At 45.5% G+C, this 233,544-nt stretch overlaps 4 protein-coding genes, 2 long non-coding RNA genes and 1 pseudogene across 20 annotated transcripts; 3 read left to right on the top strand and 4 right to left on the bottom strand.

Annotated features, from left to right (window-relative positions):
- Positions 1–6,899: 6,899 nt before the first annotated feature.
- On the bottom strand, positions 6,900–178,333 carry DENND2B (DENN domain containing 2B). Of its 10 annotated transcripts, none has more exons than XM_086340166.1 (22): positions 177,979–178,333; positions 177,393–177,731; positions 133,769–133,857; positions 70,932–71,036; positions 44,989–46,248; positions 40,912–41,048; positions 29,805–29,956; positions 28,275–28,490; positions 27,242–27,338; positions 26,554–26,598; positions 25,390–25,574; positions 24,207–24,316; positions 23,946–24,015; positions 20,874–20,951; positions 20,211–20,351; positions 16,543–16,691; positions 12,681–12,858; positions 12,374–12,415; positions 10,714–10,825; positions 9,133–9,372; positions 8,223–8,309; positions 6,900–7,676 (listed from the first exon to the last, which is right to left on the bottom strand). In XM_086340166.1, exons 4-22 carry the CDS (start codon positions 71,009–71,011, stop codon positions 7,642–7,644), a joined length of 3,414 nt encoding a protein of 1,137 aa, XP_086196292.1. In that variant the 5' UTR covers positions 71,012–71,036; positions 133,769–133,857; positions 177,393–177,731; positions 177,979–178,333; the 3' UTR covers positions 6,900–7,641. The 10 variants fall into 10 exon arrangements, with proteins under 10 accessions (XP_086196292.1, XP_086196291.1, XP_086196293.1 ...); XM_086340165.1 differs by having other exon boundaries at positions 177,598–177,731; positions 177,979–178,108; XM_086340167.1 differs by lacking the exon at positions 133,769–133,857 and having other exon boundaries at positions 177,598–177,731; positions 177,979–178,108.
- On the top strand, positions 94,003–98,305 carry LOC147357781 (uncharacterized). Its single transcript, XR_015142097.1, has 3 exons — positions 94,003–94,382; positions 94,734–95,647; positions 96,908–98,305. It is a non-coding gene; the product is annotated as an uncharacterized LOC147357781 (long non-coding RNA).
- A 22,153-nt stretch (positions 178,334–200,486) lies between the features above and the next one.
- Positions 200,487–208,155, top strand: AKIP1 (A-kinase interacting protein 1). The gene is made up of 6 exons (XM_086340146.1): positions 200,487–200,671; positions 200,883–201,110; positions 201,584–201,664; positions 203,941–204,045; positions 205,913–205,984; positions 207,719–208,155. The coding sequence occupies exons 2-6, from the start codon at positions 200,889–200,891 to the stop codon at positions 207,860–207,862; spliced, it is 624 nt and encodes a 207-aa protein (XP_086196272.1). The 5' UTR covers positions 200,487–200,671; positions 200,883–200,888; the 3' UTR covers positions 207,863–208,155.
- Positions 208,139–218,043, bottom strand: C15H11orf16 (chromosome 15 C11orf16 homolog). 5 transcript variants are annotated; one of them, XM_086340140.1, is made up of 8 exons: positions 217,811–218,043; positions 217,482–217,629; positions 217,173–217,356; positions 215,659–215,815; positions 213,441–213,675; positions 212,155–212,814; positions 208,974–209,192; positions 208,139–208,488 (listed from the first exon to the last, which is right to left on the bottom strand). In XM_086340140.1, the coding sequence occupies exons 3-8, from the start codon at positions 217,337–217,339 to the stop codon at positions 208,481–208,483; spliced, it is 1,446 nt and encodes a 481-aa protein (XP_086196266.1). In that variant the 5' UTR covers positions 217,340–217,356; positions 217,482–217,629; positions 217,811–218,043; the 3' UTR covers positions 208,139–208,480. The 5 variants fall into 5 exon arrangements, with proteins under 5 accessions (XP_086196266.1, XP_086196267.1, XP_086196265.1 ...); XM_086340141.1 differs by having other exon boundaries at positions 217,482–217,642; positions 217,993–218,043; XM_086340139.1 differs by having other exon boundaries at positions 217,993–218,043.
- A 45-nt stretch (positions 218,044–218,088) lies between these two features.
- On the top strand, positions 218,089–220,557 carry LOC147357777 (uncharacterized). The gene is made up of 2 exons (XR_015142090.1): positions 218,089–218,659; positions 219,820–220,557. It is a non-coding gene; the product is annotated as an uncharacterized LOC147357777 (long non-coding RNA).
- A 214-nt stretch (positions 220,558–220,771) lies between these two features.
- ASCL3 (achaete-scute family bHLH transcription factor 3) lies at positions 220,772–221,684 on the bottom strand. Its single transcript, XM_086340153.1, has one exon. It carries the CDS (start codon positions 221,555–221,557, stop codon positions 221,012–221,014), a length of 546 nt encoding a protein of 181 aa, XP_086196279.1. The 5' UTR covers positions 221,558–221,684; the 3' UTR covers positions 220,772–221,011.
- A 7,705-nt stretch (positions 221,685–229,389) lies between these two features.
- Positions 229,390–230,928, bottom strand: LOC147357775 (small ubiquitin-related modifier 3 pseudogene; annotated as a pseudogene). Its single transcript, XR_015142089.1, has one exon. The product of XR_015142089.1 is annotated as a small ubiquitin-related modifier 3 pseudogene (transcript).
- Positions 230,929–233,544: the final 2,616 nt, after the last annotated feature.

Here is a 233,544-nt window from a genome sequence, read left to right as displayed (position 1 = left end):
GGGATCATGCTCATCCCAGTCCTGTATGGAGGTGCTGCTCCTGTTGGGTATGCTAAATATAAGAGTCAGTAGAACAGCCATTCTAAATAGGATTCCTCAAATGCCATGCCATCCCATCTCCAGGCCTGGAGAATACAGCTACTGATGAGTGTGAGTTGCTGTGTGTATCTTGCTCACCACTGTCTATAGTTACAGTAACCAAGCAGGCCCTTTGATTACTAATAATACTGCCAAAGGAAGTAGTGTGGCTGGTGAAAAAACAAACATGCCCCAGGATAATGAAGAGTGACCTAGTGCTCTCTGCAAGGAGATCCAACCGGTCGATCCTAAAGTAAATCAGTCCTGAATATTCATTGGAAGGACTGATGCTGAAGCTGAAACTCCAGTACTTTGGCCACCTGATGCGAAGAACCAATTGGAAAAGACCTTGATGCTGGGAAAGACTGAAAGCAGAAGGGGATGACAGAGGATGAGATGGTTGGATGGCATCACCATCTCGATGGATATGAGTTTGAGTAGGCTCCGCGAGTTGGTGATGTGTCCAACTCCAGGGAAGCTTGGCATGCTGCATTTCATGGGGTCACAGACTCCGACATGACTGAGCACTCTCACACCTAGAACGAGCACTTAGCTTGTTGCATAGCACCAAAGGCAAACCGTATGTTTTGATTTTAAAGGGAAAGTTGCCAAAACAGATTCAAAATATAGCCAATGCATAGGAAAAGTTCCTGGACAAGCCTGCCAAACTTGCATTAGCCTGTCCCATAGGCACAGGCCCATACTACCACTACCTCCAGTGGCCACAAGGTGCACGTTGATGAAGTGCACAGGGAGCAGAGCTTTCTAATCAGATATCCCCCGAACTCGGTGGTCCTCAACCTTTTGCCCTTTAAAATAATTGTGGGAAATGTTACATTAAGAGCCAAATACACCATAATTTACAAAAGTCCTCGTCAAAACCTTAGGATTTAAATTGTCAATTCAGGTAAACATTGCTACTAGCCCAGTAGCAGCCAGCCCGTGGGATGAAAACCAACCAAAGGCGTGCACCACGGCGGGGTGGGGAATACCGCGGTTCTGGCAACTGCAGCCAGGCAGAGTTTGGCGCTCTAGCCGCGGAGATCCGAGCCGCTTCCGCAGTGTGGGAGGTTCTGGTTCCGGCGTCACTTTGACCTCCCACGCCGTGGCCGGAAGTACGTCCAGAGTCGGTTCCACCATTTCCGGTAGTGGGCGGGGCCGGCCTGTGGCGCCGGGCTAGGCGGGAGGTTTAATTCGACCCAGCACGACGTGAGGCGTGGGCTTAAACCTGAGTTCTCCAACACCCTCGCTGCACTCCGGTTCCGCTTTGGCCGTGCAAAATGGGAACTGGGCTTTCTGTGCGCCTTCAAGATGAGAATTCCAGATTTTTTAGAATTTGCCATTAAAAGATGAGTATTCGAGGTTTATTCGGCTAAAAAAAAAATGGTTGTATGCACACAGGAAAGTTCTGGAGGAAGAATATAGAGATTGCCCCATGAGTTCTGGGAGCTTCAAGTGTATGTTTCATTCTGGTTCTGTTTTGCAGCCCAGTTTTTGTTTGATTTCCACTTAAAGTTGGCTTTAAAAAAATACACTATTTCCCTAATCTATAAATCAGTCATTTGGGGAACAAGGTGAATTACAAGGCTATTTGCAAAATAAAGGATGTTATTTTTAACAAAATTTAAACTTGAGTTGTGATGTAATTAGTTTTCTTGGCGTCCTAATTCCACAAACCAGTGTGAACTACAGTTACTTTCCAAGGGCATTCGAAATACTGCCTTTAAAAAGAAGCCCAGCCTTCTCATTTCAACACTGTTCACCAAAGCATGTATGGTAATTTTTACTGAAAAAAGCATTTAGAAAGATGTAATAGTGTAACCTGCTCTGCTCTCAAAGTTACCTGATTACAGGAGAAAACCCAGGGGGCCTTTCTTAACTCCAGAATGGAGGTGGGCTTCAACTTCTGGTAGAAGGTGAACTTCTACCAGATGGTAGAGGAGGCAGCATTGCCCTGTCCCTGAGCAATCTCCCAGAAAGGCACTAAGGACACTTGTTTTCAGTAGTGGTGATACCATCCTCTACAGGGGCATTTTGTAAATGTATGGGAGCATTTGTGGTCACAATCATGGAAAGGAAGCAATCAGAGATGCTTGATGTCATACAATTATAGGTCCAGTTCAGCTCAGTGATCAGTTGTGTCCGACTCTTTGTGACCCTATGAATTGCAGCACGCCAGGCCTCCCTGTCCATCGCCAACTCCCGGAGTTCACCCAAACTTACGTCCATCGAGTCAGTGATGCCATCCAGCCATCTCATCCTCTGTCGTCCCCTTCTCCTCCTGCCCCCAATCCCTCCCAGCATCAGAGTCTTTTCCAATGAGTCAGCTCTTTGCATGAGGTGGCCAAAGTATTGGAGTTTCAGCTTCAGCATCAGTCCTTCCAAAGAACACCCAGGACTGATCTCCTTTAGAATGGACTCATTGGGTCTCCTTGCAGTCCAAGGGACTCTCAAGAGTCTTCTCCAACACCACAGTTCAAAAGCATCAATTCTTCGGTGCTCAGCCTTCTTCACAGTCCAACTCTCACATCCATACATGACCAGTGGAAAAACAACAGCCTTGACTAGATGGACCTTTGTTGGCAAAGTAATGTCTCTGCTTTTGAATATGCCATCTAGATTGGTCATAACTTTCCTTCCAAGGAGTAAGCGTCTTTTCATTTCATGGCTGCAATCACCATCTGCAGTGATTTTGGAGCCCCCCCAAAATAAAGTCTAACACTGTTTCCACTGTTTCCCCATCTATTTGCCATGAAGTGATGGGACCAGATGCCATGATCTTCATTTTCTGAATGTTGAGCTTTAAGCCAGCTCTTTCACTTTCATCAAGAGGCTTTTTATTTCCTCTTCACTTTCTGCCATAAGGGTGGTGTCATCTGCATATCTGAGGTTATTGATACTGCTCCTGGCAATCTTGATTCCAGCTTGTGCTTCTTCCAGCCCAGCGTTTCTCATGATGTACTCTGCATATAAGTTAAATAAGCAGGGTGACAATATACAGCCTTGACGTCCTCCTTTTCCTATTTGGAATCAGTCTGTTGTTCCATGTCCAGTTCTAACTGTTGCTTCCTGACCTGCATATAGGTTTCTCAAGAGGCAGGTCAGGTAGTCTGGTATTCCCATCTCTTTCAGAATTTCCCACAGTTTATTGTGATCCACACAGTCAAGGGTTTGGCGTAGTCAATAAAGCAGAAATAGATGTTTTTCTGGAACTCTCTTGCTTTTTCAATGATCCAGCAGATGTTGGCAATTTGATCTCTGATTCCTCTGCCTTTTCCAAAACCAGCTTGAACATCTGGAAGTTCACAGTTCACATATTGCTGAAGCCTGGCTTGGAGAATTTTGAGCATTACTTTACTAGCATGTGAGATGAGTGCAATTGTGCGGTAGTTTGAGCATTCTTTGGCATTGCCTTTCTTTGGGATTGGAATGAAAACTGACCTTTTCCAGTCCTGTGGCCACTGCTGAGTTTTCCAAATTTGCTGGCATGTTGAGTGCAGCACTTTCACAGCATCATCTTCCAGGATTTGAAATAGCTCAACTGGAATTCCATCACCCCCACTAGCTTTGTTTGTAGTGATGCTTCCTAAGGCCCACTTGACTTCACATTCCAGGATGTCTGGCTCTAGGTGAGTGATCACACCATCATGATTATCTTGGTCATGAAGATCTTTTTTGTACTGTTCTTCTATGTATTCTTGCCACCTCTTCTTAGTATCTTCTGCTTCTGTTAGGTCCATGCCATTTCTGTCCTTTATCAAGCCCATCTTTGCATGAAATGTTCCCTTGGTATTCAATGTATAGGTTGATTCAAAACACAAAATCTAGTTTAGAACCCACCTAATTTCATTTCACACAATCAAAAAGATGTTTGTTTTTGTTTTTTGTAGTTTTCATATGCTTAGCAGTTTTTTGGGATTCCAACTATTGTTTAAATCCAGGACACTCATAGTGTGTTCGGTTTAGAATAATGCCCAAAACTGTTCATTTCAGCAAACTCTTACCAGTAGTTAACACCTACTTACTAGTATCTGAGTTGCTAATTCAACACTTTTTGCATGGGTAGCTGTTGCTTTCACAGCAATTCTATGTACAGGTGTAAGTATCTGACTTCATTATACCTTCTAATATGGTTGTCCCCAAGCATTTGCATATGTAAATACATGTTATTTTATGACAAAATAATTTTCCTTTTATTTCTCCCCTTTTATGTTACAGTTAAGACTATATCACAGTTAATATGTTTAGGTAGGTTATATTATCTATGGATTCATTTCAGGATAGTAATGGGGGGAGTTACAGTATTTGCTATAGAAAAGGAGTATTGATCTGTTAGGATTGAGAACCATCAGTTTAGAGGTCCAGAGATCATGTGAAAACAGAATTTGGGAAGAAACCCAAAACACTTTTTGTCACCCCCAGACCAGGACCCCCAGACACACCTTCCTCTACCTTTCAGATGAGACCTCTGTGCCTTGCCGGTTGCAGTCACTGTATAGGCCCTTGCAACCCATTCCAAGCCATTGTGTGCCAGTATCAGTTTTCCAGATTGGGATGAGAGCTGTGGCCACAGGAGGAGGTGGCAGGGGGGGACCCCTAAGGTTAAAATAACACTGTATTTTAAAGCTACATAAAAGATACAGGTTTTAAGAAATAGTCATTTATACCTATGTATCTTTGGGCAAACAGTGGAAACAGTGTCAGACTTTATTTTTCTGGGCTCCAAAATCACTGCAGATGGTGACTGCAGCCATGAAATGAAAAGACGCTTACTCCTTGGAAGGAAAGTTATGACCAACCTAGATGGCATATTCAAAAGCAGAGACATTACTTTGCCAACAAAGGTCCGTCTAGTCAAGGCTATGGCTTTTCCAGTGGTCATGTATGGATGTGAGAGTTGGACTGTGAAGAAAGCTGAGCACCGAAGAATTGATGCTTTTGAACTGTGGTGTTGGAGAAGACTCTTGAGAGTCCCTTGGACTGCAAGGAGATCCAACCAGTCCATTCTAAAGGGGGTCAGTCCTGGGTGTTCTTTGGAAGGACTGATGCCAAAGCTGAAACTCCAGTACTTTGGCCACCTCGTGCGAAGAGTTGAGTCATTGGAAAAGACTCTGATGCTGGGAGGGATTGGGGGCAGGAGGAGAAGGGGATGACAGAGGATGAGGTGGCTGGATGACATCACCAACTTGATGGACGTGAGTTTGAGTGAACTTCGGGAGTTGGTGATGGACAGGGAGGCCTGGCGTGCTGCAATTCATGGGGTCGCAAAGAGTCGGACGCGACTGAGCGACTGAACTGAACTGAATCTTGTGATCTAATCGCATATCTGGGGATTCTTTGGAGACATATTAAAAAAGAGAGGGAGAGGAAAGGGGGAAGAAATAGGACCTTTGGAAACTATTATTTTATTAAGGACTCCACTTCTGTGATTCATGAAACCAAGTTAAAGTGACAAGTTCTGGAGGTAACAACACCCTACTCTGGACTTTCTGGTTATAGCTGCTATCTTTTCTTTTTACCTCACCTGTAAAACCGGCCTCATGAGGCCTAGTTAGTGTGCCCTCCTATTCTTGGAAGATGCCAAAGCCAACTATGTAAGAGGCTTTTTCAGAGACTTCCTAAAAGATAAAACCTCCGCTTTATAAGGCAGACAGCAACGCCCAACCACACACAGACTGGGACCTGTGCAGGAGTCACTGGAGATGGGGAGGAGGAGGAAAGGGGACTGCAGAAGATATGGTCTCCTGTTTTAACAAGTAGGATAGAGTAGAAGGACAGGAAAACTATGATTCAAATCCTGCCAGACCCGAAGCCAATACCAAGGAAGAAAGTTCCAGCTTATTGCCCCATCCTGGAAATTTTCAAGGTCTTGTCTCTGTGAAGGCCTTGGATGGATAGAAACCCTAAGCCACCCATATTCCCCACCTTACTTCCCTCCTTGCTTTTCCAAAGAATGTAGCAAAGTTTTCTGCGTGCACACCTCTAAGGGTTCCAATGGAAAAAAACTTCACAGCGTGACATTGAAGAGCCATAAACAATGGGCCCAAGCTATAAGCAAGCCCTGGGTTGTCTTTAGCTGGGCTTGACTCTACCGATGTTAGGGTACCCAGTGATGTCATAAGGGCTTCATACTGAATAGGAAAATTGTAAGATTAACCTAATAGGGAAGCCAAGAGGCAATAGGCATTCTTTCCATCAGTGGAAACACACAGAATCTGAACACTTGGCTATTGGAGAGGGAAGCTAAGCTAGAACAGTAATTAGGCATCTTCTAAGACCAGTCATCACCACTCAATGGACATGAGTTTGAGGAAGCTCCGGGAGTTGGTGAAGGATGGGGAAGCCTGGCGTGCTGCAGTCCACGGGGCTTCAAAGAGTCGAACACGACTGAGTGACTGAACTGAACTGAAGACCAGTCATACGGGGCTTCCCAGGTGGCGCTAGTGGTGAAGTCACCAGTGGTCTACCAGTGCAGGAGACGCAAGAGAGGAGCTTGATCCCTGGGTCAGGAAGATCCCCTGGAGGAGGAAATGGCAACCCGCTCTAGTATTCTTGCCTGGAAAATGCCATGAACAGAGGAGCCTGGAGGACCACAGTCCATGAGGCCGCAAAGAGTCGGACACAAGTGAGTGACCATGCACACACAAGACCAGCCGCACAGCTCAGGCCAGAGAACTCAATTTCAGGGGAGGTCAGTGACCCACACGAAAGCTAAACTCTTAATCGAGTACTCAGTTCCCTGCATGGAGGTGTTTCATCCTGCCTCAGCCCATTCCCCTGGAGAGAGAACTCTAGATAATGAAGCCAAGAAACAATGGGGCTCTGGGCCCAAACAACTATACACTGTTTATTGAGAACACCCGTAGATGGTAGGAAGGAGGGATGCCCTGTACCGCATCATGGCCACCACTGACTGGGAGCTGGGCCTGGAGGACACTAGCAGAGCTGGAGGGTGGGCTTCCCATGCCTCACTGACCATCACAAAGGTGGGAGAAAGAAGAGAAGGCCAGGCCCGAGAGCCTGGTACCATGCTGCAAATGGGGACTGATTGGCCTTTGCCTTTCAAAACAGACGCTTAGGGGAGGGGGACTACTAGAAAAAAATAGAAACTCTAAGATTTTTTTTAAAAAGTCTCATACATGACAAGACAGCATGTGCTCTCCAGGGCCCGAGACTGGCAGCAGGGGCCGCAGGCAGGCAGGCAGGCAGGCCAGGAGCCTCCAGGGGAAGATCAGTGGTTCGGCTGAGACAGTCAGCTGCACATAATTGGCCAGTCACCAGCACCCAGCAAAACTTCATCCATGCTCAGGCAGGGCAGGAAAGCACCCAGCCCCTTGGGAATATACAAATATTTACCAGATTCTCTTTGCTTGTTACAAAAACATAAGAAAGCTTACAGCAGATTATTTACAAACAGTATCCTGGGATGTCGTGAAGGCAGAGGTGGGCTGGCTTGGAGGGTGGGGTCTGTGGAGGCAGAGCGGCCACAGCAGCCCAAAGGGTCCAAGGCTGGGTCCCCTCCCCAGGCTCTGCAAGGCACTGGACTCTGTCTGGGGAAAGGGCTTAATTCTTCTTGTGGAGGAACTTCATTTTGTTGCCTGTGGGCCAGAGAGGGTGAGAGTGAGAATGTTTCAGTATCACCGCTTCCAATAGGCCTAACTCTCAGTGAGAGAGAAGGATTCGAGAGACTGGATTGCAGCTAGACCCTGATAGTGAAAACACTCTAGAGCTCTAATTAGGCTCTGGTATTAATCATGAACAGCCTTGGGCAAGCCATTTAACTTCTTTGGTCTCAATTTTCCTTTAAAGTGAGACAAGCTTTGATTCTATGGTTCAGCTGGCTGAGCTCTTTGAAGGGAGGGGAGCTTTTTCAGAGAAGGACACTCTGCTACTTCTTAGTAGACCTCCCCTTATAGCCATGAGGAACACTCACTGGTTCTAACGACTCTCATGTTCACTCAGGAAGAAGTGCACCCCAAAAGACCCGATTGAAGTGAATATCTGTCAGATTTCCTGTTCTGCCTACAGCCCTAATATAAATTCCCATTGTCGCTGGTTTATTTAGAGTAGTTTGGGGTACAGATCCGCCAACCACCCCACCCCCTCCTTGCTGAACTTGTCTCATCAGTGACAAGGCTGCTTACCCAAACCACGGAGAAACTTGTTCATTCCACTCTGCTCAGTGTCTGGGAGTTCCTCTAAATATTGTTCCACTCGCTGCTCAAAGAGGCCTGCAGAAGAGGAAGAACAGGGAAGAGAACAGTCCTTGGAGGAAGGGAAGGGAAGGGAAGGCTCCTGTTGAGAGGACCAAAGGGAACAGATCCCAAAAAGGGGGGAACCACAGACCTGGGATTGTAACTTATAGGAGCATCCTGTCAGAATCCAGACCGGCTCATCAAAACTATTAGTAATGACACCTCACTGGTGTTCACTGCTGATGGCCTGAGCTGCATTGTGGTGAGGATGCAACGTGGTATCAGAGCTGCCCCTAAGTGGGCATCTTCTCCAGCTCCTTTCAGACACTCTATCATGTTGTTTGAAAAGGTTACACTAAAGGGACAGTACCGGTGGACAGAAGACGCAACAGTCCTGAGGTTAGAAAGGTCTTGATGAGAAGAAAAAGCTCTACAGTGAGCAGAGCTGATGAAATAACAGAGATAACCTTTGTGCTTTGAGTGCAGACTGCCACCAACTTAAGACAGAGAACTGGCTCAGTTCTCTTCAACCCTGGATTCTCAGGACTCCCTAAATGGCACAATCTGGCCTTTTTCTCTAAATAAGGACCTATGAAGAGGGGCAAAGTGGAAATAAGCCCCACTCTTTTGCCACAGGGCTCCAGCCTGTGCCCAGCCTAGTGAAGGCACTTTCTGGGGCAGAGGATAAAGTGCCCTTGGCAGTCCCTCTTAGAAGAAAAGGGATATTAGGAGGCCTGCCCTGGCTGATACTGATGGAGGCTCACTGTGCCTGGCTACTCAGCCTGCTGGTAGCAGAAAAGCCGGAGGAGGAGACCTGATACCCCTCAGAACCCCCCAACCCAGGCTCTTCTGGCCTTACCCTTTGCCCGACACTTTCTCAGCTCCCTGTCTTGGATGAAGCCAGCAAACATCTGAGACTCCATAAAAACTTCAAGAAAACGGCGGATGCTTTTGGAGGCCACAGACTTGCGGAAGGCCTCCCGCTGAAAGGCCCTCTCCCCCTTCTCACTCTGTGTCAGGAAGAGGGAGTAATGCCCAACAGTCTCCACAAAGAACCGGATAAACACCTCCGACACCAGCCCATTGAGGGTATTACATTCTGGAAAAGAAAAGAAAACCTTTGAGGTTCAGGTCTAGAGCCTGCAACCGTAGCCTCCAGGGGATCTTGTCTCCATCTCCTCAACTAAACTGTAGCCAAAATCACTTATCTGTTCTTGGAACTTTAGCTCTTGTGCTCCCAGGCTTGTAACTAGCTCATGAGCCAGGAGGTTGGAAACTGTGCTCTGAACATGGAAGCTGGCAGATACTTGCTGAATGAGTGAGAACAGAAATCAGAGACCAGAGCCCCACTCACCCCTACACCCCTTGCCCTCTGGTGGTTTCCCTGGCTTCACAGGAAGAGGAAGTTCCCTCCACCTCCTGCAGTGTCTCAAGGCAAGGCCTGAGACAGAGGAATAACTAGCATCCTAACAGCAAGAAGAGTCTTTGTGGTTGCCAGCTGTCTTTGGGTTTTTCTTCCCAAACTTCCTGAGGAAGAGAAAAATTAGAGGCAAGAGGGGAGCTTTGTAGCCTGGGCCACCCCTAGAAGCAGCTCTGATGTTATCTAAGTTTCTGAACTCCTTCTGATAAAATACTATACTATTCCTCTCCCCTCAGACCCAATCAAGCCATAACTCCCTGAACCACACTGGGAGCTGTTGTTCAGTTGCTAAGTTGTATCTGACTCTTTGCAACCCCATGAACTGTAGCACACCAGGCTTCCCTGTTTTTCACTATCTCCCAGAGTTTGCTCAAACTTATGTCCATCAATTTGGTGATACCATCCAACCATCTCATTCTCTGTCACCCCCTTCTCCTCCTGCCCTCAATCTTTCCCAGCATCAGGGTCTTTTCCAATGACTCAGCTCTTCTCATTGGGTGGCCAAAGTACTGAAGCTTCAGCGTCAGCATCAGCCTTTCCAATGAGTATTCAGGGTTGATTTCCCTTAGGATTGACTGGTTGGATCTCCTTGCTGTCCAAGGGACTCTCAAGAGTCTTCTCCAACACAACAGTTTGAAAGCATCAATTGTTTGGTGCTCAGCCTTCTTTACGGTCTAACTCTCATACATCCCCACACGACTGCTGGAAGAACCATAGCTTGGACTAGATGGACTTTTGTCAGCAAAGGAGTAGGGCCAGAAAATTCGAGGCTAAAGTGAGACCCAGGTCCTATATCTGAGTTTCATCAGCCAGGTGGGTCTGGTGCACAGAAGCAGGGTCCAGGCCCGATGAGGCCCAGGCCCAGAGTAGAGCAAGTCTAGGACCAGCTCATGAACCAGGAGGTTGGAAATTGTGCTCTCAACATGGAAGCTAGCAGATACTTGCTGGATAAATGAAAATGGAAATCCAAGACCAGAGCACCACTCCCCCCAACCACTGCGTGGGGCAGGCCTCACTCACCATCATCGGAGTCGCTGTCTGAGTCCTGGGAGATCAGTTCGTTCTTCCTCTCCAGAGCCTGCTCCAGAGCCGCCTGTAACTTCCTAGGTAACAACGTGTCCTCATCATCCATCTGCGGGAGAAGGGGACCACACGGTGAGCACTTCCTTTGTGCCCGTGCTGTCTGAAGAGCTTGAATATATAAGCTCGATTATATAATATAATCTCATTTCATCCTCCCAATAACCCTGATAATTTTACCAACCTCATTTTTTTTAAGATTTTTTTTTTTTATGTGGACCATTTGTAAAGTCTTCATTGAATCTGCTACAATACTGTGTGCGAGCTCAGTTGCTTTAGTCTTTTATTTTTAAATTTTATTTATTATTGGCTGTGCTGGGTCTTTGGGGCTGTGGAGGGCTCTGTCTCGTTGAGGGTAGGGGCCACTCTCTACTTGCGGCGCGTGGGCTTGTGTGGTGGCGCTTCTCTGGCTGCAGAGCACCGGCTCTAGGGCACTTGAGCTTCCACAGTTGTGGCACATAGGCCCAAGAGCTGCATCTCTCACACGCTAGAGCAAGGGCTCAGTAGTTGTGGCAGACAGGCATAGCTGCCTCAAAGCATGTGGGATCTTCCCGACCCAGAGATCAAACCCATGTCCCCTGCATTAGCAGGCAGATTCTTAACCACTGGACGATGAGGGAAGCCCTCACTTCAGTCTTGTCCGACTCTATGTGACCTTATGGACTACAGCCCACCAGGCTGCTCTGTCCATGGGATTCCCCAGGCAAGAATACTGATCGCCGTGCCCTCCTCCAGGGGATCTTTCTGACCCAGGACTGAACCTGCATCTCTTACGTCTCCCGCACTGGCAGGTGGGTTCTTTACCACAAGCACCACCTGGAAAGTCATGTTACAATATCGCTTCTATTTTATGTTTGGCTTCTTGGCCACAAGGCAGGTGAGATCTTAGCTTCACCACCAGGCATCCACCCACACCCCCTGCCTTGGAAGGTGAGGTCTTAACACTGGAGCAAGAGGAAAAGTCCCTATCAACTTCATTTTAAGAAGAGAAACTAAGGCATAGAGAGAGGTTAAGAAACTTGCCCAGGGTCACAAAGATAAAAAGTGTGGAGCAGGTGGCATTCACTGCTCAGGACCAGTAGGGGTTCCCACCCCAGCACCACAATGAAGTCTCCCCAGTTCCTCCATCTCTGGCACCAGGTGGGAAGCACGGTTGGCGGGGGGCGGGGGGGGGGGGACGGGGAAATCCCACGTCTCAGGCGCAAGGTTAGGCTGCCGTGCCTGTCTCTATATTCTGATTCAGTGTCCATATCTTGATGCTTGGTACCCAGGAGATAGAGCTCTGTCAGTGGTGCGTGTAACAGACTACATTCCCAAAGTCTACGGCATTAAGATTATGTTCCTTTATGTGCCCAGCAGAATTTCTACCACTCACAGAGACTCTTTGAAGTTGACAACAATCACAAACCTTTACATTCCTCCACATTCTTTGCATCATGGATAGTCCTCCAGCCACTTTTCAACTGTCTGCTCTGTGAACGTGGAACCCAGAGCTCAGCAGTCAGCTACGAGGGTGGAGTATGTGTGTGCAACAGTGCTAGGTGCTCTGTATCAAACAAGCGCCCACCCTGGGGCAGGCCATGCAATGTCCCACTCTTACCTGTCGGATGAATCGGTCAGACCCCAGATTCACCATCAGTGCCTGGGAAAAAGAGTCATGAAGGGCAGTGATTCAGGATATGAATCCCTGCAATGCCCTGCGCAGATATCCTGGATTCCCAGGGTCAGATAACAGGAAGAACTCCAGCCAGGGAGAGGCCTCCCAGGGAGCAAGGAGAAGAGCTGGAGACAAAAACAAGAAGATCCCAGCAGCCTCCCCCAATCCCTTCCCCTTCTGCCCTTCTCTCCTGGGGGCTTCTGTTCCTTCTGTCCCATCCTCCCCCCAGCTGGTTCCCCAAATGGCCCACCTCTTCCACAGGCAGCTCCTTCAGTTTGGGGAGGGAGCTGGAGAGCAGGCCAACCAGGAAAGGGGTGGGACAGCAGACGATGTCGATCATGGAGGCCGGGAGGACAGGAATGAAGGTGTGCTGCCAGGAGAAGGGGTAGAGCAAAGCCACCACCGCATGGGAGCAGCTGGACAGGGTACTGGTAGACAGACAGACAGACAAACACTGAGCCCAGGCCCAGCACCTTCAGGGAAGGGGAGTTAGTGCCTGCTGGGCTAGGCTCATGACCTCCTTTCATGTTAATCCCAGGGCAACAAAGACGCTAAGGAGGTTCAGCCTGGGTCTGACCTTGCAGACTGATGAAGCCCCCACATCCCCCCTGCTCAGGGCCACAGGGCCAGCAGTGGTGCCCTCCTTGGTGGCTATACCTAGAACAGCCGTGAAGGTACACAGCAACACCTGAACACACACATACACACCTCCCACAAGGGCCACCCAAATGCACAGGTTGGCCTGACCTAGTTGGGGAGGATCAGCTCAGGCCAGGGAATACAAAGGTAAGCTGAGCAAGAGTGATCACAAATTCATAGTGTGTGAGAGCTGGAAGGTCCTACAGAGGTCATCTTACCAAGTCCACATTTTACAGCTGGGCTCACTGATAACCCAGGGTCAGTCCGGTCAGAAGTGGCAGACGTGGGACATGGCCAGTTTTCCTGTCTCCCAGTTCAGTCACGTCTACCGTTCCCTACTCCCCTAACTGGAGAAAGCGGGCTGACTGAGTGAGGCTGGCGCCATTCTCATCCACTTCTGTCTTTCCTCTCAGGCTCCAAGAAAAGGCCAGACTTCTCAGTGGGTCAGCCTTCTCTTGGCCTAGAGGGGACTCCAGCACCATATCACAGGGCTGGCTGTCCAAGCAGAACGACCAATGGGAGGCCAGAAGGAGAATCTCCCCAGGGCTAGCCAGAAGGCATAGAAGTGAGTGCTGAGGGCTAGTATGGGTCACCAGTCACCACAGGAGACATACCTGGCCTGAACCATCTACCTGTCAGGAGAGGAGTCAAGGACACGCCCCTCAGGGCCATATCACAAATGAGACAGTGGCCCAGAGTCATCCTCAAGCCTGCCTTTCCCACCCTGTCTCTCTGCATCTATTGGTCCCACCTACCAGCTATGAAGGCCCTGGGCTCTACCTGATTGGCTCCAACAGGGACTGTCATCCTTTCATGACTAATGACCACCAGTCAGAGAACATGGTTCCAGTCCATGACAGAAACAAACCCTCTTTTCTAGAAGGACCTCTGGATGTTTACAAGTTTTTTGGCAACCCCAGGGACAACTAAAATACTGCTGGGTCCTGAGGCAGAGACACAGGTATTCTGGCCCTGAGAGCCCTTTCCCTGGGGACAGCACTCCCCAAACCCCAAGGAGAGCCACCTGAAAAAGATCTAAAAAAAGGGCCATCTCAGAGTCAAAGGAAACACTGATCTCCACAACGCCTTCCAATGGGGCCCGGGGCTTGGCAGTCAGGCTTGTACAACCCTTAGGGTTGATCACTGCAAGCTTGTGTGTGTGCGTGTGTGCACGCACACACGCACACACACATACCCTCCCACTGGCACAGACATCAGAACTAGGCCAGAGGGACCAAGGACTTGTGGACAACCTAAAATGTGAGCAACGGAACAAGAGCTGGCTGGACTCCAGCCCTGTGCGGCCTCACCGGGCTGCCTACTCTGCCCTCTCCAGTCAGAGGCAGCCCCTGAGCAGGGAGGGCATCTTTTCTAGGCCCAGGATTGGCAGGACTTGAACACCAAGCCAGGCCAGAATAGGACCCTGGGGTATTTTCCTCCAGGAACGGTCCAGGAATGTGTTCAGAGGCAGCTGCAGCCACAGGAAACAATCACTGTATTCACAGCCCTGCTGGAGCCAGGCTGGGGGTGGGGTGGGGGGGTCGCAAAGAGGAGGCTCTGTCCTTGGTGAAGGAGTGAAACCTTCAGGGAAAGAATCCTCGGGCCCGCTCTGCTAGGGGCATCAAGGTCTGACCAGGCCAGAGCCTCACAGATGGGCAGCCAGGGCTTTGCTGGCAGACAGTGAGCACGGATGGCAGAGAGGCAGAGATGGGGCCCCAGGGAGCTTCCATAGCTGGCTAGTTCCAGCAGCTGGCTCAGTCCCCTCACAAGGCCTAACGGACATACATATAACTGTGGTATACTGAAACACAGAGCTGTGGCGGGAAGCGGGGTTCAGGGTGGGGGGAAGCAGTCTTCATTTCTAAACCTGGCTCTCTCTGAAAAAGCCAGAAGCTCTGGTTTTTCTTCTTCCTCACTTCTGGGCTGAGGGTGGGCCCAAGTTCCTGCCCCAACACCCTGTGAGAGCATTCGGGAGTCCATTTCTCCTACTTCCTAAATGACCTCCTCACACACACAAAACAGTTTTTTGGGGGAAAAACCAGGAGGAAGAGTTTTCTGCCCCTCATATCAGCACCTAGCGTATGTTATGGCACATAGCAGATAGCTTAATAAATGCTCTAAAAAACTAAATTAATCCACCACTCTAAAGAAACTACTGCCCCTCTGTAATGACTAAAAAACACACAATATGTTGCTGAGATCTCATCCTCTCCCTGCCTGTCCCACCCACTATATATACTCTTTGCTATGGTCTGAATGTTTGTGTCCCCTCAAACACCCAGTGATATCTGAGGTTCTTAGGTCATGAGAGTGGAGCCCTCATGAATGGGATCAGTGCTCTTACAAAAAAGACCCCTCAGAGATCCCTCGCCCCCTGCCTTCTGCCATGTGAGGACATAATATGAAGCCAGCGGCTATGACTGAGGGAGAGAGCCCTGACCACAGTGTGGCCACGCCGGCACCTGGCTCCTGGACTTTCAGCCTCAAGAAACGTGAGAAGTAAATTTCCATAGTTTATAAGCGACCTAGCCTGTGGTATTTTGTTTACAGCAGCCCAAATGGACTGAGATGATCTTTAAAGAAAAAAAAAAAAACCCACCTTGGCTGCCCAGAAGGACTCAGCTTCTACCAGAACACCTCATGTCCAGTGACATTTCCTCCATCCCCTCCCTGACCACAACCAGATCTTGGCATCTGGAATTCCTCTCCCTCCAAAACCATAAATGCCAACACATGTGATTTATTCAGCTCTTTTCTGATTCTTCTTCAACCAGCTCCCCTGCCTCAGTGGCAGCTCCGGTCCCTCGACTTCTTTTGCCCTTTCCTAGTCTGGCCAGCCTCCCTACAAGCACCGTCCTCCCCAGCACCCTCAAGGCCCTCACTTCATCCTTCTCAGCAAATCGCCATGTGCCCGCCTGGGTCACTCCATTCAACTGCCTTTTCCAGGTGACACTCGCTGGACAGCTCAGTACCCCTCATACTATCCCTAGTCAGTGCCCTCACCCCTTCTCATGATGGCTCTCCCCAGAGCTCATCACTCTCTTAAAAAGCAGCACCCCACAGAGATGGCCTTGCGTCCCCCTCCAGGGGAAATGTGGCTGTCTGCTAGGAGTCTCCTTCCTTTCTTACCTCTCTATATATAAATAGGTTTGCACCTATACAATCTTGGCTGCTACAAAAGAAGCAGCGTCTGTCTTTTTCCCTCCAGCCAAGTCCTCCATCAGGCCCTCATCTCTGCCACCCTGTGTGCGCACAAGCCCTGCTCCCTCAGTCATCCTCTCTGACCATGTTTGCTAACCTGTGCTCTCCATTTGATCCTTCTCTCACCACACACGCAGTCGCACTCCCCCACCACACACACACACTCTCCACATACTAACGCAGTGGCTGGCATATACTAGGACCCATACACACGCTGCATTAATTAGCGGATATGTCTTCCCCACTTCTTCACCTCACCTGCTGGGCCCTACCTGAGCTTATCTGCCACAAAAATGACCCGACGCTCCAACAGCAGCGAGGCGAAGATTCGGATGAGCTGACGCACGCTGAGGCAGGTAAAAAGGCACTCGAAGTCCACGTGCTCCAGCCGGGAGTCCGTGGGCCGGCGCAGCTCTAACACCTGCAGGAGAGCAGCGGGGGAAGGGGGTCCAGGCAGATCAGGTGGGTGCCACTCCCAGGTCCCGCACAAAGCGACCTGAAGTTCGCTTCCCTCCCCAGTCTCTCTCCCGAGGCTTCCACTCTACAGCCGGCTATGCAATAAGACCCAGTCTCCTCCTCCACAGTCCTCAGACCCCAGCCTGTGGGCAGGAGGGCTCACTGCAAACAAGGCAGAGGCTCCAGAAGGGGGTGGCCAGGCTCTGGGGGAGGGAGGGGGACAGCTGACCGCTCTTTCAAACCAGGAGAGTGAGGGAGTCTCCCTGCACGGTCCTCCCTGACCTTTTGCCCATCTCAGCCCCCACACGGACGGACCCCCACAACGGATCACGGCCCCCCAGGCGGCTCTGCTCACCCCTCACCCATCTCCAGAAGGACAATGTTAGTGTCCCTGTTGCCATGCCCCCTCCCTTTCCTGCAAGGAACTGTTTCCTTCCAGAGGCTCTGTCCTGGCCTCTTTCAGCGTGTCTCATCCCTGTGACAGGAACAAGGAAAACACTGGGAAATGGCTGGCTATTCCACAGCTTGGCCAGAAGAGGCCTTTCTTGATCAGGACCAGACCTAGCCATCTTCCCTCCAGTGGGGTGGTAAGACCACTCCCAAGGTCGGCGATGTGGCACAGACAGCACATCCCTGGAGGCAGGCATGAGGCTGGAGGGTGGCAATGACCCTGGCAATGCGAGCAGGGGGAGCTGATGGCGCTCGGGCCAGGCCAAAACGGCTCTCACCAGGGCTGCCTGGTCCTCCCCTGGTTCCTCAGCGAGGTGGGCAGCATGGACACGTAGGCCTCCAGAGAACCAGGAGGGAAAACGAACTCCCTCTCTCAGCCCTGTGGAGTCAGAGCTCTCCCCCAAGGGCTTTAACATCATCCCATTTGTTCCTCCTAACTCTGAGCTCAGTGGTCATCCCTCTGGCCCTGGGGAAACAGTACAAGGGGCACAGATTGCCCCAAGGATGTGTCTCTTTTCAGAGGTCTGTTTCCACGCTGTCTCTCCCACCCGATGCTCACGTCCCAGAGGTTCGGCATTAGCAGGATACAGGGGACACCAGAAATGTCAGTGACATAGGCTGAAGGAATCCCACACTGCCATCACTCTGGGGTCAGAGGCCTCGGCACACCTCCTACTCCTACCCCTGCCCCGGAAGTCACAGCGAGGCTCCCCTAAGCCTCCCTCCTGAGAGCCTGCATGCAGTTGGCGCTCCATGCCTGGTACTTGAGAGTCTGGACTCTCCAGGGAGTGAGCGTTCACACAGGCAGCTTGGAGGACCTGGGCTTCCTTTCATTCACTCGCCCCTCAAGGAGATCATAATCTGCTGGGGCTAAAGGAGCCTGAACGATCAGCCCATGAGCTTGGTGTTAGGCCAGGGGAAAGGTGTAACTTACATCTATACAGGAGCCGAGAGGGCTGGGAAGAAGGGTACCCATCCCATCTGGGGTGGGGCGGGGGCAGTGGCTCAGAGCACAGGATGCTTAACTTGGTTGCCCAAGGAGATAAGAAGGCAAAAGGAAGCAGAGTTTATGGATGTGAGAGGAGGCTGGTGAGTGGGCCGGGCCCTGTCCTGAAGGACTGACTCCCAGGTACTGCTGTTGGATCCTCAGGGCAGGGTCAGAGGTCCTGCCCCTAGGCCACATGCATGAAGCAGAAAGTCCATCCAAGACAGGGTGGGAGAAAAGATGCCACAAGAAAGGCCTTGACTAGTACTCGCCACTCCCAGCAAACCCAGTGCTTCTCTAGTCAGACCCTCTCCGCTGCCTGCAACAATGAGTACATTTATTTCTCCCTCTCCTCAAACCCAGCACCCACCTCTCACTCTCAGAGGACAACCTTCTTTCCCATTTGGAGAAAACTGAAGCCATCAGATGAGAATCCAGGATCTATAAGCCATGGCCCTTCCCTGCCATCACACCAGAGAGGACCCCCTCTCCTGTCTCCCCACGGAGCCCACTGCCCACCCCCAGTCTCACTGTCCCCTCCCTCTGCTGCTGTCTTAACCTCTCTCTCCCTTTCTGGGCCATTCCCACCAGTACCCAGACGACCACCTTCAACAAACTGGTTCCACGTTACCGTTCAACCACTGCCCATTCCTTCCCACAGCCAAGCCTCTGGAAAGCTATCTCTGCAGGCCATGTCCCCTTCTCAACCCCATCCACTTCTCAACTCTGTCCACTCAGGCTTCTCGGCCCCCTGACCACCCGAGTTTCTGGAATTCTGTCTTGTCAAGGCAGCCCACCACACCTGGTCCTGACCTCACCTCATCTCTCCTTCCTTCCTGAGAGGCCCCTTCCTTGGCTCCTGTTGCTGCTCCTCTACTGCCGGAGGCCCTCAGGACTTTCTCCTCCTCCCCATCCACACTCTTTGCTAATGTGCACAAAATCAACTCTTCCTCCTCACAGACCTGCTCCTCCCTCAGGTGCTCCACTGACTACCCTGCTGCTCAAGCCAGAAAGCTGGGAATCAGCCTTAAGGTTTCCCTAACATTATTCCCCATTTCCAGCTACTGCAAAGTGCTATTGATCCTGGTTCTAAAGTACATCTCAAATCCATCTTCCTCCATCTTTCCGTCCACACCTTAATCCAAGCTCCACTCATCTCTTGCCTATACGACTGCAACAATACCCAAGCCGGTCTCCCTGTTTTCACACCAGTCCACTATCAACATAGCAGCCAGACTGGGCTTTTAAAATCATTATCTCAGATGCTAGAATCCAGCTTGAGATACACTCCAAAACCCTGAATTTGGCCTACAGCACACTGTGACCGGGCCCTGCGGTCTCTCCACCCTGCTCACTCCCTTTCTCAACCATCTTGGCCTTCTCCAGTTCCTTGACAAGCATACACACTTTCCCACCCTTTGCCTTCGGATGCTGTCCCTCTACCTGGCATAATCCTTTCCCACACACATCCTTCTCTTTCAGTCTCCCTCGCCTCACTTCATCCACTTGACTCCACTCACCCTGGGTCCCTAAGAAAAGGTCATCTTCCTCAGAGGAGGCCTCCCCTGGCCCTTAGTCTGAAGGAGACGCCCTGTCACACACTCTCCCTCCTGTGCCGTCACTTGGCACCTGACACTCTGGGGAGTTATCTGTTTCTATGGGCAAGTATTTATTTAACACTGGTCTCTTCCACTTGACCGTGAACTCCACAAATGCTCAGCTGTGTCCCTCTTTAACTGTACAACTCTGCCCCGAGGTCCGCAGGAATCTGACCGTGAAACAGCACATATTCCATAAACATCTGATCAATGAAGAAGAGACGGCCTGCAGTTTAGTCCGAACAGGTCAGGGAAGGCCCTGGGAGCTTCAGAGAGGTGAGCGACAATCACAGTTCTGTCACTCATTTCTCAGTACCTGTCGGTTAGGTGTACAAACGCACTGAGCTAGGAAGGGGCCGTGTTCCGCACTCTGGAGACTGAGCCGTGGGCTCGCAGGTCCCACCCCAGCCTCAGTCCGTGACCCGAGAGAGGAGGCAGCAGAAATCCCTACCTCATTGCCAGCCCCTGGCAGGAAGGTCTTCACTTTGATGGTCTTCCCTGGGGCGGGGAAGGGTGATTCCATGAGACTTCTCATGAAGGGATAGACCAGAGCAGCAGAGATCCCACGCCGGCGCTCCACCTCATCGAGGACCTGTGCCCACCGGCAGCAGCCCAAAGAGGAAGGCGGTCAGGGCCCTGCCCTTCCCCTACCTCCTGGGTAGAGAAGAGGGCACTCTGGCATCTGACTGGTCTGGGCCAAAAGCTGGGAGCCAAGAGCTTCACACCCCACCCTTCCCAAGTCCCTGGCCACTGTGAGGGCTGTGTTCCCTAACTATTTCTTGCTTTAGACCCCAAGAGTGAATAGCTGGGCAAAGGAAACACCTCTTGAGAGTGGAGTTCCTGGGCACTTGGCTTCCCCAGGGTCTCTGTCCCCAAGGACTCAGCTTGCCCACGGCCCAGGGTGGGATGTGACATGAGCAGACGCTGCCGTGTAGGAGCTGGTGGACAGGGAGGGAGTCAGACAGCCTGGCTGCACTTGCCCTTGCATTCTCGCCTTCTCTCACCCTCTCTCTCACACACACATGTGGTTTTCTCATCTAAACCGCCTGTAGATACTCCTGTGGGAGCTTTCAGATGGGGGAAGGGGGCAGGAAGTAAGCCAGAGCCCTCTTACCTTGGAAAACAAGCCGAAGCAGCCAAGGCGGCTGATGACACAGTACACCTCTGGCAACCGAGGCCCTTTCCCGCTTGGCTGAGCGGGGACAAGGAAAGAGACAGACACAGAGAACACGTGGTTACTACACCTGGCTCCTTTTCCTTAGGATCTGAGGACTAAGCACCTCTCTTCTAGTGAAAACCTCTCTTCTAGTGAAAGAAGACTCCAGGCCTCTTCTGAACACCTACTCAACCAGGCCCTCAAAGGAAAAGCGGCCACTCTTTGGGGGTCAGCTTCAGCCTCTTCTGGCCTTCCAGCCCAAGGTGCCAGGCTCCTGCCAAGTGCTACACAGGCTCTGCCCTTCCTCCCAGAGGACCCTGGTGGGGGCTGGCAAAGACGAAGTGGTGTGGCAGAGGCTGTAGGGTGATCTGTGGATTTACATCCCCAAGTCCCCGGGAGCCTGCTGGCAAGGACAGGGGCTTGTGTACATTCTTAGGAATGAGCCCGGCGGTCTTCTGCCCCCACCGGAGACATTCTGCAACACATTCCTTTTCTCAGTTGCACTTCTCTCCCTTTCTGGATCGTCCCCATTCTAGAAAAGCAAACTGACACTATATAAGGTAAGTAAACTACTATTTATTGAATGTTTACCGTTTCTGAGTCCTGGGCTTGGAACTTTCCAAAAACTTGTTAGCTAGGCATTATTATTCCCATTTTATGGATGAGGAAACTGGGTTCAAAATTAGTAAGCCATCACCCAAGGTCAGATATTTAGAAGTCATGGAACCAGGAGTCTGTTTCTGCCTGTGTGTGTGTAACCTCTTTGCTGTGGTACCTCTGAAGTAAGTTGCCTTCTGACAGAAAGGAGAGAAAAGAAACATGAAGATACGGGAGAGAGGCCTGTACAGAGTAGAGGAGAACAGAGTCGTAGGGGGATCTGAAAGGTAGGTAGCTCGAGGAGAGGTGGGCCAAGAGCTCCCCAGGCCTGGAGCCCCCAGTGCAGGCTGGAGGGAGTCCACAGGAGCCGGCTTCTCCAGCCAGTGGCTGGCAGGGCTCTGTGGCTGTTTCTGGCTTGGAGGCCTGGAGGGCCTGGCCAGGCCGGGTGGGGAGGGAGCAGAGCAGCAGGTGCTGGCCCCTCATGCAGGCCGCTAAGCAAATGCAGATGGGGCTATTTCAGTCTCCAAACCTGCTGGCCACACGTCACAGGTCTAAAGAGAAGGCAGAATCTGTTTTTGTCCATATTAGGCCTGAAACTCACTCCTCTCTTTTTCCCTCTCCCCCGCCTCCCCTAAAACCCCAAGTGATTAAATCAAGTATGTGGGATTTGGGTTAGAATCGTTGTGTCCAATCTGTAGGAATGCCGAGCGAGTGCCAGCCCCCTTGGCAGGGGCCCAGCCCAGGCCCTCTCTGAGCACGCCAGGACAAACACGCTCTTCCCTGGGGGCGGCAGGCCCACTGCAAAGGAGCAGCTCTACTCCATCTCTGCCCCTGCTAAAGCAGCCTTCGCAACGGGCCCCTCCAGTTCCAGGTGAACCTGCCTGGCTCCCCGCCTGGCCTCTACTGCTCCACATTCCCTTGGCCCCACTCACAGGCATTCTATAGCCAAGTATTCCTCTCCCTGGACTACCCTGTGGGGTCATCTGGGAGTTCCAGACTTGGGGTTTTAGAGCTTGGAGTCAACCTGGCTCTAGCGCGCACTGGCTGTATGACCCTGGGCAAGCATTCCACATCTGAGTCTCAGTTTCCTAATCTACAGAACAGATATAACAATGCCTCATGGACTACTATGAGGAATAAAGAAAATGACATGCCTGGAACATAAAATGGATCCCAAGTAATAGTTCATTCCCCTTGTCCAGCCTTCTACATTGAAAATCCCACCTCCTCTACTAAAGCACCTAGCCCACCCTAGCACTCTCAGTGGCTCAGTCATGTCCGACTATTTGCAACCCCATGGACTATAGCCTACCAGGCTTCTCTGTCCATGGAATTCTCCAGGCAGGATACTGAAGTGGGTTGCCATTTCCTTCTCCAGGGGATCTTCCCGACTCAGGGATCAAACCCGGTCTTCCTGCATTGCAGGCAGATTCTTTACTGTCTGAGCCACCAGGGAAGTCCTAAAGCACCTGAAGTTCCTTGAATATAGGATCCAGGTCTAACTCATTTTTATGCACCTTCAGCATGTTGCCTAACCCTCAGTAGGTGTGTGGTACATGTTTTTGAATGAACGAATGAATGTGCCTGAATCCTTCATTTGGGGTCCCTGCTATACACCACCTTTGCCTAAGATCCCCATCGTCTGCCCCTTCTCCCACTAAGGCCCAGGAACCTTGAAACACTGTCAACAGCCCAAGCCAACAACATCCCTAGTGAGCTCCAGGGGAGCGTGTGACAGGACTTTCTTTACCCCAATCTATTTCCCAGGACTAATGGGAAGAGGGATGGGGTAGTGCTTCTCTACAACATGTCTTATGTTTTTAAAACCCTTCCTTTCCCCTTGAGCTCAAGGCATCTCTCCCAGAATCCCACAGAAAGTTACCGCTCTGTCCCTGTTCAGCCTCCAGTCCTACCAGATCAAGTGCAGGACACACATCAGGCTGGCCAGGGGTCGGGGTGAGGAATATTGTCCTCCATCCCAGTCTGATGCACACACACACACTGATGTGATCCTGCAACCCAGGATCAACGATCTGAGCTCAAAAGCCCAAAGAAAATGAACGAAAAGAAAAAGTATAGAAGAGCTAAAAACATGACATCCCAGTAGAAAGTGATCTAATCTCTTCCCTTATTATAGATTATCTCAGATCCTGGGGCCCAATCAGAGTGGCCACTTTAAGTCCTGCCATCCCAGGAGCGCTGTGTATGTGTGTGTGTGTGTGTGTGTGACAGTGGCCTCAGGGAACATACAAGGCAGCCGAACACAAGAGTTTCTACAAGCTCATGTTAAAGAAGAGCACACACATACAAACTCTGTGGCCCAGCCTTCTACATTGAAAATCCTACCTCCTCTACTAAAGCACCTAGCCCACCCTAGCACTCTGGACTAGGACCATTCGGTCCTAGTCCCTGAGGACCGAATGGCCTACTTACCAGTAAGCGCCTGCAGTAGCCAAAGCGTCTGCTGCCATCTTCCCCAGTCAACATGAAGGAGAACGTCTCGCTGGAACAGGGAGAAGTCTGGCATCAGGGAAGTACACAGGACCAGGAAACAGCCCCCAAGAAGAAGGGCTGCCATCCCAGGGAGGGGGTGAAGGACCAGGCTGCTACAGGAGAAGAGGCTGGGACTAGAGTGGGCCCAGCCAGCCGCCCACTATGACAGGGTGGAGGAGATTCTGCCAGACTGGGCCTCACCTGCTGTACTCTGACACAGGGAGCCAGTCCTTGGCATCAGGGAAGCAAAACTGGGGAATGGCCTTGAGCCTCTCCTCTGCCTCCCGCATCTGCTTGGTGGGTCGGTCCAGCTGCAAGGAAGAGGGATATGGGGAGAAACAGATCAGAGAAGACATGAAAGCTGGGGGTCGTGGGGGTAGCTGAGAAATATACCCCCCATCCCCAGCCTCGTGAGTCCTAGGTGGCGTTCTACCAACTGGCATGCTTCTCAGCAGCCTTGACCCCACTCACAATTCTCACAGAGAGGTCTGGGTGTGGGATGAGTCATCATTCATTCATTCATTCAATATATGCCAAAGCAGCACTTTATATGTGGGGCCTGGCACTGTGCCATTGCTGGACTACCAAGAAAGAGACCACAAAGCAGATGGTGTCCCTGTCCTATGCGCGTGCTGGCCAACAGAGTGAAGTAATCAACAACACAGTCTCCGAGGGGCCACAGAGGAAATAAACAGGGTGATACAACAGAGAGAACTGGGCGGAGGGGGCTACTTTAGAGTATCTAGAAAGATCTGGAGGAGGTACTGTTTGAGCAGAGAATGAGAAAGAGCCAGTAGCCAAATGAAGAGCTGGAAAAAAGAAGATTCTGGGCAATGACAGAGACAAAGGGCTTGAGTGTTACAGGAAGTGAAAGGAGGCCAGGCAACTGGGCTGGCTGGGGATAAGCAGGGAAGGAGTGGTAAGAGCTCAGGGAGGTGGGGGAAAGGGGAGAGAATGCTGATGGGTACAGGGTTTCTTTGGGGAGTAATGAAAATGTTCTAAAATTGGTCAGATAACTGTGAATATATGAAAAGTTATTGAATGGTATGCTTTAAACAGGTGGATTAAATAGTATCTCTTTAATTTAATAGATTAAATTGTATCTCAATAAAGTGGTTCAAAAAGAGAAGAAAGATAGAAGTAGTAGCTGGGGGCCCTTCCTCAGGACCCTCGAAGTCCTGTACACAACGTGGATCTGATTTTAGCCACACTGGGGGCTGCTCTCTCCGCCTTCATCCTCTGAATACTCACTGGCCCAAACCCACCACTTCTCCTGGCTCCAGGGAGCCACACTCAGGGCTGGGGCAGTGAGGTGGGTCGCTATGGCAGGAACAGGATGGGCCAGGCGGAAAGGCAGAGGCCAGGAAGGAGGGAGGGGTCGCACCTTGGGGAACTGGTAGGAGACCTCGGGGAGGTAGGTGTTCCGGGAGGGCTTCTTCTTGAGGGACACGACCACGAAGTACTCAAACAGCTCCCGCTCCTGCCACTCCAGCAGCTCTAGCTCCAGGGTCCGGTAGCTGGGCGCGCGCTTCAGCATGGACTGGATGTGGACCAGGCGCTGTGTGTGGGCTGGGGGCGGGCCACACATCAGGACAAGACCCCGCGTCAGCTCCCGCCCCACCTCACACTCAGGGCTCCATCCCAGTGGGTCACCTCTAAGTGCAGGAGCCTAGCCTGATAGCCTGACCCCCCGAGCTCTGGGCGAGACTTGGCAGGAGCAAGGTGTCTGTCTGTCTGATCTGACACAGGGAGCTACTGGTCTGGGCCTCCCGGAGCCTCTGGAGGCTGGGCTGGGACCAATAAGACTGCCTGAGTCAGGCAAACCCAGGGAGGCGTCATGGCACCTACACACCCCTGGGCCAAAAGGGCGAGAAGATACAAACATCCACGAAGCCTTCATCCTGGGGGCCCTAGCAACCTTGGACTTGGACCCTTCCCCCTGTCCCCAGGCCCAAAGTCCACCTGCCCACATGCCTGGGGATGAGAGGAGGGAAGGAGGGAGCTCCCAATATCGATACTTTAATCATCTAGGAAGGTCTAAACAGGGGTTCTCGGTAGAGAAAGAAGAGAGATTTGTCCAAGGCCCCTGGAATGTGAAGGTCCCAGAAACCTTCCAGGGAGGTGGCAGCTCTCCTCTTTAGGGACGGGAAAGATGAGTGGCCTTACAGCCTCCCAAGCACCAGGTTCCTCAGACTTCAGCACATTTCTCACAACCAGAAGAGGAACCTTGAACACATCTCTGACCCTCCAGACCCACAACACTTACCAGGCAAACCTAGATGGACAATGAATGGCTTAAGAAAGTAGGGCAGGGTCACCAGCCTTAAATTTGGAAAAGGGGAGATGTCTGAATTTAAGCTCACAGGGCTGAGCTCCATGATAGAAGGAATGGACTCCCCTAGAGCTCCTTGCTCTGTTGGCCTCGTATCCTGCCTGCTGATACCCTTCCCAACTGGGCCACTTTGGGACACTGGGACAGCAAAGGCTGATAGATACCCTTCCACCAGGGCTGGGAAGGGGTCCCTGCTCTCTAGGAGCCACGTCTCACCTTTGAACCTGTCATCAGAGTCGCTCTCGCTCTCGCTATTTTCATCTGGAAAAGTCAGAGCAGAGTGCAGGCTGGCTGAGCTGCTGCCCCATGGTAAATGTCTTCTGTGCACCCCCCCACCGACCCCCTCCCCACTCCCCCTCTTCACCTCGGGCCCAGCTCATGAGGGATGGACCTCATCTGGGCTCCAAAGGGCCCCCGGCCAGGAACTGCGTGGCCCAGGGCCAGTGTCCCTCAGAGCTCAACCTGCAGGTGTTAATCTATACACAAACTCCTATCCATCCAGTCCTGATCTGGGGGAAGCTGAGGGCCGAAGCTGGAGGCTGAGCCAGCAGAGAGGCCTGTGGGCCTGGAACACAAGGGTCCTGCCTCCAGGAGGCCAAGATTCAAAATGGGAAACAGACCACAGTGCTCAGTAAGTCTGGCCTTTCCTTTGGCCGGACACAGATTCCCACTCCCACCTCCCCCCTATTCAGGCCTCACAGCCCAGAGTCTCAACTAACCGTTCCCAGGGCTTTCTTCTCTTTTTGGCCCTCCCCTCCTGTGTGGCCACTTTTTGGCAGGGCTCTACCCTCCTAGAAGGCAAGTTGGCCCATGGAAGGGTAAACTGAGGCTAGTCCTTGCATCTTGCCACTTCTAATGCCCAAGGGCCCCAGGAACATGAGCCAGCTCGGGTGTCCAGGCCTACCTCTCAGTGATGATGTCTCAATGCTGGACATAGACAGCTTTTTTAACCTCTTCTTTCCCCTCTTGGCATTGTAGATGGAGTTAATTCTTTGGACAAGCTGGGTGAGAAAAGCAGGGAGGGTGAGGTAACCCTAACGCCATCTGCCCCTGCTCCTAAGAAGGCTGCTGATTTACAGAGGCCATCTGTTCCCCTGCTGGTAGAAGCCTCCCACCCTTCCCCGCGTGGGGCCCAGTGCTGTCTCTCTGCTGCACTGGTCCCAAGGGCAAGCCGTAGCTCTCTACCTATTTGTCCACTTAGTGGTCTCCTGCCCCCAAGACAAGGGTCTTCACTTAGCTCCCCAGAGGAAGGAACTGTGATCAAACCAGACAGGATGGGAGCTCCTGGGTCTCAGGAGTCAGTGAACCAGCTGAGACAAAGAGCTGCTCAGAGGCAATAACAGGAACAAGGACTGAGCCTTTCCCCTCCGGGCTACCACCTGGGGGCCTGGCAGGAAGGAGCTAAATTCCCAATATACCCGAGCATTGTTTGCAGGCTAAAAATACCACTGGGCTAAATCCTGCTGCTCTGAGCTGGGGATCTGGGCCTGGCTGGTGTGGGTGTGCAAATTACTGCTGAAAACTCTCAACTCAGAGAGGTACAGAAAGAAGACCCACCTTTGAGTTCTAGCCTCTCACAGCCTGCAGATGTTTCTGTGTACACAGAGACTTTGCACACCCCACGCGCACACTAATGAGGAGCCTCCTAAGGACTGCCTCCATCCAGCCAGTGGCGTGGAGCACTCCTTGGGGGCCAGCTGGCCTGTTTTCCCCTAATATCTGTGCAATATTAATCACTCAGTGCATCTTTATTGATAAGAAAAGAGAATTAGCCAGATGAAAAAAGAAAAGGCCAGTGCCTGGACCCAAAATTAATTTAAGGAGAATTAAGGAAGCAGGCGCAGATTAGGGAAAGGAGGGAGGGAGGGAGAAAAGAGCCACGGCCGGCCTGCCCACCCACCCGCCCAGTCCTGGCCGGCTCCACCTGCAGAAGCTACCTTGGGGATGCGACGGGCCCGGCGGCTGGACAGCAGCTCACTGGTGGTGCTGAGGCTGTCCTCATTAAGGCTGGAGGGCGAAGACGGCAGGCTCAGCTGAGCCAGCAGTAGCATGTCGTCATGGCTGTGCCTCTTGGGTAACCGTGGCAGCCGGTGGCTCTTCCTTTCCGACCAGTTCCCGCTGCGCAGGGACTGGCTTCCGGGTTTCAGGGAGAGCTGGCGTGGGGCGGGGGACAGGGGAGAGGGCCTCAGCATGGATGCTGTGGCCAGCACCTGTCTGCTGGGAGCTGGACACAGGAGCCACAGGCTGTCCTCCCTGACTTCCCCCGAACCCCACCTGGAATTTCCATTGACCAGGGTTTCCTCTTCTAAGACCTCAGCTGCTAATCAGCAGGTCAGGGCAAGATTAGATACTTGCTTCCACAAAGGAAGCTTGACTTCTGCCAGAAAAAAAGAAAGCAGAGACAAAGAAAACTGGGCTGTCATCTGAGTGGGAAAAGAAGGCCAAGTGAGAATGCTGTGGGCGCTGTCTGAGCTCTGGGACAAGGCTGACTCTGCTCATTACTGGGTGTGGCTCGGATCTGTGTTCTGCCTCGCTCCATCTAGACTGACATCCTTCGCCACAGGGCACCTTACTCAGTGGAATCACTGCTTGCTAAAAAGGGAGCAGCTCTGCACACCTGGCATGCCTTCCACCTGCCACCTGCATCTGGCATCGCCGCTCATCACTCTTCAGCAAGTCCTCCTTCCTTTCCCTCCCCCAACTTCCTCTTCCTACCCAATCGGTCGGAAAACACACATTCAGTGGACGTTTATTTGAACAGAGCACATTAGAAAGGTAAACCTTTTATAAAAACAATCAAGTCACTCCAAGGCCAGAAGAAATAATTTTTATATTCTCTGGCCAGTGTTCTAAAATCTCTAGGAGAATCAGCATTGCTTTGGTAGGTTCAAGACAGGATCTCCATCCTCCAGCCTCCTGTCCATCGTGGACAAAGCCAGAACAAGCTACAGCCTCAGAGCTCCTTTGCCTCTTCACCTTTCTCCCCATTCTGCCTCCATCAGTCCATTGCTCAGAGATTCATCCACTCAGCCATTTATCCAATGGGAGCACTTCCAGGTCCTGGAGATACCTATGTGGCTCTCCAAATCCAGTTACTGGGCCTATCCCTGGCCCCTAAATGCCAGGGCTAAGATCAGTTCTGCAGAATTTTAAGACACCAACCCAGGCCCTGTCTTCCTGCTTCCAGGAAGGGGAGGAGAAATCTTGATTAGACAGGAGACTACAGGAGCTCCTACCTTAGTTTCACAGCTTAGAGCTCCAGCAGTAAAGGGAAGAAGGTGGGACTGGGTGGCCCCTAAGAGCACGTCTCGACTGTCCACAAAGGATGTCGACATGGCAGAGGTCCCTGAACACAGAGCTCCTCCCTGACGTCACCTCTGCCAAGCACTAGTGAGGGAAAAAGCCTGAGCAGAAGCTGGCCCTGGCCTCAAGCTGACCCTACAGGCGCGCTTCAGGGCTGCCATTACCTGAGTGGGTGGGTTGTTGTACTTCCTGTCCTGAGGACTCCACATCCTGTGCAAAGAGTCCAAGGAGTTCTCAGACAGCTGCTGGGGTTTTCGTCCTGCTCTTCGGCTCTTTAAGTCCACATCCTCATACGGATTCTCCTTGGGCAGATCTCCTGCAGAGGAGGAAAAGTTAGAGAAGGAAAGAAGGAGATACACACACACACACACACACACACAAATAAACAAGCAGAATTCCTGTGAGCCAAAGACAGTGGCTTCTGCCTGGCCCTTCAGCTTATGAGTCACACAGCTGCCCGTCTGCAGTGGGAAGGCTACAAACAGAGCCTGGTTCCTAGTCCAGAAGCCGAACCGTCCCCCCTCCCCAATTCAGCTCAGCCTTGTCTGGCCTCTGCTTTATAAATTCAAAGATTGCACAAGACTGGCTCAGCCACCCGTGCCTGTGCCCAGCCAGAGGACAAAGCCAACAGCAGGCGTCTTTTCTTGGCTCCAGTCCGTCCTCTGCGAAAGCCCCGGAGATATACAGTTTAAGGCAGGAAAGGCCTTCAGAGGTCACGCAGCTGTCTCTTCACCCCCTGCTCCCTGAGGACCACCTCTGGGCGTGGGTGTGGAGGACTCTGTGAACTCCAGGGAGCCGGGTGGCACCAGGCTGCACCAGACCTGCATCTCACCGGCACGCTGTGCAACAGCTCTCTCAGGACATGGCTTTCACCTGGTCCACTGAGGTAACTCTGCACCAGAGCAGTGATTAGCAAGTAGTGAGCGCTCAGTATTACTTGTTCAATGAACTGCTCTGACTAGCGTCACTCCACTTCCTCCACCACGGACCTCAGCAAAAGGACAATGGTCATCAATCCCCTTTTGTGATAAACTCTTCTGCTGGGACACACGAGAGATGTGAAAAGCCTGAAGGGAGTTTGGACTGGAGGGGTGGGGTTGGGGGGAATTCTTGCTTCTCTTCTCAGGATTCATTTCTGACGTCCAGAGCACTGCACTGGCACTACCAGGAAATCACAGAAAATCCAAAAAGCGCCGTCCATTCCCACCCTTGAAGAGCAACCCCTTCCTACAAGCCCTATCCTCCTGCCAACATACACCTGGACTCCTAAAAAGCAAGCAAGGTGAGTCCTGGCTCAGTTATGTGGCAGAACCACAGTGGTGACAAGGGTCACAGGGACTGTGAGTGAATACAGCCTTCCACTCCCCCTTGTCTTGTCTTTCCCCACCTCCACTCTATACCAATACCACTACTTGGGACGCAGGTGCTAGGGGCCAGAATACTGTTTTGCTGGAGGTGCACACCACAAGAGCAGGGCTCGCCCCACCTTCTCTGTCCAAGCAGCAGGATGAGCCTGGGGGACCACTGGGGCCCCACAGACACCTGCCTGTGCCTCCCACCATAGAGGAGTTCAGCTGCCACTTCTCAGGGAGCAGACAGAAAAAGCAACAGACTCAACACAAGGCCCCTGAGAGTGGACACAGGAGAGCTACCAAATCCTCTATGCCGTCAGAGTTTTCAATTGCCAAAACCAAGATCTCTACCAGATCTCATTTTTATCACTATCATGAGAAACCACCATGAATTTAGGAAATGTCTTTGCGAGGTGTGGGGGCAGAGGGGCTGTGAAGGGGATTTCAGTCACGGCTAATTAGACTGCCATGGGAGCCGTTCAGATCTCTGTAAACGAATGAGTCAAAGACGGGGCAAGGAAGGATTTGGGACTGGATTAAGTGATTCTCAACACCAGGCAGAGTCCCCAGCAACTGCACAGACTTTCCTGTAACACAGTCATGCCATGAAAATGACTTTTCTCCATTCCAGAGCCCTGACTAAGCAGAGCTGACCCAGAAGCCCTGCCTCAAGAAGCCAAATAGGAAACCTGACATCCCTTGCATGTTTTCTATAGCCCACCCCATCGCGGGCACTCAGGGAGGAATCAGGATAGACTCTGTATTTCCTGGTCCCTCGCCAACATAGGTCCTGTAGCGGTGAGGCTAGGGGACCAAAGATTGTTGAGTCAGGATACAATCTTCCTTATCCTGTGACACAGGACAGAGCAGATGGGGGCAGGGAGAACATGTATTCCAGGCTCATCAAATCTAAACTGCTTTGGGCTGGATGACCAGCCAGAGTCCTTATCGTCTTCCCCCAGCCTACAGGACGACCCTGTCTCAACTGCTTTAGATCAGAGTTGCTCCAGTTGGGGCTGGATAATTCTTGTTGTGGTGGACTGGACTGTGCATTTGTAGGATGTTCAGTAACAACCCTGGCCTCCATTCACTACACAGAGGACAGTAGTATCCCCTCAACCAAACAACTGAAAATGTCTCCAGACACTGTCAAATGTCCCCTGGGCAGATAGACGGATAAACGGATGATGAGTCGGACAGATGGATGATGGATAGAAGAAAAGAAGGAAGGAAGGAGAAAAGGAGGAACAAAGGAAAAGTGGATGGATGGATGGGTAGATACGGATGGATGGATGGAACTATACCCCAACCCATGCTTGCCCCATTAAGAACCACTGTTTTAGACAGATGTTCCTAAACTCCCTAATGGCTTCTGAGCACTAAGGCAAACTCTTTTCCTCCCTCCTTCACTCCTCTTCTCTCCCTTCCTTCTTTTCCCTTTGAACATCAATGCAAAAGCCAAAGCTCCAAGAAATAGAAGTAGGAGACGGAGGCCTGGGACAGTCACAGATGCATATCAGTGATCATCTGAGAACTGAAAACAGTTGGGAACACCAGGGTCTCAAGCCTGGTATGGCCTCTGGAAACTAAACTTCAGGAAAGCTTCAAATGCCTGCTCCTCCTGCCTGCCCAGCCTAACAGAAAGAAACAGCCTCTTTCTTCTCCAGCAACATTCAACAGCCTCTCAGATATAACCAGGCCACTAATCATTTCTCCAGGAAATGAAGGTTGGCCCTGGCCCAAGCCCCACCTCCCCAGCCATAGCTTGAGCCCTTCACAGCCTCATTCACTTCTGACACCCCACTTTCTGGATTGTTCTGACGACCCTCCTGGAGCTGCCACACAGAAACCCACGCAGCCACCTGTCCAGATAGTAAGGGTGACAAGGGCATGGGGATGTGCAGAGACCAAGCAGTGCCCAAGGCCTAGAGCCAGTCGGTCCCAAAGCGATGGCTCAGAGCTGGGAGACCAGGAGGGCTAGGGAATCCAGCTTAGAACCTCCTCCCTCCTCCGGGAGAGAGCCACAGTGAGGCTGAAGAAGCTGGAGCTGAGTGGAGAAACCTGGAGAAGACTCTGCAGGGCCTGGATGGGAGGTAGGAAACCTGGCAGATCTGAAGACCTTCACCCACTCTCTTGCCCACACAGCTCCCTCAAGGGTGCTCCAGGCTGCCCTGGGAGACAGAGAAGAGGTGGGGCCTCCATCCCCAAGGCCTGGCCCGGAGCAGCCCCATCTCATCAAGCCCAGCTGCAGAAGCCAGAGGTCTCACCCTTTCCCAGCTTTGCTGATGACACAAAGGACAGGGGCATCGCCAAGAATTTCTGCTTTGCACTTTTTTTTATATGGGGCTTGGTCAGAGCCCAAACCTATCACGGGGATCCTCTTGAAGGAAGAACCCAGTCCCACTGAGCCCTGCCCCCCCATGCCTCCCCACGTCTCCTGTGGCCATTAACCACGGATGCCAAACACCCCAGCCCCCAACACACACACAAGTGGAAGGACCAGTTAGAGAAGGGACGCGTGTCTGTGTCAACAACTGAGAATTTCTCCAAATCTTAAGCTCCCCAGACCACACCCATGGTGAGGGCCCTGGGTCTGCAGCTTCCCTCCCCAACCCTCTCTCATGTCCAGCCAGCTGTTTCTCTGGTTCTCGGCCTCTTCCCCTCCCTTGCACTGAGGAGACAGGGCCAGATGAAGGGCCCAGCGCCCCGGCAATGCACAGCACAGATGAGGAGCTCTCAGGGGCCAGCCATTCCCCACCCTCCAAAGCTGGACACCATTTCCCAACTGCCCGGGCACTGTTCCTTGGATGACACCTCTGGGCAGCAGCCTCCATGCTACTAGGTGCCTCTAATCCTCACTGTCCCCCAGCCTTGCGACGCAAGACAGAAGAAGACAGAAAGAGCAGACGCTCGAAAAGCTTTACAGTAAGGCTGACTGGCTCTGTCCCCAGCTCCCACCCCACTCAAGTTCCTGGAAACGCTCCCTCAGCCCCAGCGAGCTGATGGGAGTGGGAATCTCTGCAGGAATGCAGCCTGGGCTCCCTGGTCAGGCGCCGAGGCCACTCCACATAACTCTCTAACAAGCTGCTTCCTTGGCCGCATTTTTGAGTGTCAGGCTCAGAATGCCAACGATTATAAGGCTTTGTGGGACAGCAGCATCTTCCAGAGGCAGATGTCAAATTGGACAGGCGAGAAGGAACAGCCCCTAGAAGCGACACAGCAGTCTAACTTTATTTCGGGACCACTCTGTTGCAAATCAGCAGGGTAAAAGTCAGCCTGGTTTGGAGTATCCCACCCTGGTTCCCAAGGCATCAGGCTGGGTCTAGGCGGGAGGCTAGCGCACTCCCCAGGGCCCTGTATTCAAGTCCAGGGCTCATGGAGAAGACGCATTAGTCTCTGGGCCAACTCGCACTTAGCCTCTTATAGACCAGGAACTCCAGACCAGGCTGGCCCCCAAGATAAAGACTCAGCGTGGGTGCTCTCTGCCCACCTCCCGCCTCCTGCCACAGCCCCAATATCACACACCCGAAACAAAGCTCTGTCTGCCCCCAGGCAAGGGAGGCGGCAAAAACTGGATAATCCAAACCAGAGCACCCTCAGCCTCACCGAGCACAGGCTGGGCCAAGGAGAGAGAAGGCTCCCGGGAAGTCAGGCTCTGCTCAGTCCGAGGCAAAAGTGAAAGTGACACTCAAAGTTCAGCAACAAGGGCCCCCTTCGGAAGCCTCAGAGGGGTCCAAATTCTTGGACTGTCTCCAGGGAAGGAGAAAGGGTAAGTCAACCAGAATCTGAGAGAAAGAGACATCCTCCCTTGAATTTCCCTCTGGCCTCCCTGGGCAGGTCTAGAAGTTCAAGGGCTACTGTGATGACAGAAAGGAGGAAAACACACCCAGGGCACCGAACAGCCAGAGATTTGGAAACTCACCCGACCCCCACCACACCAGGGCAGCCAGAACCCCCAGGGGCCCTCCCTGCCATCCCCTCTCACCCCTTCCTCTCTACACAGTGCTCCAAAGATCCGGAAGCGAGCTCAGCAGCTAGGGAACATGTCCCCGCTCCAGCCTCACCTCAGCCCAGCCCTTACTCAGGCTTCTAGCTCGTCCATCTAAGAGGCATCCAAGCTGCTCTGCTATTTTCTGGCCTTCTCACGCAACACCTCAAAGTGGCAGCAAGTCCCCTCCACTGAGTGAGGAGGCCAAGGCCCAGACACACTTGCCTCCCTCTGCCTCTTCTAACTTCTAACCTAAGGAGGGCCTGAGAACAGTTCTGTTGCCCAGAACAGTGCCTCCAAAATTCTCACCTCCCGCCACAGCCCACCCCCCAACACTACATGCACAGCCCCCAAATAACCTCAAACAGAACCCTGTGATTGTGGAGCTCTGGACAGGGAGAAACGGTTGGAGCATCCCTTTCTTTTATTCCAGTTCAGCTGATGCAAAAGCATTCCCAGGTGAGGTCCCTGGGCAGCACAGAAGGGCTGCAGAGCATTCTCACAGAAGAGAGTGCTCAGGCCCCAGTGCCAGCAGCACCTGGGTCCTGAGGGGGACAGCTGAAAGCTGGAGCCTGCCCTGCCCACCGCAGCAGCCACCCCGGCTGCTTCCAGGGCCCCAGGCAGCAGTGACATGTGAGGATTTCTCTCAGAACAGAGCAAACAGGAGTGCACCCTACTCTGGGGTGGGGAGGAAGATGGGGCTGTGCCTCTGTCCCCCACAGCTCCTGACTGAGCTCAGCTCTGGGTGGCCATGCATACAAAGTTTCTCCCAGGTGGTAACTGAAGGGGCCTCTTTCCCCAGGCCCTTTTGCTGTACTGGGGAATCTCACTCCCACAGACTTTCAGATAGGACTGAGCTTCAGGTAGCCACATCCGATACACCCCAACCCTGGGAAAGCAATGCCTGTGTGGGTCCGAGCACTGCTGCTGGCTCCCCAGAAACGCTGGAGCAGTCAGGCTGTAAGGAGAAAAGTAGGAACCTGACGACTCAGATCAAACAGGGGATTAGATGACTCTCTCTTCCTAGGATCCCACAGTCTTACCTGGTGGGCTCTCCACTAGGGTCATTCCTCTCTGTAACACACTCATTGGGCTTCCGAGGTGGCACTAGTGGTAAAGAACTAGCCTGCCAATGCAGGAGACCTAAGAGACGTGGGTTCAATCCCCGGGGGGGGAAGATCCCCGGAGGAGGGCATGCAACCGACTCCAGTATTCTTGCCTAGAGAATCCCATGGACAGAGGAGCCTGGAGAGCTGTAGTATATAGGGCTGCAAAGAGCTGGACATGACTGAAGTGACTTAGCGCACACATATAGTGTGTAACACCAAGAGTGAAACCTAACATAAACTATGAACTTTGGATGATAATGATATTTTGGTTCATCAATTGTAAACAACTGTACCACTCTGGTAGAAGTGGTACAAATTATCAAAAGTAATTGGGGAAACTATATACGTGGCTCAGAAGGTAAAGAATACACCTGCAATGCAGAAGACCCGGGTTTGATCCCAGGAGAAGGGAATGTCTGCCCACTCCAGTATTCTTGCCTGGAGAATCCTGTGGACAGATGAGCCTGATGGGCTAGAGTCCATGGGGTCAAAAAGAGTCAGACATGACTGAAGCGACTTAGGACGAATGCATGAATACACTCCTTAGGACTATGGTCTTCAGCCCCAAGGCCCAAGGCAGAGACAAGACAGAGAGGAGGGCAGGAGAGGTCAAGTGCATGGATGCAGACTTCTCCTCAGGGACCTGTGCTGAGACACACACTTCACTTGAACAAAACGGAAACCCTCACTGAAGAGAATTTGGCCAGAATTAAGATAAAACCCAAAAATAAACTCAACCTAGCCTCGACTAGGGCAATATTGCATAGAAACCTGGAATGTGAGGTCCATGAATCAAGGCAAATTGGAAGTGATCACACAGGAGATGGCAGAGTGAACATCAACATTTTAGGAATCAGGGAACTAAAATGGATTGGAATGGGTGAACTTAACTCAGATGACCATTATATCTACTACTGTGGGCAAGAATCCTTTAGAAGAAATGGAATAGCCATCATAGTCAACAAAAGATTCTGAAATGCAGTACTTGGATACAATCTCAAAAACGACAGAATGATCTCTGTTCGTTCCAAGGCAAACCATTCAATATCACAGTAATCCAAGTCTATGCCTTGACCAGCAATGCTGAAGAAGCTGAAGTTGAATGGTTCTATGAAGACCTATAAGAACTTCTAGAACTAACACCAAAAAAAAAAAAAACAAAAACATGTCTTTTTCATTATAGGGGACTGGAATGCAAAAGGAGGAAGTTAAGAAACACCTGGAGTAATAGGCAAATTTGGCCTTGGAGTACAAAATGAAGCAGGTCAAAGCTAACAGAGTTTTGCCAAGAGAATGCACTGGTCATAGCAAACACCCTCTTCCAATAACACAAGAGAAGACTCTACACATGGACATCACCAGATGGTCAATACCAAAATCAAATTGATTATATTCTTTGCAGCCAACGATGGAGCAGTTCTATACAGTCAGCAAAAACAAGACTGGAAGCTGACTGTGGCCTCAGATCATGAACTCCTTATTGCCAAATTCAGACTTAAATTGAAGAAAGCAGAGAAAACCACTGGACTATTCATGTATGACCTAAATCAAATCCCTTACGATTATACAGTGGAAGTGACAAATAGATTCAAGGGATTTAATCTAATAGACAGAGTGCCTGAAGAACTATGGATGGAGGTTCGTGACATTGTAAAAGAAGCAGTGATCAAGACCATCCCCAAGAAAAAGAAATGTAAAAAGGCAAAATGGTTGTCTGAGGAGGCCTTACAACTAGCTGTGAAAAGAAGAGAAACTAAAAGCAAAGGAGGAAAGGAAAGATACACCCATTTGAATGCAGAGTTCCAAAGAATAGCAAGGAGAGATAAGAAAGCCTTCCTCACTGATTAATGCAAAGAAATAGAGAAAAACAACAGAATGAGAAAGACTAGAGATCTCTTCAAGAAAATTAGAGATACCAAGGGAACATTTCATGCAGAGATGAACACAATAAAGGACAGAAATGGTACGGACAGAAGCAGAAGATATTAAGAAGTGGTAAGAATACACAGAAGAACTATACAAAAAAGATGTTTATGACCCAGATAACCACAATGCTGTGATCACTTACCTAGAGCCAGACATCCTGGAGTGCAAACTCAAGTGGGACTTAGGAAGAAGCATCACTACAAACAAAGTTAGTGGTGGTGATGGAATTTCAGTTGAGTTATTTCAAATCCTAAAAGATGATGCTGTGAAAGTGCTGCACTCAATACGCCAGCAAATTTGGAAAACTCAGCAGTGGCCACAGGACTGGAAAAGGTCAGTTTTCATTCCAATCCCAGAGAAAGGCAATGCTAAAGAATGCTCAAACTACTGCACAATTACATTCATCTCACACACTAGCAAAATAATGCTAAAAATTCTCCAAGCCAGGCTTCAACAGTATGTGAACTTCCAGACGTTCAAGCTGGATTTAGAAAAGGCAGAGGAACCAGAGATCAAATTGCCAACATCCATTGGATCATTGAAAAAGTGAAAGAGTTTCAGAAAAACATCTACTTCTGCTTTATTGACTATGCCAAAGCCTCTGACTGCGTGGATCACAACAAACTGTGGAAGATTCTTAAGGAGACGGGAATACAAGACCACCTGACCTGCCTCCTGAGAAATCTACATGCAGCAGTTAGAAGCATCAAGAAGCAACAGTTAGAACTGTACATGGAAAAACAGACTGGTTCCAAATCTGGAAGGGAGTACATGAAGGCTGTAAATCATCACTGTGCTTATTTAACTTATATGCAGAGTACATTATAAGAAATGCTGGGCTGGATGAAGCACAAGCTGGAATCAATGCTGGGAGAAATATCAATAACCTCAGATACGCAGATGACACCACCCTTATGGAGAAAGTGAAGAAGAACTAAAGAGCCTCTTGATGAAAGTGAAAGAAGAGAGTGAAAAAGTTGCCTTAAAACCCAATACTCAGAAAACTAAGATCATGGTATCTAGTCCTATCACTTCATGGCAAATAGATGGGGAAACAATGCAAACAGTGAGAGACTTTATTTTCTTGGGCTCCAAAATCACTGCAGATGGCGATTGCAGCCATGAAATTAAAAGACGCTTGCTCCTTGGAAGAAAAGGTATGACAAACCTAAACAGCCTATTAAAAACCAGAGATGTTACTTTGCTGACAAAGGTCTGTCTAGTCAAAGCTATGGTTTTTCCGGTAGTCATGTACAGATGTGAGAGTTGGACCGTAAAGAAATCTGAGCACTGAAGAACTGATGCTTTTAAACTGTGGTGTTGGAGAAGACTCTTGAGTCCCTTGGACAGCAAGAAGATCCAATCAGTTAATCCTAAAGGAAATCAGTCCTGAATATTCATTGGAAAGACTGACACTGAAGCTGAAACTCCAATACTTTGACCACTTGATGCGAAGAACTGACGCATTGGAAAAGACCCTGATGCTGGGAAAGACTGAAGGTGGGAGGAGAAGGGGACGACAGAAGATGAGATGGTTGGATGGCATCAGCGACTCAACGGACCTAAGTTTGAGTAAGCTCTGGGAGCTGGTGATGGACAAGGAGACCTGGCGTGCTGCAGTCCATGGGGTTGCAGAGATCGGACACAACTGAGCAACTGAAGTGAACTGACTGAGCCTCGACTATTATAATTATTGCTTTTTGTTGACGCTCAGATGCAAGTTTGCCAACACAATATCCTCCCAGTACCTGGAGGACAATTCTCCATGGTATTCTACATTTCCAACCTGAGCAAGAGAAATTAATCATTCTTTTCAAAGATGTTTATAGAGCAAACAGCCTTGGGGGATAGAGTCTCCCTCTAGGACAGAGGCAGATCTGTTTCCTGACCAGAATAATAAGGATTATGTCTGCTTATGGGGCAAAGGTTGAACAGGTTTGCCAGCAGCCCCTTGAAAAGCTTGGGGTTTCCTAAGCTTGAGGTTCCTCGGCTGGACATAATAGACCCACGATGTGTACAGCCTCTACCTGGACCTCCTCCACACTGCCCCGTGGGGCTGCGGAGCAAGGGGAACCTGTGTGAACAGCAAGCTCATGTGGCCCGTTGTGCATGAGTAGTAAAGTCCTCTGTGATCCAAGCTCCTCTGTCTTCTGCCAGTATCTGTGGACCCGAGCAGGCTAGTGCTAACTTGCAAACAGAGTGAAATCTCAGACACTTCACACTTACTTTAAGGGAAGAGTAGGAGAGATACATATTAAGGACCAGGTATCACGCTAGATACTTTGATATATATTTTATCTCATTTAATCCTAACAGTAATCTTGCATATTACTACTATTATTGTTGTTACCATAAAACTATCATCACCATTTCTGTCAAACACCAACATGAATCAGCCATAGGCATACCTATGTCCCCTCCCTCGTGACCTCCCTCCCCCCTCCCCAAGTATTTCGGCCAGTGTCAATTGTATGTTTCCATCATTTGCTAGTTAGTGACTCTTCTTTTTTAAATATAAACTTACTAGGTATTAAGAATTTAAAAAATCATCATTTCATAAGAGAAAAGGTCGCAAAAAAGTTAAAAGTGATTTGCCTAAGGATACACAGCTAAGAAAGGGCACCTACTGGACTCCAGAGACTTTCAAAAATAAAGGGACAGTGTGGTTCCCCCTTTTTGTGGTCCCAGGAGCCCTTTGGGTTCCAATTCATTCAAAGCCAGGCTTTAATCTCTCAGCTGCCCAGTCTTTGGTAAGCCTCTTTCTCTGATGCCCTTTCCTTGAGAAGTTCCAGAAGTCGGGCCACATCTGCCCAGAGAGAATGAAGTGGAGCCGGTCCTGCAGCCATGCTCCTGCAGCACCACAGATGAGCCAGCCCACCGCTCGGCCCCTGCTCACCCACGATATCTTCATAGGCATTCTCTTCTAAAGTGCTTTTGGATCCAAACTTGGGTTGGCTCTCAGTACCGTTCTCAGTGGGAGAAGAGGGGTACAGGGACTGGAGACTGGATGCATCCTCAAACTCAAAGGATTTTCTGTGGATGACAAAGAGTATGAGTCATTCTGGCTGAACCACACCCTTGCTGCCCTGGAAGGGAATGGCCAAGGGCAACAGCCAAGACTGGAGGTCCTCCTCGCTAAACCAGCCACTGAGCAAAGCATCAAGATGGATCCAAACTTACCATCCAAGTGAAGAGATAAATGGTCCAAAAGGCCCCAGCCTGGGTGCCTGCAACTAATACCAGTAGGAAGTCATGTGTCAGACGCTGTGTCTGATGCTCTACACATGTTCGCCCATTCGTCTTCACCTTGCTGCTGCTAGGTATTGTGCCACTTTAAGATGGACTAGCCCATGGAGGAGCCTGGAAGGCTGCAGTCCATGGGGTCGCTGAGGGTCGGACATGACTGAGCGATTTCACTTTCACTTTTCACTTTCATGCATTGGAGAAGGAAATGGCAACTGACTCCAGTGTTCTTGCCTGGAGAATCCCAGGGATGGGGCATCCTGGTGGGCTGCCGTCTATGGGGTCGCACAGAGTCAGACACGACTGAAGTGACTCAGCAGCAGCCTGAGGCTCAAGGAGATAAAGTGACAGAGGTAAGACTCGCACAGGCTGTCAGACGGCAGGGTCTGAGGTTTTGACCTGGGCCTCCAAGCCCTGGAGAATGTAATTTTTGAGAAGCAACTGCCATGACCACAGGAACTGAGTGCCTCGTCTGGTCTAGAGTCTCACACCATGTCTGCATCTGAGCCAAGGCCTCAGGCACCGAGCAGGCAGGAAGGGCTCAACACTGGACGGGTGATGCTCAGGGCTGTTCAGGGGTCACAGAAGCAGCTGGTGGTAGGTGGTTCGTTGAAATGAGAAGGGCCTGAGCCCTCAAGACAAATCACACCACTTCTGAGAGGACCTGGTAAGGCAATTTGCCGCCAGAAGCTATTTCCAAGACCTACCTTACCTTCGGTTAGTGACCTGCACCTTTCCATCCCCCAAATAACCTTCCCCTCTCCTGCATGGTTCCCAAACCACAGCTAGTTAGCTTCTCGGACATGCTGAGCCCATGCTACCCTCTACTCCTCATCTTCACAGGGAGGCCTGGCCCAGCTGCATGCTCTTGCTCTCCAAGGCTGGTCCCTCTCCGGGAGGGAGAAAAGTACAGGCATTGACTGAATCCCTCCCTCTCACCCACTAACACCTTCCTCATCTTTGGGTACCCTTGATCTTTCAGCTGATGCAGTCCTTTCTCTCATGTTTAATAAACAACATCCCAAGGGCCCTGGGGTACAAGTCTAGGACTAAAAGTGTCCTCAGCTGCGTGGTTACTATGCAGCCTTCATCACAGCTGAACACTTCACACTGGCCCTGTCCTCCCTGCCCTCCATGACACAGGCCTCCTAGTTTTCAACTGCTTCTCAAGCTCCTGTGAGGGGTCCCCTTTTCCACTTGCCTTTCCAATGCCACAGTCTGAGAGTTCTGTCTTCAGGGCTCTCTTTCTCGCCCTGCACTTTCTGGGAGCCCCATACTGACAACCATCACCGTATCTACCATTGCTACCATGGTAACTCCCCGATCTCTGTCTCTGGCCCAGACTTCTCAACCAGCTAAATACCCAATGGCTGAGCATAGAGGTTTCTGAAAGCTGGCCTGCAAGCCACTGCTGGTGTGACAGCAAGCCTTCAGCAACGTATACAGTGGAGTCAACATCTCATGCAGGCAGTTCTCAGGTCAGCAAATGACACAAGCCATGTTCAGCCAAATAACCCTTGAAAATCCCTCTGGAAGGTACCATATCGAGGACCAGCACAGGGTCTTTCATGATGATGGATACAGTCAGTTTCTCCTCCAGACTTTTAAAAAGATTTTTCTTTGGTTGAATAATATAAATATATGGCTTGTATATTTTTTAAAATAAAAAGGTATATTAAATACAAGAATTGTACCAGGCACAACAGATTTAAACTTACTATCTCATCCTCAGCCTGTGCTTTTCAAACAGATTCTTTTTTTCCCTTAAGAACAGAGATTTAACTTTGCTGTTAATTCTCATTTGAAGTGACTCCACCATATATGGATGTATGTATATATTATGAATGTAATATGTGGGTGTGTATATGTAAAACCTTCAGGCTGAAGTACTCTCTCCTCTTATCCCCTTTTTCCACTTGGCTATGTACTTCCTGCTCTCCTAAATTTAGCTCAGCAGCTCCCTCTCTGAGGAGGGTTCCCTCACTCCCCAGTTAAGATGCCTCTTCCTCTGGGTTTCAGCAGCACTCTGCCTGCCCATGGATCCAAGTAGGGAGCAAAGCATCTATAATTTATTTGTGCATCTATCTCCTGTACCAGGTTACCAACTCCCTGAATGCAACAGCCACATCTTATGCACTCTTGTGTCCCCCTGACCAGCACGAAGGCTTGGTGCACAGCAGGCTCTAGACAGATTTTTCTAGAAATAGATGACTAAAGACAAAGTTGGGAAGTTCCTCTGGAGAAGGGAATGGCAATCCACTCCAGTATTCTTGCCTGGAGAATTCCAAGGACAGAGAAGCCTGGTGGGCTACAGTCCATGGGGTCACAAAGAGTTGGACACGACTGAGTGACTAACACACACACACACACACAAAGACAAAGCAAACATTTCAGCAGGGTGTTACAGACTTAAAGAGTCAGTGAGCATGCTGAGGTGGGCCAGAACATGGAATTACATTTAGCCAAGGTCTCTTCTAGCTCATGAGTTTGAGCCTTTGTGATGTTTTCCTCTCTGCATATGGCGGGAAAGTTTCTATATGAGTTGGGATATGCTGGGTGGAAGCCTGAAGTATGGTGTCAGGTTGAAGAACCCCCAGAAGTCAAAGAAACCTGAACGCCAACCTGACATTAGGTTAGAAGAGAAAGGCAGTGAGGGGGAGGACAACAGGCCGTGCACAGGAAGCTGGTTCCCAGCCTACTCCTATTCAGAAAACAAGATGCCTATCAACCTGCACCTACTCGAGCTGCTCCGGCTCCCAAGTCACTACAATTGTGGAGATGATCTGGGCAGTCCAGTGTCAGGAATGCTGAGATGGACCAGGAAGTCAATGTGAGAACAGGTCCTTCTGGACATGGCCATGAAGTAGGTGAAATGTTCTCTCTGTTTCCCATCAGTCTCCCCTTTTAGGATCCAGAGATCCCCTCTTCATATAAGCCCAGGGTTCCTATATACCCAGGCAGTCCTCAGGAAAGAGCAAATCATGTTAAACGTGTCAACCCTACTGCATTAATGGTAACATGCAGTATTTAGATAATGTTTCAGCCAAGGAAATAAATCTCTAGCTGGCATTTCAGGTAGTTAGGAGGCTAAGATTGTACTAGTCCTCAAGGGACTGCCCCATCGATCTAAAAGTAAGATGGCCCTACCATTCTCACTCGGCTCAGCTGGTAAAGAATCCGCCTGCAACACGGGAAACCTGGGTTTGATCCCTGGGTTGGGAAAATCCCCTGGAGGAGGCTACCCACTCCAGTATTCTGGCCTGGAGAATTCCATGGATTGTATAGTCCATACAGTCCATGGGGTCACAAAGATTTGGACACGACTGAGCAACTCTCACTTTCACCCTTGCCATAGAAGAAGTTCCAGTAGGGCTCCACTCCAAAGGCCAAACCAGCCAACATCTTCAGGACACAACATTTGGAATGTCATGTCACCCTTCCACTCGCTTTTAAGCAGGGCTTCCCAGGTGGCACTAGTGGTAAAGAACCTGCCTGCCAATACAGGAGACCTAAGAGACATGCATTCGATCCCTGGGTTAGGAAGATCCCCTGCAAGAGCAGAAGAACCATCAACCTTTTTCGCCTAGCTCATGTTTCACCTAACATCATCTGCTGCTCCAGAATTTACAGAGTACTAACTGTGACCCGCAACCATAGTCTGCTCCTGCATCCTCCATTGAAAACAAAGCCGCTGTGCCCAGCTCTGCGTCACTGGAGGGGCATTCGTTACCTGTTCTGGGACTTGCGGTGACCTCGTGTGTCCTTCTTGGGTCTCCGGGTGACGGGTGGGGCTGGGGTAGAGGGCAGGGGGGGTGGAGCAGCAGGTGTGGGTGGAGGAGGTAGACCATTGCTTGGCTTACTCTTGGGGTTCTTGTCAGCCTCATATTCAAAGGTGCGCTTGGGTTTGGGGACAGGGTTCACAGCGGGATCAGGGGAGCTCTTCGGCGGCAGCAGCTGGGAGGTCGGGCTATTTCCAGGGGTCCCTGGCTTAGCGGGGCCACTGCCTTCCCTCTCCGGGGGTGGGCCCGCCTCCCCCCCAACTCCAGCCGCTCCTCCTGCCCGGCTGTCAGTGCTCACACTCGCGTTCCCTGTGGGTTCCTCCAAGGGGCCCAAGGTCCCAGTCTTCCATCTCCCTCGGTCTACGCTGTAGCAGCTGCTGGGGAGCTGGGGGAGCCCCCGGCCTGGCTGCTCCTTCAGGGCCTGTTCAATTTTCTGGATCCGACTCAGCACCGCTGAGCTCTCCTTCCTGCTGCTGTGCCCCCTGAGTAAGGCACTGGGCTCACTCCGGCCTGGCCGTTTCTCCAGCCGGTAGAAAGAGTCCCGCACAGGGAGCGCCTCTCCCTCCTCCTCGGTCTCAGGGTAGGAACACTCAGAGAAGGTCCTGCTCATCCTCCGGAGGCCCCTGAAGTCGAAGGTCTTGTCCGAGCTGCAGGGGGACGGCACCACGCTGGGGCAGCCCACGCTGGGGCAGCCCTCACTGGCCGCCCACTCACCCCCAGAGCCCTCCCGCTTCTCTCCACACACGCTCATCCTGGGCGAAGCCTCTCGGCGACCCTCCCATGCTGAAATCTTCTCCCGGATGCCCAGGCTGTGGGCACGGGGGCCAGTGCGGTTCAGAAAGACACTCCGGGGGCCCACTGCTGACCCCAGGGACGGAGTGCTCTGGGCGAGCGGCGGGGAGGCAACGATGCCCTCTACATTTTGGGCTGCCCCCCGGATGTTCTCCTTCTGGTCCTCTCTCTTGCACACGACAGGGCTTCTGTCCAGATAACCGAAGCTGGTGGCCTTGAGGGGACAGACGGGTGGTGAGGTGTTGGGGGAGGGGGCTTGAGGATGCTGGGGTGAAGGCTCACGGTGATGCCAGTCCTTGAGGAGCAGCCGGGAACCGGAGCGGCTTGGGTACCTGCAGGCTGACGTCTCACTGTCACTGAGCGGGTAGATGGGACTCCTCGGTGGGGAGAGAACCGGAGGTGGAGAGACTGACTGAGACCTAGGAGAAAAAAAGAAAAAGAGAAATGGCAGTGTGTGGACTGAGAACACTGTTTTATTCTTAAAGAGCTCAGCTCACCCCTTTCCTACAGGACTCTCAAGCTCAAAGTACTATATGCAATAATGTACCTTCCAAAGCTGTCCTCAGGAAGAAACATCTTATCCAGAGTGGGCTACACTCAATGGGTCTCTCTGCCCAGTTCATACCCAGAGGCCCTGGGTACCGTCTGCCATAGAAGCCAGGTCTATGACAGGCCAGAGCATCCCCAAAGTCCACCTCGGCCAATCAGAGAACAGTAAGACCAGAAGTGTGCTGCTAAATGTTTAATAATCAGCTCCTTGCAGGGAGAAAGCATAGATTTGTCACACCTGCCAACTTCCACAATATAAATATTCCTACTATGGCTGAGTTCAGATGACCCATGTGACCTCACTAGATGTGGAGTTGGGAAGAAACACTCATGATCAACTCTCATGAGCTGCTACAAAGCATCTCCAGCACCCACTTCCTAAAGTGGTCCCAAATATGCACTTGACCCCTCTGATCTATTTCCTTGACAAGCCCCATCTCCCCTCAGGCTTCTGCTACCAGACACAAGACACTCCACCTCAGCTTGGGTCTTGATCAGAACTCAGATCCCTGAAGGTCTCAAAAGGATCAGAGGTGTGCATGTGTTAGTCGCTTAGTCATGTTGGACTCTTTGCAACCCCTGGACTATAGCCCACCAGGCTTCTCTGTCCTTGGGATTCTCCAGGCAAGAATACTTGAGTGGATTGCCATTTCCTTCTCCAGGGGATCTTCCCAACCCAGGGATTGAACCCTGGTCTCCGGCATTGCAGGCAGATTCTTTACCATTTGAGCTACAGGGAAGTCCCCCAAAAGGATCAGAAGGGCCCTTCAAGAAAGAATCCTTTCCACTGTCTCAAAGGAGGCTAATGGGGAAAGAAGACCAGCTCCTTCACAGCTCTAGCCCCCAGCAGTGGTATCACATCAAACAAGCCACCTCCTAGCTCCAGATCAACACACAGATCTTAGCAAATATTGGCAACAGTTCTAATAAGTGTTTTTACATTGTTGTTGTTCAGTCACCAAGATGTGTCCAACTCTTTGTGACCCCATGGAATGCAGCACACCAGACTTTGCTGTCTTTCACTATCTCCCAGAGCTTGCTCAAACTCATGTCCATTGAATAGGTGATGTCATCCAACCATCTCATTCTCTGTCGCCCCCTTCTCCTCCTGCCCTCAATCTTTCCCAGCATCAAGGTCTTTTCCAATGACTCGGCTCTTCACATCAGGTGGCCAAAGTATTGGAACTTCAGTTTCAGCATCAGTGCTTCCAAAGAATATTCAGTGTTGACTTTCTTTAGGATAGGTCTTAACATATATTTATTCATTCAATCTTCACAAAACTCTGTCATATTATTATACATTATTATTTTCTTCATTTTGCAAATGAAAAACACTGAGGCATACAAAGGTTAAACATCTCATTCAAGGTCTCAGCTGGTACGTGAAGCCATGACTACACTATGTTGCTGCTCTAAAGACGAGGCAGTGGCCTCCACCATCCTTATGAACTGCCCGGGTCCCTAGACATAGATCAGCAGAGACCCCTACAGCTCTGAGCACAGTCCTGTCTCCAGTGTAGTGTTTGTAAGTATCAGGGGACCTCTTGGTCTTCCTTATGAGACCATGATTTCTTCCAGGTGGAGGGACATCTACTCGGTATCTAGGTGCACCATGAACAATGAACAAATAAAGACAAGAAAAGGTACAGGTGAGCTGACTGAAGAGAACCATGGGCATACTTCCTCATTGGCATTCTTTTTTAGTTGTCTACTAGGGCAATCACTGTCAACTTTCAGAAATGTTCCCAGACTGCTTTAGTTCAAAGACAGGAGGGCTTCGCCAACACTGCATGCTCCCAAGGCCCACCTGACTCTAATCCCCAGGCCTTCAGAGTGGGGCGGTCCAGACTCACAGGCTCCAGAGCACCATGCCATCTGGGGAATGCAGCCAGCTGCCCCTGAGCCAGGCTGCTGTCGCTGCTCGATCACACACAGAAAACTGCAGCTCGGGTGAGTCAGGGATTGGCCAACAATTCCCTGTTGGGTCATAGCCTTTGGCTGCCCCCAGTCAACAGGAAACTTCAACATGCTTAAGTTGTTTTTAAAAGGGCAAGTCAAACAACAGCCATCCCACGTGTACATGGGCACAGATGAGAGAAATCCGGTGCCCAGCCAAGCTGATGACCAAAGAGACTGCTCAGCAAGGAGGTGTGAAACGAGTACTCCCCAGGGCGGGCAGGGCTAGGGCAACATGCCAAGCTGGAGCCTGGGGAGAGCCCGACCTACTCACAATCAAGAAAGGCCCAGGTCCCTCACTTCTTTCACAGAACCACAGATCCAAAAGGTCAAAGTCCAGCCCTGTAAGGCAACAAGCGTCTGGGCTACACAAAGGACTCAATGTCTCAGTTACTCTCCACTGGAGGCGAGAGAAGATGCCTTTAACAGAAGATGACTTTGTCATGTGTTTATTCATTCAGTAATAATTAGTGAGCACCTACTTCATGCCAGGCCCTGCTCTAGGCACTAGCTATCAGAATAAACAAGAGACAAAAATTCATGTCCTCATGAAGTTTGAATCCTAGTCAGTGGTGGCCAGTATTTAATGAGACCCAGAATCTTTCAGGAAGCCCTTTCAAACTATATATACCTCATCTCTCTGGATATTTTGATAAATGCTCCCCTACGAAGTAGCTCCTCAACCTTCAAGGTGAGAATTCATCAGTCCATGAAGCCACTGGGGAATAGGGGCCATGGCTCCCACAGGGGGGCAGAAAAACAGCGAGAACCTCTGGTCTGTTAAGATCCCAGCCTGCTCCTGATGCTTTCAGAAAGGATGACTCTGTAAGTTCCCTCAGCAGTTCGAACATGAAGGCAATCCCACAAGTTAAGAAATTCTCTCAGTGCCTAGTTTTAACTGAGGCTTAGTTTTTCTCTCCTAGTGAAGGATAAAACAGAGAAGAGACAGGCCCTTCCTTTAAAGGTCCTGGTCTTCGGATCTTGGCTCCTCTGGGGCCCAGAGCCACAAGTGCTCCTCGCCCAGACCTACACACAGGCCAAGCCAATGTGCTCTGGCAACTCGGGGTCAAAAGGAGGCCTGACTCCGTTGACCTGGAGTTCAGGCACCTCCAGGTTCATCACAGAGCAGCAGCGTTCACTCATATCACGTCATCGATAAGGCCCCGCCCCTCATGGGCTCCAATGTTCACCAGAGGGTAGAACTCACTGCATTTCTCTGCACGTTTCCGATTCTACCTGGTATCAGGAATGTGACCATGGACAAAGCCACACAGGCTCTATAAGCTGCCAGTATCAGTTCCTCAAAATGTCGTTCTAACTACATCAGACTTGTTGTAATGGGCACATGTGACTATGGATATGAAATGATGCTGAACATTGTAACTCATTATGACAGTTTATTATTAGTAAGCTTTTCAGCAGGTTATCTAGGCTGGTTGTTCTCAGTAGAGGGTAAGAACATCACAGTAGTAGCATTTAAGTTCCAGCACAGCCACTAACAACTTACATGACTGCCACAGATAACTTTCTCTAAGCCTCAGTTTCCATATCTCTGGCAGAAAACAACAAAATTCTGTAAAGCAATTATCCTTCAATTAAAAAATTAGTATTTCTTTTTAGAAAGGAAAATGACCAGAAGCGGATCACACAAAATAAATAAATAAATAAAATGGAGGTTAAAAGAACATACATCTCAGCGGACTGCTGTAAGGAATAGAGACAATACGTGTCAAGGGTCAAGCTCAGTCGCTAACACACAGCACTCAATCTTAGCTTAATAATAACTAACATCAACAAGGAGCTGCCTATTCAGAATAATCACTTGATAAACTTACTGTAGCCCACCAGGCTCCTCTGCTCATGGGATTCTCCAGGCAAGAATTCTGGAGTAGGTTGCCATGCCCTTCTCCAGGGGATCTTCCCAACCTAGGGATCGAACCCGGGTCTCCTGCACTGCAGGCACATTCTTTACTGTCTGAGCCAAGAGTCAGACATGACTTAGTGACACACACACACACACACACACACACACACACACACACATATATATATATCAGGGAAGCCTGGGAAGGGAAGGGAGTAAATTAAATACAGTCATAAATTCTTTGCAGCTCACGCTATCAAAAGGTAGAGTCTATTCTTCTGCCCCTTGATTCTAGGCTGACCCTGTGATTTGCTTTGATGAACAGAATATGGTAGAAAATAAACGGTCTCAGTTTCAAATTTGAGGCCTCAAGAAGCCTTGATGTTTCCAACTTCACACACTTGGGGTTCTGCCCTGAGACTGTCACATAAGAAAAACCAGTCTGGTGTTTCAGAGGAGGCCATGCACAGTGTCACTGTGGCCCCCCAACCACCACATGGGCCTGACACATGGTGAGGTCATCTTGGAGCCAATGAACCAGCTACATGAGCAAGCCTGGGGGAAGCCAGTAGAGGAACTACTCAGTGAATGCACAAGAAATGTGAGAAATCATTGATTGTTCTAGGCCCCTAAGTCTTAGGGTGATTTGCTACAACAAAATAGCAAAGTGATGTGGTGGGAAAGGCTGGGCTTGTGTGTAGGTGGCCCCCCATCCCCACCCCAGTGCAGGACCACCGTCCTGGGCCTCCCATCCCTATGCCTCTCTCCTGCACTTCCCTAGAGACCAGCTGCCAAGGGCTGCGTGTTCAGACTGCACCTCTCTCTCCCTTTCTCTCACTGCTCAAGGCTCTGGCACTCTTCTGGGGGTCTCCCCCAAGCATTCCCTGGAAACGAAGCTAGCTCTGCAGTCCCAAGAATCAGCTTCCATCAGTGTTTGCTCCCCAGTTGAGGAGGCTTGGGAGAATCTTCACCTAGAGCACAGGACGGATGTGTGTGTCCTTGTGACAATGAGTGCACACAACAGGTGGCAGCTCCGAGGCACAGATGGGAGAGTGTGCTCACTCTGGTCCTCAGTTTCATGCTCCAGTTGTTTCCCAATTCCTCACACTGAGGTTGGAAGTGAAAGCCACTCTCCCCTTGTTGCACAAGGAAAGACTACGGTCAAAAGAATGACAGTCCCAGGACCCAGGCTGCCTTAGGAAGCCAAGCACCTGAGAAAAGCCTCTTCTGGGGTCTGGTCTCTCGTTCTGCCATCGACAGGTTCCAGCTTCATGTCTCCAGGGCTCCCAGGGCAGCTCATGGCCAACCTTCCCTGAACCCTGAGCAAGCGGACAAAGGAAGCCACCTAGTTGCCAGATCACAGTGTGCAAACCGTATCAAGCTTGAGACATGCCTCAGCTCTTCATCCATTCAACCAGCATGTACGGAGCACCCACTACACACCGGGTACTGTTTTAGGCATCAAGGATCAGTAGAGACTAAAACTAGACAGTCTCTCTCTACAGGTTATAGTCTGGTAGAGGGAGACAGTATGGCTTTATTTGTCTTGAGTGAATAGACAATAAACAAACCCATGCTGTGAGAGGGTTGTGGGGCCAGTGAAGGAGAATAAGGCAGGGTGAAGGGGCAGAGCTTAACAGTGGAGGAGATCAGGGGAGGCCCCTCTGCCAGGGACCACGAGAACAGAACCTTAAGGAAGTAAGCAATGTGTTTATCCAGGGGAGGAATGTTCCAGGCAAGAGGAGCAGGAGGGCAGAGGCTTGGGGCAACTGCATACTTACTGTATTCTGGGGGCAACCAAGGGGCCAGCGTGGCCAGAGTTGAGTGTGAAGAAGAGGAGTGGGCTGGAGATCAGTCAGAGGCACCAGAGAAGCCCACAGACCAATAGGAAGGCTGGGGCTTTACTCTGAGAAAGGAAGCTCTCGAAGGAGTGTGAGCTGAAGAATGACATGCTCTGATCATATCAGAAAATGAAGTGTAGGGAGGCAAGGCGGCCACAGTGAAATCATGTAAAGGCCACTGGAACAATCCACGCAAGAAGCTACTGTGGCCTGAACTGGAACGACAGCATGACAGATGGATTTTTCTCCAGGGCTAGGACAATCAGATTTGCTGACAGAGTGGATAAGAGGTAAGAGAGACAAAGGAAAGTCAAGGATGAATCACAGTTCTGGGCCTGAGAACCTGTTAGAAAGCAGTTGGGGTTATAAATTTCCATTTGGGATTTGTCAGTGGTATACAGATATCATTTTAAAACCTCATGGATAGATAAGAAGAGGAACTAAAGAGCCTCTTGATGAAGGTGAAAGAGGAGAGTGAAAAAGCTGGCTTAAAACTCAACATTCAGAAAAAGAAGATCATGGCATCTGGTCCCATCACCTCATGGCAAATAGATGGGGAAACAATGGAAACAATGACAGACTATTTTCTTGGGCTCCAAAACCACTGCAGATGGTGACTGCAGCCATGAAATTAAAAGAAACTTTCTCTTTGGAAGAAAAGCTATGACAAACCTAGACAGCATATTAAAAAGCAGAGACATTACTTTGCTGACAAAAGTCTGCTAGTCAAAGCTATGGTTTTTCCAGTAGTCACGTATGGATGTGAGAGTTGGACTATAAAGAAAGCTGAGTGCTGAAGAATTGATGTTTTTGAACTGTGGTGTTGGAGAAAACTCTTGAGAGTCCCTTGGACAGAGAGGAGATCCAACCAGTCAATCCTAAAGGAAATCAGTACTGAATATACACTAGAAGGACTGATGCTGAAGCTGAAGCTCCAATACTTTGACCACCTGATGCGAAGAACCGACTCATTGGAAAAGACCCTGACGCTGGGAAAGATTGAAGGCGGGAGGAGAAGGGGAGGACAGAGAATGAGATGGTTGAATGGCATCACCAACTCAATGGACATGAGTTTGAGTAAGCTCCGGGAGTTGGTGATGGACAGGGAAGCCTAGTGTGCTGCCACCCTTGGGGTCACAGAGACGGATACAACTGAGCGTCTGAACTGAACTGAGCGACTGAACTAAACTAAGCAACTGAACTGACTGACATGACTAGATGAACCATCTAGGGAGTCAGTGTACCTAGGGAAGTCCAAGGGTTGAACCCTGGGGTTCAGGTAGCTCAGGTAGAGGAGGAACAACTAGCAAAGGAAAACTGGGAAGAGCATGTAGTGAGGAAGGAAGGAAACCTCGAGAAGTGATATCCTGAGACCTTTGAGAAACAAGGAGTGATCAGTTGAGCCAAATCTGCTAACAACTAAGCAAGGAAAAGACTGCAGAGTGACCCCTAGATTTAGGTAGTTACTGTAACCTTGAGAAGAGAGATTCCCGTGGAGTTGTAGGAAGGGAAGCCTGACTGGAAGGAATTTAAGAAATTAAAGAGAGGGAATGGAGACAAGGAGCTCAGACAACTCTTTCAAAGGTTTCCCTAAAGGAGGAACAGGAAATGAGGTGGTAACTGGAGGGGAATATTGGGTACAGAGTGCATGTTTGTATGACAACCAGAATAATCCAGTGGAGAGTGAAACGCCGTTCAAGTAGGACAAGTGCAGGCAGTGAGAACAGTGAGCAGTGAGCGGGCATGAAGGGCTAGGGACCTCACGCCTATCTACGGGGTGGGGGGCTGAGACTGAAGAACCCCACTTGGTCTCATTCCCAGGCACCCAGACGTGAGTGTCTTCTCACACAATCTGATTCCTAGGCTGCTTTCTGCTTCCTTCACCCTGGCTTTCACTCCTGTCAGTTCAGTTCAGTTCAGTTCAGTCTCTCAGTCGTGTCTGACTCTTAGCAACCCCATGAATCGCAGCATGCCAGGCCTCCCTGTCCATCACTAAATCCCGGAGTTCACTCAGACTCACATCCATCGAGTCAGTGATGCCATCCAGCCATCTCATCCTCTGTCGTCCCCTTCTCCTCCTGCCTCCAATCCCTCCCAGCATCAGAGTCTTTTCCAATGAGTCAACTCTTCGCATGAGGTGGCCAAAGTACTGGAGTTTCAGCTTTAGCATCATTCCTTCCAAAGAAATCCCAGGGCTGATCTCCTTCAGAATGGACTGGTTGGATCTCCTTGTAGTCCAAGGGACTCTCAAGAGTCTTCTCCAACACCACAGTTCAAAAGCATCAATTCTTCGGCACTCAGCCTTCTTCACAGTCCAACTCTCACATCCATACATGACCACAGGAAAAACCATAGCCTTGACTAGACGGACCTTTGTTGGTAAAGTAATGTCTCTGCTTTTGAATATGCTATCTAGGTTGGTCATAATTTTCCTTCCAAGGAGTAAGCATCTTTTAATTTCATGGCTGCAGTCATCATCTGCAGTGATTTTGGAGCCCAGAAAAATGAAGTCTAACACTGTTTCCACTGTTTCCCCATCTATTTGCCATGAAGTGATGGGACCGGATGCCATGAACTTCGTTTTCTGAATGTTGAGCTTTAAGTCAACTCTTTCACTCTCCTCTTTCATTTTCATCAAGAGACTTTTTAGTTCCTCTTCACTTTCTGCCATAAGAGTGGTGTCATCTGCATATCTGAGGTTATTGATATTTCTCCTGGCAATCTTGATTCCAGCTTGTGTTTCTTCCAGTCCAGCGTTTCTCACGATGTACTCTGCATATAAGTTAAATAAGCAGGGTGACGATATACAGCCTTGACGTACTCCTTTTCCTATTTGGAATCAGTCTGTTGTTCCATGTCCAGTTCTAACTGTTGCTTCCTGACCTGCATACAGATTTCTCAAGAGGCAGGTCAGGTGGTCTGGTATTCCCATCTCTTTCAGAATCTTCCACAGTTTATTGTGATCCACATAGTCACAGGCTTCGGCATAGTCAATACAGCAGAAATAGATGTTTTTCTGGAACTCTCTTGCTTTTCCTATGATCCAGCGGATGTTGGCAATTTGATCTCTAGTTCCTCTGCCTTTTCTAAAACCAGCTTGAACATTAGGAAGTTCACAGTTCACATATTGCTGAAGCCTGGCTTGGAGAATTTTGAGCATTACTTTACTATCATGTGAGATGAGTGCAATTGTGCGGTAGTTTGAGCATTCTTTGGCATTGCCTTTCTTTGGGATTGGAACGAAAACTGACCTTTTCCAGTCCTGTGGCCACTGCTGAGTTTTCCAAATTTGCTGGCATATTGAGTGCAGCACTTTCACAGCATCATCTTTCAGGATTTGAAAGAGCTCAACTGGAATTCCATCACCTCCACTAGCTTTGTTCATAGTGATGCTTTCTAAGGCCCACTTGACTTCACATTCCAGAATGTCTGGCTCTAGGTCAGTGATCACACCTTTGTGATTATCTGGGTTGTGAAGATCTTTTTTGTACAGTTCTTCTGTGTATTCTTGCCACCTCTTCTTAACATCTTCTGCTTCTGTTAGGTTCATACCATTTCTGTCCTTTATCGAGCCCATCTTTGCATGAAATGTTCCCTTGGTATCTCTAATTTTCTTGAAGAGATCTCTAGTCTTTCCCATTCTGTTGTTTTCCTCTATTTCTTTGCATTGATCGCTGAGGAAGGCTTTCTTATCTCTTCTTGCTATTCTTTGGAACTCTGCATTCAGATGCTTATATCTTTCCTTTTCTCCTTTGCTTTTTGCTTCTCTTCTTTTCACAGCTATTTGTAAGGCCTCCCCAGACAGCCATTTTGCTTTTTTGCATTTCTTTTCCATGGGGATGGTCTTGATCCCTGTCTCCTGTACTATGTCACGAACCTCATTCCATAGTTAATCAGTTGAAACTCCTGTATATATAGCTGACTCCGGTATATATTCCCAATTCATTCCTCAGAGGGAAGACAAGGTCAGATCTGTTCTTTCTCCCCTCTCCCTGAAGCATCTGATCCAGCTCCCTCCCCAGACTCAACGATGTACTGGATACCTAAGACCTCAGATCTTCCCTCCCCATGTCATCCCCACTGCTACCTGCTGGCACCTTGATTCAGATCTTACCTTTCACTGAGACTGTTAAAATAAGCTCTCAACTTCCGTCTCTGCCTTTGGTCTTAACTCAGTTCCAAGGCCATCTTCTTGCCTCCTGACATCTTTCTAAACTACAAAATTCATCATGCTTCTAACTCCCCATTATCTAAGGAATGAAAAGCAAATTCATGGGCATGGATCACAGGGACCTCGTGATCTGGTCCTCATGTGTCCTCTATCATCTCATACTGTCTTTTCCTCCAAACAAATCTGCATCTCACACTTAGCCACATCAAACTCCTTGCTTTTCACAACTCTAGGCCTTCACACATTCTGTCTCCTTTGCTGCAGTGCTGGCTTGTCCACTTACACATCTCTGTGGCTCCTCCGTGGTATCTCTCTTGACACTACCCCCCTCACCCAGGTGGCGATGTGAGATTTGATGCCTCCACTGTGCCTGGAAAAAGTCTGTCTTGGGACTTTGTAACATTTTATTGGACTGTACGGTTTCATCACCTGCCTCCCTCACTAAACTATGTACCAGTGAAGCTACTTGAAGGTGGTGACAGTGTCTTGTTAACCCCAATATCCCTAGCTCTTTGCATGGCATCTAGAATTTAGTAGGAATTAACACATCTGTTCCCAACCCAGGGGTCGAACCAAGGTCTCCTGCATTGCAGGTGGATTCTTTTCCAGCTGAGCCATCAGGGAAGCCTAGGAATACTGAAGTGGATAGCCTATCCCTTCTCCAGCAGATCTTCCCAACCCAGGAATTGAACCAGGGTCTTCTGTATTGCAGTAGGATTCTTTACCGGCTGAGCTACCAGGGAAGCTCAATTCATTTAAAAACCAAAGTTGTTTGTGTTTTCTCCTGTTTTTTATTTCAGCGTGCTTAGAAACTCTTGTTATACTATGTGTCAGATAGTCTTGTTTGTCTAATAATTGTTTTTATTTATTGAGCTTGTATATACTAGGTACTAGTAAGTAATTTTGGAGAAGGCAATGGCACCCCACTCCAGTACTCTTGCCTGAAAAATCCCATGGACAGAGGAGCCTGATAGGCTGCAGTCGATGGGGTCGCTAAGAGGCAGACAGGACTGAGCGACTTCACTTTCACTTTTCACTTTCATGCATTGGAGAAGGAAATGGCAACCCACTCCAGTGTTCTTGCCTGGAGAATCCCAGGGACAGGGGAGCCTGGTGGGCTGCCATCTATGGGGTCGCACAGAATCGGACATGACTGAAGCGACTTAGCAGCAGCAGCAGCAGAATGACTAAATGAACGAATAAAAAAAATGATTAAAACCTAGGTCTCATTATGACTCCCCAGGGTATTGTTCACAAATTTCCTCACCTCCCTCTTTGAGCCACATGACCCAAAGAACAACACAGAAATGTACAGAATGCAGCCCAGCACGGCTGTCAGTCCCCAAAGCCTTCTCCCGCAAGGCAAAAATCGTACCCTAGGCCAAGAGTCTAGAGACCTGAGATTTGCTCTTGTCCTGGTTCCCTCACTTTCTGGATGTGCTTATGACAAAGTCACTTAAATTCTCTGAGCCTCGGGCTCTTCGTCTATAACACAGTGGGAAACACTTGTTCTGAGTATCCTCACATACTAGCTGTGTGACTAAGATGATGTAAACTTTAAAAGTGTTTGAACACCAAAAACAGTTCCATGAAGACAGAAGAAATATAAAAGAGAAGTAAATACAAAACAGCTAAAGGACACTTAAGACTCTGATCTTATCACCGCTTGCGCTTTACGCTAACATCTTGGAGCCCATTCCCAGGAAAGCAGACACGGTGAAACTGTGCCCTGGTGCCCCTGCTTCACCCACAGGCAGCCAGCTCTGCTGCTCAGCACAGACGTGGACACCACACTGTGGCACATGACTGGCCAAAACCAACATGACGAGAGAGGGAGGAAGATAAACAGATACAAGGAAAGAGAAGAAAGGGGGAGATGCAAAGGAAATTTAACAGAGGAACATAAGCACGCGCACACACACGCAAATGTGTAAGACCAGTGAGTAGGACAGAAAGGGCATCAACTAGGTAGAGAATAAGAAACAAACTTAAAGAGAAAGCAGTGTGTATGTGTGTACACGGACACACATGCACACACAGAAAGTGAGAGTTAAAAAGTGCAAAACACAAGCCCTTCCCTCTGGCGCTGTTTCACAAGAATATGACCCAGCCCTTGGGCTAGTGACCTGGGCCATTCTCCAGTAACATAGCAGGAAGCATTCATGATAAGGGACACAGTATATATTGTCAAGGTCACCCAGGGACTTTTTGGGAGGGAAGGTTGTCTTTAGCCTTTGACGATAAGACTGTTCTCAATTCAGCATGCTCTGGCCACAGAGCTCCTGAAGTATTAGTATCAGGAAGAGGACCAACTTGGGGCCAGTTGGAGAAGGTTCCTGGAGTCCAGGAAATAGCCTCAGAGGCACTGAGATGTGCTGTGGGTACGAGGACATGGTAAAGAGACTGTTGATGAAAGTGAAGGAGGAGAGTGAAAAAGCTGGCTTAAAGCTCAACATTCAGAAAACTAAGATCATGGCATCCGGTCCCATCACTTCATGGCAAATAGATAGGGAAACAGTGGACACAGTGTCAGACTTTATTTTTCTGGGCTCCAAAATCACTGCAGATGGTGACTACAGCCATGAAATTAAAAGACACTTATTCCTTGGAAGGAAAGTTATGACCAACCTAGACAGCATATTAAAAAGCAGAGACATTACTTTGCCAACAAAGATCTGCCTACTCAAGGCTATGGTTTTTCCAGTGGTCATGTATGTATGTGAGAGTTGGACTATAAAGAAAGCTGAACACTGCAGAATTGATGCTTTTGAACTGTGGTGTTGGAGAAGACTCTTGAGAGTCCTTTGGACTGCAAGGAGATCCAACCAGCCCAACTATCAGTCTTGAGAGTTCACTGGAAGGACTGATGTTGAAGTTGAAACTCTAATACTTTGGCCACCTGATGTGAAGAAATGACTCATTTGAAAAGACCCTGATGTTGGGAAAGATTGAAGTTGCAAGGAGAAGGGGATGACAGAGGATGAGATGGTTGGATGGCATCACAGACTCAATGGACATGAGTCTGAGTAAACTCCAGGAGTTGGTGATGAACAGGGAGTCCTGGCGTGCTGCAGTCCATGGACAAACAGTCGGACATGACTGAGCAACTGAACTGAACTGAACCATGACGTGACCCTGTCTGCAGGTGAAGGTTACTCAGGGCCCAGCTTCCACTATGCCTAGTCCCTACTAAGCAGGTGTCTAACCTGCTCCCAAATGAAAGTGCCTTGGAGTTGGTCAACCACCATCCCAGGCCTGCTCAACTAAAGTGGGCCTGTTGGCTCAGTGGGCAATGGCATGTTCCCATCACTATGTGACCACCCCAGCTCTGGAGATGGCATGCTCACTGCACTCCTCCAGGACATATTCTGGGGTACCCAGAAGGAGAATAGGGAGGAGGCCTGCCAGAGTCCTTTCTCCAAGTCCAGAAGTTTGTTCCCCAGGCCAGAGCAGGGGCTCAGCTCAGTAACTGACATCCCATTCTGGGACAGAAGTTAGAAAGAGGCTGACACTCACATCTTGACCATCCTGCTCGCAAAGCAGCTTCATCTCAAATGGCTGGAAGACCTCCAGAGGGTCCAGGACAGCCTCATCCTCCAAGTGGGGCTATACCTGGACCACCACGCACAGAGACTCCAATGTCAGCCTTGGTTTGTCGGGGTAAGCAGAACGGTGAAGTGAAGTTGCACAGTCATGTCCAACTCTTTGCGACCCCATAGACTGTAGCCCACCAGGCTCCTCCATCCATGGAATTTTCTAGGCCAGAGTACTGGAGTGGGTTGCCACTTCCCTCTTCAGGGGATCTTCCCAACCCAGGGATCAAACTCAGGTCTCCTGCATTGCGGGCAGATGCTTTGCCATCTGAGCCACCAGGGAATCCAGTAGCTGAGCACAAACTGAGTCACCTTTCCATCTCCAGGAAGCACATCTATTTGCCTGTTACTGGGCTCATTTCTGCAGGAGTACAAAGAGGAATGGTGAGCTCTTCTCAGGGAGGGAATCAATCCCTAGTCCTCTGTGAAGTAGCAGCACTGAATAGAGAGTATTTACCAGGTATAAGCCATCTCTGAGACAGGTGAAAAATGATGCTTTATGGGAACGTCCTCAATGCCCTAGTCCAGCAAAAATGGAACTGCCATATAAAGCAGAACCAGGCACCATCCAAAGCCAAGAGGGAGGAAAATGCAGTTCCAGGAAAACCTGCTAAAGATATTTGTGATGGTTTTAAAACACAGTACCCAAATGACATGCCTGCTATCAAAATGACCCCTAATCTTGAATTTGGGCTCTAAGATTGCTTGACCAGTAGAATATGGTAGAAATGAATCTGTGCCACTTTTCAGGCCCAGGCCCCAGGAAACCAACAGCTTCTGCTTCCAGTCTCCCAGGCTGTGAGGAAGCCCAGGTCATGTGGAGAGGGTATTCTGACTGACAATCCCAGCTGGGGTCCCAGCAACAAGCAGCATCAACCCCCGAGACATGTGAGATCAGACGATTCCAGGAGACACCAGCCCCTAGCCACTGAGTCGCCCTAAGTCTTGAAATCTTTCCAGCTGAGGTTCCAGACATCATGAGCAGCAGCAGACATGCATGTAGTCTCTGTCTGTAACCAGCTAATCTACGGAGTCTGTGGGCATAATAAAATGGCTCTTTGACACTATGAAATCTGCGGTGGTTGTGTGGCAATAGACAACAGGCACAAATTTTGGTACCGAGAAGTGAAACAAAAACCTAAAACATTGACTGTGGGACTGAGGCATGGCTACTGGGGGTGGTGGTTAAAATAAAATAAAGAAAATGTTAGAAGCTAGAGATAAGGGGACCCTCATAATATTGAAAAGTTTGGTAATTCTGTCACCTGTGGTAACATGGAAAATAGATGATCTAGCCAAAGACATTTCCAGGCAGAGTGCTGAAGATGCCATTTGACTCCTTCTAACTGTCATTGCACTCAATATGCCAGCAAATTTGGAAAACTCAGCAGTGGCCACAGGACTGGAAAAGGTCAGTTTTCATTCCAATCCCAAAGAAAGGCAATGCCAAAGAATGCTCAAACTACCGCACAATTGCACTCATCTCACATGATAGTAAAGTAATGCTCAAAATTCTCCAAGCCAAGCTTCAGCAATATGTGAACCATGAACCTCCAGATGTTCAAGCTGGTTTTAGAAAAGGCAGAGGAACCAGACATCAAATTGCCAACATCCGCTGGATCATCGAAAAAGCAAGAGAGTTCCAGAAAAACATCTATTTCTGCTGTATTGACTATGCCAAAGGCTGTGACTATGTGGATCACAATAAACTGTGGAAAATTCTGAAAGAGATGGGAATACCAGACCACCTGACCTGCCTCTTGAGAAACCTATATGGAGGTCAGGAAGCAACAGTTAGAACTGGACATAGAACAACATACTGGTTCCAAATAGTAAAAGGAGTACATCAAGGCTTATATTGTCACCCTGCTTATTTAACTTATATGCAGAGTACATCATGAGAAACACTGGGCTGGAAGAAGCACAAGCTGGAATCAAGACTGCCAAGAGAAATATCAATAACCTCAGATATGCAGATGACACCACCCTTATGGCAGAAAGCAATGAAGAACTAAAGAGCATCTTGATGAAAGTGAAAGAGGAGAGTGAAAAAGTTGGCTTAAAGTTCAACATTCAGAAAACGAAGATCATGGCATCTGGTCCCATCACTTCATGGCAAATAGATGGGGAAACAGTGGAAACAGTGTCAGACTTTATTTTTTTGGGCTCCAAAATCACTGCAGATGGTGACTGCAGCCATGAAATTAAAAGACGCTTACTCCTTGGAAGGAAAGTTATGACCAACCTAGATAGCATATTCAAAAGCAGAGACATTACTTTGCCAACAAAGATCCATCTAGTCAAGGCTATGGTTTTTCCAGTAGTCATGTATGGATGTGAAAGTTGGACTGTGAAGAAACCTGAGCACTGAAGAATTGATGCTTTTGAACTGTGGTCTTGGAGAAGACTCTTGAGAGTCCCTTGGACTGCAAGGAGATCCAACCAGTCCATTCTAAAGGAAATCAGCCCTGGGTGTTCTTTGGAAGGACTGATGCTGAAGCTGAAACTCCAATACTTTGGCCACCTCATGCAAAGAGTTGGCTCATTGGAAAAGACTCTGATGCTGGGAGGGATTGGGTGCAGGAGGAGAAGGGGAAAACAGAGGATGAGATGGTTGGATGACATCACCGACTCGATGGACGTGAATTTGAGTGAACTCTGGGAGTTGGTGATGGACAGGGAGGCCTGGCGTGCTGCAATTCGGGGGGTTGCAAAGAGCCGGACACGACTGAGCGACTGAACTGAAATGAACTGAACTGTCACTAGTGAACAAGAAAAGAGATGAGCTAAACAGGAACTGTTCAGTTTTCCAGCAAAATTTAAAGGAAACATTAATGACAAAGGGCTTTCAGAGTCAGAAAATAAAACTTGTTCCAGTCTCTATCTCTCTGAAAGTGACAGTGAAGTCGCTCAGTCATGTCCGACTCTTTGCGACCCCATGGACTGTAGCCTACCAGGCTCCTCCCTCAATGGGATTCTCCAGGCAAGAGTACTGGAGTGGGTTGCCATTTCCTTCTCTAGGCAATAAAAAATTCTCAAATTAGGAAATGGCTTCCAGACTGCGGTGACAGTTATACTCTGTGTGCGTGTCTGTAAACTCATCAAACTGAAAACTTTAAATTGGATAGTTTATAATACTTTAATTATCCCTCAATAAATCTTCAGAAAAAAATCTAGAGTGGGACTGCAAGATCCTTTATCAAGACCTAAAAAATATTTAAAGTGCTGCCTCATTGAATCTTTTTGTTTTTTTCCTGTGGATCATTTTTAACTTCTTTATTGAATTTGTTAAAATACTGTTTTTTGTTTGTTTGTTTTTAATGTTTTGGCTTTTTGGTGGTGAGCCATGTGGGGTCTTAGCTCCCTGATCAGGGACTAAACCCATACTTCCTGTACCGGAAGGTGAAGTTTTAACCACTGGACTGCCCAGGAAATCCTAGCCTCATTGACGCTTACAGACAAAAGGCCTCCTAAGGATCTTAAGGGCGAGCCATGCAGATTCTCTAAATAATAAAGCTTCTAAGACTCTTAAGAACAATTGTCCCATAGCAATCCCACTGGGAAAAATCCACTTATTCACCTTAGGAGGTACTAAAAGTGCCACTCGGAGGCTCTGAACCAAGATGGGGAGGGAAATCCTTCCGAGCAGAGTGGTCAGGAAAAGCCCTGCAGGAAGTAACATCTGTATCCAGACTGGCAGAATTGTCAGGTTCATGTAGGAGCGCAGTGAAGGATAAAAGCAGAAACAAACATCAAGGCTTCTAGGAAAGCCTTTCCAACCAGGTCGAGTTTGATGGTGTCACAGATGACAGTGGTTTCTGAGCAGGGAGAGCCCAGTTGTGTTTACAGGGAGATGAATGTGGTGGTAAAATAAAATAACGGAAGGAGCAGGAGAGCTAGGCATGCATTCTTCCCATTAGCTTTGTATCCTTGGGGACTACCTCCTCTTCTCTGGGTTTGTTGCCCAAACTATCAAACAAGTGGTTGAGACCAAATGAGCTCTAAGGTTCCTTTTCTTCTCTTTCTCAGAGTCAGTGGACTAAATGGAAAGGGAATCCAAAGTTAACAAGACCTGCACTGGTCACCCACTTGTTTGATAGTTCAGGCAACAGACACAGAGAAGAGGAGGTACTCCCCAAGGATACAAAACTAATAGGGGCAAGAACGCACACTTCGCTCTCCCACTCCTATTGTGGGTGTGTGTGTGCTAAGTTGTTTCGGTCAGGTCCGACTCTTTGTGACCCTATGGACCGCAGGTTGCCAGGTTCCTCTGTCCATGGGATTCTCCAGGTAAGAATACTGGAGTGGGTTGCCATGCCATCCTCCAGGGGATCTTCCTGACCCAGGGATTGAACTCAAGTCTCTTATGCCTCCTGCATTTGTAGGCAGGTTCTTTATCACTAGCAAGACCAGGGAAGCCCTATTCAGTTCAGTTCAGTCACTCAGTTGTGTCCGACTCTTTGCAACCCCATGGACTGCAGCACGCCAGGCCTCCATGTCCATCACCAGCTCCTGAAGCTGACTCAAACTCATGTCCATTGAGTCAGTAATGCTATCCAACCATCTCATCCTCTGTTGTCCCCTTCTCCTCCTGCCTTCAATCTTTCAAAGCATCAGGGTCTTTTCAAATAAGTCAGTTCTTCCCATCAGGTAGCTAAAATGTTGAAGTTTCAGCTTCAGCATCAGTCCTTCCAATGAATATTCAGGACTGATTTCTTTTAGGATGGACTGGTTGGATTTCCTTGCAGTTCAAGGGACTCTCAAAAGTCTTCTCCAATATCACAGTTCAAAAGCATCAATTCTTCAGTGCTTAGATTTCTTTATAGTCCAACTCTCATATCCACACATGACTAATGGAAAAACCAAAGCTTTGACTAGACAGACCTTTGTTGGCAAAGTAATGTCTTTGCTTTCTAACATGCTAAGCTGATCATAACTTTTCTTCCAAGGAGAAAGTTTATTTTAATTTCATGGCTGAAGTCACCATCTGCAGTGATTTTGGAGCCCCCCCAAAAAATAAAGTCTCTCACTGTTTCCATTGTTTCCCCATCTATTTTTCATGAAGTGATGGGACCAGATGCCATGATCTTCGTTTTTTGAATGTTGAGTTTTAAGCTAACTTTTTCACTCTCCTCTTTCACCTTCATCAAGAGGCTCTTTAGTTCTTCTTCGCTTTCTGCCAGAAGGGTGGTGTCATCTGCATATCTGAGGTTATTGATATTTCTCCCAGCAATCTTGATTCCAGCTTGTGCTTCATCCAGCCCGGCATTTCACATGTACTCCGCATATAAGTTAAATAAGCAGGGTGACAATATACAGCCTTGACATACTCCTTTCCTGATTTGGAAGCAGTCTGTTGTTTCATGTTCAGTTCTAACTGTTGCTTCTTGACCTGCATATAGATTTCTCAGGAGGCAGGTCAGGTGGTCTGGTATGCCCATCTCTTTCAGAATTTTCCACAGTTTGTTGTGATCCACACAGTCAAAGGCTTTGGCATAGTCAATGAAGCAGAAGTAGATGTTTTTCTGGAACTCTCTTGCTTTTTCAATGATCCAACAGATTTTGGCAGTTTGAGCTCTGGTTTCTCTGCCTTTTCTAAATTCAGCTTAAACATCTGAAGGTTCATGGTTCACACACTGTTGAAGCCTGGCTTGGAGAATTTTGAGCATTACTTTGCCAGCGTGTGAGATGAGTGCAATTGTGTGGTAGTGTGAACATTCTTTGGCATTGCCTTTCTTTGGGATTGGAATGAAAACTGACCTTTTCCAGTCCTGTGGCCACTGCTGAGTTTTCCAAATTTGCTGGCATATTGAGTGCAGCACTTTCACAGCATCATCATTTAGGATTTGAAATAGCTCAACTGGAATTCCATCACCTCCACTAGCTTTGTTTGTAGTGATGCTTCCTAAGGCCCACTTAACTTCACACTCCAGGATATCTGGCTCTAGGTGAGTGATCACACCATTGTGGTTATCTGGGTCATAAAGATCTTTTTTGTATAGTTCTTCTGTGTATTCTTACCACTTCTTAAATCTTCTGCTTCTGTCCATACCATTTCTATCCTTTATTGTACCCATCTTTGCATGAAATGTTCCCTTGGTATCTCTAATTTTCTTAAAGAGATCTCTAGTCTTTCCCATTCTGTTGTTTTCCTCTATTTCTTTCCATTGATCACTGAGGAAGGCTTTCTTATCTCTCCTTGCTATTCTTTGGAACTCTGCATTCAAATAGGTATATCTTTCCTTTTCTCCTTTGCCTTTCACTTCTCTTCTTTTCACAGCTATTTGTAAGGCATCCTCAGACAGCCATTTTGCCTTTTTGCATTTCTTTTTCTTGGGAATGGTCTTGATCACTGCTTCTTTTACAGTGTCATGAACCTTCATCCATAGTTCATCAGGCACTCTGTCTATCAGATCTGATCCCTTGAATCTATTTGTCACTTCCACTGTATAATCATAAGGGATTTGATTTAGGTCATACCTGAATGGTCTAGTGGTTTTCCCCACTTTCTTCAATTTAAGTCTGAATTTGGCAATAAGGAGTTCATGATCTGAGCCATAGTCAGCTCCAAGTCTTGTTTTTGCTGACTGTATAGAGCTTCTCCACCTTTGCCTGCAAAGAATATAATCAATCTGATTTCAGTGTTGACCATCTGGTGATGTCCATGTGTAGAGTCTTCTCTTGTGTTGTTGGAAGAGGGTGTTTGCTATGACCAGTGTGTTCTCTTGGCAAAACTCTATTAGCCTTTGCCCTGCTTCATTTTGTATTCCAAGGCCAAATTTGCCTATTACTCCAGGTGTTTGTTGACTTCCTACTTTTGCATTCCAGTCCCCTATAGTGAAAGGACATCTTTTTTGGGTATTAGTTCTAGAAGGTCTTGTAGGTCTTTATAGAATCGTTCAACTTCAACTTCTTTAGCGTTACTAATCAGGGCATAAACTTGGATTACTGTGATACTGGATGGCTTGCCTTGGAAACAGAGATCATTCTGTTGTTTTTGAGACTGCATCCAAGTACTGCATTTCAGACTCTTTTGTTGACTATGATGGCTACTCCATTTCTTCTAAGGGATTCTTGCCCAAGTAGTAGATATAATTAATGATCATCTGAGTTAAATTCACCCATTCCAGTCCATTTTAGTTCCCTGATTCCTAAAATGTCAATGTTCACTCTTGCCATCTCTTGTTTGACTATTTCCAATTTGCCTTGATTCATGGACCTAACATTCCAGGTTCCTACGCAGTATCGCTCTTTACAGCATCAGAGTTTTCTTTCATCACCAGTCACATCCACAACTGCGTGTTGTTTTGCTTTGGCTCCATCTCTTCATTCTTCCTGGAGTTATTTCTCCACTGGTCTCCAGTAGGATACTGGGCACCTACCAACCTGGGGAGTGGGAAGCCCTATTACTCGGCCATAAAAAGGAATGCATTTGATTCAATTCTAATAAGGTAGATGAACCTAGAGCCTGCTCTACAGAGTGACATTAAGTCAGAAAGAGAAAAACAAATATCGTATATTAACACACATATATGGAATCTATAAAGATGGTCTGGGTGAACTTATTTGCAGGGCAGCAGTGGAGATGCAGACACAGAGAACAGACTTGTGGACACAGAGGGGAAGGAGAGGGTGGGACGAATTGAGAGAGTAGCATTGAAACATACACATCACCACATGTAAAATTAGATAAGCAGTGGCAATTTGCTGTATGATGCAGGGAGCTCAAATCCAGTGCTCTGTGATGACCTAGGGGGTGGAATAGGGTGGGGTGTGGGAGGGAATTTCAAGAAGTGGGGGGATATATGTATACCTATGGCTGATTTATGTTGATATAGGCAGAAATCAACACAATGATGTAAAACAATTAAAAATAAATTAATTAAAAAAAAAACTAAGTTAATAAGACCTATTATGAAAGAACTATAAGGACTCAAATAGCATGTAGCCTATGCTCTATGAGACTGATCTCACAGCCATCTAGACAACTGGTCAACAAACAGTCTTCTGGATACCGGGTATCGTTCCAGGCTTGGAGGAGACAGAAAGAAGTCAAAGTCCTTGACCCCAAGAAACCTATACTTCTATAGTCACCCAAGTTTCCCACACATACATCCAGAGGCAAGGTTCCTAAAAAACAATACCAATAGCTTGTATTTTTAAGTCACAATGACCTGCACGCTGGAGTTTCACAGTAAAGAAGCTGTTGAGGAAATCAGCAGGCATGACAAGTCTTCTGAGAATAGCCCCTGCTGCCCGCCAAGTCTTATAGCACAAGTGAAATCTCCTGAGAGCACCAAGTGGCAAAGTTTACCCCATCGAGATGGCTGAACTAGCTCTCAATACAACACCTTTTTGTTTGCAAGTCACTGAGCTGCTTCTAGTCTCACCCAGGTCATCAGTACCAACATCATAAAGCCTGACCTCTAGAACTCAGAGGAGCTTTGAGAATCTCACCTCCCACCCCCAGAAATGGATGCGGCCAAATCTAAGCAAGCTGGAGCTGCCTGTGGGGAGGGAAAGCAGCTAAGAGTGAAGCATCACGCCCTTCTGGCCTCACTAACAAACAGAAAGGGAAGCTTACTCCAGGAGACCCAAACATAGTAAAGAACAGAACTCTGGTGGTCAAATGAAAGGTTGATTTCCTCCTCCTACATATCTTACCAGATCAAGAATGGGCTATAAAGGAAAAGGAAGATAATAAATTAGCAAAACATCCATAAAAAGCTAATAATGCAATGGAATCTAGGATCCTTAACCCAAACTAGCTCAGTGGTGGCACCAGGTGAGATCTTATTCAAATTAAGGATAGAACCTTGAAAATACATATCTCGGCACTTCCTTAGGGTACCATCTGCCCTTCCCCGCCAGTTTTCCATGCCCCAAAGTACCCCTGCCCCCAAAGTTAGATACAAAGTCTTCTCCGTGTCATCAGTTTCCTTTGCCCCCATGTGGATGATGTGCACAGAGATCCCTAAAGCCGCCAGGGCTCCAAGGCCCAGCTTTCCAACGCCCCAGCACCCCTGTACCCACCAACCAGTCACACCTGGGAATCTTTTCTCACTGGCACTCCTGAATGGGCAATGATTAAAGGGCCCCAGGTCCCAGGCAAATGTCTATTAGAAGGTCCGACTAAGAAATCTGGGTGCCAACGTCATCAATCCAAACTGTAAATGCCTTGAAAAAAAGAAAATGGATCCTTCCTTTGTGTCCCTCACTGTCCACCACAGAGCCTGGCACCTAGAAGGAGAGCCCTCGGGGTTGCCTGACAACTTCCTAAATGAACGGGTGACTTACTGCCCTACTCGGCCCAAAGAACAGCCCCAGATGCGGCTGCGGGTGGAGGCAGCCACCAGACGACACCGCCAGACGACTGTGATGTAACAACTACAGCCCAGCAGTAGCCTCTGAGACAAGGCCTGTGACTCCATGCCAAAACCCGAGGAAAGTACGGAGGGAAGCGGAAATGTGGCAGGAAGGGAGGGAAGTGAAGACTGAGAAGGGAGAAATGCTTTTTTTAGGCACATCAGAGACTCAGATATTTACAAGTACCATCCATCATGTTACAATGGCAAGCATGCTGAGAAGCTAAAGGAAGAGGGATTTCTAAAAATGTGTAAAACATGTAGGGCTGTACTCCAAATAGAAACTAGGGTGCCTGTCAGCAGTTCTGATTCTGCTTTGTGACTTTATGTAAACAATGCATCTCTCATCCCACCCACCCACGAAGCGGAAATTAGAAGAAGAAACAAATACTTAAAGGAGCTGAGGGCTGCTGGGTACGGTAATTTCTAATTCAGGTTCTAAGTATACTATTTCTTTTAACTTAAGAATAAAACAGTAAAATCACAAATAATGCCTATTTCACCCCTACAGTCTCATATAAAAAAGATGGGGACCTTCACTGCCAGTCTCCATCTGCCAACTCACATTCACACTGCAGAGGAAGAAATGCCCCCTGACTGGCCAGAGCCCACCAAGTTGTTCCCAAGAAGCAGATTACGTGGGACAAAAAGTCTAAGACCCAGACCTGTTTCTGCCTCAGCCATCAACATGCCCTGGGAGAGTTCAGTTTTTCTATCCACTTTACCCATGAGGTTGCTGGTCCCTGCCATCCTCAGCCTCACCCTGTTCAGGGAAGCAAGTATGCCAGCAACTGTAGTCCAGGTTAGAGAGAGTGGGTGGGCAGAGGGTGTCCTTACTGCTCTTGTTGCTACACAGCAGATAGTTAATTTGTCTGTCTAAGCCCCAAACTCTTATGTATTTAACATGTCAGAACCTACCAGTTTTCATTTAGTTGGTACAGTCCATCCAGACCATTTCCACAGGGACCAAACTCTGCACGTATGGTGTACAGAATTCCTCTTGCCTCCTTCAACTCCAGCCACTCCCCAGGGACTACAGCCTGTGCCCCTCTCTACCAACCATACCTGGATTCCAGCTCTGAACGAACCAAACATCTACCACAACCTCTGGGCAGACCTGAGTGTGCGCCACTCCACCAGACTCAGTCTGGCGCTGCACAGTCCTGCCCTCCAGGAGGCCATGAGCCCAATCCCCGTCTAAGATGAGCATCCTTCTCATAGCTACCCATTCCAGCAGCTGAGGTTCCAAAGCCAAACCCATCCAGCTGAGATTCAGATGAAGGGGCTATGAAACGTATGTGGCTTTAGTAAAAGAGGTTCTTCAAGGAAATCAGCATCTAGCCTAGGCCAAGACCTGAGAAGCCCTGGTGACAGTTGTACCTTTAACTGCCAGCTCTGGAAGCTTCTATCCCATTGCAGAGATGGAGCTAATATTTAATAAGTGTTTTTTTTGCTAGGCACTATGCTAAGCACTGACATTATCATCTCATTTAATCCTCAAGGAAACTCTGAGAGACAGGTACTATTATTATGTCACAGATGAGGAAGCAAAATTTTAGAGGGCATAAGAAAATGCCCTGAGATCTCACTGTTTGGTCAGTGGTTGAAGTTTGGCCCAGATGATTCACCTGGATGACTGTCAGAATCATGAGGATAACCACACACACTTGGCAGCAGTCCTATCCAGGACATAGGGCGTTAGGTGTCCTTTGAGTCTACCCTCCACTGAGCTTCACTCCCCCAGGCAATGTTCCCCGACTCACCTGCTCAGAGTCCCTCGAGGGGCCTTAGTGCCTCCAGCTCCGTGGGTGATGCTGGAATTCTTGTTGGCAGTCATGGTCATTTCTGCTCTCTGCAAACACAGAGCCCTGCAAAGAAGACAAGACCAATCAGCCAAGTTTCCATGGGTAGCCCAAAGCACCTCAAACATTCCCAGATGACCTCCAGAACTGCCAGCAGGGTTTCTGTGGTGGAAGTGGAAACCACTTTCCCACATATATTTAATTTCATCTGTTACAGCTTGTGGGCCTCAAGGCTTCCCTGATCTGGGTTGGGGAAAAGTCTGTGAGCTAACAAATAACTTCTCACTTCACAGAAAACGATTTTAAAAATTCCATTCCCATCCAGCTTCTTCTCGTTACTGAAGTTAGAGTTTCCCAACTTTCTGGCAAGCCCTTATGAATTTTGCCATATTTGTATACTTCCTGAACAATTATTTATTCAGTATTTTTCTTGAATCAACTTGAAACTGACGTACTGGTCTTAACTCCATTCTAAACAATTAGCCACTGACAAATATTTGCTGAGTACCCATTTCCTGGACACTGCCATCAGCAAAGAATAAACCCAAGCCTCTGCTCTCAGGGAGCTTACATCCTAGCAGAAGGAAACAGACAATACGCAGGCACATCTCACGTGTGTGACATGTAAGTGTACGCTTGTGTATAATATGTATAGTGGTAAGTGGTGGGAAGGAAAAATGAAGCAAGGTAGAGGAAAAGGAAAGATGTGCCATTTTAAATAGGATGTTCAGGGAAGAACACCCTAATAAAGTGATACCTAAGTCAACACCATAAAATTATGAGCTATCATATTTTTAACACCCATTAAAATAAAATTAATATGTTTTAAAGTATCTAAGCACTACAAAGTGAAAAATGTTGTATATGTACCATATACAATTAGCTAATATCATATAAAGTTGTTTTATGCTAAAATAATGAAGGAAAAGGTTAAAACTTAAGGGTACATCCAGACTGGAAAAGAAAAAGTAAAATTATCTCATATTGCAGACGATACAATCATGCTTGTAAAAAGTCATAACATTTCCACTAAAACACCGTTAAAATAATATATAATGTCAAGCATGCTTGCAGGATATAAGGTAATACTTAAAGAATCAATTTCTTTCTACACACTAGCAATGAACAATCTAAAAACAAAATCAAGAAAAACAATTCCATTAATAATGGCAGCTTCCCAGGTGGCACTAGTGATAAAGAACCCACCTACCAATTCAAGGCTTCCCTGGTGGCTCAAAGGTTAAAGCGTCTGCCTGCAATGCTGGAGACCAGGGTTCAATCCCTGGGTTAGAAAGATCCCCGGAGAAGGAAATGGCTACCCACTCCAGTATTCTTGCCTGGAGAATCCCATGGAGGGAAGAGCCTGGAAGGCTACAGTCCACGGGGTCACAAAGAGTCGGACATGGCTGAGTGACTTCACTTTCACTTTTCACTTTACCAATGCAAGTAGACATAAGAGACATGAGTTAAATCTCTGGGTCAGAAAGATCCCCTGAAGGAGGGCATGGCAACTCATTCCAGTATTCTTGCCTGGAGAATCCCACGGACAGAGAAACCTGGCGGGCTACAGTCCATGGCGTCGCAAAGAGTCAGACACAACTGAAGCAACTTAGTATGCTGCACAATAATAGCAGCAAAAGGAATAAAATACTTAGGAAGAGATGTAACAAAAGAAGTGCAAGACTTATACACTGCAAACTGCAAAACATCATTGACAGAAAGTAAAGAAGACATAAACAGAAAGACATCCCATGTTCGCAATCAGAAAACTCAAAGTTGTTAAGATGGCAGTATTTCCCAAATTGATCTATAGGTTGAATCGAATATCCATCAACTGCAGAAATTGACACTGATCCTAAAATTTTATGGCAGTGCCAGTGACCTAGAGCAGTCAAAAGAATCATGGAAATGAAGAATAAACTTAAAAGACTCGGATTTCCCAATTTCAAAATACCACAAAGCCATAATAATCAAGACAGTGTACACAGATATAAGAATAGAAATAGAAATCAACAGAATAGAATTGAGAAATAAACTCATATATTAATGGTCAGCTGATTTCAACAAGGATGATAATAAGATAATTGAAGAGGGAAAGAAGAGTCTTTTTAACAAACGATGCTCAGACAACTGTGTATTTGTATATAGAGAATAAAGTAGGACACTTGCCCTGATACTATGCAAAAAAAAAAAGTAAAAATGTATCAAGAACTAAATTTAAGAATTAAAATTAAAGAAGAAAAGCCTGGAAGAAAACATAGAGGTAAATCTTTGTAACACTGGATTAGGCAATGGTTTCTTAGGTATGACACCAAAAAGCACAAGCAACAAAAAGAAAAAAGATATAAACTATATTATATTAAATAAAAAATTTCATGCTATAAAAAATATAAGAGTAGAAAGACACCCACAGAATGGGAGAATTATCTGCAAATGATATATATTGGCTAAGCTACTTGTACCTAGAATATATAAAGAACTCTTACAGCTCAATAATAAAAAAGACACATAATCCAATTTAAAAATATGCAAAGGATTTAAACAGACATTTCTCCAAAGATATAAAATTGGCTAATAAGCACATGAAGCAATGCTCAACATCACTAGTCATTAGGGAAATACAAAGTAAAACCACAATAAGGTACTGGGTTGGCCGAAAAGTTCATTCAGGTTTTTTGTAACATCTTACGGGAAACCCCAAATGAACCTTTTGGTTAACCCAGTATTACTTCACACCACCAGGATGACTACAATAAAAAAGACAGATAAAAACAAGCATTAGTTAGACTGTGAGATGGTGGAGAAATTAGAACCTTCATTCACTGGTGGTGGGAAATGTAAAATTGTGCTGCCACTTTGGAAAGCAGTTGGCAGTTCCTCAGTAAGTGATATATAGTTACCACATGACCCAGCATGACCCACTCCTGGATATACAGCCATGAGAAAGGAAATCATGTCCACACAAATACTTGTACTAATGTTCATAATAGCCAAAAAGTGGAAACCCAAATGTCCATCAATGGATGGCTGCATTGGCAAATGTGGGGCTTTCCTATGGTCCAGGAGTTAAGACTCCAAGCTACCAATGCAGGGGGCATGGGTCCCATCCCTGGTGGGGGAAATAAGATCCTACATGCCACATGGAGTGGCCAAAAGATTTTTTTTAATGTGGTATATCCATAAAATGGAATATTATTCAGACATAAAAAGATACATTCTTCATGGATGAACCCTGATGCCAGTTTTATGAAATGTCCAGAATAGACAAGTCTACAGAGATATAAAATTAGTGGTGGCTCAGGATTGGGTTTAGGGTGGCAGAATGGGAAGTGACTCCTATGAATACAGTGTTTCTTTTGGGGTATGAAAAAAAGTTCTGGAATTAGATAGTGGTGATGGTTATATAACTCTACAAATACATAAAAAACAAATGAATTGTACACTTTACAGGGGTGAATTTTATAGCATGTGAATTATATCTCAATGTAGGTGTTAAAAAAAAACTTAAAAATTTTTAAGTGCCTTGGAGAGTGGATGTGACACAGCAATAATTGATGTACCAAATATATTTTCAATATGAATGTGCACTCTGTTCTGGGCTAACATCACCTTCAGGGAAAAGTTAAAAGTAAATAGAAACAACAGTTCTCTCACTCTGATCAGCATTCTCATCACATTGACAAAAAGGAAGCATCTTTGGATATGAAAGTTAAACATTCAGGCTTCAGCAATACGTGAACCATGAATTTCCAGATGTTCAAGCTGGTTTTAGAAAAGGCAGAGGAACCAGACATCAAATTGCCAACATCCGCTGGATCATGGAAAAAGCAAGAGAGTTCCAGAAAAACATCTATTTCTGCTTTATTGACTATGCCAAAGCCTTTGACTGTGTGGATCACAATAAACTGTGGGAAATTCTCAAAGAGATGGGAATACCAGACCACCTGATCTGCCTCTTGAGAAACCTATATGCAGGTCAGGAAGCAACAGTTAGAACTGGACATGGAACAACAGACTGGTTCCAAATAGGAAAAGGAGTACGTCAAGGCTGTATATTGTCACCCTGCTTACTTAACTTCTATGCAGAGTACATCATGAGAAACGCTGGGCTGGAAGAAGCACAAGCTGGAATCAAGATTGCTGGGAGAAATATCAATAACCTCAGATATGCAGATGACACCACCCTTATGGCAGAAAGTGAAGAGGAACTAAAAAGCATCTTGATGAAAGTGAAAGAGGAGAGTGAAAAAGTTGGCTTAAAGCTCAACATTCAGAAAACGAAGACTATGGCATCTGGTCCCATCACTTCATGGGAAATAGATGGGGAAACAGTGGAAACAGTGTCAGACTTTATTTTTATGGGCTCCAAAATCACTGCAGATGGTGATTGAAGCCATGAAATTAAAAGATGCTTACTCCTTGGAAGGAAAGTTATGTCCAACCTAGATAGCATATTCAAAAGCAGAGACATTACTTGGCCAACAAAGGTCCATCTAGTCAAGGCTATGGTTTTTCCTGTGGTCATGTATGGATGTGAGAGTTGGACTGTGAAGAAAACTGAGTGCCGAAGAATTGATGCTTTTGAACTGTGGTCTTGGAGAAGACTCTTGAGAGTCCCTTGGACTGCAAGGAGATCCAACCAGTCCATTCTAAAGGAAATCAGTCCTGGGTGTTCTTTGGAAGGAATGATGCTAAAGCTGAAACTCCAGTACTTTGGCCACCTCATGCGAAGAGCTGAGTCATTGGAAAAGACTCTGATGCTGGGAGGGATTGGGGGCAGGAGGAGAAGGGGACAACAGAGGATGAGATGGCTGGATGGCATCACCGACTCGATCAATGGACGTGAGTTTGAGTGAACTCCGGGAGTTGGTGACGGACAGGGAGGCCTGGCGTGCTGCGATGCATGGGGTTGCAAAGAGTCGGACACGACTGAGAGACTGAACTGAACTGAACTGAACTGAATGACCTTAATCCTGGAGAGTATCTTATTTATTACCTTGAACTGAACTGAACTGAATGACCTTAATCCTGGAGAGTATCTTATTTATTACCTTGGTGCAAATAAGTGATTGGTGTCAATGATAAAAACAAGCCAAACCCACATTCTTGATATCATTTACAATTCTTTCCTAGTTTCAACATGAAATGCACTACCTTCACATAAGCTCTCATGGCTGTTGTTCTGGTGATGATGGTAGTGAGTGGAGTGGGAATTAGAAAGGGAGGAAGCAGCTGTAGGTGACAGCAAGCGATGGTGACAGCAGTGAAACATCCCTCCTACAGTGAAAACTACAGAAGCTTTCAGAAAAAGGAAAACCCTGGGCCTCACTTTTATCCTTCATGAAAAGCCTTCCCAACCTACAGGGAGAAATATTTTTATAAACTTAAGTGTACAGCATATTTGTGATGAGGAGGAGGAGGGGGTTAGACGGTGAGTTAGTCCTGCCACCAGAGCACCTGCACACACGCACTCAAGAGATGTCCTTTACCTGCCCCAGCCCAGGGCCAAGTGAAGAGCTTGGTGGATGGCTCTGTGTGTTAAACAGAAAGAAGGGAAAGGAGAGGCAGCCCTGGAAGCTTTCCCAGGCCAGTTCTCGGGGTCCTCAGGGAACTCAGTGCAATAAGGAATCAACTCACTAAGCATAAGCTTTCAACTGTGCCCATGGTAACCACGGTCACAATAATCATCAGAACCCATCATAACAGCACTGGACGTGCTCTACCAGCTTCAGGGCAGGCCCTCAGGGGGAGGACAGAAGGTTTGTGGGAAGAACAGAAACTACAATACATTAAAAGAACATGATTAAAAATATAGTCTTTCCTTCCCTGAATTTCTGATCTAAGAAGGGTGGACCCACTGCTCTGAAAAGCTATAACAGGAGAACCAAGAGCCAACTAGAAAAAAGGTAAAATGTAGATAACTGTGGTATTTGCTGGAGCCAAAAAGAGAAATTCTATGAAGATGCAACCAAGAAAGGAGTGGATCACAACTGCCACCAGGCCCGTGGCAGTGCCCCTTGGTCACATACCTGCAGAAGCACAGCTGCTATTCCCAGCAGTGGCCCAGGAGGTGAGGCATTGTGGGCAGGTACCGCTGAGAGAAAACCCGGAGAGCCCACTCAGTCAGAGGTGCCTGCTCACGGTGCTCCCGCCACCTGCTCTCTCCAGCCAAGTCTCTCAGACTCAGGGAATAATCCAGCGGCTTGAGAAGCTGAGGACCAGGCTAACCCTTTACATGTGAAACATAGACTTGAACAGTCTGCGTGGCTGGCTTCCTGGGGCCTTCTCCCAAGGCCCTGAGAGCCACCCCAGACTCCCATCGACGCTCTCTGCCTGACTCTTTTGGCTGGTCTGGCTGCAAGGAGAGGAGACACTCCCAAGCAAACGAAACACCCACTGGGAATAAGAGCAGAGAAGCCAGGGGGATGAGAGGCTGTTTCACTAAAATTCAGCCAAAAACTACGTTTGGAAAATGAAATTGTTCAAGTAGGATCAACCACCAATCACGAATTGCTCAAAAACCCAGCTCTGACAAGTTATAGACAACTATCTGAAGAGTTACAACCCAAAGACAGGAATACAACAAGGCACCACTAGAACCTTTCTACAATCTCTGCCCTGAGACAGAAATCACAGTTCTGGGATCTCAAGGTGTAGTGGGAAGAACACCTGACTTGGAGTCTAGCTAATGCTAGTCAAGGGTCATTGCACACCTGAGTTTTGAAGATTCAACTTTCTCACCATAAGAGCAATAATAATAACATGACCTACTCATATAATTGTAATTCAGACACACTGAAGCTTGATAAATCACTTTTTCTTCCAGATCATGCTTCTCTGGGTACTTGGAAGTCGCTTTCTCCATTCCCAAGCTAGATTCATCATTTTTCAGACTCCCCGATACTGCCATTCATTCCAGTGACTCTACGCCAGGCACTGTGCAAGGTACTAGGATATAAAAATGGGGGTCTCCCTGGTGGTTCAGTGGCTAAGACTCCATGTTCCCAAGCAGGGCGCCTGGTTCAATCCCTGGCAGGGAACTAGACCCCACATGCCACAACTGAGAGTTTGCACGCCGCAACTAAGACCCAGCACAGCCAAATTAGGAAATACTAAAATTTTAATAAATAAATAAAAACGAACAGATACAACCTTACCCTGGAGGAGCTAACTGTAAAGGGAGAAAAGGGAAGGAAAAAGTGGACTCCAGGAAGGCCCTATAGAGAGGTGACATTTGAAAGTAAGCCTTAACCTATTTGTGACCTAAAAAAAAAAGATGCATTTATTATGAAAGGTGCTGCTAGATTCTTTATAGAATAGCTAAATTTAAAAGCATTTTAAAGGATTAAATAATTTAATCCCTGTGGCAACTCTACAAAGTGGGTGCTATTATTATTTACATGTTACCAAGGAAACCAATGGAGAAGGAAATGGCAACCAACTCCAATGTTCTTGCCCAGAGAATCCCATGGACAGAGGAGCCTGGCAGGCTATAGTCCATCGGGTCACAAGAGTCGGACAAGACTTAGTGACTAAACCACCACCACCACCAAGGAAACCAAGGTGTGAAATCGCTCGTCCCACGTCACACAGCTAGAAAGTGGCAAGGCAGGAGTTGGAGCCCAGGCGACCCACACCAGCGTCACGGCTCTGAGGCAGGTCTACGCATGACCTCCACCCATCTTCTAGTTTAGCTTTCACCATTCTGGAAACAGTGATAACTTTCCAATCAGGAAATGCAGGTTCAGAGAGATTAAAAGATTGGCCCAAGATCACTCACCTGGTGAAGGAACAGGGCAGGAACGTTGACTCAGCTCTGAGTCCACCATCTACTTACTTTCCTTAATATTGACAGGGGTGATTGTTAAAAAAAAAAAAAATGCAGAGTCTCAGGCCCCATCTCTCCCTCTTGAATGGGGCCTAGGAATCTGGATGTTCAGCAAGCATTTCAGGCTGGTCTTATGGACCTGTGTGAAAAACCTGTGTCCTACCACATGCTAAGAGCTTGTAAAGGTTTGAAGGGTCACTACTGACCATCTTCCCAAGAGACTGCCCAGCTGTTACTAGGTACCCTTTCCTCCTCCCACCCCCAGCTTCTTCCACCTGCAAAGAACCACTGACCCTCAACAGAGAAGCAGGCACATCATGGAATCCAGTAAAAGCATCATCAACATCTGCCCTAAACAGGGTCCTCAGTCTTCAGTGTGCTCTGAGTTCCTGTATCTCAAAGCAGCTCTTCCTGCCACTCGCCCCTGGTAGCTAACAACAGTTTTCCTCACTTCCCCTCCCTTTCAAACTCCTGGGAACAAGAGTTTATAACTGATGGTTTATAAACTGGTGGTTTGCAACAACAAAAGTATGTCTCATTTGGCCTTCCCTTTATTTTTTTTTTAAGTTGAATTGGGTGAATATAAACAAAATGCAAATAAAAATTCAGATTCTGGATTCTCTTGAAAAATCTGCTATCATTTCTGTATTTCTATATGACAACAGCTGGCAGTCCATTTAGATGTAGCAAGCCCTCCCCAATTTACCGCTGTTCCTCCCCACCCAATGGTGACAGGTGGCCAGCTTTGCTCGGCTCTGTGACCTGACTCTCCCAGTCGGCAGGTGAGTGCTGTGTCCCCCATCCCAGCAGGGAAGGCTTGGGGGCACTGCCCTGAGAGCAGCCATGCAAAGCCTCCCGGAGGGTGGGGCTCGTGCAGGGCAGGAAGGAGCTGATTCTGGCCTCCAGAAGCCCTCCATCTATCTATCCCCCGAACTCCACTGGAGGAGAGAGCCTCGGGGCTCCCTGCTGCGGCTCAGGCCAGCCTGCATCCTGCAGTTCTCTGTCCTGCTCCCTTAGGGCTCTCTCTCCCTACAATCCAGTCTCACCACCCGGCCCACAGGTGCTCTCCCCACGGCCCGAGAGGAATCCCTTAGAGGTCAGTCTCTGAAGGGGGCTCCTTCTGAGGGGTGACCAGCCTCTAAGAATGAACCTTCCGATCACCCTGGTTAGGTGACATTTCTAAATGTCTGTGTGGTACTTTTCTGCAGGCCTAGTTTTGGACATGACCATGTGCCTCGTCCCTGAGAAGGAGACGTCTGAACCCCAAGAGCGCTGAGGAACAGATGCACATGTGTGGAGGGAGGCCTCCCAACCTGCTGGGTTCAAGCTGCCATTGAGAGGAAACACAAACACCCACCAGCACTCTGCTCTGCTGGTCCAGGTAAGAAGTCCAGAGCCTCCACAAAGGAAACCTCTAAACCACATGAGGGAATTTCTGCTGAGTTGACATTCCACTAATCTCTTATGCAAACTCTCGTGTGGAAGTAATAGCTTAGGAAGCAGCCCACAGGAAAGGAGAAGGCAGGCAAGGAAATCGCTGTGTGTCCTGAGAACCTGGGTTTAGCCCAATCCAGCTCTGGACAGTTGTGGTCTGACTGCCCTGGGGTCAACCCACTACTCACCCTGCCCAGGGAACACCCACCAGACCACCCTCACCTTCTTACTGACTCCCCCCTGAAGTCCTTCTTCATTCTAGACCGAAAGATAAAGATCAGACTGGCAGCTCCCCCAGAGAAGGGCCTACATCTTTAATTTCTTCCTCCAAGAGTCTCAGCAACCAACATTGGCACTTAAGCTTCAGGAAGGGTCATCATTAGAAAGAGTTCCTTTTAACTACTCAAGCCAGACCTCTCTACAGTGTGAGGTTTTGTAGGTGTCCCTGGAGTAGGCTAAGGTGGGAAGCACTTTGTTTACCTTTCAGAGTTCTGCCCGGATTGACAGCTCAGGCCTTGTTGCAACAGCTCACCTCCACAGCCTTTGTTCCCTGGCCCTCCTAGGACATTCACAGCCATCCCCCAGGTCTCCTGACACCATGGCTGCCTCTGACCCCACACGGTTGAGAAAGCGGTGTGGTGGTGCTTAGGGAGTTCTTCCTCATGTTTTGAACAATCCTCAGTACCGAGCAGAGAGTTCTTCACCTAAAAGGCCCGCAAATGTTAACTGATTTGCTAACTGATGGCAAAAGTGGGCCCCCAAGGAGTCAAAGGCCAGGAAGACAAAGGGCACGAGAAATTCGAGCACTGACCATTATCCTGTAGGGTACACTCCTTCACTCCCCACAGTCCTGGTGGCTGTACAACCAGTGAAAGGGAGTTTTCCAACTGTAGCTGTCACCCAGTTGGGCTGTCACCAACAGGCCTTCCCCCTCCACCCTTCAGCCAGTCCCCTCTCCCGCAGGAGTTTCAGTCTCCTCACAAGTGCCCCTGGTACCTTCTGGGATGTTCCTGCGGTAACAGTTCATTCAACACACCCAGGAAAAGAGACTGTTCCTGGGAAACCTGCCTTCATCTCACTCACGCTGTCTTTCTCCTCCTCCACCCCTCTTTTCCTCCCTTTCTTTCCTGACTCATTTCTGACTGGTTATCTGCCCACAATCTTGTTTTCGGCTCTGTTGTACCTAAAATCAAGCAGCTACAAGGGAAAGGGGAGACAGTGGGCTCAGAGATTGGGTGCTGGGCATCAAAAGCTATCACAAGGGAGCCAGCAAGGTTTTTCTCAAGCCGATCCCCTAATTCCCTCCAAAACGCCAGACCCTTTTTCTCCATCAGTACCTCTACATAGCTGGTACCTTGGATCTTTTCCATTCCAGCCCCAGGTTCTGGGGTTCTAGGTCCAGAAAGCCCTTCGAGCAAAACTGTCAAGGGGATTATGAGCCTGGTCAAGTGGAGAGGGACCAAGATTTGTTTTGCTGGGAGATCAGAAGAATTGCCGAGTGTTTTTACAGGTCCCTGTGAGGCTGAAATCCTCCTCAACCAGTCACAAAAAAGATTATTTTTGTTGTTGAATAATAACCAAAAAAAAAAAATCAAGCTCTCTATCCATCTCCTCACTGTCCACTTATCACTCCCACATCCTCTTTCCCAACTCTCCTCCTCAAAGAGGCTTTTAAGTTGGGGTTTTCAACCTCAACCATTTTCAGTCTCTTTTCCTGCCATATGGTCCTTCTCCACTTCAGTACTGATTTCGTGGAGGTTTGAAGCTGGGTTTAAATGTTTCCTGAAAGCCTAAAATGGGCTGAGGGCTTGTTAGGCAATTCCAGGCCAAAGGAAATCTGGTTGCTTCCAAGACAGTTTTATAAACCTCGACATAGCTATTTCTGCCAGTCTGGAAACTCAGCTTCTTAGCGAGGACCTTAACCCAGCTCTGCCAGGATGATGGAGCCTGCTCCGTCCAGAGAATGGAGGCCTGCCCCACAAAGGCCTCCCTCTTCCTCCCTGGCAAGAAGAACCTTGTGGGTCCTGTAAACATGTTGGGGATTCCAAGGCCACAGAGCTAGCTCATACCAGAGCCTTCCCTCTGCCAGTCATAGCAGACTAAATGCCATTTCCTGCACATGCCAGGAATGTTTATGCCTCTAAGCTTTTATTCAACCAATTCCTTCCATCGTGAAGTCCTCCACCCCCATTCTTTCTTAAATATTCAGTTCAAATGTCAACTTCTTTCTGAAGCCTTTCCTGATCCTAAATCTTGACCTCATTCTCACCCTTCCCATGCTCTCCAGCCTAGCTGAACTCAACCTGACCGATGGCAAGATGCCTGCCCTGCTCCAGAAAAACACAAAAGCCACAAGTGAACTTTCTCAGAAAGAGACTAGGAAGTGGTAAGGGCTAAAGGGGCTGGGGAAGTCTCAATACCTTCATTTTCCTATCTGTAGTATAGGGAGAATACTCTACCTCTATCATGAGAACATCAAAACCAACAAGAAGCCATATATAAAATACAAAGAATACTCAGAACCAAGAGGTAACATACTTGAAGTCTCTGGAATTCCCCCAACTCTCAGCCTCAAGGCCTCTTCCCTTGTCCTCACTCTCTTTGCTCTTACTCTGTTTCCCATTTCATCAAGAAAACAGAAACAATCAGAACAGACCCTCAATAAGCTACCATCATCAGATGCATCCATCACCAGCAACGGGGCAGATCTTGCCACTTCTCTGGCAAAACCCTAACATGGATCCCAATCACTCAAAGAAAGAGCCAAAATGTTCACAATGATCTACAAGGTCTTCATCATCTAGGTCTCTATGATACTTCCAATCTCATTTCAACTACTCTTTCCCCACCAGCCATATCTTCCTTATTATTTCCTCAAACACACCAGGCACATTCCAACTCCAGGCCTCCACACCCACTGTCCCCTGTAACTACAACATTCTCCCCCAAAAGAGGTTCCTCCCTCACCTCCCAGGTCTTTGGACATCACCTTCTTAGTGAAGATTCCTCTGGATCACACTATAAAATTTAGTATTAAGAAATTACTATATTAAAAAACCTTCCTCCACCCTACTATCCCCTCAGTCCTCCTATTCTCCCTTCTCCTGTTTTACCCTTCTCTATAACATTCATCACCATCCAACACAACTACTCTTCTTTTCCATTTATTTATTATGTCTGTATAAGCTCCATGAGGCTAGGGATTTGGGGGTTTTGTTTATAGCTGTACCCTTAATGCCTAGGACAGACCCTGGCACACAGTAGGCCCTCAATAAATACTTTTTAAATTATTTGTTTATGGCTATGCTGGGTCTTCATTGCTGCATGCAGGCTTTCTCTAGCGCAGCACGCAGGGGCTACTCTTCAGTTGCCATGCACAGGTTTCTCATTGTGCTGACCTCTCTTGTTGCAGAGCACAGGCTCTAGGGCCTCAGCAGTGGCACATGGACTTAGCTGCTTCGTGGCATGTGGAATCTTCGTGGACCAGGGACTGAACCCATCTACCCTGCAATGGCAGGCAGATTCTTAACCAAAAAATATTTGCCACCAGCTCAGAGTGGCTGTACCAGACAGAGTGAGCAGCTTGGTCAAGGTTTTCCATTATGGTTATTGCTTTTTGCCCTGTTCTTGCTCCAAGGTCTCCTTGGCTTTTGCTCACTGTTTTCCTTCTTCCAGAAAGAAGGCCCATCTGTCCAGGCCCATCTTCCAACACCACCAGCCTTCCCAGTTCAGAGCCTGACCCACCCGCAGCAAGCATGTCCACGCAAAACATTCAGAAGAGGGTCATGTCCTCGGAACACCTCTGAACAGATTCAGACCAGGAATGGCTTCAGCCCCAGAACTGAAGTTGCTCTCTGCAAAGATTACAATGATTTTCCTGTTATAAAACACAAAGATCCTTACTCTGGGGCTTAGTGAATGACAGGACTTTCCTATCCTGATGTCTGCTGCTTGGGACACTGACCAGCCCTCTCTGAAGCACTGTCATGTAGTTAACTTCAATCTGGAGTACGCTCTCTGGGGGTAGCATTTTACCATCTGCCTGGAAGATCTCCATGCTCATCAAAAGAGGGCACAGGTCATGAAAGGCTGGGGAAATATCATAAGAGAAGTAGAAGGAGAGACAGGTGTGGCATCTGAGACTTTCGTGTGTTTACTCACTCGAACCCTTCCAAGGCATCTCTCTGGCCAGGCCCCCCTTGCCACTGTGCTATATCCTGGTCCTTGCCCTTGAGCAGCCCTCCATCCTGCCTGAGACTGTCGAGTAAAGGAAAGATGCTGGTACAATGTAATGAGAGCTCTGACAGAGGTATGGACACAGAGCTCTGAAAGCAAGAAGAAAGACACCTAACCAGGTGGACAGGACAGATGCAGGGGAAGGTTCTGGAGGAGACAGGAAGTGACGCTGGGCTGAGTCTTGTAGGACTTGTGGAAGACAAAGAAAACAGAGGAAGAATGTTGCTGCTAGCAGAAGGAAAACCGTGAGCAAAAGCCAAGGAGACCTTGGAGCAAGAACAGGACAAAAAGCAATAACCATAATGGAAAACCTTGATCGATCAGATTACCATAATGGAAAACCTTGATTAATCAGATTACACTAAATAAGAACTCTGTTCATTAAAAAATGCCATTTAGAGGGTGAAAAAGGAACCTTCAGAATGGGTACACAGATTATAGAACTCGGCAGAGTGGGAACATTAGTTACACAAAGCAAAGTTATCTAGGAGAAGTTAAGTCACTCTCAAACTGCAGATCTTGGCCAGATCATTGGGGCTGAATCTCCCTTTGGATAAAAGTCCCGGTCTTAGAAGGGAGTAGAAGAAAGTGTATGTACACAGCCAGGCTCGGCTGTTCTTAGTACGCATTTATCTCATTTAATCTAGCTGTCATTATCTCTATTTTATGGAGGAAGAAACCGAGGCTCAGGCTAAGTAATTTGCCAAGGGTTTTAGAGTAAGTGTAGATCCCAGAGTCCGGAAGAGGTTGGCACTGAGCTCTGTAACAGAAACCAGAGCAGTGAGTCCCTTGGTCTCTGTCATATCTTGTGGCAGGAAGCCATCCTCCATCCCGAGTACACTCCTGCAGCCCAGCTCTATCTGGATAGAGTTAGAAATGGCAGTAGTCTCATGCCCGGCCCCCAAATTCTTGGTGTTAAAATCCCATTTTTCTTTAAGCCATTTAGTTCAGAGGGCCCTGAATCAACAAAACATAAACATAAAAAGGACTTTCCTGGTGGTCCAGTGGTTAAGACTTCACGCTCCCAATGTAGGGCTGTGGGTTTGACCCCTGGTCAGGGAACTAATAAAATCCCACATGCTGTGTGTCATGGCAATGGTAAATAAATGAGAGAGATGCTCCTCTTTTGCTGTTCTTCAAGTCTTTTCTCCTTATCATTCTTCCCCACCCAGGGACAGAGGCACTCACAAACACAGACCCTGGTAAAAGAAAAGCCTTCCCCTATACAGTCTAACAGGAGCTGAGACTGAAGATAAGGGGCATTTGTCCATCCATCTACCCAATGGCTTTAAAGGTTATGATGGGGACAGAACTGGCCTTTTTCCTCCTTTAAATGAAGTAAGTGCTACTTGGCTTCTGTGGTTCTCAAACTGTGTGCAGAGGTGCCCGAGAGTACCACAGGGAACTCAAAGGGGGTGCTGCAAGATATTTTAAATTTTTGAGGGAAACAAGGGCAATATTCAACATTTGTTGGACATGCCATGAGTTTTAACATGAGATCGCACTACATTCTTTTCGATGATGTCATTTCTTTGTGAAGCTGGGTTTTCAGCAGCTGCTGTGATTAAAAAGCAATAACCGTGTGAAAAGCAATGTGGAACAGGAAATGGGGATGGCAATATCCAATGCAATTCCAACACGTGAGATGTGGTGCAGTGCCAGTACATCCCATTAGCTAGTGCCTATGGCTACTTGAGAATGAAATACAAATATTTGTAATTGAAATGGAAGTACAATATTATGCTAGGTTCAGGTGTACTAGGTAGTGATTCGATATTTGTATATGTTATGATCACCATGATAAATCCAGTCCTATACAAGTTATTACAATATTATTGACAATATGCCTTATCCTGTATATTACATCCTCATGACTTACTTATCAGGTAACTGGAGATTTGCACCTCTTAATCCCCTGCACCTATTTCACCAATCCCACCAACCCTCCTCTAAAAATATTTTTCCTTTCAATTTATAATGTTTTTCAAATGGCTACTCAGTTATTAGGATGTATAAGCACTTACTACATTGTTTACACTTAAATATTTCATAAAAATATTCCGCCTCTGAGCATTGTGAAAAATGCTCAAAATTCCCACAAACTGAGGGAGTTTGGGAACCTCTGTAGCAGGTGTTTTTAAGTCTCTGCATCAAGGAGCCATGGAGGAGCTCAGGGCGGACCCAACCTGCCCCAGCAGCATGTGGGCAGCTAGCACTCAGGCCTGTGGACGGCACGCTCAGGCTTCCCCCACAGCTGACAGAGCAGCTGCCCCTCTGCCTGGAGAGATGAGGCTGCACACCTCTCAGCTCAGAGGCTGCCTACATCTGCATCAGCTTTACCCCAGGCTCCCGGGCTCCCCTCTGAACTCCCTCCTTGAAAAGTTATATTCAACAGGAACCTCATGAATAAAACCCCAAGCCAGCCCAGAAGCCAGCAGGCCAGCAGGGGACTTCCACACACGCTCAGACTTGAGCAATGCCCACAAACCAAACCATTAATCCACAGAGGGAGGGAGTGATGGGAATCTGGAAGAGGGATTCCACGGGCAGCCCAGCCGCTGAAAGGCCAACTGGGCTTTTGGGTGAAGATTTACATGAAAATTATGTCTTTGTGTCCTGCTAGTCTCCCCCAGCCCTACCACCACCCTGGGGGTCTCTGGCCTGATACATTCCCTCCCTCTATTCTTCCTTGAAGTCATAATCCTCCGTTGGTGACATCACAGCTGTTGATACAACAGCCAACTGTTGTGATGTCACAAGACTCCAACTTTTATCATTTTCAGTAGGGAGTGGGGTTAGAGAATGTGATAAAGGGCTTGTACTGCATAAAGTCATAGAACTGGAATCTGCTTTTTCATGCTAATTTCCCTGGTAATGAAGGGCACTGGCTCAGAAAATGAAAGGCAAGCAAGCCACTGGCAGCAAGGCTGTGTGCAGACTCATCTACACCAAGGGGAGTGGGGTGGGGTAGTGGGGCTAGGACAGAACAGAGACAAAAGTTTTTAATTCCAGGATTAGCCAAATATGAAGATCTTCTCAGTCTGGCCAAGTTTAGAACTTTCTCTTTCCATTATCCGTTGTCTGAGCCCAGGGTGAGCAGAGCAAAGATGAAATGCAGGAAATGCTCCAGGCTGGAACATTCCTTGGAAATTAACGTTTGTGAAAAAGCCTTGGGTTCTGGACTCCACACTGTCCGAGGGACAAACTCAGTTTGGACGCATCCTGAGGACCAGGATGGACAGGGCATTCACAGGCATGTCACAGGAGAAACGACTAAAGAACGGAGAATGTTTACCCTGGAGAAGAGAAGACTGAGGATGGGCGAAGCTGAAAATTGCCTTGAGAATTCTGAAAGGCCCTCATGTGAAAAAGGGATTAGATATGTTATCTGTGATCCCCCAAAGAGACCTTAGACAAGGAGAAGATCCAAAATGGCCAAAATGAGAACATTTTATTCTTAAATTTCAATTACAGACAATAAGTTCTGTTTAACTCCTCACTTCTAAATTACAGACTAGGCTCCTGAGGACAAAGACGGTCTGAGTCACTATGGTTTACCCCAGAATTTAAAGTGGCACATACTAAGAGCTTATTAATATTTGTGAAATAAATGAACAAATGAAGCAAGGACAATGGTCTGCTCAAAGTTGGTGCTTACTCATTCACTCGATTAGTATTTTTGAATCCCTACCACATGCCACTCACTCAGTTAAGATGCTGGGGATACAAGGGTGAGAGAAGTAGATAAGGTTAGTCTTCCCCTCCCCCTGCTTTATAGATTAGCACAGATACCATGTAAGGTCCCTTCCACTCTTGAGACTCCTTCATTTTCAGAGATGACTAAGATATTTTAAACTGAGAGGAAACAGGACCCTAACAGATAAACCCCACCCACCACTACTGCTACTGTTCACAAGCCTGGAAATCTGGACCAAGCTAAGGCTACCTTCAGCCAGGGAGAGCCCCCATGCAGAAATAGCCCGGTGCTGGACCAGACTAGCCCAACCCAGCTGGGCATTTTATCAAAGACCCCCAAGCACCCCAGACAAGACAAAGTAGGCTCCTATGTAAACCAGGGCTCCCTCAGCCCAGCAATAAGTCAGTACAGTCCAGTTAGGTAACCTGGGGTATTTCAGATACCCTCACTTCTCTAAGGAACTTAAAATGTCCCCATCAGCCTCAGACTATTATCTTGCAAGGAAAGAATTCCCAAGATCTTCCAGGTTGTACTGGGGACACAGACTCGGTTCCAACTTCTGAGGGTATGAACTGAAGGTAGTGAAACTAAAGGTAACAAAACATGATTTAACAACTATGATATGCAATATACCAGACACACAATATACACAGACATTCTCCTCTCCAGGGTAGTCCTTCGAGGTCTGAATGTTTATTCCAATACATTCTAAAAACATTCCTAAAATTCCTATTTGGCAATTGCCCTCAGAAACTTTGGAACATTATCTGAATTTCCTCTGAAGGAAAATCTGCATCCATTAAGGATGCTAACTCATTCAGAGCCATAGGACAAAAAGGGTGCAAACCAGAGAAAAGTACCTCGGGTCAGAAGCAGCAGTAACTGTCAAGTAACCTGTGGAGCCTTGATATCAAAAGGGGTGCATACTGAGACTGCCCCAAACTCCTATTTTTTAATATAATTTAATTTAGGTTAATTTATTTTTTTGGCCATGCCACATGACTTGTGGGATCTTAGATTCCCCGAACAGGGACTGAACCCGCACCCTCAGCAGTGAAAGCATGGACGTTCCCTAGACACTGGACAGCCAAGGAATTCCCGAAATCTCCACTTTTTAAGAATACAACTGTTTGAGGTCCCAGACCCCTCCAAGTATCTAACAAACACCAAGAACCTCCAAAGAAAATTTCTAAGAACAGAAACTTCTGTCTGCCAGTTTAGGAGGTTCACAAGTGCCCAAAGTTCCTCACACACCCACTCTAAGAATCTTTGTGCTAACCCACTTTACCTGCCCCGCAAGTGCACAGGTAATTGTGAATGCAGGCCTATAGAACTCAGCAGGTGTGCCAACACTGGGCACTGAGAGTGTGCCAACAAGGTGCCCTGCTTCCCTGAGTCCTTGCACAACTGCTTCAAACCTGGATGCCAGCAATTTACAAACTGCTATGCATCACAGGCCTTCAGGAGTAAGGAACAGTCATATCCTGCCATATATGGAATCTAGAAAAATGGCACAGATAAACCTATTTGCAGGAACAGGAATAGAAACACAGACATAGAGAAGAGACTTGAGGTCACAGTGGAGGAAGGAGAGGGCGGGACAGATTGGGGAGCGCCGCTGACATAAATACACTAGCCTGTGTGAAACAGAGGGCTAGCAGAAGCTGCTGTACAGCACAGGGAGCTCGGCTCAGTGCTCTGCGATGACCTAGAGGGGTGGAATGTGGTGGGGGGTGGGAGGGAGGCTCAGGGGCAGGGGATGCATGTATACTTATGGCTGATTCATGATTTGTACAGCAGAAAGTAACACAACACTGTAAAGCAGTTACACTCCAATTTTTTTAAAAAAAGGAATAGTTGAATGCAAAAACATCAGACACAAATGCCAAAGATCCCAAGACTCAAATGTGACATTTTCTAAAGCGGTTTGTGAACTGGTGCTGAAGACAATTCCTAAAGAGGAATCAAACCTACCTTGAGTAACCGCAGCTTTTTAGCCATGTAAGTGTACAAATGAAGAGCAAGCTGTGGGCACAGCACATATTTCTCCCCCTTCCCTAAGTTCCCAGTCTCCCTAAGGGATGCATGGGGAAGATGCTTCCTCCCTTCTTCTGGGCCAGCCAGCATGCCCACCAAGCAGTTCTTGACACACAAAGAGCCACCCAAGTCACATCTGACTCATGCCAGAGCTCTCTGTAATGAGGTATGACATGTGTCTAAGCTCTTGTATATTTTCACATTTGTAGCCTACAATTAGGCATTTCTGAGGGATGTAGCTGACTATGGTTCTGTTTCATGGCCTATAATTATTCACACAGGCATCAGAGCCCATCCAGGCAACTGTCAGGCTAGAGGCACTCTGATCTCAGACCTCACGGAGGAGGTTGCTCAGCTCTATAGTTAGTGACAGGCCTCCGGGGTCCACACTGCTTTTCCTGGGCTGCACATGCAGACGCTATCCCCTCTGTTCCCTTCACCAATCTTCCTCATCCACTGCCCAGCTCAGCACAGTGCAATCCCAAGCCCAAGGGTTGGCATCTCTGTGGACCCAGTATCCGCAAATATGGACCACTTTGCTGGACATACTCTCCATTACCAAGGCTGTAGTGATTTAAACAACTTCTCAAACTCCCTACAGATCTCTCGCCTGAGGAAAAATGGGTCACATCCACCAGCCCACAGAACCTTGCAGTCCACTGCTGTGCGGCTGGGCTGTGGGAGCCGACATGGGCCACCTCTCTGAGCCAGCCTCTCTGCCACTAGTTGCAGAGGCCTCGCTGCTCCTAAGGGCTCAACAGAATAATTCTCCCCCTTGCAAACACCCACCACCATGCTTCCTCTCTGCCTCCCTGGCTGGGAGGGAAGGCCTGGTTAGCCCTTAAGATCTGTCCCCTAATGATATTTCACATTTATATTTAGTTCCATTGAGAACTAGTTTCTTGATTCTTTAATGGAAGCTCAAGTCTTGATTCTAAATATAATCAATGATGCCGCCACTGGCCAGCACAGAGCAGCCGTGAAGTACAACTATGGCCCGCACTCAGAGCAGCACGCACTTTACGTATGAGCCCAATATCTCAACCACAATTACTATGCAATTTACCCTTCTTCCCCAACTCTAGTTCCAAGTCCTTCAGAGTCTAAAAAGTTTTAGACTTATCAAAACAACATTCATTGCTAGCTCATTTGAGTCTGCCAAACAAACCCCAGTGGTTAAATGCAAAAGGTATTTTCTCCATTTAACAAAGGAGACTAGTTCAGGGAGGCTGTCTTGCCCCCAAGGTCACTCAACTCGTAGGTACAGAACCAGGTCTAAAACTACTATGCAGTTCTTCATATGTTAATAAGTAACTACCTCATCTGGCTTACTGTAAGGATCAAAGGGCTAAAATACGAAAAGTACTTGGAATAACGTCTGGTCCAGTGTGAGGACTATGTTATTACTGGTGCTGTTGTTGTTATTATTAAGAATATTATTACCATCACCACCCAGAACCCTCCCATTTCAAACCTAAAGCTCCTTCTTCTCTGTCCTTGTGCAACTTCACAAGGATTACTCAGGGGGCAGCTTCATCTAACCTGAGTGAGTCTAAACCACGCAGTTTGCCTGTGGAATCTGGAACTTACCGGGCTTTCCATCTTACCATTCCACAAACTTCCCCGTGCTTTTGTGCACACTTGCATGCACACATATAACTACTCTTTTTGCAAGTCTAACTCTCTAGTCTCTCAGCCTCCAAGGTCAGGTATGCTATGTTAGCCAACATTCTGAGGCTTGCCTTCCCTGCAGTTGCCAACTTTTCACTCATTTGGTTCCTCTCTTCTACAATCAGTTAATGAGTATCTGATTCTTTGGCAGGCACCGGGGAGGGTAATATTCCTTGCCCTCCAATACCAAATGAGAAGTACGGGAAGAGTGGGACACACAAGGGGAGTGAGAGCACAGAGGTGCCAGAAAATAACTCTGTCTGAGAGCAGCACAATGGATTTTAGAAAAGCAACGTCCAAATGAGAGTGACTAGACGTACCTGGGCAAAGGGAGAGAAGGACATTCAGAGCCAAGAGAACAGCATTTAGACAGGATTTCAAGGCTAAATTATACAGAATACGGTCATTTCACACTGCCAGCATGAAGGGGCTGTATGTGTATACACTTGTATATGTGTGCGCAAGAGAGACAGACAGAGACAAAGAAAAAGAGAAAAAGCAAAGAGCGAAAAATGAGACGTCGGAGGCTGAGCCCACACTGCCTGGGGGCAGCAGGCAGCTGGGACAATACACGTCACCTCCGCCTTTCCATGGTCTGAGTGGCAATCCCGACTCCTTGGTATGCTTACGGTGCACCAATTTTAAATGCAAAATCCTTTAACAACTGTTTTCTCTTTCCTTCTGTCTTCCCTTCCTTCTAAAGGTCTGTTTATCTCAATTCTCATTTCTGCCCCACTCTGAGCCCGGAGTTTTAGTGCCAATGCTTTTACACAAATCCAGCTTCACGTCCTGAGCAAAATATAATTTCATAGGAATGTAACTCTGGAATGATCTCATTGAAAAAGCACATCCAGCAAAGGCCATGAGCAAATTTCAGGCCAGCCCATTCACACCCAGAGCCAAGGAGATCGCAGACCCCTTTCCCTTAAATGGACAACATGCCTGGGACCCAGCAAAGCACACCAGCTGCCCACGGGTATTACCCTGCCCACAGTCAGCCTTCCTGCCTGCACCCTGAGGCCTGGGCCTAGAGCAGCGACCACCACAAACCATTCTGCACCGTACAAGGACAGATTTTCAGGAGAGCATCCAAGCAAACAGGCCTCACTGCCTAGACTCTCCCCATGTCCCTTGGGAGGGCTCTGGCTGCAGGCCAGGAAACATCAGCTGAAACTCCTAACACCCACGTCACAACCCTGTCAGGCAGAAGGTCCAGAAGCCAAGCTGGTGCGAATGCTCCCCACACCCACCTGCCTTCCCTACCTCTGAGAAGCTCAGCTGCTATCCACCTCTATTGAGACAGTCAAGAGAGTAGGGTGTTTGACTCTGAAACCAGATGGCAAAGCCAGGGCTAGTCCCTTCCAGCAGGACTGAGACAGAGTAGAACTGGAGAAGAAATAATATGTTAGAATGGACTTTCGAAAATTCTAGCTGAAATATCACTAAGCTGGAATCTTTGGGAAAAAATGTCCTTATTCCAAATCTGTACTTCACCCCCATGAATCCTCATAAAATGGACCAGAAGAGGAAGAAAAAAATGAATGGCTTGCAGGGCCGACAGAAACTCTATATATTATCTTTGCAACTTTTCTGCAAATCTGTAACTCTTCTGATATAGAATGTTTATTAAAATTAGTGGTTAGTCATTGTTTCCTCTGTAAGGAATAATGGGAAAAGAGTAGTCTGGGGTATGAATTCCAACTCTATTTCTACTAGCTACCAAGCTGTGAATAAGCTTTCGAGGCTTGAGCTTCCTTAACTCTGAGGTGGGGATGACAGCTCCAAGCACGAAGTATTCTTGGGCAGATTAAATAAGATACTGCAAGCAAAGCACTTACAACTGCCCAAAGTGCTTTCTTTCTGGGCAGTAGCAGTTCTCCAGTCTGGCCAGCCTTCTGGCCAGCTTTCACCTTGGGTTTTTGGCGACTGCAGTTGGAGGCCCTACCTTCACTCCACAGCCCTACAGTCTCTATGATTTACAGCCTTTTCCACACACGGCATCACAATTTAAGCCCACAGTAATCACCCAAGGGCTGAAAGCCACCTCACAGCGCGTTCCAACTAGCGAGAGCACACCTTTGTTGACAGAAACATGTTGTTCTCCTTCCTGCTTTCCCTTCCTCCAATAGGATCCAATGTCACTGCCAGGAGCTGAATTACTTCTATGAGGTTCACGGGGGTCAACCAGAAGGAAAGGCAGAAGTTGGCAGAGCTGGGCTTGCAGTACAATCAGCCGTCCATGTTAGGAGGCTGGCAGGGGAAGAAGTATGCTCTCAAAGTTGCCACAGAAGACTCTTCACCCCTCAGCAGCACCACCATCCCCAGCCCCTCACATGAAGCTGGACTGATAAACTACATTTCTGCCAAGTCAGTGGCCATAGTAAGTTCCCCAAAGCCAAGAGACAAGCCCTCAGGCGGGGCTTGAAGTTGCCCCCCAGCCCTGCAGCCAGGCCACTCCATGACTCTTGGTTCCAGGATGTGCTGTCCATTTTCCTCCTCCAAGACTGAGGTGAGTGGACAGGGGCCCCTTCCCACTCTCCTAAATGGGTGGGCTGGAGGCCAGGGAAAGAAAAAGGGGAGGAAAGGTATGGCTCTGATGTCACATTCTCTCTCTGAAAATCACTCACAGGGATATCAGGTCCTTAAAAACTCTCCTAAAACAAAGGAGAAGTCTAATCTCACCCTGAAAATTTAGTGTCCAAATAAGGGAGCAGTCAGTGCTAGAGAACTGTTAGCTTGTTCCAACTTTGAAAAGCCCTGTGAGAGAAGCAGTTCCCAGGCTTGGGATTCCACTGACAGGTTGTAACCTCTTGAAACACTAATGGGTACATTCTAGTGGCTAATTTCTCTGACCTTCCAGATGGCTGTACTGGGGACACGCCCCAGCTGAGGCCCAAGGACATTAGTTCCTGGCAGCGAGTGTGCAAGCGCTGAGCAGCCCAGCTGAGCCAGACAACAGCCCCAGCTCCAGAGGCTTCAAGGACACACTTTGGGAAGCAGAGTTCAGGAAGAAGATGTCCTTGGAGCTATTTCTTATTTAACCAAATAAGAGCCAAATATAGCCAAATATGAAGGAGCTAACTATGTCATCTGCTGTGCAATTTATCTCCAGCTAATCACCTCATACCAAGCTTACTACAATGGTCTCTGATTACCTAAAGAGCACTTTACCGAGTGCCAGCCATGGATGCAATATATAAATGTGAAGTGTTACCAGTATCATTACTAGTTCCCATTCTTCTTCCATCTCCTCCTGCTCATAAACAACTAACTATTCTAGAATCTCAGTATCATCATCATGTTGCTCTTTGGGGCTCCTTAACTGCCCTGGGTATTCTCTGGAAGGACTGATGCTAAAGCTGAAGCTCCAGTACTTTGGCCACCTCATGCAAAGAGTTGACTCATTGGAAAAGACTCTGATGCTGGGAGGGATTGGGGTCAGGAGGCAAAGGGGACGACAGAGGATGAGATGGCTGGATGGCATCACCGACTCGATGGACGTGAGTTTGAGTGAACTCCAGGAGTTGGTGACGGACAGGGAGGCCTGGCGTACTGCGATTCATGGGATCACAGAGTCGGACATGACTGAGCGACTGAACTGAACTGAACTGAACTGCCAATCACGAGCTTCTCTGCTGGCTCAGATGGTAAAGAATCTGCCTGCAATGCAGGAGACCCAGGTTCGATCCCTGGGTCAGGAAGATGCCCTGGAGAAGGGAATCACAACACACTCCAGTATTCTGACCTGGAGAATTCCACGGATCAAACAGCCTGGTGAGCTACAGTCTATGGAGTCTCAAAGAGTTGGACATGACTGAGTGACTAACACACACACACACACACACACACACACACACACACAAATGCCAATCACACCAAATCCAGACTCCTCTGGGTCCTCCAGAACCTTGTGAAATGCTACCAACCAATCTCGCTTCCCTCTTCTTCCTTCCCTGTTGCTCTTTCAACTACCCTCTTTCCCTACCACCACCACTCCCCTACCATCCTCCATTCCCCTCCATGCAAAGACACACAGACTTGCATACACCCCCTCCACATACACACACACAAACGCACTTCTATCTCCAGGTAGGACACCTCCCTGCTCCATACATGTCCATTTCTGCATCTGCAGCTGTGTTTTTATGCTCAAACCATTTCCAGCCTGGAGTTCTCCCCTTCCTCCCTGTTATCCAGATCCTACCCATGCTCCATAGCCCAGTATAAGGTCCCTCCCAAACTTCAGTTTGGGAGACCATCAGATCCACAAACAACGAGCAACCATGTGTCAGGCACTAGGCCACTGACTAAGGGCAGGGGAAAGAAAACAACACAACCCTCCATGCTCCTAACTGGTGGGAGGGGCCTCACCACGAACCTCCCTTTTCACCTGAACTGTGCAGGTAGGGGAGTCAAGAACCAGACCTCAGAGGCGGCTTGTTGCAACATTTGCAGGGGCAAAGGTGGGGGTGGGAAAAGAATTCCAGTTGGGTGAGGTGGACTTGCCTCTCCTTCAGCCTTTCTAAGGAGCTCCCCCTACCCCTCCACCGGGCATGGTGGTTTAGAACATACGCTAGCACAAGAACCATCATTCTTTCTGCCCACCTTGGGGAGCACTGTCTCCTGCCCTGCTTTGGAGTTTTATCAGCTTCAGAGGCCAGCAGAGTCCAATCTCATTCAGTTAAAAACCTTAGTCAACTACTCCTCCCAAGGACCAGATACTCAGCTTCATAGCCCTACCGTAAGTCAGGGAAAAGAAAGAAAGCAACCAACCCTTTCCTTGGGAGTTCCCAGACTTTGCATCACTGTGACTGCATAGCTACTGGGGGCCAGTGGGGGGCAACCCCTTAGGCACTCCAGGGTGGTGTGCGATTCTCAGACCCTAATAATAACTTCACTCCTCTCTCTCCTGTTCTAGAAAGGTTACTGAATGGGAGTGAGATTGCTATCATTATAGGAATAATCCCACATTCCTTCTCAATTATAAAAATAGGTAACTTATTCACATGTACCCTGGTCCTTTAACTTCTGCAGTAACAAGTGGAGTAACGCCACATGACATATCATATCAACGCAGCAGCTCTTTCCACCTGAATCAGAAACAGGAGAGGCTCTCCAGACATGCTCTTAGACTCAAGGAGGAAGGAAGAGAGAACACCGAACTGCCCCAATTTACAGTTCCAGCAGGAGAAACTCACAGTCTTCCTCCTCAACCATCCTCATCACAGTCCATCTACACCTCATGTCTCCAAAGAAGCTCCTCTCACATGAGACTCAACTTTTACTTCTTGTAACAGCTAACGATTCAGGCTCCAGCTAGTAAGATCACTCTTCCTAGCCAGGCTGAACTGGCATCAGGAACCATTCTAAGGAAGCTCACTCAAAACACCAGTCATGTGTTTGGGTGTGCAAACCTCAGGGGGCTCTGACAGGTCAGGGCTGCCAGAAAGGCCATGGCTGCTGCTGATCCATGTACACCACTTGTGGGTGCAACAAGGGATTAACGAGCAAAGCCTTTCAGAAAAGGCAGGACGGAAGGAAGAAGCTGCCGTCATCAGCCCTCGAGGATCACTAGCACCTAGCTCAAAGGCGTGTGTGCCTGAGCAAAGCTATATTCAACTGAAACAAGCAAGTCTCTGAAACCTGTGGCATCCAGAATTATGTCTTCTACTTTCTTGCCTCTAAGACTTTGCTTATATAGTTCTTGACCTCCCAGCCTGCCCTCTAAGGGCAGTCCACTGCTAAAGGCTGAAGGGAGGAGGGTCCAGGGCACACTATGCATCTTTAGAGACTTAGCTACACATTTCCAGTCCCCCTTCACTCAGCCCCTCCCCTGTCCTTGACAACTCCAATTTTCAGTCTCCACATATGTGTCTATGTGTCTGCACTTTATTTACACTACCCATGTCTGTTGTTAGCAACAGAAACAAAGTACTTTAAGGCAGAAAAGGCAAGCCAGCCAACTGGCCTGCTGCTCCCCATCCTGCTTCCAGCTCAGGGAAGAGGCTGTAAGGGATCCTTCGAGCTCCAATCGACCATGTGGGCTGACAGCTCCCTCGTACCAGGGGGGCTGGCAATGGAGCTTGTTCACCCCCAAGTCAATCACAGCGGTGTGGGGCCCCAACCACCCACCCTCCCTCTTCTCCCCTGGAAGCCATACCCTGAACACCTGACCTGCCTCTATGCTGACTACTGCTGGCAGGCAGACCTTCAAAAGCCAGAATTCAGGAAGCCCACCCTCCTTCCTTGTACACCAGGAGACTGTAAAGATGCACAGGCATTGACTCCCCTGATCCAGACTCTAGAGAAGTGACCCAAGGCTAAGTTTTACCTTCATATCCTTTACCATCTTCAGTTTTTCTGCTACTGATAAACTTCCAAGTTCTAGTATCAACCTCCTCAATAAAATCAACAGTAGTCACTGGTCACTGATCACTGCTTTGTTTTTAGCAGAGAGCAAATAAACATGAGATGTGATTCCTGAACTCAAGGAGCTCACAGTCTAACTCAGGGAAGCAAGACATAATAGGAAATAATTCAAATGTGAGTTCCAGACTAAAAGTGCTCAAAAGCACAGCGGGTGGGAGTGGAGGGGCTCATGAAAGGATTTCTGTGGGAGACGAAAAAAGAGACAAATTTTAAAGGACAAAGAGTAGTTGGACAGAATGAGACAAAAGGTTGTTTGAGATTTAGAGTCAGACTATGACTCAAGGTCCCAAGGCAGGAAGAATGGCAGCCCTGGGAGGTAAGGAGGAAAGAGAATAGCCTGACAACAAAAATAAAACGCTCCCCTCAGGGTTGTCATACCCTGTTGTCCCTCTGCTCCTGCCTCTGCCAAGAGCACGCTCGGTGCTTCCTTTTTCTACACTCCTCTGAAATCCTCTTGCCTAGAGTGCACAGAACACAGCCAGCCCAACTCCCTAAAACTGAAAACACCTAGGTGGAATTCTTGGTACTCAAGGATCCTGCCTCCACAACAGGACAAACTTCAATGGGTCAGGAGCTGGGTCTACTGTTCTTCTGGGCCAGGTCAAGCTAAGTCTGATTCTTCACTCGAGAGCAGGAAAAGGGGGATGAAATTTTAAATACAATCTCTGGTTTGCCATGACAACAGTCTCTCCTCTCTCCATTCACACTTACAATCATTCCTACATTCAACTAATATATACTGAAGACTAACCACGTGTTAACTAATGTACTTAGTGCTGGCTGGGACACCAAAATCCATCAAGCATGGGGCCATCCACAAAGAGCTGACATTCCAGTAAGATGGATACAAAAGACACATAAATACAACAAATGGCAGGAAGACCACTTTAAGTGCCAGTGGAGACATAAAGGCTGCGGAAATGTAGAGGGGGCTCGTTTCCAGTGAAAGAAGCCGAAAGGGTTCATAGAGAAGGCTGCCCTTGCACTGGTCCTGGAAGATCAAACAGCAAAAGGATAGAGGGGCGACCCTGGGCAGATGGGACTATATAAGCAAAGTCTTAGAGGCAGCAAAGTAGAAGACATACAAAGGAAAATAAGATGTTCAGTCTGATGGGAACTTATCGGCAAGTATACCAGGGAGGAGAGCTGGAAAGAGGGAAATCCCAGATCTTAGAGGCCTTTGAGAACCAAATTAAGGGTATTTTCTCTGGGAAATCAAGGAACTATTCTGAGAAAGGAATAATGGGTCAGGAACTGCTTCTGAATGATGAAGCCACATGCAGAAATCTAGGGGCTATACATCTGCTGCAACATGGATGGATCTAGAGTTTTGAGTTATTTCTTTAATTTTGCTGTTCAAAGCTGTGTTGGGGTTTCCCCTGTGGCTCAGTGTATTTAAAACGGATAACCAAGAAGGACCTACTGAATAGCATAAGAAGCTCTGCTCAATGTTATGTAACAAACTAAATGGGAAAATGTACAACTAATCACTTTGCTATAAACCTGAAACTATCACAATATTGCTAATCCATTATACTCCAATATAAAATAAAATGTTAAAAAAAAAAGAAAGAAATCAAGAGGCTATAGCAGAAGTCTGTTTTTGTAGTCCACCAGGACTGAAGGCTGTAGTGAGGATAAGAGGGAGGAGGCTCAGGTAATCAATTACATGCCTGGAATTCTTGTCTTTGAGGTTCAGGCTGACAGAACAATAAGCGGGCAGTCCTAAGGGTGGGGCAAGGGCCAGAGGGAGCCCCGAAAGAGCTGTAAGTATTCAGGGGCTTGGGGAGGAACAGGAATTTCAGAGTTTAGGATCCTGAAAGTGGAATAGCTCCAAGTGATGAGGCCAGGGCTATGAGCACCTTAAGAGGAATGAAAATACAGTCTTTAGAGTTGAAAAGACTGAGGGACTCTGAGGCCAGAGCACTGAAGGATTCTCAGCATGAAGTCCCAAGTCCTATTATAGCAGACAGGAGACCTGTGAAGAAGGTTGTAAGCAACTAATGTGGAAGGCAAGAGGCAGTCAGCGCCAAGGAGGAGGACAGGAGATATGTGTGAAGGGAGAGACTGACTTCCAGTGGAAAAGGTTGCCAGGCAGGGCTGGAAGCAAGGTCAGGGAGTAGACAGTGAAAGTCAGTGGAGGAGAGGAAGCTGCTTCATTAGAGAGGGTCACAAAGGAAGTGACATCTTCAGGGAAAAGCCAGGTTTCAAGTGGGAAGGCTCAAAGAAAAGGTAGAAAACAAGAGGCAATACCACTTTTTGCCTATCAGATCAGGCAATCAAATGATAAAAGTAATCCCAGAGTCAGGCAGAGGGTGGCGAACGGGAGCACTCTCAGAACCTGGTGGAGGTACTGGAAACCAGCACAACCTTTCTGGAGGACAATTTAGGATTACATAAACTCTGATAAATATACGCTCACAATGATACCCTACATAAAGTTAAAAGACAAGCCATAGCCAGGAAGAAATTACTGAAAAGCATACAAAAGACTAAAAATGAGAACACATTAACTTCGAAAATCAATAGGAAAAAGGTAAATAACCCAACTGAAAAACAGGTATTAAAGATATGAATAGACAATTCAAAGGAAAGGAAACCTAAATAACCAATAAAATATGGAACAATGCTCAATCTCTCTGAAGTCAGGAAAATGCATATTAAAGCAATGTGATATTATCTCATATTAATTAAACTGGAAAATACTGAGAAGTACAGAATCTCCAAGTGTTAGCAAAAATTTAGGGAAATGAAAATCTGTATACATTGCTGGAAATGCATACAATCACTATCGACAGCAATCTGGTACAACCTAACAACGCTGAAGAATCACATGCCCACTACAGGTGGCTGGTATACATAAACTCTTGTGCATTCTTTGTATAAGGCTGCTCATCACAGCCTTGTTTGTAACACACAAAAAATGGAAAGACTTTACTCATCTCTCACTATCATGCAATGACACATCATATACCAATTAAACAATCATTTTATACATGCATACTTTTCAAAAACAATAGTAAATGAAATAAACCAGGCTGCCAAAGGCTGCATGCTGGAATGGTGTCATGTGTATAAAATGTTAAAACACGCCATACTATACATTAATTATGAACATATATATACATATAAAGGATAAGATGCACATGGGAATGAGGCATATCAATTTCTGAGAGAAAAGGACTGGGGAAAGCTTAATCGTATCTGTCATATTAAAATTTTTTAAATAAGAGACCTGAAGCAAATATGATAAAATGTTAAATCTATTAAATTTGGGTGATGGGTGCACACAGGTTTTTATTATATCAACTTTTTTCTTTTGCTTAAAATATACTTAAAATTTTAAAGATGTTATTAAATAGTTCATGTACATTATATACTATTTGATATAGCAATTCCATTTCTAGAAATTTATCCTGAAATTATACAAACAGGGATAGATATTTAGACATTTACTACCACATAGCTTTTTTAAAAATAATTCTACTTATTTATGTCTTATTTTTGGCTGTGCTGGGTCTTCACTGCTACGCGGGCTCTTCTCTAGTTGCAGTACATGGGCTCCTCATTGTGGTGGCTTCTGCTGTTGTAGAGCACAGGCTCTAGGGCGCTCAGGCTTCGGTAGCTGCGGCACGTGGGCTCAAATAGTTGCAGTTCCCAGGCTCTAGAGCACAGGCTCAGGAGTTGGGGTGCACAGTCTCAGTTGCTCCAAGACGTGTGGGATCATCCCGAACCAGGGACTGACCCATGCCTCCTGCAAATTCTTTACCACTGAGCCCCAGGGGAAGCCCCAGCGTAGCTTTGAACAGCAAAATAAAAGAAATAACCCCAAAGTCCACTGTCAGGAGATTAAATAAATACTGATTCATCCATACAATGGAATTCTCTATGGAGCATTAAACATTACAAAGTAGCTCTATCTATGTCCCTGGAAGATACCCACGTGATATTATTAGTCGAGTGTTAGTTGCTCAGTTGTGTCCGACTCTTTGCGATCCCCTGCCAGGCTCCTCTGTCCATGAGATTCTCCAGGCAAGAATACTGGAGTGGCATGCCATTTCTTTCTCCAATTATTAGTCAAAGAAGGAAGCAAATAACAATGCTATGTTTATATTTTGAAAAAGTGTATCTAGAACATGTAAGAAAAAAGATCCAAAAGGATATATACCAAAAAATTAAATTATGCTATCTCTGGTAAAGGGATGATATGTGATTTTTACTTTCTTCCTAATATTTTTTGTTATGTAAAATATTCTGCAATGAACATGCATTTCTTTTATTATTTTAAAAAATCAATAAAGTTAATTAGTTTTGCACAAAAGAATAGAAAAAGGAAGAAGGAGTTGGGTCTGTCAATAGAAGGGGGATTTTACCTGGAATAATTCAAGAGGCTAGGAGAAAAAGAAGGAGATATTGAAGACAGAAGTGTAACAAAAGCTCTACAAAAGTGAACGTGTTGAGAGAGCAGGCCTCAGATGTTTTCATCCAGGGTAAGAATCTTTAGTAAGAAGAGGAAGAAGGTAAGAGGGAGGTGGGCAGCTGGGGATAGCTCTTTGTAACCAAAGGGCAGAGAGTATGTGTCACAGAAAACTAACAGTTCCCAAATTCTACACAAAATGTTGATAATTATTCATTCTCTATTTCACAGTTTCTGAATCTGGTATGGAGACTAGCTTCTTTTGGTGTAGCTCGATTAATGGAAAGAAGATTCTTGGTTAAGCTTCCTGGGTATAAAGTCCATCATAAGAACAGATCCCCAGGGACTTGCCTGATGATCCAGTGGCTAAGACTCTGCACTCCTAATGCAGGGGGCCTGGGTTCAATTCCTGGTCAGAGAACTAGATCCCACATACAACAACCAAGACACAGCACAGCTAAATAAATAATTAAAAAAAAAAAAAAAAAAGAACAGATCCCTGAAGAGTGGAGTTTTCAGCCCAAACTATCTTTCCTTTATTCAACTCACCCACACTCCCACCCCTCATACCCCCTCAGCTTTAAGGACATACCCAGTCATGACTGAATTATCTGTGATGAGGAGGCTGACTGAGGCAACAAAAGCAATGGCCTCACAGTGGCCTGACCTTGGTCTTGTCTGCACAACCAGGAATTCTATTTCTCTAAAATTAGTGAGAAAGGCAAGGAAGCCTCAAGGAACAGAATGAGAAAAGCGGGCTGGTGGGCAAGGTGGGTAATCACAAGCCAGGCTTGCATATAGGCAAACATGAACCATCTACACCCTAAACCAACCAAAAAGGGACTGGCCACAGAGCACCTACGAACCGACACAGATGTTCTCTTGCTATGTGTATCTTCCTTCTGGGTGCTGTTAAGAAAGCATGGCATGGCAAGGTACAACCTCTGAGACTCCAGGAGTATATGGTGAAACAAAGCCACTCTTTGCGCTGGCACACGCTGTGGGTTTCATTCAAGGAGTCAGCTGCCTGCATTTCCACAGCAGTCAAGCTTTCCACCCAGTCCCCAAATCCTGAATTTGGGCTATGCCAATGAAAAACCATCATCAGCATGTCTTTCCATTAAGAACTGACTGTATACAACTACAATGAGGTACCAACTCACACCGATCAGAATGGCTATCATTTAAAAGTCTACAAATTAAAATGCTGGAAAGGATGTGGAGGAAAGGAAATCCTCCTATACAATTGGTGAGAATGTAAATTAGTGCAGCCACTATGGAGAACAGTATAGAGGTTCCTTAAAAAACTAAAAATAGAGTTGCCATATGATCCAGCAATCCCACTCCTGGGCATATATTCAGAGAAAACTATAATTCAAAAAGATACACGCATCCCAATGTTCACAGCAGCACTATACACAATAGGTAAGAAGGACTGATGCTGAGGCTGAAGCTCCAATGCTCTGGCCACCTGATGCGAAGAGCTGACTCATTTGAAAAGACCCTGATGCAGGGAAAGATTGAAGGCGAGAGGAGAAGGGGACGACAGAGGATAAGACGGTTGGATGACATCACTGACTCAATGGACATGAGTTTGAGTGAACTCCAGGAGTTGGTGATGGACAGGGAGGCCTGATGTGCTGCAATCCATGGGGTCGCAAAGAATTGGACACAACTGAGCGACTGAACTGAACTGAAGACACAGAAACAACCTAAGGGTCCATCAACAGACAAATGGATAAAGAAGATGTGGCATATACATGTATATATAGTGGAATATTACTCAGTCATAAAAAACAATGAAATAATGCCATTTGTTGCAATATGGATGGATCTAGAGATGATCATACTAAGTGAAGTAAGTCAGACAGAGAAAGACAAATACCATATGGTATCACTGACATGTGGAATCTAAAATACAGCACAAACCAACACACCTACAAAACAGAACAAACTCACAGATATACAGAGAACAGGCTTGTGTTTGCCAAGGAGCATGAGAGGCTGGGGAGGGAAGGATCAGGCGTTGGGACCAGCAGAGGCAAACTACTATACACAGGAGGGATACACAACAAGGTTCTACTGTGCAGCACAGGGAACTACATTCAACATCCTATAATAAACCATAAGGAAGAGAACACAAAAAAGACGACATAATACATGAAGTCTCAATCACTCTGAACCACTTTTCAGTAGGTATATACTCACTTTTCTGTACCCCAGAAACTAACACAACATTGTAAATCAATTGTACTTCAATAAAAATAAATATATAAATAAATAATTGATGGTGATCACAGCTGTTTTTCCTGGTTTCTAGGATCACCGCTGCAAAGAGGAAAAGATACACAAGGATAAAAGAACACACACGCAAAATCTTCTGTGGTTCAATTTCCCCTCTTTCTACCTCTAACCAACAAGGATGACACAGAGCAAGGGGTACTTCCTGCATGCGGAAGGCAGTCACCTGTCTGCCCTGGTGGTGTTTTTCAGCTTCTGCAAAAGTCACCCACTCCCAGCTAGAATCTCTCCCTGGTCATGATAACCCCATGATTTGTTGTGATGTGAGCTTCATTCCGCAACTTCCCAGGACTATCTAAAAATGATGACAGTCATTTCCAGGTCAGCAATAGTCACAGAGATAAAGCAAAGGACAATCCCCTATCTAGCATTTATGACTCAGGAGATGAGGAAGAGAAGGGAAAAAGACAATGGGCTTGTTCACCTGATCTCTCAAGACTTTGAGTCAGCCTCTCATTTGTAAATAGAGGAAAAGCCCAAGACCTGGTACTTCAGAGGGAATTAAACATTTGGTCAGTCCCATTCCCTCCCAGGGCTATTATAAAAGTCAAAGGAAATAATATCTTAATACAGGCAAGAGTGTAAGTTGTATGGCTCTGTCTTATAGGAAGTCAACTCTTGCATCTGTTTTCCAAACACCACACATCTGCTTCCATTTGGAAGTAAGTCAAGAATATAGAAGTCAGGGGCTTGAATTGATTCCTGTCCAACTCTTAGAAACTCTTAAAAAGTGATATTTAAAGACCATCTAAGGAGGTGTGATGAACAGCCACACCCCTGGGTATTTTAAGCTCCATGTTTCTATCAAATCATTGGAAAGCTATATACATACACAATTAGCTCAGCTCCTTACAGGGTGGTTTTCACTGAGCTGCAATCTCATGTAACCCATTTGTATTTTATCAGCAGTCACTATATGAGAATTATTGGAAACTGAAATCACATAAGTATTTGTTATACAAACAGTAAAAAAAAAAAATTGCCTATGGTTGTAAAAACAAGGAAAAAAAAAAAAAACATACCTCTCAATTTAAAAATGGTAAGGATCATTATCTTTTGTATCATTCAGCATCTCCAACAAATACATCCACATACAAAATTTCTCTATAAATTAAAAAAAACATTTCACTAAAATGTAAGACTTTGTCTGCCTCTTACTTTATGGTAAGATGTCAAAAGGTCAGTTTCCCAGACTGCCAAAGAACGAAGAGTCAAACTGCAAGGCCATTCATAGCAACGATCTTAATTAACAAGATTAGGACCTTCAAGATTAGGATGCTCTTCTTTTCTTTGATGTTGATGATCTGTTTCCACGTTACAGAAACCTCCCTTCATCCATCATCCACTGTGTGCCAAGCACCATCCCCAAGTGTTAACTATGTTCATTAATTTAAGGTGCAAAAACAACCCTAGGAGGTAAATGTTATCAATTCTGTTTTACCAACAAGAAAACTACAGCCCAGGGTCATACGGCTAGTCAAAGGAAAACCCAGAATTCAAACTAGGTCTAACTAAAGTTCCTGTTTCTCCCACTATCTCATGAAAAGTACAGTCAAGTGCTGTTTTTATTATGTCTTCTGTAGCTAGCCACCTCAATTCCTCTTGTGAAAGACAGAATATAAAACCAATGAAAGAGAGTACATAAAAATATTTTATATGCTGTAAGTTATTATTTAAATGTAAATAACTATCCTTATCCTCCAGGAGATGTAGAAAGCCAGGCTGACATCTCTGCTGATATGTGCGCACACACGCACACACACGCACACCAGTAGTCAGCAGGAAGTGAACTCCAAGAACACTCCAACAGGAAAACTTTTCTTTCAACATTAAAACTCATTAAGCCAAGGAAGCACGTGGTCCAATTACTCCCTTAAACATAGGTGTTTGGCAAGATAGTGAGAAGTCATCCCACTTTTAGCCTCCCCTGGGGACACACTCGGCTTGTTTTGGAATTAAGGAGATGCTGGTATTAAGTCAGCTAGGCCTTCTTTCAGAGAAGGAAATGGCAACCCACTCCAGTGTTCTTGCCTGGAGAATCCCAGGGACGGGGGAGCCTGGTGGGCTGCCGTCTCTGGGGTCACACAGAGTCAGACATGACTGAAGTGACTTAGCAGCAGCAGCAGCAGCAGGCCTTCTTTTCTTCCATTTCCTCCCAAACTTCTCTCCTGTGATGACCTTCCTAAAAGCACAATTTCAAGATACATTATCTTTGCCAGGAGGAATCATGGTGTTGAGTTTTCATTTCTGACTCCTCCGCAAATCCATGACTCTTTTTTATTTTTAAGCCTTTATTGAATTTGTTACAATACTGCTTCTTTTTTATGTTTTGGATTTTTGGCCACAAGGCTCCCCAACCAGGGACCAAACCCACACCCCTGCAAGGAAGGCGAAATGTTAACCACTGTACTGCCAGGGAGGTCCCCACAAGTCCATGACTTTAGCTCAAAGTTCTTCAAAACTCTTGAAACTCACAATTCGGTTCTTTCCTATAACCTTGATGGCCATGACCTAGGGGAGATAAATGTGCTCTCCCTGGTATATCAGAGACAAAGTTCAGAATAGCCAAGGACAGAAAAAAGGACCCTCCACCTCTAGTCCTCAGGCATGAATGGCTTTCTAGAAGTTTAAGAAACTGGTGGTCACCAGCAGCAAGAAAACACATCCCCTCTACCTGCTCCCACCCAAATTCTATAAACAAAATGTAACAGACGGCATCACCGACACACTGGACATGAGTTTGAGCAAGCTCTGGGAGTTGGTGATGGACAGGGAAGTCTGGCGTGCTGCAGTCCATGGGGTCGCAAAGAGTCAGACACGACTGAGCAAGTGCACTGAACTGAAAGCATGCAACACAAATCTTCACAAAGACTAGCTAAGTAAGACTCAATCAAAAGGCACCAAGGGCTACTTCACAAAGGGATCTGTTAGGGATAAACCAGAGCAGGGACTCAGTGGACAACTGCCCTAATATCAGCACTGCTTTGGTGATCAAGAGTGTCTCCTCTGGAGGGCTCCTGCTTCAACCGCCACCCACATATCATAATTCTTTTCCTGTTCGTTATTAATTCCCCACCCCATTGGTTTCCTTCCACCTCAACCAGTGGACAGCAATGTCTACTAGAGCAGCAGGCCCCAAGCTCTTTGTCAAGAGGGATGGAGGACGGTTCAGGCAGTAATGCGAGCGATGGGGAACAGCAGATGAAGCTTTGCTCGCTGGCCAGCCACTCACCACCAGCAGTACAGCCCGGTTCCTAACAGGCTGTGGACTGGTACCAGTCCGCAGCCCTGAGGACTGGGGACCCCTGTACTAGATCACACAAACTTAAACACTGTTTAAAATGAGGTTTTGCCTTCTGCTAACTGTGCCTCCAATCTGCTCTATAGACTGCTGTTCAGCTAACAACTATCCCATAACCTCCAACTCTTCATAGATCTATGCACCATCTCCTGCCCTAACAAAGACCAGGCTCTCCCTAACAGCACTTTCTTCACCCTGGCAACATCAATACTGATGTGGATGGAGCCACTCAAAACCCCTGTCTCATGACCAACCCCCTGACTTTGATTTTACTTTCGTTACCCATCCCTAGGGACAAACCTCAGACCTTGGCATCGTGAGACAACGCATCTCAATCTTGTCCTCCAAAATCCTACTCCCTGACCACAGTTCCCCTTCCTGCCTATCTCTGAGTCTTCCTACTATTCAGCAACTGCTCTTTGACCTTGGTCAGGTCTTTCTTCCCTTGAGCCCTTCTCCTGTTTCCGAATTTACCTTCTGTCCTTCCAGGCAAGAATCCATGATCCATCACACCCTCAAACTCTGGCCCCAGTGAGAGAGGGACCCACCACAGATACAAAATCCACAGATGCTCAAGTCTCTCATGTGGCCGATGTAGTACTTACATATAACCTATACATACCCTCCCATGTACTTTAAATCATCTCTAGATTACTTACAATACCCCAGTACTATGTTAATGATGTGTAAATAATTGTAAATACAATGTGAATGCTATGTAAACAGTTGCCTGTGTGTGGCAAATTCAAGTTTTGCTTTTTGAAACTTTCTAGAATTTTTCTCCTAATATTTTCCATCTGTGGTTGAATGAATCCATGGATGCAGAACCCATGAATACAAAGGACCGAGTTTAAAGCCTAATTCTGGATCAATTCAATCATCGGTATTCCTTGATCTTTTGTGAAGGCAACTAAAAACTGCTGGCCAGAAATCAATACAGCTAAACATGTCTGAAAGGTCTCTTGAGACAGGTATGTTCTGAAGTGTTTATGGATGAAACGGTATAATCCTTGGAATTCACTTGCAAAAATCCACAGGCGAAAAAAGAAGGGTAGTGGACAACGACAGAGGAAAAACAAGTTAGCCCAAGTGCTGATAACAGTTGAAGATGGATGATGGATACATGGGTGTTTGTCTTCTGTTTTCTCCACTTTTGGTATGTTTGACATTTTCTATAATAAAAGTTCCAAAAATAAAACCACTTAAGTTGAAGATTGATGGGGAGTAGTGCCAAAGGTCACCCACAGATTATCCGCTAGTTATAAAATAAAAGCTATAATTTTACAATGGAGAAATTTGGCTGCCCCTACCTTAAGCGGTGACCAAATTTAGAATCAATAATAGTGAGGAAACCAGAAGTTATATGCCTCTGATTTGCTTCATCATTTATAGTTTTTTCCCCAAAAACGCTTACCCTAAATCTAACCAAACCTCTATATCTAATTTACAGTTTACAGAAAATACAGGGGAAAGAGGAACAAATCCATAAAGTGGCAAGAAAATTCATGTTAAAAATACTTAAGAAAAAGGAATACCTAAAACTGGACTCATTTCCCACTCTACCTCTAATAAAAACACTTCCCCCTCCTGTACTTTTTTCCACAATGCCACCCATTTCTACACGTCATCCTTGACTTTACATTCTCCTTCTTACTCTAGTTCAATCTATCACCAAGTCCTCCAGATTCCATCTCCTTAATGTCTTATATTCACCTCCTCTATTCCCCCACCATTCTCTGACTCAGATTTTACTACTGATTGTTTGACTTACTGCAATAATTTTCCAAAAACCATCTCCCTGCTCCCAACTTTACTTTCTTCAAATCTCCTCTCTATGATTCAGCCCAAGTGACCTTGCTAAAATGCAAATTTAGCAGCTATATTGCTCCAGTGCTCAAATTCTTTTAGCAGCTCCACTGTTCACAGCAATGCTTCCCAAAATGTGGTAAGGAACTACATGGCAGGAACTCAACATCATATTACGCAGAAGTAAATGGCATGAAATCACAAGGTGATCGAGTCATTCACTCTGTAAGTCTTTCAGAGCTCACTAGATTAAGAAGCAAGTCTCCACTTGCTTCTTTAACAGCAAGCAGGGTTGGGGGGTGGGGGGAGGGAGAGGAGACATTCACAGCCAGCAGTATCTGGCAAAATTTTTTCAACGTTGTTTTTTGCTTCCATATATTTACTTTAAAACTTATCTGCTGTGTATGGCAAGTTATATTGATTTTCCACTTTACAAAAGTGAGATAACTTTTCCTCTTAAATTTAAGTTTGAAAGTTAGCTGACTTAAATATGTAAATAATAGTTTGGAGAGGTCATGATAATACTGTGAAGATGGTAAGCAATGAATTAAATCTGGGGAAAACTGCCCTATAGCATAAAATTCAAATTAATCTGTATGATTGTGGTGACTTCAGAAGAAGCTAACCAGTTGTTTTCTATTTCTCTCCTTGAACCAGAAGGGCCTCAATAACTACCTCAAGGAACAGAATGGGCCCATGTGAAGGTACTGATCTTCCAAGGCTAGCTTGGATGGGGCCAGTGACCCCTACCAGTCTCTCAAGACACTGGCTTCCCAGTCCTGAGCCACCGTGCTGGAGGGACCACAGAGAGCAGGAATGGAAATGGGGTGGTAGGAGCCAGAGAGCTGAGTGGCCCCAGCTGTTAATTTTCCCCTCTCAGACACCACACATAGGAGTGACTGAGTCTTCTGAATAAGTCCAGCCCAACCACCTTCTGAAAAAAAATTACATGAGAAGACCCCAAGCAAGACCCTTAAAAACATAAGAGAGAATAATAAAATTATTGCTTAAACATTCACAATGTTTTGGGGTGATCTGGTGCACAGAGGTAGGTCTAGCCTTCCAAGAGCTATTCCCCGAGGCCTATCTCCATAGTCTCATCTTTTCCTTTCAGTACTTTATGTCTCTGTAGTTTCATCTTCTCCTTTCAGTACGTTAACTATATCCAGCCATTCCCTTCTGGCCTGCAGAGTTTCTGCGGAAAGATCAGCTGTTGATCATATGGGGTTTCCTTTGTATATTACTTGTTGCTTTTCTCTTGCTGCTTTTAATATTCTTTGTGTTCAGTCTTTGCTAGTCTGAGTAGTATGTGTCTTGGCATGTTTCTCCTTAGGTTTATCCTGTATGGGACTCTCTGCACTTCTTGGACTTGATTGACTATTTCCCTTCCCATGTTGGGAAAGTTTTCGACTATAATCACCTCAAAATTTTTCTCAATTCCTTTTTCTCTTCTTCTTCTGGGACCCCTAAAACTCAAATGTTGGTGTGTTTAATATTGTCCCAGAGGTCTCTAAGACTATCCTTAATTCTTTTCCCTTTATTCTGCTCTTCAGCAGTTATTTCCACCATTCTATCTTCTAGCTCACTTATCCATTCTTTGGCCCTATAGCCTCATCTTAACGCTGCTCACTCTCCCTACTGTGTACAGAAAAATGACCAATTAGTAGTTTTGGCACATAGACTCTGCATATACTGCTTCACTCTTCTGTCTTTGCACATGCTAACCCTTTACCTGGAATGCCCCTCCTTGACTTGGCCAGTTAAATAATAACTATTCATAGTGTCAAAAAGCAACAAACTTTAAAAAAAAAAAGTATATTCATACTTCAAAATGTGAAGCTTTGTGAAACTTTACCTGTATATTCCTCACTGTCTTCCCACCAGTGACTGAATTAATCCTTTCTTCCCAGAGCCACTTGGCTGGTGGCGTAAATCTCACTGTAGTATTCGGACCTTGTGTATGTCTTATGTGGTAAACTATTAAGTTTCTTAGGGGTAGGGAGTGTATGTCTGTGTGCAGCTGGTCCTGCAGGGCTAAGGAGTGTTTGCTGGTCTGAAGTAGTTTATCCTTCTGCTTCCTTATTAGTCTACTTCACTAAAAACATTTCCATCTAAGCTTCTGGCTGACAAGAGCAGAGGTGATGCCGGCTCAATGCTGCTCTCGCTGTCTTGCACTCTAACTTCCCTTCCCAGGATTTTCCTTTGAATAAGGCTTTCTTTCCTGGGTTCACGACCCTGAGGAGCAGCAAGCCTAAACTGCTAAAAGCTGACTTTTAAAACACAATTGGGGGGAACTACTAGTTGAATATCTGGGACATAAGTTTACTGAGGAATAAACATTATTCCTCTTCCTTCTTTCACTTCAAAACTCTTCCTTAATCTGTCTTCTAAGCAGTCAAGTTTCTTCACACTACTTCTTATCGCTTCCCTCCAGCAGTCGCATGGTTCCTGGGTCTCAACATCCCTTCTGACTTTGGCCCTGAATCTCCTCAGCGCCAACCTGCACTTCTTTAACAGGCAATTGCCTCCCGGCCCCCACGTGAGCCAGGCTAAGCTCATCACACCAGCTATAATTTGAGAGACAGGCTTTCACATCATACCACCCTGGTCTATAATGTCAAATTCAATTGCATGTAAGATTCACTGTCAAGTTTTCAGAAGTGGGGTGAGGCAATTATTTCAAAACATAATGAAAAGGAATCTGGATATTTTATATAAGGATAATAGAAAACAAACAGACAGGATTGAGAATCAGAAGTGCTTCGTTGCTTAGTCATATCAGACTCTTTGTGACCTTATGGACTATAGCCCACCAGGCTCCTCTAGTCCATGGGGATTCTCCAGGCAAGAATACTGGCGTGGGTTGACATACCCTCCTCCAGGGGATCTTCCCAACCCAGGGATCAAACCCATGTCTCCCGCACTGCAGGTGGATTCTTTACCATCTGAGTCACCAGGGAATCAGAAGACCTGGGTACAAGTTATTGATCTGAGTCTCCCACTAAAGGCTTTTCTTTTGGTAAACTGAATCAGAAATGTTCCTCTATAAATGGTGCAGAAAAACGTTTTCAATGGCTATGGTACATAATAAATAAGAAATACAAGATTTGAATATAGGTAGCCCCACTCACTAAACACACTAAAGTGAACAGAAGTCTACAAAAATAATAGGAAAAATTTTATTTTAGGTTTTTTATTATACTACAAACTTAATTACAATCTAAATGTAAAAGCTGGAACCATAAAAACACTAGGAAAAAAATAAATTATGTTTATAATTTTAATGAGTGAAGAAAAATTTTCAAAGCATGACACAAAATTCAACTCAAAAGCCATGAAGGGGGGAAAAAAGTCATGAAGGAAAAGATCATACATTGACCTACACAAAAATTTAAAACATGTGAAAGACAAATTAGCACAAAGTCAAAAATTAAAATAAAACAAACTGAGAGTGAAAAATATCAGCAATACATACGGCAAGTAGTTCTAATGTAATATGTATGTAAAAGTTCTTACAAATCTATAAGGAAAAAATAATGACCAAACACAAAAGTGAACCAAGTATTTGAAAAGAAAATTTACATAAGAATAAGTACCACTGCCAGTGAGCATAAAAGGTGTTCAATTTCACTAAAAATTAAAGAAACCCTAAATAAAGCAACAATAAGAAATCTTTTTTCACCTATCAAATTGGCAAAGATTGAAATACTCTACAACACCCACTTGGCAAAGGCATGGTGGAAACAGGCATCATGATATACTTTTTTTTTTTTTCATGATATACTTTTGATGAGAACTAAACTGACACAACTTGTCTGGAAAGCAGTTTGGCAATACTTATTAACAGTATAAACGAGCATAACCTTTGATCAGTGAATCTTCCCTTCCAGGAATTTTGCTTAGGGTAATACAAATACTAGCCCACCGGGGCAAAGTCAGCTATATTCAGCTGTTTATTGCAGCACTGTTTATAATAGGAAAAACTGGAAATAACTCAAATGTCCATCAACAGAGGTTTGGTTAAATAAATTATGATACATCCACCTGAAGAAACACAGCACTGCTATTAAAATTAATGTACAGACATGGAAAAAAATAGCCTAGGTAAATTATCAAGAGAGGAAATTTCAACCATTTTTATTGGGTTAAAATATATGTAACATTTGCCATTTTAAGCATTTTTGAAGTTTAAAATTCAGTGGTATTAATTAAACCACAGCATTGTGCAACCATCACCACTATTTCCAAAACTCTTTCAAAACTCTCTCAAACAGAAACACTGTAACCACTAAGCAACACCTCCCAATTCTCCACCTCCAATCTGCTTTTGGTCTCTATTAATTTGCCTATTATAGGTATTTTATATATACTCTTTCAAAACTCTCTCAAACAGAAACGCTGTAACCACTAAGCAACACCTCCCAATTCTCCACCTCCAATCTGCTTTTGGTCTCTATTAATTTGCCTATTATAGGTATTTTATATATACAGACTCATACAATATCTGTCCTATTATATCTTGATTTATTTCACCTAGCACGGTGTTTCAGAGAAGGCAATGGCACCCCACTCCAGTACTCTTGCCTGGGAAATCCCATGGACGGAGGAGCCTGGTAGGCTGCAGTCCATGGGGTCGCTAAGAGTGGGACACGACTGAGCGACTTCACTTTCACTTTCATGCATTGGAGAAGGAAATGGCAACTCACTCCAGTGTTCTTGCCTGGAGAATCCCAGGGACAGAGGAGCCTGGTGGGCTGCCGTCTATGGGGTCGCACAGAGTTGGACACCACTGATGTGACTTGGCAGCAGCAGCAGCAGCACAGTGTTTTACAGGTTCATCCATGTTGTAGCATGTATCAGAATTCCACGCCTCTCATGGCTGATTAATATTCCACTGTATGGATATACCACATTTTGTTCATTCATTAATGTGTGGATGAACACAGTTGTTTCCACCTTTGAGGCAGTGAATAATGCTGATACAAACACTGGCATAAAGTACCTGAGTTTCTGTTTTCACTTCTGTTGGGTTTATAACTGGGAGGAATTGCTAGGTCATTAGGCAAGTTTTTGCTTTTTGAGGAACCAAAAGAATTCAGTCCCTTGACAACTACACCATTTACATTCTCACCAGTAATATATAAGGGTTCTAACTTTCTCCACACTGTCATCAATGCTTTTTATTTTTATTACAGTATCATCGTTTTTTGAAAGATGAAATAAGTGTATATGCAAATGTAGAAAAAAATCCATTGTTACTCAACTGTTAACAATGATTATATTTTTTGGTGCATGGGTTTAAAGGATGGGTTCCTATTCAGATTTATATCTTTTTCTGTTTTGTAAAAGTTTTTAGAATAAATATATTACTTTTGCTACCAAAAAAAGGAGGGGGAAACAAACAAATCTTACACAAAAATTAGGCTGAGAGAGACTTTCGTGCATGCTTGCTAATCTGAAATGTTAACACTTCACAGTTCTTGTCTTGTATAGACAGCAATGCCCTGAATCAGCAGCAGTGGAGATCTGAGTCCAGTCCTAGCTCGGCCACCTCGGGCGCTCAGTTTTCTCACTTCTACCCTATTGCACCTGGGACTGGATCAGAGTTCCCGATCAGTATGCCAAGGACGGGTTACAGCTCAGCAGACCTCTTCAACCCTCAGGGCAGCACCAGGGCTCAGGGCTACCAGCAGCCTTCTTCCTCTATCCCAGAGCGTCTTACAAAATTCATCATCTTCCATGTCTATAGCGATATGACAAAGGTTGGGCAGAGGAAAATCAGGTAACCTTTAAACATCCCTTCCCACACCGAAACAGAATCCTGGAATAACGAGGCAAGCTAAACAAAGAAGAGTCCTGGGAAAATCGAAGAGTCACTGACCATGCAAGAGAGATGAAGATCCTCCCTCCAGGGGAGAGGCAAGCACAGACAAGGAATCAAGGGGAACAGAACTCCACAGAAGAGAAGGCAGCTCGTGTTTATTTACTAAGTCGAGTGTCTCACCTAGAGCTGCAGGCCCTTGAAGAGATAGCAAGGGGCAATGCCTGAAACCATGAGGCTCTGGGAGAAGCATTCTGAAGTCACCTGCCTGGGCAGCAAACAAGCAGAAAACCTGACCTCTGTAGGAAGAGGCACAGAGGCCTGGCTGAGTGAAAGCCACGTGAAATCCTCCTGTCCAGGTGTTCTCAGCCTATCAGGTGCCAACTGTGGACTTTGCCCTTGAAATTCAACTCCTGGGCTAAAGAGATAATCTCCCAGGCATGTCCTGTGTAAACTTGGCTAATCAACAGAACACAGGCAGTGCAGAGCCTGCCTGCAGTCCCTGAAAACAGTCCTGCCAGCCAGCAGGCTGTGCTGAAGGGCAGGGGAGACTTTACCCTGGCATAAAGGTCACCTGCCCGAAAAGGGCATTCTCCAAAAATCAGTCAACAGTTGTTTACAGGCGAGCACACAGCTGGAAACCTCATGTGGAGGTGACAGGGATATTGCAAGAAGAATCCTAGAGACTGGGGACAGGAACCTTGACCAGGCTTTGCTGATGTTATGGGGTTAGCGACCCAGGAGACTGTAAAGTATAGACATGAAATTCCAAGTAAATGAAGGAAGTGGAAGTGTGGAAGTGTTAGCCGTTCAGTCATGTCTGACTCTTTGCGACCCCCATGGACTGCAGCCCACTAGGCTCCTCTGTCCATGGTATTCTCCAGGCACTTATATTGGAATGGGTAGCCAATTTATTTCTTCAGGGCATCTTCCTGATCCAAGCCTCGAACCCAGGTCGTCTGAGCCACCAGGGAAGCCCAAGTTTAGAAAGGAAGGCACACCTATTTAGATCTGGCCCTCTCACCGACATCAGACTCTCAGCTGCTGAACCTGGGAAGCAATGCCTCCCAGGCAGTGGTGGCAGCAGCAATTTAGAAACATGTTAAAAATGCAAATTCTCAGGCCCCACTTCAGACCTACTGAACTGGAAACAAGCTTCCTTGGTGAGTTTGGGAGCAGCTCAAGTCTGAAAACCACTGCTAAAGGCCCTAGAGAACTCTGTCATCTGGAGGTCAGACCCTCCCTCCCTACCATCCAGACTTCCCTTATAGTCTCCTTTAAATGAGTTTTGAGGGACCAAAATATTACCTCTCTGTGCTGTGCTCAGTCATGTCTGACTCTTTGCAGCCCATGGACTGCAGCCCATCAGGCTCTCTAGTTACACCCAATAAGACAGACATGTTTCTTCCCCCTCTAATTCTATCTTCCATGTGGTCTCATAGGTTTCTTTGCATGCCTGTGTGCATCCATGCATGCTAAGTCACTTCAGTCGCGTCCAACTCTTTGCGACCCTATGGACTGTAGCCCACTGGTCTCCTCTATCCATGAGATTCTCCAAGCAAGAATACTGGAGTGGGTTGCCATGCCCTCCTCCAGGGGATCTTCCCAACCCAGGGATCAAACCCGCATCTCTTACATCTCCTGTATTAGCAGCCGGGTTCTTTACCACTTTATTCTTTTTTACCAACTAATTCCAGGTATGTTCCTTTCCTGCTTTCAGAAGAACAATTTCCAGAGGGTTCAAGCACTTCAAGTTCTGACCTCAACCAAGCTCTTCTCTGTCATCCACTAGATCATCTGTGTGTCCCAGCTCATGGTGGTGACCATCTAGTGCAGACTCAGTGAAGAGGTCCTGGAGAGGAAAGCACCCTCTCAAGGAGTCTTTCCTAATCACAGAGCTTTTCCTTCAGAAGCCAAATAGTCTAAAACAGACAGTGGTAGGGCAAGCAGAAAAGTAGAGTCCCATTACTTACCAAAGAAATTCCTCTGTGTGTCAGGAATCTATGTTAAACCTGAAATTCAATCTCACCTTCTCTGCCCTTCACAGACCATTCCATCTAGCCGGCGGACCAAGGCTGAACACAGATCTCATGAACACCAAGGACTGGAAGTTTATCAACACCCTGTACATTTTCATTTCAGAACCCTCACCCCTGACTTACAGAATCCAAACAGGATCAGTCCCACAAAAAAGAAGTATCTATCAACAGAAACTAGCCAATGTTCCATTTCCAGGGAGTGAAAGTTATGGCCTAATAAATTTCTTTCCTCAAACATTGCCAACAAACTTGAAGACTCCAAAAGAGACCTGTGGACTAAAAAATCAGAATTTACTTACAAATGCTAATTTACTGACATATTACTTAAATCTTCCAAAAACAAATTCCATCTTCTTATCGCAAAATGAGAGGGAATCATAATATAACATTTAATTAACTACTTGTCTCCACAAGTAGTTAATGAGTTTAATGAGAAAGATGATCACTCCTCCTACCCAGATAAAGAGAGGTGATTCAGACTATCTGTTTCCAAGTCTTGCCACACACCCTTACCCTGCCCAATTTTTGATATGGACTGGTATTCTCAACATTCAACCAGATACACCTTTCAGAAAAAGATGAAACCCACAAATATCCAAAATCTTATCCTAATTTCCAGTGGATAGAAAGGAGAACAGGATGGGAAACAACACAGAACAATTCAGGGGGAAAATGCTCATTAACTGTTTTAGATAAGAGGACATAGAAAGAACACATCCTTTGGAATGGTACAGACTTAGATCTGGATTTTAAGCAAGTTCGCCAGTCTACGTTCCTCAACTGGAGACACCAGAGCATCAACAAATTCACTCACAGTCGTCTTGAGAATTTGCTAAAATGATGCAAGTGAAAATGCCTAGTAAAACACAATACGTAGAAGAAAGTAAGCATGCATTCTGCTAATGATGCACCACAAATCTAAAATCTACAGGGATCTTTAAAACATATTGCTTGATCCCAAGGACTATGCAGAATTGAGTTGCATTTATTCAACTTCCTTTAGTTAATTAGCTATGTGCCAACCCCCACTCCAGAGCCCTTCTCTTTCCCCTTGTTTTTTTTTTTCTTGATTCTTTTCAAATTCAATCTTCCTCTCAGTCAATCATCCCTCTCAAATTTTGACAACTTAGCCCTAGTTGTGCCACAGACCTAGAATATGGACACCTCATACTAGTTTTCCAAGCTCCTTACCATGGCCAAAAGGCTGCACTTGAACTAGCCTCCACCATCTTCTACTTCCAATCTACTTGCCCCCTGAATTCTAACAATGACGACTTTCCTTCTGTTCTCTCAACAAGCCGACCTCTTTTCTACCCCCAAAGACTTTGCTCTGCTGTTCTCTCTTCCAGGAAGGTGAAAGAAAGTGAAGTCGCTCAGTCGTTGTAGCCCACCAGGCTCCTCCGTCTACGGGATTCTCCAGGCAAGAATACTGGAGTGGGTTGCCATTTCCTTCTCCAGGCGATCTTTCCGACCCAGGGGTGGAACCCGGGTCTCCCAAATTGCAGGCAGACACTTTAACCTCTGAGCCACCAGGGATGTCCAGGAAGGTACCTTCCCCAAATCTGCACATTCACAGCTTTTTCTTGTCCTTGAAGCTTCAATGTCATCTTCTCCGAGAGGCCTTCTCGAACTTCTTTTTTGAAAATAGTTCTCAAGTTCCTGTGCCTCTCTTTTACATCACCATTATTTCCTTCATAGCTCATATCACTATCTTTATCTTATTTGTGATTTGTTTGCTTATTTACTGCCTGCCCCTACCCCTGCTCTACTTAAAGCTCCACCACACAAGGACTTTGATGTGTCAGTAGTTATCCCTACGTTTGCAGCATAGACAGGGGCTTCCCTGGTGGCTCAGAGGTTAAAGCATCTGCCTGCAATGCGGGAGACCCGGGTTCGATCCCTGGGTTTGATACCTAGGTTGGGAAGATCCCCTGGAGAAGGAAATGGCAACCCACTCCAGTGTTCTTGCCTGGAGAATCCCATGAACGGAGGAGCCTGGTAGACTACAGTCCACGGGGTCGCAAAGAGTCTAACACAACTGAGCAACTTCACTTTCACTTTTCACTTTCTGCAGCATAGAGAATGGTGCCTAGAACGGGATGAAAGTGAAAGTGAAAGTCACTCAGTGGCCTCTGACTCTTTGCGATCCCATGGAATAGTCCATGGAAATCTCCAGGAGCCGGGTGCTGCTCAAGCCATCTCAAAAACAGCAATTTATCTGGCATTTCCCTATTTTCCAACCCAGGTATCAAGCTCAGGTCTCTGACATTGCAGGAGAATTCTTTACCAGCTGAGCCACAAGGGAAGCCCAAGAATACTGGAGTGGGTAGCCTATCCCTTCTCCAGCAGATCTTCCCAACCCAGGAATCGAACTGGGGTCTCCTGCATTGCAGGTGGATTCTTTACCAACTGAGCTATCAGGGAAGCCCAAGAAACGAAGAACAGGATGGACACTTAATAAAGACATATTGAATGAATGAATGAATAAATAACATTTCTAAACAAGAGAGGCAGATTTGGACACCCTTCCTGCCCTCCATGGGATCTCAGGGAAAGACTGCAAATTAAAAAGAGAAAAGGCTGAGGAGAAATAAACTCTAAGGGAACACAAACAGATAAAGCCATCCCAGCTCCCCCACTGACATTAACTGCTATGGCTGGCCAGGACGATGTCACAGGTATTGCAATCTTCACAGCTTGCCTTCTCCCTCCACTAACTTTTCTTATCATGGTAGAATGCACACAACTCCACGGTCTTATCCTTTAGTTTCTACAGCTTCCCAGGGCTCAACTTTTTCTAGCAGAGCTATGTAGACATCTGACCTTGGGTATTTTTCAGGTGAAAAGGAGTCTGGGTAGCATTGCATATAAAACCCACCTGGGTTTACCAAACAGATGTGGGTTTCAAGAAGAAACTTGTCTATTTGTATTTAATGAGGTCTAAATACAACACAATTTTCTAGCTGTGCCTCACTGTTTTCTTTTTAACTTGGCCCCTGCCACTTCCCTTTGGGCACTTACTCAGCGTTAAGAGAACCCACAGTCCTTCTTACCACTAGCACCCTCACAGCCGGCTCTCCCAGCACATCTGAGCAGTGACCCTACCCTGAGTAGCAGTGATGATCCACCCAAAGAGCCCGGACCCAGAGAGGACAGTGCTGCTCAAGCCATCCCAAAAACAGCAATTTATCTGGCATTTCCATTTATGTCTGAAGCCAAAGTGGTGAATAAATCTGGAGGTGAGAGAGGAACAAAGAAAATAAACTTCAGGGCTCTCTTTCTGGATTCCAAAGTCTCATTTCTCTGAGTGAGTCAAGTCACAGACTGCAAACCAAGGCCACTGCCATTGCCAAGTTCAACTCAGCTATCCCAGGTATTTTCCTTTCGCATTCAAACACCACACTTCTTGAGAGTTGCCAGGGTCAGTCAGGTTCTTTCACTTCCTTTCCCTATTTGCATCCATTTGCCAAGAGACAAAGTCTAGGCACACATGCATCTGACTTTCTTATTCTCAGATCTCTACATATGAGTACGAAACCTCACGTGTGGTTTCTACACCCTCTGGTCTTCACTTCTTTTAATCACTCCTTCAGAACACAAGGGAGGTCAAAAATTGCCAATAAACTAAAAGAGGTAGGGAAGTCTGGCACAAAATCTGCACCAAGAAAACTTACCTCCGGTAAGGAGAGTCGGGCATAGTGTAGGCAGCTGAAAATACTATCAAGACTGAGCTTCCCCTGAGTGTATATAGGGAGCTACTGCAGAGTTTGAGTTCCTGCCTCTGGGAGCCTACAGAAGTAAGACTGCGGAAGAAATAAGATGTTTGACCCTAATCCGCAGTTTGGTCTTCTGAAGCAAAAGGAACCTTAAATTATAAACAGCCTCACTCAAAGGGAAAATTTGTGAAGCACCTACTCCCAGGAACTCCCCATTCTGCCCCAGGCCAGCCTGGGTTCAGCAGGCCCATAAATTGGCACTGTTGATGTGACCTTCCCAGACTGTTTCAACAAGAGATAACAACAAAGCTGAGAGCTTTGGTAGCACTCAAAGGAGATTTGAGGGACTTAAAACATGCTGCTAAATTTGGCAGCAAAAGTTCCCATTTCTTGCCGTTGAAAAAGGCAATCTCTTTATAATTACACTTGTAGATAAGATGCACCAAGCTACTGCAACTACTCATTCTTGTGAGGAACAGGTTAGAACCTCCTGGACCCAACCCACCGCTCCTCTGAGACTGGTCTCAGAGTCCAGTGCAGGAACAAGTGTCACCTTGGGGCTGGGGAGGCAACCTGTCTCCTGGAAGACAAAGTGCCAAGAGCCTCTCCTACAACTCAGTGTCTCAACCGCAACCACCTGCCTGGGGATATTCACCACTCACAAGCTCTCTCTGCCCCTGATTTACATTCTCCCTCAGCCCACTTCCCATCTTACTCTTTCACCCAGGGCTCTGCTACAGAACACGCATGACTCATCAGAGAGGGTCCTTTCAACCTAGATGCTCCTTTGTTTAGCCAGATTCCCCCTCTAGCTTACATATTTCTTTACAAAAGCAAGGTAAAGGAGCTATGACCCATGCACTGATACCAGCGCATGTGCTAAGTCACCTCCATCGTGTCTGATTCTTTGCAGCCCTATGGACTACTTTGTCCATAGGATTCTCCAGGCAAGAATACTGGAGTGGGTTGCCATGCCCTCCTTCTGGGGATCTTCCTGACCCAGGGATCAAACCCACGTCTCTTAAGCCTCCTGCATTGGCAGGCGGGTTCTTTACCACTACCGCCACCTGGGAAGTCCATGCACTGATAGGGGACACGTGTCACTGCCCTGCTGATACTAGATATCTGTCCAAGACATAGAGGAAGTGGGTAGCACCTCACATTTCTCAGCAGAACAAACCAGAGAGACTAGGCACTCAGAATCAAACTCTGCTTGACTTATGAGAGAATAATAAATATAACAGTCATTGCTCACACTGCATGAAGTGCTAGATACGAGGTGCTATTCTCAGCACTTGACATTTAGACCTCACCATGACCCTATGAAAATAGTACTACTACCACATCCATTCTACAGACGAGGGACTGGGCCCTAGGAGGCTGGGTGCCTTACCCACGGTGACCGAGCTGGGATGCAGCAGAGCCTGAATGTGAACCACAACAGCCTGACCTGGCTCTGGACATCACTCTTTCATTGGAGGGCTCTTCCCCTAACACACAGGTTTGTCGCTGAGCACAAGCGGCTCACTCCAGGATCTACAGGAGAGAGGATCCATCAGAAAACACTTGCCAGTTTTCTCCACTGACAGAGGGAAACAGCGTGGACAGAATTTATTCACAGAGCTGGTCTAAGTCTTTGCAGCACAGGAGAACCCCAAACATCTAATGACCAAAATTGTTCCAGAGGCACTAAGTGAAACCACCACCTCTATTTCTTACTGACCTGGGAGACCTTCTAGCTGACTGACAGCTAGAGCCTCTTCGCAAGTTGTTGCAACCAAGCCCTGTGCAGCTGAGAACACGTTCCCAGTCTCCAAGTTAAAAGAACCAAGTCGGAATGTTTCCCAGAATCCAGCTGATGGGGTTTTTTTAAAAAGTTAACTCAAATATGTTTTAAAGCATAAACTACATATGTAGGTCAATTTGAGGAAATAAAATATATCAACTACTATACTCAGTTTCATAAGACTTTAGGGAATCTCCAGTTGGAAAGATAAGATGCATTTCAAGTGTCAAGTCAGAATGTCAACGAAAACACCCAATCCCAATCCCCCCTTGCTAGAAGAAGTTTCGAAGCCTAGGACTAACACTCAGATCTGCTTACTACGAGGCCAGGGCTCTTTCTTCTGCAGCATGCAGCCAGAGACGCTCCTAGGAGGGAGAGATCTCCAATAACAGCAGCAGTTAGCACTTACTGAGAGCATGTGTGTGCCAGAAACTAAGTGCTTTATACAAATTAACTCCTGCAACAGATCGTTGGGATGGGTAATATTACTCCCAATTCACGGATGAAGACACTAAGGTTTTACAGAGGTTAACTGCAGGGGTCCACAGGTAGGAAGAGGAAGTGCCAGACTGTGAACCTCCAGAGGCAGCCTCAAAGCCCGTGTTCTAAGCTGAGTTTTGAAGGACACAGAGAATTCACGGAAGAGAGGTGAGCAGTGCCAGGGTAGCCAGTGTCCAGAGCACTGGAGGCAGCAGATAGGACAGGGCCTCCAGGGCTGGGTTAAAGAGGACCTCAAGGTCCCACCTGGGCTGGCCTATAGGAGAGGGGCAGGCAAAAAAGCAGTTCTAGACTCCTCTGGCTGTGAAGGTAAGCCTCCTTCAGAAGGATAAAGCTGAGCCTGTGAAGCTGGGTCAAGAGGATCACTTCAGCAACTCTCCTGAGGTCTTGACGGAAAGAGGAAGAAAATGCAAAGTCTACACTCCTTCTAAAAAAAAGGAGGATCTGATTTGACTTTCCTAACACAGTAACCCCAACCTGATTAAGAGATGCCAGCCACAGTCTCTTCAAAGTGCTGCTCTAAACTGATGATAATAATGGAAAGCGTTGAACATTTACTGTGGGCCAGGCGCTGGGCTGAGAGCTTTACATGCATCATTTCATTCAATCTTCACCACAACGCTAACCAGCTAAGAACTATCATTACAGGAAGTCCCCTATGTACAAACCTTCAAGGTGCAAACTTTCGAAGATGGGAATGTGCGTTCACATGTCCAGTCATATAAGTTTGTTCACGTGTCTGGTGTTCACTGTCACATGTGTGCATCCTTTACAAGTGGTTATACTTCTGTATACTTTACAGTACTGTGTAGAGTACAGTTCAGTTCAGTCGCTGAGTCTTGTCCAACTCTTTGCGACCCCATGAATCGCAGCATGCCAGGCCTCCCTGTCCATCACCAACTCCCGGAGTTCACTGAGACTCACGTCCATCGAGTCAGCGATGCCATCCAGCCATCTCATCTTCTGTCATCCCCTTCACCTCCTGCCCCCAATCCCTCCCAGCATCAGAGTCTTTTCCAATGAGTCAACTCTTCACATGAGGTGGCCAAAGTATTGGAGTTTCAGCTTCAGCATCAGTCCTTCCAAAGAAATCCCAGGGCTGATCTCCTTCAGAATGGACTGGTTGGATCTCCTTGCAGTCCAAGGGACTCTCAAGAGTTTCTTCTCCAACACCACAGTTCAAAAGCATCAATTCTTCAGCGCTCAGCCTTCTTCACAGTCCAACTCTCACATCCATACATGACTACAGGAAAAACCACAGCCTTGACTAGACGGACCTTTGTTGGCAAAGTAATGTCTCTGCTTTTGAATATGCTATCTAGGTTGGTCATAACTTTCCTTCCAAGGAGTAAGCGTCTTTTAATTTCATGGCTGCAGTCACCATCTGCAGTGATTTTGGAGCCCAAAAAAATAAAGTCTGACACTGTTTCCACTGTTTCCCCATCTATTTGCCATGAAGTGATGGGACCAGATGCCATGATCTTCGTTTTCTGAATGTTGAACTTAAAGCCAACTGTTTCACTCTCCACTTTCACTTTCATCAAGAGGCTTTTTAGTTCCTCCTCACTTTCTGCCATAAGGGTGGTGTCATTTGCATATCTGAGGTTATTGATATTTCTCCTGGCAATCTTGATTCCAGCTTGTGCTTCTTCCAGTCCAGCGTTTCTCACGATGTACTCTGCATATAAGTTAAATAAGCAGGGTGACAATATACTCCTTTTCCTATTTGGAACCAGTCTGTTGTTCCATGTCCAGTTTTAACTGTTGCTTCCTGACCTGCATACAGATTTCTCAAGAGGCAAGTCAGATGGTCTGGTATTCCCATCTCTTTCAGAATTTTCCACAGTTTATTGTGATCCACACAGTCAAAGGCTTTGGCATAGTCAATAAAGCAGAAATAGATGTTTTTCTGGAACTCTCTTGCTTTTTCTATGATCCAGCGGATGTTGGCAATTTGATCTCTGGTTCCTCTGCCTTTTCGAAAACCAGCTTGAACATTAGGAAGTTCATGGTTCACGTATTGCTGAAGCCTGGCTTGGAGAATTTTGAGCATTACTTTACTAGCATGTGAGATGAGTGCAATTGTGTGGTAGTTTGAGCGTTCTTTGGCATTGCCTTTCTTTGGGATTGGAATGAAAACTGACCTTTTCCAGTCCTGTGGCCACTGCTGAGTTTTCCAAATTTGCTGGCATATTGAGTGCAGCACTTTCACGGCATCATCTTTCAGAATTTGAAAGAGCTCAACTGGAATTCCATCACCTCCACTAGCTTTGTTCGTAGTGATGCTTTCTAAGACCCACTTGACATCACATTCCAGGATGTCTGGCTCTAGGTGAGTGATCACACCATTGTGATTATCTGGGTCGTGAAGATCTTTTTTGTACAGTTCTTCTGTGTATTCTTGCCACCTCTTCTTAATATCTTCTGCTTCTGTTAGGTCCATATCATTTCTGTCCTTTATTGAGCCCATCTTTGCATGAAATGTTCCCTTGGTATCTCTAATTTTCTTGAAGAGATCTCTAGTCTTTCCCATTCTGTTGTTTTCCTCTATTTCTTTGCATTGATCACTGAAGAAGGCTTTCTTATCTCTTCTTGCTATTCTTTGGAACTCTGCATTCAGATGCTTATATCTTAGTACAGTATATTTATTTCAAGCTAGATCTACAAGAGGATGACTTCACTGAAGTCCTTGTGAAGACCTGATGGAATTGTAGGCCAGCCCCTGGATTCCAGCTACTGTACTGTACTTTTCAAGGTACTATACAGTAAGATTAAAAATGTTTACTTTCTGTTTGTCTTTCATGTATTATTTGTGTGAAAAGTACTATAAACCTATATAAATATAGGTTTATATATATATAAACCTATGCGGTACTATCAGAGAAGGCAATGGCACCCCACTCCAGTACTCTTGCCTGGAAAATCCCATGGACAGAGGAGCCTGGTGGGCTGCAGTCAAGGGGGTTGCTGAGGGTTGGACATGACTGAGCAGCTTCACTTTCACTTTCATCCATTGGAGAAGGAAATGGCAACTCACTTCAGTGTTCTTGCTTGGCGAATCCCGGGGACGGGGGAGCCTGGTGGGCTGCCGTCTACGGGGTTGCCCAGAGTCGGACACGACTGAAGTGACTTAGCAGCAGCAGCAGCATGCGGTACTATGCAGCCAATTATGTTAGTTGAGTACCTAGGCTAACTTTGTTGGACTTTGAACAAATCGGGCTTACAAATGCACTCTCAGAATGGAATTCATTCATATACAGGGGACTTCCTGTATATCCGTTTTACAGATGCCTCACAGAAAACTGAGGCTCAGAGAGATTAGATAAATTACCCAAGGTCACACAGATAACAAATAGTAACATCAGGTTCTAAATCTAGATTTATTTACGATCCCTGGGTTCCAACCCTTAGTCACTTCACCAGACTGCCTGTAAGATACTCTCGTATTATATGTAAATAGCTCCATCAGAGCTGCTCAAAGGCAGCACCATACCCTCACTGGGCGCGTAATAGTCACTGAGAGTTGAACACACACAGTACAGGTTGACTCACTTAAAAGCAATCTATAAAACTCAGTTGTTAGAACTCAATAAGGGAGCCTCTGTTCCAAGACACAAATGAGCACACAAAGCTAAAGAGTTCTAGAAACTAGCTGACTTTGTAGTTTTCTTTCCAATTTTCCCATTTCCCTCTTCCCATTACCCACCCCCTGCACACATACCCCGTCGTCCGACACTCCCAGAGTGCCACCCAGGCCTAGAACCCTCACCCTCCTCCTATTTCCAGTCCTTAGTTGGCTCTCTTCCATCACTCAAATAGTGCTTCAAATCAGAGTCTAAGAGTTGGACCCTCTTCCTTTTGCCCAGTCTAAAGCATGAGCTAGTCATTAATCCTACCATCAAAACCTAAAACTTTAGTAGGTCAGTGTTCCTTCTCAGTCACATGGACAGAGGCTCACACTGGGGAGGAAATAAGCATAATAAATCATGTAACACAGTGTGTGTGTGTGTGTGTGTGTGTGTGTGTGTGTGTGTATGATAAATCTCACACTTGATTTTTTTTTTTATATCTTTCCCAGCTCTTGGCCCAGACCCTCTAGACTCACTGACTAAATGAGTGAACAGACCAAGAGAACATGTGGAGACCAGGGATGTCTCCGAGTCCAAGAGCAAATGAACAGGGGTGTCGACCCCAGTGCCAGCCACCCCCACCCACTCCTGCCCTCCCAGTGCCTGTTAGGACCTACACAAAGCTGTCTCCTTGAGCCCCCCGGGGGCAAACCAGCCTTCTGCTAAGCCGTGAGGGCCTTCTAGGTTAGTCCAGGTCCCCCCTCTACCACCTGAGAACTACCTTTTCCCCAGTCCGCTTCACAGGGCCTCTCTCCTGTTTCCTTCCAGTAGTCTTCCTACTGCTTCAGAGCTTGTCTCCATAACCCTATGTCCATCTCATTTTACCCAGGTCAAACAGTCCTTCATTCACTGTGATGTTTCCTATTAGCCAACCGCCAACTCACACACAAATCCCCTTCAGTGACGACAAGTCACACAGAAATATAGTCTGGATCTTTGAGAAACAGGTAGTTTCATGACAAACTCTCAGGGACAAGTCAGCTTTGGTTAAGAAGGCTTCATATCCTGATTGCATATAATTCACCCTTGATATAGACAGTGCAGCTTTCAGATGAGAAGAGTACTGTGATCATTTCCACACCCCCTCAACAACAGTATACCAGTTTACCAGGGTCAAAAAAAATAAGACAATGGATCTTTGGAGAAATCCTTCAATAAGGTAGTCTCGACTCATTTGGCATCCTCCTCTCTGCTCAACACACACCCAGGCCAGTCTTTCTAGGGCCTATGGCTAAAAACAGAGACCTTGGATTTTTTTGGGGGGGAATAGAGTCGCTTTACAATGTTGTGTTAGTTTCTGCTGTACAGTGGAGTGAATCAGCTATATGTATGCATATATCCCCTTCCTCTTGGACCTCCATCCCAACCTCGATATTTTCTATCAGACAATATCACTTGGCATGTTTTCCCTAGACAGACTTACCCAGCATTTCACCCCCAACACCTACCAGGACAGGTGCACAGAGCACCTCCGCCCCAGCAGAGCACAGGGTCTCCCTCCCCACCCCTAGAAGAAGCCACTCACTAAAGCATATTTTCCCACAGAGAGAGCGATCTCTGCAGACCATGCCAGATGGTCATTTTTTTCCCCTTCTCTCATGCCCTCCTGGCCCCTTCTCCACTTTCCATGGTTCCTCTAAACCAAAGAACTCACTCATCTGTCAGCAGATGTGCCCTCCCACTACCCGCAGCCCGTTCTCCCCAGTGAAGGTGGAGGCACAGAAGGCAGACAAGCCAAAGCCCTGGGGGCTGCTGCCTGCCCTCTGCCTCCTCCAGGCTCCACACGCCTCCTCCAGGCTCCACACGCTTTCCCTCTGCTTGGCTGTCTCAGCAAACCCTCCTGGGCCCCACACAAAACATCAGGAGCCTCCAGGGCACTGACAGGTAACAGCTAAGAGAAGCAACAGACCACATGCTCTCAGCCTCTCAGTCCCACGAGCCCACAGGGAGGCGCTTTGGAAGGCCCAGGACTCAGACCCTCCACCTCACTCCGGTGACCAGTGGGTCTCCCGGAAATAGTTCATTGAATCCCATGAGGTGGGGAGTGGGGCACACCCCTCCTAGTTCCTGGCCAGCAGAATGGCCATGATATCTGGAGTCAGGGCACCACTCCAAACGGTACCCCCAAGCCCTTCATTCCAGGGACAGGGCAGAGCCAGCAGAACTGAGGATGGCCTTGGTCGGTCTTCCAGGGTATTTCAAAGTTTCAACTTCCCCGAGTTACTGATAATTCTAATTTTGTAGACAGAAGGAGCCCAGGGCCGGAGAGCGCAGGAAGAGTAGTAGAAGAAGTGGGAGAGAGAGAGCGAGAACAGAAATGTTCCTTTTTAATCCTTAAGGAACATGGAGGGGTCCAATTTGTGACTCAGCTCCGGGAAGCTGGACTGAAGGAGCGGGAAACAGCTGCAGACCCGCACTAAGCTGTGGACAGCTTCCCCCAGGCTAGAGAGGCTGCTGTGACAAGACTCACCTGGAAAAAAAGGCTCTGTTGTTTTTGTTTGTTTGTTGTTATTTTTTTAATCTGTTCAGGGGCTTCTTCCTAGGCACCACTCCAGGGCCTGGCTGCCAGGGGTGCCCCTGCCCTACAACAAGAGCTGCGGCTGCAGGTGGGGTACCAGCGCCCCCTCTGTGTTCCTGCCTGGTACCCAGGAGCCTCCCGGTGTCCCCGAGGACAGAGCTGGCACACCCTCGCCCAGAGGCTTCCCGCTCCCCTGCGATTCTGTTCCCTGGCACAGTCCCAGGGCATATCGAGTATCTCTGCCCTTGGAATTCCCACTTCCTCATTTCTTTCTTTCATTCTGGTTTCCCTCTAAGCTGCAGCCACAGGTTCCTAAGAGAGCTGCCCAGCCCCCAAGGACCTTTCAGAGCAATAACTCTTCCTGCCAGTTAGAACCCTGCCTTTAAAACCCAGGACAGAGGAGGAAGGCCTCTGGGCTCCCTCGAAACAGTTTTCCCAGCACAACCTAACAGGATGAGGAACGGGCCCTAGCAACCAGTAGCTTCCCTTCCAGCTCCTAAAACCTGACTCTGTAAATGCCAGGCAGCTAGCTGTGGGACACTGGAAAAGCCAAGGGGTCTCTTGAAATCCCTCTCCTCTGAACGAAAACACGTGAATCAGGGGACACCAGGAAAGCTTCATCTCTCAAGGATCATTTACGAGGCTCCAAGCCTACAGTGAACATCACTCTTACTAAACTTGCCTGTATGCTTTCTTTAACATCTTGAAGTTTTCAAAGGTTTTTCTCATTTTTATTTATAAGTGCAAAAAAGAAGAGGGGCCTTTATAAATGGGATAACCAGAACAGAGAGCAAAGTGACTTTCCAGAACAGAGAGAGACCATTCTTCAAGGGTCAACTCATAACATCTTACATTATATAGATCTTGACTGGTTTAAATTTCTTCTGTGGAAGTTGTTTCATTTGCTCCTCCCAACACTACTGTGGAGGAACTTTTATCATTACCTCCATCTCACCAGCCAATAAATCTGAAGGTTGTAGAAGTTGAGAGTCTTGCCAATGGCTACCTGAATGGTGAGTAGCATGACCTAGCCACAATTCAAGTCTCCTAAACCCCAAGCTATTATCATTCTGCTATACCAGAAGAAAGAGCATCTGCTGACCCTCTTCACATGAGCTACTGCTGCTGCTAAGCCACATCAGTCGTGTCCGACTCTTAGCAACCCCATAGACGGCAGCCTACCAGGCTCCTCCGTCCATGGGATTTTCCAGGCAAGAGTACTGGAGTGGGTCGCCAGTGCCCTCTCTCCTTCACATGAGCAAGGGACGTAAAATTGAAGGAGCTGCCCAACTACATCCACACAAATAGAGGAGAACTGAGATCCTGGATTTGTGTTGCCCACAGAAGGGCCCACTGACTCCTCTTCATATCCCCTGATTTGAGTCCCAGCCAACAGCACCAAGCCACATCCCCCCAGTTAATCAAGGTGTCAACCAAGCAGAGGAGCCCTAGAATGGAATAAAAGGAAACACTACTTTATAAGTGGCCCATCCAAGGTCCGGGGCCATTGAGTTCACCCTTGTGGAGCCTCAGGCCACAACACTGATGCACTCATGTACACGTTCAGGGAGCCCAATTCGAGACACGGCCAGTGCTTTCATTGGCAAGCTGACCCGAAGTTAATCAGAAGGCCCCCTCATTGTGTGCCAGAGTACAAAAGACATTCTGTTCAGAAAGTTCAAGAAGAAAAACCAAAGAGCTAGGACCGCAGCTGTTCCCTCATCCCACAGGGAAACCAAAAGCAGCCACCGAGCCTCCTGAGGCCCAGGAGTAAGTTTAAGACATAACATGGCTGAAGCGGAAGCACGTCTCCTGAGGGGTCTCCACTGCAGGGAGTTTCCACCGCATGAAACCTCCTGCTGAGATCACTGACAACCTTAGCGATCTCAACACCTATACAAGTGCCTTTCTGGAATGATCTCCTCTCCAAGGCCATACTGAGTTCACCACACACCGGTCCTCTAGGTCAGGATAAGTTTTACCGAAACACAGGACTACAGTGTAGGAGTACATGGCATAGACACCGCATGCCCTGAGACTTGATTCAAACGTTAACCAGGGAATCCATTCAGCAAACCACAGTACTTCAGGTCTCCTCAGGTAAGCCAGCTCTTAGCAGCAATCTACTCAGAGATACCGGGATAAGGAACCTTGACAGGTCCCACCCTTCTCCAGACGCCCCCTGCCTCCACCCCATACATTTGTTTAGGAAAACCTGTGATGGATTTTATTAATAATAAAGGAGGACAGCTTGCTTCTTACCAGGCTACCTGGGGGACAGAGAGAGAAGAGAGACTGACCCTGGTTCAGACATCCGTAGGACAGCCCCTCTCTCCTAATAACTACCCCAGAGAGACTTGGAGCTCACTGCAGCTCCCAGCTGAGTTAATTAGCTTTTATTTTTTTCATTAGGTCAGACATAGCAGCACCAAAAGACAACAGTGTTCCCTAGAACAAACCCAGCCACTCAAAAGACACTGGAGTTTCCATGTAAGAACTACAAACACATTGCAGGAGTGATGATAATTCTTTTTTTTTCCCCTACATGAAAGACTCTTCCCGTAAAATTTCCTGAGCCTTTGTGCTAAATAAAAGTAAGATGATGATTCCTGTAGTGAAGTCTGAACACCTCAGGTTCAGCAAGAGTGAGATCAGCTAGATTTGCAAAGTCAAGAAAACCGGCTGCTTCCCTCCTCCGTAAGCTAATAGAATCCAACTGTTGGAGCATGACATCATTCCTGAGCCCCAAACCCTGAGCAGAGCAGAGCATACAGACACTCGCCGGCCTCCCAGAAAACAGCCCGAGACTACGGCCAGGAAAGGAGGAAAAACAATCCCAGCTGGGAGCTGACTTACCTGAAAGTCCCGGTGCTTTCCTGCCCACTCCATTCTCGGCAGAGTCTGGCTCACACCACAGTCTATTAGGGAGCCCAGGGCCCCCAAATCCACTCGCTCCGGCTCCGATACCTGCTGCGAGCTTCCCACAGCTCCTTCCTCTGACCTTTCGTGGCGCTCCTTCCAGCCAAATAAGCGGAGCACTGCTGGCCGGCCAGGCCAGTCGTCATGGAGACCCTGTTCTCGCCGGCGCTTGCTCCGATCTCCCTCCCTCCCTCCCTCTCTGCCTCCCTCCCTCCCTCCCTCTCTCCCTCCCTCCCTCTCCTCCCCCCACCCCCCCCCCACCCCAACCCCGCGGTCTCCCCCTCTCTCCCTCAGTTCTGGGAGGCTTTCACGGAACAGCACTGTCTTTTGATCAGCTCGGGCTCCGCACGCATTCCACTCCTCCTACCTCCCTTCCAGCCAGACAAGGGCTCTGGGCTGCTCCTGGGAACTGGCTTCAGCAGCTCAGAAGGGAGAAGGGAGAAGACAGTGAGTGGACTTGTTTTGTTCCCCTCCAGTGTCTCATTTTTTATAACTTGGAAGAGTCCAGGCTGGGGAGGGGGGTGAGGAGGGGAGGGAGTCAGCTTGAACGCTTGGAGGGGAAGCCAGCCCTTCCTCTGGGTCCTGGAGCGAGGGTAGGGAGGACCCAGATGCCCTGCCTTGACTTGTTTGTGCACTTGGGGTTTTCCGGGCAGCGGGCTGAGGCGGAAATGCACTCACGTCTCAGGAGCTCGCCTGGACCGGCCTCTCTGCTTACCTTGCTGCCTGCCCAGGTTGGGGCGACGACTTCAACCAGTGCAGGGACACATGCTGCTAGCGCCAGTGCCAAAGCAGCCTCTCATCTCCCTGCGATGGAGAGGAAAGGCTCAGTCAGCACCAGGAAGCATCCTGGGCAATCCAGAGTCACAGCCCGAGCAGCAGATGCGACACAGATACAGAAAGCCCGGGCTTTCTGCAAGCTGCTGTCGAAGTCAGAAATGGTATCGGTCCTGACCAAGAGCTAGCACAGTGCCTGGAACCACAAGTCCTCAAAGTTTAATTCCCTGGTACATATTTCTATTGTGTAATATTCTTTTACAGGATCTATCTTGTTTGATCCTCAAAACCTTTTGAAACATATTGTCATATTGTGTTAGTCACTCAGTCGTGTCCAACTCTTTTGAGATCCTATGGACTGTAGCCCACCAGGCTCCTCTGTCCACAGAATTCTCCAGGCAAGAATACCAGAGTGGGTTCCATTCCATTCTCCAGGCATCTTCCCTATCCAAGGATTGAAGCCAGGTCTCCCGCATTGTGGGCAGATTCTTTATCATCTGAACCACCATTATTATCACCATTTTATAGATGGGAAAACTGAGGCTAGAGGGGATCAAATGTTTAGACCACAGTAACAAAGTTAGTTTGGCAGTCGAAGTACTAACAGTAGAGATCAATCTGCTGCCCCCTAGCCTGGTACTTTCCTCTAAAGTACACTGCCATCTGATCTTACAAACAACTTTTTTGACAGCCAGTCATGAGATACAAGGCTGGATTCCCTGGGGAAGATAAAGACTCCTTCTGAGTCATGATAAGATAGGCTCAATTATCATCCTTTCAGCCTTGAAGACTCTGAGATAACCTCTATGAGATGTGAAACATACTGGTGCACAGATTACAATTTTCAAAAAAAACTCTCACAAATCTTGGCTCATCTCTCAAACCCAATAGACCTGGAGTTAGGATTCCTGTAATCATACTAATTTAACAGATTTTTTTTTAAATCTAAAAGAGAGGTTAAATAACTTGCCCCAGGTCACAGAACCAGAAGATATCTGATCTAGAAATAATACCCAAGCCTTTCAGCTCTCTTTGTGTACTAAGTAGAGCAGTTCCAAGGGCACCAGACAAAGCCAGGGTCAGAAGACCAGGCAGTGCTGGGCTCCGTGACAGCCATATGCCCTTGGGAAGTCACCAAGCCTTCCAGCTTTTACCCATAAAACCCCTCCCCTGAGCAAGTGACAGGTCTGGGATAAGCATGAAAAGATGTGTGTGAAGGCATCCTCCTTAAATCAGGCACTGAGCTAAGAATGTCATTCATCTCAGCTGCTCTTCATCACAGACAAAAACCTGGGGCAGTAGGTATGCCCCCCAGAAAAGGACACAGAGCCTCAAGTAAGAAAGTTTTCAATATGTGTTAGCTGCTCAGTCATGTCCGACTCTTTGTGACCCCATGGGCTGTAACTTGCCAGTCTCCTCTGTCCATGGAATTCTCCAGGCAAGAATACTAGAGTGGGTTGCCATTTCCTTCTCCAGGGGATCTTCCCAACCCAGAGATCGAACCTGGGTTTCCTGTATTGCAGGAAATTCTTCACCATCTAAACCATCAAGGAAGCCCTGTATTTTTCAATGTTGTTTCCTCAAGCAGTGCTAGAGAGATCCTGATGGAATCTTTAATGCAGAGACCCCATGCAGAATCTTTGTGTTTTTGACTAACCTTCAGTATTATAGCAAATTTCTTAAAACAAGATTTTAATTCACTCTAGTTTAAAAGGTATATATATGCAGGAGATAAGGTAGGAGGAGCATCACAAAATCCAGCAGGAAATAACAGGGTGGCACCAACCCTAAGGGGGGGACACTGCTGCTTCAGTGGAGCAACCGGAGTGTCAAAGAGGGCACACTCAACCAGCCACTAAAAATACCCAATCCAACACCCCGACCCAAGTACCAACTCAGGAATTCCTCAAAGGAATTCCTAGTGTCCCTAGTGTTCCCCGTCCGTGGAGGACAGGATGAAAGAGCAAGGGCAACACCATCAAATCACTCACCTTCTCTCTTGTCCCGTTCCCAACAGGCAGTTTTCTGTTCTTCTCCTGATCCCTAAAATGCACATTCCACCTGCCCAGTCTCCATACTGAGAAACAAGAGGCAATACCCATTCATTTCTACAATAAGACACTAATCACAGTTATAATACCAACTCATGTTTATTGAGTGGGCTTCCTTGGTGGCTCAGCAGTAAAGAATCCACCTGCAATGCAGCAGACTTGGGTTTGATCTCTGGGTCAGGAAGATCCCGTGGAGAAGGAAATGGCAACCCACTCCAGTATTCTTGCCTGGGAAATCCTATGGACAGAGGAGCCTGGCGGGCTACAGTCCATGAGGTGGCAAAGAGTCAGACGCAACTTAGCGACTAAACAACAAATACCATATACCAGGCATTCTTCTAAGGAGAATGAAGGGTCAGGGGAGGTGGATTACTAAAGCTGATACAATTCAGTCTCTCTCTAATGCAAACTTCAAAAAGCCCTCCAGACCAGACCTGACACAGAATGCAGGCCATGCGCCCCCTAGTGGCACACTGGGGTTATACTGCTTCCTTAGAGCCTTGCCCTGAGTCGGGGGAGGGGCCCAGATAGGGACACAGTAAGTGCCCTACTACTGGGAGAACTGGAATCTCTGCTGGGTGCTGCTATTGTGTGTAAGTTCCTTGAACTGGGCAGAGCAAGAGGTCAGCTGAATCCTGCTGCCTCTGCAAGGCTGGATTCAGATCAATCCTACCTGACCTTTCCCGAAAGACAGGAACCTGTAACCTGTGTGGTCTGCTGGGAGTCCCCGTGCAGGCTTGTACTGACAAGGAGATACCTTTGTGCATCCCTACCTCTTTCTGGCCCGCAGCCAATCCACTTACCGACTCCAGACAATGCTACTTCCTAGATATATCTTTCATCTGTTCATTTTTCTGCACCTCATCGCCACCCTAATCTCTCCCCTTAACTGTGACGAAAACCTCCTGACCACCCCAGCTTTCACTCTTGCCCTCACAGCTCCATTCTCCACGGAGGTGTCTGAATCACCCTTTTACACTAGATCATGTCATTTCCTGCTTAACACACTTCAATGGCTCCCCAACATTCAGGGTAAAATCTAAAATCTTCCCATGTCCCTATAAGGCCCTGTATGACTCTTCTCCAGCCTCCTCTCCTGCCCTCCCCCTCTGGGTGCCAGCTCCGTGGGCCTCTTTTTAGTTCCCCAAAGTGTCAGAGTTTCTCCAGGCTGTTCCCCTTTGCCTTGGATGCCCCCCTACGCCATAGTCTTTGCCTGGCTGAATCTTACTTGGCTCAACTTGCCTCTCACTTCCTAAGAGAAGTCTGCGACCCTCCAGTCTGAATGAGGACTTACCCTCCATGGCACTCACCATAATCTGTAATTGCTCCCTTGTGCCATCATGTGCTTCCCCCCAGGTTCCTTAGGAGCAGGAACCTTGACTGTTTTGCTAGCCACCTATTCTCTGCATTTAGTATAGGGCCCAGCTTACAGCTGGCACGCAGTAAAAATCTGCTGAATGAATGCATAAAACCCCATTCCTTCCTGTCCAACAGGAAGAAGAAACTTAGAATGGCTATTTCATGTCACTCATTGCATCTTTTCATAGACTTACAAACTATAATTACATCTCTTTTCCTCATGTGCCTTGCTTGTGGGCTCAACCAAAAATTCCTGTAAAGTCTCCCTGCGGTTTGTTTCCCAGAACTTCTCTCGTAAGGTCAGTCTTCTGGGGACGCACTCCAGGGTTTTACAGTCTTTCCCATTCCCAGAGAGCCCACTCACAGGCACTCCACCACCGCAGTCACTGCCAGACCGTGCAGGATTCGGGAACGGCCCAGCGCCCACAGAGGAGAAGGTTCTCTCGGGTCAGCTCCATTCAAGCACAAAAATGCTTTCTCTCACCTCCACTGTGCAGCTCACTATGCTTACTGAAAATACACATTTGCTTTAAAAAGCCATCCTATGTTTTATATCATTTGGAGATGGGTATAAATACTGTTTTGAAAAAAAAAAATGTTTTTCCATTACTAAAAAGAAACTGAAAACTACTCTCTGGGGGAAAAATAATTAAGACCTAACTAACGGCAACAGCGGTGTGACTAAGTCCAAACCCCTCCCATGACAGACGTCACCACCAAAACTTGAAATCCCTTTGGCTTCATCTACCATACTCCCCCACCACTACCACTCCAATACAGGCATAAGCACAGCACACTGCCTGCTGCTCTGAAAACTGTATTCTTTTTCTCTTCCTCCCCCGACTGCTCACACTGTTACCTTTTTTCTGAGTGCCTCTCATTGCCCAACTACCTTCAAGGCCCAACTCAGTTACTACCTCCTCTGTGAAACAGTTCTTGATCTCCTGGCAGGATCTGTTTGTCTACTCTGGAAGCCCACCGCAGTCTGAAGATGCCTTTATCATGGTATTTATATAATTTTATCACTGTTACTTGCACTCCTGTCTCCCCCACAGTCGTGAGCCCCTTGAAATCTACCCACTTTCATATTTCATTCAGAGTAGGCAATGAATTAAAGTGTCAAATAAATAATTTAAAAAGACTCCTGGGGAAACAAAAAGAAGAAACAGCTGTCCCCTCGATAAGATGAAAGAATTTGAGAGAAGAATTCGAGAGGAGAAAAAAAAAAGTATATATATATATATGTATATGAGCATTAGATTCTAGATTTGGTCACTGTAAGAGATGATATTCTATTCTTGTCCCTTTATAAACTGAAACGCCAAATGTGAAAACACAGGAGCAGAATAAATCTTTTAAAGTCAGTCTTTACTTTGGGAGCATTGGAATTTAAGAAAAGAAAGCTGCTGTTATCTCAATATTGGTCTTCCTTGGTGGCTCAACAGTAAAGAATCTTGCCTGCCAATGCAGGAGACATGGGTTCGATCACTGTGTTGGGAAGATCCCCTGGAGAAGGGAATGGCAACCCGCTCCATTATTCTTGTCTAGGAAGTCCCATGGACAGAGAAGCCTGGCGGGCTATAATCCACAGGGTCACAAAAGAGTCAGACACGACTTAGCAACTAAACAACAACAATCTCAACATTACTAGTTGGATCCTAGAATGCCTAAGAGATGCAGTATAACTTCAGATGCCTCTAGGGAGCCTAGCTCCCAATGCCCACCAGACAGCTCCAGCAGCATGTCCACAGAGGACACCCTGTTCTACCCACGTGTCCTACCCATTCTCCGACATTGGGCTCTGGCTGCCATGTGAGTAGGCAGGTTTCCACAAGACTTTACAATTATCCTTTTCTAACTCTGAGTGGCAATGTGATTAAGAAGGGAAAAACTAAAAATCCAGGAGCAGAGAAAGAGTCATCAGGTCCTGGTTACAGGGCGGTGAGACTGTGAGCAAGTCCTTGTGCCCCACAGGACCTCTGCCTTTTCCTGCATATAGTGAGATGGCTGTCGGGCTGTTGGAACTAGCGCTTCTCCAGTGGGCCCTTCTAGTGTCAATGTTCTACTGTTTTGTTCTTTGGCAGTCACCCAGACCTGTTGTTCTATCCTAGTCACCCAGTCCCCTCGCTTCCTGAATGAGTCCAAAGCAGCAGAAAGATTTCTTGTTTCAGGGGCTACAAAGTCTTCATCTAATCCTTTTAGCAGAGTCATCTGCCTGGGATCAGACAGAAGAAGACCACCAACAACAAAAGGCGACCTTTCCTGGAGGGAAAGATGGGATATTCAGGCTTCCTCCCTAAGAAGAGCTGGAGAGAGAAGAAAGACACCAAACATCGGATGGGGAAATTAGGAAAGGGCCTGGGAAATGCTTTGAGGAAAACTGTAGCTCTGCCAGGGACTCACTCCTAGCCACCAGTCTGAGACAAAGCAGCCTTTACAAAGCAGAAGAACTGGCAATATCTAATTTCTCTTGGAAGGCAATCTGCTTACTGCCAATCGAGCAGTCTGTTCACGAGCTCTACCAGGGCTTTGAATTGACAAAACAAATGTCTCCCTCCAGACGGCAACCCCAGCCCTCCTCTGCTTAAGAACCATAGCTGGCAGGATGTTTCGTGTGCAAGCCACTGCTGCACATACTTTGCTTCACAGCCTTCCTGGGGAAACAGAAATATCCATTCTTTGCTCAAGTCCTGATTTTATGTAAAGAAATTCTTCCAGGTCCTTCAGTTCAGTTCAGTTCAGTCGCTCAGTCATGTCTGACTCTTTGCGACCCCATGAATCACAGCACTCCCAGAGTTTACTCAAACTCATGTCCATCGAGTCAGTGATGCCGTCTCATCCTCTGTCGTCCCCTTCTCCTCCTGCCCCCAATCCCTCCCAGCATCGCAGTCTTTTCCAATGAGTCAACTCTTCTCATGAGTTGGCCAAAGTACTGGAGTTTCAGCTTCAACATCAGTCCTTCCAATGAACACCCAGGACTGATCTCCTTTAGGATGGACTGGTTGGATCTCCTTGCAGTCCAAGGGACTCTCAAGAGTCTTGTCCAACACCACAGTTCAAAAGCATCAATTCTTTGGTGCTCAGCTTTCTTCACAGTCCAATTCTCACATCCATATGTGACCCCTGGAAAAACCATAGCCTTGACTAGACGGACCTTTGTTGGCAAAGTAATACTTCTGCTTTTGAATATGTTATCTAGGTTGGTCATAACTTTCCTTCCAAGGAGTAAGCATCTTTTCATTTCATGGCTGCAATCACCATCTGCAGTGATTTTGGAGCCCAAAAATAAAGTCTGACACTCTTTCCACTGTTTCCCCATCTATTTCCCATGAAGTGATGGGACCAGATGCCATGATCTTAGTTTTCTGAATGTTGAGCTTTAAGCCAACTTTTTCACTCTCCTCTTTCACTTTCATCAAGATGCTTTTTAGTTCCTCTTCACTTTCTGCCATAAGGGTCCTTATTCCTGCTCTAATCCCACCAGCCTCTGACCCATTTCCTACCCACACCCCTCTAACCCCAAGGCTCTGAACTAGGAAAGTGTGGGTGCAGTCTATAGTGACCCTAGATTCCACTACCCTGTGGTGAAGTGGCTACCGGACCTCTTCATGCTGGATTGAGCACACTCTCCTTCCACGAGCCAGCTTTCCAGCCCTCATCCATCTCCACTCAGCTCACAATCCTCAACATGAAGCTCAAGGTTCAGATCCCCAGGACACAAAGGACTCAAGTGCGTTGATCCAGTCTTTTGGAATATCTTTTAGTCTCTTGGAGAGCCTATACATGGGCTAATTTCTGGAATCTCTCAAATTCACAGGCCCCTGAACACTGCCCCTTAAGTCCCAGCACTTTAACACTGGGCCACATAAACACAGTCTTGGGGCCAAGAACGACCAAGGAGGCAATATCCTTCACCCACTCTGGAAGAAACATTTACCCTTCCAGAATGGGCTTCCCGTGTTTACTTGGCTCAGAACTCCAAGCTCAACCAAGATCTTATCTGTCATGACTGAAATGTCAGGATGGGAGAGGCAGGGTACAAAGTTAGGAAAAAAGAGATAGAGGAATAAGAAGAATGTGGACTCAAATGGCTTTTCCACGATGTAGCCAAGGAAAACCTTTGAGTCTCAGAAAGGAGTATCCCTCAGAATAAGATCTGGGCAAAGCAGTGGGAAACGTGGGTCCAGACCATATCACCTCCTCCAGGCTGTCTCCCCTGATTTTCCCAGATTTGACTGGATTCTCTACTCCACCCACTGTACTCCTTAGAACAGTCTACAGCTCCAGTGCCTGCTGTGTTCACTGCCTTGTATTTTAGTGCGCCAAGGTTTATTCAGCTCGTTTCTCCTACTAGCCTATGTCTTAACCTAAGCCTAGTTTAGGGTTCTGTACATTGTACAATTAATAAATTGTTAACATATGAACTAAAGAAACCAACCAACTAAACTAACTAATGACAATGCTATAACTACATGATCCTAATAAGGGATCAACAATATCACCATAGAACCTAAACCACTTACTCATTAGCACCTTAGAGCGGTCCAAGGTTTTTGTGCTGTGTCTATAAGATGATTATAAGTGGTATAAGTGGTATTTTTTTAAAAATTTTAATGCTTTTATATTTATCATAATGTGTATTAAAAAAAAAAATAGCCAGCTATTAACCTTTTCACTGATCTCATTGACTAGGCCAATGCTTATGAAAGTATAGTTTTTTTGTTTGCTTTTAGTTTTGTCTTGCTAAAATTAGTGGGTAACAACTTAAAAGAGAAATGGGATACTTGCACAATTTCAAAGTATCTCTCTCAGAAATATGTACCAATTACAAAGAACTTGTCAATGGAGAAACCTGGCAGACATATCTAACCAAGTGATCAAAGTTAACATTACTAGTAATTAAACACATCAGCATCACATATCCTTGACATGAAGCACTAAGAAGGGCATTGCACCTCTGTGGTGTTCTTCCCCCAAATCCATAAGCTTAATCTGATTCTGAGAAAACACTAAACAAACCATCTGGAGGGACAGTCTACAAAACACCTGCCCAGTACGCCTCAAAAATTTCAAGGTCATAAAAGATAAGGACAAACTGAAGGACCGCCGTAGACTGGAGGAGACTAAGACACAACATCTAAACGTAACGTGGTATCCCACGTTCCACCGCGGAACAGAAATAGACCTTAATGGGAAAGACGAATGAAATCCAAATTAAGTCTATAGTTTACATTATACCAATGTTAATTTCTTAGGTGATAACTGTACCAGAACTATGTTAAGTTAGGGAACTTGTATTATCTTTGCAGCTTTTCTGCAAATCTAAAATTATTTTTAAATTAAAAGTTTTTGAAAAGTCAATTTAAAGATAAATAAAATTTTATATGGTACAAATCATAAAGATGGTTAAGAATGACTCAAGTCTGAGAAGCAAGAGTGGTCACTCTTTACACCTACATCCAAGGAAGGCTGCCCCAGAATAAAAATCAGGGCTGCAGAAGAATATTTAGTAAAACTGGGAAGCATTCAGTTTATATTAGATTAAAAGTAATTATCCCATTTTTTGTTATAAAAAATACATACATATATCACATATGTGCTGCACAGAAAAAATGTCTGTACTGAAATAAAAATATCTTTTCCTGAACCAAGTAAAGAAGGTATTTATTAAATAGTAAATGGGATATGGTTTTTGGAAAGCATCTTGGCTAGATCAATTAAATCTTCATATCCTTTGACTCAGTGGCCTCACTTCTGCCAAGCTGTCTTAAAAAAATTTCAAAGTATGAGGAAAAAAAAATGCATGTTCCCAAATTATATATAATAATGAAAATGAGAAACAAATTCCACGTCAGCCATTACTAGATTGGTAAATTTCAAGTGTTTTTTTGACAATTTGTTGTTCAGTGGCTAAGTTGTATCCAACTCTGTGACCCCACGGACTGCACCACACCAGGCTTCCCTGTTCTTCACTATCTCCTGGAGTTTGCTCAAACGCATGTCTGTTGATTGAATGAAGCCATCTAACCATCTCATTCTCTGCTGCTGGTGTCTGCTGCCGGCGTCTCCTGCCCTCAATTTTTTCCAGCATCACAGTCTTTTCCAGTGAGTTGGCTCTCCACATCAGGTGGCCGTGCTTCATTTTTGACCATGACCCACAGTAAAAAAAAAATTACATTTTACGTGGTAAAACAGTATGTGCATGTATGAGAGTGTGGGCGCACATGTGTATGTATACAAAACCGAACCAAGTTTCTTCAAACAATATTTATCTTTACTATGTGTGAGGCTCTCTGTTGTTTTCTATCCTAATCTATTTCATTAAAAAAACAAGCAAGGCTTGTGGAGCCCCACTAAATTAATTGTGCATTTCACCAATTATGACCTGAAGTCAGAAAAACATTGCACTAAATGGACAGTTGTGCAGCCATTAAAAGAAAGACTATAATCCACAAACCTATAAAAAACAAGCAGGTCAAGGGAAAGAAAAGAGAAAAGAAGGTAGGAGGAAGATTTGCTTTTCACTGTATACCTTTTTGTACCTTTTGAATTTGCAATACATACATGTATTACTTATTTAAAGACTGTGAAGACTTTAACAGTATCAGATAATGCTAATTATGCATGCTGCTGCTGCTGCTAAGTCACTTCGGTTGTGTCCGACTCTGTGCAACCCCATAGACGGCAGCCCACCAGGCTCCCCTATCCCTGGGATTCTCCAGGCAAGAACACTGGAGTGGGTTGCCATTTCCTTCTCCAATGCATGAAAGTGAAAAGTGAAAGTGAAGTCGCTCAGTCCTGTCTGACTCTTAGCGAACTCATGGGCTGCAGCCTACCAGGCTCCTCCATCCATGGGATTTTCCAGGCAATAGTACTGGAGTGGGGTGCCATTGCCTTCTCCAAATTATGCATGAGAAAGCTATAACCACATTAAAATGTAAAAACACATACAAGTAAAAAAGGAAATTATGCCAAAACAATAATCACATATTAGCAATTTTTTCCTTCTTACAAAGTTCTAAATGTGGGCTTCCCTTGTGGCTCACTAGCAAAGAATAGCCTGCAAATGAAGGAGATGCAGGTTTGATCCCTGGGTCGGGAAGATCCCCTGGAGAAGGAAATGGCAACCCACTCCAGTGTTCTTGCCTGGGAAATCCCATGGACAGAGAAGCCTGATGGGCTACAGTCTATGGGGTAGCAAAAGAGTCAGACACGACTTAGTGACTAAACAACAACAGCAAAGTTCTAAATACTCCACACTGTTGCTATTCTACAATTTAAGGCAAAAATTTACTTTCTAAAATTAATGCAACTACTGGAAAGGTCACATAGGAGATTTCAAAGCTAACGGTACTGTTTTCTTTATTAAGCTGAGTGGTAGATACATGAATATTCACATTTAAAGTGTACACATAAAAATCATATACTCTATGTTTTTAATAGCATTTTTTAAATAAATGATTGCAAAAGTGGACCCTCTCTACAGGTCTGCCTCTCCTCACCCTCAAATTCAAGAAGACATTCCTCAAAGTGTTGGGCTAGGATTTAAAATGGATACCTTCGATTTTTGTAAACAAGTTGTAACATGTTAGAACCTGGCTTCTAAAGATTTCCATTTAGAACTTTGTAGGTGGGCTGGTTTCAGTGTTCCATTCACACTCAGGACTCTTTTTTGGTATGTTCTTTGCTTTCCCTTTCCCCCCCACTTAGCCATTGTTTATTCTTTCATATTTTTAATCACATATAAGCTCTTCTGAGCCCAGGGGCCATTTCTTATTCATCTTTGAATTTCCAACAGGCTGTAATACAGTGTTTTCTTTGCACACAGCAAATGCTTAATAAGTATTTAATAAATAGGCAATATCACATGCAAAACTCCAGAACAGAGTATACGAAACATGAAAAGTAGCAAGGACACAGAGATGGAAGCACTGATCACTGGGAATTACATAAGGTCATGCTAAAAAAAAGTATTTTTTATCTAAGTGGAGTTAACATAGAATTATGAGCCTGGCGGCTCAGATGGCAAAGAATCCACCTGCAATGCAGGAGACCCGGGTTTCATCCATGGGTCAGGAAGATCCACTAGAGAAGGGATAGGCTACCCACTCCAGTATTCTTGGGCTTCCCTGGTGGCTCAAACAGTAAAGAATATGCCTGCAATGAGGGAGACCTGGGTTCAATCCATGGGTTGGGAAGATCCCCTGGAGAAAAGAATGGCTACCCACTCCAGTATTCTGGCCTGCAGAATTCCATGGACAGAGGAGCCTGGCAGGCGACAGTTCATGGGGTCGAAAAGAGTCAGACAGGACTGAGCGACTTTCACTTCACTTTATAATAGAGAATAATGGAGATAATGTATGTAAAACTCTCAGCAATAGAAAGCAAGTGCTCTATAAAAATAGGCTAGGAATTTAAAAAATAATATGCACACATACTTACATGATAAATATTTGTATATGGTATATATATTATGTATCACATAAATAAACATATACAAATCCGCACACATACGGAAGAGTGCTGGGACAGAATTTATTTGGACTTCAGAAAAATCCCTCTTGATGTGATGGATAAAACAGATGGGCACTGGCAGCAGCTCAATCTGGTAACTCAGGAGAGCTGGGTCCAAATGGATGTGCAAGATGGATCAGTATCAACGAAGGAGTGTTCTGGAACTTCTAGAAGTCTGGACATTTCCATCTGTTCTAGACGCTCTCTTGGTCACTCTTTTTTTTTTTATAAAAGACTCAGACGAGGCACAATAATAAAAAATGCATACAACAAGTTAATTGGGAGAGAAAATTAATATTTAGAGGTTAATTATTTTTTAAAGGCCTCCACAAACTTAGAACTATAGGTTAAGTATGACAAGATGAAATTTTAAAAGGACAGAAGATATAAGTTTACACAAGTTTATAAAAAAACACCTGCATGACAACAGGATGAAAATGGTATAAGTGAAAGATACTTAAGGAATGGTTCAGTATGAGTCAACTAATGAGTCAATGTGATTTTGAGTTTACTGACGGGAATACAGAGCCTCAGGTCAAACGAGGTCCACATCTTCGTTTGCTTCATTCTGGTTAGAAAAGTAGTGTATCTAGGGGACACACACGTATTTGCAGTGCGCACCTTCGTGCTCACTTGCTCAGTCGTGTCTGACTCTTTGCAACCTCATGGACTATAGCCCGCCAGAGGACTATAGTCCTCTGTCCATGGGATGTTATAGGCAAGAATACTGGAGTGGGTTGCCATTCCCTTCTTCAGGGGATCTTCCTGACTCGGGGATCCTGCGGCTCCTACATTAGCAGGCAGATTCTTTACCTCTGAGTCACCTGGGAAGCCCTATATTTGCAGGCCCATGGGTAAATGGAGTCAGTACTCTTCCCTGGAAAATCCCATGGACGGAGGAGCCCTGTAGGCTGCAGTCCATGGGGTCGCTAAGAGTCGGACACAACTGACCGACTTCACTTTCACTTTTCACTTTGATGCATTGGAGAAGGAAATGGCAACCTACTCCAGTTTTCTTGCCTGGAAAATCCCAGGGACAGCACAGCCTGGTGGGCTGCCGTCTATGGGGTCGCACAGAGTCAGACACGACTGAAGCGATGCAGCAGCAACAGCAATAATATCACAGGCAATTAATTATGCTGAAGGGAACAAAGAAAATCAAGTCTGTGGAGCCTCTTAAATTGAAAAATAAGATAACATGTCTGGTTTATGAAGCTGTTAAGTCCTCCTACAGGAAGATACAAAACTATGCCATGACTTATCATCATGGAGTCATCTCTGGGAACTAGTGGCGAGATGAGATTTAAAAAACTCAGAGAAATAAAAGATAGCTGAGGCCTATCTCATCTGCCCTATGGCCCTTCCGCGACTCGTATCAGAGCCTCTCATCTGGGTCTCTGACCATCCAGGCTCTAGTGAGGACACAGAGGAACTCAGGAATCCAATTTTTACCTGTCATTTCCCCAAATCAAGGTTCACCATGATCAAAATTACAAAGTGATATTTTTAACTATCAGTGTGAATTCTTGTGAATCTTTAACCTGCCATAGTGAGCTGTTGTTGAGCAAGGACTCGGTTCTAATTGTTGTAACTGAAACATTAGACAGGAGGACTGTAGCAGCTCAGCTCCATCAGGCACTGCTGGGTATATACATAACAGCATAATGAGAAACTACGATGCTTCTAAGGACTGAAGAAGAATGAGGAGGAGAGAAGAGCAAAATTCAGTTCTTATCCTAGAAACACGCATGGATGGTGGCCCTGGTCCATGGGTGAGTATCATACTAAATAAACTTCAGTGTCCTATAGTAGAAGGACCCTTCCTTCTCTTTTGCCCCAAGGACAGGAACCTAGAAGTTTTCTAATTTATGCAATGATTAGCTCTTTCCTTAATGATGCATGCACTAGGTATATCCCATTTTTTATGTAAAACAGACAGAGCTAGCTTGCCTTTTGTATAAAAAGAGGTGCTTATAAACATTCATTGACTTAGAGATCAACATAGAGAAACCTACTCAATAGGGAAAAAAATCAGACCCAGGTTTCAAGAAAGGGAAGACGGGTGAGATGATGAGAGGAAAAACAGGAATGTGGAGGGAGAGGAGAGTGCAGTTTAAGATCCTAAAGGACAGAAACAGGAGGAAGCTTGTTTGGAAGTATGAGAATAGCAAATCTTTGGGGAATTCCTGAGTATTACTCGCTGGGATGTCAAAGAACACATCTGAGTATCACTTAGCCTGTGAAGGAAAGAAAAAAATTCAGAAAACCTATTTTCCTTACATGGGTGAATCTGATTGCCTATACCCCTTGGATAAAGGGTTAGCTAACACTGCTAATGACAGCATTGTTAGGGAGAGGAAGGCAGAGTGAAACCCAAAAACACACAAAAGGTCAGGGATTACTGTTCCCAGCATAGCAGATACCAGCAAGAGACTTTCTCACAAGCTGTGGGACTCCCCAAGCTATAACTGGGAGTCAACCATGTGAGCGTCCTCAAGGTGACAGACTGCGCCACTTCTCATCGATGCAGATAACATCTGCAGTCAGTAACGCATGGACACACCTCCTCCAAGGAAGAGGCCCACAGGAGTGAGGAGGGGAAGTCTACTTAGGGGAGATCCGCCAAGAAAATGAGGCATGGCTGCATCCGTGTGCTTCCAAGAGAGTGAAAGCGAAGTGAAAGTCGCTCAGTCGCGTCTGACTCTTTACGACCCCATGGACTATACAGTCCTTGGAATTCTCCTCAACCCAGGGATCAAACCCAGGTCTCCCGCATGGCAGGTGGATTCTTTACCAGCTGAGCCACAAGGGAAGCCCAAGACTACTGGAGTGGGTAGCCTATCCCTTCTCCAGCGGATCTTCCTGACCCAGGAATCGAACTGGGGTCTCCTGCGTTGCAGGCGGATTCTTTACCAACTGAGCTATCAGGGAAGCCCCTTCCAAGAGAGCAACCACTGCTTATTAAGTCAGTGTTCCGCTTCAGACTTGGGATTTCTCCAAACAAGCCAGCAGAAGGATTTCTCCAAACAAGCCAGCAGAAACAGAGTCACCAGCTAATCACCGAGGGTCAGAGACCCAGAGACAGCTGTGAGCGCTGTGAGACGGAGACTCTACACTGGGCTTTAAGGGTTTACAAAATCTTTTTGAGGACAATGAAGGTGACCCTCAATTCTGTTTTTCTTTTTTCAACCATGATCTCTCTCTCTCTCTGTGCTCTGTCTCCTGCTGTGTGGGGCAGTGAGAATGAACACTGGAAGGGAGAGCAAGAGCTCTTTGAATAGAAAGTAAAAACTTGAGGGGTGACTTGACTGTGGAAGTGAAGGACAGGCCAGAGTGACTCCCAGGTTCTGGCTCGACCCCTGAGCGCCTGCCGCCACATCAGGGAATACAGATAAAATGAATATCCCAAGGTGCTTTGCTGCAGTCACGTCTCAGTTTAACTGAAAGGAAGCTGCTCCAACATAGGGAGCTATTTAGACAACAAGGCAGACGAGAGTGGAGAGAACAGAGATGGAGGAAGGTGAATGAGACAAGAAAAACAGTGAAGGAGACAATAAAAAATGAAAGGTAGGAGAAAGAAGAAGGGGTATGGAAGAAGAAGTCCGTGCATGTGTGAGTGTGTGTATTTTAAGACGAGGTGAGGAGACAACATGGAAGACACAAACAGCCTTGAGTGTAACGACTCTGCAAATACTGAGTTCAAATACTGGCCACAGCCTACTAACGGCAGAGTGTGTCCTCCTCGGTGGTTAGGCTCTGGGGTCAGCACTTAAGGTGAAAATCACGTGGAATCAAATTACTCTAGAAATTCCCTTAGAGAGGCACCACACTGGAAACCAGCCACTGTCTCTGAGGAAACCCAATACTTTTCAACTCTATTACTTTTGTATACTCTTAAGAATCTCAGACTAGGAGAACCAAAGAAACCCATCTTCCTTGCCTAGTGATTCTCTAAAAGAATTCTAGTAGTAGGACCACTGATCTAGTCTGAATCTTCTTGACTGAAGCCTCATTTTGCTGAGAGAGACTGGTAATCACCTGAAGTCACCCAACAAGACAGGACTTTTCTCTGACCCCACACTCCTTCTTCCATGGTTCTCTTGTCTCAAAATTCCCCTTGGAGATAGAAGGCCAAGATGGGAGGTCCTGCTCGACATTAAATAGTTGTGTGAGCTGGGCATAGTACCCACTCCTTTTTTGATCCTCATCTCCCCATCTGGAAAATTAAACCAGTCTTTAGATGAACTCTAAGAGCCCAGACAACTCTGAGATACTTACTGAATGGGGGGGAAAAAGTGCTTTGAAAAGCACTTCATGAACACAAAGCATCGTAATGGTCAGCTCTCACAGGGCAGAAATGCGGCATCCTCTGTCTTACCCCTCAACTTTACTCTTAGTATTCTATGTCCAGGTCCTGCTTATTCTACTTTTGCATCTTCTCTAGGATTCACCCCCTTCCTCTCTATTCCAGTCACAGACGACCCATATCTCTTTGGTGGGTTTCCTTACTGCCCATCTCTGTCCTTTTCAAACTTAGCCTACTCTCTTCTATAAGAGTTCTTTTCACAAAATTCTACTTTCACTGCTTCATTTCTCATCTCCTGAGCACCAAGGCAGAACTTGCAGAATCCAGACCCACCACTCCTGAGGCCAATCATCACAGGGACCCTGGAAACTCACACTCTCTCTATGTTCCTACTGTTCTCACAACCAGAACACTCCCCACCTCTCCTGTGCTTATATGAAGTCCATCCAACTTTCAGAGATCAGAAAAGATCCTGCCTCTCCCAAGAAAGTTTTCCTCTAATTTTAAGACACAACCTTCTATTTCTGAACTCTAAACACATTCACAGTTAGTAACCAAACACAGCTAAGTTCTCCACATTTTCTATTTGCTTAACAAAATTTGTGTCTCCCATTATCAAATTCCCTCATTGAGGGAAAAAAAAAGCTTTACATAATATTTGAATCGCAATGTTGGTTAAACTGAAAATGTTAGCTAGTACTATGGACTGACTGATGGCTGAAAAGCAATATCTTTTGCTCTTGACCATTCACAGGAAATGGTGGGGGAAGGGGAGACGGGAAGAGGTGGAATCAATACTCCCCCAACTTCAAAAGTACCTTCCCACCTTTTCCTCCCAACTTTCACCTATTCTGCTTGGGGTGGAAAGGCTCTCTCTATCACAGGTTCAAATCAACCTCCTTCCCTGAGGACAAGTCTGAGCACATCAGAGCAGTATGTTCTGTAATATTTAGTTATATTTAGCTCCATCTTTAACCCTGATCCATCTTGATTAGCCTGTATGATAGCAGCAGCTGCTTACAATCCCTGACAGCGGGAATGTAAAGGCAAGAGAGAAATGCAGGAGGAAGAAGAGCCAAAACTAGCAGTGATTTTTGTAATATACGTTTCAGATTTGGGCCCTTGAGGGAGGTCTGCTTCTAACTAAGACCCATCTGTTCTCAAGCCCCCAAGAGGCAGGACAATCATGGGAAGGCTCTGAAACCTGGCTGGGCAGAGACACCTCTACAGGCCACGCCACTGAGGACTGCAAACATCCTCAGGGAGCCAGCAAACTGGAGGTGGGAGCTCTGACTGGCCATCCCTGCCAGGGGATGCTAACATGCGTTGTCACCACACAGAGTGTCAACACAGCCAGACTAGAAAGACACCCAGAGGACAGGTGATCTCCTCTAAGTTCCTTCTTCACAAATGGCTGCATCCATCCCCAGAGCCAAAGAGAGATCACAAGAAACTGAGCCCTGATCTCCCTCCTCACCCGCTTCCTTCCAGAGTGGCAAGGAGACAGGGAAGCGAGTCAGAGAAGGTTTTAAGAAGAATCAATACCACACCACATCCCATGGAAAGCTAACTCCTGGTCCCAGGATTGCAAGAAAGGGCAACTCCACATTCAAGCTCCTGGTTATCTCCAAGGGCTGGTATCCATGGAACTGCCCTAGCATTCTGTACTACAGAGGCACGATGCAACCACACCCCACAGAGCCCCAGAGGCAGAGAGCTGGGCAGAAAGGAATGCAGACAGCTTCCCAGAAGTGCCCAGCAGAGGAGGAAACCCAGAGCTTCCCACAGTTCCCTGGGTCCAGAGGGGAGGAACGAAGCTCTCAGCAGCTCAGAGAGCCTGATGGTCCTCGCATCTGAGAGCCCAAAAGGAGAGAAAAGCACCATGGTGGGAAGACGCCTGGACAGAACAAGCCTGGGCAGGCCCCAGATGGCTTCCAGTAAGCAGTGGCTCTGCTGAATGTGAGCAAGAGTCTTAGAGAAACCCGAAGCTACTGATAGCCTCAAAGAAACCCAAGGCAGGCCTAAGATGGGGAATGTCTGAACCACTTAGTATAAGCTTTTGCTGGTGGCTTTACCACCTGCCTTCCATGCAGAGGCTTCATTTTTTTCCACATCTTGGGGAAGGAGGGTGAACCAGAGCAGGTCCCCAACATCTGAAAACAAAGCTTGTAAGCAGATGGGCTCTGTGGGCTCCAATGCCTCCCAGCTCTGGTTCTCTTTGTCATGCTCCGGAGGATACAAAGTTTTTTCCATTCCTACTGTGAGGTGTGGGCTTCCCAAGGAGCCCCACCACAGTTCCCAGAAGCCCATACAAAGGCAAAGCTGAGCAAAAATGAAGCTGTTCCATACACAAGTGCTTTCTCCAACTGTCACACATTACGGCTCTGTCTCCAATGTGTCACATATTACGGCTTTGGGAGGCTCTGCTCTAGGAGGCTCTGCTCTAGGCTCTGCTCTTCTCATCGGAGAAGGCAATGGCACCCCACTCCAGTACTCTTGCCTGGCAAATCCCATGGACGGAGGAGCCTGATAGGCTGCAGTCCATGGGGTCGCGAAGAGTCAGACACGACTGTCAGACACGACTGAGCTACTTCGCTTTCACTTTTCACTTTCATGCATTGGAGAAGGAAATGGCAACCCACTTTAGTGTTCTTACCTGGAGAACCCCAGGGATGGGGGAGCCTGGTGGGCTGCCGTCTATGGGGTCACACAGAGTCGGACACGACGGAAATGACCTAGCAGCTCTAGGATAAGCATGGAGGAAGAAGCAGAACCCAGAAAGGAAATTATCCATAATTTCCTTTTGTACACTAAGCATCCACATTAAATATATCAAAAGAAAAGAATCAAATGATTTTTTAAAAATGGGTTAAATCATAAACTGCTTTCCCTTCCAAGAAAATTCCAAGGCAATTCCTAATCCAGATTCCCCAAAACCTAGACAACGCTCCCCCTTCTCCTCTCATATAAAATCCCCAGTTTGGAAACCCTCATCAGTTTTCAGCATTAACACAGAATACACACAGATATACAGAGACACACATGCCTGCCCATTCCTCAAAGCTTTGTTCCCAGAGCCAAGGTTACGAGAGCCTTTCCAATTTCAGGTCCCCATGGGACAGCAGGAGGCAAGAGTTAGACAATGGCTGTTCCCAAGGGAAGATCCTGGCTGCCAGGAGGACTGGGGGTGGCTGCAGATATCCCCACATGTAGGAAGGAGGCTGAGTACCTGGAATCCCCCCTTCCTCCTCAGCACCAGTAAACCAGCTGACGTCACCACTCTGGTAGCCGCATGTCTTCCTCCCGGCCTCTGGGATCTTGCCCATCCTCACCTCAAAATTGCACAATAAGCGTCTGGAGCTAGTTAGTTCAGTACTTACAGCTTGGTACCAGAGAGACAAAGGTGAAAGGTATGCCGCTTACACAAACCATTAGTTTCACCCTGCCCTGTGGCCATAGGATTTACTCTCATAGCTTGATCAAAATACACGCTACTTTTTTTGCAAAGAGACGAGACCAAAGATGAGCTCAAACCATCTCTGGGCACCATGGAAAGAAAAGACAAAGAAAGAGATAATCCACTACGGACGTACTTCTTCAGAACTACATGACACATACTATCCCCAGGCAAAAACATATGGATAAACTTTCCTACTCTAACAGGAAATTCTCAGGCACTTGGAACCTAGTACAGAGTGGAATTTTATTCAAAAAAATTGTTCCATTTTTCCTGAATCGTTCATTCCACAAAAAGATGCTACAGTTTACACACACAGCACAGAGATCGCATCAGTTTTTGTAAATTGGCAGCAGACTGCTCCCACTGGAAACAGACATGGCTTCAAACTAGCAGCTTTCCATCTAAGACCTGACACAGCATCACAACAAGAATGTATTATTTCCTACTCAAAACTAGGAGGAGATAATTCAATTAACTCCACTACACAACATGCTTAAAGAATGAGGTCCTGTCATAATCGGATCATGAGTTTCCAAGTGGAGGATGTCTTCAGGCTTTAAGCTAAAGTATTTCCTGAAGTTACACAGAGCGGGATGGGGGTGCGGGGGAGGGGAGAGGGAGAGGGAGGGAGAGAAGCTTAATCAGGCATGGCACACTCCAGCATCTCCACTCAGAGACTCAGACAAAAGGAAGGACCCAGCTTTCCCGACTGAGCTCCAGTCATCCCTGGGAAGCACTCCTCTTCCTCGCCATATGACAGGAATGAAGTCAGGCCTTCTACAGCAACATCACCACTGCGGGCCGCAAGGCGAGACTGTTTTTGCACTGAACACTCCTCTGTCAGTCAGTCACCTTTATAAGCTGAAGATGTTTTCCTGAAGAAACAATACTAGATATGGTAGCTGTATGTTCAAATGGGCTCATTACTGAACAACATGGCTAAAATTTGGTGTTTCTATAAAGACACCGAAAAAATTACCAGGGTAAACAAATACTTGCAATAAAACAAAACATAAGACAAGTAAAATTAAATAATTTTTACATATTCCAAAATGTGGTCCTTGGTTCAAAGATAGGTATTTTTAAGGATTTCAAAAGGTACTCAACAAGGAAAAGACAGATAGCAGTGATTCGTCACATTACCTCATTTCACTCCCAAATGAGTGAAGTATTCATAGTGTCACGCTCATCAGCTATGCCAGGAGCTAGCTTTCACACCACAATCAAAAGAGGGATGGGGACAGGGTGGGTATTTCTTGAGACATGTAAGAAAAGTGGGTAGAAGAGAATGATAACGGAGAAAGAAGGTTAAAGAGGATGTGAGTAGGATTTGATAGACACCTACCTGCGGGAGAACTCACGAGAGACACAGAAGGTAGCTCATTCGCTACTATCCAGGGCTGGAGTGTGAGGGAGAACACGACAGGCATTACGTGACCGCTCCCAGTTGGGTCATCTTCCTGAACAACTTGGTTTAAGAACAAGTGGGATGGCAGTGACAGGAGAACAAACTCTGTATGATTTCAATGCCTTTGTGTGTGCATGCTCAGGCATGTCCAACTCTTTGTGACCCCACGGACTGGAGCCCACCAGGCTCCTCTTACCATGGAATTTTCCAGGCAAGAATACTGGAGTGGGTTGCCATTTCCTACTCCAGGGATTTTCTCGACCCAGGGATTAAACCTGAGTCTCTTGTGCTGGCAGGTAGATTCTTTTACCACTGAGCCACCTGGGAAGCCCTAAACCATGAAATTTTTGCACCTTGTTTTATGTCCTTGGATATGTTCCAGTGTCTAGGGATTTATAGTCTATGGGAACTTGAATAGAATTTGTATCCTGCTGTTGTGTGAAAATTGTATAAATCTTAATTACGTTGAATTGGTTCACAGTGCTAAAAATCTTAATTGATCTTACAAAAATAATTGTAATACACAGTGGAACTACATGTAACTTTGACCCATATTTTCCAAGTCTCCTGTAAATGTGTTATGCTTTCATAATTAAAAAAAAAGAAATTAATAAACATTTGACATTTACCTTTTTTTAAATAAACATTTACTTACTTAAAAAAAAATAAATAGAACAAGTGGGATGGGGGAAAGTACCGAATAGCCAGACATGGGCTCACAACTCTTACTGAGTCCGTAATCAAACCATCCTTTCACCCAGCTGATGCTGGCATCCACAAGAAACACATTCATAGCACCGACAGGAAATGCTTATGCCTGTCTTCTTGGAGCAGGATGAATTGGAGCAGTTTTCTTGGAGCAGTACCTAACTCTTGAACGGAGAAGGCAATGGAACCCCACTCCAGTACTCTTGCCTGGAAAATCCCACGGACGGAGGAGCCTGGTAGGCTGTAGTCCATGGGGTTGCTAGAGTCAGACACAACTGAGCGACTTCACTTTCACTTTTCACTTTCCTGCATTGGAGAAGGAAATGGCAACCCACTCCAGTGTTCTTGCCTGGAGAATCCCAGGGATGGGGGAGCCTGATGGGCTGCCGTCTGTGGGGTCGCACAGAGTCAGACACGACTGAAGCAACTTAGCAGCAGCAGCAGCTCTTGAAAGAAAAGGAACTATCTCAGAGTATCATGTCACCTAGCTCTAAGAGTCCCAGTAAAGTAGAAGGCATGCTCACTGCTGATATAGGGTGAGAACAGAGTCAGAGCTTATAGAGTACAAAATAAGAGAGAGAGAGAAAGAAGGAAGGGAAGGAGGAAGGAAGAAAAGCACTGTGGTGTATTTCACAGAGACTTAAGATAAACTAAAGGATTGCAGAATAATAAAGAAGGCCCAGTTGAAAGTATGCAGAGTCAATTATGAAACTCTTCTCCCCAGAACTAGTCTCGGTTCCATTACTTTCTCTAGCAATTTTCAGCAGCAGGAGAGCCTCCAGAAGTTGGGTGTGGTGACAGTGAGTACAGGTCCTCATCACTAACCCTGCAGGGACAGGTATCCCTCTGCACTCTTTTACCAAAGTTTCTTTTCTGCTGACTATGCCTGACAAAGGACCACAGGGCAGCAAAAGACTTTGGAGACTGCCTTCCAAATCCACACTGGAGGAAACCAATGCAAATCTTTAACTAGAAAGAAAAAGTATAAACGAAGCAAGACCTGAGTAAACCCCCAGAATCATTTCAGAAGGGAGAGATCAGGAAGAAATGTAGTTCTGCCTATTTGAGTATGTGTGTGAGGGCTATGCTTTACACAGGCAGATGTTAAACCACTTTGTTCTTCAAAGAGTTGTCTCTCACGACACCAGGGGTATCTCTGAGTTCTTTAGTCTACTTTTATTTCCCAGTTCCTGGTGATAGGATCCCCCAAATATCCCCCGCTTTCCTTGCTGGAACCAAACCTTCAGGGCACAAGACCTGGAACGCAGCCATGCACAGAAGGAGTGATCAACAAATGCAGAAGTTGGACATGTTAGCAAACATTTCAGGTTTCTGGAAACTACAACTTCCAAGGCCCATTCTCCACATGATGGGGAAATCAAAGCCAGGTGAAGATCTGGGCTGAGTTTCAAATATGTCTGGGTTTATGAAGGAGGTGGAAGGTGGGAGGCAGAATTCTGGAATGGAACTCGCAAAAGGCCAAGCCTCCCACGTCCCAAGGGTGACAGCAAGCAGGTATGCACCTACAGCAGGCCCAGCAGTGGACAAGACAGGCATCTCCTGAAGTCATCCTTGTCACAGAATTTCCACCACTTCTTTAGCACAGTTTATACTTTTTCAAAGTAACCAGACATATTAATTTTATCTGTGTTTGGATGTGAGTTTCCTCTTGGTTCCACTAACGACAGTCACGGTCATGGTTCTCTGCCTCTAGCCCGTCTACTCTACTAGCTCCCCTGGGATGACTCTCTGGGTCCCGATCGCCATAGATTTCTGTGTCTTCTTCATCATGAAGTCCCTTTTGACAAAGGAAATTGAGACATAGAAATGTGGCTTGCGCAAGTCTGTACCGCAAATTAGTAGCACAGCAGAGACTAGAATCCAATTCTCCAAACTCTGGTCCAGCACTCTTTCCAACTGACCACAATACCTCCGTTATAGGAGGAACATCTGCCCCCGAGCACCAAGACCAAGAATCAAAACAGTTTATCTGCATGTCTTCTTAAGCAAAACAACACAGCCAGAATGTTTGGCAGAGACTAACTAAATATTTCCTCTGTGATCTGTGCCGGAGGGGAAGACTGTGGGAGTGAGGTAGGCACAGAACACAGGGAAGCTGAAGAGAAAACCACTGCAAAGGCCAGCAGATGGGTGACAAAGGAGGGAAAATGCAGTCTTAAGCGGAGGACAAGCTAGGAGCAAAGGAATCGGATTATTTTTCTTTAATGTTGAGGTTTAAAAGTAGGGTTCTAAATGTGAATGTAAATAGACTGTCATCTAAGAACTAAGGATATTGTGATACACAGGAATCTGGGGGAATGACATGGGGGCACCTCAGAACTCAAGGGGAGGACAGACAGGTAGGTGATGCTCCTATCATGGAAGGGAGGTCAAGGCACCTAGGCAAGGTTCTTCCAAGATCAAGCAGCTGAAGGAAGGCTGGAGGAACTGAAGAAGTTGCTATACAGAACTAGGTCCACTGGTTTAAAATAAAAAGAAAGAAAAGAAATCCACCTGATTATCCAAAAGAGAAATTCTCCAAAGAGTGTGAAAGCTGTGGAATGGGAACATTTTTACCCAAGGAAACGTCACGTGAGCTTTCCGGAACCTCTAACAAAGAAAAGGCTTTAAAGGGCAGACAGGATCACTCGACAGTGTCAAATGAACACAAAGAAAAGGGAAGCTTCCATAAAAGAATAAAGAGGGCTGACTCAGGCTTTCTACCACTGCCCCTGGGGCAAAAAGGTTTTCTCTAGCGCTTCTGTGAGCCATGCGCTTCCCAGGTGGCTCAGTCAATAAAGAATCCACCTGCAATGCAGGAGGCCTGCTTTCAATCTCTGGGTTGTGAAGATCCCCTGGAGAAGGGAATGGCAACCCACTCCAGTATTCTTGCCTGGAGAATTTCAAAGACAGAAACCTGGCGGGCTACAGTCCATGGGGTCACAAAGAGTCAAACACGACTGACTAACAGTGTTGGACTCTTTCTATGAGCTATTATCCTATTTTTTATTATTATTACTATTTTGGTCACACTGTGAGGCATGTGGAACTTCTCCAGCCAGGGGACCAGGGATTGAACCTATGCCCCCTGAAGCGGCTGCATGAGTCTTCACCACTGGACCGCCAGGGAAGTCCTGTGAGCCATCATCTTAGCACAGAGTGAGGTCCACCTCAGAGACGCTGTGGCTGTGCCGGCATGCTCAGTAGGCAGGATGACATCGGAGCAAGGATGAAGTAATCTCACCAGCAAATTTAGTCACTGGTGGTTACCCTCCCTGCTGGAAGAAAGAGAAAGAACCTAGAGCTCCTAACCTTAACAGGTTTACATTCTATTTGAGCAGCCAAGACACACATTCCAAAGAACTAAGAAATACTGCATCAACATTTTAGCTCAGCAAGCTCCAATAAGCAGCCGAGCCTCTGGGTATGAAAGACCATTACTCCCTTTCTTAGAGGACAGTACTGACAACTAAGGCAGTGATGGGCAAATGAGAAAAAGTCTGATTGTCACAGAATACAGCAAAAGAGAATTTTAGGAGTCAGAAGAATTGCTTCCTGATTATGAACTGATTCACTCATTAGGCAAAGTCTGTGAAACAAGGAGTTAAGTCAAGGGCAGCTCTTCCCCATGCGGAAAAATTGACAAGGCAGACAAAAGGAAGGAGTGAGCTCCACGGAAGCAGGGAAATCCCCCACCCAAGGCTTCATGTGAAATCAAAGGCAGAAAGGACCAAACTAATGTAAACAGGCCAAGGGAAGCTAACGTGCCCTTCTCCAGAGAGGCCAAAACACACACTTCCCCAGCATGGCCCTGGAAATGCAGAAGGTAGGTGTTCCCTTGGACGAGAGAGGCAGCCTAGGGGCACTGGGGAATTCCCAGGCTGCACTCAGGCTTTTTTCCTCTGAGTTCCCAGGCACTCAGAGAGTTCACAAACCACCCACCCCACCCCCCCAACCCCCAGGGCACAGGGACCAAGCAGAAGGTAAAGCTAACACTTAACTGCTTGGAGGAAAAATGCAGCCTGCCCAAAGTTCCCACAGGAGAGAGTAAGGAGAAAATAACCAGAGGGAACAGCAGAACCACTTCCAAGTCTGAGCACCTAGGCTGCAGGCCGGCGGGCTCCCCATCTCTTCCTTAGCACCAATGCAATAAACAGCTGCCCAGGAGAAAACAATGGGCCTTTGTCTGTATCTCTGCCTTTAGATTATTTTGGAGAACCAAACAGGATTATTCCTTTAGAGGAGTGGTTCTCTTAAATACTGGCCCAGGCCATGATGCAAGTCTTTATCATGTTCAGCAACCCTCTCAAATTCATACCTGAACCACAGTGGGCAGCAAAGCTCCTGTGCAACCGTGTCCCTTACCTGGTACGTGAGCCATGGCAGACAGGTGCTGGCAGCGCTCTTGCGGGAGCCCTCGCCAGTCAGACACCAGAGCTATGACTTCTGCTTCTCCTTGGCCTGGCCACAGGATTAAACGCCTAACGACTTACCCCCTTCTCTCCATTCACCAGAATATTCCATATTCAATATTCCATTGATAGCTGATGCTGTTTTCATCAACAAGCCTGCTGAAATGCACTATCAACTGTAGCTGTGATAAAGTGTGAAACAAGCTGGACCGTCAAGCTTCTCTTGAGGTTGCTATCAAATAAAACTTTCCAAACTGACAAACATATCAATAAAGTTTATGTTGTCATTTTTTCTTGATTCAAAATCGTTTGTGTAAGTGCTAAGTTGCTTCAGTTGTGTCTGACTCTGTGCGACCCTATGGACTGTAGCCTGCCAGGCTCCTCTGTGCATGGGATTCTCCAGGCAAGAATACTGGAGTGGGCTGCCATGCTCTTCTCCAGACGATCTTCCTGACCCAGGGATTGAATCAAGTCTCTTAAGTCTCCGGCAGTGGCAGGCGGGTTCTTTACCACCAGCGCCACCTGGAAAGCCCTCAAAATAGTTTAAATCTAACAAACTATTATAAGGTGCTTTCTTACAAAGAGCTGTTCTATTATCCTATTTTATTGTTTTTTTAAATTTATTTATTATTCCAGATTTCACATGTCCCTTCTTATATGACGTGATGATGACAGACTTGGGGACTTTGTTTATTTTTGGCCTCCTTTCCTGGGAAAAAAATCTTAAAATCTAGGAATTCTATGTTGGCCTCATGAAAACAAAACAAAACATGTTTTATGAAGTTCAATAAGCTATAGTATGCTAGTCTTTTCCCATTTTCCTCCACAAAGATAACTGGTTGCAAATGAATTCAGCAGCCATTTCTTTCCAACCACCAAGGACGAGATGCCACCCAGCACGGCACAAGATCCCATTACATGAAACAGAGACAGTCTGAAGAGCTCCTAGCATCTTCCCCTTCAATACATCTCTCCTCACCAGCATTACTCCTCTCCCCAAACACCTCCAAATAAAACACACTCAGAGTTTTTCAGAACAGTTAGCTGGATACCATGAGTTCCCTAATTCAGTCCAGAAGATCGCTCATTTTCCATGATTTGAGCACAAAGAAGCATCACAATGTAGTGGAAAGGGCTTTGGAATCTAATGAACCTGGGTTCAAATTCGGGACCCCGGGAAAGTTCCTTAATTTCTCTGCATCATCATTTCCTTGTCTTTGTGACAATTAGCAGAATTTATGAAAGTATCCAGTAGTGACTGGCACAGAGTAGGTCTTCGCACTGACTCAGTTCTTCCTTGAAACATTCCCTCTTAATATCCCCCGAGAGCAAGGCTTTTCAGAGAGTTTTTTGAAAACTCTGAATTGGAAATAATGAAGACAAGTCCAATCTTTTCCCACAAGAACTCAAAAGTCATGAGGCTTTCCCTATCTTCCCTTGCTAGTTACATTCCATCTCTTCCACAATTCCTTTCCAGGCTCTTTTGGAAAGGTCTGGGCACCTATTTAATAGTAAAAATCTCCCACTTCTCCTTCTCAAGAGCCTAGAAGAATTATTAACTGGCTCAGGGTTCTCTAAGGGCAAGGCATTCAGTGTCATCCTGGAAAATATTAAAATGTGGAAAAACCGCTCATCTCACAGCCTCGTGTTTCTGTACAGGGTCGAATCAACCCTTTTGGAGTTTGTTCAATCTGCTCTAAGCAAAAACTGAATCAGGTCTCTAGTACAGCACTTTGCTGAACAAATGCTCCAAACAAGCAACAAAAAACTGTAATCAACTTTTTTAAGACCACATACAGTTTCATTTCATAGTACTATTTTGATCCCTATTAATAGAAGCCCTGTCATCATGAAAGCAAAAGAATTCCCAGCACCAGATGCGCCAGAAGAGTGACCTTACATGCTACTTTTTCCAGGACCATAGAATTTTACACAGTTGAATTCTTTATAACAAGGGTCATTGTGTAAATGTGTTGTTTGACATAATTTGCAAAAACCTGTAAAAGCTTTTCATATAAACAAATCACAAACCAGAAAAAAAAAATTGTTTATTGGCCCAAGGATCTCAAATTTTAATTCCAAAATTGGAGTCACCCTTTCAAGTGACAAGCTGAAGGCTTCAACCAAGGAGGTGAATGAACTTCCTCTCAAGAGGGGAAAAGAACCTTTGAACCCCAGCACTAATCTCAGTCTGCCCATTGCTGCTGCTGCTGCTGCTGCTGCTGCTAAGTCACTTCAGTTGTGTCCGACTCTGTGGGACCCCACAGACGGCAGCCCACCAGGCTCCCCTGTCCCTGGGATTCTCCAGGCAAGAACACTGGAGTGGGTTGCCATTTCCTTCTCCAATGCATGAAAGTGAAAAGTGAAAGTGAAGTCACTCAGTCGTGTCTGACTCTTAGCGACCCCATGGACTGCAGCCCACCAGGCTCCTCCATCCATGGGATTTTCCAGGCAAGAGTACTGGAGTGGGGTGCCACTGCCTTCTCTGTTCCTTCTCCTACTAAGGTACAAAACTTGTATGAGGAATAGACCCTGGGTGGGCCTCATTTTACTACCCTAGGAAAATGTAAATAAGGATATCTACACTTGTAAGAACTGAATTTGCCAGGGAATGAAGCCAGAAGACCAAAAGAATATCTAGTGCAAAAATGAAGGGCAACAAGAGCCTGTGTTGGCAAACCACAGGCCATTTCAGCGCGGCAGGAAGGGGAAGCCATGTGTGGAGGATGTGAAGTAAAAGCCAGATGACAAAGATTTTTTAATGTCACATTAAATGAGTTTGGAATTATCCTGTCAAAGAAGATTCAATAAAGAACATTTGTGATGCACTTACATGAAGATTAAGAAAAGATTTTTTTTAAATGGTCACAGAAGAATGGTTAGGGCTAAGGATGCAGATATTCCCTGGGAAGACACAAAAAGCAACCTTCCCTGAAAATGTTCTTGATCTGAGTAGTAGTTACTTGAGCAAACACAAATGTTAAAGATCATTAAGCTACACACTTATTATTTGTGCACTTTTTGTTGTTGTTGGCTCACTAAGTTGTGTCTGACTCTTTGCGACCCCATGGACTACAGAACACCTGTCCTTGACTATCTCCTTGAGTTTGCTCAAATTCACATCCATTGAGTCAGTAATGCTACCTAACCATCTCATCTCAGCCACACTCTTCTCCTTTTGCCTTCAATCTTTCCCAGTATCAAGGCCTTTCCAGTGAGTCTGCTCTTCACATCAGTTCAGTTCAGTTCAGTCGCTCAGTCGTGTCCGACTCTTTTCGACCCCATGAATCGCAGCACACCAGGCCTCCCTGTCCATCACCAACTCCCGGAGTTCACCCAGACTCACGTCCATTGAGTCAGTGATGCCATCCAGCCATCTCATCCTCTGTCGTCCCCTTCTCCTCCTGCCCCCAATCCCTCCCAGCATCAGAGTCTTTTCCAATGAGTCAACTCTTCACATGAGGTGGCCAAAGTACTGGAATTTCAGCTTTAGCATCATTCCTTCCAAAGAAATCCCAGGGCTAATCTCCTTCAGAATGGACTGGTTGGATTTCCTTGCAGTCCAAGGGACTCTCAAGAGTTTCTTCTCCAACACCACAGTTCCAAAGCATCAATTCTTCGGCACTCAGCCTTCTTCACAGTCCAACTCTCACATCCATACATGACCACAGGAAAAACCATAGCCTTGACTAGATGAACCTTTGTTGGCAAAGTAATGTCTCTGCTTTTGAATACGCTATCTAGGTTGGTCATAACTTTCCTTCCAAGGAGTAAGGGTCTTTTAATTTCAGGTGGCCAAATTAATGCAGCTTCAGCTTCAGTGTAAGTCCTTCCAATGAATATTCCTTCCAAATGATTTCCTTTAGGATTGACTGGCTTGATCTCCTTGCTGTCCAACAATTCTCAAGAGTCTTCTCCAGCACCACAATTTGAAAGCATCAATTCTTCAGCTCTCAGCCTTCTTTATGGTCCAATCTGTACAAGACTGGAAAAACCATAACTTGACTATAAAGACCTCTGTTGTCAAAGTGATGTCCCCACTTTTTAAAACGCTATCTAGGTTTGTCATAGCTTTACTTCCAAGGAGCAAGCCATGTCACCCTGTTAATTTAACATTTATGCAGAGTACATCATGTGAAATGCTGGGCTGGATGAATCACAAGCTGGAATCAAGATTGCCAGGAGAAATATCAACAACCTCAGATATGCAGAGGATACCACCCTAACGGCAGAAAGTGAAGAGGAACTAAAGAGCCTCTTGATGACGGTGAGAAAGGAGAGTGAAAAAGCTGGCTTAAAATTCGTTGTGCACTTTACAGTATGTTATTTCTTCTGAAAAACGAAGAGTTTTTAGCAAGGAAATATGGTAATTGACCTGTATTTCAGAAAGCTCACTCTGGGAGCAGCTTGGGAGATTGACTGAAGAACATCCAGGGGCAGGCATTCTGAGACATTAAAACTGCATTCCAGGAAAAAGATGGTCAAGACTTTAAATGGATTGGAGGCAGCAAGAGAGCAAGGAAGACTTTTGGGAAATGGACTGACAAGACTTTATGAGTGTGATTACTGAGAGAGGAGAAATCAAGAGACAACTCTGTGAAGGCGCTGGTGAAAACAGGAGAACAAAGCGCAGCTTTCCGGAGATAAGTATTGAAATGTCAGCTTAAAAAACAGTCACAACCTTAAAGTTGAGAGTAAGAGTTTTATTCGGTGGGAATTTTAGGACTTTCGAGACGGGGAGATAGCATTTCAAGTAAGCCTGACAGAACTCTTCTGAGGAGGTGAGGGGGGAGCTAGGTTAGACAGAAGTTTTGCAACACAGTGAAGATAGTCTGAACATCAAAAGATTATTGTTAATTAAAGAAAACCAGAAATCCCAAATTAAGGAATTCAGCACTTTTCTTTGTATGGGAGGACGCACGAGTCTGGGCTCACTGAAATCATTCCTTTCGTATGCATTTCAGCTACCCTGGGCCAGAATCCGGTGTTTTTCACCTAGGGCTCACCATAGGGGATGGCAGCTAAATCTGTGGTATTCTTCTCCTTCCTGAGTGCCCTTAGGGCTTACCAGATCACTTTGGAGGGCTGCAATCTCTGATGACTGTGACATCCTTGTTTACTGATATGGCAGGAAATACTCCATTTCTCAAAACATGAAGTCTGAGGTGCTTGTGGGTCACCCAGCTGTCCAAAAGCAATAATTATATACACTAACTATATGTCAGGTAGTTCTGAATACTTTACATATATTAACGCATCTAACTTCACAAAAACCTTATGAGGTAGGCACTATTAGTAGCCCGTTTTACAGATGAGGAAACTGAGGCATGAAGAAGTTAAATGACTTGTCCAGGACCAGATATAATAAGCAGTAGAAAAAGGATATGAACCCAGACCATTTGGCTCAAGAGTTCAGGCTCTTAAGGTGACCACTGAGATATAGGTGATACAGTCTCTGACGTAAAGGAAATGGTCGAATCCCTGGGGAATAGCTGAGATCTCACAGGAAGAGAGTATGCAAAAACAAGCAATAACAAAACATGCTTCTTAGTGTTGTCACAAGAATTAAACAAGATATTTGCAAGCCTCTTGGCGATACGCAAGTCACAGAGTCAGGAACCTATTAAGGACAATTCTTCAACAAGACTGACTGGGTTAGATTAAAAGAACCTTAAAGGACATAACAACCAGATACAGTGTGAGGTTACAGGTTCAATGTCAGTATGGAAAAAATGATAGGATACTTGGGGGTCAACAGGGGGATCTGAAACATGGACGGGGTGTTAGTTAAAATACAAATCCACAGAACATGAAAAGTAGAGATATTAAAAATATAAAACAATGAATTATAGTATGTCTAGTATGATCTTGCTTTGGTAAAAAGCAAAGAATACAAACATGTACATAGATATACATAGAGAAGGATCTAGAAGAGGGTGCACAAAGATATTAATAGTGGTGATCTCTGGGTGTCGGGAAAGTGAAACTTAATTTTTTACAGTGACTACAATGCACACATTGCATTTTTTAAAGAACCAATTTAAAGTTGAAGGTAATTTCATATTTTGTAGTTTTCTATTAAAGAAGTCCACAGACATGAAGAAAGCAGAGCAAACCTCATACAGTATACAAGCTGGCTCCAGATGCCAAGAAAAAGAGGGGAAAACAACTTCACTCTGGATAGCAATCCAAGGGCTCAATAAAACACTCCTCTTAAAAAACAAAAAACACTCCTCTTGTACATCTGTCTTCTTTTGTTCTGAGCAGCTGCTTTTTTCCAAACGATGGGAAAAATTAGCATGATTGCCTCCCTCTCATTTTTGTCATTCGTTCTCAGAAAACAACACACCATGCCCTTCTCAGCATCCCCAAAGAGCCATGGAAGCAGGCAGAAGTAAAGAGCCTGAAAAACAACACATGCCGTGTGCCCTGTGTCCACACTGCAGGCAAAGGAACTTTCAGAGGAAGGGAAAAAGCCCCCGTGGAGAACGTTCTTCTCTGGGCTTACACAAGCAGGAGAAATTCTTCTGGAAAGACTTCAAACTTAGAGGGTTTCATCAGGAAGTGCTGCTCCAATGGAACTTCCCACACTTCATGCAAGAAGCTAATTTTCATTTCTCTTAAATTTAAAGTCAGGCCAGGGACAGAGGTCAGGGAGAGAGGGGAGGGCCCAGTGGGGGCAGAACAAGTGAAAGGGTACACTGCTGCTGAGAGCACTCTCCTCCTGGCCAGCAATCCCAGCAAACTGGAAGGTGCCAGATCTACCCAACAAATTCCAGTCAACCAGTTCAGGACCCTTACCAATTCTTATTTTTCTTCAAAACTGCCTCAGTATTCAGTATATTGCCTATTACACAGTACACATTTAACAAGTGAATGCAAGCTTAAGTGAGTAGTCTGAAATAACTGAGGGCTTATGGACCGAGCTCTATAACTTTTGGGGCTTCCCTGGTAGTTTAGACGGCAAAGAATCCACCCGCAATGCAGGAGAACTGGGTTTGATCCCTGGGCTAGGAAGATCCCCTGGAAGTGGGCATGGCAACCCACTCCAGTATTCTTGCCTGGCGAGTTCCCATGGGGCTTAAAGAACTTAATGTAAAATAGAACTAAATGTTAATATTCTGTATCAACAACATTTGATGCAATATGATCAAAAGATTAAAGCTCCAACACTTAGCATAGCATCTGGTACTTAACAGGTCCTGCTCAGTAAGTATTTGTTGAATACTCTAGGATCAGATCTTTTTCTGCAACCCAAACTCTCAGATCCAGTATGAGATATTATCTGAAGGTCTGTGTTCTCACTTTCTTGCTGACTTTTAAAGTTTTTCCTTAAAGATGGAAAAAGATTCCTGACGATGGAAAAAACTTTTAAAGTATCATACCCTGTGCCAATTCACTGGCCTGGTAAGGACTGTATCAATCTATTCTCATCAGCCCTGGCTGAAAATCTATGTGGATACATGTATGGGCCCGGGGTTTAGCACAACCCATTCACCCAAAGCATTTGTGGGTCCAGCAGGCAGATCTTACTTCCATTGGCCTCTTGAGTCCTAAAACGACAGTGTGAGGCTCCGGTCCCTGGAGGCCTGACTCCCAGCCACAACATAGCTCCTCCGACACAGATGTCCAGGCCCTCCTTGGAAGCTGATCCCATTCACTGTCCATCTGCTCCTTCTGCCCTTCCCCCTCCCTCCATCACTATTTCACACTAGTATAGTGTTATCTTCTACCTCTACGTTCCAGGCTCGGCTGCCTGAAGAGGAATCATCACTTAGATCCTAAAATGTCATTTACAACCATATACAGAATTAAGGGAAAAGGCCAGTTCTCCAGGCTTTTTACTCCCATGCTCTAAGAATTCTGGGTACACTCATCTTACCAAAGAATTGAATGTCATCTTCAAAACCCCCTACAAATTTCTAAAAGCAAACTGAAATGCAACTAGGCCCCTAACTGCACTAACAGCTGACTGTTACAAGGCCTCCAAACTCCTCAAGGTTCCACTTCCTTCCTCAACTCCAATCTATTCTCCATACCTACATATCTACATCACCTTCACTAGAGCGAAAAGACAGAACAAGACTTAAAGCATTTTGTATGCCTCCCTGTCATTCTGAATTTAAAGTCTTCAAGATAACGTTCAAGATCCTCCAGGACCTGGTCTTCACCTTATTCAGCTCATCATATCTCCCATGGATCTCTTGTACAAACCTGTTGATTCAATTAGGCCTAATTTCCATCCTAATGTCTATCCCACACAAGCCAAAATCACTGTGTAGAGGAAAGAGAATTGACCTAATAATCAAAATATCTGGATTCCATACATTTTTGGCATACATTAGCTGTGTACCTTTGGACACGTCCTTTGCTTCTGTAGGCTCGGTTTCCCTATCCATGAGCAGAAAGATTGAACCAGATCATCTTAACAATCCTCCTAGTTTAAGAAAAATTACTCTATGATTCCTATATGACCAACCAAATCCATCTCTTCCTCAAAAGTCTGTAAGTCCTCCATGGATTCTTTCTAAGCACTCCAGACCACACTACTCTCTCCCTTCATGAACTCCTATGTCTGGAATTCAAAACAAATCAAACAGTGCATTCATTCAGCTAAGATTTTCTGAGCATTTTTTTGGCCAGATATTATGGCAAATCTTTGGCAATAAATATAAAGCCAAGTAAGACCCAGTCAGTTCAGTCACTCAGTCGTGTCCAACCCTTTGTGACCCTATGGACTGCAGCACGCCAGGTTTCCCAAGTAAGACCCAGACCTGTGTATATCACCTGTACACCCCTTCCTGCTTCACTTTTTATCCAAGTAAAGTTATGTTAAACGTGCACATCAAATGCATATGACACCATTTATTCATTTAACAAATATTTATAGAAAACTTTCCATGTCCTGTTTTGAAAAGTAAAGATACCAGTAAACAGATGGACCAACTCCCTAACCTCATGGCATCTGTTTATTTTTGTAAAAGCAGACAGGAAAAACACACAAACACGTAATGCAATTTTAGGAATAAAAACAAAGCACAGATTAAAGACTGACTAAGATTAGCTTTCTTTGGATGATCAGGTCAAGTCTCCTAGAGGTGGCACGTTTGAGCCAACACCTGAATGAAGTGAGAGTACAAACTGGCAGTATTCAAGAAGAGCACGTCAGCTGCAGGGCAAAGGCTCTGAGACAGAAGACGCAGAGAGGAAGGCAGAGAGTAGGTGGGAGGGCAGGGACTAGAGCACATAAGGACTTGGTTGCAAGCGTGAATTCTGAGTGTAATGGGCAGGATTCCTTATGAAGGCTAAAGTAGGGGACAAACATAACAGCTTGGTTGCTATGTGGAGAAGGGATGGGATAGAGGGGTTCACGACCAATTAGAAGGTTAAACAGAACCAGTTAAGGGCTTGGCATCCAGTCTCCAACTAAGCTCACATCTTGACTCTTCGGTTTATGAACTGTGTGATCTCAAGGAAGTTCATCTCTCTGACCTCAGTTTCCACACCTTTAAGTGAGGATGACAGTACCTACATCACAAAGCTATCTGAAGATTACACTAATGCGTGTAAAGCCCTTGGAACAGAGTCTGGCACAAAGTAAACATTCTATGAACGCCAGTGCTTTAAAGCCATGGGATCACCTGGGGAAAGGGCAGATAAAGAAGAAAAGGGGGCTGGAGTGACCCTTGGGGCTCTCCAACATCTCCAAAGTCCTCCATTCAACCCAAGGCTTTTCCATAAACCCGCATATCCTAAGCCTTATCCAGGGCCACAAACCCCCTGTTTGTGACTCACGATTTAAAGCTTGATAATTTAATACTTTATAGAGATCTTTGGGCAACTGTTATACGTTCTAAGTTCAGGACTGGTTTGGTTTCTTTTTTTTTTTTTCATATACTTGTATACCCACTACCATGCCTGGCATACAGTCAGACACAGACCAGGGTGTTGGAAACTTACTTGTGGACACATCACATAAACTAAAAATTTTAAAGTCAATGAACTGTACTTTCTCTTAAGGAAAAAAAAAATCTTCAAGGAATGATGTGGATCACACGATATCTTTAGCACTATCCCATCATCCAACCATCAGGCCCACCTTAGCTGAGATAGTCACAATGGCCCAAAGCACCTGCCAGGCCATTTTCCCTTCTGACTTCCAATCCTTGTGCTCTATGTGGAAACTTTTCTGTCTCTTCTTTCCTGGAGATTTGTCTAGGTGTAAAAGCCTCTCCTGTCTGGCAACATGTCACACTCTGGCCCCCAGCCCCTAGTCTCCATAAGCCAAAAAAACAAAAAACAAAAACCTGGATATTGAAGCCAAATTTTATTCCTTAAAAACAAAACAAATCAAAAACAGAAGCATCAAAACTTAGGTGAAAAAGAGGGAAAGAACATGGACCAAACACACATCCAGAGAACCATCTAGGAGGGCTCCTCCCACACCGTGTAGGCGTCACAGAGCTTTCGGCTAGTGACTACGAGTATTTACAGAATGACCTCAAGTTACAAGAGTTTCCAACAGAACAAAAGTACAAGTCAATGAGGGGGAAAAGAAGTCCTAAGAGGTTATTGCTTTGCTTAGTTTCCAAGGAACTACATGCCCTTCTGTTTGTCCTCCCTGTCCCACCCACCTTCCTCCCCACACCCTCAGCCCTGATGATAACCACAGAAAATAAGGCTGACCCACCAGGACCAGCTGTTGATGTGGCTTCAACCACGTCTGAGCCTCAGATCCTGAGATCTGCCCCTGGCCCCCCAGGGACCAGTACCAGAGACAAGGATATGGGAACCACGTAGGCGACTTGAATGTGGGCAGAGCGGAGCACATGAAATTGCTCCCAAACTGGCTTTCTCACTCATATCTAAACCGGGAACAGACAAAAGGCTGCTAGATGTTATTTTACCAATACCTTTCAGCAAAGCTACTGCTAACTAATGCGGACTGCTGAGCTGCTTATGGGGGTTTGAAAAATGGTCCACCTGAAATAAGACACAAAGTGGCCTCTGTCCATCTCCCAAGACTGCTATCACGTTCTGTATAAACACTTTGGTCCTAAATCCTATTCTAATTCAAGGCCGTGATCTGTCAAAACACAGATGTAGAGGGGGGAAAAAAAAAAAAAACAGCAAAACAAAACCCTCACAGTGGTTTATCTCTGATAAATTGGACATTAAAGACTCAAATGAACACTTTGACCTTAAATCCTGTTTTTCCATCCTCTTCCTAAGCCTATATAGCACTATATAGTCATTTGTAAGTTGGTTTTCTTCATCCCGAGATCAGTGTGTATAGATTCTAACATCTACTGAGAAGCAAAAAGCTTTGACCCCCCTCCTACAGTGGTACAAAGTTTCAGGGGAGCTTCTATCCCCTTTGGATCCCAGTGTTAGGATCATTCTGGTTGCGTACAAGCCCCTTGGGTCTAAGCACCTAGCATCCATCCCTGGCTCAAGTGCCAAGACCAGACTTTTAGGAAAAACTTCTCCAGGCAATCCTTGCTACTAACCCATTGGGTACCTCCTAATACAGGAGCTACTGCATTTAAGTGGAGCTCCCGGCAACTGTAAACATAACCAAACATGACTAGCAGCAAAAATAACTGACTGAACCCTGTTCACTTACTAGAAAATATATGCTCACGTGTTGAAACTCTATCAGGAGTAATCTCAGCATCTAGATCAGATCCCCATAGCAATACTCCAACCAGGGTTATCCAAAAATTACTTCCCATCTAACTTCTTTACTCTACCCACTCCTCAATTCAAACTCCTTGTATCAAGCATGTTTACTGAAGAAAAGCAGTAAGAGAACAAAGAGATGCTTGAAAGCACTAGCCAATGTGCTATGTCCATAGCAGATATTCAGTAATGTTGAACACCAGAGTGGATGAATAATGCTTCCTGAAGATGCTGCTGCTGCTGCTGCTAAGTCACTTCAGTCGTGTCCGACTCTGTGCGACCCCATAGATGGCAGCCAACCAGGCTCCCCCGTCCCTGGGATTCTCCAGGCAAGAACACTGGAGTGGGTTGCCATTTCCTTCTCCAATGCATGAAAGTGAAAAGTGAAAGTCAAATCACTCAGTCACGTCGGACTCTTCGCGACCCCATGGACTGCTGCCTACCATGCTCCTCCGCCCATGGGATTTTCCAGGCAAGAGTACTGGAGTGGGGTGTCCTGAAGACTAGCGTCTGACAAAATATCCTCAGACATTGACTCCTTCATTAAAAGCTATATCTACTCCAATCTAGCCTTCAAGAAAGGAAAGAATAGGGAGAGGGGATAAAAAAATTCACAAATATTCTATATTCAAACTTCAAACTATATTCAAATTAACACCCAAGATCCCAAATTCACATCAAAGGAAGACAGAAAGTCACCAACAGTGACACTGGCCCACTCAAAGCCGTTTTCACAACACTGACAACCAGGACTCTCAGCATGCGCTCGCTAAGGCCCTCTATCACAAGAGGCCCGTGAGAAGAGGTTTTCTTTCTTATGCTGTTATAAAGGGTTAAGCAGATTCTTTCTATCATATTTACTCAGGGGTCCTAGATTCTGGTTTGAACAAATGATTTCCACACTTCTAGAAAGGCCTTAACTGGGTTAGTCTGTTACTTTTACTACAATCTTACAAAGGCTGGATTCTTTTTAAGTCCTTAAAAGACTTGGGTAAAATTCTTTTGGTGATAATTTTTTTTTTTTTTTAAGATCCTCTCCAGTGTTTACATATGTTCCACAACCACTCATGCTGATAAGGGAGGAAAAAAGCACATTTTATTTCCAAAAAGCATCCTTCAATTTGAAAGCTCTAATTGCCAACATATTGGATACTGACTTACTACATAAAACAACACACAAAACAACACATATAAGCACAGGTCTAAAAAGCAACTCAGCTTGTTTAGCCAGAGAAAGGGAAGGAAAAGATGGGTACAGAAGGAGCAATCTACATTTCTGGTAGCTGACATTAGGGTCCAAGAAAGACAATATGCCCACTCTGTGAACAATTGTGCATTAAGAGGCATGAGAAAAGGGTAAAAGCAAGAAACACTGAGAGAAAAAAAAAAAGCTCAGGCTAACTACAAAGAGATAATCTGTGATCATCAGTCTGGAAAGCTCAGGAAACATTTCCTGGAGAGATTGTGAAGTCTCTTGAGAAAGAGCAAATCTCTTGAGAAAGACTTAAGAATATTTGGAGGTGGAGATTTAAGGATAATTGGAGGTGGAGTTGGAGTGGGTTAAAACAGTCAAATGGTTCTACTATTCTAGGAGATTACATCTGACTATCCAAAGGATATTCTAGTCCTCTTTTTCTAAGCTTTTAGCTATCTTGGAAAATGTAAATCATTCCTTTAATAAATTATAAAAATGATAGATGCTTACCAAATATAAAAACACTAACAACTGTGTAAGCAATGAGCCAAAAATGCAACCAAAACATCTCTGACATTTAAACAAGAGCACTGCCAAAGTCTCTTTTTGAGACCCCCAACTGTCAAAACTAACCTCAAGAGCATTCTCACAGAAATCCATACCAAAAGATCTGCCATATTCTGGAGAAAAATCCTAGTTTTCCTTTCTCGTCTATAACCACAGGCCACAGATAAAACAAAATGGCTTTCAAGTGATACAAGATACAAAATGCGAGAAGGAGCCAAGGACCCATAGTTCAGGGCATGAACTATGGGTTCATCCTGGGAGATTACTCTGGTCTAGAAGAACTAGATAAACTGAGCTAAGAAACATCGAATTCCAGACACTTCTGAACAAATGGCAAAGCTGGAACCTTACCCATATCTTCAGACTCTAAATTCCCTACTTCAAGAGGGCACATTCCTCGGAGGTCCGAACCCAAACTGAGTCATATCCTGACACATTTAGAGCTGCTGGTGAGAATTTCACAAACCAAAGCCTCATTCAATAGGGCAAGCTCTCCAGTTAGAGGCTCTTAAAGGTAAAAATGAATTTGGAGAACTGAGATGAAATTTTAGCTTTGCAACTTTTTAAAAAAATTTTTGCTGTACTGGGTCTTCGTTGCTGCGAAGGCTTTTCTCTAGTTGCAATGAGCAGGGACTACTCTCTACTTGGAATACACGGGCCTCTCATTGTGGTGGCCTCTCTTGTGGAGCACAGGATCTAGTGAGTGTGGCCTTTAGCAGTTGCGGCGAGTGGGCTCAGTAGTTGTGACTCCCGGGCTCTAGAGCACAGGCTCAGCAGTTGTGATGCACAGGCTTAGTTGCTCTGTGGCAAGTGGGATCTTCCCAGATGGAGGATCGAACCCATGTCTCCTATATTTGCAGGGAGATTCTTCACCCCTGAGCCACCAGGGAAGCCCATTTTGCATCTTTTTATTTTACCAAAAAACGTGGTTGACTCTAACATGAGTTTATTAATAAAACAAAACTTCTCCAGTTGACAAGCGATTTTTCTGTTAGTTGCCCTTTTCTGTCTCATCGCCTGTTACCTGATCTCCCTTGGCCTAAGAACCAAGTCTTCAGAGCCCTGACACATTCAGAGGAAAGGCCTAGAGGTTGACAAGGAAGAGTAAGAAATCGAGATTGCATTCAAAGTGGGAGACAATTCTAGCAAAATGGCTCCACCCACTGCTGCCCTTCCTGTGCCCATTATCTGCAGAGAATCAAAGGGCCTGGTTATAAACTTGGGTAGTGGATGGCCCTGCAAGCTCCCAAGCTGAACAAGTGAACAACACAATTAACTGGTAGGAAATGTGGCAGGGTAGAAAGAGCTTTGCACATCTCAAAATCCTGGCTTTCCGATCCCTTCTAAATTCCTACACAGTAACTACCCAAATGCAACCTATTGCTCCTCCATAACAAAAAAGTGAAATAAATCTACATTTTTTCTTAACTGGTCTTATTAATAAGAAAGGTAATTTCAATTCATTTTCACCTTGCTGGTGCCAAGTTTTAAATTTTGGCATTTTTAAGAAGCAAGGGAATGTTGAAAGGAAAGGGCATCTCAACTTAAACAACATTTTAGGGCAGAGGCCCTAGTTTGGGGGTTCAACTTTGCAACCTAGGCTCTTAAACAAATTACAACATTGATCTATACCCCAGGGTAGCCAGGAAAGGAAAACCTTTCCACCGGAGCACTGTGAACCACGTGGGAACATAAAGGACAAACCAGCAGTCGTGGAGCTCCACATACACATTCCATGCCAACGCTCACCTGCTCAGATCCAGCGCTTCCCTGATCCCTGGCAGCCCTGTGGTCTGTGCAATCAATTGGTTCTCACCCAGTGAACGAAGCCATCAAAGGGTAGGGGGAACGGGGCAGGAAGTTACACACCGAGATATCCTGACCACACTCACTCTCTTTAGGCTGCCAATTAAGAACTACATCTTGCAGGTTACCTAAGATAAGCATGTTACATTTCTATACACAGATGTCATAATAATCTTCTAAAAACTCTGCTTTACCCATCATTTCCTTTCTCAAAAATCTTTAAAAACCAGACAGAGTAATAGGATGAAGTTCCAACTCCTAAGCCAGAATTCAAGCTGACCCGTCTGCTTCAGCTGAACCTGCCACTGTCCCTGGGGAAGGACAACCTTCAGAGTCAGATCACAGGGAGCAGGAATTCCAGCTCCACCACTTACCACTTGTGCGATCCTGAACAGGTTACTTATCTGTGTGGTCACTTCTTTTTAAAACAAGAAGAGCAATACCTATGCCATAGCCCTAGAGGATGGAAGACAGAACATGGCATATGGCACAGAGGCGATGATGCTCAGTAAGCACCACTTCTCTCCCTAGCTCCAATCCAAAAGGTCTACTCTCTTCCCTCTTGAAAATTCTCCCCAGCAACTTTCCACTGATTTCAGAACCATGCTTTGCTTCAATGCCTAACTGAAATCTTTTCTATAAAGTTACCCTGGCTCATGATCATTTTCTCCTCTGAGCTTCTTATATTTTAGGCCAATGGATCTAAATTTTTTGTTCTTCTCTATGTGTTGCTCCTCTTTCCCGGACACGTCCACAAACCCAAAAGCAAAGTTTTTAATCAATCATCAAGCCAATAACAATTTAAGTGGTCAATAAAAAATACTTTGAAGAAACAGTTGCCTTGGGGTTGTCTACCAATGATGGGAGCCTTTCTGGCCCAATGAGGGGATAATACCACTTTCCATATACGCTTGAGAAAATCTCCCACATATCTTGGGGAGTTTTTCCAAGGGTAATATTTATTGGGTAAATGAAAATGAAGCCTTAATCTATGTAGTCACAAGGGAACCCTCAGCCAAGCCGGCAGAGTCCAAGAAGCTTTAATTCACTCCATGCATTCAATAGGTTCTTTTTAGCTTTTGCTTTGTGCTGTCCCTAATTCACCATGGGAGACAGACTGAGCAATCTGGTCTCTATCTTTGATTAGCTTTCTGAAATTAGACTATTTCTGATCCCTTAGAAACCCCTATTTCTGAAAAACCTCATCAACGAAGGGATTCACCTTCTGAAAATATTACCTGGGAGGAAAAAAAACAAACAAACAGTAATACAGTTACCGGGGTTTTAACTTGGTGACCCTATCCTAAGATGGCCAACTGAGGAACTTGAACATAAGCCCTAGCCCAAAACAGCCCTGCAGAAGGAATAATGACCCCTTCACCATTCCCAAGACCCTGCCGTCCAAACAGAAGAAACAACCGCATCAGGATAAGGCAAGAGGTGGACTGAGGCAGCATTTCGCTAAATTCTCTTAGTGAAGCTGTTTCACACAGGTTCAATTGTAAACCACATTCTCATAAAGACCACAGGAAAATGCAATAATCTCTCTTTATAAACACTTGAAAACGTTCAGTCTCTTGAATTCTACAAACTACTAAATTCTTTAATCAGGGAGCACAAACGTTGGCTAAAGTGTGTTCCTTTGGTCTTGGGTCACTTAAAAATGCACTTTCAATACTTAGTGCACTTCAAAAGAACAGCAAAAAAAAAAAAAAGTAAAGGTAATCATAAAGTGATAGAGAGCAAAATTAATTTTCCTTTGTTTGAGTTCCGTGTGTGTGCGTGCGTGTGTGTGTGTGTGTGTGTTCTGGAAGAAGTGCACACAAACTACCACAGCTGCAGGTAAGAGCTGCCGAGCAGCTAGGGCGCATCCAGGGGCTCGCAGAGAGCCCACTACCAGGACCGCCCAGACCTCGGGCTCCTCCTCGCACACCAACCAGCTCTTCGCTTCCCCAGACCCTCGGCTCCATGTTCCCCACCCCCAACTGCGCGCCCCAGCGGAGCCGGGAAGCAAGGCTTGCCAGGACCGCCCGGAGGGCAGCCCCCACCAGCCCTACTCCTCTGCGCTTTCAGAGGCCTGGGATCGCTAATACTCACCGAACTGGAACACCTCCCGGGCAGAGTGGTGACTAGCGGGGAAAGGGCTCAGACTGCAGCCGCAGGGCAGGGCGCGGCGGAGCCGGAACCGGCGCCCCTTCTGCCCGCCACCCGGCCTGTGGAGCAAGAGCACTGAGGCCAGCAAGCAACCTCCTGGCGGGAAGACGGGCAGGGAAAGCCTGGGCGGCGGCCGGGACGCACTTACCTCTGAGCCCCCCAGCCGGGCTGGGTGCTCGCAAGGATGGGGGCTTGCCTGCAGCCGCGCAGCCCGGAGGAGGAGCCGCTCCGGGAGAGAGGGCGGTCGTCGGGCGGGCATCCGCGCCCGGGGCTGCGGCCGGGCTGAAGCGAGAGAGAAGGGAGGGAGCACAGATTTGAGTGGAGAGGGGCGTGGAAGAGGTGTGCCTCCACCCGAGACTGGGAGGGTGGGCTGCTGGAGCCCGGCGGAGGGGTATGCTCGGAGGCTCTGGAGGGAACAAGAAAACCGCGCTGAGTGCGCGCAAAGCGGGGGAGGGAGGGCGCTGGGGATGGGAAGATGGGGGTGGAGAACAGGATGAGGAGTTGGTCCTCAAACTGGACCGGCCCTCACCTCGGACCATCCGACCAAGAATTGTCTGGGTCTGGAGCAAAACACAAGAGGGTCTGAAACTTTATGTCATTTTCTCACACACACGTGACGCCCCTGCAGTCCAGATGGTTTCAATCACTGGAGGAAAAAAGCGGCTCTGCTGGTATGCATGAAAAACCGGAGCTGGGAGAGTCTGGGAAAAGCTGCCTGTACAGCCTGCCTGCCTTCAAACTAACCGATGAGCTCTTTCCGCTCTCCCAGCCCGAGGCCAGGGGAGCCCTGGAAAACCCTAAAAGACACTAAAGGAAGCTACATTTGGTATTGCGGGAGTGGCGGAAGAACTCTGAAAGCGCTGTAGTTCCAAGGCATCTGGTCTGAACCGAATATTCTGAGGGCATTCTGAGAATTTGTTTTTAAATACTCCATGAGCTTGCAAAACCAACTAGAAAGGGGTGTCATTAAGGAATAAGCAATGGAATACTAGCAGTGAAAATCTGTGATTTATTAGTGGAATTCTGAAAGAAATTGTTAATGCAGTATGACAGTTCCACTTGGGAAAGAATAATGTAAATCACTTAAAATCAAAAGCCATACATACTTAGCGGGATGTTGGGATGCCATGTAACCCAATTTCTCATCCCATAAATCACAATAAATAGAACTTAATGTTGAAATGCACAAAATTGACTCTCACAAGCCTAGTTACATTTTGAAGGAACAAACGTGTATGAATGACCATAAACAGTCTCTAAGGGCAAGACATGCTTCAAAGTTCAAGCCAAGAGAATTGTCACAAATCCCAAAAAAAGTCTTTATTCAGCTGTAGAGCAAGCATAAAAAATAATGGGGAGTTTAAGATGCAAATTGGAAATAATTTGTTCTTGATGGAATAGAAAAAAATAGAAGCACCCAACTGATAGTCTGTTGTTCCTTTGCTTAGAAAACATATTAACATGAACTAATAGTATTTATACTTTATCTCAATAAAATTGATGCCAGAGTATGTTTGGTCTTTCCAGCAGAAAGCCTTACATACAGTGTGACTCAGTTGTCCATGTGTGAAAATTGTGTCAGTCTTTGGTAAAATGAATTGGTTCTACATTAGGAAAACCCAAGATTTTCATTTTTCTACTGGAAAGCACAGGTTACAACATGAAATCAGGCAAATCAAAACTCCAAATTCAAAATCTTACAGTGAGTTTCCACTCTAGTTCACTGCCATGCGTGAACTCTTCAGGAGACTGAGGCTATCTGGGCGGACAGAGCCTTCTCCAAGCTTCTCCAATTTCAAATTAGAGTGTTTCTGCTCTCCACAAACAAGAGAAATCGGGCAAAAGAATCCTCAGAGAACACAAGTCACAAAATTTAACAATGCTCCAGGCAAATTCCACCCGTAGCTCCCAAGCTCTATACAGAGGTTCTTAAGTTTCCTAATTCCCAAACTATTAAAACTCCTATTAAAGTCTTATTCTTCTTGTGTATGACACCTGTAAAGAAAGCCAACTCAATGGAAAGCAACAAGATTTTCTCTATTCAGGCCCAGGACAGTAATTGTTTTCACCTGTGGCAGTTGCGGCTGCTGCCTCTTACATGTTCTAAAGACAGCAATAATGAGATACAAATAGTTGTTCTTTTCCTTTGCCAGTACTTTGCAAATTATGCATCAAACTTTTTTAATTACTAAAGAAAAACCATAATCAGATATTCTCTTTCAGAAAGAAAAGTAACATCTTTTAACTTTTCTAAATATAGTCTTGAGTCTAAACTCCACTGATGTCAGTGTTACTCAGTCTGTCCTAATAATAGCCAAATATTTATTAGAGACACTGGAACCTGAAATGTTTTAATGCTATCTTAAATGGTGTTAATTTAGTGATTTCTGTTAACCTAATGTCCACATCACTTGACAAACAAGGCCAACTGTGTATAAGATGCTAAGGGAGGTAAAAGCTCTATGAGGACAGGGACTGTCTATCTCGTGAAAAACTATACCCTCCGTGCCTAGCACAGTGCCCAGCATGAAAGAGCTGCACAACAAATATATGCTGTTTGAACAAATGAAAGATAAATAAAAACACTCCTCCTAAGATTACAGTCTTGTGGAGGCGTGTGACTTCTAAAGAACAGAATGAAAGAACAGCTTCAGAAGGGATACCAGCAACAACAAAAAGGTACGGATAATTAGCATTAGCTGGCTTTGGATTCTAATCACAATATTCAAAAATGTGCAGAGAATGCTGCAAATAAGAGGCATTTATAAGAGGAATTTGGTGTATTTCATGCCTCATTTAGGGATCTCAGAGATACACTTTCCCATGTCCCCATTATTCAGTCCCCTCGACACAGAGCCAAGACAAGATTTGAGCATAAACATCCTGGCTCTAATTTGGATAGTATGAGTGCTGTTCCTTTCATCCTCTCTCATACATCTCCTCCACCCCCAAGCCATTTCCTCTGCACTGTCTTCTGTCAGTCTACTGAAAGTTTCCTAATCTTTAGAAGCAGTAGCTTTGGTTCTCTTTGTGTGGAGAAGTACAATACAGTCTGATTACACAGTTATATTCCATACAGATGCCTGGCAACACATCTTATAGCTAAGGGTCTGGTTAATATTTTAACTTTGAGGGACTTATAATTCAACTCTTTTGCTGTCTACCAAAATAGCGCTTGACATCACAGAGATGGGCTTTACTTCCTTTTGCTATTTTAAATCCTCCACTTGAGCCTGGTGAATAATTTGGGTTTTCTGGTTCATGGATTTTGCCTTAGCGTGGTTTTTTGTTTTTTTTTTGTTTGTTTGTTTTTCTTTTGAGGAACAAAATGGATAAGATTTTCAAGGAAGTCTTTCAGGTGTACAGACAGGTCTACTGCTCAGGAAGCAGTTATTTCTTCCTAGGTATTCTGCCTATAATATTCTATGTGGCCATTAAAAGGGCAAGGGGGGCTTATTCATGCCACATGATCCAAATAACCAGGTTTCTCTAAGGCAGGCAACTGGGAAAGATGGTTGGCCCAGATGACCTTTAAGTTTTCTAGGTCATGCTTTTCCACATATCACTTCCTTTTTCAATTTTTTTTTATTTTTAATAAAAATAGTACATTTTGTTGAAACAGCTAAACTTAAAAGGTAAAAATTGAAATCATCCTAAAACATTTTTAAAGAAAATAATTAGTAATCACTAATCCATAACCTCAACACATACTACTTAATCCCATCCTGCTTTCCATTCTCCCTAAATTTAAGTAGAGCCTCATTTCTAAAGCAACCCATATTCAGTTTGGGGGAGAACAGATACATGTCTACGTATGGCTAGGTCCCTTTGCTGTCTACCACTACGTGGTTAATTGGCTGTAATCCAATGTAAAATAAAAAGTTTTTTAAAAAATAAAGCACCCCATATCCACCCTGGAAGTTTTTCCATAAGCTTTAAGACTTTGGGTCAATTTGGACATAAAACAACCTCTGATTTGTAATCTCCAGGGACCCAGCACACCTCAGAAATAGCTATTGGGAATGCAAAGGGATGAGCTTGTAACTCCCTTTGGCTTTTTACTTTCCTCTTTTCCAAGCCCTCAAAAGGCAAACGGGACTTACATTCACACACTAAGTAACTAAGTCAGCAGTACAAATCCTCATGACTAGTCTTGGCAATCAGTAAAGCATAATAGTGTGTCCCAGGATCACTAATTCCTACATCTCCTAACACTCAGAATCATAGAAGAAGCTTGTCCAAAATAGAGATTCTGGCTCCAGTACCAGATCTACTGAATTAGAACCTCCAAAGTTAGGAGACACTAGGCTAAACTAGTTATCTTCATCACTTCTTCTAAGGGCAATTTTTCTTAGGAAAAGCCCCTCTGTCACCACACATTCATACAGACTTTTAGAAAGGAATAAAGCAAAATATTGTATGAACTGAAATAGAATATAATTCTTTCCTTCACAGTAAACAACTTACTTGGGCAGAACTACCTTTATTGCCTACCTTTGAAAGAAAAAAAAAATCCTTAAACTGAATGCTTTAAATAATTATTATTACCATATAGTGTTTTTAAAAGTTTAAGAAGATTTTAAAATTGAGAAACTCACAATGTTTTATTATAGAAACATTATAACACCACTAGGCCACTGAAACTATTTATTTACATTTCTAATTTTTTGTAATAGAGTAAAATATTCTACAATAATAACTGACTAAATACATATTCTATTAAAAGCTTTAATTTTTTAAATTGTAGGGGAGAAGAATCACAGATCCCAAAATTGTGTACAAAAATTTTTAACATTGTGACTTTAAAATGCACATTAAAAAAAAAAAAAAAAAATATATATATATATATATATAGGTAAGATAGATACCAGAGTTAAAAACTTCAAAGCAGTATAAAGTAATATATAAAAAAGTCTTCCTTCCCACTCTTGTCTTCTAGTTACTCTCTCTTCAGACAATCACTGTAATTTCTTATATATTTTTTCAGAAATGTTCAAAAGGAATGCAAAATTATTTATGTGTGCATAATACATTTTTGATAGGAGAGGTATCAAAAATATTTTGATATCCTGTATTAAGATTTTCAAAGAGGTTCATAATCTCAAAAAAGGTAAAAATCACCATTCTACAACAAGGCTAAGGGTTTAAGCTCTATCCTAATCTGTTGGTAAGATTAGCAGAATTCAACTTTCAGTCTGTTTGTGACTATTACTATGCACAATTCCAGAGTACAAAACAGCTTCAGCAAGCAATGTTGGTTAACGTACAGATGTGGTTTAAAAATACCACATCTGTTTGTAAATAACCTCCTGATGTTTATGTTTTTTTCAAACAACCCCTCCAATAAATAGTTTCTTCTGTTGAATGACTGACAATGAAAATCTGTAGGAAATTTCTGGGATACATACACAAAGACAATAGATATTTTTCTCTAACAACCTGAAAGTTTTCAACTGGGATAAAATAAAGGTTTTATTTAAATCTACATAGAATTTAAGGGGGAAAATTAACTTAGTACTCATAATTAACATACGTTATGTTTTGATTTATTAATAAAGATCTTAAGAACCTATCCTTTAAGATATAAATTAATTTTGTCAAGATAGTAAAGCTTATTTGGATTTCAGTGATTATGACTTTCTTTTTTTAACTAGGATTTTAACATAAAATTACAAGTTACTAGTTTGTTAAAGTATTTAAGGGATAACGGAACTGACCTACTCCACTTATCACTTCACTTAGCCCCTTTTTCATACTAGAATCTATTTCCCTGGCCTGAATAATGCTTGTCACTCTCACTTCCCATAGTACATGAAAGATATAGTACATAAAAGCAAGGTTCTTTTTCTATAATCAGCTTACAAATAGGTGCACTCAGACCTCGGTTCATTTCTTTACTTGTTTTGTAATGTTGTTTGGGGTTTTATTCCAAATACCAGGCTATTTAGTATTTATTTAAAGAAAGTATTAGGACAGCTTGACTGATGATGCTGGGTGGGCTCGAGCTAAGAGAGAATAAGATGAGATGCCATGTGCTCGTTAGATGGATGAAAGACAAGAGCAGGCTCAGAAAGGCTCACTAAGCCAGAAGGTCTCCACACTCGTCTGCTTTACTGAGTGGTTCTTTTTCCTTTTCTCGGGTTCTTGAAGGTAATTTTTGATTGGGAGATATTAAAGTCTAAGGGGGCTTTCCTGGTAGCTTAATCAGTAAAGAATCCACCTGCAGTGCAGGAGATGGGGTTCAATCCCTGGATCAGGAAGATCCCCTGGAGAAGGAAATGGCAACCCACTCCAGTATTCTTGCCTGGAAAATCCCATGGACAGAGAAGCCTGGTGGGCTACAGTCCAGGGGTCACAAGATTTGGATACGAATTAGTGACTAAACTACCACCAAAGTCTAAGAACTTAGTGATTTGAAACGCTAGTTATCAGTCCTTCTTCCAATGGTATCAGCCTCAGATCTAAGCAAATACCTCTAGATTAAAGAATGATTTGCCCTTTTCACTAAGTTCACTGAATTTTGCCCAGCAAGCACCCCTGAAATAAGAAATGTAAGAATATAATATCTTCTAGTCCATATTACTTGCAAAAAATAAAGCTATAGTAAATGAGAAAAAATGATTATATAAATATAGCTATTTATTCATTCACTCAACAAGCATTTATTAAATATCTATAATAAACTGATTTTTATCATGGGGAATAAAAGAGAAACAACTGTACAAGCAAGTTTATAATCTAGTGAGGAAGATATATATAAACAACTAGTTAGAATAAAATAAGTGATATAAAAGAGACAAAGAAGAGGAAATATAGGAATTTGCAGAAGTAGTTGAGATTCTTATTGACAGTTGAGGGAGACAGGGCTGGAACTTAAATGTTTGTTAGGATTTCTATTTCAATAAAGAGAAAAGAAGGGGAAATAATTCAAAACCGAAGAAATTGCCTGAGCTGTGGATGTGAAATAGTAGCTTTAGGAACAATGACTGGTCCTCATTGGACTAGAGTCAGTTCAGTTCAGTTCAGTCGCTCAGTCGTGTCTGACTCTTTGCGACCCCATGAATCGCAGCACACCAGGCCTCCCTGTCCATCACCAACTCCCAGAGTTCACTCAGACTCATGTCCATCCAGTCGGTGATGCCATCCAGCCATCTCATCCTCTGTCTAGAGTCACACAGGCTGAAAACGTAGACTTGGTGGAAAACAGTTTGGCAGTTCCTCAAAAACTTAAACACAACCCATGGCTGATTCATGTCAATGTATTGGCAAAAACCACTACAATAGTGTAAAGTAATTAGCCTCCAATTAAAATTAATTAATTAATTGTTTTAAAATGTTAAACACAAAATTACCATATGACCCAGCAATTCCACCCCAAAGATTGAAAACAGATGTTTAATACTTGTACACTAATGTTCTCAGCAGCACTATTCACAGTAATCAAAAGGTAGAAATAGCCCAAGTGTCCATCAACAGAAGAATGGACAAACAAAATGTAGTTTACTTATAGAATGGAATACTATTTGGCCACAGAGAGGAATGGGTACTGATGCATGCTACAATATGGGTGAACATTCAAAACCTGGCTTAAGTGAAAGAAGCCGGACACCAAGGTCACCATAGTGTGTGATTCCATTTATATGAACTATCCAAAATAGGTAAATCTATAAAGACAGAAAGAAGACTAGATGTCGCCAGGGGCCAGAGTGAGGGAGAAATGAGCAAAAGGACTCCTTTAGGGGTGCTGAAAATGTTTTGGAACTAGATAGAAGTGATGGTCTTACGACACTGTGAATCTATATAATTAATGCCACTGAAATACTTTGAACTGACTCCTTGGAAAAGACTCTGATGCTGGGAAGGATTGAAGGCAGGAAGAGAAGGGGACAACAGACGATGAGATGGTTTTTTGGCATCACCAACTCGACGGACATGAGTTTGAGCAAGCTCCAGGAGTTGGTGATGGACAGGAAAGCCTGGCGTTCTGCAATTCATGGGGTCACAAAGAGTTGGACACAACTGAGCAACTGAACTGAACTGAATTGCACATTTTAAAATGACAAAATTTTATGTTGCATGAATTTCACCTCAATTTTTTTAAAAGGTAGATTAAGTGTCCGTGGTACATACTCCAGTGATTACTAATACAGCTCCCTGTCCCCAGAAGTTTATAACATCCACTCACCCTGAAGTTTGGCAGGGCCATATTACTGTTTCAGTAAACAGGCTGTGAGCAGAAGCAGTACATGTCACTTCTTGGCCAAAGTATTGAAGAATGGGCAAAAGATGCCATGCTTCCCTTCTCTGCCACATGGACCCAAAAACCATGTAAGACAATGGAGAAGACTGTGTCCCTGAATAAACTTGCCTGGAGAATTCCAGCCCTACTGACCCATGTTGGACATGTCGTCTTAGTAAGAAATACGGTTTTGCTATCTTGCTGCTGCTGCTGCTAAGTGGCTTCAGTTGTGTCTGACTCTGTGCAACCCCATAGATGGCAACCTACCAGGCTCCTCTGTCCCTGGGATTCTCCAGGCAAGAATGCTGGAGTGGGTTGCCATTTCCTTCTCCAATGCATGAAAGTGAAAAGTGAAAGTGAAGTCGCTCAGTCGTGTCCCACTCTTAGTGACCCCATGGACTGCAGCCTACCAGGCTCCTCTGTCCATAGGAGCTTCCAGGCAAGAGTACTGGAGTGGGGTGCCATTGCTATCTTAAGTCACTGAAATTTTAGGGCCTGCAATGCAGGAGACCTGGGTTCGATCCCTGGGTTGGGAAGATTCTCTGGATGGTTTGGGCATGGCAACCCATTCCAGTATTCTGACCTGGAGAATCCCCATGGACAGAGGAGCCTGGTGGGCTACAGTCCATGGGGTCGCAAAGAGTCGGACACAACTGAGCGACTAAGCGCAAGTACTGAAGCATAAGCTAATCCTACTCTGACTAACATAGGGTCAGATCCAGGAAGGCCATGAGAACAATATTAAGAAATTTGAAGCTTATTCTGAAGGGTGTAGAGAGATAATATTTTCAAGGACAAGAGTGCATTTGGGGAAAATAATTTGGATGCAATGTGCTGAGTAATCCAGAAAGAAAAGCAGTCCCGGTCTCTGGCACACATCAGAAATCACCTGCAGATACTGAAAATCACTCAGTCATGTCCGACTGTACAGTCCATGAGAGTCCCCAGGCCACAATACTGGAGTGGGTAGCTGTTCCCTTCTCCAGTGGATCTTCCCAACCCAGAGATCAAACCCAGGTCTCCCACGTTGCAGGAGGATTCTTTACCAGCTGAGCCACCAGGGAAGCCCAAGAATACTGAAATGTGTAGCCTATTCCTTCTCCAGTGGGTCTTCCTGACCCAGGAATTAAACTGGGGTCTCCTGCATCACAGGCGGATTCTTTACCAATGAGCTATGAGGGAAGCATTTGAGGAAAATAATTCTGGATGCAATGTGCTGAATACTCCAGAAACAAAAGCAGACCCACATTCTGGCGCACATCAGAAATCACCTGAGAGAACTGTAGTCATTTCTTAATTTCTTTATACTTCTGTAAAGAATAAAATATTTGTCCTCTAGAGGAAAAAAATCATCTGAGGAGCTTTTCAAAATGCGATTCTTTGGTCCAGGATATCTCTAGATATTCTAAACCCAGAATCCCTAGAGGTAAGGTCTAAGCACTTATAATTGAAAAATATTATATGAGAAATTCTAGACTAGAGACTACTGACTAAGAGTCAAGGATGAGGTGTTTAGCTCTGAGATGACCATATTTACATGTTTAGTGAATTCAAACAAACAGTATAATAAAATAACTTTTCTTGACAAATGGAATGATAAGTGTTCAGGGAATTTCTGTTAAAATACTAAGTTATTAAAAGGTTACTCACATTAACATTTGTATACTGCTACTAGGAGCTGAATAAAGAATGTTCATTCAGTATGCAGGGACTTAAGATTTGAGGGCTTTTTGTTTACTTTAGCTTTGGCTTGATTTTTCTTTTTAAAACTATGCCATAAAGCCAAATCTTACATTTTTTTTCTTTTTCCTGTTGAACTGATGTTACATTAAGATATAGGCACAAACATCTCATAAGTGTTTTAAATCCATCCAATTGTTTGAGAAGGCATACGTGCTGGGCCAAAGAAGCCAAAACATTAGAGCTAGGAATTTTGATGAAGATAATAATTGCTTACAGACCAGCTTGTTTTAACTTGCTGAACAAAGAACACAATTTTATACCACATTTTCATCACAGGTTTTTTTTTTTCTGCATAATCACTACTATGCGTAATGAACACTTTGAAAAGGAGATTATTTACAGGTTAAAGAGTAAGGAAGTTATCAATTAGATTCCATCATCTTCAAAATTTCACTTACTCAAACTTTATATTAATTTTTTAAAATTTTTTTGCTCTCCTAAGCACTGTTTTAAATCTTTACAACCCATTTGTTTAGTGTGCACAGCATAAATCTAGGAATGAAGACACTGTTATTTTCCAGCTCTTCCCTGAGTGCTTCTATAGCCTTGAGCAGGTCAGTAGTTTCTTTGTGATTTAGCTATTTCTAGGACATTTGTATATAGAAATACATTTCCATCTTTCTCACATCTGAAAGCTGCATTTGGGCTCTGTGCCTGTGTCAGGAGTTACACCCTCACCCTTCTCGATTCAGTTACTTCCATCACTCGCAGACCCCATAATTCAATATTCAACCACTATTTATTAAACACTTACTCCATGACAGGCAATGCAGTAAGGGTGGGGATGAGTTCAGTCCACAAGAGGATATCGATGCTAGTTTCCTGACTAATAGAAAGGATGTCTCAGTCATTTTGCCTCTTTCATCCTGATTTTGGATTTCCTCTTCATTTCCTATGGAGTATATCGCTTCAAGTCCTAAAAATTAAGGTGGTATAAATTCTCAGAATTGGGTTGTCAGTCACTTGGTGATCAGATAGGGCCACACAGTCCAGGAATCAACATCGTTTCAAGACAGAGATAACAAGTCATGGAAGGGACCAAGGTCACTAATTCACAAGACCAAGATAACTCTTTGTTCGTGGTACCAGTGGTGACTCTAGGTTTGCTCAATCTTTTTGCCCTTACAGCTTCAGCCTCTAAGGCAGAACTGTGTAGACCTCAGCAAGCAATGTTGATTTCTGATTTCCTTAAAGCAGGAAGCCATTCATCTCAGCCCCTAAGCCTTCAGTATCAGGGTGCGAAAGCAGGGTCATGACTTCCAACTAAAGAACCTTGTAAATGACAGAGAGAAAGGGAGAGTGGGAAGTGAGAAACCTATGTTGTGCGGAGTCTTAAGGGGTCAGATTCTAATGGCAGACCTCACGTTTGAGACTCCAGATCCTGGACGTGTGCTCATGCCCCCATGCCATTGTGTTTGTATGTCAATCTCTTATACTCTGATCTGTTGCCTGCCCTGAGCCTCGCCATTCAAGGCCATCTGATTCTGACCCATGGCCTTCTTCTGATCTTGGATCATGGATATGCTGCAGTCTCAAACGCGTATCTTGCTATGGACCCCTGGCCCAGGCCTAATCACAAACTATTTTCTGGTCACCTGTGCTCGTGCGGTTTATTTCAGTCTCACTACACTTTGTGTGCTACTTCCTCATTCATTGTTGCCTATAGTTTGGGGCTAGAATTTTAGAATCCTTTCTAACTCCTTTTGCCAGGACAAAGGAAGTAAGTAATGGTTAGTTTGTTTAACAACAGTATACAGAGCGGACCTAAATTTGCTCACATTTAACTGTAGTATGTACATCAAGTTATTATACCTTTCTGTAGCTCAAGTTTCTCATCTTTAAATTAATACATTTACCACCACATTCCCTCAAAGATATATTTATACTTAATTAAAATAACATGCATTCTGGGGTTACAATAAAGCTGTATATAATACGCTCCTGCATTCCTAACCGTATAATGAGCATTTAAAACATTCTGAAACAAATTGGCTCCCTAAAAGGAAAAAAATGCCGGGTAATTTATTTTAAATATAGTACACCCAGCTTTACAAAATATTTCTGAACTGTTATGTAAAAAAAAATATTATAAATGAATTAAGTAGAGCATACTCTTCAGAAGAAACTCAATGGTGGGTTTTTCTTAGTGAAGAAAGATTTTGAAAATGTTAACAATTTTTCCATAATTTAATAAGCTTTACAAATTCAGACATAATTTCATTGAGTTTTCTGACAGAGATTTATCTTAAGGATCTTATAGGAAAGGAACATTCTAAGTACATTTTATTGGGCTAATTCAGTTTAAGACTTTGACTTTTCTACTAGGGAATTACTAAAACAGATGCATTTTTTTTTTTTTAAGGCACAAGAATTCTCATTGTGCTAGTTTTATAAAGGGTAGATTCTAAAGTGTCATTAAAAAGTATGCTTCTAAAATGTTAAAGAGTTAAAGGAGATTCCTCATATCAATTCCTGGGAGATGCTGTATCTGGAAAGGGTAAACAGAAGCGAATAGTTTCCTGAAATTGTGCCAAGGCTACATGTCAACTGCCTGGCAGGAAATGCTTTTGGAGGGCCTAGATAAACAGACTATCATCTTTTTTTGGAAAAATCTTCTCCTTTGACTTTTTACAAAGCAAATGTACTGAGTCTAGCATCACGAATACAATAAGCAGAAAAGGGCGTAGAGGATTTTTAAATGATGACATCTTTAGGATCTCCAACAAGTGATTTGTCATTCACTTTTTAAAAAATATTTATTTTTATTCATTTATTTAGCGGTGCCAGGTCTTAGTTGCAGCACTCATTGCAGGGGGCAGGATCTTCAGTTGTGGCATACAGGATCTAGTTCTCAGACCCGGGATCGTACCCTGGACCCTCCCTGCACTGGGAGCTCAGAGACAGAACTACTGGACAATGAGGGACGTCCCCGACTTTCACTTTTAACACGTGAACCTCATTGCTCAACAAGCATATGCTCAACACGTGGTTGTTGAAATTTTGTGGTAAATTAAATCTTACCTTTTCATTAATTTTCTTTTTTTCCATGAATTTTCATCATGATTTGGGTGAAGTTTTATAAGAAATTTTCATTTAGCAACGGCTCTTAATATTTTAGCATTATACAATATTATTTTCTTGCATTTATACAGCAATTTTTCATAATATTTTACATCCGTTATCTTAATTTTTGTTTTAACATTTCATTTTATATGTGCTAGCATTGATGCTAAGCTACCATTTAGCATCTAACTAAAGTCTCATGAGATGTCAGTACAAAAATTAAATCAAAGATTAAGTTAGTCAGACCTAAAACCTATTTGTCTGAAATATTTTCTAGTACATTTCCTTGTGTCCCCATTATGTATCAGATAATTGATCCAAAAATCCTACTATCACATCTACTAAAATAATCCTTCGACCTCACCTCACTTTCTTAAATGGAAAAAAGGATGATGAGGATCTAGGTGTTGACTCAGAACACCTAATATCAGCTGGAGAAAACTCCTACCTTGTGTACGGCCTAGTCAACTTTTGTGTACCTCCTCTCTCCACCAGACTACCTGTTCTATTTTGCTATAATCTCATCACCCATCTTCTCGTCCCTTTTTCTCATACTGAAAGCATCCTCTGCCCCATTCATCTTATGCCCAATCTTACAATGCAAAGCAAAGTTTCCCTGGCCCAAGGAACAAAGCAGTATGAAATGCGGCATATTCCTCTACCTGCCTGCCTCATCCTCTATTCATGGCACTTCAGATAGCAGTCTGAGCCACTGCAACGATGGGTCCTCTCCATATTCCACAGCCACCAGCCGTTACTTCCAATATCCACCCAGTCTGCTCCTTCCTTCCCAAACAAAACATCTTTGCCTTAATTGCTATTGGATCTCACGGGGAAAAAAAGAAAAGCAAAACTTTGTGTGTAGACTACTTTATGGTCTCTCCACAAAAAAGAAGGAGATGGTATATGACTGGAAAAAAAGAGTTACAAAACTTAAAGATATAAATATTTGAGTGTAAATAGTATATTTTAAATGATATAATCACCTATTATTTCTTTAAAATTTTAATTTATTTCTACTTCTTAAAATAGGGTATACCTATAATTATAATTAGGTAAACTTAGTACAGACCAGGAAATATAAGTCAAGTTTTCTCCAGGACTGGTATACTTCTAACCCTAGAAATTTGGTTTCCTACCCTACTTCTTAGAGATTCTGGGAATGGAAATAAATCCAAACATCAATACAAAACACAGTCTTCATAAGTGACTACTGAATAAAGAGATATTGATGAAAAATATATATAAATTTCATCTTCAAGAATATGTAAAAGTAAATCTTGAGAGTTAAGGGTTTAGGATTAACATAAACACACTACTACATATCAAGTAGATAACCAAGGACCTACTGTATAGCACAGGGAACTATACTGTATTTTTAAAATAACCTATAAGGGAAAAGAAATAGATATATATGTGTATATATGACTGAACCACTTTGCTGTATACCTGAAACTAACTCATCCTTGTAAATCAACTATACTTCAATTTTTAAAAAAGAGAGAGTTAAGAGTTATATTTTTAAAAGTTAGGAGGTTTACAAAATTGGAAGGGAACAGGAAGATCAATAATTATTTAAAAAGCAGCTGGGACTATGAAGATATACACTGTGTCAGTCTTTAGGACATGAAAACTCCACACTGGGAACACTCTCAGAATGAGTGAGAAGATTGACAAACCATCTATCCAAAAAGCCACAGAAAAATTATCAGCACAATTATCTCAAGATATGCGGGGAGAAATCAACCAGAGGTACACAACAAATTGAAAAGCATTAATTAAAAGAACAACTACCAAAACTCCATAAGGAAAGTAGGAATCTGGGGCATCAGAGGCCGGTCTCTATTCCCTACCCTCAACTCCAGCATGGTGGTTCTATCAGGACAGGATGAGCTATGATGATGGCTTGATTTGATGTCCAGAGTACTGTCGGAAACAAGTGATCTTAGAAAATAAGTGGTAAATGATCACAGAAAATTTATATTACAGCTGACAGACTGCAGTAGTACTGTTTGGGGCAAGCAACAGACCAGCCAGAAACTTAAGTGAGATCCAGGCAACAGTCGTATGTTGATAAACTCTCACATATAACTGGAGGTCTGAAAGGTGAGTCCAAGGTTATGCACTGGCTGAATGGGAAGCCTTGCATATACAGAAAATAAAAGTCATAGCAGACTTGACTGAACTTAAAATGTGTTCCCCAAGTCATATACAGATACTCAGCCAAAGGTAAAGCCATAATGTGTGTGTGTGTGTGTGTGTGTGCTCAAGTCATGTCTGGTTCTTTGCCACCCCTTGGACTGTAGCCAATCAGGCTCCTTGCCCCATGGAATTTTCCAGGCAAGAATACTGGAGTGGGTTGTCATTTCCTTCTCCAGGGGATCTTCCCAACCCAGGAATCAAACCTGCATCTTCTGCCCTACAGGGCGGATCTGTTACCACTAGGCTCAAGATATTTAAGTACAACCTGTTGCCAATCAATTAGCTGAAAATCCCTAGAATTCAGACTTAAAAAGAAAAATAAGAAGTATAAGAAAAACAGTAGCAGATCCAAATCAGGAGTTGCTATGTTATCTAAAACAGAGGTCAGCAAATTATAGCCCATGGCCCAGTGATGGCCCATTGCCTGTTTGACATAAAGGGTTTGGGGGAAGACATTTACCCTCATTCATTTACATATTGCCTATGTCTGCTTTCCCACTACAACAGCAGAGTTAAGTAATTACAACAGAGACCACATAGCTTGCAAAGCTGAAAATATTTACTGTATGGCCCTTTACAGAAAAAAAATTTGTTGGCCCCTGATCTGAAATGTTCAGTTTTCAACACAAAATTATGAGACATACAAATACAATGGCAAAGGAAGCCCAAATACAGAAAGAGAACACACTTAATAGAAACTAGCTCTGAGGGGACCTAAATATTAGACTTAGCAAACAAAGACTTCAAGGCAGCTGTTACAAATATGCTCAAAGAACTGAAAAAAATAAACAAGTTTTTAAAGTATGACACTCAATAGTAAATATCAGTAAAAGATAGTGATTATCAAACAAAACAAAAAAACAAATACCAGAGTTGAAAAGCATCATAACTGAAAAGAAAATTCACTACGGGACTCACCAGCAGATTTGAGATTGCACAAAAAAAGAATTAATGACCTTACAGATTAGATCAATAGAGATTATTCCCTTTTAAGAAAAAGAAAGGGAAAGGATGAAGGAAAATAACACAGACTACCATATTGTAAGGGGAGCCCCAGAAGGAGGAAAGAGGGAGAAAGGGGTAGAAACAAAGGCCCCAAACTTTCCAAATTTGAGGAAAAACAATCTACATATTCAATGAATCCCAGGTACAATGAACACAAGAATCCACAAAAAGCCTACCAATACCAGCAAATGAGTTCAGCAAACCCACAGGACACAATATCAATATGCAAAAATCAACTATATTTCTATATACTAGCACATAACCCACTCCAGTGTGCTTGCCTGGAGAATCCCAGGGGCGGGGGAGCCTGGTGGGCTGCCGTCTCTGGGGTCGCACAGAGTCGGACACGACTGAAGTGACGCAGCAGCAACAGCACATAATGTACGAGTAAAACCAGGAAAACAATTCTATAATCAATGACATAAAAAACTGAATATTTAATACATTTGTTAAAAGTGTAAGAGTACACTAGTAACTATACAACACTCCTGAGAAAAACTGAAAAAAAAAAAACAACTAAATAGAAAGATGTTTCATTTTCATGAATTCAAAAACTCAATGTTGTAAGATTACAATTCTTCTCAAATTGATCTATAGATTCAATACAATCTCTATCAAAATCCTAATAATCATTTTCCATAAGGTGATAAACTGAACATAAATTTTATAGAAATACAAAATGACCTAGAACACCAAAATAATTTTGAAAATTAAGAACATAGTTAATGGATTTATAGTTCCCAATTTCCAAACTTACTAGAAAGCTATAATAATCAAAACACTGTGATACAGATTTAAAAATCCATAAGCTGATTCTTTTATTTACAGTCAATTGATATTTGACAAAAGTGCCAAAGCAACTTAACGAGAAAAGGATAATCTTTTCAGCAAATGGTACTAAGATAATCAGACAAGACTGTAACTTGTAACACATACAAATGAATGCAAAATGGCACAAACCTAAAAGTAAAAACTAAAATATAAAACTTTTAGAAGAAAACATAGGGAAAAATTTTTCATGACCTTGTGTTAGGCAAAAATATACTTAGATATGATACCAAAAGTACAATCTATAAAAGAAAAAAATTAATAAGCTGGGCTTCATCAAAATTTAAATTGTTTGTGCTTCAAAAGACACTGTGATGAAAATGAAAGCCATGACATAGACTGGGAGAAAATACTTATAAATCAAACAATTGATAAAGAATTCTTGTTAAGAATAAGAACCCTTATAACTTGATTTAAAAAAATTTTTTTCTAATAGAGAACTTTGAATAGACATTTCATGAAAGAAGAAATAGGAACGGCTAATAACCACAGGAAAATATGTTCAACATCATTAGCCATTAAGGAAATGCAAAGTAAAAATCACAGTGAGATACTACTTCACATACATTAGAATGACTCTAATCAAAAAGACAATAATGAGACTGAGGAAGATGTAGAAAAACTGGAACCTTAAAACATGATATGTAGAAATGTAAAATGGTACAGCCACTCTGGAAAACAATTGATGGTGGTGGTGGTTTAGTCGCTAAGTCGTGTCCAACTCTTGCGACGCTATGGACAGAGGAGCCTGACAGGCTACACTCCATGAGATTCTCCAGGCAAGAATACTGGAGTGGGTTGCCATTTTCTTCTCCAATCCCTTAAAATGTTAAAACAGAAATTTACCATAAGTTCAGTTGCTCAGTCGTGTCTAACTCTTTGAGATCCCATGGACGTCTCAAAGCACGGCAAGCTTCTCTGTCTATCACCAGCTCCAGAGCCTGCTCAAACTCATATCCATCCAGTTGGCGATACCATCCAACCATCTCATCCTGTTGTCGCCTTCTCCTCCTGCCTTCAGTCTTTCCCAGCATCAGGGTATTTCCAATGAGTCAGTTCTTCGCATCAGGTAGCCAAAGTATTGGAGTTTCAGCATCAGTCTTTCCAGTAAATATTCAGGACTGATTTCCTTTAGGATTGACTGGTTTGATCTCCTTGCAGTCCAAGGGACTCTCAAGACTCTTCTCCAACACCACAGTGCAAAAGCATCAATTCTTTGGTGCTCAGCTTTCTTTATACTCCAACTATCACATCCATACAAGACTGCTGGAAAAACCATAGCTTTGATTAGACGGACCTTTGTTGGCAAAGTAATGTCTCTTCTTTTTAATATTCTATAGCAATTTAACTCCTAATTATCTCCCCAACAGAAATGAAAACCTGTACCCATACAAAGTCTTATACCCAATCTTTCATAGCACTATTATTCATAATAGCCCCAAACTGGAAAACAACTGGAGAATGGATAAAATGTAGTACATTAATATAGTGGTGAAATATTCAGTCATAAAAAGGAATGAAATACTAATACATGTTACAATATGGATCAACCTCAAAAACATCATGCTAAACGAAAAAAGCCAGACAAAAAGGTCACATATTGTGTAATTTGTTTATATGAACTGGATTGAAAAGGCAAATTTATAGAAATGGCAAGCAGAATAGTGTTTGCCTGGGTCTAGGGGTGGGAGCTAAGACTGCCTGCCTATGGTGGGCACTAGGGATCTTTTTCAGGTCATAAAAATGTTCCAATACTGGATTGTGGTGATGATTACATAATTCCATGTTGTTGTTGTTGTTGTTTAGTGGCTCAGTCATGTCTGATTTTCTGTGACTCCGTGCATTATAGCCCACCAGGCTCCTCTGTCCATGGGATTCTCCAGGCAAGAGTAGTGGAGTGGGATGACATTTCCTTCTCCAGGAGGATCTTCCCTACCCAGGGATTGAACCCATTTCTCCTTGCCACATCTTCCACATTGCAGGCAGATTATTTACCACTGAGCCACCTGGGAAGCATAATTCCATAAGTTAACTAAAATGTATTACATTGTATAGTTCAATAAAGTGAATTTTATAACATGTAAATTATGCCTCAAAGTAGTTTTTAAAAAACTGTAACTGGATTCCAACTATTTATATCTTCCAAATTACTATTCCTTTAATCTCTGATAGTTTTTAAATGACAAAACTTTTCACTAGTCATTCCTGCTCTGCAACCAAGTTTTTTAACTTCCAGTCAATTTTTAACATTTTGTGAAAGGTAATTCTCAGAAGTTGGATTCATTTTCTTTAATCTATATAATCAAGATGACAATTTTGATAATGAGTTTCTTTTATTCCCCAATAACCCAATGAGTTGATGTAATCAGGCAAAATGAATGATCTAATGACTCACTCAGTCATGATCTAATGACTAATACTACTTTACAAAGCTATAATGATTCTAAAGCTCTCTAAGTCGGCTGAAGGATTAAAAATACCACCTGTCAGACAAAATGATTTATACATTCTTTGGTATGTGCAGTATAACTCATTGTCTAACTGGCATGCTACCCACTTTTGCATCCTGTTTTTAACCCTTTTTTGTCCCCTCCCCATAGAGAAAAGGAATTTACACAAAGAATTTACACTGTTCTTCACTAGATTTGTTTTTTCTCAAAAGGTCCCAAGTACAACATCAATCTCTTTCCTCAGATCTCAGGAATAAAGGCTTCCTCCAACTCGTCTATTCCCCCAAATATAACCTAGACAAATAACTTCTATGTGTTATCTGCAGTGAGTTTATTTTATGAAGGGAGACATCATGACTTATACCAACTGTTTCTTTCTTCATCAATGACCATATATACGCTCCCCCGATTAGTTCCATTTCCACGTCCCCACCAGTGGCTTTCAGGAGTACCTGGCTTGGACTGTGTTTGATCAACAAGGGTCCTGAAGGCAGGCCATGGTCCACAATTTTTTTCCATCCAATCTCAAAAAAGAGAAGAATGATTCTCTTTATCTGTGGCCTACAGTATATATATATAATTGTATTGTTTAGTTGCTAAGTCATGTCCAACTCTTTTGCAACCTCACAGACTGTAGCATGCCAGGCTCCTCTGTCCATGGGATTTCCCAGGCAAGAATGGGTAGCCATTCCCTTCTCCAGGGGATCTTCTGACCCAAGGATTGAACCTGCATCTCCTGCACTGGAAGGCAGATTCTTTATTGCTGAGCCACCAGGGAAGAAGAATATATCTATATATGTTTATATATTCATGAGAGTTGGACTATAAAGAAAGCTGAGCACAGAAGAATTGATGCTTTTGAACTGTGGTGTTGGAGAAGACTCTTGAGAGTCCCTTGGACTGCAAGGAGATCCAACCAGTTCATCCTAAAGATCAGTGCTGGGTGTTCATTGGAAGGACTGATGTTGAAGCTGAAACTCCAATACTTTGGCCACCTGATGTGAGGAGCTGACTCACTGGAAAAGACCCTGATGCTGGGAAAGACTGAGGGCAGGAGGAGAAGGGGACGACAGAAGATGAAATGGTTGGATGGCATCACCGACTCGATAGACATGGGTTTGTGTGGACTCCGGGAGTTGGTGATGGACAGGGAGGCCGGGCGTGCTATGGTTCATGGGGTTGCAAAGAGTCGAACACAACTGAGCGACTGAACTGAACTGATATATAATTTAGATTGGACTAAGTACCGCAATATTTTTTTTTAAATCATGAAAATATAGGTTGTTTCTGGGAATTGTATCTCATCCCTAACTACAGTCATTATGAGAACAGATAACAGGTATCTTAACTACCCCTTCCCATTAATTCCTAGGTCATCCTTCAAGGCTCAGCTCAAATGCTTCCTTCCTATGAACCCTTTCTTGATCCTCCAGCTGAACAATATTTATTCGTTCACTTTATCTGGATCAATCTTTTGGCAAACAGCTTATGAACAAAATCTTAATATTTTGTTTCTAGCCTTACAGATTTTATGTGCATCTCTTTTTAATTCTCCTTTGTATTTTGTATTCTCAGCCACTCCTAGGATGGCACCTGGCACATAATGCTACATCGATGGAGTACTTATTCTTGACAAGGCATTGTGCTTAGCATTATATAGGAATTTTCTCACAAAATCCTTACAGCAGCCCTATTCATGCATTCAATCTTATTTTCAGCCTCTTCTGTGAGGGAGAAATACTAGATTCACTATAAACTTAGTAAACAAGACAGATACGTTCCCTGTCCTCAAGCTCACAGTCTATGGCAATTGGTACTGTTGCTGTTCTCTAGTATAGAGATGAGGAAAAGTGAAGCTCAAAGAAGTTATCAATAATTTGTTTGCCCCAAATCACACAACAAAAAAGTGGCAGAGTCTGAATTCAAACTCAGCTCTACAGACTGGATAGTAAAGACCCTGTGCATATAACCACTATGTCCTAAAAGAGGTACCTGATAAACACTTACTGAGATAAAGTTTCAGAAAACTCCCACAATGAAACCTATCCCATGGATAATGCAGATTTCCATTCAATTTTGTTCTGGAAGAGGAAACCAGAAAATGAACAAAAGGGCAGATGGGGGTTGTAGTAAAAGCCTCATACACACCTGGTAACCCAGAACTGCTAAACTAGCCATCTGCTGAGGATGCTCAGCACTGCTTTGCTCAGCACTGAGAATGTCCTGTCTCTTAAATTGGTCCCTCCTCAGAGGCAGCGATTTGCTGCGTGCCAGGGTGGTGTAGCCAAGTCATTAATTAGCAATGAGACCTTGTATCTCCTACCAGATAACTGGCAGCGTGGAGTGGAAGGTAAGGATGAATAGCTCCTTACTTAAACGTGGCGGGCGGGGCGGAGGTGGGGGTGGAGGAGGTGGGGCTGGTGGATATTCTTGAAAGGTGAATTCCCATGCCTAGAAACGGCCTTCAAAAAGGTGTGAGTTGGGGGCAGCTAAGCCTGGGAGCCAGCCACCACTACTAAGCCCACGTGCCCTAGAGCCCAAGCTCTGCAACAAAGAGAAGCCACCACAATAAGAAGCCCCCATAGGCAACGAAGAGTAGCCCCCGCTGGCCACAACTAGAGAAAAGCTCGTGCATAACCACAAAGACCCAGCGAAGCCAAAAATAAATAAATAAATTTTAAAGAGAAGAAAATGGTGTGAGTGTGTACTTTTCACCGGAGGAGTGAGGAAGCTACCACGAGGGGATTGCTGCTGCTGCAAAGTCACTTCAGTCGTGTCCGACTCTGTGCGACCCCATAGACGGCAGCCCACCAGGCTCCCCCGTCACGATACCCTAAACACAATGCATGGCGTGCTGGAGTCCATGGGTCACAAAGACTTGGACACAACTTGGCGACTGAACAACAACACACAATGCAGGTGCCCCTGGCCCTGTGGGCCGCCCATCCCAGAGCCCACAGCCTGCTGGATTCCCTTCTCCAAATGCCACTGTGGCACCAGCAATGTTTGGCCTATCCTGGTCATCTCCTCAACCAAACGAGGTTTCAGAGTAGCGATATCCCAAAATATAGACACGGTGCCTGGAAGCATGCATCTTATTCCCCACAATTTATTAGCCCAACAAGGGACCACCTGGCTTTACATCAGGTTCCCCGCTAGAACGTATTTGGCTCAGACGATAAAAAGTCTGCCTGCAATGCAGGAGACTTGGGTTCGATCCCTGGGTCAGGAAGATCCCCTGGAGAAGGAAATGGCACCCACTCCAATATTCTTGCCTGGAAAATCCCATGAAAGGAGGAGCATGGCGGGCTACAGCCCATGGGGTCGCAAAGAGTGGGACACGACAGAGCTACTAACACTTTCCCCGCGTTAATCGGTGGAGACAGTTTCTAAGGGCCAGGTCCTGACCCAGAGGCTCCTGCAACAAGGTGGACAGACAGTTTCCGCCACCGGTCCCCCCGACTCGCCCGCAGCCAGACCCCTCCCCCTGCATTCAGGCAGTTAACCGGACAACCGGCTCGCAGAGGCTGCAAGTCAGTCGCAAGAAGGCTTGTGGGTCGCAGGCTACACACTCCTTCGCACCGGCCACGCCCCTCACCACCACCCGGCCAATGGCCTGCTGCGCCGGCGCAGGGTGTTTCAGAACCAGTCCGCCCGCGGACTGAGCGCATGCGCCTTGAGAGGCCGACTGGGTGAGGGCTCTCTAGCGAGGGGAGGGGGCCACGGAAATGGAGGGGCTGAGAGCGCACGCCTTAGGCCCTGACTGGGCGCCGGCTGGAGAGCGCGTTGGGCTAGCCGGGGGCAGTGGTCGGCAGGGAGGTCGAGGCTCTGGGTCCGACCGAAATGGAGCGGGGTCCGGCGCTCCGCTGACTCGCCCGTGTTTGTGTGTATGTTCCCTCTCAGGGAGACATGGAGAACTGTTTGGTGGCCGCGGCGCTGAACGGGGTGGACCGACGTTCCCTGCAGCGTTCGGCTAGGCTGGGTCAGGAAGTGCTGGAGCGGGCCAAGAGGAGGGCGGTGGACTGGCCTTCGGTGGAGCTTCCCAAAGGCAGCGTGGGGATCGTTTCCCGGGTGCGGCACTATGGAGAAAGAGGGCCGGCAGCCAGCCCCCAGCGCCTTCTGCCAGGAAAGGTGAGGAGGGCCTCTGCTGTGGACCAGCCCATTCATTCCCTCAGCAGCGGCTTGCTGAGAACCAGGGCACGCCACACACCGGGACCCGAGGGATCCTGTGCTTGGCGGAAGCTGCTGTGTATCAGGACAGTGAACTGGAAAGTCTTGAAAACTTGACATTTGACAGATTCTTACTGGGTAGCTTTAGGACACCGCTAGGTACCGCTCGTGCTCGGCCCTGATTGGTTACTTTTTAACGCAATTCTTCGAGGCTATCATCTGATACTCGAGGAAAGCCAACAAACGTTTGTCCTGGAAAAATTGCATGTCTGTGTATTCCTTTTAGAGATGGAATTCTTTCTCAATAAGATCATTTTACTAATTTAAACTTGCAGAGGCCTTTCAAAAAGTAAAAAGGAAGGTATTTCCAAAATGACTTCCTTCTCCAGTAGGGAATACAGATCTCACCTGTGATTTGCCGTTTATTCAAATAGAGAGAAGACAGACACCCGACCCTCAGTGCTTCCTTCAGAACAATGGCTGAATACATGAACTATACTTCAAGTCAGTGTGGGGTAAGTTGGTGTAAGCCAAAGCATGCTCCTGATCTGCCTGCTGATGGATCACAAAGTGGATTTTTGTGGAATTTAGGAAGAATCTGCACACTATCTGTTCACCCGGTCCTGCCTTCCTGGGCAGGTTGTAATTAGCCAAGGGTTTACAACAGGTGATAAATCCAGGTTACAGTTCATTCAACAAATACAGACCGCCTAGCTTTAGCTGTCGGAGAAGGCAATGGCACCCCACTCCAGTACTCTTGCCTGGAAAATCCCATGGATGGAGGAGCCTGGTAGGCTGCAGTCCATGGGGTCGCTAAGAGTCAGACACGACTGAGCGACTAAACTTTTACTTTTCACTTTCATGCATTGGAGAAGGAAATGGCAACTCACTCCAGTGTTCTTGCCTGGAGAATCCCAGGGACGGGGGAGCCTGGTGGGCTGCCGTCTATGGGGTCGCACAGAGTCGGACACGACTGAAGTGACGCAGCAGCAGCAGCTTTAGCTGTTAGGAGATTACAGCAATGAACAAGGCAGAAAAGTTCTGCCCTCACTATTTTTAGATGGGGAGGTCGGTGCTTATTTGCTGAATTCCAAAGTAAGACCAAACATAAGGAGTTTTTAAAACTTTGAACTAAACTAAAATTTTTTAAATCTGTAGAATCACTCTAAATTGGAACTTAGTCTGTTTTCAAAGCAAAAATTGAAGCAAAATCCCTCCATTAGATTTTAATCTCTTTTCCAAGTCCCTGATAATGTAGTTTTTAAGTACGTCCCTTTGGGTCCATATCACTTGTTGGCCACAAAGCCGATTTTTGTGGCACAGACGCAGTGCCCTCATCAGAGGTAATGTGGCTTAATGGCAGGGGCGGCCTCCCAGGAATCCAACCTGTATTCTGCCACTTCCTGGCTCTAATGCCTTAGGCCAGTTAGTTTCTCTCAGCCTTACCTTCCCCATGGTAAATTGACAATGTTCAAGTCCTTTCCAGCCCTTTTAGTCTGTTTCTTCAGTTTCACTGAGAGATGAATACCAGGAAATTGCTATAAACTGTAGCATAGAGGACCTACATGAGATTTTTCGGTCCCATTCATTAAAATGGGTGAACAAAGGTTTTAAAGATACTCTTCTCAAAAGCATACACTAAGGTCATCTCTAAGTACTTTAAGGGAAAGTTGAAGGTGGACCAGCCAACATTGAAGAAAATCACCTGCGTGGAAGGTACTCTGTGTCTTCTAGGACTTAAAACAGACTCTGTGGTCTTGTCCAGCCTAACATTTTATGATTCTTATGTGGGTGTAAGGGTGCTGGTCTCTATGGCAGAAGGAAGAAAATGCCTTATTTCTGTCCTGCTTTTCAATTTCATAATGAATATTAAAATTTAAAAAAAAAACCCTCTGTTTCTACATCTTTTATAAAATCCTTATGACTCCAAGAATAGGATTCCAACCAACAAGATACAGTTCAGAGAGTATTTTTATGTTCTTATTCTGTGAAATGGTTTTACAAAACTCCCTAACTTTGGCTCTACAATAAAGTGATCAAGTTAAACACTTTGGTTCATGGTTCAGTAAAAGGAATAATATTTGCCTTTGGTTTGAGGTTTAGCAAATTGGTATTCTTCACTTTGGTTTTCAGTTCATGCTTCAGTTCAAGTCTCCATTAAAGAATGGAGCCTCAGAACTCCTTGGCTCTCTAGAGATAGAATCAAGAACAGTGTTCTGAGTTCATTTTCAGAACTTTGAAGCAGCCCCTAAGTTACATCATTAGCTTCATGTCCTGACGTGCTTTTCCCAGCTTCTCATTCTTTTGGTCTCTTGACTTAAACATTGTCCCTACCCTTTGTTCCAAACAGGCAAGCTTATGATGTCCTCGACAGTAGTAACTATCAAGGGCAAGTCTAAGGTTAACCTGGAGCAGGAGGAAGGAAGTAGACAAGGAAAAAACTGCTTTCTGATCCTTTGGATGATTTTGCCTAAATCAGAGTGAGGATGTTGTGAAAACTATTTAACCTGGCAGAGAGCATGGGCCTACCTAGCTTGAGTTGCCAGAGTTCTTGCCCTGCAGAGGCAGCAGATGGCAGCAAAGTAATGCCAACTGCAGTTTCCTTCTCTGCAACCACTTTACACGGGCTAAGATTTGTTACATGACTTTAGAGGCTTCTTGAGAGGGCAGGTAATTTACCTTTGCTCTCTTGCCTCTCTTCTTAACCATAATTTTCCCAAGTAACAGGGTGCTTTTTGAAAATCTGACCAGACTCTTGGGTTACCCAATGTCTTCCACGTTACTTCTCTAGAAATATTACTCATCTGCACCAGAGGAAGGAGGGGCAACCCACGTCTACCGCTATCACAGAGGGACATCGGAGCTGCACCTGTGCTCTGATGCAGGGAGTGGTCAGGTATGTACCCTCAGCTGTGCTGTGCCCTCAGCCTCCCAAACTGGGAGGCCCCACATCCTGGGGCTTCTGCTGGATCATGTTATTGGGTGGCTGGGTGACTCTACAGCACTTTGTGGAAATGTTTCTCCTCAGAGAACTTACAGCAATGAACATGAAATAGGAGTTTTTGTCCAAAATACAAGATGGATGCCACTGTAGGATCTTCAGTGACAATCCTGGGCCAAGGGATTCTTGAGCAGGCTTAACAAAAAGCACTTCAAATATCCTTTTACATCTAGGGATATGAAAGAGACTTTTAATCATCATGTATTTTACTCTAAAGTAGTGATAAGTATCACGTCTTTGGTAATTTTAAAAAAGGAAGTGCGAGGAGGGGGTCTCTTAACAACATCCTTTTCCTAAAGATAACAGTTACAGGCTTCTCACTATGAATTCTCTGTCTTACCACATGTCACTCTGGGAAGTCTAAAAGACTACTTGTTGAACTAATTCAACAGAAGTCCTTTGTTATTGTTTCTGAGAAGAGCAGGTTTTTCTTGTTTTTGTTTTTCAGCTCCCCTAGTTATACTCAAAGGTAGCAAACTTAAGTCCAGAGTCTAATCCACAGGTTGGATTCCTGACTCCCTTGTTTTGAGAAGGGACAAGAGAGTGGCCACAGGGATATGAGCAAGGACTGGCTGCGTGCCAGAAGTCCCTCCCGTTTCCCTGGCCTGGGGTGCGAGTGGCAGCACCAAGGCCTGGATCCAGGGCTCCCATTTCTGGCCCCACCCAGGCCCCTGTAAGAGCTTACACATGGGCAAGAGTCATTTGTATCCCTCCCCTCCCTTCCTATCTGGAGCAGGAAATGGCACCCCACTCCAGTACTTCTGCCTGGAAAACCCCATGGATGGTGGCGCCTGGTAGGCTACAATCCATGGGGTCACTAAGAGTCGGACACGACTGAGCCACTTCATTTTCACTTTTCACTTTCATGCATTGGAGAAGGAAATGGCAACCCACTCCAGTGTTCTTGCCTGGAGAATCCCAGGGACGGGGGAGCCTGGTGGGCTGCCATCTATGGGGTCGCACAGAATCAGACACGACTGAAGCGACTTAGCAGCAGCCTCCCTTCCTATAAAATGTAAGTTGATGACTCTAAGAGAAATTGACTTTCTCAGTTCAGTCTCTTCCTCTCTAATACTCCCACTGCTGGGAGAAGCACAGAAGAGAATTCTGTTTTCTGAAAGCCTGTTAAACGTCAATCACTTTTGCACTTTAAATCTTCCTACAGTCTAGTGTCCCCAGGTTATAGGCTGGAAATCAAGACTTAAGAGATATTAATCTGTCCCTCTCAATAAATGGCAGGTATAGGAGAAGGCAATGGCAACCCACTCCAGTACTCTCGCCTGGAAAATCCCATGGACAGAGGAGCCTGGAAGGCTGCAGTCCATGGGGTCGATAAGAGTCAGACACGACTGAGTGACTTCACTTTCACTTTTCACTTTCATGCCTTGGAGAAGGAAATGGCAACCCACTCCAGTGTTCTTGCCTGGAGAATCCCAGGGACGGGGCAGCCTGGTGGGCTGCCGTCTATGGGGTCGCACGGGGTCGCACAGAGTCGGACACGACTGAAGCGACTTAGCAGCAGCAGCATAGGATTCAAACTCAGGTCTGTCTTTCTCCAAAGCCCATGTAAGGATAAAAGGTAATGATGGTAAACATCTGACTAAAAGTACATGACAGAAATCACTAAAAGCCTTAAGATCTTAGTGACAACTTGGAAAACAGTGACAGCACAATTGTTAGTTCCTCATTAAGTTGGAAAAAATTTCTACCATCCAGAAGTCGAAGTTCGGGCCCTCATCAGTGTTTCTACCTCTCTCTTCAGAGAAAAGACGCAGGCCTTAGTGTTGGAGGCATGCATCGGGCGTCAGAGTGTGTGCTGAAGGCACCCCAGTCTGTGAGTACCGAACTTCCAGGGCACCGGCTTCCCCACCACTGCCGTCCATGAATCAGCTGACTGGGTTACAACAGGGTTCTTTGTGTTAGATCCATATTATTTTTAAGTTGGGATATTTTTATCTTAGGGGAAAGTGTGCAGCATTTTAGTTCACTGTAAAATTATATTTTCTTGGTATCCTTCCTTCCCTTGAAATTTCAGAGATAGCGTTTGTGCCTCAACTCATAGTTGTGGTTGGAAAGAATGCAGAGCATTCATAACTCCATTCCTACAGCTCAGCTGGGCCCTGCTGGAATGTCACCATCTGTTTAAGCATTGGGAGGGGCCTGGCCCCCTGCTTATGAAGTGAAAACCATGGCTGAAATTCTGAAACATATACATTCAGCTAGATCGGGTTCCAAAACATTTAAAGGAGTTTGTGCCTATTTTCCACAAATGTTTCTATGTGAAAACATACAGTGATGAGTTTTTCAGGGTAAAATACTCATTTGTTCATGAACCCAGGGAATCTTCTGGAACTTGGAAGGGCTGAATTCTGAGGAGTGGAACCCCTGTATGTTGTAGTAATAGTTTAATTTTTGTTGGTCTACAGTGTACTCCTAGCCTGGATTCAGAATATACTAGACTTAGTAGCAACTAAGACTATTCTGCTTCTAGTACAAGTTGTTAGGCTTAGATGCCTCCAACACTGGCTGGTTTTGATAAATCCATAAGTTGAAAATACCATAATCGAAAGTGTACTTAATATCCCTAAGCTGCTGAAAGTCATAGTTTCGCCTTGCCTTCCTTAAACATGCACAGAACACTTATATACCCTTGGTATATAAGTGTATATACATTTATATACACTTATATACCCAACGTATATACCCTCAGTTGGGCAAAATCATCTAACACAAAACCTACTTTATAGTTAAGTTTTGAATAATTCATGTAATTTATCAAATGCTGCACTGAAAGTGAAAAGGAGACTGGTTGTATGGGTACAGAATGGTTATAAGTGTATCAGTTGTTTACTCTCGGATTGCACAGCTGACTGGGAGATCTCTCACTGCTGGCACAGCATCACACTAGCCTGCAAAAAGATCAAAATTGGAAGTACGGTTTCTGCTGAATGCATATCACATTCACATTATGGTAAAAAAAAAAAAAAAAAAAAAGAATGAGTCAGATTGTTGTAAGTCAAGGACCATCTGTATGGGAGAACCAGCCCTCCAAGGGAGGACATTAGCCAGCCAGCTGACTTGCTGCATGACAAAATGGAATCTATTCATAGTCTCAGCTTTAGGAGAAATGTTTCATCCTAATAATGAATTTAGCAAAGCACACCTAAAAAGAATGCTTTGCATCATCCTGCAGTGCCTCGCCATTGCTGCTGGTCTGTGCTAACAGGTGCCACTGCCTACTTTTGAGCCCCAAAGCAATGGTCATTAGCCTTTCCCTCCACCTGATTCTTAACTTTACACTCCAGCCAGTGTGTCCTTTTATGATTCTTCATGTTCCTGCAACAACTCAGCATTTTCATATACATTCTTGTGAGCTAATTTTAGAAATAAAAGCATAAAGAGCGGGTGAGACTGGCCTGAAGGGCAGTCCTGTTATGTGGCCAAGTCAGGTGTAGAAAGCAGAACCTCCGTCTCCCACCTTAGCGCCTCTCACTGCATCACACACAGGGTGCTCTGACAGCAGCAGGACATAAAACCTCTAAACTGGTACATCTGCTTTTCCTTCCAGGCTGAGAACATCTCTAAGGACCTCTACATAGAAGTCTATCCAGGGACCTATTCCGTCACTGTGGGTGCAGATGACTTGACCAAAAAGACTCACATCGTAGCAGTTGATTCCGGACAAAGTGTGGACTTGGTCTTCCCCATATGATGTGGACCGTCACAGGCATCACATCACCTTTTTCTGAGTATCAAGAAGAATAAAGCTACTGTATATTCTTAATATGTACACATTAATCCTGCCTTTAGTGCTGACTGTGAGGGTCAGCCTTCCTAGGAACTGGACTGTGTCTCTTTCAGTGCCTATTTTAACTTGAAAGTCCCTTCACCCTCTTCTGCCTGAAAGTAATAATGTAATGATACTGTCTGAATAGTTTTTACAGCTTGCTTTCCAAGCAAAGGTTAATTATGACAATAAAGGGAGAGATTTGAAAATGAAGAAAATTCCTTTTTATTGGCATTAAGAAGGGAAACAAAACGTCGCTCTTGTACAGTTGAGGCTTTATGAAAAGATAACAGAGAGGCTGTGGACACGTTTGCCCAAAGCAGGCCAACCATGTTCTGTAGCTTCTGTGGAAGAGGCATCCTTAAGCAGGTCTTACCCGGCCCCTGGCAGGGAGCCCTGGGCTCCTCACTCCTGTGCTCCTCAGGACAGGTGAAGATGCTGCTGCTTACTGGACTGTGATCTGTGGGCTCACTGTGCCATTTCCGTTGAAGAGTGCCTTGTCAGCCACTCTGTAGCTCCTCCTCAGGTTACCACCTCTACTCTTTAGCTTCCTATAAGACGAAAAAAAAAAAACACTGAGAGTCTTATGCTGACTTTAAAAATCAGTGACTTTTGATCCTTAAAATTATGAAGTCACTGCTGTGTCCTAAGCGTCTTTAAGCTAGCACGCCAACAGTATCGTTGCATTTCAGTTTAACTGCCTAGAACTTCACCTCGTTTTGAATGTAAGTTTTGCCTCAGAAAAAAGGCCAGTATTTCATATGATGAAAACAAAGTTTTAAGTAGCGCTGTCTTAGCATTCCTAGTGAAAAGCAGACTCATGGACAGAGGCCTAGTAAAGCAGACCCATACCCACCATCACCAGGTAGAGGGTCACTTAAACAGGGATCCTTACACACCTAAGAAGCCAGTGAGGAAATCTGTGGGTTCTGCAAGCCTTCTGAAATCATATGCAAGATTGTGGGTATGACTCCAAAAGATCAAAGAACCCTGGAGAGAGCCCTTCAGAAGCCCCTTTGCAGCCATTCTGCTCTACCTTGATCCTTGGGGCTTTTAGTCTCGGAGTTCTGGCCCTGCTGATGTGCAGCAGTACCCTGACTCAGTTTTCTGTGTCCGGCTTCTTTGGGCAGGATCTGCAGCGGCTTCATGCCAGTGACGTTCAGGGCCAGCTCTCTAGGACTCCCCGCTGCAGCAGGTTTCTCTCTCTGTTGTCTGTTGCTCTTCTCATCTTTCTGGGTGCTGCAAAGTCTTATTCCTGAACCCAAAATTCAGTTAGTTGAATATGCTACCATTTTGATACGGTTAGTCTTGACGACTTGGGTAGGACTAAATCATGGATCACAGAATCCCTTAACTCTCTGAACCCTGTTTCAGTTGTAAGCAAGGGTGGAGAGCAGCATGTCTGCTGGCAGGAATCCTGCCCCCAGGTTTGTTAGGATCAGACAGTAACCTCTCAGCCTGTAACTAAAAGGAGCCAAAAGTGTGGCAGGCGGGGACCCATACAAGAGGATCCTTAGTGGGCAGAGCCTCAGACCAGACTGGCAAGCATCAGTTCTTGGTGGCACTCAAGCACAATTAGGAGAAGCAAAGCAGCACATTTTCTTAGAAGGGAACAAGATCTGGAAGGGAGAAAAGAAAACCTCTGGTGTTTGCCATGGTTTCCAGCCCGGCACATGTGTCCTTTTACACGCTTCATCTCACTGGTTAGTGAGGCACAGCGTCTGTCTGGGACAAGGGCTGGTGACGGGCCCTTTCTCCACACCCCATCCAGGCTTATTCTCCATAGCTTTGAGTGCAGGTGTGGGACTTGGCAGAGGGCAGGCTCACTGATTATCATGGTTCCACTCCAAGAATTAACCTTTGCCTGGAGCATAACAAATGGTCCAATAACCTAGAGGAAAGCCAGGCCAAGTACCTGAAGATACTCTCTTTATGGCCAATCATTAGACTTTATTTGGGGATGCAGAGTACTTTAGAGAGGATCTGTTTAAATATGGTAATGGGGAGAGAGGCTGAACGTAGGTGTAGCCGGTTGGGTGGGAGATAAAAGCAGTGTACCTTGGGGCCAGGAAAGATTGGTCTGGACTCAGTTGGGTTTGGAACAGTCTGGATAGAATGCCATGGAGCAGGCCATGGGAATGCAGGCCTGGAGCCAGGGCAGGTCTGCGCACCATGGCCCTCTGGTTACCCCACTGGCCTGCCTCTCCATGAGGCAGGGCCGCATCCTATCTCAGTCGCTCCCCACAGGCTACTCCCTCTGGATAGATAAAGCTTTTCTTTCCCTAGTCTGTGCTGAAGCAGGAGGCAGTGGAAGCCATGGAGAATTTAACTTGAAAACTCTAGATTTGGGCACTATTTTGTTTATATTATTACTTGTTAGAGGACACACCTGTAGAAACCTGTTTCCAAGCACTTCTGCCAAGGCCTTTCACTGCGATGAAAGACATCCAGGAAGCTCTCCCCGCCCTATCTTGACATTTTCTATACAAAGTGTCCTCTTAGAGAGTGGAGGAAAAGCTCCACTGGTCATAGCTGGATTCCTGTCCCTCTAGTTACTCCCTCTCAGACATGGGGGAAAGGTCCCACACCTTGGAATCTAAGGAAGAAACCATCATATAAAATACAACAGCAGTTGGGACTTCTCTGGTGGTCCAGCGGTTAAGAATCCATCTTGCAATGCAGGGCATCTGAGTTCAATCCCTGGTTGGGGAACTAAGATCCCACATGCTGCAGGGTGCCCATGTACCACAACTAGAGAGTCCATGTGCTGCACCAGGAAAGATCCTACATGACACGATGAAGACCCTGGGTGCCACAACTAAGACCCAACACAGCCAAACAAAAACAAATCAGCAACTAATATATCTATCCCTGCCCACTCCAAAGGCCTGGGACCCAGAGGAGTCACCAAGAAAGTTTCTCACTGTGGAAACAATTTCTCAGCTTCCTGGAACGAAAGACTAATAAAGTCCTTATGCCTGGAGCAAGACTGAAATCCCTGTGGGTTGAGAGGTCCTGACTAAGCAGATATCCTGGCAATGGCTTCAAATGGGGACTCAGTGAGTCCCCGAGTGGGCAGTGTCTACAGATCCTTATACCCTTAGCAGTGGTATTCTTTAACCCTCAGTATCCCTGCCCCAGGTTCAATGTTCATTTAGTTCACTGAAGGTTGAATTAGGGTTAGACTAGTCTAGGGCTGGCTGCTGCTGCTGCTAAGTCGCTTCAGTCGTGTCTGACTCTGTGCGACCCCATAGACGGCAGCCCACCAGGCTCCTCTGTCCCTGGGATTCTCCAGACAAGAACACTGGAGTGGGTTGCCATTTCCTTCTCCAGTGCATGAAAGTGAAAAGTAAAAGTGAAGTGGCTCAGTTGTATCCAACTCTTAGCAATCCCATGGACTGCAGCCCATCAGGCTCCTCTGTCCATGGGATTTTCCAGGCAAGAGTACTGGAGTGGGGTGCCACTGCCTTCTCCGAGGGCTGGCTAGGGCAAGCCATCTCCTTCATAAAGCTCTGCCAGCTACCTTAGGTATCTGCTCTTTCTGGGCCACATTGGGAATTTAGATCACATGGCACGAGGCATTATCAGTGACACACTACCCTAAGCCTACGAGGGCATGTCACACAGGTCTTTGCTGGGGTAAAGAAGTTCGGGAGTGGCTGCAGATTGCCAACAGTGACCCTGTCTCCCCTTTCCATGGCAGAGTGAGATGATTAAGGCTGCGCCCGGTTCTTCCCACTCTGACTTCCTCAGGGGCTCATATGAAGAGTAGGGTCTGATGACCAATGTTTAAAGACGTTTCTGAGTTCTCAGGGTCTTGAAGACTCTAATCAACACGTGGAGGCATTCTGACTGCACATGTAGAGAAAAATCACAGCCTCCAAGGAAAGTGAAGGAGGGGAGGGTAGAAACGGACAATGGCAGTGTCCTCCCAGTAGACTAGTGAAGAAAGAAAGGACAGTTGTCAAATAGGGATGCAAAGCTTAGCACCAAGATCGGCTCATCCTTTCTTGTTAGGTTTCCATTTAATCAATAAAGCCCACTACTTCCCTCTTATCACAGCCCCCCTTCAACATGACCACACCCCCCAGTGTTACTTCCAGTTCCATCACAGCAGACAAGTGTATCGGATTCCTGAGAGACCACCCCCACCCAAGGAGGGGGTTGCAGAGGGGAAGGGAGCAGGGGCCTCAGCCCCACCCTAGGAAAAGGCCTACCTGGCTTCCCTGGGTACGGCTCAGGCCCGTTTCTCCTCCAGTACCTCCACTCGGGCTGGCAGAGGCCACCCTGCTTCCTCGGAGACTTCTCGAGAAGGATGGGGTCCGTGTTGACTGTGCTGTCCACCAGCAGCCTCTGAGGGGGGCCCATCTCCAGCTCATTCTCCAAATCCTCGTCTTCAGAAGAGGAGGAGGTGGAGGAGGAGGAAACAGCCGCGGGAGCCTGCACTGCCACTTCTTCCTCCTCAGGATTCTCCAGGGGCAAAAGCTGGGCTGTGGGCTTCAGCTCCGCTTCTGGAGGTTCTCTGGCTGCAACCCCTGAGGTCCTAATTGGAGGCCACCATGTGGGTCCAGCCAGGGGGCAGCAGCAGAGGCAGCCCTGGACCGGCAGCCGGCAGCTGGCATGTGGGTAGCAGGGAGCACACAGGAATGGAGGGCTCAAAGGAAGCCCGCTGGTGACAAATCCAGTGACCGGCCCCACCAGAGAGCAGCAAGGGGCCCAGAGGAGGGGCCTGGGGTGCTGCCTGGCGAAAGGCTTATGCAGCCCGTCCACAGCCTTCTTCCAGACAGCTGGGGGCACCCACTGGACCCCTCTGAGAGGCACTGGAGCTGTCCTGCCATTCCAGAAATGAACAGTAATTTCTTCTTCTTTCGGGGATGCTATGTAACAGAGAAGGGCAACATTTTGTTACAACCGCCTCTTCTACATCAAGGGTAAAGGTTCTCCTCTCCCCAGAAGCAAAGCCTCAGCACAGCCCCTCAGCTTTGCCTGCTGTCTCAAGCACACCTCTCCCTGCAAAGCCTGCCAGGGACGTCCCTCACCTGCCCCATGTTTACCTCCCCATCCTGTGCCTCCATGTCTCAGTTTTCTCATCAAAACCCAATGCCTCCTCAGGTAGGGGGAGGGGAGGAGAAGCCTCCTTTGCGGTTTGAATTACAATGATGCTGCCTGGCGGGCCCCACACAAGGGGACACTGTATCCATGCCTGGATGACATGGTGGGGGACCGAGTACAGGTGTGACCTCTGGACAACCTCACCACACCATAGGTCAGGTAACCAACATAGACATAGTAGCCTTGGGTGATTTTGCCCTGATAACAAATATTTTATAATTGGAAAAATATGATTTGTCTCTCTGTGGCCACCCTCGGGATGAAGCTGCAAGTGAAAGGGTAAGGATTTCCTCAAGCCCCTAAGACCCCTAAGCTGTAGAGACAGCCGCTTTGCTCTTTCCTCAGCCTGATCACCAGCCTGGCCCGGGGAGCCCCAGAGCAGCTCCCTTACCTCTCTGGAGGTCTCCCGCCTCCAAGCCCAACAGAACAGTGCCAGGGCCATAGCGTTGTTGGTCAGGGCCCCAGGGTGCCAGCACCTTGTCCCCAGGTCGCAGTGAGAATTCCATGGTTGGCGAGAACTGAATGACATCTTCCTCTAAGACCACGCTCTGCCGCTGGGCTGGCAGCTCTGGGCCTGTGGCAAGGGGAGCCTCAAATTCCACCAGCAGGACCCCCTGCCTCTCCAGCTGTGGGAAGGAAAATATTCAGAATAATACCTGGCCTTAGGAAGTACTACAGGGAGCTTCATGGTTCCCTACAATGCCCAAAGCCAGGCTGAGGGGCTCCCTCCCACACAGCAGGGGCCAGCTAGGGAAGGGGCCAGGCCGGGTGCTGCTGGAGCCCATTACGGCAGGGACAGGCCGGCTATGAGGCAGAGGCTCTCCCTCTGCTTCTTGCTGTGGCAACTCTTGTTTATCACTTCCTGCCTTTCCCTTCCCGTGCTCTTTCTTTTCCTGTTTTTCTTTTCTCCTATCTTTATTTTTGGTCTGCAATTCACAGGAGTAAACTGGGTCCTCTCCATCTTTCCCAAAGCACCCCAGGAAGAGTTCTCCCAGCCCTCCCAGGAAGCGTTGTCCCCGTGTCCTGGACCAGCCGCGGGTAGGGTATCAATCACAGGCCCTGCCAGGCAAAGGCAGCCCTGTGCACTGCCTGCATGTCCATGAGGGGAGGTGGGGCCGAGGAAGGAACGAGCGGCCTGACAGGGAGGGCAGGAGGAATACTGAGCTAATTAAAAGAACAAGCTGTTTGGAGAACTCAGTATGATTTTTGAAGAGCGATAAAGTGTGGTTACAAATTAACTTTTATCTAGTCACTAGACTCCAGTGTTCTTGCCTGGAGAATCCCAGGGACGGGGGAGCCTGGTGGGCTGCCGTCTATGGGGTCGCACAGAGTCGGACACAACTGAAGCAACTTAGCAGCAGCAGCAGCAGCAGCAGACAGAATCTATATTTGAGCAAACTCCTGCTGATATTTCATTTGAACTCACATATTAGTTACTGGAAAATGACAAAATGACTTTTGATTGGAAATTCTATAACATTTTTTTTTATAAATCACAACAGTTTTCCCTCTATGGACCCGCAAAGTCTGACTCTGAAAAGAAAGAGGAAAATCCCAATGAAGCAAGCAGTCAGCAAAGTAAAGCGCAGGTCTGGCCCCAGCACACAGGGACTGTGCTCCCATGCGGAAGGACACAGGCGCACATGAGGTATACAGGGTTGGTTCCTCTTTCCCTTAGGCTGGTGCTCATAACTCCACACACCGAATCTTCCTGAACAAAGTGCTTTTACTGTACATTTTCTTCACGGTTACAGGTTGAATTATGTCCCCCCAAAATTCATGTTGATGTCCTAGCCCCTAGGACCTCAAAATGTGTCACACTTTAGTCTAAATGACTTAAGACAAAGTCACACTGAGGATGACTGAGTAGAGTGGGCCCCTAACCCAATGACTGGTGTCCTTATAAAAAGGGGAAATTTGAACACAGACATGAGCCCAGGGAGAACAGCAAGTGAAGATGAAGACCAAGTGTGGGGGGATGCTTCTACAAGCCAAGGGACTTCAAAGATTGCCAGCAAACCACCAGAAGCTGGGAGAGGTGCACGGAACAGATCCTCCCCCAGAGCCCTCAGAATCACCACCCCTGCCCACACCTGGTTCTCTCCAGAACTGAAAGAATCAATTTCTATTGTTAAAGCCACTCAGTTTGTGCCACTTTGTTATGTAGCTCTAGCAAACTGATTGGAGAAGGCAATGGCACCCCACTCCAGTACTCTTGCCTGGAAAATCCCATGGATGGAGGAGCCTGGAAGGCTGCAGTCCATGGGGTCGCAGAGGATCAGACACGACTGAGCAACTTCACTTTCACTTTCCACTTTCATGCATTGGAGAAGGAAATGGCAACCCACTCCAGTGTTCTTGCCTGGAGAATCCCAGGGATGGGGGAGTCTGGTGGGCTGCCGTCTATGGGGTCGCACAGAGTCGGACACGACTGAAGTGACTCAGCAGCAGCAGCAAACTGATGCACTCACTGACATGACATTTTCACCTCCACATCCTGGCCATGGAAGATCTGTGCTTATTTAAGACACTGAACAGCTGAGGCATATCAGGTATGACAGGGCCACCCAGAGGAGCATATGGGGAGACATGGGGACTGAGGGACTTGCCTCTGGAGCAGCCTTTATCTGAGCCCTGTAATAAAAGCCATCTGGTTCCCTTCTTGCCAGGACCCATGTGTCAGCAGCCTCTCCAACTCTTCCCAGCCAGCCAGGCCCCTGCCATGCTGGGTCAGCAATGTGGAGACAAGGGTAGTAAGATGCATATCTGGGGGAAAACAAATGGAATTAGGGAAGCAGAGAAAAGCAAGCCCTAAAACCATCAAGAAACACATTTCAAAGTTAGGTCTGAGCAGAACCATGGGGTGAACTTGACAGTTAAGGCAATATGGAACAGAAGCCCGTGTTAAGAGTGGCAATCTGTGACTTCCGATAAGGTAAATTGCTGGAAGAGGAAGGAGAGGAGAGTGAAGGGAATCGCTGTTTAAGGCCTGGGAATTGTTTCAAGGTAATCAGAATGGGATCAGCCTTGATATATAACGGGACGGCCAGATTAACTGGTTCTGAGACTAGATAGCAGGCCAGGAAAGTGTTCTTCCAGGAAGGGAGATCCTGAGGTGGTGTGCGGGATTCCAGGATGAGGTGTGGAGGCTTGGATGGTGATGACAAAGGAGCAAAACTGCAAAGAGGCTGAGCACCATGGAGTCGGAAGAGAGGAGGAAGTGTCTGAGCGGGGGAAGCACAGGGGCTGAGTAAGAGGCTGAGGGACAGAAAAAAGGAGAAGCTGGTTCTGGGAACTCTGGTAGACAAAACCAAGCCATAGGGAATTGTTGAGTCAGGTTTTGGTTTTCCGAAAAAAAAAAAAAAAAACGTATTTATTTTGTGGGCAAGCCAGGATACAGGACTGTTTAAACTCTGGCTTTGAAGGGAAATGGTCCACATGGGTGAAACAAGAAAGGGGGCTATAGGGTTCCGGCCTGGGCAGACTGACTTGAATAGCATGCGACTTACACGATTTGTATGTGCTTATCGGCTGAGGTTCCCTTCCCCTCTAGTATTCACACTGTAGATAGCTAACTTTGGGTACCATTCACAAAAAGCTAGGACAACTGAGGGAACCTGAGGAGGGATCGGGCGACCTCACCTAATTCCCTCATATAGTGCCAGGGCAAGTTGCAGAGAAGATGATAAAATGAGCCAGCACTTTTATAACTGGTGATGCCTGCCTTCTCCCACACATATCAACTCTGACATCAGCCCCTCCACTACAAGGCAGGACAAAAGCCAGGTCAGCCCTTGTCACTGGGGTTAGAGTTTATTTATATTTTGGCTGTACATGGAGGCATGCAGGATCTTAGTTCCCCAACCACGGATCGAACCTGTGTTCCCTGCAGTAGAATCCTGGAGTCCTAAACACTGGACCTCCAGGCAAGTCTCTATGTATTTACTTATTTATTTATTGTGAGTAGAGTTGGGGGGATTATAATAACCCAAGGAACTCAGCCCACACCAGTAAGGAACCCTTTCGGCCTTCCCAGGAAGCAAGTCCTCTCCATCCTGGGCCATCATGTCTCCCACCATTTTGAGCCAAGAACAGAGAGGAAAAAGGAAGTATAGATGGGTACCTGGTGAGGAGGCTGTGCCGGGTCAGCCAGGGTGCTCTGCAGGCGAGGGGGCAGGTGAAGGAGAGGTCCCAGGGAGGAGCAGTGCCGGCCCAGGCAGGGGCCTTCAGGGTCGTGGCCACGCTGCAGTATTTGGGCAAAGGCGTCCCAGGCCGCGCGGAGGAGTCCATAGACCTCGCGAAAACACCTGAGAACCAGCGGCTCTATTACCTGAATTGCAGCCCACAGCCCAGCAGAGGCCGCCTGGCTCGCGGCCGCCTCTCCGCGGCCCCACCGCTCCCACCACGCGCAGGGTGTCCCCAGAATCATCACCTGCCCGGGGAGACTCCGCTCAGGAAATAGGGGAGGGTTGAAAGAGCAAGAGCTGTGACTTCAGAGAAACCCAGCTGGAAGTCCTTCACCGCCTGCTGGCTGCGTGCTCACTTCACCTGGGTGCGTCAGTTAACGCCCTGGAGATGATCTGTGGAAAGCACCTGGCATCTTTAAGTAGCTCAATCAATATACGTTAGTTTTGTTTACCCACCCCCCACCTCCACCCCAGTTGTTGGGACTTCGGGGGTTTACATATTTCCTTTTACAAATCCCAGCCCTTGATGACAAACTGACCCCTAACCCAAGCCACAGACTTCCCTCCTCCTAACCTGGTCACCTGGGGGACTAACTCGACCGAGCTGAGAGCCCAGGGCGGTGGCCTCCGAAGATGTGCTCAGAGGCGACAGCTGCTACCCAGGGCCCGAGATCACACTCGGCTGGCCCAGCCCAGCTTGGCCCTGTTGGGTGTGCTCCTGCCCAAGCCCATGCTTCTGACCCCAAGAGTACTCACCACAGCCCCAGCCAGACTCCTCCACCTCAGCCTCTGTCCCTTCAGACGGTTAGGAGTTCACGGCCTCAGCCCAACCGACTCCTGGTTGCCAAGCATGTTGCCATGGATACAGCCAGCTGGGCCAGAGGGAGTGTACTGAGCATGTGCGGAGGGGTGACTGGGGCCCTGGGCAGCATGGGCAGGAAGAGAGGGTAGGGAGCTGGTTATTCACTGCCTTTCTGGGGAGTGGTGTTGACAGGTGGTGTTGAGGAGAAGGGCCAGTGTAGCATCAGTTCCCAAAAGCCATGCTTCTCCACTGCTGAAAGAGTCAGTGGCGGTGGGACACCCTCCTGGATCTAGGAGAGTCTTGGGAAGGAGGGGTCTGACCCCACAGAGTCTCAAGACTGTTGATCTGCCTTTCTCCACTGTGGGCAGGAGGCTGGAGTGGAGGGAACCCACCGGTTGGCTTAAGGACTCTAAGATAGAATTTGTAGTTTAAAATGAAATAACCAAAACTGTGAGCACGTTTGTCTGAAGGAGACAGGACTGCTGAGAAACAGGTGTGTGGTGATAACTTTGGGTGGTGGGAGTGGACAGTGGGACCAAAGGAACAGAAGTCCAGAGTTCGCTCTCATTTGAACATCCAGAGGATGGTATTCGAGGCATCTGACAGCCATTTTGCAGATCTGTGAGTGTCTCTACCACATCTACTCCCCCCTTCCACCAGTTCCTGTTTCTGTTGTGAATCTGAGTGGCAGGGAGAGGCTGGCTGTACCCCTGGTTGCTGTGTGTCCATCAGCACATTCCATCCCCTGTCCTCTAAGGCGTCGGCATGTCCCGTGCCTCTCCAGTCAGTGTGAATCTCAAGACTTTTGTTAGAAATCTTGGTTATAGAATTTATATTTCCTCCTATACAGAAATAAGAAAGCTTATAATTCTGGGAGCTCCCGACAGTCTTTCTGGGACACTGAAGCTGTTCCCAGAGAGGATAGATCTAAAGAACACAGATTTTTGGTGACAGTGTTGAGCCCTGCCTGAACCTGTACCCCTTGCAGTGGGAGTAAGTGCAAAGTCTTAACTTCTGGACCACCAGGGAAATCCTCCCTTTTTTGATTATACCAATTTTTGTTAGATTTTTGTATTGCTCACAGCCAAAAGCATCCTAACTGATGTCTACCCTCACAGAGCTTAACTGCAGCCAGGAGAATAACTGTTGCCCAAAAGGCTGAGTGATTTGGTGCACAAAGCTAGAGTCTAAGAAAGACTAGTTAGATCTCTGGCTATGAGAAAAGGATTTCTGAAGATAGGTGGGATTTCAATGGTGAAAGGAAAAAGGAGATTATTCCATTCCCTCTTGGTAGGAAGCAAGAGCTAAGAGAGAAAGATGCATTTGCAACACCTGATTTTCTTTTTGGAGTGGGGGAATGAAGTGTCATAGGAAAATCAATGGGAAGGGGCCAAACTGGTGGGAGCTTTGAAAATCAAGCAGATGAATGTCCAACAAGGTCACAGTCAAAAGGAAGTTGTCATGAGGTTTGAGCAGTGAAGTGACATGACATATTAGTTTGGCAAAAAAATTCGTTTGTTTTTTTCTGTAGCATCGTATGGGAAAAGTCAGACAAACTTTTTGGCCAACACAATACTTTAAGAAAGAGTATTAAAGTGAAAATAGAACCAGTTGAGGACAGAGCCTGAGAGGCCAGGGAGTTAACAGTGATCCAGACACAAAGTGACAGAATAGAAATAGGAAAATAATACCACCAAATATTTCTTGACACCTACCTGATGTGAGCTCTTCTCTGGGTGCTGGACATACAGGATTGACTAAGACTTGTCCTTATCTTCAAGGAGCTCACAGTCTACTGAAGACAGAGACAAGTGTGCAAGCAGAGTCAAAATAGCAGGATGGGAATGGCAAGGAAATATGTGTGCAAAATAAAGGAACAAGTAATGGCTGCAACGGAAAGACTTCATAAAAGAGTTGACAGTAGAAATGAATGTGACAGTGTGTTGGAAGCCCTGCCTGGGCTTGGTGAGACGGGACCTGGGGGTTAAGGAAGACCGAAGAGTTGAAGCTCATCATGGGAAGAGAAATAGACATTTTGAAGGAAGACTCCAAGACAGGTGGGATCACTGTCCTTCCCACATTATCTGGCCTAGAGAACCTGAAGCATGATGATGCTATGGACAAAAAAAGGATAATAATAATTTTTAAAAATAATGATTATGAAAACATTATGTGTCAGGTGCTGGTGATCCTCGTAATAAACAATGGGGTAGTTGCTATTACTCTTATTCTTATTCTGTGGATGAAGATCTGAAAAGACACAGGGAGAGGCAGCAAAGTCAGAATGTAAACGGAGCAATATGACTGCAGAGCCTGCCCGCTTAGGCCCTACACTAAGCTACCAGAGGATGTCTGCCTCATGCAGGACAAAGATGACTCTGAACTAATTTCAAATGACAACAAGGTTTTGTTAATTACTTTTGCTTTAGCCCCCAAATACTTCCCCATCATGTTAAGGGTAAGGTGTAAATTTCTTGCTAACCCCAAATAATAAAACCCATCAAATTTTGACAAATCAAGGAAGGCTCATTGTGCTGCTTAGCATGAAACATCTGCAAAGTGCAGTAGAGGTATTGACTAGGCATTAATTATGCTTTACATTACTTTTGTGAGTTTCTCACACCTGAGACTCTGGCCAAGTGTGGGAGAAGGGCAAGTTGAGAGGCATAGAGAATTTTTAGGACTTCCGATTCCCTAATGTTCTTGAAATAAATCACCAAAGCTTAAGAAGCATTTTCTCAATCTATATAATATAATGTTTCAATTCAGTTCAGGTCAGGCGCTCTGTCATGTCGTGTCCGACTCTTTGCGACCCCATGAATCGCAGCATACATCTGAAATCCAAGTAAGACATATCCAGCATCTGTTAGCATTTAAACTATTATCTGCCCACACAAAAATGACATTAGGAAAACTACTGAATGATGTGGGGGACCACATTTTGTGAAATTGTTTCTATTTGGAAACATGGAATCAAATGATTCTAAAAATGGAGTCAGAGTGGCGGGTGGTGGTTGCCATTATGGAGGAAACTTTGCTGGGGCTGTTCTTGGTCTCAGCCTCATCAGGATACAGCAGGGACTGGAGATAATTAATGTACTTGATGGCGGCTCTGAGGGTTTCCACTTTGCTGAGGCGTTTCTCCAAGTACTCCTCTGGCAGATGATGTCGGAGCTGGGCATAGCCTTCATTGACACATTTCACCCGCTGCCTTTCCCGCTCATTCCTTTTCCGGATAAAGGCTGGCCCGTAGGAATATTCGCACCTTCTGTAATTTGGATAAGGCATTGGGAAGGAGAAGGCGCAGGGTTCACCATAATTTTCCATAATCAGGGAATCACTGGAAAAAGGCAGCAATGGCAAGTTTTCCGAGTAAGGGGATGGCACTGGGCCCTCTGGGTAGAGGTGGAACGTGACCATGGGGTCCAGATAGAAGGACCTGGTCAGTGGCAAGTGGGAGGAATCAGTGAAGACAGGCAGTTGGTCTGGCATGTTAGAGTAGCTTCTACTGTCCATCATTTCCTCTTTAGCCTGGAAACAGAACCAAGTTTATGAATTTGGCCAGATCAAAAGAGAGCAGATATCGACTTTCTCAGAGATCAGAGACTTTGCTGCTTTCATGAATAGTTTTTGAGCTCATTCTGAAAACTTGATGGGATTACAATATTTTGTGGGTAGTAAGAGGATTTTTGATGGTACACAGAAACAGCCTGAAATAACATTGACTTGCCTTGTGAGAAAGTCATTTCAATTCTCTGTCAGTCCTTATGATTACAAGGTTATATCTTTAGTCTGGTGAGAACATGTCTTCCAGACTATCAGAATGCTTTCTAATCCTCCTCTGGTGGAAGCCTGCAACAGGAATGGTATCTAGCTAGAATCTAATGGTATTTTACTACTAATTTCTATTTATTGTGAATTATGCTGATTTCACATTTACAGTAGTGATACAAAGTCTCTTTTAAAAATAAATCTACTTGAGTTAAAAATATGAACCAATTCACAGAAAAAGAGTAAGTAAACAGCAATACAGGTGCTGTAGAGCAGTGATGTAATGAAGATTGTGAAAGTGTATGCAAATACTAACATTTGGGAAACAATGAAACACCCCAATATTCAAATATATGTTGGAGAAATTACAAACTAGTTAATGATCATGCAACCTCACAGGCATAGCCTTCTTAAATGATAACTGGTATGCCAGAGGCAAAACTGAAATCAAAATAAGAAGGGATGATTTGCTCTTAAAAATTCACTGTAAGATGGCCTAAATGAGAAACTCCCCTAACTCATTTATAACATAGTCAGTTTACATATTTACTTAGAACTTCAAACATATTGAGTAAAGTGCAACTCTATTTAAGATTTTTTTTCATGGAACTTGAAGTATTATATTCCAAAAGGTCCCATATCAACATATTCCCCCTTTCTGAATAGATCTGTATCCAGCTCATTTATTACACTACCATTACTTTTCACCCTTAACTGTAGTAATGTGGTCATAACAGATTTCACATAGACATTACACTTTAGTTGATGGGAAATCAGGGAAGTGCTGAAAAAGAACATTTTTCTTTCAGTCATTAACTTTCTCAAGTTCAATCTTGGCTTTGCATCTTCTTAGCTGTGTGTCCTTTGGCAAGTTTGTCTGAAGCACATTTGTTGAGAGATGGAGAATGTACCCAAAGTGGAAAATGAAAAGCCACGTGAAATTTAACTGTGGCTTTCAGAAAAGAAGGAAATCTGGCTTTCTTTCTCCTAAAAAAACCAGCCCTAATGTTTATGGGCAAGAGTAGGTAACACTGGCACTTGTTTCTCTACCTGAGTATAATGAAACTGCAGGCTGCACTATGTAATGGCAGGAGCAGCCTCTAAGCACCAGAATTCACGTGCAATACAGGATATTACAACTCTTGTGAAGAAAACCTATCCTATCATGTATGGCTACTGAAAAGACAAATGACTCTCGAACCAGAAAGGGCAAGAAGGGATGGGGATTGGGGGATGAGAGGTGGGGAGTGTGAGTGGTGGGGAGAGTTTAATAAGTCATGGTGAAACAGGCTGGAAAAGGAATGTCAGGAAGAGCTCTTCCTAATAGAGGGATGGGGATGAAGGAATGAGATAAGTGCCATGCTGCTGCTGCTGCTAAGTCGCTTCAGTCGTGTCCGACTCTGTGCGACCCCATAGACGGCAGCCCACCAGGCTCCCCCATCCCTGGGATTCTCCAGGCAAGAACACTAGAGTGGGTTGCCATTTCCTTCTCCAATGCATGAAAGTGAAAAGTGAAAGTGAAGTCGTGTCCGACCCTTCACGACCCCATAGACTACAGCCTACCAGGCTCCTCCATCCATGGCATTTTCCAGGCCAAGAGTACTGGAGTGGGTTGCCATTGCCTTCTCTGGATAAGTGCCTTAGGTCCAATTAAAAAGCAAAACAGAGGGACAGAAAGTGAAAGATGCCAAATTACTGATCCAATGGCCTAAAATAACATACAATAAAAATTTCTGGATTACAAACTAGCCAGGATCCTGTCAAAAAGAAAAATTTGCTGAAAGAAAAAGAGTTAGGAAATTCCTGAGCTAGGAATTCTCTAGAATTAAGAGAGGTAAGAGGTAAGAGGTAAAAAATGTGCATGGTAGAAACTATGAAATTATGGCACAGTGAGTGTGGAGCCCCCATTTCTACATTCCTGAGAGCATCAGAACCTTTCTACCTGTAGCTAACAAGCCAGAACTGCTCCAATAGGGTACCAAAAAGTAGAACAACTGTCATCAAAGCTAATTCACAAGAATTCTTTGGGTATAGTCATCTTGACTGATAATTTTCATAATATCTTAAGCCTTGATCCAGATGAAATCTGAGTAGTTTGTATATGCTACAAGTAGTTAAAAGTCTCTAGGTTTTTTCCTTTCTTTTTTTATTTTTTAAGTTATGAAAGTATGATAATGCATTTACAGGAGACAGAAGATACAGAACAAACTTACATATAGTTCCATTATATGTCACAATTATTTTTTAAGTAGATGAATTAAGATTTTTAGTTGGAGTTTTAATATCAAACTCTCAAATATTAGTAGAATGAATGGACAGAAAAGTAGAAGGATATCATAGACCTTAAAAGCACTATGAATCTGTTCAACATAATTAAGATTTCACACCACAGCAGGACACAATTCTATTCAAGTTCCCATAGACTATAAACCAGGAGACCCTGGAATATATCCAGAGACATACACTTTCTAGATTTTAACAAAACCTTGCATAATTCTTGGGAAATGAGCCTGGTATCTTTGGAGACACACTGAGGGGGGAGCTTTTTCTATTGAGCATTTCCAAAAGGTTAACCAATTAATGTAGTAGCATTTATCTTTTATTCAAAGAAAAAAAAAAATTAACCACAACAGCAACAGAATGAAAAATGCAGCAGTGAGGATCAAGATAAGAAGGCTCATGGAAAACGGACACATTTGTAGAAACTGAGTAAAGTTTTTAAAAGAGAGGAACACAGGGACCTCCCTGGTGGTCCAGTGGTTAAGACTTTGCCTTCAGATGTAGGGCCCTGGGGGTTTGATCCCTGGTCGTGGAGGTAAGATCCCACGTGCCTCACGGCCAAAAAACAGAAGCAATATTGTAACAAATTCAATAATGACTTTGCAAATAGTCCATATTAAAAAAAAAGTCTTAGAAAGGAGAGAGAGAAAGAGGGAACAGCACAAACTGTAAGTGCTGGGACTCTGAAGCCAAATATACACATAGCTAAAAACAAATGCACCTATCTTTTAGTGAAAGTCTCAGGTTTCTGACTTAGAGCTATTCTGGGAAATAAAGGGTAAGGTCTTGATAAAATCCTAAGAAATTCTGGATTGCTCTGCTTAGCATTAAAGTTTCAACTTTCTGATACATTATAAATATCTAGCATGTAGAAAACAAAAAGCTACTACTGTACATTATGAATTATGGAATTATGAATTATGTTATATTCATAACATATGGAATGTTAGGGATGGAGAAACCTTAGGAAAGCCTCTTATCCAATCCCTCATAAATTGTTGCAGTTATGAGGTCAGAGGTCAGAACCTAGGTCTCCTGATTTTCAAACCCCTAAATCCTTTCCACTCCTCCAGATGATTTAATCAACAGCAAAACTGAATCTTTCAACACAGAAGCATATTGTTAGCTTAAGATAATGGAATAATCAGCTGAAAATAATCATCATTTTTCAACTATGCCTAGGGATTTTCTTAAAAACCATGTTCTTATTCTCTCCCATGGGCCACTCTGGAGAAGAGTCTCTTACCTGAATTTTGTTGCCAAGATTCTGTATTTGGGGCTGAGTTAGACTTAACCTGATTTATATGTGATCATTTAGTAACAACATGCAAAATAGCTTACAGTTAAACAGAACTGCTCAGGCTGGTTTAGCGATTTTCTCTACCTAATATGTAGTTAAGATAACATGCAACAATACTAAATAGAAAGTTTGCTTACAAAACTGGACTCTTGTAACAAATTCTTTTCAAGAAGAATGTTTCCTCCACTCACCTGGCTTATATAATTTTATATCAAAATTGCTTATGGAAAATATCTTTACGTAATAATCTTATAATGTGAAAATATTGTCAATATTTTTAAAATAGAGATTAAGATGCTAACCACGAAGGTCAATATGAACCTTCAGTTCAGTTCAGTTCAGTTCAGTCGCTCAGTCGTGTCTGGCTCTTTGCAACCCCATGAATCACAGCACGCCAGGCCTCCTTGTCCATCACCAACTCCCGGAGTTCACTCAAACTCATGTCCATAGAGTTGGTGATGCCATCCAGCCATCTCATCCTCTGTCATCCCCTTCTCCTCCTGCCCCCAATCCCTCCCAGCATCAGGGTCTTTTCCAATAAGTCAACTCTTCGCATGAGGTGGCCAAAGTATTGGAATTTCAGCTTTAGCATCAGTCCTTCCAATGAACACCCAGGACTGATTTCCTTTGGGATGGACTGGTTGGATCTCCTTGCAGTCCAAGGGACTCTCAAGAGTCGTCTCCAACACCACAGTTCAAAAGCATCAATTCTTCAGCACTCAGCTTTCTTCACAGTCCAACTCTCACACCCATACATGACCACTGGAAAAACCATAGCCTTGACTAGACGGACCTTTGTTGGCAAAGTAATGTCTCTGCTTTTGAATATGCTATCTAGGTTGGTCATAACTTTCCTTCCAAGGAGTAAGCATCTTTTAATTTCATGGCTGCAATCACCATTGCAGTGATTTTGGAGCCCCCAAAAATAAAGTCTGTCACTGTTTCCACTGTTTCCCCATCTATTTGCCATGAAGTGATGGGACCGGATGCCATGATCTTCGTTTTCTGAATGTTGAGTTTTAAGCCAACTTTTTCAGTCTCCTCTTTCACTTTCATCAAGAGGCTTTTTAGTTCCTGTTCACTTTCTGCCATAAGATTGGTGTCATCTGCATATCTGAGGTTATTGATATTTCTCCCGGCAATCTTGATTCCAACTTGTGCTTCTTCCAGCCCAGCGTTTCTCATGATGTACTCTGCATAGAAGTTAAATAAGCAGGGTGACAATATACAGCCTTGACGTACTCCTTTTCCTATTTGGAACCAGTCTGTTGTTCCATGTCCAGTTCTAACTGTTGCTTCCTGACCTGCATATAGGTTTCTCAAGAGGCAGGTCAGGTGGTCTGGTATTCTCATCTCTTTCAGAATTTTCCACAGTTTATTGTAATCCACACAAAGGCTTTGGCATAGTCAATAAAGCAGAAATAGATGTTTTTCCGGAACTCACTTGCTTTTTCGATGATCCAGTGGATGTTGGCAATTTGATCTCTGGTTCCTCTGCCTTTTCTAAAACCAGCCTGAACATCTGTAAGTTCGTGGTTCACGTGTTGCTGAAGCCTGGCTTGGAGAATTTTGAGCATTACTTTACTAGCATGTGAGATGAGTGCAATTGTGTGGTAGTTTGAGCATTCTTTGGCATTGCCTTTCTTTGGGATTGGAATGAAAACTGACCTTTTCCAGTCCTGTGGCCACTGCTGAGTTTTCCAAATTTGCTGGCATATTGAGTGCAGCACTTTCACGGCATCATCTTTCAGGATTTGAAATAGCTCAGCTGGAATTCCATCACCTCCACTAGCTTCATTCATAGTGATGCTTTCTAAGACCCACTTGACTTCACATTCCAGGAGGTCTGGCTCTAGGTGAATGATCATACCATCATGATTATCTTGGTTGTGAAGGTCTTTTTTGTACAGTTCTGCTGTGTATTCTTGCCACCTCTTCTTAATATCTTCTGCTTCTGTTAGGTCCATACCATTTCTGTCCTTTATCGAGCCCATCTTTGCATGAAGTGTTCTCTTGGTATCTCTAATTTTCTTGAAGAGATCTCTAGTCTTTCCCATTCTGTTGTTTTCCTCTATTTCTTTGCATTGATTGCTGAGGAAGGCTTTCTTATCTCTCCTTGCTATTCTTTGGAACTCTGCATTCAGATGCTTATATCTTTCATTTTCTCCTTTGCTTTTTGCTTCTCTTCTTTTCACAGCTATTTATAAGGCCTCCCCAGACAGCCATTTTGCTTTTTTGCATTTCTTTTCCATGGGGATGGGCTTGATCCCTGTCTCCTGTACAATGTCACGAACCTCCGTCCATAGTTCATCAGGCACTGTGTCTATCAGATCTAGTCCCTTAAATCATTTCTCACTTTTTTTTAGTTTCTGTATGTAGGATCTAGTTCCCTGTCCAGGGATCGAACCTGAGCCCCCTGCATTGGGAGCATGGGCAGAGTCTTAGGCACTGGACCACCAGGGAAGTCCCCAGGCTTCACTCTTGCTTGTACATCCTATGCAACTTTACAAATGTATAAAGATACATACCTACCATGATAGCGTCATATGGAATAGTTTCACTGCTCTAAAGTGTCTGGTACACCTATTCATTCCTCCCTCCCCCCAGAACCTGACAATACCTGATTTTTTGTTTTACTCCATAGTTTTTCCTTTTCCAGAATGTTGTATACTTGGACTCATATAGTATACAGCTTTTCCAAATTGGCTTCTTTCAATTAGTAATATTCATTTAAGTCTCCTCCACATATTTTTGACTTGATAATCAAGCTCATTTCTTTTTAGCATTGAACAATATTCCATTGTCTGAATAACATATGATATCATTTATATGGAGAAGGCAATGGCAACCCACTCCAGTACTCTTGCCTGGAAAACCCCATGGGTGGAGGAGCCTGGTAGGCTGCAGTCCATGGGGTCGAGAAGAGTCGGACACGACTGAGCAACTTCACTTTCACTTTTCACTTTCATGCATTGGAGAAGGAAATGGCAACCCACTCCAGTGTTCTTGCCTGGAGAATCCCAGGGATGGGGGAGCCTGGTGGGCTGCCATCTACGGGGTCGCACAGAATTGGACATGACTGAAGTGACTTAGCAGCAGCATATGTAGAATCTAAATTATGACACAAAGGAACTTACCCATGAAACAGACACAGACACACAGACATAGAGAACAGACTTACTGTTGCCAAGGGAGAGGAGGGTGGGGGAAGAATGGATTGGGATTTGAGGATTAGCAGATGCAAACTAATATATTTAGAATAGATAAACAACAAGGTCCTACTGTACAGCAGCGGGAACTATATTCAATATCCTGTGATAAGCCATAATAGAAGAGAATGTGAAAAAGTATATATTAATATAGACACACACATATCTGAATCACTTTGTTATACAGTAGAAATTAACACAACATTGTAAATCAACTATATTTCAATAAAATAAATTTTAAAAATATTCCATTGAATGCACCACAGTTTACTGTCTATTCACCTACTAGAGGACTTCTTGATTGCTTCCAAGTTTTGGCAATTAAGACTAAAGCTGCTATAAAAACCCACAATCAAAGTTTTCATATGCATATAATATTTTAACTAACTTACATATTAAATGGGCTTCCCTGGTGGCTCAGACTGTAAAGAATCCACCCTCAGTGCAGAAGACCTTGGTTCAGTCCCTGGGTTGGGAAGATCCCCTGGAGAAGGGAAAGGCTACCCACTCCAGTATTCTTGCCTAGAGAATTCCATGGACAGAGGAGCCTGGCAGGCTATAGTCCATGGGGTTGCAGATATTAAATACTGAAGTATAACTGCTGGGTCACATAGTAAGTGTATGTTTAGTTTTATAGGTAACTATCAAACTGTTTTCTAAAGTGGCCATACCGTTTTTATGTCCTCATCAGCAATGAATGAGCGTTCCTGTTGCTGCACATCCACACCAAGATTTGGTGTCAGTGCGCTGAATTTTGGCCATTCTAATAGGTGTGTAGTGGTATCTCATCGTTTTATTTTTTTTTTTTTGACAGAATACCAAACTATATTTACTGTTGACAGTAGTAAAGGACAACAAATAATGTACAAATTGGGGAATAAACACAGCAGAGCCACAGACCTCCCGCCTGTGCCCGAACAGCAAGGTACAAAGGAAGTGCAGACTTCTCCAGCAAGGTCTCAGGCGAGCAGGAGATGATGGTGGTTATCCTGCCCAGGTGACCAAAGCAGGCAGCTAGGGGCCATCAGACAAGAGTGAGTCCACACGGAATGGCAACAGGACAACCATTGGAGGTTAACCAAAACAGACCCCAAAATGCACAGAACTGAAATCACACATAACGTGTAAGCTCCATACCAACTTGGGGAGCAGAGCACGGTCCTCGGGGAGAACCTGGGGGCATCTCTCACTTGTAGCCACACTCTGAAGCAGCTCTTTTACACAAAAACAAACCAGCAAAATCAGCAATATTCTATCTTCCTTGTTTACATACAGACCATTGTTAGTCATCAGAAGCAAATACTGGAGGAAATCTGAGGCCCTGGCACTGTGACCACAGCAGACGTGTGGGACTTACTTTCTTCTCTGTTAAGAAAAGGGGAAAAGCCCATTTCTGTTGTGTCAGAGCAGCATCACCTGCAGTTGGTGGCAATGGGTCCAGGGCCCAAGACCCTGCCCAGGGCTGTGTTACTGAAGAATTTCTTACGTTTTAAGAAACATTCCAGTATTTTCCCTTCAACTTTACTATGTTCTGGCAAAGCTTACATTTCTAATATTTAGCATTAAAAAACCTGTGCCCGCAAGAAACAGTAAGTGAAAGTGTATCTCTCATACCAACCATGACCCCAAAACTCGCCCCACAGAAGCACCCCCAGAGTAGTGACATTTCTCTCCATGATTGGAATGAGGGGGGTCAACACCTGGAGTGAGATCCCAGTCTAGACAGAAAGCAGGCATTCAGGCCACAAGCTTGGAGAAATGTCATAGGAGGGAGAAAAAAATGAAAAAGTAAAAACAAAGCCCAAGTCCCTCACCACGCATTTTACCCAAACACAGGTACCAGGTGATGGGCCTCAGGAGGTGGCACTCAAGTGCACCAGAGCAAAGTCCTTCTGGGGAATGTCCTCGGTGTCCGAGCCTCCCTGCTGATGGGTTTGGCCACACGTCCACTGTTCAATAGCAAACACAGCACGGTGCCACGAGGGGATGGGGGCTCTAGAGGCCGCTCCCCAAGAGGCAGCTGGCCACCCTGGAGCCCCCCGTCTGCTGCTGAAACATGTCGATGGTGTCCTCGTCTTCCATCTCCAGCTGGGCTGGGGTGTCTGTTTCATTAATTGGTTGTCCATCAAACCTGAATCGAATCTGTCTCATTGACAAGCCCTGGCGCTCGCAGTAGGCCTTCATCAGCTTGCTGAGCGGTGTATGTCTCTTGATCTTGAACTGGACCACGGAGCCGTCCTGCCCGGCCACCTTCAGGTTGATGTGGTCATTCTCTGTCTTCACTCCCTCCTTGGGCTTCTCCTCGGACATGGCTGCACTCGGAGGGCAGCGGGACGGGTGAGCGACTCATGCTCTTGGCCCGCCGCTCTCCCCTATCTCATCGTTTTACTTTGCATTTCCCTGTGGACAGGTTAGGGGCAGGCTTCCCTGGTGGCTCAGACGGTAAAGCATCTGCCTGCAGTGTGGGAGACCTGGGTTTGATCCCTGGGTCGGGAAGATCCCCTGGAGAAGGAAATGGCAACCTACTCCAGTACTCTTGCCTGGAAAATTCCATGGATGGAGGAGCCTGGTAGGCTATAGTCCATGGGATTGCAAAAGTCGGACATGACTGAGCAACTTCACTGGTGGACATGTGTTATGGAGCATTTTTTTGACTACTTATCTGCCATCTGTATATCTTCTTTGATGAGGTGTCTGTTCAGGTCTTTGGCCCATTTTAAAATCGAATTTTTTGTCTTATTGTTGAGTTTTAAGAATTCTTTATATGCTTTGGAAGATAGTACTTTGTCAGGTATGTCTTTTACAAATATTTTCTCCCAGTTGGTGGCTTGTATTCTTTTTCTCGACAGAGTCTTTCACCAGAAGTTTTTCATTTTAATAAAGTCCAGCCTCTCGGTGATTTCTTTCTTAATTTGTGCTTTTGATATTGTATCTAGTAAGTCATTACCAACGAAAAGTAAACTAGATTTCCTCCTATGTTGTCTTTGAGTAGTGTAGGTTTTTGTTTTACATTTAGTTCTATGATCCTTTTTTAATTAATTTTTTGAAGGTTGTAAGGCTTGCATCTAGCTTAACTTTTTTTGCATGCGACTGTCCAGTTGCTCTAAAACCATTCTTTGAAAAGACTTCGCTTCACGGTGTTCCTATTGTTGCTTTGTCAAAGGTCAGTTAACTATATTTATTGAGTCTGTTTCTGGGCTCTCTATTCTGTTCTATTGATCTGTTTGTCTATTCTTTTGCCAATCCACACTGATACTGACTTTATTACTGTAGCTGTACAGTAAGTCTTGAAAATAGGTTGTGTCAGTCTTTCCACTTTGTTCTTCTTAATTAGCATTGTGCTTACTTTCTGGGTCTTTTGCTTATAACTTGCTGGGATTTTGACTGGGATTGTATTGAATCAAGTTGAAAAGACTGACATCTTGATAATATTGTCTTCTAATCCATGAACATGGAATATCTCTCCTATTTAGTTCTAGTTCTTTGATTTCTTTAATCAGTTTTGTAGTTGTCCTCATATACATTTTATCTGTATTTTGTTAAGATTTATACGTATTTCATTTGGAGGGATACCAATGTAAATGGTAATTGTGCTTTTAATGTCATTTGTTCATTATTAGTAGAAGCAACATTTAGAACTGGACATGGAACAATAGACTGATTCCAAATCGGGAAAGGAGTACGTCAAGGCTGTATATTGTCACCCTGCTTATTTAACTTATATGCAGAGTACATTATGATAAATTCTGGACTGGATGAAGCACAAGCTGGAATCAAGATTGCCGGGAAAAATATCAATAACCTCAGATATGCAGATGACACCACCCTTATGGCAGAAAGCAATGAAGAACTAAAGAGCATCTTGATGAAAGCGAAAGAGGCGAGTGATAAAGTTGGCTTAAAACTCAACATTCAGAAAACTAAGATCATGGCATCTGATCCCATCACTTAATGGCAAATAGATGGGTAAACAGTGGAAACAGTGGCAGACTATACTTTTTGGTGCTCCAAAATCACTGCAGATGGTGACTGCAGCCATGAAATAAAAAGATGCTTACTCCTTGGAAGGAAAGTTATGACCAACCTAGACAGCTTATTAAAAAAAAGCAGAGACATTACTTTGCCAACAAAGCCAACAAAGGTCCACCTAGTCAAAGCTATAGTTTTTCCAGTAGTCATGTATGGATGTGAGAGTTGGACTATAAAGAAAGCTGAGTGCCGAAGAATTGATGCTTTTGAACTGTGGTGTTGAAGAAGACTCTTAAGAGTTCCTTGGACAGCAAGGAGATCTATCCAGTCCATCATAAAGGAAATCACTCCTGAATATTCATTGGAAGGACTGATGCTGAAGCTGAAACTCCAATACTTTGGCCACCTGATGTGAAGAACTGACACATTTGAAAAGACCCTGATACTAGGAAAGACTGAAGGTGGGAGGAGAAGGGGATGACAGAGGATGAGATGGTTGGATGGCATCACCAACTCAATGGACATGGGTCTGAGTAAACTCCGGGAGTTGATGATGGACAGGGAGACCTGGCGTGCTGCAGTCCACGGGGTCGCAAAGTCAGACACGACTGAGCAACTGAAGTGAACTGAACCGAAGGATAGCAATTGACTTTTGTAAATTAACCTTCTATCCCAAAACCTTGCTATAATCAAATCAGTTATTAGTATCAGAAGTGTTTTTTTGCTTTTTAACAAATTCTTTTGGATCTCCTACATGTTTACAATCATGTCATCTCTAAACAATGGTAGTCCTTCATCTTCTTTCCCTATGTATCTTTTGTCTTACTGCATTAGCTAGGGTTTACAGTATGATGTTGAAAATGAGTAGTAAGAAAGAACATCCTTATCTTGTTCTCCTCTATTTCTAGTTTACTGAGAGTTTTTGTCATGAATGGGTGTTGGATTTTGTCAAATGCTGTTTCTGAATCTATTGATAA

This window comes from Bos grunniens, chromosome 15 (genome assembly GCF_055505025.1).
Source record: "Bos grunniens cultivar Pamir isolate PY7600 chromosome 15, Bosgru_T2T1.0, whole genome shotgun sequence".
Taxonomy (NCBI): Eukaryota; Metazoa; Chordata; class Mammalia; order Artiodactyla; family Bovidae; genus Bos; species Bos grunniens.
The sequence above is the reverse complement of the archived record's forward strand: the minus strand, read 5'-3'. Positions and strand labels throughout refer to the sequence as shown.

Coding starts and splice junctions, on each gene's coding strand:
- ASCL3 (XM_086340153.1), bottom strand. CDS start 221,557: ATGATGGACAGTAGAAGCTACTCTAACATGCCAGACCAACTGCCTGTC.
- C15H11orf16 (XM_086340140.1), bottom strand. CDS start 217,339: ATGGACTCCTCCGCGCGGCCTGGGACGCCTTTGCCCAAATACTGCAGC. Junction 213,676..215,658: donor AGATAAAGGCTGCTCCAGAG/GCAAGTCCCTCA, acceptor TCCTTCCCACAG/CTGGAGAGGCAGGGGGTCCT. Junction 209,193..212,154: donor GCCGTACCCAGGGAAGCCAG/GTAGGCCTTTTC, acceptor TTTTGGGTTCAG/GAATAAGACTTTGCAGCACC.
- DENND2B (XM_086340162.1), bottom strand. CDS start 123,167: ATGTCCAGAGCCAGGTCAGGCTGTTGTGGTTCACATTCAGGCTCTGCT. Junction 71,037..123,096: donor TCCCAGCTCGGTCACCGTGG/GTAAGGCACCCA, acceptor TCTTCTTTGCAG/GGCTCTGTGTTTGCAGAGAG. Junction 9,373..10,713: donor AGACAGCGACTCCGATGATG/GTGAGTGAGGCC, acceptor TTTCTTTTCCAG/AATGTAATACCCTCAATGGG.
- AKIP1 (XM_086340146.1), top strand. CDS start 200,889: ATGGAGAACTGTTTGGTGGCCGCGGCGCTGAACGGGGTGGACCGACGT. Junction 201,111..201,583: donor AGCGCCTTCTGCCAGGAAAG/GTGAGGAGGGCC, acceptor TTATTCAAATAG/AGAGAAGACAGACACCCGAC. Junction 201,665..203,940: donor ATACTTCAAGTCAGTGTGGG/GTAAGTTGGTGT, acceptor TTACTTCTCTAG/AAATATTACTCATCTGCACC.